The following is a 232,010-nucleotide window of genomic DNA, read 5'->3' on the forward strand; positions in this document are numbered from 1 at the left end:
GCCATTTGATGAGACAGCAACATAAAATACTAATCACTAAAATCTATATAATTTTAAAACCATCCAGTTGTGTGAAAGTTTTTTAAATAGTCTGAATGCAAAGATACATCTTTTTTTTTTAATTATGCCAGCAGATCAGATGGTATTACAGCACTCATACTGTATTTCTCCAGCACTACAGTGAAGTACAATTAATTCTCTTTACAGAAACAGGGGTATTGCCAAAAGCAATCCAAAATTATCATGTGGATCCCACAGAAAAACTCTGTGCTCTGTCTTTGAAATCCATAAAGTTTTTGTATTTCGTCTGGAGTTTGGCCCTTTCACTCTGCTTTTCCATAATTGAAGCACATAAATAATTGTACAGAGAGAGATTATGATGAATAATTCTAGTTCATATGTGAAGCTGTTTCGTCTTGTCCCCCTTGCTGTTGTCATGTGAAAATGAATAAATTGATGTTGGAGGAGCTACTAAGATGTATTGAATGTGTCAATGCAGTAAGCATTTTTTGTTTCTGTCTTTTCTGTCTGCCAGACGTTCTGCTGCCTCCCCTGACTGACGAAGTGTGACACCGAGCCAAGTTTGACTACTGATAGATTACAGGTAGCAGTTAATACATTAATCACAACTGTGCTCGACAGAGCTCAACACTACCTGTTTCTTGCCTCTTTCTGTTTCTCTTTCACTTAATCTTTTGGTGGAGGAGGGGATATCATTTCATTACATTTTTAAAATCCAGGTCCTGCAGTCTGCTGGAAATGTTGTAACACATGCATGTTAAAATATAATGATGGCCAAGCAGATGCAAGAAATGTAATTACCTACATATACAGTTATTTTTAAGAGAGCTGATAAGTATCGACAACAATATTTATATTTACAGATAGTATATTTGACTATTTAAACTCTCTCTGTCACACTGAGTTTCAAAATATATCACCACTGATTTGGTTTTTTTTTTAAAGTTCAAAGTAATTTCAGAACGAATATCACTCTGTGTCGAGAAGGAAAGACCATAAATGACAGAAACAAAATAGGTGAGAAAAGGGGAGAATTTGTATTAACATGATGTAAATTAGCTCAGAGAAAAGACACAAAATAGGCTGTTTTTTATTAGGATTCATTAGAGTTCATTAGTTCTCATGCTGTAATAATTCTCTTCAAGAAAGGGATCCATTTCATGAGCAGTGGTCTGTAATTTAGCCTGGAACTGTATTAGCTCAGCTTCTCATCAAGCTGTCTGAAATGCATTAGCATCTAAAATTGGGCCTTCACTATAATCTATAAGAATAAGTCTGTGGTGTCGTACATTATAGCTTTGCCTCATACATCAACTGTAGATTGTGTACATATTTTCACACAAATCTGCAGTCTTAGATTTAATCACAAGTTAAAGTCATCATACAAAAGATCTCATGCATCTCAAATAGAACTCATTTCACCTCTCTCACTGAGCAGTTCTCAATAACTTACAATGTAAATTTAAAATAAATGTTCCTTCCTAGTGAGTCGTCAAATATAAAAGCTATGAAATGTATTAACATTCTTGGGAAGGTTCTTCAAATGTTAGCCAAAGATAAACTTGAATAGCTGTGTAAAGATGTTAGTTGAGTGATGAAAATTCAAACATGCCTCTACTTTATATTATCACTTTAGGGTTACTCAGAGCCACTTTATGGACATGAAAACAATTTATCTCCTAGTTAAGTGATAGGGCTTTTTTTCAATGAATACATTTTCACATGTCACAGGCATATATGTTGAAGGAGTGCATGTTCTTTTATGTAGTAAGGAAGTTCTCCAACACGTTTAACTCATTAAACCCTTTAAAAAGCCATTGGATAAGGGCACATCGGTAGCACACCTGGTTGTGCTTACACCCCATGTACCCCATGGAGCGGCATGGGTTTGAGTCCAACCTGCGGACCTCTGCTGCATGTCATCCCCCCTCTCTCCCCATTTTCCTGTCACACTTTAGCTGCTCTGTCAAAATAAAGGCAATGAAGAGCTCCCCCCCCCAATAAAAACCAAAAAAACAAACAAAAAACACCACTGGACTATCTTAACAACATTCCCCAAACAGGGTTGTTGACATGCACAGGCAAAATTATTTTACCACCTTGTATGATAAAGTCAACATGTTTATGCGACAAAGTAATCTGTCACTTGAACATAGTAATTATGACAAGGAAAAAGGAAGAAATTATGTTGTTATACAGCAACACAAAAAGTGTAGGAAGGAGGTCGGGGTGGATGGATGGGTCTCTTTGTTTCTTGTTTTTAACTGTCAGTCAGTGTTATTTTTTTAAAGCATGACTATGAATGTCCCCTAACCTTAACCATGTGTTTATTATTGTTTCCATGACAACAAAGCTCCCCTAATCTTCTTAAAAAAGTTCCTTTTTTAAAGTCAATCCATGATTTTTCCCTAAACCTAAGCAAGTTGTTTTCGTGCCTCAACCTAAATGGAGCGAAGCCTGCGAGCTAGTTCAGGCAGTCAACTCGAGCTGCACTGTTATACACACACAACATGTCTCACACTCCATAATCATAATAATAATAATAATAATAATAATAATAATAATATTAACCAAGCACTAACCCTTCCAATCTGGTGGTCTATTTAAGCTGCAAAATTTCCCAGCTCTCCCTCTGCATCAGTATTGCTGCCTGCTGCTCTGTAAGCCTCATCACCACCCCAGCATCCACCTGTAGGCTCCGGCTAGGGGGTTTAAGGTATTTGCTCATCACTCCCCAATATCTCTATATAAACATATCTGTGGGGAGAGATGAGGTCAGAGCCTAGACGCCAAAATTATACAATACTGCTGTAATTAACATTTCAAACGCGAGTTGTCTGACTGAACTACACTTTAACTATAGCGTTATCACATTATAAACGTGATTTATTTTTCCAACAATGATTTTGAACGGTTTTGAAAGGTCAGCTCAGAAAACACCTCTTTGGGCTCTATCTTGCACTCAGCGCAATTGACTTTGTACGACGGCATAATAGCAACAGCGCCCGAGATCCGCCCACAAAGCTACTTGCGTTTTGCGTTTGATACTTGCGCTTCAGATCGGCAAGATAGGGCCCTTTGTCTCCTTTTAGAAGGCATGAAAAAGTTATTGTTTTTTCCCATATGCAAGGTAGTAGTCGTGTTTCCATGCCACAACTTCACTGTAGACACCCCAGCATTTTTCCCAAAGACTTATGTTCTCCCATACACCCAATATTATAAAATTTGGTTCCGGTTATAACTGCTGATAAAGTTTATTTGAAACCAAAATTTCACACACATAATTTGAGACCTTCACGTCCAATTTGTCTTCCCACGCTTTCTTTATAGCCTCTTTAGAAGACTGAAAATTTGCAAGGTATTGTAAAAATAAGCGATCCAAACAGAAAGAGATTGTTTTTTCTTTAAGTTCCTGAACAATGGAGATACATAGTTTTCACAGTACAGCACTGATAAATGGAGACACTATAAAGAAAACTACAGTAAACAAAGTGATTTTTTTTAATAAAATGTTTATTATTACCTTTGTATTATTTTCTGTATACAAGAATGTGTAACAAAAGCCAAATAAGCAATCCATTTTAGTCTTTTAAAAATGGTAAGGCATGTCTGCTTGTATAACCATCAACTTCAGTTCCCCCAAAACACTTCAAACACCGTGCACCGACAGCTCCAAATATCTTAATGTGCTCCTTAGTTATCTGATTTAGCAAATCACAACAGTACCACACACAGCATATGTTTTAGCAAAAGTGCAGCAAACGATTAACATCAAAATGACCTTGCATAACACATTGTTCTAAACATTCTGTAAAAAAACTTCAGTCAACCACGATTTTATTCTTTTTTTTTTCAGATTTTCAAATGCCAAAGAGAATGAACGAGACAAAAGAAAAAATACATATGGCTCACAGACAAATTAACTTTAGCACTGAAGCATCTCAGACAGTGATACTGTATGTCTGATCAGGGTAAGGTAGCTTGTCAGGAGAGACAGAGGAATACACAAGGCAGTGGAAAATGGCATGAACATTCCTCTCGTTGTAATGAGAGGAGACTGTTGTTTGTACTGATACAAGCTCTTTGGAAAAATTCAACCTACTTCTGAAACAGTATTTTTTTTAATGTACTTTCTTTCAGGAACACCAGTAAAGACCTGCCTTAGCCTTACTCATCCAAAACTCTTGTTGCAATCACAAATCGTGTAGAGCCGCTTACGGGTGCATTGGACCTTTTGTATGGCTGCAGATGCTGACTGAGTTTTTACACTTTCAAAAACGTAGTCGTTAAGCCTCAGTGAGGAGGCAGCCGTGCCAAAGCTTAAACAATGCCAGTATCTGAAGCCAGACGGCTAACTTCCTGCCTTATTATTGAACACACACACTGTACTGATTGTTCCGCCTCACTTCCAACCCTGACTCAGAAATATCTGCTTCCACAATGTTCCTTAATACTTGAAAACTGAGTTTATATATTTGACTGCAGCAATATAACACAGTAACTTGCACTTCTAATCAACTTTTCTCATCCTGTTGCATATTTATTTAATTTACCATTTACAGAATCGCCAAAGCACAAAGGTGAGCTGAACGCAACTCTGTTACTGCCCAATTGAATCAATACGACAATGCACTTTATGCCAAAATAAAAGTGCTGACAAAACATCTATTTGTGTTTTAGTTCTAAAAGTCAGAGCATTCTGCATCAGGTGTAGATATATTCTCTGAGCAATGTAAACGTTTGAACCTAAAATTGAAATATCACAGTCCCATGTAACAGAGCATGATTTTTACATGAAACCTCCTTCAATGCAATTATCTGCTATCCAGGACTGTACTCTTGGGTGGGGGAATCCTAACCGATCAGGAAAACCGTTGCTGCACATCAGCGCTGACAGCTAGTTACTTTAATTGTATTTCATTCAATATTCAGCATGTTATAAATAGTTACTGCTGGACATCCATCCTGTTTAACTACCTCCCATCTGTCTCATCTGTCTGACCCACTGAAACAGCACCAGTCAGTGCTTTTGCTAATTAATTGAACACAGTTGGTGGTGGGCTCTCTGTGCTCATGTTAAGATACCATGATCTGGCAGAGGCCACATGAGCAAACCAAAAATATCCAAGAGAAAACTGCACTAGAGTGTAACCCATATAACTTCTGCATAAACACCATTTTAGATTTTGAGAGGTAAGTAAAATGTGTTTGTGTGTTTAGTTTCCCTTGCACCTCCTCCTGTTCATCCTATCTCATACAGGCTTTGACCTTGAATGGGCTCCACAGGCTTGCTTAGTCACCCCTGTCGTATGCACAGATATCTGTATGTACTTTTTTTAGCCAATCAGAATTAATTCACCGAACCAGATCTTAAAAATACTTATTGCCTTCTAACCAAGCATCCACTTTCCTATAGACTGAAAGAGTAACAGGGACAACAAGATGAATATGATGAGATGAAGATGGCCTCCTGCCCCTCAAGTATCACTGTGTAGTGGAGTATGTGGCTGGATGAATGGTGCATGGCCCCATTTTAGCTCTTTCCACACCTCAACTTATGTCATCAACCTGAAAAGTGAGGAGGTCTCCCACTTTTCCACTGGTAACCACTTCTCAGCAGATTATGTTCTTAGTTGTATACTCTCAATTCTGCTGCCTGGCTTTACTGTTGAGTACCGGTTCACTTTTTTCACATCCATTCCTAAGACTATCTTGGTTTCCGTTTAGCATCCTGGACTGCGTGTAAAGTAATTCCTTTATTCCTTTATTGTTTTATTACCGATGTCCTCCTCTTCAGTGTCTTGGTTGTGATACTGATATTGATATGGTTGGTAGAGATGGTTCTCACAATATCTTAATACTAGCTCAAGTCTACTCTAGTCAAGATGTTGAGATGACGTAAAAGAGCAGAGGAAGATGTGATGGGCATTTATGTTTGTTTAATGCATTTTTTTCAGAAAGGTTAGAGTCTCCTCATCGGTCAGCACATGTGATGTTTTTGTTTTTGTTTTCGACTCTCTTTCCATTGCCCTTTCATTGCATTTTGTTTTAACCTATACGCCAAATTTTGACCTCAGCACAGAGTAAAAATGTTTTAACAATATTTCCTTTTTTTCAAATATCTGGTGTTTTCAGTTTTCTTCTGCTCAAATGGAAAATATACAAAAAACAGGTTGATGGAAACACACTGTCTGTCCATGCATTGGTTTACTACACTGGGCAGTTTGACAGTGGGGAGGACCTCAATGTTGTCTTTCCTCAGGCTTCGGTTGGATAGAAGCCTGCCGCATTTTGCAATTAAAATGTATGCATCATTGGTTTAATTGTATCATGCTAGTTTTCGTGGAAGGCTGCTGTTTAGTAACCTTTTCCTAAAGCAGATTCTGCTGGGAGTGAGGCAGCAGAGGTCAAATGGTTGTCCATCTGTTCTGCAGTGGGAGCAGCCTGTGGTGCACGGGGGGTCTCTCTTCTGAGTCATGTGAGCCCACTGAGGCAAGATTTCCCTTAAGGTGCTGTCTGTGAAGACAACCAGATTGCTGATGCAAAATGTGGCAATGTGGATATCAGTCTACTCTAGTCACTTGTTCGCTCATTTGAAGGGACCACAGAAGCACTGCACTTCACCCGCACCTGTCATTTGTGCCTAAGAACATCAGATATTTTTTCAGGTTTTGGAGGGTGCAGATTGATGCTATTTTCTCCCTTGCCTCATGCTGGCCTATGCTACAGGAAGTGTGTGGTCTCTTTGAGATGCTCACAGCTGCTGTTACTTTGTTACAGCAACAGATTTGGGGGAAGACCCCTATTAAAACAAGAGCTGTGCTTATTGGCTATATGAAAGAATTTCAGGTGCTTATAAACTGATGGGATTGGATCCTTCAGCCACACTCCAGCATGAGGGTGGCTGCCTCAACTGCCCTCTTTTGTGGAACAGTGAACATTTGCCCCTTTGTTTGTTTCCATAACATCCCTGCAACATTTCTGGGACCGGTCTTTTCTGTGTGACAAGAGGTCATGGCCATTAAGTTATGTTGGTGGAGTGCAAACTATTGGCTTTGCTCCTTGAAACCTCTAGAGCCTGTTTGAGGTCAAAACCTGTAGGAGATGGAATGAAGGTGAATGAATAGTAACCCTAGTTATAAGAGTACAGTCAGAGCCCTCCAGCCTTGGCACCTTGCTTCTTTTGCTGGCTCTGTACATGACTTTTAAGAAAAATTACCACTCATACAACCTGTAGCTTTTAGGGGTGGTTCTGATTGGCCAAATCTTAGGTTGGAATTAGGTAAACCTGGAGCCCCAGTCAGAGGGCTGCATGTGAGCTCACAGGACTAGGGTTACAATGAATGTGTAATCTTTCTTATGTGTTATATAAACAAATGACATAAACAAACACAATAAATCATAATCATAAATTATTAAAGCAAGGGAGCCAGGAAAATAAGTCAAAATGTTAACACTTACCTAATATCACTAATATACTCTGAGTCCTCTGAGAAATAAAAAGGATGTTGAGTATCCAAACTGAAAAGAGTAAATCAGGAAACTGAATATTGTTAGCAGGCAATTGTAGTATAATGGCTTAGTGTTGTTGCAAAAACTCTCTTTTTTTTTCATTTTACACATGATCAAATAGTTTGTAAAAACAAATATTACATTTATTAAAAAAAATGTAGCGATTAACTAAACCAGTAAGATTACATTACAGTACCTTCCAGTGAAATACATACTGCAACTGTTTATAAGTACAATACAATCAGTTAAATGATCTGAAAATATAGATCTTCTTTCTCTATGGGGTGGATGTTTCCTGTAGCTTTATAAACTTATGAAGCCAACAAAAATAATCTGTGCAAAGTAGTTCTCTTAGTGCAGTGCATTAGCACTTTCTTAGAGATAATTAAATGTGCAACTATAAAGTGGCTGTAAGAACCGCTGCTTCCTGAAGCCACACTGATATGACCAAACGGGAAACCAGGTGAACTGCTAGCACTTTACAATCCTGTACCAACCAATCCAAAACTGTGTAGCCTGCATTTAAAAAAACAAAACAAAAACATGTTTTTTGTCAGTTAACATCATTTCCATGCATGCACACAGTAAGACTTTCTCCTTTTTGTTTGAGGGGGACAAGACTAATAGGATAAAATGGGTTTTGTCTCGTTTTCACAACTTCATCGTACAAAGGAAAAGAAAAATAGATTCCCCTTTTATCTGAAAAATCAGATCCAGTGGTTTTCACTGTCTAAAAGAGAAGCATGTTCTTCAAACCCCGCTTTAGAATAATGCAAAAATACCACATTATCTTTTTTTCAGAGATGTGAAAGCTGGTTCATTGATGGCACCAAGCATTCTTTGGGGGACGAGCAGGATGCAGCACTGCACAAACTTCCAGTCCTACCATACCACACAGTAAGTTCTCGACAGGTTTCCAGAAGGTTCTACATGTCCAGTGAGGGAACAGCAGTAGAACTTGCTGTTGAACATACTGTATGTAACAGTATAAAAGTCAGTGAACAGGCCACACCCATATATTATCTCCATTGAGTCTTCATTGCCCAGAGTGGGAGTGTGAGGGCGACTATCACCAACATTAGGGAGGGTCCGCGAGAAAGTGACTTGCCTGCGGCTGCTGCTGCTGCACGTTCATCACTTCTGTCGGCTCCGATCACAGGAGCCTCTGTTCCAACAAAAACAAACTCTGTTGTGCAGCCGTCAGAGCAGCCGCTGCCACTGCCAGAACTGCTGCCCTCGTCACCTGAAGCAACAAAATCACACAAATTAAAATTTACATTAAAAACAATACCATCACAAGCAGCTATTAGTTTGGTCCATGGCAATGTGGAAGTGAGAATATAGTATAAGAAAAGGAAGAGTATAATATAGAATCAAGCACTGGTCACCAGAAAGCAGCACAATAAATAAAAATAAATAAAAAACTCATTCATGCATTCTAGTAGTGATATTGGTGGTGCTAAAACTCACTTTACTGATTTGAATTGTTTCGTTCAGTTCGAACATTCACAGTCAATGTAGTTTAACTTTTTTCCTAAGCTAATGGATCATCAGCCTTATTGTCCAAATGCACTTCAAATGTACAACTTACTTTTAAGTTGTAATATTGGGGTTGTCAATATATGAAGTATATATTGTTCCTTAAGTTCCTGAGCTTTTATTGAGCTATTTCTATGTTGCAGCAGACTGAGTTAGCACTTGTTGGAAATTAATTTACCTTAATTCTTAAAATAAAACAGGCTACCAGTCAAGTGTTATTTGGCTGAAATACAGTAATCTTTTCTCAGTGTAGGAGCCAGTGTAAGATCGCCTTCCACCCTTATTGTAATGCTCAGGCTATAATGCAGACCTAAAGAACTGCGGGAAATAATGTTCCAAAGCCTTAGACCGATAATTACAGTATGAGAAAAGAGGGCTGAAATAGCTAAGATTTCAGACTGTGCAGACTTTCTTAAATGTGTCATAAGTGCTTCATTACTGTTTCCTTGTTGGTTTATTTATTTCTGCAGCCATGACGATGAATACAATAAAAGACAAGGGGGGCCACTGAGGCTGCTATGTTTGGAGCCCAGCTATAGCCTCCCACTGACAATAGTGATTCATTATGGTCAATTCAGTTTGGAGAACTGGTGTTTGTCATGAACTGAACAACTCCATTAGTACCTATTCGCATGGCTACTGTAGTGGTGAGCTACTGAGTTTAACTCTAGGAGTAGGCAACCCGGGGGCACATGTCGCTTTTAAGCACCCCTCCAGTGGCTCCCTGTGTCTTTGCAAAAAAATGTTATAGATTGAAACAACGGTTATCATTTTACATTTACATTTTCATTTATCATGCTTGTAGTGATTCCTACATTCCCCAATTATAAAAAAAATTGTAGCCATTACACCGAATAAACAGAAAATGGCTTCTGTAAAGTAAGTAAAGGCTGCTAAGCCCTGCTCTAGTCAGTCACAATAGTTTTTAGAGCTAGCTTGCTGTCTGATAGCAAGCAAGCAAGCTCAGTCATGAAAAATAGTTCAGTTTTTTCAGGAGCAGTATTTGTACCATGCACTCCTGCCTCATAATTGTCCCTAAACCATGCCTCTTGGAGCAGTTTATATTTTGGCAGAGCGAGCTTAAAAGTTCACCACAGACCTCAATGTGAAAGACTTGCAGGAATTTACTTAGCCCTCATGAATTTTGTGGGAGGTTTTATTGAAATTAATTCCACTGTAAAATTCCTTATTGTCATAAACACTGGTGTGACCATGCCTACAGGTGATCAAAAAAATTTATTTCATTTTTTATTATTTAGCCTGCTTCTGAGATTTATTAACCTATGCAACAATTATAGTTGCTCCAGTACCAAGTTTCTGATGATGAGGACACCACTACAAACAGAAAAGGAAACATGACAGTAGTAAAAATGTAGTGGAGGCGAAAAATTTTGTGTTCATAGTCAATACCAGAGAATCTTCCATCTTGTCAGCTGAATGGTTTCTGTCATTGCAGCATTGGAGATGTACATCTTCCTAAACATAGCCTTGGCTGTCTATCATTGTCTGTGTCACCATACCTAAAGCTTTTTATTCTGCTAATAATGTCAGTCTTGCTGCAGTGCAACACTGAAGCATCCTGTGGACTTATATGATGAGTTTCTATATAAATGACACCTGGGATCTTATTTCAGTAATACCAGTTGATATTTCTGCGAGTATATGTGTGTGTGTGTGTGTGCGTGTGTGTGTGTGTGATGTTGTCCAAATCAAAACCAACATGCAGTGCAATGAATCAATAAAGAAACGATTCACTCTGTATTTTACTTATCTCGTCTCCACCTGCACATCCAAACACCTGAGAGACTGAAGAACTTACTTGAGTCCTGGAAGTAGATGTCATTGCCATTGTAGGCATTTTTTAGCTTGTTGGTCATGACACGAAGAGCCATGATCTGCTGTCGTATCAGTGTGTCAGGCCTGGTGATATCCACATCCACCTCTGGATTGTTCACCTGGTTGGTTAGGCCCTCCTTCACCACTTCAGGGAAATATCTGGACACAATTACACACCAAAAACTAAAATCACCAAATATCTCCTTGCAGTATGACAAAACCTCTGGCTGACCATAGGGTTTAGACGACAACAATGTTATCGTCCATATTTGCTTGATTTCACTTTAGTGTGCAATCCAAAAACTGTGAGGAATAAAAATAGTACAGTCTCTACAAATTATTTAAATGCAGCATTAGTCACACTATCTGCAAGGCTATCTGCTGTATGATGGCTGACAGAAATCAACACACATGCAAATATAAAAAGGCAACACACATCTCACATTTAAAACACAAATAGCTGCTAATTAATGAAATATTTGTTTATGCTGCATATCTGTGGAGAAACTGGTGAATTTGTCTTTCAATTTGTTTGTGCTAATTTGTCTACAGTGTTTTTTTTTTTATGTAGTCAAATTAGTGAGGAGGTTTTCTTCGGTTATTTTGTTATTTTCTTAAATTGCTGTGCATTGAGCATCTCTGCCCCCAAAGTCATGCAGTCAAATTACAGAGGTTACAGAGCTGACCCAGTTGTTTTCATTTGCCATTGTGTTTGCAGTGTTAACCTCTTATGTAGCCATTGTTTCCATATCTTTTGGACCAGCACTTTGTGTACTTACTTTCTCCACAATACCACACATTGGTCTCTTCTCTAGAAATTGTGAAACCTGTGTAAATATCTCATAGGGAACCGGCTGAGAACTCACAAAGTAGACTAACTGAAAGACAAAATTATAAGAGCTAGTCAGCTGCTTAAATCAGACAAAACATAAGTGTGTAGTCAGGCTTAATTGTCTATTTCATGTTGGGAGTGGCAGCACTTTGCTACAGAGAGCCCTTAACATGCCTGCTTTTTTTAACATAATAATTCCAAAACAATTTAACTGCTGTGCAATGAAAATAATGAACTGCATGAGAAAGGAAACATGCGCTCACAAAGGAAGAGTGTATCATTTAATTAAATTAAAATTGTGCATGTGTGTTAATGACACACTTTAACCATTCGTTTTGTATTTAATTTCAAACGTTTTATACAAAGTGAAGTAAAGAGTGTGCATAGTTTTTGTTTCAGTAACAGGGGAATTCAGTGATTTCATAATACACTCCTAACATGGTGGGACTTTTTACTGACGTTTTATTATCTCTGGGCATTCAATTTACCTACCAGATTTAGAGCGATGCTTAAAAATGGTACTGGCACCAACAAGAGAATTAACATGTCTTTTATTGCACCATCTGGTGATTTTGCTACTTGGAGAGGGCCAAAGTGAGAGGGTGATATATTTTCTCTGCCAGCGTCTCTGGTTCACTGTCACAGAAAACAACTCACTGTCCAATCTACTGTACAGCTCAGCGATACTCTACACACTGCAGTGGTGATAAGAGGTGCTGGAAACTCCAGTCCTCTGGGAATTAGAGCCTCAGAGCTTATATAGAAGTTCTCCATATAAGCACTAACCATTGTACTTACAGACAGAGTGTTAATCTGGTGTGTGGTTATTTTAATCCCTGGCAGGCAAAATGTGATAACCGTAGAGTGTGGGTGACTTTTCTGTGGTTATAAAGAGTAGCAGGAGTCCTCACCTGCCCTTAGTGTGGCTGTTCCAGCACTGTTCCTCATCAGACTCTGCGAGCTTGCCCTTGGCACAGATGTCATCTGGCAGGTTGGACCAGAACCTCTTGGACTCCTTCAATTTCTCTTTGATGTCAATCACCTGCCATGGGCCAAAACAGAGAACAGAAATATATTAGGTTGATAATTTTCTATTTTAAAAGCTGAGAAGTGATGGTGAGAAGTGAATGGACTGTAAAGTAGTTGTGCCTAATAGTAGCAAAAAAAGTACACACTACTTATGTAGTTGTCAGAATTAATATTGAATTGATTTTCAATTAAAACAACTTACGAAAACACAATCAAAGAAAAATATATTCAAAGAAATAGTCTGAATATTTGTTAAATATTGTTGTAAAAAAATATTTTACTATAGATAAAAAAAGGGGGAAAAGTACAACTAAAAACAAAACTCCAATAGTTCCACCTCTGCCTATGATGATTGATTTTAAACATTCATGTGGCAACAGAAGTTTGTGTAGTTGCACATTCCCTTCTGTTCATTTATTCCATCAGGAGATAAGTATTATTGGACTGCCTCAAGTTCTTTTTCTTTTCATTTTGCTTCTTGTCCATTTCCATCCATATTGTGTTCATCTGTGATTCATACAAGACAGACTTGGGGTTTCGAATTTGATATTTGGCATGAGCGGTCACCCCCGACTGATTCCATCTGGACTCAGCAAGACGTTTGAGCTAGTGAATAAAAAAACTTGTATAGAAGCACATTGTATTTCTTTTGTCATTTTGATATAGGTGGTAACAATCATGAAGACAGAGAACACGAAAGCCTAATAAATCTGAAGTGGTAAGATAGAAGGGGTTTCCTTTTTCAAGTATGCATGTGTAAATATGTTGGAAAGGAATATGCTCACAGGAGAGCAGGATGACACACAATGTAGAGGCAACATGAAGACTATTTCACTCAGAAAGTTCAATGATAAATAATATGCTCTTTCAAGATTACAAAAAAGTCCAAAACTACAGGCACATTCAGGTGCAGCGTGGAGGATTAGTACAGCTACACAAAAAAGGCCTTAGTGAGATGAGGAACACAGGTGATCTTCTGGTTTAAACTCAAAACAAACAAACAAAAAATGATATTATATCCTGCATCCATAAAACAAACTGAAGCCACAAACTGAACCCTGTTTCAGACAGGTGATGTATTCATTGTGTGTGTGTGTGTGTGTGTGTGTGTGTGTGTGTGTTTGTTAAAATATATTTTGGCAAGAAAGAGCATTGTTCATGGGTCACGACCTTCTCTGTGAAATTCTATTGCTTTCAACAGTGTCGCAATTTTTTCTGTAAATTGTTTTGGACTTGAACCAATTTCAGCAGCTGAATTCTTCAAGGCTCTGAAAAGCATAGAGAGTAAAATGTCTGTCTCAAACAATTTATTCCCATATATTTCACAAACAACATCTGATTTAATGCAAAGCCCAGTGCCTCTATTTTTATTCTTAGTTATATTAAAGAAGAGATGCCAAAGTATATGTGGATGGATATATTTTACCTTAGATGAAACTCTGTGATATTAATAATTGTTGCTCTGTGTAGAAGTTATCTGCCCTGGCTAAAACCTTTCACTTAATTGTAAATACATGTTAATACAATAAATGTACCTACTGCAGATGTAATTTAAAAAGTAAATGACTATTTGACAAACCAACCTCAACTCAAGATCGACTTATTGCCCTGGGTCTGCCCTTTTCTGGATATTTTAACCTCATATGAGTTCAGTAGTCATAAAATATAAACCCGGTGTTATGGTTGAAAGCTCCAGAAAAGGCTTGTTAATAATAAAATCTTTACTTTTGGGCTAACATGGAAAAGAGTCCTAAAAAGTGCGATAGATGAAATCATAACAGCTACTGAGCTCATATGTCAACAGAGCCATCTCTATGACAACTAAACAAACTTCATCTGAGAATGAAGAAATGCTAACATGGAAAGTTCCGTAAAAAGCTATTAAGTGGATCTAGAGTTGAGGTTATTTGGTCAAACTACTATTTCTTAAATAATAAAAAAAAGAAATGAAAAGAAATAATTAGTGACACATTCATGAACACTTTTGTCAATAATACTATGAACTGTATGTGTGAATACAATTACTTTGTACTTAGCAATAATCAATTACAAAACTAGTCTATAATAACAAAGCAGAAAATAGTTGAGACTATACAGCACAATTATTATATTATTATTGTATCAGAGAATTTGTATCAGCAAATTCTGACAGATCTGTGTTTAACACCTGCAGTCTATCACATTAATATATATACTCCTACCCCCTAAACTTTGCCAGATGTACTGCATAAGTGTACTGGGATTAATAAATGTAATCCTTTTGCCGCATTGTTAGCTAATCAGGTTTCATTTAATTCTTTCCCCAGTGGTAACTGTTCTGTGCATCTTTTTACACATGCAACCTATTAACAGATTGGCACAATGTGTTTATGCTACACTTCTTTGATGTAAGGGTAAGGGTTGCACTTAAGCTCCTGTTTTATGATACATTTGGAAGTAAATATCTACAGCAGATTCACTCAAATACATAGCAAAGCTTAGTTGTGCTATTGCAGAGTGTGTCAAAAGGAATAAAACAACTAAATTAGTTTTTCAGTTAGTTATCAGTAATTTGCAATTCACCCTTTTCTAAATTGCATATAGTTATTGTTGTAATGCTGGCCAGGCCCGAAACCAAAAAATGAGCAGGGCAGAGCTACTAACATTACCTTAAACTCTACTGTTGTAGCATCTTGGCTCCCACACAGTGGATGTGCCAGTCCAGTATCCAAAAATACCAAAATAATGTAGGCTTTGGAAGTAACAAACTACTGTAGGTTGTAATCTAGTTAGCCTGGCATGCTAATGTTTGCAGTTTATGTTAGTTGGGACAAACACACTGTTTGATCCTTACACTTTTGCTCCAAACTCATTGCCAAATATTGCCCTCACTGCATCCATATAAACACCAAAGATTGATGACCCATGAACAGAATCACAAGTTGGTAAGGAGTTCAAATCTGTCAATCTTGTCAGCTTTTAATCATGGGTGTGGGCTGTATGTTGAGGAAGCATACGTTGTGGTTGGCGGTCAGTTTAGGATGTGAGACTGACTGCTCTGCTGTTTGAGGCGGGTGGAGAGACAGTCGAGTGGGAGCTATCGCATTAGCTCTTTCAAGCCTGAGGTATTAACCCAGTGAGCGGCAACATTTCTTTATCTTGGCTTTGGCTCACAGTAGCCTGTGGTTCATTCAATAAAGCCGTTGCTGAATAGAGTAAACACCTCATACAGTATAAATTAACTCTGCTTCTTGAGGGTGCCAAGAATTTGACAAGTTATATAACCACTTCTCATTACGCTAAATATTTAACAGTGTTACACATCTGCATGTGCCAGCTGTTGTTCTGAAAATTATCCCTCACTGAGACTCAAAATTTAATTTAGGAAAGAGTAGGAAATAGAGAGGTCAACTTTGTGGTTATCTTATGAAAACACTATTCATGAAGGACCACTCAGCCCTTCTCCTATTCCCTATCCCAGCTATACCTGGCATTCTAAATGATGTGGCAAACTGATTTTGAAATTGTTTCACTGGATTTACATATTTTAATGGATTCATCTCTCTGTACCAATTTCTTGTACTTATTTTATTGGACTTCTTATACCGGATTTGCTACATTAGTATTGGATCCGTTATAATCCTATTGTAGAATTATAATCCCATTGCTGTACTTTGTATTTCTACTAACTGTTACAACTTTTTGTCCATGTTTTGCAATCTTCGCTTTCCTACCTACAGCTACTGCACTCCCTGCCATCTGACGAGGAAAGATCTTCCTTTAAATTTCTCCTCCAAAAATATTTTTTTAGGGTGGGTTTAGGGATTTTCTCCCCCCTGCTTTAATAGAGAGTTTATACTGCGTCAGGAACTTGCTGTTGTGGGCTTAGACAGCGTATTGAGACAATGTGTGTGATACTGCCTGACGCTGTGTTCATATTAGCATTATTAGTTTTGGGAGGGTGGTTATTTTTGATAAAAGAGTATAAAAGGGCAGTAAGTCTGTTTACTGTATTCTGTGTTGTTATACATGCCCTTGGATGCTTTGTTCTTTTCTTCAGGAATTAAAAATGATCAAACACAACTTAAATCTTCAAATCTAGAATTTTGATTCTAAAATCAATGAAAAACAACTGCTTATTTATTCTTGACCCTGGGCTTGGAAAATTAAAGCCCCTGTTACAAATGCACATGGACACCAGTATAGCACCCCCCCAAAAAAAAAAAAATAAACATATTAAGCACATACATTTATAAGTGGACACATGCATTCATGTACACAAACACACACACACACACACACACACACACACACACACACACACACACACACACACAGACGTGCACGCACATACACACAACCCCTCATCATGTCCTAGTTACACTGGGGATTGGGAGAGTGCATAGAGTGAAGCCTCGGGTCTTAACAGGACATGAAAGGGCCTGCACCAACAGGATGCCACTGCAGGAGACTGCCCTCACATTTGATGTGGTAATCCTGTCATGGGTACACCAAAGCTGGTTAGGTTTAACACATACTGGTGTGGCTCTGATTCATGATGGCCTGCAGCACACTGGCATGGACAACAAAATATGGAACAGATCAGAACGTGCTTGGTTATTTTGCTTGCACTTTAAAATGTAACCACAGTAATGTGACATTGGCATGGTCCATTCTGACAACCAAGTCTCTGCAACCAGGAATATTTCAGGTAAACTGCATGAAGGAGGCAGGAAGGAAGGAAGGAAGGAAGGAAGGAAGGAAGGAAGGAAGGATAAGTCCTAAACATACAGATAAATAAATCCATTTTTGATTTATTTGGAAATTTATGCCAATGAAAGTATTATGTGGTGTATTCTGTATAACATAATGTGCAGTCCACATAAACAGTGTCAAGAGTTCAGTATCAGCAGTAAACAAACACTTGTTCATAAATAAATGCAAACACACACAGATAAACAAATAAGAACACACACACACACACTGTACTGCGGGTGAATTGTGAAAATCTTACGATGAGTCTATACATGAGCGCCCAGGGCAGTGAGTCTGACTCCAGCTAGAATAGTTACTGCTTTCACCGCATCTATGCCGCTCCTGCACCCGCAGGATTAGATGCAGCTGAACCTTCAGTGTCTCTCCTCGTCTCACTGGTAGCACTAAGTTCACTGCTGCACTGCTTTACCTCCAAATAACTGATAATATCAACCACAGGTTCCTTGGTAAAAAGAGCACAGTGATACACATTTTTCTCAGTTGGAGACATTTTACCTGTTAGATTTCAAATTTCAGATTATACACACACAGTGGTGTTTGTTGTGTCATAATCTGCAAAACAGATTTGATGGTAAACGGTTTATACAGGTTATGGATTTATAAAAGAAATGCAATTTGCGTGTGGTCATCTTATGCAATGTTGTTTGTTGACAAATTATCCTGAATAACTCTAGCATTATCATAACACAATAACTACACTCACACATGGCCAGTGCCTTTATTGCAAAATAAGGTAATTTATCTAATAAGTTGGCAGCAGATTTATGATTAGCCAGTGGGCAAAGGTTCCTGTGCCTGCATTGACTTTTCAAGTCTGACCTATACTACACTCACATTCCATATTGAGCGGACTGTTAGCCGCTGTAAACATTCCTCCTCTTCATATTGGCTGTATGGGTAATTGCTCTACAAAGGCATCTCTTCACAGGCTATGTGGAGAGGAATGATGCTAACACTGACCCCTAATTCTTTCAACAGACATATGGCACTGTGAGTGTTGTATTATGATACTTGAAAAATCTGAACCTCTCTTTTCAGAGTTTTCTCTGCTAGCATTTTCTGTTGAAGATATGCTGAAAATCCGATTTTGGTGAACTCACCCTTACAGAATCAGAATCAGAATCAGAAATACTTTAATAATCCCAGGGGGAAATTATTTTCGTTACAACACTCCAGATATACAAATGACATATTATACAAACAACATATATATATACAACATTCAGCACAAAAAATATAAATATATATATATATATATACACAAGATCTTACAGTACATTTTAAAATAGTACTCACTCTGGGTGATCTACAATGAACCAACACCAAATAACAAACAGCTCCTTGTGACAACACAAAACAAGGTCCTCAAAACCTTTAGTTTCAATAGCCAAAATACAACAAAACCTATGAATGGAGTTCAACCATTCTAATATATTCCAAACTTTCCTCCGTGTACTGCCTGAATTAAAGATTTTATTCAAACAAATCTTTACCCCAACTTGCTTCCTTGCTAAGTCTTGGAAGTGGTGTCAAGTGGTTGTTGATCTATCAGAGCATGTAGAGCACCCTCGAGCAAAGCATGTTAATGTAGGTCCAGTAACTCTAATTAGCACTTTCACAGGTCAGATCCACCTCCTTCATTTTCAAATAACAGTCATACAGTTGACTCTAGAGAGCAGTGATCTAACCTTATTAAACACAGAGACAGTTAAACAAAGTGGAAAGAACTGAATCAACTTATCCAAGTCCAGCTTCTCATTCTAATCTTTTTTTGATTTCTCTTATTTGGATATCACAAGTCCTTTTATTATTTGAATGTTGTAAGTATATGAACATACTTTCTGTCAGTCTTCAAACTGCCTGGTTGTCACTGTTAGAGTTGTAAATAGAGTGGGAGTGGAGCTATAGCTCACTGAAGCAAGGATTAAACACTGTGATTGGCCCCTGCTTACGTCTCCGTTAACTGCAGTGATTCTCTACCCAAGAGCACACTTGGGCCATTAACAAAGCCAATCTTAATCGATTTCACAAAAACAATGTGATCCCCTATGACTCACTATGTTTGAGAAGAAAGCATTAATCGCAACCAAAGCACGCAACGCCAGCTTGTCAGTCCTGTCAAATGACTCATACAAAATCTGATTTTGGGAAGAATGAATAATAATAAGATAAATTTAAATTTAAATAAAACAAGAACATCTTCTAAAACAAGCACAAAAAAGAAGCAGATGGCAAAGTGGTGAAATGCTTGTTACTTTTTCATAAAAGGGGGGATACTGGGGAACAACTCTACCTTCACTTGACAGGCTCCCTAACAGAAAAAGCCCAATGCCCTTCTGATCTGAGTCTAGACAGTACAACAGCCATACGGGCCCTGCAAGATGATCTCAAGGTGTGTTCAGGCTCATGTTGATTTAAAAGCCCAGAACGTGGTTTAAATACTAACAATAGAATTAAAATCAATATAGATTTCAGAGGAAGCCAGTGTCAGAAGGCCAAAATGGAGATAATGTGTTTCCTCATTTTAGACCCAGTAAGAAGTCTGCCTGCAGCTTTTACAACTATAGTTGCAATCTAGAAATACTCCACTACTTTTCAATTCAGTTCAATTTTATTTGTATCACGGCAAATCATAAAAGAAGTTATCTCAGCACGTTTCAAATAGATCAGGTCTAGACTGTACTCCTTATAAATATTATTCACAGAGACCCAACATGTTTCCCACCATGAAATCCCACCTTAAAACATGAACACTGCAAAAACAATCAAGACAGGGTGATATGAAAACACATATGATAGTGTCTTGAATAGGGATGTAACGATGCATCGTGACACAATTAAAAATCGGTACAAATGCGTGACGATTTGCACAGGTTGACAGAAAAAATTAATCGCGGATGTGAGAGAAGTAGGATACGTTCTTTTTTTCCTTTTTTTTTAGAAATAGGTTATGTTATCTTAAAAAAAAGTCACTGGTTGGTGATTAATTTGTTCAACGTCAGACGTCAAGTCACGTCAGGACAGACAAAACCAAAACAGCATGTAAATATTGCAAGAGACTGCTAACATATACCCGCAACACGAGCAACATGCAGCAGCATATTAGCCGCCACCACAGTGAGAAGCAAAGTAACGTTACGCCACCTCCTGAGCGAAAATTGCCGAGGGGGCAAACCACCCTGATGAGAGGCTTTGCATCTCCTAAAAAGAAAATCCAGTTATTCTTTATTATTTAAGTGAATAACAACTTCAGTTGCACTTGTTTTTATAAGACACAAAAACAGTGTTTAACAGTGTTTCTGTAAAGAAAGGACCTTATATTTATAGGATTTTTATAGGATTTTATATTCTTTTGTTATTTAAGATATTGAATTACACCAGTTAACACCAGTTTACTTGTGAGATTGTTTCTAAAGAAAGGAGATATTTTTCATGTATTTTGTTGTTTAAGATGACCATGTAAGTTGCACTTTTTATAAGAGGACACAAACTGTTTTACAGTGTTTCTGTAAAGAAAGCACCTCTAAGATATTCTTCCTACGAATAAAAGATCATTTTATTTGGTCATAATTTGTCTGTAGCTCATTTTGATTAAAAAAAATCGTGAGAAAATCGTATCATGAACAAAAAATCGTGAACCGTATCGAATCGTGAGTTGAGTGTATCGTTACATCCCTAGTCTTGAATGTTTAAAGGAAAATAAACAATATCTTTAAGTTTTGGCTGAGATATTTGTGTAATGTGTGTGTCTCTTCTTTCTGGTTTGCAGTGCTCAGTTAGACAAGGGTGATGTCAGTGACTTCTATGCACCAATCAGAATTTAGCCACATTTGAATTAAAATGTGATGGCAGTTTGTTTGCTTCTGTTGCCCGGCTGCTGTTAATCAAATCTGATTAAACCACAACTACACAGCTCTATCTAGTTTAATGAAAGCGCATTGGAGTATTTTGATTGACAGTGATACTGCCAATGAAAACATGTTTATATGTGATTTCTTGTAGCAATAGCTGCTAATATTTGTAAAGCAAATGGCAATGATATTTTCATGGGCATTTGCTTTACAAATATTAACAGCTATTGCTAGAAGAAATCTCTAATGCTGGAATCACCGATGAATCAGAGCTGATGGGACGAGGGAGATGCTTTGGTGCTAACCACAGTGTTCAGAGGCAGAATTTTCTAACTGGCTCATCTGATGACATGTACAAGGTAGCAGAGAGGGCCAAGGCAATATGCACAGAGAGAAATCTAAGAGCTCAGAAGCCTGCAACTCTCTGGCCTCAAGAATATTAAATATGTTTTGCAGTTAGCTTTTCAGAAGTGAAAGAGGATGAAGAAGAGAGTCATGCCCTGCTTCTGTAGTGTTGTATGACAGGACCAAGAGAGTATAGGAGCTTTAGACGAGAGCAGTTATCACATCCAGATGTCGAGTTGTGGGGAGCAATGGCTGATATGGGAAATAATAAGCTTAGGCCGGTACAAGTTCTTTTAAGATGGATTCCAGTAGACAGCAAATCGGATGTCATGTTAGCGGATAGGAGCAGATTGGTACAATTAGGTGAGTCTGGCAGAGAATACTGAAACGGTAAATGGCATTGCCGAAGTTGCCAAAGTTAAAATATTTTTACTTTTTGCCATCCTCCATGATGAAGCTGGATGTTACATAGGTTGCTCATACAAGGAGAAAACATGGGAAATCTGGACAACAAGATACTAAGAATATGTAAATTACATAAAACCATAAACACAATATAATTTTAGTTAACATATTTTGTTCCACTCTTTGTAATTGATACAACATTACTAGCAACATATCGTCATGCATGTTTAATGTTTTTTGTGTGTGAATGCTGCATAAGGAGCAGTTTGCAGGAACTTACACATGAGGTCTACAGCTGCCACCTCAACTTTTAATGCATCTCCCTGATGTGGCATTATAGGCGGTATATAAGTAAATGTATAAATAATTTTCAGGGGCTGCAAAGGCAATACTCATTTGCACAGCCAAAGTTTTTACTGCTCTCACAACAGATGAACTGTCAGCGTTTTGCCTGATAATGTCTACAGCTAATTACATAATAAGTGAGGTTCTGCAACCATAATACTATGTCCCACACACTGTTAATTCCAACAACAGGCAGTAGGTATAGTTAGTATGCAATTCACAACCTGTCCCCATGACAACTGCTTTATACAATAACCTTCACAATTTTTACAGCACTATGTGCGTGTGTGTGTGTGTGTGTGTGTGTGTGTGTGTGTGTGTGTGTGTGTGTGTGTGTGTGTGTGTGTGTGTGTTTGCGTGTGTTTGCGTGTACTTGTTCCCTGTAATTACATCTGCAACATAGTCATAATAGGATATGCTCATATTACGCAGTATTTACTGGTGTTTCTGTTAATAGGATCTTACAGTTTAAACTAGATCTTTAGACATGCAGCTTCAATGGGAGCACAGAAATGAGAAGAGCGATGGACCCACGTTTGTGCAAAACATCACAATCATTTTAGCCGGCTGCTTTTACAAACTGTAAATAAAAAATATTGAAATTTCCTCTCATGAAAACCATGACAAAAAATAACTCTCTGTGTCTTGATTCTTTTTAACAAAGCATTAGCATTAGATTTCACACAAAGAATAAATTAAGAAACACAAAGCCTTCTAAAATGTGACCTGAAAGAAAGTATGAAAGAAAGGACTCTAATGTCCGCTCAGAGAAACCAACAAGAGCCTGGTGAACCTTAGCTGCTTTGCTCTGCTCTGGCTAAACAGAGTGTTTCAAACTGCAAACTGGGAAACTTGAATATGTATGTACACAACATCCATGAACTACTAAAAGGCATTCAGATTTGTTACTTTTTACCTTTGCTCTATTTCAACAATAAATACACTGTGAAACACCACAAAGGAATGTAGATATTGTGAAATTGTAGAGCAGTGAAAGATGACTTTTTTCAATTGTGTTAAAATGTGTAAAGTTGAAAGACAATTCATTACTGAATAAAAAGTAAACACAAAGATGATACGGCCTTTGCACTGCAAAAATAACTTTGACAACATTATTCCTGTAAATTATTATGGACATATAATATTTAAAATGTTTTTGTCCTTGCAGCAACTGGATAAAACTGTGAGTGGGCTGAAATCTTCTCACTTGATTCCAATGAAGTTTAGAGAGTTTTCACCCATTTAGTATCACAAAACCAAAGATCTCTTGTGTTGGTGACTTTACACTGGAAACAAGAATGCAATGCGTTTTTGAATAGCTTGGTTGTTTAAAAGTGCTATTCAAATAGCTTTGCCTAATTCTTCGAAATAACTGCCTCAATGTTCTATAGTATATAGAATATTCAGCAATAGTTTGTTTATCTTGATGAATCTGAAATGGATCTACTTAGCCCTTGTGATGCAAAAATTGTGAAATAAATAAAAAATAAAAAAGGCTGTTTGGAAAGTTAAGTTTAAACCACTTGTGCCCATTTAAGCACCTGCCCCTTTAGAAACATTTGGAAGTAAAAGCTGGAAAGATGTTGCTGCTGAGAGAGTCCAAATCTGTAAGTGATTAATTATTCATGCAGAAAATCAAAGATGGATAACAGAAGGGTCAACACTGTGATAATGACTCAATTAGGTCCTAGGATGAACTACAGGCAAACAAAATACATGGCATGCACGCACACACACACACACACACACACACACACACACACACACACACACACACACACACACACACACACACACACACACAGTACACAGTACACAGTTTTTGTAGGGTAGTCATCTGTTGAGACAAAAAACTTTGCTTAGAAGACATGTTTATCTCTTCAATAGTCTAATAGAAACCAATATATATGGATTTACACAAAATATAAATAAAATATAATAATATGAAAAATATATAAAGTATATAATATGTTGTATATGCATTTGCCCAAACTTTAGCTGTCTCCAACTGAATGAAAGTGCTTAGACAGTTTAATAATATATGTATGAGGCATCTGCAGAGCTTAAGAAAAATAAATAAAGTTGTGCTTCATTACATTTGCATAGCAGACGCTAGCTAAACCTAAATTATATATAATTTTTGTATGTTTACTTTCCTATTGGACGAAACTGTTACTATAAAGCAGTAAAATTGGACCTCAAATGATAAGGCTACTGAGCAGTTTTAGTACAGCACATTCATACTAAACAAACCATGACCTGATTAATGTAAGCACAGATGGAAGTTTCATACACAGCTGGTTGTGCGTCCCATCCCAAGGGTAAACATACCGTTTGGGGAAAAAGGCTTTATAAACAGATGCTTCTCTGAAAGGTAAAGTTACTAAAGCAACTTTACAAATAAAAGTTGGTTACCGTTTTGACAAATAGCTTCGGAATGAATGCATGCATTAACATCTGGACTCACAGGTGAAATAAATAATAAAATCTGTTTAATTATTCGTAAGTGTTCTGCATGACATTGGAATGTATCCAACATTACACACCAACATTAAATCCCAAACCCTTACATGATAAGAACATTTTATTCCACACTTTTATAATTCATAGTATAAATGAGTTTGAACAAGGTTCATTTGTCACATGCACAGAGATACAAGGTATACCGAAATGAAGGGGATGCTCAGTCTAGCAAAAATATCAAAGGAATCAATACAAATAACACATCAGTCAATAAATAAATAAATAAAATAAAATAGGATTAAAATAAAATAAAATAAGCCCTTACATGTTGGTGTTAATTAGATTTTTTATTAAGTCGGGAGACATGAAATGTCAAAAATGCAAATGTGTTCATGTGTTAGTTATAAATTGACTAGTGAAATGTCCAGTGCATACTGGAAAAGACTCAAACCCCTTCATCAGTGCAACAGTAATAAGCTGGGATGGAAATTAATGAATAATTTACAGTGGGGTTGGCATCAGTATTGATTGACCTTGGGCTAGTTATAGGCACAAAAACAACAGAACTGAGCATAATTTGTTCCTTTGGATTCCTTCTTTAGTGCCCAGCATCATCATAATAATTTTATAAGGAGTACGGTCTAGACCTACTCTATCTGACCTGAGATGAGTGTCCTGAGATAACTTTTGTTATGAATTGGCGCTATAGAAATAAAATTGAATTGAATTGAATTGAATGACCATACAGTGACATTGCATTAGAAATACATCCTCTGTGACTTCTAACAAACTTGATCACAAAAGTGAGACAGAATAGACCCCTACACTGTTCTAGCACCAGTATTGAAGCACTATTAGCACATTCAGCAAAGTAAGCTTTGGCCATGATATGACAAACGTTATGGACCAAAGCAGAAACATCACATACACGGAGCAGGAACGAATTTTGCTGAAAAGAATGTCTGTATTCATCAATCTCAACCAAAAATTAGAGTTATCTATCCTTGATAAATAGGCAAAGATAGACTGCAGGATCACTAAAAGTCCTCTAGTTTCTAGGTCACATGGAGACCAACAGGAACCACTCCGTGGTATCATGGATTGAACCATTCTCTGTGCACTGGGGGATTTAAATTATATAAAGCGTGGCTAAGACGTATTTTAAAAAGTAGGAAAATCTCCAAAGGGAAGCAGCACAAAATGGTCAGTTCTATGTTATGCTCATAGCAATTGGGTTAGCTTACCTCGGACACAATGGCCCTGCGTTTTGTGATTCAGTGCTCTGAATAATGGACTAAATAGGATTTCCTTGGACACACTGTGGTTTATTTCAGCTTGCCTGCCTACCCACATAGATGAGTTTAGCTCACAAGGCTCTGCTGTGTTAAAGTAAGGTAAACACCCTTCTACCTTTAGGCAGATGTGCTAACCACACAATGTCATGGGTAGCAGTAGTGGGCTAAGCAGCCTGGTGATGAGCAGAGAAGCAGCGGCTGAGATTCCAGTACATGTTGTTGCTTTCTGGCAGCATCTACTGACAAGCTGCTCAGAGGGTAAAGCAGCCAGGTTTAGTGGACCAGTTTAGGCCCAAATTTAGTTTGAGGTGGGAAATTACTCTCATCTGCACTGCAACTAAATGATGTTTCCCTGTTTCCCTCATGGATGTATTTGCAGGTTCAGGTTTTCAGGTTTTCTTTTAGGGCACCGGCTGCGAATAATGGCAACAGATATGATTAGATCCTGTCTGTTTTTGATTTAACAAGGAAAATTTCACTCACTGCTACACGACAGAGACTAATGATTGGTTATTTAATCAGACTGTCTCGAGGCCACAAGCTGCAAATGCTACAGTATGCAGTCTGTATACAGAATTGTAATGCATACTGGCAATACTGTTGGTATTTACACGCAGCAGGATGCTAATAAGGTTGGGCATGTGGGGATGAATATGTTTTGTATACTGTTATTGACTACCACAGTATTTTATACTCTTTTATTGTGTAATGTTCTTATTATTTTATTTACCTGCCCAGTCCCCAGGGACTACGGGCAGAAAATAGCAATTTGCTAAAACCTGGTACATCCCTTGTTTTCTATAAGGTTAATGTTCTCTGTACATTGTCCCTGTTCAAATAAAGAAATTCATATTAACCTCTTTTTCCTGCATAAGCAGCACATTTATATGAGCTACAAGGGAAAGGTGTGTGATGAAATGCATTGATGTTCACACTCACTACACTTTGGTGGCCCAAAAGACATTTTATAATGACATGTCTCATTCTGTCCTCTACTTTAAATCCCAAATGCAAGCTGCAGCGGCCTTCTAACAATCAACAATGATTTAAATAACCACTGTTGTATGTCTCCATCATCTAGTCTGGCAACGATTATGGTAAATTGTGTCGCACAGGGAGATGCACACTTCACAACCCAGGGTTTGTAGTCTCAACCAGCTTTTTGAAATTTGAAACTGAAATTTGGAGTCTACATGTTTGAGATGTCTAGGTGTGAAATGCTGTCATTGACGCTCATTAAGCTTGAGCGGGTGAGCCTGAAAATCTGATAGGAAGTCTCTGTGCCATCTCACCCAGACATTTTCGAACACTGTTGAGTTTGTCAGTATAAAATCAAGAAGCACTCTTGTAGTGTAAGATTTGTAAAGACAAGATCCAAGACGAATGAGCATCAAAAGAAAACAGGCAGAGGAACTGGAAACTACCATACAACAAAATCTCACCATGGTTTCGCAATTCACCAGCACATTTTCCTGCAACATGAACCATACTGTGCACATCTCCCAAACAGCTGTCCACCACAATAGCTGTCTGGCCTTATTTTTTTGTATTCAGCAGAAACAGGCACACTGGCAGAGTACTGCGAGTTGGCCTTCCTTTAAAACTAAATTTTTTGTTTGATTATGTGTTTTTCCGAGAGATTAGAGCATTAAAAATCCCCAACAACCACATCCATGAAGACTATTTTACTGCTTAATGCATCGTCTGTAATGCATCAGTTAGTGTGTGCACTGCAAACTTAGTGAAGCATGAAAGTACTGGCAAACACTCTATTTAATGTGAATTGTACAAACATGTAAAAGATACAAAAACTACTCCAAGAAAAATGTGAGGAAGTAAAGCAGGTGGGGGGGAAGCATGGATGTAATAATAAGTAAAGTGATGAAGCTGCCTTTAAAAATGAAGGTGTTAGAAGGTGGCCACATTGATCTGTTGTGTCTGTCCACGTACATTAATCCTAATTCATTTTCAGAGACAGGTCTCTGTTGAGTGAGCACGGCTGATTACACATCAGTCTCTGTCAGATTTCCATCTCTTTTGACAGACAGAATTACCTCTGGACAGACGGATTCATCACCCTCTATTAAGCCATGGAGGTGAATACTGAGACAACCCATTTCACACCATTCCATTATTTTAAACTCGCCATTAATAGATACCAAATGAAGATTTAAAATAGCCCAGCAAAATGCTAAAATGATTATAGGTTCTCCAGCTCAATTTTTAATTGAATTTACACTGAACAGGCATTCATTTATTGGAACATTGAATGAACAAAGCCTTAACAACATGTTTCCTACCTTCTATGGCCACCAAAACCACCTAACAGAAAGAAATGTATGTCCAGTTTGTGACTGTGTAGTTGCACTTCTTATACACACAATACTATAGCAGTGAAGCACAACATCAATCTCTAGCTCTCAGTTCTCTCAGGCCAAAGCCTATTAGTTCACATCCCTATCTAAAACAGTTGTGAAGATCTTGATCTTGAACAGTTACTAAAGGTGGACAGAAACGGTATATATGTAGAGCAAAAAAAGAACATCTAGTAAAAGGCATTGAGAAAAAGGTTTAGCACAAAACATAACCTTTTTTAATCACATGTTTCATAAGTACCAAGTTCACTTACACTGTATTTAAAAATGAAGTTCTGACTCCATAAAGTACACACCTTTTATTTCCCCAGATCTTTGTCAGCATAATGTAAAATAGAGTTTGGGATCTCCAGCAGCACTCACACCCTGTGGTTGTTAGTGCTGCTAAAACATTAGCTCAGCATGCCCAGTATTCTGAATTAGCATTCCAGTACGATTAACTGGTCTTAACATTTGTTCTTTTTTGCCTGCTGATCTGCTCAGAAATCATGGCTATTAAACAGAAAAACCGTAGAGAGCAGATCTGCAGTACATGCCAGAATTTCATTAGAGCTGTAACTGGATCCATTTTATGGCGTGACTCATGGATTTCACCAATTTGGCCGTGTTACCATCGGCCATAATTGGCAGTTGTGTCGGCAATTGCATTGGGCGGAGTGATTTCTCAGTGACTGATTACTCTGGCAGGAAGAAACTTTCATGTGGGAATAGTGATTTCTATCCCCATTCAGAAGCTGAAGGATGTTCAGCTTCCATGAATTCAGATTCACAGCGTGTTCCCCTAAATCTCCATAAAACCCTTTAGTCCTCTCAGTATAGTGTGCGTACAATAACAAAAGCACACTAAAGTATAGATATGTGGTGCCCATCAACACTGGATTATTGTGATTTATTGAAGAAATAAAACACTGATCATTTATTTTACACTTTTTCCTTCCTGAGAAAAATGGTCGTTGCCAGATCGTTTCCTGGCCCTGGCACTCTGCTGAAAAGTCAAATGGAGCGTAGAGAACGGCCTGGCCATTGCTAATGACTGATTTACTTTCTTTCCAACTGCATCCCCATTTCAACAGTGCTCAACAACAAACAACCCATTAGGGAGGCTCAAAATATTTAGAAATTGGTCAAATAAATCAATAATGGAATCTCCTCAGGACATCCATCACATTTTTTCTGCGAGCATTTCTATAATGAAGAAATTGACAGTCATGTCATGTCAGCAATGTGAGTTTAAGCTGTCAGAGAACAAAATCATTTCTGTCAGATTGTGTCATCAGACACCTGCTTATCACTGACATAATAAATAAGGAATATAAATGTGAATGTGGAACACACGGTGGAAGATATGCATGTGTATACTATTCATTTATCTCACAGTCAACAAAGACTGTGATAAGCAGAGGGAGAAGTTAGGTTACTTCCTATCACTATGAAATTATACCTGTTGGGCAGAGGATCTTATTTTGAAAGTACAGAAGTGTTTAGATTATATTCATCAGTCAAATTAACAGTGATGTTTAGTAGAACAAGGCTACAAGTCTACAGCCACGCTAGCAGCCCTGTGAAGCTTTAGGTATATTCAGCAGGGGGTTTGTACATTTTTAACAGGGGTGATGGCCCAATTGGCGCATCCTAGTGATGAGAAGACATGTTCTTTAAAGTAACCTGCAAGAAGAACTTAAAACAGAGGGGCAGGACTGACAGCTAGACAAATATGTCTGCTACTTCAGCACCATGGACAGCACCATGGAAATAGTAACACACAGCACAGTTAGGTTGCTGATATTTCAGAGCCATGGTAGGGGGGCAATACAATCTAACTTGCACAAACCTCAGTCAGATAAAAGATCAATGAGTCAAGCAGACTACACTAACATATTCAACTAAACAACTCCTCAGACCCTGCACTCTCTCTGCCACTAGGCCAGGCAGGGATATTCAATTAAAATTCAAATAGGTCCAGAGTTAGAGAACATTTCCTCAAGCAAAGGTCCAGAAAACATCATAATGTATAGCTGTTTTTGAATTGGTCATCATGGTGGTGCTAGAAGAAAAGTCAGTGGATCACCAAAGTCAGGTGGCTTCGTCCTCTGGGACCGAGAATGCCTGTACAAAGTTTCATTGGAATCCATCCAATAGCTGTTGAGTAACGGCCAATACAATTCCTAAAGCCATGTGCCACTAGCATATAAAATGTAAGCACAGTCAGTTCAGTAACCTTTTTTTCCTGTTTAGTAAAGGTTTGGATTTTTAGCAGTGGGTTTATAGCTGACATTAAAAATGAAACATCACAACCTACGAGTTTTCAAACCAGTGCTACTATTTATTAACATTAAATTCTGCCCACATGAAGTAAAGAAGTCTTACAGAGGGCAGCTATAATAATACAAACCCAACAAGACAGACCTCTTTCAGCTTTAAATCATTTAGCAGTCAGTTGGAAAAGGAAGAGGGTTAGACAGCATGTAAGCACTTGTATCTAATTCAGTTTTGATCTGAGACGTAATTGACAGACTGCGATGTTAGAGATACATTAGCACAAATCACCCGAAAACAAAACTGTACAAAATAAATATGTACGGAATAATGAGGACTGAGAGCTTTACAATCATCCATAAACCTCAGTGGTAATCACAGGCATATTTACTAAACATTTTGCTCCTTGTTTCTGTGCCTGAAGCCATTCAATGTTATTAATCAAACTAGCTGATCTCAGGCAAATCCCACCGCTGAACTGCACCTTTTGACCTTTTCTTCACTGCACGGAAGCTGGTTCTAATCAGTGATTATGTACTTAGGAGCTGCTTTTCCGAATCAGACTATAATTACATGCAGACCATTGTGAGTGTAAACTGAACAGAGGACACAGAATTCATGTACGTAAATCTCACCTTCTGTGTCCAAGGTTTGAAGAAGTAAATAAATATTTTAGCCATAGTAGGAGCATATTGCTGTACCAAGCACAAGTTGTACATGTGTAGTTGTGCATGTAACACATAAAATGTTGCCCTTGAATATAAGTTACAGGCAATGACAAGCATCTTGTTGTAAGATGTAAACCAGTTACTGCAATTTGTGTCATTATAGTCTTAAACAATTAAGATTGCACATTTGCCAAAAGGTGATGTAACTCATTGCTGATATTTGGTACATCAACTAAGTACTGCAATAGACCAGCATTTCCAGACATATTGAAGATGTGAGTCAGAAACCCTGGTCAACAAAATCCTTTATATTCTCCTTTTAAATGATAATAAATTGATAGGTTCAAAGAATTTGCTTTATGCCGTCTACATTCATAGACGGAATCCAAAACATTGATGCGCAACATCAACCACAAACCTATTCTCATTTCTCAGTTTGTACATCCTCGATTCCTTTCCTCGCATCTCAGTCCCTCCCACCTGAGATGCGAGCAGGGGAAGCAAGGCAAAGACGGAGAGGAGTCGAGGCAACAGACATTTAACAAAATAAGACATCCTTGCTTCTGAGCCGTCAGTTTAAAGCGGCATTAATTTAATATGACGTGTGGCACAGCTGCATCATCTGTCCATTGTCATGCCTCTTTTACATGTTACGGGTGCCGAAAAGACTTCCGCTAAGGATACACCTGTGCATCCTCGCTCATAGCTACTCAACCAAGCCTCCTCTCTCTTCACTCCTCTTTCCTCAAGATGTATTTTAGGAATTGAGACATCCTTCGTGCATAGATTGATTTCCGGGTCACAGGTAGGAGGATGGAGGAGACAAGGTAGCACAAAATAGAGAAATGAAAAGAGCTTTCTGTTTTTTTCTCTACCCAAGGCCACAGCTGGTGCATGAGCTTATCCCAGCATGTACAAGAAAAATAAGGCAAAGAAACAGCCTGGATTCTTTGCAAGGTCATCACAGGGTTAACACTAACATATGCTGATCACAGCCATGGGCAAATTATTTAAAGTCTCCAAGCAACCTAAGCTGCATGTCTTTGAATGGTGTAAAAAATCAAAAGGAAACCCAAAGAGAAAACACTAAATTCAAACAAGAGGAACAATGGCAGATATTCAAACTCACAACCTTCTAATAACCACTGAACCACCATGCTTCCAGTCTAAATGATTCTAGACAAACCAAGTAATGGAGAAAGACAGTTTTAAAAATCGACCTCAGCAGCTTAGTTCAGTTAGTAAATAAACAGTCATGTCACAAACAAGCAATCAATATGAATTTTGAATAATGTAGAGAAGTGGAGCTCTATGGGCAGGTTGATTAAAACACCACAAGACAGATGACTTGGTAAAAGTAAGAGGAGGAATGAAAAGCTTACACTGTGTTGCATTGTCCTCCACACAACCCTCTGGGAGCAGCAGAGAAATGAAGAAGAAAGATATTTAATTGGACATCGGAGAAATAGAGAGACTGAGAAATAGAATAGAGAGAAAAGAAAGGCTATTAGTTAGTGAAGCAAAAAGTTAAATGATAAATGGTGGTGCTGTAATATTCCATCCACCAGTCTCATCTCACTATGAGATTTAGTACCTCAAACCATTTTATTCACAATGAATTTCCCACTGTGAAATCAGTTTAAAATCTGCTGCCATCAAATCTGATCAATGCAAAGTTCGTGACCTGCGTACAAACAGCAGTGAATTGGTTGAATAAAAGTCATTATTTCATTCAATGCAATCAACTCAGCTTGGCTTTAATGTCCAGCACATATATTTCTGTACTGTATCTAACCTGCTTCATACATTTTCACAAGGAAATGCAGATACAGAGTAAGACACAGATATGTGATCAAGTGAGCAAGAAGTCTTACCCTGAGAAATACAACTCACTTTTCTTAGAAGATTTTTTCTTTCATAAGAAGTTGGCCCCAAGAGCATGTGCATATGAATTATTAGTGAAACGTGAAACCTGTAGATTTTCTCTGAATGTGTGTTTGCCTTTTAGTAATGTTTTCCCTTTCTTGCCCTTTTTGATGTGTATGTTATGAAGCAAAGACAAGGGTTTAGTTAGATTTTATCCAGAATAACATTTTAAGGATCTGGCCATGTTTCACACAACCACTGAATATTGACTATTTATGAAGACAGACACAATACGCTCTGCATTCTTTAATCTGCTTCTCTGTTCTTGAATATGTTCCATTTTAATCCTGTTAAACAACTTAAACAGCAGAAGATTATCAACTGTGCCTTTTATTTAAATAACAATAATGTATTTAATACACTCATTAGCCAACTGGACAGAGGATTACAGAAGCATTTGTTAGATGGAATGGTCGAAGGACAAACCAAATGTGGTTTAATAATATCCAATCGATGGCCTGACATGTTGTGGTTGTTATACCACTAAAATGTCATTCAGTAGAATAACATATGTGATACAAAGAAAGAAAGATTTTTCTAATTTTGAATATATTTTTTCAAGACACTATGGTGTGTTATTATTAGAAGGTAACTCATTATCTCTGCTTATACCACAGATGTTTGTTTTAATTAACAGTCCTCCATTTAACATTCACGTGTATGACAAAAATACAGCTTGATGTGGAGAAAATAACAAGTTTATGGAATAACACATTTCTTTTACAATTACATTACAACGTCATATTTAAATGTGATGTACAGTAGGCCTTAATGAGGACCTAGAGAAATCACAACAGCATACATTTTCAAGCAAAAAAGGAAATGATGCAGAGCTGTAGACTTCACAGATCAGAGTTGTAGCACCTGATTTAACATCTTGTCAAGTTAAGGGCCTCTGTGTTGCTACGGTATATACTGGAACTTGACACAGACAGCCTCCCACACATTGTGTTTCAGTGGCATGAGGTGGTGCAATGGGTCTTTTTATAGGCTCAATTAATGTCTTAGGATTTGTCATCATCCTGAAGTTTAGTGGGTGGATGTTGAATCGGTTTTATCCTCTCCAGCACTGATTCTCAGAGCAGTACAAATTCTGGGATGAGGCATTTTTTTGTGATTAGGGACATTTCATAATCTGTTCATACACACTGTGAGGAATATTGTAAACAATATGTCCAAGTAGGTTATGTGGAAAAAAAAAAACATGACGTGATCTATGCAACCTCTGGGACTGAAACTGAAATATTTTAACTCTGAGTACAGCGTGGTGTAAAAACAGTAAGAACCTGGGGTTGTATTACATGAACATGGATTACAATGATTTTTCTTGGAATCTTTGAGGGGCTCTTTTTATTCCTGGCCTTTGGACTTGAGCCCTGGCCTTAAGTTCAGTCTGCCTCCAACAAGTCTGCCTCCACCAATAATATTTAAAAAACAATTTCAGCACACTTCTGTACATTTCTGAATATTAGTTGAGCTGTTAAAATACAGAGTGAGAAAGGAAGTGTTCAACATCATAGCTGGTAGAATATAGACTAGAAAAAAAACATCAGGAATTGGCTGCTTCAGCCTTAATTAGGCTTCAAAGTGAAAGCCCAATAAGAGATTTATTTTAGGAATGTATTGGATTTCTCATAAATGATTTGACCTAAGATTAGTTTGTACTTTACAGAAGAACCTTTAGGGCATCTCTAAATGTCTACGGTATCTTATATCCCAGTTTTAATTCTGATAATGTTTTCACATTTATTTCACTACTGAAGTTTGATTCAAGTTACTTTTTCCTTTTTGATTTTACCCTTCCCTCATTTATTTGTACATTTCCCAATCACAGTTTACAATATTGCTTCTGTTATGTTGTTGCTGCACGTACCAGTCTATCCAGGCTTGTTCCTGCTGCTGTGGTTGGCCTCTCTTCAGGGGTGTAGGGTCTGAAACGAGTGCTGAACACATCTGAGATGCCTCGTGCAGACCTGCCTATTCCCGATGGCTTTGGTTGGCCACACCCTTGAAAAACCTAAAATCAACAAAGGGAGATACAATTACCACAAAGAGGGGGGTAAGCACAAGGGAAAGCTGAAAAATGATACAGACAAGCCAGTGTCTAAAACATTTTTAATACTTACAGTATATTGAGGAAATTGCCTGGTTTTACAACATCCAGATAATATTCTGTCATTATTATGAGATGAGCTTCTCATCGCAGTGCTGAACAGTTAGAAACCAGGTTATCAGCAGTCCGAAACTGCATGAAATCTGCACTGAGCGGGGGCTACATGTAAGCCTATTCCCTTTGTAGAATACACATCCATTTTGATCCCACAAAAGTTGTAGTTTGCCTACACCACTGACATTTCCCTTGAAAAGCCTGTGTCAATTTGCTCACAGCACAATTTCTGGTCTGTGATTTGAGATAGAAAACCATATAGAGCCAGCCTGGTACCAATGCTTTCTATCAGTGCCCGGGTCTCCTTTTACAGGAAGTGTCATATTGGTGGCAAAAAAATGAATTAACCCATGATATGGTGTTATGCGCATGCAGCTGAAAGCCATTGTTACGTCAAAAGGCTTTTTGCAAAGACTGTAACCAATTCATCACAAAAATACAATATAACTTAGCTTTTAATTAGTTATAAAACTGATTGTGAATTAGAATTTGTTAAACATCAAAGGGTAACTTCAGTATTTTTCACCATAATTTTCCCATGTTTTTGTGTCAAAGTGGCTAATGGGGACAACAAGTTTTTTACTTTGTCCAGTATTGAGTGAGAATGCAGCATCAAAAACTGACTGTAACCTAATCCTTGCAGGCAATTGCGGACTGTCAAAATACTTAAAAAAAGTCTTTGGTTTTGCCACTGACCAGCTCAGATTGTTATTATAAGTTATATGTTATCTGACAACACGACCCTACAGAGAAAAAATAAATGTTTCCTGTACCTTGGGAGAGGTGAGGTGACTTGTTGCAGGAAGACCACAGTGGAAATGTTAGCGTAGTAAGGCAAGAAAGAGTTTGTTTTGTTGGAGTAAAAAAGCATAACTTAGTATGATGTAAAAGATTTTCAATGTCATGCCTGAATATTTAGCTGATTTGGACAAGGCTTTTGAATTTGATAGCCCCCTGCATTTTTTTGAGCCACAGTATAAGAAATTGAAGAGAGGACAAGGAGAGAGAGAGGGGGGCAACAGGCAGAGGAGGGTAAACCAGCTGCTGCAGGCTGTGAAGGTTGAAAGATTGGTGGTGTTCCTGTGGGTGCTGTGACCCTATCCCCACAGAGGAGATTTCACAGACAGATAAAGGAAAAGGTACCAAAAACATGACATTTTTCTTTCCTTTCCATAATGTTGTCAAACACTGATAATAACAATATGAGCCAGTCAGTGCTAAAAATAAGCACTTTTAATGGACGTATTTTGACAATGCGCAATTACCCATAAGGATTACGTCATAGCCCATTTTGCAGTTGCAGGCTGCATCACTCTCACTCAATACTGGACCAAATTCAACTTGTCCCTATTACCTTATTTAACACAAAAACATGGGGAAAAAGGTTGAAAAATACAGAGGTTACCCTTTAATGTAGAAAATAGACCTATATCATTCTAAATTGTAACTAGAGGAAAATGTAGAATCTCTATATTTTATGAAATATATATATATATATATATATATATATATATATATATATATATATATATATATATATTAGTATGAGTCTGCTACCAGAAAATAACTTTATATCAAAGAACACTGTGCTCTTGGAAAAATACTGAATTGTAAAACTCAGAAGTTATTAAACTTCCCTGAAACACAAACTAAAGTTCTGTTGTTTCAAGTGAAACAAAAATAGAAGTGCAGATGTATTATTACTTCAACCTAACATTAATCAATGTGTAGTTCATAGAAGTTCATTGTCAGAATAGATTGTTTTCAGATGGCTTTGTCTCTACAGGGCCCAAACAGCACACTTCCAAACATCACAGCTCATTAGCATTCCTCTCTGGCCTGTCTGCTGGCCCCTGGCTCAGTATGTGATGGAGCACTCTAATGTGCTACATGGCTGTCAAGACAAAAGGCTGTCTTTTCTCTAATATTTATCAATTCTTCATCATGATTACAATTCCACTATCCTGTACATCACCCAAGCAAACCGATTTTCAACAGGTCTATGGCAGCAGGAATGAAGGTACAACTCAATGTGGCCTGACATATTCCACAAAGCTTGGTGATTGGAGAAGGATTACATATGGTTAAAATGTGAATGTGGGGAAAGATTGTAATCTCAGAGCAATCTGTCCACCAAGCACAGCCTTGCAGGGATGGAGTGTCAAGTGCACAGACAATGGCTAAAGTTGTAAATTGCAACCCTCTTGATATGGAAAAGAATTACATCTAATTCACACTGACCTTTGTGACTCTGGCATAGAGACAGGCCAGAATTCATCAAAGGATCAGAATAAAAAATGTTACTGATAAACCTGCCTTTTGACAAGAAAGACAGTGAAAAACGATCCTGTGTGTGATAATATCCTGAATGTGCTGCTTCCAATTTTAAACAATTGAAAAGACTGATTAGCAACTGGAACACTAAAGAGGCTAAAGAGGAAATTAGTTCAGTCTTTTATATGCAACAAAATGGTTTGCCAATTACATTTTGGAGGAAACCTGAAGACCTGAGTTCCTGTCTTGCATCCCAGGTGTAGTTGGGTCTAGACCCCTAAGCACTTTAAGGTTTAGATTAAGGTTATGGATAAATGGCTTCAAGACAGTGTTACCATGAGTGGATACAGTGAACGTTTTAAGCTTACTCTGATGTATGGTACCACTTTTCTTTCAAAACCTTTGCTTTTGTAAATTAGTAGTATATAAATGTGCGTTTTAAGAAGTGAGGACTGTGTACTGCTGCTTGTCTTGTTGCTGTGTTCTACTGTTTACAATTTAAAATGACAGTATTTTCATCCACATCATGAGAATTCAAATAGAAATGTAGATATGGAGATGTTGCAATAATTAGAAATAATTAAGTTGTATAACCTACTTATTGTGCTTATTGTTTACTGTGTTACATTATCTGTCTTCCTCTCCCTTCTTTTTCTTTTCACTTTGCCATTATAATTTTCCTTTCTTGCTCTGGTTTTTACTTGTCTATTGTGTGATTGGGTATGCTTATGTTCTCAGGTCTCTCTTGGAAAAGAGATCTTAATTTCAATGAGACTGTCTGATTAAATAAAGATTAATAATTTAATCCACATTTTTTTCACTAAATAATAGAATACAAACTAAAAAAACAATGACATGTATAAATAAATACATTAATTAATTACACAATGTTACAATACCTTAGCCGACACTTGCATGCTGTTGTCCTGCATGGTCATGATGGCCTCAGAGATCTTGATGTCAACTGGCTCTATAACTGCTTCAATGTTGAAGGGTCCCTCCAGTCTGGCTGCCACCAGTAACATAGCATCTGTCATAGCACAGAGGACACATGTCAGCTCAGAGATATATTAAACACTCACACACACACAGAAATTTGACTGCTTCTGTTTACACACACACGTCAATATGTTCACATCATCTTTGAGGATTAACAATACTCAATGCAAAACCCTCAGGGTGCTGTGCTCCATCATGTTTCTATGACACGGGTCCAACTAAGAGTACAAAGAACAGTCCCTTCTCCAAATGTGTTGACAGCCAATAATTACAAACACAAAAGGAACCTGCCAGCACCTTCATCGAGACACACAAACACAGGCACACACAGTGTCAGAAAGAGATAGGGAGATAGAGGATGTAAGAGGATGTGCAACATCAAGTAGAAATTAAATTTGAATGTGCCGAGTTTACAAATAGCTTATACATAAAACAAATAATTGATTTGCATACATGCTAATCACTCCAGCTACATAGAGAATGACAAGACTTCTGATTTATTCATCTATTTGCATTGGTATTTCTGGATTGCAAAAGGACATTCATAAATTTGTGAATTCATGTCTATGTATCACCCTAGTAATTACTTTAATAACATTTCAGACACTCAGTACTTCAACTTAATTCTGTCTGTCAAACATGAATTCTATAAGACAAAAAAAGTATGTAAACACTTTAAGTACCATTTAAGTTACTTTATCATTGTACATTACTTAAAACATCTGATGACAAGTTATGATATAAACACATACAGGGTTGTATTTGTTGTTTCCTTGTTTATTTGCCAAAACCCAAACTTCTTGCATCTAATCATTTTCCATACTAAATAAATGGGTAGAATTATCAAGAGTAAAAACACAAACAAACAAACACAGAGACAGTGACCTTATCACTCTGGATGAGTCTTGACAAAAATCAATACCTTAAACAGATTACCCACCAAACTGCCTTCATTTTCATTAAAACAATGTGTTATTTATATGTTCATATAGAGCGATGGTAGTATTGATCGTGTTAGACTAGGAGATGTCAGCGGTAAAAATAATGTGTTTGTTTTTTTTATTAGAGTCTATCTTGTCAAATAAGTAATTAAAAGTCGACCCAGTCTGGTTTGAGGGGTTAGCGCTGGTTAAGTAGTAAGGGCAGAGAACAGTGATATCAAGGGGACTTCCATCTTTGTGCATTGACATTTGCAGGGATGTGGACCAATCATGAAAAGCCTACTTACCCCTATGGGAGCTGCTCCCTGCAAAAGGGCAGCAGAAACACAGTTGTTCATCTACTGAGTCTTTAGCAGTAGTAGAACAGCAAATCATTAGATCATAACTTATCATAACTGCTGTGGAACTGTGATGAGGAGTTATAATTCTCTCTTGTGCAACTCTATAGGCTTTAAGAAGCAAAGCCTGATGACTACACACCGTGCCAAATCATTGTTGATGTTTCATTTTTTTCAGCCCAGTCATCACTGAGTACTTCAACAAAATCAGGGCAGGAAGTCCTGATACTGTACATAAATGACAAAACAGGTCATTTGTCAGTGCCTTCCAGCATGATTCATGAATGTTTTCTGACACCGTGGTTCACGTATGATCATGTTTAAGCAACTGAAACTACTGAGTTATGGTTAAAAGATTGGTATTGTGGTTATACAAAACCAATAATGACTGACTGTTAGTAGGAGATGGAACAAGAACCCTTATCTTCAGTGTCAAAGCTGCACACTTTGAACTGCAGTGACTGTTGTACAGAACAGGAACCATTTTAACACTGTGTATTGAAGCCTGGAGTGAAAACTTTAATTTATTCAGTAAGAAAAGCTTAGAGCCTTGTAAAATTGACAAATGAGATCATTGGGGTAAGTCAGGTATAGCTCTCACAATTACAATGTAACAGGCCGGCACTGAGGAAAGCCAATACCATTCAAGACTGTTCTGACCAGCCCTGGCAGAATGAGTTTGAGCTCCTGCCCTCAGGCCCGCATTTCAGAGTGTCTGTCATGAGACCTAAGGAACATAAAGTCTCCCTCCTCTCTGTGGCTATTGACAGGGCAGGATATTAAGCTCATGTGCTTGACTGAGGGGAGTGATTTAGAGGACAGGCGGGTACAGAGGACAGAGCACTAGCCTGTTTAAAGAGGGGTGAATTAAAAGCATAAAGATTAATACTCAAACCTGGTATTGCCAATTAACATTGAATTAAGCTGGAACAATATCCGGGGGCCCTGTCTCTGGTTTAGCAGAATTGTGCAACTACTGACTGAAGCCCAACCTCATCAAAAAGAAGACAGTGAATATAAATATATATCTGTAGCATTTAAGTGTACTGAAAGTAAACACAAATACCTTCGCTAACAAAACAGAACAAAGGTTTTTGTTTTTTGTCTGATGACATAATATCAAAAGAAAGTTAACAACAGGTTTGGGAAAAATCTGGTGGACAGACCCTTGGCCTATGATTCCTTGATGGGTTTTTGGTTTTGGATTAGACCAGATCTAATGATTGTAGCATTTTGTAGTATTTCCATGTCATTTTATATTCCAATTGTGTGCTGATTTACTATACATGTACAATATGTTTCACCTTAGTGAAAATTGCTTTGTTTTCCTTCTGAATTGACTAACTATAATTTCCTTTTAGGTTCACCTGTTTCTGTTTATCTAACAGTCTTTCCCTTATTTGATGTTGTAAGGGATTGGGTTTTTTTTAATCACACCTTTTCCATCTGCACACTCTGATAGGCTTAATTGGAAAATCCAAGGTTAACTGAGCCAAATTATAAGCAGCATTTAGGACAAGAAAGCAGTAATTTGGGACTGCCATAGTGAGATGGAGTGAAACCAGATAATTCAGACAGCTGATAAACTCAATTCATGAACTAGCTGTCAAACCACGATCAAGCAACAGTAACTCTAACTAAACCTGTTTTGCAAGAAACTGTTGATCTGTTTTGAAACATGCTTCAAGAATAGAAATGGAGACTTTTCAAATTTTCCACCAACACACATTTGCTTACTCCCAGGTCATATATAGTATCTCAGACAGCTATTGACCTAAGTTGGAAGAATGATGGACCTTAGCATTGGGGTTATAAATTGCAGCTGTTGGTTGTATTAGGGTGCTACTGCATAATAAGGGATAATATTTCACATCTCGTGGCTACAAATGCAACATCAATCTCATTTTAATGGGAAAAAATATGTATCTTGTTACTGATTAGCCAAAGACTTCTCGTGTATCATCTGTGGGGTAAAATGTGTTCTTGTTTATTATATCATATAATTCAGTTTATTTAAATTTTCCCACAGGTATATAAAACACATTTAACGCAGCACTTTTCTGCAAACCTTTCCAAACAACAACCAACATGTTTAACCTTGCAGTAGGACTTTGTACGTGGGAAAAACTTAAAATAAGCAACAGTGCCCATGTTCATCATAATGAAGGAACGTATTTACCAGTACAACAACAACAATGGAAGTCCATGGCACAGACAATACTTGGTTCAGTATTTTTGTATAATTTATTGACAATAAGAAAATAGTAAAATATACAGTAATCAGTATAAGTCATATAACTTATTTGTCGCTGCCTAATCATTGTTGATGTTTCATTTTTACTACTACTAATACTAATTCTTGTTAAGTATTTTATTAATATAGCACCTTTTACAAAGTGCTTTGTCAGACAAAGCAAGAACAGTCCCATAACCAAACATGTCAAAATGTCTGATAAAAAAAAATACATTATATGAAGTATGTTTTCTTCTTCCAAATAAACATGTTCATGTGTCAGGTTGTTGGTGTCTGTTCTAAGCCAGTGCTGGGCTTTTATAGTTTACTGTGAGAATGGAGCCACAGATAGACTCCCCTCTTCCATCTGTTAGTGGCGGTACCTTTGAAGAGCACTCCTGTTTGTTTACTTTGGAGTCTCAAATTGGGCGTGATGCTTGGTTAGATTTCCATCAGGAGCTGGTTGGAGGTCACTGCACGGAACCAACCCGAGTCCTGTGAAGTCTTCAGCTGCCTATGTTTAGCAGAGTACGACTCTAATGCTACCACAGACAAAGCCTCAGTGGGATTCAGTGAGAGTATAGGGGAAATTGGCAGAAGCTCTGTTTTTCATAAAGGACTCAAAGACCTAAATGATATCCTCAGCTGAGTTCTGACAACCTATTTTTCATATAGCTTAATGAATATTTGATGGATTGTGCGTATGAGTCAGCCATATGAATTGCTATGAGGAAGGGTTACCTCTACATGCTTAAATAACTTCTGAAATGATGTCACATACAGGAACACTTTTTAAAAATGATGGGCTGTTGATGAAGAGCATCTTAATGATTAATCTGTTCTGATCATAAATCATTACGAGGGCAAGGAAAAACACATTATTACAGTGTAGTAGTACAGGCACAGGCTATACCGTTTCAATATTGCATGAGGTTTAGCTTGTAACTCATCATCTTAACTAGGGGTTCCCAAACTTTTCCATGCCAAGGACACCCACAATAAATGTATACTGACCCCCATTTCCCCATTTTTTTTAAATTTTTAGATTTAAAGAAACAAAGTCTTCATAGTCAACCTATAATCAAACAAGCGTTGTAGTCCCAACTTCCAAAAGATGAGATAAAAGTAAAAATATGATATCCCTCCTTTTGCTGGAACCCCACAAAACAACCCACTCAAGGATCCTTATTGGTTCCCAGACCCCAGTTTGAAAGCCACAGAACTACAACTTAATGTAGCCAGCACAGGTGTCTCTTATACTTCTTACTTGTCCTGGACCCTGTTTGTCAGTTTATAACTTGCGATAGCATCTAGTCCAAACTCATGACAAACTACACATTATTAGAAAACACAAAGCCTCATGATTCTATTTGTTGAAATCATTTTAACTTCCATGTAGACTAATAGTGACTTGTTGATGGTTAGGTCCAAGAAGTAAACTTTCGGTAGAGACTAGAAGAAGAATCAGGACTTCATTGAAATGGGGTCAACTTACTTCATTTTCACAGTTACAACAGTTTTCAGACTGCACTCAGGGGAAACTTGTGTTTCTGTCTGTCTACTGAGCTCTTCAATAATTTTTTGGTTTGGATTTGGATAATCAACAAACATTTAAAACAGTTTTTAGAAGTATGTAATTTACATTTTATTTTGTTCAAAATTCCTTTGAATACAGGGTTTCTGACGGTGTGCACACACTGAGAGATTGCTAGTTTAAAGGTATTTATATTTCCACATTTTCCTTTCTTTTTTGCAGAATTTCCAATTCGTATGCCAGATCTATTGATGGGACTAGGAGCACTAATCTATTTTTTATGGTTTAGTAAATGGTTTTCTGTGGTCATATTACCCAAGACATCACCTCATGTGGTGTTAAAACACCTCATCATTTCCAGCTCGCTCCCAGCTACCTTATAGCTCTGTCCTGTATAGTGTACTTTATCTGATATTGATCTCGACTGATATCTATTTGTACTGGCACATAACAATGAAATAATTAATTTGCCTCGTATATTAACAAATAAACAATCAATTTGTACCACCATCCATCCATCTATCCATTGACTGGCGCAGTGAGTTGTATTGGCATGGTTTGTTTGCTGCTGGCTACATGGTACCAACTTTTCTTTATGCTTGGTTATTTTCTGATGGAAAACTCTCCTTTTTGCTCACCCTTGGGATTTGGAGTGGGAAAACTCCAACAAACTACCTGCCGAGTCCCTTGGGGGATAATCAGTCTTTCTTTGACAAATCAACAGCTTTTTTGTGAACATGTTGAGAAAAAAAACTAAAGGATTTTATCAAGGGCATTTTTAACAATTTCATGACTGCTTTATTAATGTTTACAGGTATTTCTGCCAAGTGTTCATGATCTCAGCAGTACAGTAGATCAAATTGGCTGCTTTTACTTTTGGTCACTGCATAGTCAATACAGTTTTGATGTGGTGAGTGTTCAATAAATACACCCACTACAAGATCAATTTCTGTCACACACTACTAGATCCATCTTGAGCAGGTACCTATAAAGTCAGTTATAATACATGTGCTCTCTGGTTTCTTGCCCACTGCAGATAAACAACAGAATTTAAAATATTCACAACAATAACATTGACAAAAGGGAGTCTGTGTCCTCTTTAACTTAATTTATAATTTCCTAATATGTACTGATCCAGGCACTCCTTTAAGATAAGTTCACAAACAAAGTCTTTAAAGGATAGGAAAACTCTCTACTGAGATTTACCTAGGTTAATTTAATGGCCATAAAATCTTTGTGAGTGTGAATTCATAATGATTCGCTCTCACTCTCAGATTTCAGTGGTGGAAAATCTTTTGTTTCACACCACATAGACAGGCCCCAGTGAAATGAAATAGAAAATAAATCTTACGGGGCTCTGCATGACTGCTCTGAAGTAAATGGTAGGACCAGAGTGTCAAGTCTTGTGCAAATTCAGAGTACAGAAATGGTCCAGTCATGTTTAGACAGTGTGTTCATCTTATGAGACCTTGTCTTTAGGATTCAAGGAATATATCACTGTCCCAATTAATCGTCATCATACTGGACATCAACAGTATGGCCCAATGGCAAAAAAAATACATAAATTACAAGACAAACTGCTAGCAGACTGCAATCAGCTAACTAGTTAACACTTTTTTTCTTTTTTTTTATGTAATATGCCCGTAATATATTTTACTTTGTGTTTTCTTTGTATTATTGATGGCATAAATAAAAAAAAATTATAAAGATCAAGTTTATAGGAGACACTTTTGTTATTTAATCTTCATCCACAATTTACGTTAGAAATTAATGTTTTCTATATCTAAACCACTGTTCTGGGCAACATATTAATGGCCAGAGTACAGTAGTATATTCTGAAATAACAAAAAAATCTTGCAACTGCTTCTTCAATATGGTGAGTAGCTCCAGTGTCAGGGAGACATCACTACTGTGTGTCATTGAGCATGCTCAGGGACATGGTTTCTTGTTTACATGCTTTGCTAGTTTGACAAGCAGGGAGGAAGACTACACTGGTTTTGTTCAGTGGGGGAATGTGTCAACTTAATACGACAGTGCTCTTTGATGTGTTGTCTGTTGCTGCTGTTTTCACAGAATATGATCGTTACTCAGCTCTTGGACATTATACCAGTTGAAAATACAGCATGAACACTGAAACTGGAAAAAAAATGCTGATTATAGTGGGGAAACAGTCATGAAACAAAATCAAACTGTAAATATTTTATCTTCATTATCTTTGTGTGAAACTTTTTATTTTTATTTTAACTTGCAAATGTTGGTTCCCCTTCACTTTTCAAAAAGAAGCAACTCATGGATTGGAAAGTAAATATTGACTGGTGACTGTTAATATGACAATATGATATGTGTTAGCCTTACAATGAGCTGGCAACTCCCAGTCTCTCCTTAATATATGTTGTCAAAGGCTAACTACCTTGCCCTAACAACATTAAATACCTCCAGAAAGCATACAATGACCATTGCCAATAATAATTTAAAGCCATGCAATGAAACAAACAATACCTACATTATTGAAACTATAGGATTAAACACCTTAATTAGTTGACTGTACCTGTATTAAGGTTGTGTGCAGGGTAAGCATACTATAAGTCAATTAACAGAGCTTGGTCCATCAATCTATATCAATCTATTGATTTAGTCTCTGCACTTAAAAATATTACTGAGTCATATATAAACATATACACACATATTGATTTGTATGATGAATTGTTGAGGAAGCATTTAACAATCTCAAAGCCTGAGTGAAGAAGCTGTCTTTAAGTCTGGTGGTATACGACAGTGGAAGGTTCTGTACCTCTTCCCAAATGTTCACCAGTATCACTGATGCTAGGCAGCTGAGTGCCAATGCACAATTAATAATTAAGACAAAAAATGAAGACGCTTGTATAAAGGTGTTTCGTAAATTCATCAGTGTGAAAAAACAATAAAAAATACACACTAAATTTGATGTAAAATAATTTAGAAGGCTTTGGTCCTATGTAAAATTGTGTAATGTTGCTATGATACCTCAAGGAGACTGGAACATATAGCCTGGTGTGGCATGGTGTGCTTTGCTATGCGACACTATTTTATTTGATAGCACTATAAGAGTTTTGTGAATGATCATATGGGTCACTTTTATTTCTTCAGCATTTTATGGATTCCTAACATGTTTTACAAGATTATACAAAATAGTTCAAGTCTTAAATGCTTCAATTTCCAGTCAAGATATATATATTAAGTTTAACCATTTTTAAACAAGCAATGGAAGAACTGTAGATTATTTTGAAGCAGTCAACGCCCTAAAACTGCCCTACAGAAACTCACTGGGTTAAAGCCATGGATCATTTTTTGTCCCAACAGATCACTGAACTATCTGACCTTTGTTTTAGGAGCTCATTCTCAGTGGATGAAAACACACAGACATGTAATAAGAGATGACACACACATTATGTCCTTGCCAATGTGTTCCACAGAGCAGTGACACATTTGTTTAAGCACCACAGTACAAAATGGCTTGCAGGTGTTTCACATGACTTATCAATTAAACAAGCAGAAAAGGAATTAAGCGAGGAAATTCTAAATCAGCTTGTACCGTCAGCTGTTGTTCCATCAGGTTTGAAACAACCCCCCTAAGATACAACCTCAATTCTTCACCTTTGTTAAAGAAACTTTTTAAAACACATCCAAAGTAAAGCGTATGTTAATGGAATTTCCCCATTGTGGGACAAATAAAGGAATATCTTATCTTATTTTATCTTAATGTTGAAAAAGTTGCCTGATTGTGTAACAAGTATGAAACAAACCTCACCCTTTCACTCAAACCACTCCTTTCTGAACACTGCCAAAACTATCCTGCTGAACGATGTCAGAGTCAGTTTCCTAACTTTTTTTCCTCCCAGTTCGCAGCTGCAAGAAGTGAATCAATTGCTAAAGACTCCCTAACTCACCAACATATCTGTCTGTCTTTGGGGAGTCTCCACAGGCATTCTCTCATGCACTGTCAGCTGGATTGTAGCTCAATAACAGCACAAGAAAATATTTCTTGATAGGGTTTTTTTCTGTTTAATGGGTTTCAGCTTTATCTAGATTACTTTAACTCATGTGAAGTCGCAAATACCATGACTGCTGTTCCTCGCATTTGAACTCTTATGACTTTTTTTCATTAACACTTTTCACTAGTGCTACAGCTGTATTTTGGATAATAATGGAGATTTTAAGTGCATGAAGTTGGCAAATTTAAAATCACAAGTATTGAAATTAAGGTTAACCAGTGGCTGCCCAGAAGGTAGAAAACAATAATCATGGGTTATAGTTAATACTTTGGATAATGGTTACCAGTCAGGTTAAAGGAATCTAAAATTTCTGCAAGAAAGCAAATAAGTACCCTTCCCAGAATATCAAACTATTCCTTTAGGTAAATGCAATTTGAATAGGTAATTAAAATATATATATGTGTAAAACAATACACTCTACAGTGCTTATATGTTTTCCAGAAACACAAAAACTGAGGATAAATAAATAAGAAATAACATTTAGTGTGCATGTGTGAGGAGGCAGTAAAATGTATTAAATAAAACATGGCTGGCCATCAGCTGTGCTAACTCACGGAAAATGATATGTTGCTTGTATAGAAAGTGTTGCTGTGTAAGCATTCCTGCCACATATACAGAAAAGCATCATCGGGCAGATTCTGCACAGCCAGTAGCAATTAGAAAGAAAATATACTGGTTCTTGATTATGCTGAGGATATGGAGATCACTTCCACTAGGCTAAGTGAGTCATTCAGCTTTCAACTCTCTGACAGGCAGAAATCCACTAGCTAGCTTGTTTGTTCCTGTCATGTCTGTTACTGAGACCATCATGCCTGATATTCAGTCAATTTAAATGCCTGTGTGTCTCTCTCTCTGTGTGTGTGTGTGTGTGTGTGTGTGTGTGTTTGTGTGCTAAAAGTCTCATGTTTAACTTAAAAATGCAATATTTTAAGTCATACTTGAGGAATCTCAAAGGCCACTGTACTGTATTACTCTACGGTCCAAGCATGTGGATGTTGGGTGACACTGTAGAGTTTTTAGTAAGAAAGGTAAAGTTTTTTTGACATCTTTATGGGTACACTGTGAAGTAAAACAGGGGGCAAGATTAGTTTCTGCCAAGCTATCTGTATCATTTAAAGTAAAGCACTGGCAGGATGTTCATCTTTATAATCTCACAGACATCACAGAGAGAGTCCTTCCTGGAGGACAGAAAAAAATATTGGCTTAAATTCTCATGAACTGGGGGTTGTGGGGAGGTCCAGTTACACTGGGACACAATCCATGCAATTAAAAAGAAATGAGCAAATAAAATCAATGAGGATCGCTTACACTGTGGTGTCAAAGGACTCAGCAGAGGACAACACAAGACTATATCTTAATTAGGAGAAATAATGTGTACTCAGGCACAGTCGAGTATATGCTATGAGGGAATACAATGATATTTACAAATAATTTCTCATTTAAAGCAAGCCGGAGTTCATGACTATAAATCCATTAAAAGAGAAGTGATGGTTACCCCCCCCCCCCCCCGAAATCTTTCATTCGTGACAACACGATTATCACTTTATCGGCTGTATCTAGCTAGTAATATAACGTTCCCTCCAAGAGTTGATTGACTTTTTGCTTTTCACCCTGGTCCAAAGTAGGGAAAAAAATGTCATTTAATCCTTTTTTATTTTTTTTTTTTTTTTTTTTTTTTCTTTTAATATTTTTTTTTTTTTTTTAAAAAAAATTTTTTTTTTTTTTTTTTTTTTAAAAATTTAATTATTTTTTCTTCCTGTAAATCAGGAGCTTTTCTGGGGGCTGGGCTGTCTATGAAAAAAAACATGACTTTATCACTTGTACAAAAGTACTTTATCAGTGATTTGGATGAAACTGGATCATATTTTATGAAGAGAATATTGTCACAGTCAGATAAAGGGTCAGTGTTACGAACCAAGGAACACTTGCATCCGAACAAGAATATTTTTATTATCAGTTCTAAAAAAAAGAAAAGATAAAAACTTAAAACTAGCTTTCCTTTTTTAAACAAACAAAGGAGAAGCTGATCCTGTATATTTGTAGGAAAGTATTTTAACAAACGTAGTTTGCTTTCGGTTAAACGTTTAACAGAGCTCTAGTCTCACCAACGCACACAGCATGGAAGCTGCCGCAACTCCGTTTCCAGTTTATATACGCCCAACCCTGATTAGCAATTGGGGAAAGCCGTGCACATCTACCCGCTGCAGAGGGGGAGGGCAGTACCCTGAGGAGTACAGGAGAGAGAGAAGCACAAAACACAAAAACAAGACACACGGCTCTATGGCCGTAACAGTGTGCTACAGCTGATTGAGCAGGGAGTAACACACAGCGCTATTTGCTACTGTGATGCCAAGTCCCTCCATTGGTGCCTGTTTTGACAGGAAATACATAAATATGGGGAAGAATGTAGCACTCTGATTCCTGTTTCATGTGGACTTTCAAAATGGGTGTGCTAGAACAGGGATTTTTCTTTTAATTAATCCTACAAAATAAGTGAGGTTTTGAAATGCCTATGCTTGGTGTTCAGTTACTGTATTTGGTAGGCTCAGCCTGCTAACAATTGCAGTTAGAGCAAATAAACCATTCCTTACACTTTGGTCTTACACTTTCTCATATAGTCAATTAAAATCTGCCATTCATTTTAAAACGTGTACCTAAAACATGTAGTGTTCTTTCCTGTCAAAAATGGTTTTGATGATGATGTAAGTCTAAAAAACTACAGTAGTGTGAATAACAGAGTCCTCTCTCTCTCTTGCACACTGTCTCTCACTTTCTGCGTCTCTTGCTCTTTCTGTCTGTCTCTCTCTCTCTCTCTGAGGGTATTTTAACAAGGTGCTGACAAGAAAAATGATAATGATGTGTCTGTCACGATGCAGAGCTCGGTAAATTTGTCATGATGGCAGGTGACTGATGGTCTGGTATCCTCCATTGGCCAAACCATGAATTCTTTCCCTGAACATTCAAACGCACGCGCACACACACACACACACACACACACACACACACACACACACACACATTAGAAGTCAGGATGTCTAAAATCACATGTACGAGCAGGTAAATCACATCTTTCCTCAGGTTTATGGTCATTGTTCACTGACATCTGTTTTCCATTTGCAGCATGGAAGCCATGAAGTCCTTATGATAACCTTTACAAACTGTCAACTACTGTACCGAGACTGTAACTTTGAAATGTGTGACATGGATGCTGTAATCATTCCTCTTCTTCTACATAGTGATATGTAGGCTACATCAAAGCATCCACCAAGGTCATTATTGTTTCAGTGTTGCAAAGATTTGGTTCAGTTCAGTGTGGCTCAATTTGTTAGACTGCCTAGAATTTACTTTCAATATCAAGTTTGTAACTCTTCTTGATTTGTGTGGTGTTACAGTGTGTCTCATAAATTCATAAAGTGATGTTTTAATGGCTTTGTGCAGCATTAAGAGCACTAGAGAAAAAAGTTTACTCCACTGACTTGACGTGCTTACAACTAAAATCATGTTCTGTTGTTATTGTTTTTATCGTCTAATCCTCTCCGTTTACTTTCTGCTATAAATTCTAAAAGCTAAAGCCACTATGGGACATGGATAGGGAATAAAAACTATTACCGTAACATCTATTTTTATCTAGATTAATGAGAAAAAATTCAAAACCTTCATACAAATACTATTTCTGCACAATGAAGAAACAAAAATATAGTGTGGTGTATATTATAAAAGTAACATAACATTCTTAAAATTTGTCAAAGGACAGGATAGCATTGATTAAAGATCTTGTTTTATTCTAAACTGGAACATAGTGCATTTGATGCCGGCATTACAATAAACAGAAGAGCGACTCAACTATTGCAACTAGAGTTCCCTGTTCAACATTTTCGGCAGCGGTGAAGGAACGTATTTTCTTTCGTTTTTTCAGCCATAAAGAAAATCAGCCATGTGATGGGACTTTCATGTGTTGTTGTGAATCTGAATAAGGTGTGCTCCATTTATTGGTCTGCGCTTGCCAGAAATTGTTGTCTAGAGACATGTCAGCATCAATAGCTGTGTGACAGATGTCACCATGTGTTTGGTGTTTTTGGAAAGAGGGAACATGCGAAGAACATTTCTATAAATGTTTAATAAGAAGCAGGAAAACAACAAGTTCATACAGTGCTGTAGTTGTGCTCCATGTTATAGTTATTGAAAACTGGCTTTAAAGATTCCATTTTTAAGTCCCAACAGTTTTTATTTTTATTTTATTATGATAGATTTTTATGTATATTATAGTTCTATTTTGTTGAAAAGACTGATGATGTTAACAACATGTTTTCACTGGTCTGTGCAACTCTAATGGCATCAATTAATTTGGACTGTTAAGAAAAATTACTCAAGGCTTATGAATGCTACAAAGATATTATTCTTAACCATATTTTTAAGGTCCATCTTACTGTGTTGAGCTGGAAAAGAGCCATGGACTTGATAAACACACACATGGCGTCGGCCTGGATGGGCTTCACGCTCGTTCCATTAAAAGGCTTACCTCATAAGACACAAAATGTTACTGCCAATCATTATCTAGCAATTCAACTAAGTGAATAAAATATTTACAAGCCAGCTTGTTATATTTAGTTAGTTTCAGAAAAAAATGCTTGGCAGCGTCTATCACAGTTCATATTTCCATCGTAGGCATACGATGACTGCTCATTTAAAATAGAAGGCCCTCTTCCCACCATTTTGACTCTTTATAACAGGAAAAACACAGGTGTAAATAATGATATTAATAATTTTGTTTTCAGCTGTCTGGAACCAACTCATGTTAACTGAATGTAGCCAGTATTAATGTAATTAATGGCGCCTGTGCAGTTTCTCCATGACATTTCAAAATGTCCACCATGTCTGTAGGTCAGTATATACTGTACATAATAATTGAATAAGTTGGTCCATATTTGCCTTGTAGAAGTTGTCTACAGGTTATAGCTGCATGTTGTACTAACACAGCTTATACAGTCTTGAAAAACAGTGAAAAGTGTCTCCTGATTTTGAATGAATGAACCAGACAATTTGTTGAGAGGCCAAGAAATATGGTTTCAGACTGCCTTGGTAGAAAATAGCAAGTTAAACTTCAGTTGAACCTTCGACACTAACTACCAACACAACTGTGTGTGTGAGCATGTGACTAAAACCACCAGAATGAAGGAATGACATTATTTAGAAAAAATGAAATCCACTGTATGTTAATTTCAAGTAATTAAGTGAAGATGTTTTATTTTTATTGATTTACTGTATTTAAGTAAATGCAACAATATATTTAAAAGCTTAAATAAGATATAAGTCAGTCTAACTTGTTATACTTAGTGTGTCTTATCTTCAGGAATTGTAATCCAAAAACAGATGTTGCAATAGTCTTTTCAATTTTGATTTCTGGTTTTAGTTTTCACTTGTTATGGAGAACTTCCATCAGTTTGTTTTGTGTGCTTTTAATAAAAGCAGGGAAATAAACATTTGATTTATTACATAAATGTCCCTGATTCAGCTGGATTTAGAGAGATTATAGACCATTTTTAGAACACATCTCTCTTCCAGTGGAAGTTTAAAACTAAATAAAAAGCTTTGAGTCTCCTATCTCCTTTGGTCTTACCAATCAATGGTATCAATAGTGACATTTTAGCATGAACAAAGTCCACAGGAAAATGTCATTGAGGGTTCTTAAAAATTTAAAGCTGTGCCTCTAATCTAACCTTCTCTAATAAGTGATGATTTGAAGGGATGACAATGACAGACTGCACACGAGCTCAATCCATAAATTTCTATAATGCAAAGATGTGCTCCAGTGGCGAGAACTGACCTGTGATACATTCAGAAGTTGTCTCTGAAAGGCAAATCAATATTTCTTGTGAGCTGCATAGTAAGCAAATCGAAGTTCTTTAGCAACAGATAATGAATACAAAATGTCACTAGACATCAAAAAATGAGTCTTTCATGGTGAAAATAAACTTCCCCTGGGTTCTACATTTCTAATTATAATACCCTCAACAACACTGCTTTTCCAAACCAAAAAACAATGTCTGCACAAAAACTGGTTCAAAATTAAAAATCCACTTTTCTACACCTCAAGGGTGTTTTTGTCTAACCAGATTCATCACTCTGTTGCAACAACAGCTTTTCCCATTACTGTCAAGCCCAGCGCCCCTTTGCGGCAATAGATTTGCCTCTTCACAACTGAACAAGACACTAACTTTTTAACACATGTCATAAAGCTGTGAGACATCTCATTCAGTGCATAGGGGCCTGTGTTGATCTGAGACTTCAGACATGCCATCGGAGAGAAGAAGCGGTACGTCATCTGATGGGTTTCTCGAACGACAGGCCTGTCACAAAACAGCCAAAAGCTTAGAAGTGCAGTTCACTTGACACACAGTCTTCAGGGATGTCTCTTAAAAAAAAAAAAAAAAAAAAAAAACGGCGCCCCATTTAAAAAAAAATCTGTAAGTGTGGGTGGGAGGATGGGATTGGGGTACATAACAAATAAAGCATTGGCCTACAAAGATCCAGAGGGAACACTCTATGTGCCTTCTTGGTATCCATTTAACAGGAGGGCTTACAGCAGCCAGCTACTTACAGCCTAACTGAAGTGCTATATTACTCACCAAGCTCAGCTGGAAACACTATAGAAAATGTGTTTGCCTAGGATCTGCTCTCCTTTATCAATCCCAAACAGCAGGGATAGCTTTAAGCAGTATGCCAGGGTTCCAGCAATAGCAAATAACATTTCAGACAGAAAAGAGAAGGAATTGGTTGCACAAATAAGATTTCAGTTTTGTCTCTGTAAATCCTTTAAAGCTAAATCTAACACAGCACATCCTACTGAATTCCCACAGGGACTATTCAAAGACACTGCCTTGAAAAAAGTAACATGCAGACTTAGAAGTACAAGCTCAAGTGTGAACACAGACAGACAGACAGACAGACAGACAGACAGACAGACAGATAGACAGACACACAAACCCACAAAGATTACAAAGAGAAAATGAGAAACAGGTGCAAGGGCACTTGATTTAAACCAGAATCTTTTATTTCCTACCGATGAAGAGGTTCCACTCAGCGTCAAGGTCTGCCTGGTTCGCCAGACAGCCCCTCATAACGTTGTGACAATAGTTGTGACAGGGTTTCAGCCCGGGCATGCCACGGCAATATGGACAGTACAGCATCTTGGTCAAGGCTCTGACACATGCTGGAACTACATTCACCTGTGAAGCAAAGAAATGTTCTTCAGTTAGTTTATTATTTTTTTCAAGACTTTTTAAGCTCATTAAACCTCAGTAAATGTTTTATGACATGCAGCATGACACTAAAATTGAGAGAGAGTAGTTGAGATAAAACAGTAATGTTGTACACCACAAGTGACATTTTCATATTTTTAGAAAACGTCATGACATTTTCCACAGAAACCACTGCGTACCACAATCAGTGCAGAAGAAGCATCAACAGTAAGGAATGCAATTCCCAATTGGAACTTCAGGGGGGTGGGAAGTCAGACACATTTCAAGTTTTGACAAACATCCCCACACTACATCACATCTTCTGAAGCTTGAAATGTGAAAACCCTCCCGATAAAACTGTATGACAAGAAGAGGTTTACAACTCTGTCCATCTCGATTCCTTGTGAAGGCTGTGCCTTTTGTTGTTGGGCCATGTCATTGTACCAGCTTGAGTGAAAGCGACAGGATTCTCACATCTGCTTCCCTTCAGAGGTGGGGATGCAGAACGAAGAGTACATCTGATAATTGGCCTGTCAGCCTCCGTATTCATGCTTGACTTTAGATTTTGTCCAGCACACACTCTGGAGACTGCTGGTGTGCATGTCCGTGTGTGTGTGCGTGTGTGCAGGGAAGGTTGGCAGATCGGTCAGTAGCAGGGGCATACAACTGGAGACCATCTTCTACACATAAAGGGGTTAGCTGTGGCAGAGGGACCAATATATCCATCACAGAAAAAGTACTTGAAGGGGAGATTAGAAAAAAGTCTAATTCTAGAGTAATATTCATGTTCATTCATCAGAGCAAAACAGTGATTCATGTGCCATTTCTAAAAGTCAGGTCAAGTCAAGTCAGTTTTATTTATAAAGCTAAAAATCCCAAATTTGCCGTGCTTTACAATCTGTACAACCTCAGACACCCTCTACCCTTTTATTCACTTTTGTGTTAATCATTTTGACCTAGTCTTACCACTAATTCTCATAATTATTATTGTTAATTTGTCTTTTGTTTCATTAAAACTGTTGGAAGAAAGAAGATAAAATAAATATGCAAAAACAGTCAAATGGACCTGAAAAAGGAAAAAAAACATCAGTGCACTTTTGTTCCCGACAACATCTGATGTTGGGCTATGACACCCAGCTTCAGTCTTCTACCCAGTCTGTTCTGTACACTGTAGTTTGTCTTTGATTTCACTGGTACAATGACCAGACCACCTGTGTGCACATATGTGTGTGTGATGAGAAAAAAAGACAAGAGAGGAAGAGAGACAGAAAGGGGGGAGACAGAGATGTGGCTATTATTGTATTTGCTTCCACTTCTGCTTGGCAGCCAGCTACAAGGATCAAATGAACCATCTTTGACATTTGTAATCTGCCATCGACATCACGCGATGTCTTGTACGGAGGCCATTAAACTAGGTTGCTAGCTGTCATTTCCACCACTGCATGTCAACTGCTGGTATGTGTTCTTGTAAATTGTTTATATCAGTCTGGGAGTGTGGTTAACATATGGTTTTTTTCACAAACAGGGTTCATTTGATTGAACACATTTCACAGTTGACATGCATGGAAACCATGTATGTGTAGCATCATGTTTGAAACAGTTACAATTCTGCTACTAATGCTACAAATTAAATTTTTGCTGGTTTTAAGATATTAGTTTATTAAATAAGACAAATTTGAAAAATAAGAAATTAATTGTTTGTGTGTGTGTGTGTGCACCTACAGTATTTCTGTTCCTTGTGGCAAATGGTTAGGAGGGTATAAATGCAAGAGAGCTGATCTGATGGCTAACAAAATAGCTATGTTAATTCCGTTTAAAACCCAACCAGCTTGTGGCAATAAAAATAAGTCCCATATCCTTTATACACTTCTTGTTAAGGATTTATAAGCCATATATGAACAATAAATACATGTTTATAATACACTACAACACACTACAACATAGTTGTATGCACCTATAAGGGCCAGTGCTTATTGATTAATTAATTAAAACAACATTATAGTGTGTTATAAACCATTTATTAACTGTCTGTATACAATTTATAAACGCTAAATAGGGGTTTATTTAAAATTATTATCTATGGACACATTACTGTCATTAGATGTATGTACAATGTTAACTAGTGTTTAATTTATACATTTTCTGATTCAGAGGCAGTACTGGAGGAAAAAGATGAGCAAACAGAGACAGAGCCGGCTGAGGAGGAAGCCAACGGCGCTGCCAAAGACGCAGAGAAACAAACACCAAGAAAATGGAGAGACAGATACAGATGAAACAGACGGAGAGAAAACCGGACAAGACACTAGCAGACAAACAGAAGGAACGGGCAGGTGCTACCGCCATATTTGGACAGAGGAACAGAAGCAGAAGTACATGCCAATCACAGTGTTTGCTTTGGAGAGAACTGCATCTTACTTTTCAAATAATTTTTACTTGCAAATGCACATTTTATGCTTTCTATAATGATGCCTTTTCTTAAAAAATATGCCATATTTTGCTAGCAAATTATAAAAGCATCCAACACAGAATGAGTTTGGCCCTATATTCATTAATTTACTGACTTACTGTGCTTGTGCAGTACTTAGCCTATATACAGCAGCAGCCTGCATGCAGCTATAACCTTTAGATCTCAGTCTGGCCATTCTGTGCCTGAACCCTTATGTGTAATACTGTATGCACTAAATACTGTAATGACAAAATCAGTATCACACATATTAATCCATGACTGAAATCTGACTGCTACATGCAATTCACCAGTCTAGTGTAACTGAGACAGGGACGAGACAGTTTTTAGATTGCACTTCCACTTCCACCTGCATCACCATGCATCTCCAGCAATCTCTCGCCCTCGTCAATAACTCAAACCCCACAGATTAAATATAACATTTTCCTATCAAGGTATTTGAATCATTTTATTTCACAGGGTAATTTGCATATAAATATATTTGCTATAGTGACAGACGGAGGAGAGTGGGAGAGCTTGTGCCTTTTGTTTTCTCTGTTGACTCAGCCCCACCCAGTCAGTGTACCTGGGGAAGGACATAAAATCCAGTTTAAAGCATAATCGTAAAACAAAAAAACTGGTTGACAGGATGACTTTGGAATATATTCACATAATAAATTCACTGCTCCACTGCTATGGAATAAATGATAGCAGCATTACGGAGGAGCCTAATAAAAATATAGAATACTGTATCATGTACTCAATAGCAGCAAACCATTGCAAATGTCATTTTGTACAAGTTAATGCCATCATACTTTTTCTTCCAACTTGTACAATAACCTACAGTTCTTATTCATGACAATATTAAATAATTAAAAAAAGTTCTGGGATTAATCTGTTTCTGTCAGTTCAATTAAACTTGGCCCAGTTTCTAGACAGCCTATTTCAGAGACATGGAGAAAACACTGATGGAGAATTCTCTTACCTATAGACCCATTTCAACTACATTCTTTACATCCAGTGTGGTTTGTTAGTGGCAACAAAGAAATATACTTCATACTACACATAGGAAAAGTGTTTTAAGCTGCCCTTGAGCTTAGTGAGCATTTGGAAAATTTGCATTAAAATGGTGCATCCTAACGCAATTATCTCACAGGGATTTTTACATCATAGCAGTAACTGTGCCCAGCAGTCGCTGGGTGCCCTGGATGAAGGGTAATCTGATAATCTTGTTAGCACTTATTTACAGTTGAGTGGATGGAGTATTTCACAGCAGGCTGAGGGTAGGACTGGGGAGCGAGATGCCTCAGATCCAGAGTGAGATTAAAACACTAATCTACTCATCTGATGTTTAAGTGCTATGATAACACTGCATGGAGAGCATGTGTTTGTGAGTGAGTTTTAGCAGTGGTGGAGGAAATATTTTGATTATATACTTAAGTATAAGTAGCAATATTGCATTGACTATCACTTATGTACTTAAGAATTATTAGCAAAATGTACTTTAAGTATCAAAACTAAAAGTACTCATAATGAAGAAAAAAGTAAGTCCTAAGGCACTACATTTTTTACATGTAAATCTTAATAGGTAAAGTAACTACAGTTGTCCAATGTAATGGAGTAAAACATTTAATAATCCCCACTGCATTGTAGTTGAGTAGAAGTATAAAGTAAGATCAAAAGAAATACCCAAGTAAATGACAAGTACCTCAAAATTGTACTTGAAGTGCTTAATACTTTCACTTTAGATACAAAGTACATTTGATTATAAATACTTGTAATTTAGTATTTTCTCAGTGCAAATATATGGACTTCTACTTAGGTGAGTGAATATACAAAGTTATATTTAGTGTTTGGCAGAAAAATACTCCACTTACAAACCAGAGAGGGCTGAGGCATAGACAGCAGGCTACTCATTACCTTCTGCTACAGAAGAGCAGTTTGAAGATGTGGTCTACTGTTCAGCTAGACTCCTGATGTGAGCATTAACTTTACTGAGGATTAAAAATGTAAGAATATAAATGCAATGAGCCTGAGCCATAATAAAGCAAGCCATTTCTACTTTCTGCCCATAAAGGCCACAGTTGGGAGCGATGTGAATTCAGTATCAGCAATTAGACATATCTAAGATAACTAAATCATTGCAATAAAAAGACAAAGCTCAATATTATAATGAGATGACTCTAAAAGATACTCTTAGAAGACATCACCTTGTCTATCCGACAGGGTGTTGTCATGCACATATGGCGTGAACTCCCTTAAGGGGTAACAGAGTGGGAAGAGCACAGACAATGGAAATTGCTTTGTGCCACAAAGTAATGAAGTTGTGAGAAATGACAATGACTTTGCAAGCTACCAAGGCCAATCAAGGGGAACACTAGTGGGACAGTGAGACTGTCGCCAAAAAAATTGTCTCAATAGTTCTGTCATAATTATTGTGACAGGATGCGTTGCTTTGCACTGATTGGACATGGATGTAAGACTGCATTGCTGCCCCAGTGTCCCCACTCAATTCCACAGCCATTAGTGTCAATGGCAATATGAGTGATCTGTCACTGTGCAAATCAGACTACCATCTGCTACCAAGAGAAACATGTGCCTGGTCGATAACAAACGTCTGTGTAAAAACTTCACTTAAGGTCTTATTTCCTCCGAACCAAAGGATTACATTAAGAGTTGCAATAAAATTTTGAAATGTATACCTTAGGTTAAAGAAGAATCAGCTGGAATATGCTCACAGAAGGTAACAGTAAACCTTTATACACTAGCCTTCTGCTGCACTGACAAGTGAGCTAATACTTTTTTAATCATACCATCAGATGAAAAAATAAAAAAGAAGAACACACCAGAGCAGTAACAAGATGCTAGACAGAAATAATGCCAATGCATAGTTCAGTTTGATGCTTCACTTTCATCACATGCATCTGTAATGGAGTAAAATGTATATTTGCGTTATGAAGTGGTTTATGTTTTCAAGAAAAGCTCATAAAGCACAACTGCTGCTCATCACATGCATTAAGATGTACAACAGAGCACCCTGTGGCTTTTTATTTAGCTTAAAAGGTAAACCTTTACGTTTCCTCATGAGAGACTTAATACTGGTTAGTAGTTAGAGAGTAATATTTTGTTTGTTGTCCATTATATTTAACTGACAGCTGCATTTAGTAGTTAGAGAAAGGTTTTACTTCCACAGCTCATAAAAATGAATGTGTTGTTAGAGTTTAAACTTAGTGCAGCAGTTAGAGCAGATACCTCTTATTGGTTCTCAGGAATGTGATTCTCTCCAGCTTGAACACAAAGTGCAGTCTATTACTGGCGGCATAGACATCAAATGTCTAGGAGCACCTCTACTCTGCAACTATATGTCAAAGATTCTTAATGAAGAAGGTTCAAAGGGCTCTGGACAAAATCAAAATAGACATTAAACATTCCCAAACAAAAATTTAGCTTACATCATATACATTTCTGAGGAATAAAAAAGTAAAGTAAAGTAAACATTAAATAATAAGACATATTAATAATATTTGGACACAATGAGTCCTTTAGAAACGAGCTGGTCAAAGAGGCAACAACACAGGGTTTGGGAACATGGGAACAGGTTTTGTGATGAACGAGCTCTATTGCAATGCTTTGCAAAAATTCTCTCCAGAAACGTATTGCTTTCCCTTAACCATGAAGGTGATCTCACCTTAGATCTCACCTTAACCGAATAGTTTTAGTTGCCTAAACATAGCCACATCTTAATCACAAGGGTGCCAGAGCAGAAAATGCTCATATGGGTCCTTGAGGAGGGTGCTGACAAATGCCCTATTTTGTTGTTTAAGTGTGCAGATCTGTTGATCCTGAATTCCAAATGTACATGTATATAATTTAGTATTTTACTATCCCATGTGTACCTAAAAAGTGTAAAGTATGTTCTGGTTTGCAGTTATTGATTGAATACAATAAACTATTCTTTAGATATTCCTGCACCTGCACAATGTTACCGTCCAGCTTAACTGCATTGGGTATTTCTTGGCGATGCACAGTTTGCTTGAACAGCTTCACAAAAAGCCACACAAATAGATGAAGATTCACAGATATATATATGCTCTTGTAAACCACAAACGTGTCAATTTACAAATACCTTTAGAGACTGAAAGAGGAGTTAAGATAAGCAGCTGGGTAAACTTGAGATGAGTATTAATCTTTTAGTACATACAGTCACAGACTGTGCACAAAATGACAGTGTATGCACTAAAGTTGTCGTTGATAATAAAACACGGTCTGTAGCACTTTGTACTTCTACTAATCACGTCTCCTTTCTGTGCTTGTCTGTGAACTTTAGGGCCTCCCTCCACTCGGCATGTTAAATGTAAGATGGAGCCAAAGACAATTCCAGAGAGGCCGCACTAAAATCAGTTGCTGTCAAATCAATGAATGTCTGAGACTGACAGAATAATCTACGTGTGAGCAGCTGTGCCTCTATGAAACGACACAGTGGTACTTGGCGGCCCCCTGCGACCCACACGAGTCAGCTCAAGTGTCTGTCTTTGGTGAGGCATGGGATCGCCAGTTGATCTACCCTGACATGTACCATGTTATGTGGCATGTCTGGAGCAGCAGTTGGGACTGTTTCTTTAATTTACCAAGACAAGTGCAAACATGTTAAAAGCCAGGCCCACGCTGCTCGATGACTAGGCACAGTGTACCAGGAGCCATTCACTATCTCTAGTGGTTACAAGACCAGCATATACTATATTGTTATCCATCTGCCATGGTGCCTCCTGGATTAAAGCACAGCACTCACCCTGTGTCCATCTGACTCTGAAGGTCTGCAGCCCAGCCTGAATGTCAGGGGCAAACAGGGCTCCTGTGGCTGCCAAGAAACCTTTGGACAAATGTCATAACATCGGTGCTGACAACCTTCTCTAAGTGCTTGTTAAATAAAGATGCGGTGCCATACACTTTAAGTCAAGGTGCAAAAAAGTAGTCATAAGATGTGATCTGAGTTGATACAGTCAACTGATGTGACATATTTTCACTAGTTGCTGTTTAAGAGGGAAACTTCTTGAACATGTTAAAATTTGATGGATTTGATGGACTGTTATTTGTCTATCCTTCTGCATTTTGTTCTAAATGTCCTCCCACTCAGTATCAGGCTGACTGAGTCTGTATCTTTTAGGGTTTTTTTAGTATAAAATGGAACAGCATATACCGTAGTAGAGAGTATACTGTATATTTCTTTATTATCCTTTCATATCATGTCCTTGTATTTGAGACCACATGCTGTCCCTCATTTTTTCCAATATTCTGCAGTTCACCACAGATCAAAATCTTTTAATTAAAAAGGACATCTTTGGTGGAGCACATTTCCCAATGACGTGCCAACCTTTTTGAGCCAGTTGCCATCTGCCGTCACAGCACTGTGGCTGAGGCCTTATCCCCAGCAAGCTGTGTGAGCTGAGAGCCAGCGAGAAAGAAGGAGGCAGAGAGAGAGAGAGTGAGAGAGTGAGAGACAAGTTTGTTCAGTGCATCTGTAGAAGTGGGCCTCAGCTGAGAAACAGGGATGAACCATACTCTCTTATGGAGGAGGTCACTTAATCTGCCCTGAGCAGAATCTGCTGCTCAAATTGTTCTAGTCTACAATCTGGTTGTACAACAGATTCATCACAAATACAGATACTGAACTGGATCAGTCTTAACCTCAGTCTTAACCTCTAATAAAACATCACAATTTATTTGTTGATTATATTGAATTAATCTGAATCTGAAAGTAGCTGGTCAAAATAGTTAAAATAAAAATGGAAATACTCAGGTAAAGTACAAGTACCTCAAGTACAAGTAAATTTACTTAGTGACTTTTTACCACTACAAACCTATTGCATGTTTTGTAACTGTCTTTATTTCAGTTTGCTCAACTACAACTTTAGGGCTGGAACTAACAATTGTTTTCATTATTGATTAATCTGCCAATTGTTTGATTAACAGTTTCATCTATAAAATGTCAGATATAAACTATTAATTGATTACTAAAATAGCTGCTGATTAATTTTCTGGGCCTGATGTGATTCAGGCAGAACTCTTGTTAATTGACAAGGTATTATTAAACATGTTTGCACTTGTCTTGGCCAACTTCCTTCCTCACTCTGACATATCCAACATATCCCGCATTTCCCCGTAGGTTATAGCAACTACAGGAAAGTAGGAAATGTTACCTTGAATAAAACTGTTGATTTGAGTTTAAATATAATGTTAGTGGTTTTAACATTATTGAAAACATTTCATTGCAAACATTGCATTTGTGCATTGCATTGTACATTTTATTCTGTTAAAAATGTAGAAAAATACATCTAAAACACTTAGTGAACCTACTCTCATTCATTAGAGTATAATCACCTGAAAATAAGAATCACTGTGTTTTTGTTACCTTACAATTAACTGTTATTTTTATTATTTATCTACAGAGGGAGCAGGTTGTCTTCCAGGGAGGCCACCATGTTGAACCACCCTGTTTTTATAGTAGCCCAGAGTGGACAAACCAAACACTAGCACTATATAGAGCCTTTTGTGTTTTTGCATACTAAAAACCTCAATACTTAATTTTGACTGCTTTTAACTGCTGTTTTATTGCTGCTCACAGCTGCAGTAATATGCAATTAAAATCAATTGTAGATGGTGATGGGTCTACAGAAAAGGAAACAAAAAAGTACCACAAAATAAACATTTAGCTTTCTCTCAGTGACGTTTAATTGGCATTGAAGGTTGCAGTTTGATTTGCAGCAACTACTACTTTATGAAAATCAATATATGGTGCAGAGTATAGAAAGTTATAAGATTGAGACACAGCTGGTGATTCACACAATAATCATATTTGCTGTTTCTTGCTCTGTGGCAGGAAATTAGTACAATAAATATTAATATACATAAAAAGCTTGTTACATTATTCTAAAGTGAATATTAAGGTTTCATTCAATTTTGGTTATTTTAAAATACAGAAATCTGCACCCAATCTACTGTATTTGTGTTTCCATCATTTTGATCTCTGTATCTCTTTGATTTTTGTAAATTCAAAGTATTGACTCAGAATGACACTGTTGTCTGAGCTGGTACTATTGTGAGTGTTGCGTGCACTTTACTGTTTTGCCTTGAAAGTGAGTGTGCTGAACTGATATATGGCAGTGAGTAAATAATGTAGAAAATAAAAAAGACACCCACGAGAAACTACCAAAACCACATGGAACTGATCCTGATATTTCTCACATGTCAGCAAAGAGTCTGTAATCTTGACAGAGCATTAATCTAAGGTAAATGTTGTGTAAAGATTAGAAACTGCCATGGAGCTTAACATTAAATTATCTGACAGTTCGTGGTCGGAAACGAGTGTATAATGAGATCAACATGACAGTATAAGCCATCAGGAAAAACAAATCCCTCAGTACAAAATACCTTCTTTCCTTCCATCATCGTGACTAAATATGCACCATGGACTAGACCAGCTTCCCATGCTCATGCAGAGTGAGCGATAAGTGCTCTAAACGCCTGAACTTTAAACCTTTCAAAAGGTCCAAATCCCTGCAATCTTCTCTGAGCAGGTCTTAATGTGGTTGGACTGTGTTTTAAGTACCTCCAGGATAAAACTCTTAATGGTCATCATAAACTGTAATCCAGAGAGATTCTGCTCTTAATCCAGGATCGAGGTCCAGGAAACTGTTCAGTGCAAGTTCAGTGCAATCCCATTTTATGGAGTGATAGCTCCCCTGTTCTGACTTCACTGCATACAGAGCTGTCTGTTCGGTTATTATGTATGACTCATCATCATCGGTGCATCATCCTGTGTTAAAGTACCATGGAAAATTAAAGAGACAGATAGTTGAAAGTAGCCATTTAATATAAAAAGCGTGTTTTTTCGGGTTTTATGAATTTCATGACTTATTTGGTTACTTGAGTTAGAGCCTTAAAAGTGGCTAGCCAGAGCCATTCACCAGGCGCCTTGTACAATATGCAATACTTACACACAAATTGGCCTAAAACCTGTGGCAGACTAGATAATATTATAATGCTTCATGCCCGTAGGCATTTTTTCATTTTAACTTTCCTAACACCCAAAATTTGAAAATAGTAGTATATATTAGTGTAGTATAAGTAGATTTTCAACGCATTCAGTCACGGTGAAAGAAAAAGAGGAGGAACTGCGAATATTTTGATTGATGTAGACTCCAAATGTGCCTTATGTATGACTAATGAGATCAAATATCATTAATTTGTCAAATTGCCAAACTACACACTCATGGTAAAATCTGCCTGTGTCCTCCACCCAAGTGCTCGAACATGAATCATACCATACTGACAACGATTATATACTTCCACTAGACCCTAATTCCCACTAGTGCAAAAGAAGTACATAACCCACTAATGCAAATGGTGAGTTTACAAAATATGATGCGTTGCTAGCATATAAACCACCTAAAAATAGACAAATTAGCAGCAGTGGAAGGACAAGAAGGTCTAAAGGAACAACAGATTTTAAGCAAGCATGGACAAGGAAGGCCGTGTAATAAAGATCCAAAGCCAACTACAACAGCTATCACAATCAAATGCTGCTTGTACATTAATGCATCAGGAGTAATGGTGCAATATTATGAACTGACACATTTAACACATTGAACTAGGGCCGCAACTAACAATTGATTTCATTATCAGTTAATCTACTGACTATTTTCTTGATTAAATTATTAATCGTTTGGTCAGTAAAATGTCAGAGTTGTGAAAAATGCTCATTACTGTTTCCCAGAATCCAAGGTGATTGTCTTCAATTGACGTGTTTTGTCGGACCAGCAGTAAAAAGATATTTACTTTTAAATTATTTTAAAATAGAGAAAAGCAGCAAATCTCACATGTGACAAACTGGAAACAACAAATCCATTGGGTTTTTGTTCAAAAACTGCTTAACAATTCATAATTTATATTAAAAAAACAACTGCATTATTTTCCGTTGATCAAATAATCCATTATCGCAGCTCTACATTAAACAAACACATTCTGCAGAATGAGTACTTTTACTTCTGATACATAGATACATTTTTAGATACTTAAGTTTTTTTACACAGCTATATTAGTCATTTTACTTAAGGGCCTTCCACCACGGCTAATTCTACAGGAAGTACACAGTATTCAACCTTCATCACATATGTTTTATGGAATGACACTTTACAGGAAGGTCTGGAATGTATCATTATACCATAAAGTATACATCCTTGTCACTTATGGATGTGAAATTGAACAGAAAGTGCCTTGCGTACTTTATAGTTCTTACACATAATAAGTAAAAGAGTGGTATGCACTCTTAAAGTGTGTTGTAAAGAGATGCAAGTGGCTTTTTGTCGCTGACAGCAGCAAGTACAGCGGGTGATTCTTAGGTCAAGGTGATTTGTCATGTCAAGCAACTTTTCACCTCGAGTTCTATGGTTGTTCACCAGCCTGACAGCCTTCAGCAACGCCACACTGTTTCCTGGCTCCACTTCATAATTGATGAGGAAGCAAGGAATATGGGATTTGATCCAGAGTGAGGGTGCCTTTTAGGCCTAGGACAGATGTACAGAGGTGCTGGTTTTAACTCTTCATCTGAAATGGCTATGCCACTGAGGACTGGTGGAGAGCTACAGTAGCTCAGTGGCAAGCTGAAAGACAATAATAAACCATTTAGGATGACTGACTCTTCAGAGATGATGTATGGCAGCAGGTTACATTAGGAAAGACATAGCATTTTAATATACGCTATCATGATGTAAATTCCCACAACCCCCTGTAATTATGTGACTACAGTGGGTACAGGAGGTAGGTGATAATATATCAAGCTTAGATAGTTAAATTGTGAGAATCTGGGTTTTGGACTGTTGTTCAGAGAAAACAAGCCATTAAAAGACATTACCTTGGAGTCAGAGAAATTGGGATGGGCATTTTTTTCTACTCGTTGACATTTCATAGACTATTACTTGATCAATTGAGATTCTATTTTTAATCTATAATTAAAATAATGCTACTTGTTAGTCCTAGTTGCTTATTGATTTCTTTGTTTTGTTGAAAAAGCATTTTTTATATGTTGTCTTATACCTAAGCTGTGGTATAATATAATATTAATGTTGCAGTTATGTTCACAATCTACATAGTTGTATGATCTGTCTGTGTAAAGCCAGTGCTTAACGCAGCCTCCAACATAAGAATGATTAAAGTTCTTTCCGAAACTTTCTCAAATCTAATTTATTTTTTGCCCTCTCACTCTTTCTCCTGTTTTTTTTCCTTTCCTCTTCCGACAATTTGTCTCCCCTGTTCAAATGAAAGGGACAGCATGCTTCAAGCTAAAAAGAAGATAAAAATGAATAATATCACTGCTGAACTCTGGAGACGTTTTTAAAACTGATGTTTGAACCTGTGAAAAACGACAGTTTTATATAATTTGTGTCAAATTGCTGGTGAAGTAAATTGATTTCGGAGGGGTCAGCAACTTGCTAGGCTGGCACTGTCATTGCGAATTATCAGTAATTGAATGAAATTAGTAGGTGAATAAGTGTTGCAAAATGCCGTAATATAGTTTCTAATTTTAAAGACAAATCTGTGTAGGACTACAACATGTTTATGTGTTTCACAATTGTTTAAAAAGTATGAATAAATGTTTTTGATGGATATAGCTGGTGAAAGACAACTTTAAACTTTGAAATCTTAGATTTGTACTTACATCTTTATGTCCACTGTTTTCCATGAAACCCACTCTGTAAAGTACTCTATATATATTTTTAAATTATAAAATTTTAATGTAAATAAGTAGTTTTATCATACAGTTTTTGCATCTAAAGTAATGCAATGTACCACCAACAGCAAACAGCTTTGGTTATATAATTTTTTACAGTTTATACATCCATAAAAAACTGTTGCATAACTTGCTGTGTTTAACATGGAATTAGAAAATATATCCAATAAGCCTTTAAAAACACATTTCTAATCTCCAGTATTTTAAAATGCTCTAAAAACATATTTATTATTCAGAATCAATCAACCAATTCCTCAAACTAAACCAAAAAACAACAGTATTAATATCAAATTAACTGTCACCATGGAAAATGTCAAACATTTTCTGTTACACGTTGTCGAAATAGTAATAGCGAGAAACACTGCAACAAAACCACATTAGAAATCTCCTGGGAGATGTGTTTTAATCTTTCCTCTTCTGCAAAGCTTTTCTCTCTGCGGGTGATTCCACTGAAATGTTGAGCATACGGTGTATTGTGTACTGCGTATTGTGCACTCTACCAGTAAAAACATGTCTCACACCGGCCTCACACCCGGAGATCAAATGTATCCAAAAAAAGATCTTCATATGGAATCAAAATGCTTGTTCTTGATTTCTGAGCATTAAATAAATAATTCAGATGCAAACTCATTCTAAAAGCACTATGATGTAAAGTCCACAGAGGATATTTCAAAGACATAGGAACGCATAAAAGTATGAATAGTTCAGGTAAATCAAAAATGTGTACAGACCATTGGTTGTAATTTGGTACAGTGGGTACAGCAAAAAAAAAAATAGCATCAATATGAATGATTAACTATTTTTAAACACTGTTTCTCATTTGTATTAACATTAATTAGAATAATCACATAGAATGGACTAGAATAATTTATGGCCTCATGAAAACACCCCCACTGTTTAAGAAGAGGCATTGCAAGCAGTTCAAATCTTACAGGATACTTACAATGCTTATTACTTTGTCTTAAAGCAAAATACTACACTGCTCAACAGCACATGATCACTCTACAGCCGAGCAACACAACAACAGTCAAAACAGCTATGAGAAGAAAATTAAACTCACCTTAGCGACCCTGTTGGCAACCTCCCGACCCACCATTAGCCCCTGGACAAACGTCCGTGCAGCGATAAAGGCCCTGGTGACCTGGGCCTTCAGCTTCCTGGGCACATCTCCAAAAGGCTTTAGCTGATCTGTATATTTACTGACGCACTCTAGGTAGTCATCTGTGAAGTGGTACTGGGAGTTGAGTAACTGGAACATGCGCTCCAGTAGCCTGGACCAGAAGTCATTCAGCATCTCCTCCAGGTTGACATTGCCCCCTGTGTAGTAGCGCTTTAGCTCAGTAAACAGGTCCTGGAACACCTCTGAGTTCTGCATATACAGCTTCCCGTACGTCCGTGTGAACATGCTGTTGAGAGACTTCTCAGAATTGTCCAGCAGCTCCAAGAAAAACTCTAGATAGATTGATAGTTTAGGGGAAAGAAGAGAGGGGGATAAAACAGTCAAATGGGTCATTATGCACATATATACAGTATCAGTTGCCTTTTCCTACATTGTAAGCCAGACAAAAGGCTTCAAAAGCATGAGACAAAGGTATAATGTAGTCAGGGTACTGTTGTTGTACTTTAATGTCTCATTTTATGGCTATTTTAGAGCAATGTATAGCAGCCAGCAGGTACTTGATTATGTGAAGAAAGTCAGTCCAAAGCATTAATAATTTAAAAGCAGAAATAATGGGCCACAAGGACTATGAATGATTAATGTATAGGTTCTGATTGCATACTGTAACAAAATATTCATAAGATTTAGACACAGACACTAGTATACATTATCATCCTGAGCACCCACCATTATTCCCAGATGCATTAGTTTCTCACTGAAACAATTTATTTGTCCACCACGGCAGCTAGCCTATGAGCCTATAATTGAATATTGTGTAACAGTATATTGAAAGAAGCTTCATTCGCATTGAATTTTCTGAAGAGTATGTTAAACGTAAGACACAAAATTTCCCCGTGAGACAAGCACATTATTTCTATTTTTGTATTTGCCATTGATTCAGTACACACACCTTACACTATGACAGCGACATTCAAAAATAAGACTTTATAACAAATGTCTTTTAACTTTAAAACTGAACAGAAATTTTTATTTTCTCACTTTCAATGATTAAAAAATAAATCATATAAATACACACACATGATCTAATGATTCTGCAGTCAGATTTTTTTTTTTTAAAGAGGATAAAAACACTTTTATATCATATATGAGTCTAAGCTTCAAGCCTGTGGGTGGGCTTTTCCCAGGGCAACAGCTGACTGACATTTGAGAGCTGGCATTAGGAGACACATGCTGATGGTGCGCTTACAGACTGCGACATCAGACTTTATAGCTCACGAAAGTTGTTCCTTCTTTTTTCAATAAACCCAAATAGTGTAATGTACTGTTAGCGTTTTAAGATGCATGTCCATTTACAGCTTTCAGCTTTTGAGAAGATCCTTCATTTGTAGTCCACTCAGTCAGTGGAAGCTAGTTAACCTAGCTTGCTAACATTTCTACCAACTCCTACTGGATGTTCATTTCTGTTCATGTTGGGTCTGTCCCATTAGGACACATTAGTCAGTGTTTCCCACAGGATGACAGTTTAAGTGAAGCGGGGGCGGCTACACTGGACACTAAGCCACACTTAGATAACTGTGTCTCTCTCTCTCTCAGACACACACACACACACACACACACACACACACACACACTGGCTCCCGGCCTCTCTCTATTTCTCTCTCCCTGTACGTGTCTCTGTTGACTTACTTCACCAGTATGTTTGATAAAGTCGCCCAAACGCACAACTCGCGTTTTGATTTCGTTTTTTAAAATAGCAGGTGAGCTGCGTGTGGAGGAGGCTCATTGTTAATGACGTAGCCTACCAAAACAATAAAAAACAACATGGTAAAGAATGACATTGGCATCAACTGGTGTATTCACTGCTGTTCACGCGTGCTTTACCTGGTCTGTGCTGGTAAATACACTGTATCTGTCATTAGACGGTACAGTAAGGTAAGAGTGAGGGAAAATTGTCCACTAGTTAATCGATCGCAGATACATCATTTTCTATTGTAAATGACATCAAACACAGACATCAAAATGTACAAGTACATCAAATTAATTCAAATGTAACATTCACAGTAATTATGTTATTGTTTCTTTGTCATCTGCCCAAGTGGCTTTCTTCCATGTGAGCACCTGATCTCTTGAGCATTAACTGAGCTATCAGAGATAAAAAAAAATATAAGAAAAAAAGCAGCATTAGCTTGGGAGTCTCACTGAAGCCTTGCTAATGGGATCCCATGTTCCAGTAGTGCAGAGTGCACAGGCGTAAATGCTAGGCAGATCATAACACATCTCTCCATGCACAAATGTCAAATATTTCTCCTCCCTTCTTTGCAAACAAACACGCTGTAGACATTTCACGTCTCATGCTTACTAATAAACCATATGGGACCTCTTCTCCTGGTTGTTTATTCTGGCTGACATTTCTTTGCATGGTTGATGATAGCAGTCACACCCCTACATGGCGGTCATATCTACTTCTAAGAATACATTTCCCTCCTGTGATATGACTAAAGTATAAGACATGATGAATCACTGTACAATCAATGTTCATGCAGTACATTTATTTTTTTGTAGTGAAGAAAGGCTGTGCTGTGGGTTAACAAGGAAAGATCTCAGACATGTTCAAAACACGGAACATGTTACACAAAGTACAAACAGCAGAAGATCAGAAGACGATTATTTACTTTTATATGTATATAATATTATATTTCATTTTGATTCAGTTGGATTTGAAATAAATTGTGTAGGCTTTTGGAGTACATTTAAGATACAGTGCAAACGGCCCATTAATTCATTTACATGATTAAATTCAAATAAAGTACTTAAATAATTTTTCATTTAATTTTAACATTCAGCTTTCTTTATTATACTGGTTAACAGAAATATGCAATTATAGAATTATTCATAACTTCAGACTAAATCATAAACTTAATAAAAACCCCGGTGGTTATCAACAACAACAAAATAACAAAATATAAAGATCATTCAGACTACCATGCCTTACATTACACTCTTCTTCTAAATGCATAACTCATTGTTATCAAACCATATTTAGGCAAAAGGGTTTAAGAAAAGGCAATGTTTAAATGAACTAGAATAATACAAACACTTTGTGCAGCTGGGTTGAAGAGTCAAACTCTGAACAATTTGGCATCACTGAGACTAAAATCCTGAACCCTGCATGATAATCCACTGTTCTGCAAAGTGTGCTAAACCGCCAGTGCGCCTGAGAAGCTTACTGCAATATATTATATCTGCATATCCTCTGGCTCTACATGCTAATGTTATCAGTGGTTTGCTTGCCTACTACTTCCAAGATATAGCTCATGTTAAAATGCTCTGGAATCCAGTTTTGTATTCCTCAACTTTATTTGCAACTTGTTTAGCTAATTGTTTTTTTCTTTCTATTGAAATGGCACACCATGTCCACACCTAAAACAGGCAGGAGACCAGTCCCTAGTCACTCACTCTAGTTTCTTTGCAACAAAGTGACCTGCCATTACACCTACATTTGTTTAAATATTAAGAGCCTGCAGGGCTTTTTTCATTCCATTTTTCCAATTAGACCCAAATCAAGGACATGTAAGCCCATGTGTATTGTGCATGCAATATTGTGCATATGTCTGTGTTACCATTTAAATATGTATCACCCATTGTGAGAGCTATCACAAAAAATTAGCAACGCAATATTATTCAAATTATTTACTATAGTTATGTGTAAAAGACTAAACTGTATTCCTAAATACTTGGAAAGAGTTGAGAGTGATGTGTTTTCTTTTATGTTCTTATGTTAGATAACCATACTTAATATGTGATAAGCTTTCACATTTTGAAATGACATCAATGACAGGAGTGCAATTACAGTCCTCTGTGTAGTACTGGAAATAAAGAAAAAGTATTGTTACCAATATATGAATACACCGTCCATATGACTGTGGAATGTTGAAAAAAAGATTGGGACAGTGTTTCATGTCTGTATAGTTCATGCAAAGTCCATTACAATTATTTTCATGAAAAAAAATGATGAAGAAAAATAGACGGAGATAAAATAAATTGAGCTGGGGTGACAATTCTGAACTCATGAAACAATCTTTTATACAGGATAATTGAGTCTCAGGCAATGACACGAGTTATTATGAACAGATCACAAACTATTCTGCACATTATTGTGAAGTTATTGTGAAAGACTGCTAATAGGTAATAATTAGATAACTTAACCTGATAAAATAACTGGACTACATAAATGACTTTGATAAGACAGTGTATAAGCCAGTGACAATTTACACCACACAATGACATTCAGGGTTTCTATGATTATATGTGACTGACTAAAACTGGGTCTGGTAATTTTGTTGGACTGTGGTTATTCGTTGTCCAATTAAAAATATGTTAAACAACTAACTTCACTTGTCTCCTGTAATTCAGGCCTCTGTGGACTAAAAACCAGAAAACCAGTCCCAGGATTTTGCATCCACATAGCATCATGATAGATCTTCACAACAATGTACAAGGTTACACTATTTGAGAATGTCGTTCTTAGCCCCACTAGCGAGAGTGCTGAGCTCTGACAATGGCAATGTTGGTTGACCCAGTTGGGTGTGAGGAACAGCACCTCCTCTGGAGGTCACATGAATGCCTTTTAGTTTTCTATTTAAAAGGAATACAATTTACAAAAACTGCTTTTACAAACGAGTCTACTTTTAAAAAAGTTACTTATGAAAGATTACAATAACTGTAAGTACAAATCAGTTTGAACAAGATACCAGTTTAAAGTTATATAATATAAACCCAAGAGTAAGTAAACTATACTGAAATAACCCACTACTCTTCTCTTGTGTAACTGTAGAGTTTGTATGTGATTTCAAGGCCTTTTACCTGGAAAACAGGCTGTACTGAGAGTTTCAGATAGCAGCTACAGCTTGCAAACTCATGAAGAGTGAATTTCTCTCTGCTGGCCAAAATATATATTTGGCCAGGGAATTATCATTGAGAGTTATTGACCTTGGATAACATTCAGCTATCCGGCCTTTAGGGTCTTAATACTTGGAAACATGTCGATACATGGGTGTATGCTTCCTGACACAATACATTTAGGAATCATACTACCATCCAACATCTCAAATCCAAAACTCTCGAATAATAAATGATGTATATATCAAAAATAAGTTGGAAAATACTTTATGGATGTAGCAAGAAAATGGAAAAGCAAGCCAACAAACTTAAGAGGGCTTGTAAGAGCTAAACTAAATGTGAAAGACAGGCATATTCCGTGAAGTTCCACTGTATTTTTTACTGATGTATCTCTTACATAACATATTGGGCTCTGTGACAGGTCACAGAAAACTGATGATGAAAACACAGATGAGTTTATTTTATTAATGTGTATTCCACAATTTAGACAATGCAATATGGATTTTATGTTAATATAACTAAGGGATACATCAGTAGAAAATACAATGCGATTCTACAAGTGTCCAGTGTAGGTTATGTACACTGGACACTTGTAGAATTGCAAAAGAGGCACGTGAATTATCCCTTTATTTCAAGCCTTGAATATTTATGTCACCACTCAAAAAAAGAAAAACAAAGATACGTGAACAAACTGCAAGTTTGGGGAACTTCCAGTCCATATACAGCAATGACGGCAGTATCTAAAATGCCCAAGAAAGTGGTGGGAGTGAAGGGGTCAGGAAATGGTCAGCCATTCACTCTCCTGTACTTTCCTGTAATAATACCAAAATTAAGTGTGTGTTGCTACTGTGTCTTGTTTGTGATTCTCCTGTAAAACCTAATAATGATAAAAAAAATGATCAACTCAAGAGTTTGACCAGAGTTTTAATTGAATAAGTTGAGTGAATTTACTGCACAGTATTTCTAATATAGTTTATAGCACCCTGAAGGTCTTGAGTAAATTAAAGTAAATTTAAATTAGTTCTGAATTCTAAAATTGATCTAATAATAACCTGTCTTATTTGTTGTATTGATTCATTTTTATGTAGCATATTAGTTATGTAAAATATAGTATCTCCAAGTTCTGTAACGTTCACATAAAGATTTGTTACATAACGCTGCTGTATGAATACTTATAATACACTTACATCATTATTATTATCATTAATTCTGCCACCCTTAGGTTTCTTCTGAGAAGACAGAACAATGAATAAAAAAGCAGTTACCAAAAACTGTGGTAAGTGAACCACCACATTAGTGCCAGTTATAATTGAGGTTGAACTTTGTAATTTTCATATTGCATAAAAAATATACAGCGTGTTAGTACCCTTGAAGTAATTCTAAGCATGAAGAATCAATTTTCTCTGAGCGCAGTACAAAGTGCTCCTTTGATATCTGGCCTAATTACTGTAAATAATTATTATGATTAATAAAGGTGACCTTTCTGTTGCTCTGATAATAACACTTTATCCACAGAAAAAAACAAAAAAGGGACTTACTCATTAATTTTACTTCACACTATTTGAAAACTCAGTTACTCATTTTTTGCTGGCTCAAACAATGGAATCTATAATTTTTAGTATGGTTAATTAAGATTAAATTTTAATTAATGGTCCAGCAGTCTTGAATGACCAAAGGGTGGTTATGGTACAAAGCTTAGCATGGATATTATTACATTTTATATCCTTCAGCCTGATAATATAATGCATTTCGCAAGGAGTCAGAGAGACACAGCACTGTTCAATGGCCAGAGGATGTTCAATGTTTGACTATATACAAAAAAACATAATAATCATATTATTTTGATCTGTGAACATATATATTGAAAATACTAACACTCTATGTCACCCTCAAATATACATAATTTAAGGCACTTTATTACTATATCTAGAGTGTTCTTATCATCTGCCCAGCTTTATGTTTATTTAACCTTTGTTCTATAGCTTGTTAACAGCAGCAGATTCTTCTCAAACATACTTTATTTCAAAGTAAGAAAAACAGCTATACTCAAGTGAACCATTTCAACTGCAGGTTAACAGTGCTGAGTATCCATCTAAACTGCTTCTCACAACTTGAGTACTTAGGGACTATAGGAAAAGTAGAGTTTCAAATTGCAGTAACTGCTGTAGTGATTTTCTCAACCTGGAAACACAAAGGTGCCACAAGTTCAGTGAACATGAACAATACAGGGAAAATGAGACAGCGAAATTGGGATTTTTAGCCATGGCAGTGGCATGGCTCTAGCAGTGAAAATGTCAATCGATCCATCCACCACTTTGGTCCAGACTGAAATATCTCAACAACTACTGGATGGACAGCAATGAAATTTTGTATAGTCATCGATGGTCCCCAGAGGACAAATTGTTATTTTTATTTTAATTCAATGTATCCTTTGTTGATTCTCAGACGTTTCATCTAGCAAATGTCCAATTCTTTGGTTTATGACCAAATATCTGCAAAACCGACATTATAATCAGCCTCGGCCTATACTTCATCTTCAGTGCTAATGACACACTGGCAGCTTAAGTCTTGTATGACCAGATGACTGTAACATTGATTATTTAACATTTTTATTTAATGCAGACAAATACATACATACTGATACTGAGAATTTACTGGTCACCTTCAAGGCTGACCAGTAAATTGTGCTGGACTAGCACCTAACCACATCTCTGACCTTGTCAGCCTCTATGATCCAGATCCTCTTACAGACAAGGTTAGTGTTTCATATTCCAGGTTGAAGACAAAGGTGTCACATTTCATCCACTGTTATGTTTCGTGTGTTTGAGCCAAACATGAACAGAGTATGTTATTTTAATATTTGTCTTAAATACTGAGAGCATAGTCCAATAATTAAATATAGCCTATATCAAATGTGTTTTGTTTTACACACAGTATTTGCTTTTCAAGGTGGCTTTTATACGTAGGTGGACAGAACACTATGGTGGCAGTGGCACCTGTCATTGAAATAACCCAACATGACAGTGTTAACCAACAAATCACAGGTAATCTGATTTCTGATTTGGGCCACTTTCATGTGTGGTCCAAAAGAGACAGGTCTGATTTTTTTCATTGTGACCTCAGTGTGAACAGTATCAGAATTAATGTGACTTACGTCACTCTAGATTGACATTTGTAATGCGGGTCACTTCAAAACCATGACCTGTTCCCACTGGAATCTGATATGGGCTACATTTTAAAAGTAATGTGAACAGCCACACAAAACAAATCAGATCTGAGCAATGAAATAGTCATTTTACAGTCTGCCTCAGATGGTCAGATTGTAATATGTTTTTTCATCCCATATTTAGCTGAATCTCCATTGCTCTGTCAAACCCAGTCATTCTTTATACTTGTTGTCTTGTTTTGCTTGTTGCTTTACTGTTTCCTTCCATTCGTGATGAAATGTTGCAAATAGATTTAAAAGATATACTTTGCACAATTATAAACAAATAGAAACTAGAAACAAGTTATAATAACCACGCTTAATGAATGTATATTTGGCTGTTGACTATCAATCAATAACTTCCTTTTTTATTTAAACATCTCAGGTCCTAGATGCTGTAGTTACTTGATGGCAAAAGCATTTGAGGTACATTGGTTGACCTTTTTATATCAAGAACCCATTTTTTTACAATACAGAAAAAGTCAGTGAAATATTTGATTTCACAGTCTGATATTACTGCGACACCAATAAGGGCCTCCATATACAAAATATTTAAAGCGGGCATGTTTTATTATGTACTTCTATTATCAATGACCATGCTACATGTTAGTAGTATGTGCACTGTGTACTTGCGTATTACTGCATGATCAAACAAAACAGACCCCAGTAATTTCCATCTCATCGGTATTCACAACTTAAAGCCAGCACTTCTCTACATCACAATAGATACTTCAAATGACTGCATGGTTTGTTTTGTTTAGTTCTCTCCAATATTCATTACCTGCACAAGATACACCAGTATAATATGTGTGTGTGTTTCCAACCAATTATGATAATATTGTTTTCTGTCCTCTTTGTTACCCTGAACGGAATGCCAGAGTGGACAAACAAATCCTTAAACATGTTTTGGTTGTGTCTCTTCCCTCTATTTGTGGATAATTATTTGAGTGTTAGGGGCAAACCAAACAATGATCAACACAGTAGGTTCTATTTGAACTTTATCCCCCCAAAAAGCAATTGCAATGAATGATTTTCATGTATGTAATTAATATTTTGTGCGTGGTTGGCCAATAGTTTGTTTTTATTTGATACAGCAATGTTCTGTTTAGAAACTATACTAATTTATCCAAAATATTTTGTCAATATTGAAAAAATTCTGCTCCCAAGATTGTGCTCTTCATTTGGTTTGGTTCAGTAATACCTAAAGAACATGCATGCAAGAAAATCGCGTTTATTGTTACTGGCTATTTGACTTTTTCTCTTCCCTTGGAGACATATTACAGCTTTAGCGAAAGAACAGTGTTTTCTTAATATTTAATGTGTCTATGATGAATTGTATTGAATAATATGTTTTTGGGGTTACAGGACAAGCTTATGGGACACAGCAGTACATGGTGGTACTCAACTGAAATAACTAATATCTCTAGTATTACATTATCTGGTTTCTTTTTGGATTTAAAAACTGTTAAAACAACAGCAGTTTTGCTTAAGCGAGAAAAGCCTTGTAATGTAAAATGTCTTTTAAATGGGCAGAATGGCTGCAAGACAAAATGATCATGTCCCGTGTCACTATATACACATTATTCTTAACGGCACATTTGGATTTTCTGAGACACACCTGTGAATTATCTGTACTAAAACTACAGTGTCAGTATTTGTGTGTGTAGCTCAACTCTTCATGCACTGAAACACAAACCAAATCACAGTAGTAATAAATAGGGGGTCTCATATAATTTCCTGCACATGAGAACATCCTGACTAAATACTCTTGCCCGATTCATTAAACATTCAGAAACATCTGTTTTCAATCATATCCGTGATGATGTTGATGAATCCAAATCATTCATTAATGGAAAGCATGATAACAGGACCTTAATTATCATGAATTAACATATCCTAATGACACTGGATGAGAAATGTCATATTAGTCAGTAGAGAACACCCACATTAATAATCAAGAGGAACATCGTGCTGAAAATAACAAATAAGAGCTTCTGCAATGCAGAATTTAAGGCAATAATAGGTGCATAAAATCCAGCTATCAAGCAGCAGCAGTGGCATAACTGCCTCACAGAAGAACAACCTCTGACAGGAGATCACAGAGGAGGTGAACGCTCGTAATATCCTTTCAGACAACCAAGCAAAAAGTTATCTTGACTTTCCAATAAAGTGCAAAACAGCAATGCAGAGGAAGGCTAAAGGCCACAGGAAAAGAGATGACTGTTTTCCCCCAGACTGATACTGGGCACATTTCAGTCACTGGCATTGTTCCAGGTGGGAACGGTGGCATCACACCCAGCAATGGAACATTTCACCAGTCGATGGACTCGAGGGAACAAACCGCTCAGGCCACAGTCTGACCGACTGAGAGGAAGGAAAGTGCGTCTCCCCACCTTCTCACTTTCTTTGGAGTCTAGATATTTTGGGACTTAAATTTTAAAAGTCTACACTCAAGGAAAACCAAAATGGCATCCAAAATAAGTGGCCACTTTCAATACTTTGCGTTAATTTCTGTTAACTTTGCACACATTTTACATGCACTCTGAGGTAGGTGTAAATCACAGTCCAACATCTGAACAAAATGGATCACAGAAAAGTTCATTACTACATTCTACCAAGATTCTTTTTTCTGTTCTTATTTTTTTTAAGCAATTCTGACTTTCTAACATGGCATGTCAGAAATAGAAATTTTTTTATGCTGCACAGCATAAAATGATTTGCATATTTTTTTCTTTGCCATTTAGCTAATTTCTGCCTTTAAAGTCTGCACAATAGTGACTGCTAGCATGTGGAAAAAGCACATTTAAAGTCCACCTCCCAAAGTAAATGGTTGCCAAAGCTGTTAGCTGCTTGATTCATGTGTTATTACATTATGTTTTACATTTTTTTGTCTTATTTATTTATTTTTTACTGTTTTTAAACTTTTTTCATTTACAACAAATGTGGTTGTATTAGGTGGTTGTGGTAAATGTTGCAATGACAATGAGTAGAATACAAATGCTTTATGGCAACACTGAATCTCAGTTTTTAAGATTATTTTTTTGGTCTTTTATAGCCTTCATTAGACAGGAGCAGTTGAAGACAGATGTGTGAACATAGGGGATGACATGCAGCAAAGGGCACCAAGTTGGAATCGAACCCAGTCGACCTGTATCACATTGGCCAGCAATAATACTGCATCTCTGTCTGGAATTTTCTTAAACTGATTAATTGTTTTTATATTAAGATTATATTAATATTACTAATGCTACTAGTTGATCACTGATCTCTACTTGGTAATCAGTGTGTTGGTTTTGCTCTAAATATAATATTGATGTTTTATTATGTTTGTTTTCAAGTGCAATATTGTTATTCACCACAACTGTCTGATACTGTTAAATTTTTCACTACTCCAACATCGATATCACTGGCAGCCTCCTGCTGAGGAGATGAAAATATGCATTTAGCTAGAACTGGTGCAATACATATTTTCCGTTTAATTCAGCTTTATTTATACAGCACAATATCATAACAGAAGTTATCTCAGGACAAGTTTCATAAAGAGCAGGTCTAGACAGGTAGAGTTATAAAATTATTTACAGAGACCCAACAATTCAATGAGCAAGCACTCAGCGACAGTGGAGATGAGAAAAATGCCTTTTAAGAGGCAGAAATCTCGAGGAGACCCTGGCTCTAGGTGGGCGGCCGTCTGCCTTGCCTGGTCTATTGTGCATTGTCCCTTAAAAAACAATAAAATCTAAATTATTGTGGATATTGTGACATAAAGGTATTGCACATGGAAGATTTTACACTGTATCAGCTATCTCTATTAATTGCTGGTAACTCTTATCTCACATGGTGAACTCCAGAGCAATATAGCTGTAACTCTGCAGATATGTAATGCTGTAATGCAATATCCTACCTGGTTTTCCATAAGCATTCGTTCAGCATCAATATAATATTAAAAAGGTCTTTTTTTTTTTCTTTTATCCAAAAATAGTGATAAAATTCATGAGATGCTGTTTACATTTGGGAAAGGAAATTATTCTGGCAGGGCATGACCAGCTTTAAAGCTAAGGACACTTGAGTTATCTTTCTAAAAACAGATTTTTACTGTATTCAGGCAGTGCCTTTATTGGCATTTCAAAACTGCCAAAGCGAATGGATAAAAAGATACTCAACTTTGACATTCAAATTTACTTTCAGAGTGCTTAAATAGTTTTTTCTTGGGATGCACAGGGAGTTTTAAATGAATTGTTTGCATGAAAAATAGACATACATATAGTCGATATTGATTAAATGGTAGGTCAGTTCATGAATGATTGTACATCAATCAAAATCAAATTCACTTTAAACTATGAGTGAGACTAAACAGATGAGTGAATACATGAATATTAAAGGCCTGTATCCCCAGGCAATATCACCCTACTTTGATGACAATGCATTTTCAACTGACATTGTGTCCAATGATACTGTACGGAGCAGGCAACCCAGAGGTAAAATCCATTCTCCTTACATACATGATGCATATCACACTGGAGCTGACAGCATCAATACAAGGGACTCGTAATTAAAGTCCTCTGTTGTAGGATATACAGAAATGGGAGGCAAGTTTCTCACAGCCCATCAATCACACAGTGGCAGCTCATTTAAAACATCTTTAAAATTAAAGTTGCACCAGCCACCGCCTTTTACAAAGAGCAATTGTTTTCTGACAGCTAAGTGAATCTCTGCTGAAATCTCTGGGAGTAAGGTTGAGTGTAGAAGACTTCTATGCAGAGAGCTGACAGACTGAATTGAGAAGGAGCCCATTCTCTGTTCTCAAAGAAATAACTTTGGCTGTACTTGATGCTCTCTGATAGCAGTAGAGAGGAAGGAGAGGGGGGTCACATATTTGCCTTGGATAATAGGCTTTTAGACATAATGGCACACAGCCAGATAGCCAAAACAGAGAGATTTTGCAATTCAGCATCTGTTGTATTAAAAGATGCTTGATGGTGTCCAAACATACCATCTGGCTCTGTAAATAAAGGATGAGTGGGTATCCATGCCAGTTTCTTCTGCAGATTTGTAATTTAGTTGAAAAATAATTTGTATCCAATAAATCGTAATGAGGGGATGTTATCAAATGGCAATTTCGCCAAATACTGTGTGTAAAAATTAATATACTAACATTAGTTAAAGTAAGCAAAGGCAACATCTCTTATTACTGTGGGTCAATGTGTACACACAATTGGTACAGTTTACTACATTACTGCCATCATTTACTGAGACACAAAGCATTAATAATAAATTAGATTACATGTAGTCTACTTGAAAATGTCAGGGATAACAATTAATTAATCCTCTTTGAAGAAGTTCTTTAAACATTGAATTGTTTCATCCATCCACAAGAACAGTATAGCCTACATGAAGATTCACACTGCGGTATACAGTCATCATTGTACAGCCTGGCACACATTGTCCTTTCTCACATGAAGAACTGCTGTCATTAAAGCCTGATGCTGTGTAGCCTGAATTTATATTCCACCGTGCAACCGTAACACCCTCATAGCAGAGGCAGAAATACTGTATGTGTCAGTGACAGGACAAATCACTGAAATGCATTAATAAGAGGCTTTTTGCTTTAACTTATCTGTGTGCTTTTGCTAGAGATGCAGAGAAGCTACATGATAGAAATACTGATGGTGATAGAATTACTGTATGTTAAACAGGCTCCCTAAAGGCAGGGAAACATTGGTAATTCCAGTGACACTGCCAACACCAGTACAGGATTTGTCCTCTATTACATTCTGCTCCTTGCTATGCCCCTGACTTAGTTCATGATATATATGGTGCTTTTTTTCTATTTGAGTCAAATATACAAGACTGATTGACAGATGAAGCACTGTGGATAAAAAATAGATTTGATTTTCCTGTAGAGTCTTTGGAGGTTAATGACAGACTATGGGGATGAATAACATACTTAGCAGCATAATCACTTAGCTTGTTCATCAATACTGTAAATGTGGACAGTCAAGATACTAGTGGTGGGTGATGGTAGTGGTCCAATACAACTCCTATATAATATTCTTTCCATATTATTGGAGTACAAACCTGTATTTTAATTTCATGCTTTCACTACACTACATTTCATATGGAAATGTAATATGCAATACATTTATTTGGCAACTATGTTGTTTACTTTTCAGATTAGGATTTTAAAAACATATAATGAGCATATAAAATATGCAGCTGGCAGCTGACTACAACATTTTAATGCAGCTCAAATGTTACTGCATCAATAGGCGTGTTTCCACTGCCGGGTATAGTTTGGCTCGACAAGGATTTTTCTCAATTTAATTTTACACTGCAGCTGGTACGCCCTCAATTTAGGTGGGATTCATGGCAGTAGGCAAACTTCTCCCAAGTGCCCATGTTGACTGCTGATTGGAGGGGCAGAGGAAATCGTAAAAATACAACCAGGGTGTGCGTTTTTTCAAACAATCTTAGTTTAGTTTAGAAAAATATGTTTGCTTGTCCACAATTTTTTAGGTAAATATTAGAATACTTCTTCTAGCACTGTCCAAACCTCACTTTCAGGAACTAATAAGCAGAATAAAAAAACAACAAACAAACAAAAAACTTAAATTTCCTGCTTATAAATTTGGAACTGGTACCGATCCAGAACCGGTCCTCTTAACCTAAACCTATCGTGTGATGTTGGCACCAGCATAAGAAGCAGCAGGCAGCACGATAAAAGAACAAATAAATCAGAGACAGAACACTGACTTGTGATTGCCCTCGGTAAGGATAAGACAGAGCAATGATAGTTTAAGACTTGCTGAATGATGGCGTGAAGCAGGAGGGAGTTGCCTTTTAAATAAAGGACACATAAATTATATGAGCGGGCTAGAGCCAAAAGGTATGGCTAAAGCATGAAAATGGAATAAGAAGGAGAGGAAGAAGAAGGAAGTAACCTTTCTGTTTGATCTTTCATTAAGCTCCATTGAATGTTGACCTTCTCCTCTTCTACTTATTACGTGACCAAAACAATATTCATTATTGTTTGTATGCAAGGCAAGATGACATAGAACCCCTTACGCAGGAATTAGCTTAATGTTTAATGTTCCCCTGGATACGTTTTTTAAAGATGAAGCCCCGGCAGATATATTCAACTGCTAAAGCAGTCATTGTGTTTCAATGGCCTGCATTTCCACCTTTACACTGTGTGACTGCATTGCCGAAGCTCTGACAAATTATCTAATCTAATCCAAGAGCCAGAACATCACCATTTTCTGACAACATCAAAAAGAGAAGACCAGTAAACCAACAAAGCAGAAAATATATGAGTATATGAGAAAATTGGCTTTATTAACAAGCCCGCACACAGAGGACACACATAATGATGAAGTGGTTTGGATGGCTGTGACCAGGCTAGCCTACATACTCTGCTAGTTTCAATCTGTCCCTGATCTGTGTCAAAACCAACAAGTCTCAGCTCTTCTACATGCAAGTTTTTTAAAGAGCGAGAGGCAATCTGCTCCCACATTCATCACTGCTACCACCCATCAGCAGCCTGTGTCACAGGGTGGACACAGAAGATTGTGTTTCACTTTGACCTTTCATTGTGAACCACGGGAAATGCGCAGTCTGTGCACCCCAGAGCTTGATGGTCAGCTGGTACTGTCATAGGTCTCTGTCTTCCCTTACATTAAAAAAGGGCAAATAATAGTAGGATTGTTATACTTAAATTAGGCTTTCTAAATAAGTCCTTTTATAAAACCTTTCATACAATTGTTAAAATAGTTCACTAATCCTTCACCAAATTGTGATTTAGAAATCTTAGGCTTAATGGAAGATGAACCATCCACCCTGTCCTCCTCACTGCTTGAAATGAAAATGTCATCAAATTAATCCATTGCAACCATTTGAAAAAGAAACTAATGCTGTTGTTTTTCTGGTAAGGACAGTCTCTTAGTAGCTAATCCAGTGTCTACCAAACTAAAACTATTGGTGCACATCAAGTTCAATATCTTCAGAAATTGAAATTAATTTAAGTTAAAATGGGACATTGTCTGCCCTTGGCGGCAAATTTGAAGTGCAATATATTTGTGCCTAGCAACTCCCAGACAAGGACATCTGTTTTCTCTTGGGAGAAGCCAGTCTTAACTCTCCTCTCCATTGCAAAACTGATGGGACACCATGTAAGGGAGAGCTCTGTTTCTTATCAGGAAAGAGAGGAACTAATCCGATAGACCATGATTGATGCTAGACCCTAACACACCTACTGATAATGTATTCTTCCTAATCCCAACCCACTCCCACCTGCACGGCAGGTAAGATGTATGCCTCTTTCCTCAAAAATAACAACCATAATCACCCTGTCTTGTGTGCCTGTGTGTCATTCACTGTGCTTCACATTATGTACAGCTGATTTATCATAACAAGACAAGGCACTACCAGTTGTTTGGCAACATTTACTCTACTACTAAAAAAAGGGATAATACATAAAAATTAAAAGATGAAAGTATTGAAATGCTAAAGCATATATTGGCCCAGTGTTTTATCATTATCATGCAAGCACACAAATCGTTTGAAGCGCTATATGAAGACATTTGTATTGTGAAGTTCCAACTGTCCTCATGTACTATATTATTTGTGTCAGTATATACTGTAACTGTTAAATGTCAATTGTTTTAGCCACAGTCTTAGTTATTCTGTGAATAGAGTAAGTTCTCTCAAATAAATATAAGCTGCATGGTGAATTAACTTGGTCACCAGAGATGGCCCACAACTGTATTGGGCCTTTGGGGATCATTTTCCTTCAAAACCACCTACAGGATCTATTGAGATTGAACTTTGAGGAGTTCTTGTCATTATCTCAACGCACTAAAATAATTGTCCTTGTGAAAATTAATTACCTTTGTGCACTGTTGCACTCTGTGTGGAAAGTGATTTAGAGTTAATGAAAGCTGAAGTACTGTCATCTCTTCCACTGTCCCTCATTTTTCAGGCTAATAAAGTCAGTTGAATTGCTGGGTCATTCCAAGCTGCCCAGAGCACACTGTGTTTGTGCAGTTGAGAATTTAATAGATTCTTTGTTTTGTCTCTTTCTTTCTAAAAACGAAAAACAAAATAACAAAAGACACCTTAGAGTTAATTCTTCTTTAGCAATCCTGTGAAACTGGAGTATAAAATCATCTCAGTCATGCACAAATTTTGCCATATAGTTGTAAAACAAGCAGCACTCTCCACCAGGATAAAAAATAGTAATGTGAGGAGATTAATCATTGACGGCTAATTGCATTACACTTCAAAGATTAAGATAAGATTCTGAAGGATGTTCATACTGTTATCGGAGGTAACTGTCAAAGCAATTAAAAACATTCTACAGTTGTTGTATCCCAAAGCTTTTCTTGAACTCTGAGATTCAGTGTCAGTTAGCAAATAAACAGTCTGGGGAAAGTTGAGGCCAGTTTGATGCTGAAATTAGATGTTTATTGGCTGATAAGTTGCAGTCCTTCCACATCGCTGCATAACTGCACCAACTCTCATTAACATAATAAAGAAGGCACCCTTGCATAATCACTCGTCTGTCACTCAAACAATCAAGCATATCGGGGTATTTCAGGTGCAAAAGGAGGTGAAAAGAGTAGGATGCTATTTTTAATAGCACCCTAAATTTGTCCAACCAAACAGAACTGCTTCAATAAATTTGACCAAACTTGGGAAAAAACAGGCTCAGACACTGCCCTTTTTCCCTCTTAATGTACTGAGTGACTGCACTGCCCCCACACCCATTGCAGTTTGATCCACTTATTTGTTGTGAATAGGGCCCATCAGCCTGAGGCTCAAGAATGGAGGGGTGAAATCCTCCACTTTCAGTGACTGTTGTGTCTAGTATGTGAGGGGAAATGAAGGTGAAGCATAGCCAAGGTGGCCGCAGGCTCGGGACGACTGCCAGGCATAAATGAATTAGCATGGACTGTGTTGAATTGGAGAACATTGCAGCACAGAACAGCTCCAGTAGCAAGTTAGTAGTTATTAGGGTATGAGCTTTTTCATAATCACATGTGCGCCAATTTCCACAAGCCTAGTGTTTGGCAGAAAATGTGTGTTTACTGTATATAATTTGTTGTTTTATTTCAATTTGATTTACTAAAGAAAATCTCACTAAACATATTTCTATATACAGTCGCCAGATTCAGATAAGAGATCAGTAGATTGGAAAAAATCCAAATGATACTCTGTTGACAGGACATCTACAACTGCAAACATGGTCAATTATCATCTGTATTATGAATTTTTTAATCATAAAGGTTTAATATGTGTAAAAGGTTCCTACACTAATGTGCATGTGCAGTGGGCCACTTTTAATTGAAGGAAACCAAGAAACGGAAAACCGTTTCTGGTTATGTGCTGCAGGGCCAGCAATATTCAATTGCATAAATGGGCAACATTTTGGAGTCCATTATCAGGTCTTAAAATACATTCATACTGTATATAGCCTGAAAGGAAGGCTGAAGTTACTAATCATTGCTTTAAAAAGTGTGACCACATCATGTGTTTGCTTTTCAGGTAAAAGATGCAAGTCATCCTACTAACTTCACTTCTTCTCTGGAGTTTTTGTGCTTTCTTGCAGGTTCTCATGGATCCTGGTGGTGCCTGCTGCCATGTTCCTGCTTGACCCCCACTGCTAATATTACTGATATTATTGTTTTAATTGTATTATTATTATTATTATTATTATTATTATTATTATTATTAGTAGTAGTAGTAGTAGTAGTAGTAGTAGTAGTAGAAGTAGTAGTAGTAGTAGTAAAGTTACTATTATTATTGTTCATTGCCCCCCATCGTTGGGGCTGTTGTTGTTGTCATCATCATCTTCTTCATGTTCATGATCATCATTATCAACATCATCATCAGTCATTTCTATTAATATAGTTGTTGCTACTGTTGTTGCTGTGCACATGTGTCTCTGTCTCAGTCTCTGTCCTTCTTTCTTTACCCCCAACTGGAGGAGGCAGACGGCCACCCACCTATTGCTGGGGTCTGTCCGAGGTTTCTTCCTCTTAAAAGGAAGTTTATGCTTGCTGCCGTCGCCAAGTGCTTGCTCATGGTGGGTCTCTGTAAATAATTTTATAAGGAATACGGTTTAGACCTGCTCTATTTGAAAAAATATCCTAAGATAACTTTTGTTATGAATTGGCGCTATACAAATTAAACTGAATTAATAAATAAATTCTGTTTTGATTTACAATTAATATTGTCCTAAAATAATAACTGCACATGAACCAAAGATGAGGCAGCGAAGCACAGTGCTCTTTGCAGTCAAGATGAAAATATGTTTTATCAAGGAAACTAAATCTGATGTAGTATAGATATGTAATAATTTTTTGTTATACTACCATTATTATGAAAAGTGCAATAAACAATTTAATCATAATATGTTATTTCATATATTGATATTAATGTACATCCATCCTTCTAATAGCATTCATTTGTTTGCTTGCTTTGGTTGGTCCTACTTCATTGTGTCCCCCCACATTTTTGATGGCAAACATATCTACATATTTGTGTTTACATCATCACTGCCCTGAGCAGGTTATGAAATTAAGTTCAGAAAATGAGGCAGAACCCAGCTGAGTGAGAGTGGGCAGCATAATCCCACACATGAACATTTAATTAAGCTGTCATTTCAGTGCCTCTCAGCCAGTTGCCTGGCTGCAAGGGCCCTGCTTCCTTAAGTCGTACCTCTGATGTTCTTTATTAGTCATTAATTAATAGGTTGAGGATAAGACATACAACATAACCTGTTGTAGAATTCATAAAGAACGAAATGATTTGCATTTTAATTTGAGTTATCAATGTTTTATAGAAAAAGGGTTTTTATATTTTGTTTTTCCTCAGCGTTCCATCATTTAATTAAATTACAGCATTTCATTTCAATGACAGATCAAATAAGTAAATATATGTCACTGATTAAATTAACATGCTTTCTGATGCATAAAATATATTCTTCTGTGATTTATCTTAAAGTCCAGGTTTTATTTCAAAACAGATCTTGATCGACCTTTTCAGAAGACGGTGCTGCATTTTAACTCATATTCAAGCCACACAGCTGGCACAAAGTTTGATACGATGAAAGAATCCAAAAGGCCAAATCATGTTTAAGTGGCATTTTGATGACATTTCTTTGGCCTGTTTAACCTTTGGTGAGTTTCATTTTTCTTGTGCATTACATCTTATCCATGCAGACCCATTTCTCATTCCCTACGTCACCAAACACTATTTTTTATGACTCCTCACCAATTTCTCAACAGAACCCCCTGGATAGCTGCCCCAGGAATCACAAATGCATCAATACAGCCGCAAAGCAGAGAAAGCTAGAATGTTGATTTAAGTAGTTTAGGGACAGAAATAAAAAGTGCAAGAGCGGACTGTTTGGAAATGTTATGCATGTTGGTATCACACACAATGGAAGTAAGCAATGGATCATAATTTTCTCTGCTTATTTATACAAGGATGCAAGCTGTAAACATGATGTAAGCCTGCTAACTCCATAGAGGAAAGAGAGGGATAAGCATTCTGGCGCAGAGCACTGTTGGCTTTGGCTCAGACGAAGAGTTGTTAGCCTGCTCTCTATGGCTCATGGCTGAGATTGTTTTGGACATTTAAGTATGCATTATATTTTTGTCTGGAGGAAAAGAAATAGGAATGTTTTTAAAAGTACCTAAAACACAAAAAGGGAGGATGTCTGGTGAGAGATACGTTTTAGGAGCTTCTACTTGTGTATGTGTGTTTTACCGGAGAGATTACCAGAGAACCGCACTTGTTTATCAATTTTGAAAGAAGTTGAGTCATTTTTAGCAGCCAAGTTAGAAGTGCTGAGTTGAAGAGATAAGGTTGGCAACAATTGCAATGGCCTCCAATGTACACTGTGAGAGTAGTTTTTAGTTACGCTGGTGTTGTGGCTCTTGGGATGGTAAGGTCATTCTGTCCACTACTTTGGTCCAAACTGAAATATCTCAACAACCAACTACTGGATGGATTGCCATGAGATTATGTATAGACATTCATGGTACCTAGAATATAAAATCATAAAGACTTCAATGGTCCCCTGAGGTTTCCTCTAGTGCCACCCGCTAGTGAAGGTTTTCATTTATCCTGTGAAATATCTAGATGGATTATCATAACATTTAGTAAAGAAATCCATTGTTCCCAGAGGATGTGTCCTAATAATTTTGTTGACCCCTGACTTTTCTTCCTTTGCCAACAGGCTGGCCTGTCAATGAAATGTCTCGACATCTGTTGAATCAATTGCCATGAAATTTGGTGCAGACATTTACTGTATGTTCCCAACATGATGAACTGTAGTAACTTCCACTGACTTTTCCACTAACTTAAAATCTTTATTTATTCAATGCTTTGGTTTATAACAAAATCCCAGCAAAACCAGTTACATCCCTAATTAGAAAATGTGACAGAAAGCTAAATTAAGATGGTGAATATGGTGAATATTATATGTTTGTATTGTCACTGTTAACACATTTGCTTGCTGTTAGCCTTTAGCTGTAGGCACTGCTGTGCTTGACACTTTAAAGCCTCACAGAGCCAGTCAAAATGAAAATGACCAAAATATTTAATAAAAATATTTGATATCTAATCATTTTAACATTGTAATTTAAAGCAGCAACAATGAATTTTCATCTGATCTAATAGTTAAGAAAAACTATACAGAAATAGGCAATCTTCTCGCTGATGGTCTTGTGTGCTTATGTAGGTCATATAGGTCAGTATTTTACCGAGACTGTCTTATAACCAGTTAAAATCTCCTTTAAGTAGGTGTAAAAATTTGATAATCTTTGGATCAGATCTAACAACATGTTTGTCATGTACTTTCACTACCCACACTAGTGAACTATAAACCTTACCGCTCGGCACATGAGACAACACATAAACCATGAAACTTTTTCCAATATTGTCCGCCTCAGTGCCGGCTCCAGCAGGGACTCTGTAGCATTTGCTTGAGCCAAGAAAAGACTCTGTACCTCGCGGAGGGAGACAAACCATTCACAGCAGCTTGTTGGCTTGTTTTCTTAGTTAATGAGGCTTGAAGAGTTTTAGGAATGCAAAAAGTAGAGCACATTCTCACACCTTGCTTTTGCAGTGAGAAATGGACGCTATTCTGCTTCCGCACAAGGTCGTACCTCGCTTCAGTTTTAATGAGACACAGTGTGCATATATGGGTATTAAAATAAATGCTGTAAGGCAGAAACATGAAGCCAAGAGAAATTTAAGACACATTTAATATTAACAAAGGGTGTTCCCCACTTCTTGCTCAATGCATGCTGAGATAGCCTCCAGTCTGCACAACCCTCAACAGAATAGGTGGATATAATAAACGGAGATGGATGGAGAAGTAAAATAATCAAATACAGTAGAATAGTGACATATCCCCCACTTTCTATTTTGGAACAGTGTCTTCTCTTCCTTTATAAAGACAGCAGTGTTAACTAATTGTTTCAGCTGAGGTAGCCACTTGTGCACAATAGTATCATACAGTTCTAAAGTCATTATAAGCAGCGGAGCACAACATGTACTTTACCCCAGTAGAATAACTTGGACACAATAGCACATAAAATATACATAATGCTAATTTCGTAAATTTTGCAATGTTGAATTATTGTTGAAACGGTGTCAAACAAGCGTTGACTCAAATCTCTGGTAGAGCTTGAGGATGTATTTGGTGTTGTCTACACTGTATGTGGTATTGTCATTCAGCTGCATTATATAGCTTAGTGGGGTGTTCTTGTTATTATCTTGTTTATAGAGGACAAAACAGCAACCTTAACAGTAAACAATGACCCCAGTAACCTATCACAGCACTTTACTACCCCAGACCATTATTCAATCCTTCACTCCAGTCTGTTTCTTCTTTCCTTCTCAGTCAGTCTGAAGGACTCCATTTCCTGACACAGGATAACAACCTCTTTCAACTCAACCTTGCCTCCAACACAACCACCTACCAGAACTAGGGATCATGACCAACAACTGCTTGTTGCTTTTATTTTACTTTCCGTTGTTAATGTTGTAGTATTTTATGGTTTTCAGGCACACTGATTAAAAAAATGCAAAATGGAAAAGAGAAAACTGGCTTACTGTACAACAAAGCCCAGATACAGAGAGGGACTGGAGACGAGGTTTGAAAGCAAGTTTGTTAAAGCCTGTAACAGAGACATTTAAATCCTTGTGTGGTGTGTGTGTGTGTGTTTCTGGAAGCCCAGTAAGAGTCCTGAAGTTAGACTGAAACCAAAAGATTTTCTGAGGCTGACTGACACACCTTCAGTGTTACAGGTTCATGATCTTACTTGGTTTCTCTGCTGAATACTTACTGAATACTGAATCTCTGCACTGTGTGACATTCCAGAGCTGAGAAAAAGCTGTCAGCACCAAGAGATGACACAAAACTGGTGGTTAATTTGCAACAAGAGGAATCCAATTATTGTTACTTCATAAAGATATACATGCAGAGTGCCCTAGAAATGAGAAGAAACATCAACTTGCATAATATGTATGTGGTAATTATAAATAAATCTGTGTAGAAATTGCATGTGTAAATGAGTGTTAGTGGATAAACTTAGTGTTCACTTTTTTTTTGGTTGTTTGATCCCACTTGTTCATGGTTTAATCTAAAATACCACTCCACTTATTTGCTTGTTAGGCTTCAGTTTGTGTTAGTAGTTGTATTATATTATTGCACAATTGCTGTAATAAGGAAATCAGCCATTGGCTAGTTGAGAATACCTTCAATTACCTAATGAATTTAGCCAAAACGAATTATCGTCCAGCAATAACATAATATTACATGGTGATTTGAATACAATGATGGTTATGCTTTTGTAAATTAATTATTTTAAATATGCATAAGAAATAATTGTAAAATTTGTTTGTAAGTAAGATATTATTTCTTTAGCTGCGTATTCAGTATTTTATGCTCCTGTGATAATGGCACCTCCCCAAGATTTCAACCTTAAGTATTGATTTCAAGATCGAACACATAATGTATAATATATGTTTACACACACACAAAACAAACTACTACTTGTAACAGTATATGACATCACTCTTAAGTAATAACACAAAAATGATGACTTTATTGTCTCAGAGCTTATCTACACTAATTGACAGTAAAGTTGGAAATATTGTATATAAATACAAAGGCTCAATTCAAGCATATTGCTGCCTTCAGTTTCAGTAGAAATATGTAGAAAATGTAATTTAACTATTGGTCTTTACTTTGCTCAGTGCTCTGTGTTAGCATAGAGTATACTCCTTCATAAGATATAAGTTAGTGTTGAGTGGTGCCAAACACAAAGCTCAATGTACCCTGTTCTAAAGACACACTTGAATGCTGTATTTGATGCTTTTCTGATGGCCCCATGATACAACATTCAGAGCATACTGATGTATTGAGGCTACAGGTAATACCTTTATTCAAAATGATGAATGATGATTGCATGAGTTCAATTGAGCTCATTTTACTGCTCATTGTAGGTGTACACAAGTATCTAGTATATTCAATGTTAAAATCTTTAATATTTGAACATTACAGTATATTACAATACTGTAAAAATATCATAACAAAATACAACAATATACACAGAACTGAAATGTCAGTATTCAGGGTTTCCCCCAGAAAATTTCTTAGAGGAGGTGCGGACGCTCGGTCCAGGGGGAGCTGTGCTAAAGCCTCAAGTGATGTCAGCATCGACTGGGTCTGAAGACTACCATTTTGAAAATGAAACTAAATCTGGTGGTGTGGAGTTAGAAAGAAATGAGCTTACCTGACCTCTTTAGCCCAAGAGGCTAGATGCTCAAGGCTTCATTAGCTAGCATAACACACCTGAATCTCTGACTAAACTGTTTTGGGCAATATAGGTGTCATGTTTTCAAAAGGAGGAAGAATGTGTGAAATAAAACATTTGATATATCTAGTTCTGCTGCATTGATTTTCATAGTTTTATAAAAACTGTTCATATTGAGACGGATAAGAGTGAACACTCTCAAGCTTAAAAGGCCAAATATTATGTTTCATAAAAATGGTACCAACATCAAAGAGTCATGATTTTAGGCAACATGTGGCAACTCCACTACAAAATGCAGAACAAAACCCTGGTATTTATCACACAGTGCTTTGCTATCATAATATATTGCAGTATTTTTTTCTTCTAATGATGATTACAATAATACAATAATATAATTACTACAATATAATAATAACAACATAACAATACTATGATACCTTACCAACAGTGTTGCCAAGGGTCAAATGTATTGCAATCTAATGACACAACATGAACCATTATCCTAGGAAAGTAGTTAGAAAATTAACCACTCTTAGACGTGGCTCTATCCCAAAACTTCGGGGCAAAGCTATAGGTCCTCTTTTCTGTTCGGGTAATTATATTGACAAAAGCCACCTTTGCTGAAGGCATCTCTGTGTCTTCCAAGATCTGACAGGGTTTAGTGTTGAGAGGCACTGGAGAAGTCAATTAGCAAGGCTCAGAAAATCAAAGTGATTTCCTCCCATGGATGATATTCACACCCGTTGAATAGGAAGGAGCAAATTGGCTGCACACACCATTACATTACTGTGACCCCGTGGATAAGCAGCTTTGTCTCAACCTGGTTGTTGGAGTGCCTCTCCCCATGAAAGCTTCCATGCAGAGCTTTGTCAGACTAATCCATCCTGCAGAGTGTTTCCTGCGCCTGAGTGAGGATACTGAGGTTCTCAGAAGAAAAAAAAAAACAGCCTGTATTGTTCATTTCTGTCCATGCTACTATGTCATTTCCAAATGAAGGTTAGCTTTTGTCGAGGAAAGAGCAGGACGGCAGCTACGGCAAAACACTGCAGAGTTGTGGTCACTAATTCACTCAAAGATGTTAGCTGGTCATTTGATTGATATGACTGACTGCGAATATTTCAAGGCGTTTTGGGAAAGTGTCTTTTGTGTTTTGGGTGTGGATTTTTCAGGGGGAGAGGAAACAGGCAAATAATACCAAGTTCACACATGGGATTCATGTTAAGATTATGTATTATGTTGCAGTGCTATATATCCATTTATCCAGAACCTGATTATTTGACTAAAAATGAATAGTATTTTTAATGGGACAATAAATGAATGAATGAGTACGATTATTTGATTGAAAAAATAATTTTGCTGCATTGAGCTGGAAAAGAGCCATGGGCTTAACATGCACACATGCTGCGGGCACAGACACATTTTGTGCTTGTCAACAATTACTGAAAATGACTGAACGCCCTGGGAAATTACTCAATTTCCTATTACTACATCAATTCCTCCCCTACAATATTTTTCACTACTATATGTGCCCCACAAATATGTAGGTTGTAACATTTCTGATAATGTCCACAATTGAACTGCAGATTGTTCACGTGTTAGACTGTATTCATTTGGGACATGCATGTGTTCCAAAACTTGGTGCACCAACACTGTCCAGTTCTGAATCTGTGAGGTCACACATACACTATTCCCCACAATACGGTCAAATCATATCTCTGTTTTTTCATAAAAATTCCAAAATGCTCTTATACACACTGTATATATAGAGGTTCTGCAACATATGTCATGATCTGTTTTTAAAATTCACATATTCCTCACAAATAAATGATAACTATAAACTAAACTAAAAATTATGCCAACCTCACGGTTACTACATTCATTCTATTTTAAATGAGGCATGGAAATCAAAAAGGAGACAGAACAGGGGGGATCTATGAGGGAGGTATATCACCCCCTTTGCAGGAGGAAGGAAAAATGTTTCATCTGTCTCAATAGATGGCATGATCCCAGCTGTAGCCTGAGCAAACTCAATATCCCGAGGACAGGATTTTTTGTAAGTGAGTTTTCACAGTGTATATGTTTCAATATCTGACACAAAGTTTAATTTAATAAATATATTGAAAAGAAGAATCACATTCTGCAGGCCTGTGGATTTCCTCCTCATTTTTGCCACAGTAGCCGCTGGAAAGGTATGCCTCTTATAGCCTCTCCTTGAAGCTCACCAGTGGGACAGAGTTAAGAGTGTCCAGGCCATACAGAGCCATCCATCCTGAAGTACAAAAGTGACACCGGGCTGCAGCCGGTGCCAGATGATGGAGGCTGCCACCAACTCTCCAGCTAAAGCACTGCCGGACAGACCCCATTCCCTTGGCCCACAGAGAATTACAGTCTTCCTGACATTCACTTAGGATAACACAGGGACATCAAAACAGAGGTTATTTATTTATGAACACTTCCAGGAACTGCGTGTCCACATGGTTTTAGATTTCATTAGAAATGGACATGCAACCGTCACGGAGGTTTCAGCTTTATCACTGGAGTGTAGGGGTTAAATCAATGCATGCCCTGTCCTCACTGGTGTCCTGCCTTGTGTGTAATTTAGTGTTGTCTCCTGTATAATGAGGGTCTTGTACCGTCAGATGGTTACCAAATCCTGTGGTGTCCTTTATGTCACATACATTTGTTTTGTGTAATGTATCCTGTATTAGGGAGGCATATGCTTCAGGGTGGTGTCACTGTCATGGTCTCTTCCATTATTCCCCATTAAAGAGCTTTTTGGGGGAGTTTCTCCTCATCCAAATCAAGGGTCTAAGGATAGTGAGTGTCGTTTTTTGTATATGTAATGCCACTTGATTAGTGATTTATAATATTGGGCTATATGAAGTAAAAAACAATTGACTTGACTTGTATCCCTTAAGCTCTTAAGCTTTTATTTTAGCTAGTTATTTACACAATTTACACAAAAGAAAACAAAACATGTTTGTACAATCTTTAAATTTTAGCCTCGGAGTAGCTTATCCTATATGTAATATTTGCAATCCGATGTGACCCAAAAATATTACCACTGGACAGTTTAAAAGGTAATGCAAAGTTTTTGACCTGCGCTTTGAAGCAGTTTTTCTATTTGTGTGTCCCCACTGGGTTTTCGTTTGTAATTTCTTTCCCACTCATGCAATTTGATGGTCTAAAGGATACAGCGCTTTTGCATGCTATACAGATCGTTAAGGCATTCGAGGCAAATTTGTGATTTTGGGCTATGTGAATAAAACTAATTTGACTTGACTAGAGATGTCACAAAGGAGGATTCCTCATTACTTTGACAATGCCACAACATCTAGGACCACCAGTCAGTGCGAAATGTGCACAATCTACACACAGAATATTCAAATATAATGGGCACCATGCCAGGACAGTTTCTGAGCACAATGCAAAATGTCCCATTTTGGACACTCCCATTAGCAGTCCCTCTTGAGTCACCCTTACACCAAGGTGTTTAAGGATATTTTTTTATGTAATAGGCAGACTGTCATGAAAGTGAAAAAATGTCCCCCAAGGGGATTTTTATTTTGCTTTCCTTTTATAGTGGAATCCTCACAACAAACTTTGTTTTTTCTTGCTTTGTTACTTTATTATTATTACGAGACGTGAATCACAAATATATCAACCACAATGAGTAGCAGCTTAATACTTTTAATCATGTTTATCTTATAAATTAATTTGAGGAGTATAATTGCATACCAAGATACTCTCCACATTGTTGGCTACTATGTGCCAGGTCCCCTTAGGACCAAATGAATTTAGCAAGTTTACCTCTGCCAAATTACTGTCCAGCTGGCCAAAGTCGCCAAACCTTCAACTTGAGTGTAAAGTCTAAATGGGGCCAAATCTCATCAGAATCTTGCACTGTGTATCAAGTGTAACCTCTTTATTCAATTTATTCATAGTGTAAATTAATAATGTTGGCTATTATATTATGCACAAAGGATAATGGGAATTACAAATCAGTCCACAAACTCAAGTACTCAGTCTGCAACAGTGCACAGTGTAATTAGAACGTGTTTAAGCTATCATTCAAGTTTGCAGAAGCAAAACAGACATATCTTGTTACACTGAGGGTATTAAGGATGATCTATCAAAATTTTTAGTGAACAAATCGTTTACTTTCTTAAAAGGGTTATAATGCTTGTTATGACAAAATGAATAATTATAATTCTAGTTCATAAATTCAGAGCTGAACTGGGACAAGTAAAGTTTAATGAGGGCCTTTGAGATTCTGTTTTGATGTAACCACTTGATGTCAGCTATGAATTGTGGGCATTTTCAAAATTTCACTTGGTAAGTACTTCAATGAATGTCAAACATGAATAATACATGTAAAAACTCTGAGTTTGTGATGTCTTGTGAAGTTAGTATATCACCAGAGGTTTTATATATGGTTAAGAACAGAACTGGCCTTGGATGCACTGACTTTTAATTCAATATTTCTGAAGTCAGAACATTTACTATGGTGTGTTTACTCACTGTCAACCAGATGAAACTATAGGCTTGAATTTAATGAACATCAAGAAGAAAAATTGTCTTGCTGTTAACATCCAGCATTAAATAAATGTAGATTCTCAAAGTCACATTCCTTAAACAAAAACCAACAGCACTGAGGCGACAAAACCGCAGTCTCTCTTTGAAACAGAAAGGGTTTCTTTAGGAGGGACACACAAAGAGATGCTATAAAGAAACAACAATCCATCAGTGTGTGGTGTGATTCAATCTAACTGAACCTCCACACATAGTGGTAAATAAGCAAAACACACTTATTTATTCAGAAGTTGCTTTTTATTAGGCTCATCTAAACAACATAATAGACTTGGGCATCTACTGCGCGGTTACATTTAGATCTAAAGCATTTTGAATATAATAGCTGTATTTTATGAATGGACTTGCAATTAAGTCTATTCATCTCTTACAGATGCCCAATTTAAGGTATTTCTAGATCTCATAATTGGAAGCATTGTTCCATTACTTGATTATATTGCATACCAATTTACATTTATTAGAAGATATTTGGTTAATTTTAAAGCTTCATTAGTCCTTATTTGAAGGGCTCTTGGCTTAAATTAAACATGGCAATATTTGCCTCGCTTAATGCACCAATCAGCAGTACTCACAGGGCTGAAAGTTGACAGGATTTAAAAAATAAAAAGCATTTGATGATATACCAACTACAAAGACAAAGGTAGGCTACAATTATTCTAGTTTTTGCCTTATGAGAAAATTATTTTAAATGGAAGGAAAACTATTGTGCATTTGTCGACATTATTGTGGAGATAATAACATGTTGTTCCACAGATCCTCATTCTTACCTATGCTGTATTTAATGGGGTCAGTTTTGAAGTGCACTGTTAAGTGTGATTCACCACTCTCTGATTACCCATCAAAGCTTTGTTTTTTCCTCTCCCTGTTTAAAAGAGACCACAGCCAATGTGATGACTATGACGAGTAACGCATTTTAGTGCTTGGTGCTTCTTAACTTCCATGCACTGAACAATTAATGTAAAAAACTATCAAGATATAATTTAATGAGCCCAGGAAGAGCTGTGTCAGTTGGTTGTCTCTATCTTACAGAGGGAAAAAAAATATTCTTTTATTCTCTTTTAAAACCTAATACGACAAAATTTACTATTTCTAAGGCTCTTCACCTTGAAATAAAATGTTATAGATAAAGAATGAATCTGTGAAATGCAATAACTGGAGTCCTGTTTTTACCCTGTGTGGTAGCTGGCTTACACAGTCCAGTAGGAGCTTGTGAATTTGTAGAGGGCACAGATTAGAGAGAATAGCGTGTTGTGTTCCAGTCAGTCTTGGTTTAAGTCGGGTGTGAATAAGGGATCGTTGAAGTGAATGAGGGGCACTGCAGCTCGCAACGTTGAGTAGAGAAGCTCTACTGGGGCAGGATCAAAGAACTCAGTCAACCAAGGCTGCTGCTCAACCCAGACTTCAGTCAACCAACCAAACACACTAATCTCTTGCCGAGGTTTCGACAGAAATGCATCAACCAAACTGAATATAATGAGCATCTACCATAACTCCTCTCAAATTCTGCCTATTAACCTATTAAACTCATACAGGACCTACTGGTAGTATTCAAAGACACTAAATACACTGCTGAGTTGCAAGGATGTATAAAATGCTGAACAAGACATTTCAATTGATGTAATGGTGCAGCCATAAAACAATGGCATATTTTATTTCACTCAATGTAAGTTGAACATAGTAGCTTCAAGCAAAGCATAGGTACTATAATACAGTGATAAATGATACAGTTATTATATTGTCACGAACTATACCTAAAAGCCATGTAAGGGAAAATTTAAAGTGAAACAGGTTAACTAAGTATTTCAGATCCATCATATCAATTGATTTGTAAAAGAAATTAAGTTGAAACTTCATTAATCTGATCTCTTCTGAAACAGGGACCTTATGTAATTAATTAATAATACGATCTGCACTAGAGGTCTCTTCTTATTGTCGCCATAGTGTATGTGTGTGTTTTTTTACATTCATTAGAGGGAGCTTGATTGTTCTAGGTAAAAAAAACTTGAAATTTGAGACAGAAATTCTTGCCCTTGACCAATATCAAACTGTCTTCACAGTGCCAGACATTTAAGGCAATGGGAGCTGGAGAGTGAAACACAGCTATCTAACATAGCTTTTTAGTCATGTTGCACCATCCACTCTTACCATACTGTACTGTTGCCAGAGTATAAACTGCTGCACAAAAGAGCAGTGAGTCAAAGTACAACAAAATACAAACACATCAGTTGAGTAAATTGTCCTAATTCTGTGTCCGGTTAGTGACTGACTTAGCAAGCCTGCTATCTTGGAGCGCACTTGTTCATTCATGTTCCATTAATGCATGTTACTAACTTCACTTCTTCCCCTGAGTTCTTGTGCTTTCTCGTCTCGCAGGTTCTTATCGATCCTGGTGGAGCCTCCTGCCATGGTCCTGCTAGATTGCCATTGCCAATACTGTTGTTGCTGTGCACCTGTCTGTCTGTCTGTCTGTCTGTCTGTCTGTCTGTCTCTCTCTCTCTCTTTCTGTCTCTCTCTCTCTCTGTCTCTGTCTCTCTCTCACCCCAACTGGTCGAGGCAGACGACCACCCACCTAAAGCCAAAGGACCTGCCCTAGGTTTCTTTAACAGGCAGTTTTTCCTTGCCCTTGTCGCCAAGTGCTTGCTCATGGTGGTACTGTTGGGTCTCTGTAAATAATGTTTTAAAGAGTTCGGTCTAGACCTGCTCTATTTGATTACTGTCCTGAGATAACTTCTGTTATGAATTGGCGCTATTCAAATAAAATTGAATTGAATTGAATTGAACTTGTGACTGACTATAGTAGGCATATTGTATCTTGTCTGGTGTGTTAGCTATTAGCTCACCAGCTACAGTGCCTGGTCTAGCACCAAATTTTACAAGCTTTGTTTTGCCACTTTCTAGTTTGAGAGGGTCTTTTGAATGACCACAGCAGACAATAAATACATGTGAAACCATTACAAACAGTTTTCTGACCACTTTGCATTTGTAATCAACATTTCCAGGCAAGTAAAGCTTTGGTTTAATGGGGGCAACAGATTCAGTGTCATACATACCAGTGTTAGAGATTTATATGACTGACTGATTCAATTTTCAGTAAATCATGTATAGACTGTAATTTTCACTAAAATAGTAACATTTCAAATGTACAAGACCAGAAATCAAAGAGGTGTAAAAAAAAAAAAACATGACAGCTCCAGTGGCCACAAACCACTCTGTACCGTGGTTTCAATCTCAAATCACTTGACTGAGCATGAGGCACCTTTTTTATCATGGTTCATCCACTGCAATTAATCTTTAACAGATGTGATGCAACTCTTTCCCTCTGCCTCTTTCACACATACGGTGTCATTCTTTCTTTATCTCCGTTTCCGTCTCTCCAGTTTTCTATCTCACATACATAAATATTGCAAATATTCATCTCATTTTGTGACCCTAATTCAAGTTACCTTAGGGCACCTACTGGGCCACAGCAGTGAACACTAATGCTTTCAGAGTCCAATAAAACAAACCTGTTGGGAGTGTAACTCCCGAGACAGTAGAAATGCAGAGTCTTAACACTGCAAAGTTGGTTGTTAGTTTCTTTCTCCATTCAGTGAATCAATTGGACTGGACTCCAATTCTCTCTGGGAGAATGTAAGGCATACTGAGAGATGGGGGGAAAAAAAGATTCCTCGGCCAGATGATTGGACATTCAGAATACCCAAACCTTAATTCTAGTGTGCAACAGTCATTTATGGCTTCAGGACTGCTCAATAATGCATCAAAACCCACAGGCCTCCAGGGGAAGCAGTCAGTAATCAAAAAGTAAGTTAAGGTTTTCATAATAGGGCCCTATAAATAACTGGGGACAGAAATGAGGGCATGTAAAATTGATGAGGGATGATTCAAACCCCACGAGGTGGAGGGAGCTTAACGCAAGGAGAAGGAATGTGATGTTGAGTGGCCTGGTGATATGGGCATATGTAGAGGATGGAACTGTATAAGTGATTTGTGTCACCACTGTTACTATCTAACTGTACAGATATATGGACATTGTTCTAGAGGCATCGTCTTTGAAACTGTGCTATTAATGTAGAAATACACTCCAGTCTTATTAAAGTATTTTACAGTACATTTTAAACAATCTCCCAATGCTTGCATAACCTATGGCTACCAATTAAAATTTTACAGAAGAAGAGCTGAACCTTTTTTATATTGTAATTATTGATTCATTTTACTCCCATGTATTACATCAGAAAAGCCTTAAAACTTGGTGTTAATTCTAGTTTCTTGTACTTCTGAGGGACATCGTTATTTTTTCATGGAATCTATACCAGGATGTAAAGTTCATAGATTACATTAATTTAAAAAAGTGCTCCACTATCTTCAAGCAAGGCTGTGAATAACCATTTTGATCAATACATGACTCTATTTCAATAGTTGTATTTTTGTTGCAACTGTAGGCATGTGTATGATAGTTTTTTCTATTTGTTTCAAGTGAGACAGAAAACATACATGACTTTAATAACTTGAAGTATATGGGTTGAAATGAGCACCCAAAACAAAACTCTCACACATTCAGAAATGGAAAAAAAAAAAAGATGATGTGCTTGAGCTTCTTTGCATTTTCTGAAGGATCCTGAGTTCTCCAGTGTACTTATCACTAACGACTCTACTGTGAAAAAGTATTTCAAAACCAGTGTTTGAAAACCAAGAGCGTAATGAGGCCTTGTAAAGCATAAGTAACTTATTTACTCAGTTCTAAATAGACTAAATCCAGGAATCTTCTACTGTGTGTTAAAATGAGGATTCTATTAAGGTTTTTAGGAAATCGACAGTGTCGTATTGTCATCATGTAATACTGGAAAACAGTAGTGAAAAGTAAACAAAATAGTTCACACAACAGCAAATAATTAGTCTTACTACGCATTTATTGCACTCTTGAGGGATGTCCTGATCAAGTTTTTTTGGCCCCGATTCCCAACCAGAGTCCTTTATTATTGAGTATCTGCTGATACCTAGTTTGATCAAGGACTTATATTTGACTCAAAGTTGGTTTAATATACACAGATCAGCCAAAACATTATGTTATGCATTCCCATACGCAACAAACTACGATGCACTGTGTGTTCTGACACCTTTCTATCAGAACCAGCATTAACTTTTTCAGCAGTTTGAGCTACAGTAGCTCATCTGTTGGATCGGACCACACAGGCCAGCCTTCACTCCCCACGTGCATCAGTGAGCCTTGGCCACCCATGACCCTGTCTCCGGTTCACCACTTTTCCTTCCTTGCACCACTTTTGATGGGTACAAACTGGGAACACCCCTCAAGAGAGAGGCTCTGACCCAGTCGTCGTCATCATTTAATGCTGTAAGGAGTTCGGTCTAGACCTGCTCTATTTGAAAAGTGTCCTGAGATAACTTCTGTTATGAATTGGCGCTGTACAAATAAAACTGAATTGAATTGAATTAAATGACAATTTAGCCCTTGTCAAAGTCGCTCAAATCCTCACGCTACCTATTTTTCCTGCTTCTAACACATCAACTTTGAGGACAAAATGTTCACTTGCTGCCTAATATATCCCACCCGCTGACAGGTGCCATGATAACCAGATAATCAGTATTATTCACTTTACCAGTCAGTGGTCATAATGTTATGGCTGATGGGTGTATATCTGACACACTGAAATAGCAGCTGCAGCCTAATCAATCTGACACACCTTATTTTTTATGAGCTGCTTGATGCAAATACTGAAGTACAATACTGAATATTAAATTTATAAGCTTAAATGAATGCTAATTAATTAATGATATTATATGGAGAATGTGACTCAAGATATTTAGCTCGTGATCAGCGAGAGAAAAGATGTTTTACTCTGCTGGAGTAGTGATGCATCTAGCTGTAGAGAACCTTTAACCAAACAACAGACAAGTTTAATTTTGGCCTGCCATCAAGTTACTCATGACGTGAGCTAAAAATGAGAAGCTGCTACCTGAATGTCTTTTACTCTTTGCTTTGCTAATGAGAAAGAGAGAGGAGAGATAACAAATTTGTTAGAGTCAGAGTTTCTATGTAGTGAAGTGTATCCATGTATTACGCCAACCTCAGTGTCTGAAGTCAAATAGCCAATTAAAAGCCAAATCATTTTTCACTCACACACTCTAATTTTCACTGGTGAAAAGCTCGTATGTAGGCTGTGGTAAAGGAGAGCAGCGCTGCAGGCTGATTTGGAAAAAACACAGTACAGTTCAGTGCAGAAAGGAAGGACATTTGATTGGCTTTATTTTAGCCGATACTGATCGTTTAAAACATTCCTAATCTTGCATCAGTAACAGTAAGACTAATGAAAGTTCATGCCTATCTACATATTTCTAATTTATGTCAGAGAGTAATAGAAAGTAAATGCTTCTGACATATATGGTTCACAGTTTTCTAAATTAATGAAATAATGTAAATAAGACTTCTGTTTGTGATTTAAAATGGTCATTTTCACAATCATGCAAATGCAGGTATTTGTACTGGGATAGGATATACTTTATTATTAGAAAAATATACTGGTAAACTAATCTTGCTAATTAAAAACAAGAACAATTGAATTCTTACTCTACTGTAGTTCCAGGGACATGAAGGTATTGTCCTCAGTTGACTGCCAACCTAACAGATGGCTATTTTAACACTCAACAGTAACACATTTGGGAAAACAAAAATGGCCAGGTGAACTAAAAGAGCAACTTATTCTGGCTATACTTTTTCTTGTGCAGATACACAGTTTTCAGTGTGTATCACAATTGATATCAAATTAAGAATGGAAGAGTTTAGATGTGGTTTTCCAAGGACCACAGAAAATGCCCTATTCAAAATACATTAGGATCTCTTTTCTATTAAAAGCCCTACATTCCCTCACCCACTTACACATGGATATTACTTTTGCAGAATCACAGACGTATGAGAAAAAAGGCTCATAGATTTTTCTGTTACATAGGGTCATGGCTGCAATTCACTAAATTCACTTTTTACAACATGTATGCCAAATCTGTTATTGACTGTCAAGGAAAATCTTTTGTTGATCAAAACCCGACAAATGATTTTCAGTGAAGTTGATGAACATGAGATGAACCTGACAGACTTTTGGTTTAAGTAAAAATTAGGTTTTTAATTTAGCAAACTGATTCATTATGAGGAGACTGACGGACATGAACAGTGGTATGAAGACACTGTAGCACCTTGATTTAACACTGTGCACCATGTTGGTTGTGGTGTCCTATAAGTGGTGCAGTACACTGATTTTGCACACAGTTTTGGATTCAAGCATACAGGATGCCAGAAACATTTTTCACCACAAAACCATGTTAGTGCCGTCTTGTTCTGTCAGAATAGAGTAAATTCACAGTGGCTCCTTTAGGACAAGAAGCACAAAACACTAACATTCTGAGCAATGCTCCATCAGTCAATCAGAAAAGCATATAATCTATGTTTCTGAGTGTGGAACAACAGAAATGACAGCTGGAGAGGTAGTTAGACTGACTTGTGACTAGGTCTCAGAGGTAGCTGGCATAAGCCAATTGAAAGAAAACTCTCCCAAAATGTAATGCACTCAAGAAAAGTGCCAGAATAACTATCACCTAAAAAACTATTTTGCGATACAGTACCTTTTTAATAACAGTCGTAGTAATAATTAATCGTGGCTTCAGTAGTCTGTGTTTACAAGTTTGATAGTGCTTGTACTGGAAGTGGAAGTGTCTGGGATACCAATTTATATGTCATTGTCTGCATGTCAAACAAATAAAAAAACAAATCCATCTAGCTTACCATCAAACTTTTTATGCCTCGAGACAAATGTCGTCCTCATATTGTGGCTGTTCTCCTCGACCAAGTTCTCGAACTCCAGTTTGCTCTGCTGGTTGAGTTTGTCCTCCATCTCGGATGTGCAGCAGGTGTATCCCTGAGGACAGACACGCAGGTGCTCACCTAAGGGAGACAGAGACATAGATGCCATTTTTTACACACATCACTGCCACAGGATTCAGTTTTTCAAAAGGCTGAGCTGTCTTTGATCAAAACTCTCCTGTGATTTTGGGACTCTCATCACTGAAGCTATCAAAGAGGGACAGACCGTAACAAATAGGGAAGGATAATATTTGTCGGTAACCTGCTATCTTGTGAAACAGACAGCAACTTTGATACAGCAGTGCATATACCTCCAGCAGGATTTTCTTTATATCACAGTCCAAAGCACTGCAATAACAGAAACCGAGCTATGTCAGTATTATGTACATAAAATTGATGGCAGTGCGTTCAGAAACTGTCTTTCAGTTTCTAGAAAGTCCTAAGACTATACCAAATAGTAGCAGCAGCAAACATTGTCATTAAACCAGCATGAACAGTTTTTTTTGTCACCTGGGGCCAGCACAACAAGCTGTAAACAAAACATTGATATATCATGACTGTATAAGAAAATGTGTTATTTACACAACCACCAGATACCAAGCAACATCAGCATCAATTTTGAGTTGTGATTCTAGCCACCCAAGTTTAATTTTCACTCTCCTTTTAGCTTTGTTTTGGTCTCCACCAACTCCTGAAGGAAATATCTGGCCCTTAATCACTAATCACTAACTGTGTCTGTCTGGTCTGCTCTTTAGTTCGTAACAGGTGGGTTTATAAGAGCTGTTTGTCAAAAACAACTAACTGCTGCAGCTGAAAACAATGCAGGTGAGAGTGGTCAGTAAAGCCACAAGCCAGAAAACCAAAAACAATAAGATGCTAAAATGCTACTCAGTAGCTGTCTGGTTCCAGCAAGCTCTTTCACATTACACACTCATTTGATACACTGGTAACTGATTATGTACTCCAGGGCACTGTTGCTTGTATAATAACAACAATCTTAGTTTTAAGACTTAAAGTTTAAAGAATTTAAGAAAATTCTGTTTTTCATTTTTTCTTAGAAATATCTGGCATTAAGTTTTAATTTTATTTGTTGAGGTTGTGAGATACACAACACTGAGACTTAAGCTGCCAGGCCACAATTAAACAAACTCAACATCAATTTTTTTTGTGTGGAAAAAATGTCCCAGTTACTTGGGATAATCCAGAGACCTCACCATGCCCATTTCAATAGAAAGATATTTCCCAGTGCCATTTGGAGCTCTGTAGATTATCTCCATTTACCAGGACATAGTTTCTGAAAAATGCAGCTGCTGATGATTTCTAAAATGTAATTTATTCTATGCTTTCCACACTGCAAACTAAAATTCCATTTATTATACTTGGTTAGCAGCAGAATGACTGGTGGCGGAGATTTTAAAACCTCACCATATAAAACCAATATTAACTGCATGACCAGGTACAACTAGGAGTGGGGAAGTAATCTCTATTCAGATACACAGTCCCTTTACAAAACACCATGTGTGTTATCTTGACAAAGTGATGTTTTGCAAAGCCTTTGACTCTTTGTACATGATGTAGTGTTGAAGCTTCTGATTAAAAAAAATATTGTGAAATTTCTAGTCTATAAATCTCATGTGTGTCCAGGGACAAGATTTATCAAGGTAAGGTAGGTGTTTCAAAATCCTTTTGAATGTCTTTGAGATGTCTCTACAAGTTGAGTGATTGCACTTTCCACTCAGCTGGACTTAAAATAAAGAGTTAGTCCTATAAGTCCACAACAAGGTGTGTATATCAGATTGTAAACTTCAGCAAATAACTGTCTGTATGATTCAGAAACAAAACTGCTGAATCTGGGGGAGAGTATTAAATAATCTGTCAAATTTTGAGAGTTCAGTAGACATTATTTAGAAGCTGAGAAAATATGGAAGTGTGTGAGTTCAATCAGACTATTTATGTTTGTCTTTCATTCATTCATTCATTCATTCATTCTCTGTTGCTCTCTCACGCCTTCTGCTTTCCCATATCAACTAATTAGAGGTGTTGCTTACCAACCAGATCTTGCCATGATTTCAGTCAATCATATATTTGCCACCAAACTTTAAATGGTCTCCTCTATATTGCTGTCGGATGTAATTTCAGTACACGACCCACCTCCACCCCATTCACCTCCAGTTTCAGCAGGTCTGAGCTCAGCAGATGCCTGCTTCTCTTTTCATCACCCAGATCTCAGCATCCTTTTCATTCAGTACAACACCAGTGTCTAGACTCCTTCGGGGGGTATGCTACTCCACTCGCAGCTTCCCTATCTCCTTAAAATATGATGACGTCAAAATAGGAAGACTTTCACTTTGCGTACATGTCAATAAATATAGTTGTTCACTCAAATGAAGCCTTGCCTGATTGAGCTATACTTCTTTGGCTACAACCTTACATTTGGAAAAACATCAATCAGTAAATGTCCTCACACTTCTGAAAACCCTTTCATTAAAAATGGAGGTTACTCTTACATCTGTGGATTATCCTCTGTGTGTAGAGTGTAAGTGTGTAAAAGGGGTATGAATTGCATTAAAGAGTGAGGAAAAAATATCCTGAAGTCGGATGAAATGAAAAATTCAGCTCTGCAAGCATAATGCGCAGCACTATCTGACAGAAAGTAGGCTTAACCCATCATGCATTTAACACAATCTCTATCTCAGAGCATGGTGATGGTAGCATCACCAGGCAGGTGTGATTTTTGGTATCAGGGACTGAAAGACATGTGAGATTAGAGGGAATGATGATCTGAGCAACATACAGACAGATTCCCGAAACAGATATAGTGAGAGAGCTGAGGACCTTTGTTTGACACAAAAACATCCAAACATCACAACGTTTTTAGGATGAGAGCGAAAAAGTTCATGAGTGACCAAACCTGTATAAAGACTTACATCAAACAGAGAATCTAATTTGTGCAGTGACTTGTGCTGAGCAACCTCACAGGGACAATATACCCTGAACTAATAGAAACTGGGTCCATTAATCCATAAAACATATAGATGGAGTGTCTGGAGTGTTTGAGTAGATAATGATGCCAAAAAATAACATTTATCATAAGAGAAAATGCAAGCTAAAATGCCAACTCTGCTTGACAGGGTGCTTTCAGAGGTTCTTTTCATCCCTCTCAGGTGTGAGAAAACAGAGACAAGTTCCTGTGATACAAGGGGCACTGACATGTATGAAAACTGTAATTTCTTGAGTTCCCTCTGCCCTTTGTGCCTAATGCCGAAAAGGCACTGTATTTCTAACAAAAGTTAGAAGAGTCAGAACGGTGACAAACTCTTCATCAGACCCAAGTGAGGATACTATCACCTACCCTGCCGCCTACTGAGAGAGAGAGTGGCCACGGGGGATGCTCGAGAGCTCCTGGGAGCTCCACATGAGAGAAACAGACATATCAGCTGATCAAGCTGCAACGTGGGACCCAGAATGCCCAAGAGCGTTCCACATGAGAAACGGCACTGCTTCTTCTCCCCCTTCCAGAGAAACTCCCCTGGCCATCTGAACCACAGGTGAAACTTTTCCTGTGATATCAGGGTTAATTATAGATTACTGAGAGTAATTATGAAGTCTTAGGCCATAAGTAGGATCTCCCAGTTAAATAGTAATGATATTGAATTACCTCAGGTATTTTCGCTGGTCCTTCCCAATCTTACATCTGCTGAAAGGTGCATTGAATCAATTTTACTGGTTAATGCTAAAGTTTTCATCCACTTAGTGGTCGCTTGTGTTTCCACAAATTAATACATTTTACCATTGTCTCAGGTTGCGCGCTCACTCTACCAGGTGAGCACCCTAGAAATAGAGTCAATTAATAAATTGGCTATTGTTTTCCCTTCTTTAAGGGTAGTGCCCAGGGGTGAATTTAATGCAAGTTCAATTATATTGTTTAAAGTAGATAAAATAGATAATTTCATTTCATTTCATTATTTCTTATAGCCCAAAGTTGAGTGCACTCTACTTACAGCTTTTGTACCGATTAATGTGTTAACACAATATAATTTGTGTGCCCTTTTGAGGCTTTAATTGTTGTTACATATTTTTAAAGTCCCTTTAAGGCACTGACTTCAATTCAGTGAGAAGATGAAATCTGTGAACAATAAACAACAAAGAAACAAACAAAAGATTGAGGTTGTGGTTGCTGTGTAAACATTAAAAGCACACTGGTCATAAGGTGTCCTTTCAAATGTTTGTCTTTCTGGGCAGCAAAATCTGTGGAACTGGCAAAGATTTTGCTCAAGAAGTCAGCAGCTGTGCAAATTCTTATACCACTCTTTGACTTGTTACTGATACGTACAAATATAGCAATTTCAGTAGTGCCACATTTTCTACATACTTGCTTTATTATCTCTCCTCTGCAGCTCTACGTCTGCATCAGACATCATTATCAGAGGTTCAGAAAAAAAAAAAGTCTGGCCAGCAGTCACATGAAAGATTTGAATTTTGAGGGTTTTTTCCAGTGTTACCTATTACCATTTGAGAAAGAGAAAGATGAAATGGCTGTCGCTGTACCAGTGGCAGATTGGTGCAGAATAGACTCAGATTGTGAGACTTTTTTGATGGATCCTACTATACAATAAAGGCACACTGGTGTTCTGCATGCATATACAGTAAGCTATAGATGGAGGAGCTGTGCATGGATAATGAAACAAGGAGGATGCAGTTTGTACGTGCTGGCACTCTCAAATGTGCTTAATCCTTAATCAGTCCTTAGAGAGGCACCAGGCTACAGTAATGAGGTGCACCATCAACAGTTCAACAGAAACCCATTGTCTCCAGAGTAATGCACAAGCCTCCTGGCCAGAGAGACCAAACTCTCTAAAACAACAAAATAAGCTGAAATGCAACAGTCGATTTCGATTTGTTGATTCTTTAAGGCTATTTTGTTTCACTACTGAACGACAAGGTTGTAATCTTTTAGCAGTGCAACGGTATTCCTCAACTGTCGTTTCCAACATAATTTCTACTATGTGGAGATGTATCATTGTGTGCTAATCTTTATTCCAAGCTGTGATCAATTTAACACATGCCTTTAGAGAAAACAATAATGTGCAGAGCTTGTGGTAATTTTATTTCATGTTTTCTTTACATAAATATCTGTTGTTTATCTATTCAATGTTCATCTCATGGTTTGTGTTTTATCAGTTTCGCTTACATATAAACTCTTATTCACTGAAACACAGTATCATTAAAGTATAAGTGTAGTGCAACATAGGCAATCACCTTTTGTTTTTTCGGTTAGATATTTACATTGAGGAGTGGAGGATTTATTAAGGCAGAATTGGGGTCAGTTTGAACTGGCATGTATCAGCTGGTTGGCAAATGTCAAAGAACAACTCATTTCAGCATTGGGGACCATGTTTCCCAGGATCTAAAATTGCAGTGTTTGAAACAAAGTCCAAGTAAAAGTCTGGCACAGCAGTATATGAATTATTGTCATAATGATGGATAACGTAAGAAAAATGACATTTCCCCGCTGCATTAGGACGCCCTGCATCTCTGAAGTAAGTCCATTTCAGTTTGAAGTTTCCATTGATGCAATAAATTGACTTGGTTTGTCAAAGTAGGTGGAATACCACTGTTGGCCACCAAAGGTTGGCAAAAAAAAAAAATCAATACAAGGCAGAACTGTCCTTAAGTGCAAATGACAACTGAAAGGAAATCCTGGTGCTTTTAGCTTTCATAGTTTGTGCACCACTCTTTTCATCGTTCACTCTTGTTTTTGTATAAAGACATAATTTGACATATCCAGCTACTTTCACCACTTTGAAAATGGTGATGCTGCTGTTACCTAAACCAGCATAAAATAAGACTTTGTAAGCAGCAGTGTGAGCTGCATGCTTATGATGTTGTGTCTATTCTAAGTTTGTCACATCTTATTCCTTCTCTCCTTTTCTCACTTGTCTTTTTTCTGGCCACTTTCCATAAAATAAATACCAAGGTGATTCCAAAACAATACAAAACTATCAAAAAATGTTTCTCATTTTACTTTCCTGCACATTTTCCCACTGTGTTTAGACATTGTAAGTTATGTTTCTAAAGAACAAAACAAACACAAATGCCTACTTTAGTGAACTTAGGGAATAATCGTCCCCAAATCTAGATGGGATTCTGGCTCACTAGACCATATCTGTCCTGTTCTAGTTGGTTGCTTTGCACCCAAGATGGAATTTGAAACCAAGCTGTCAATACACTACACGCTTGCGAGATCACAGTTGTGCTCAGACTCTGTCAGGCCGAGTTAAATTTGTAAGACTCAATACCAACACTGCCAACAAAAATGGAGACATAGGGGTGGACACAATAGAAAGCCAGGTATTCCTGTTTGGATAGAAGTGGTGTTGCTGTAAAAATAAATTCCAAAAATACAAAGATGAATTTAACAAATTAATTTTGAATGCATTATTGGTTGTAAACAGCCTAAAGGGACCGCGATCATTTAAACAACCAAGCTCTTTAAATTAAATATAAAATAAAACGACTCAACGTACCTATTTAACAGCCAACAGTTCTGGACCCAATTTACACCTTTCTCAAAACAATGATACAATGTCACTTAATATAGAGTAGTAGATTGGCCAATTGTTGTAAAACAACCAAAAAAAATAAATAAAGATATAGATATGTGAAGGATTTACACTAAAATGTCCTCCTTCCCACTGTGAAAAGTGTAATATAAAAACATTATACTTTCTATTTTATATTCAGATATTCAATGTAGAATCTCATTTGTTGAGAATACAAAATTACAGTTAACTCGAAACAATCCATCTGAACACACCTGTGTTAATGAATAAATCCTTGCTGTTTCTGTATACTCACATCAACAATAGCCTCAGTGATGTATTTTGACAAATCAGAGCAGTTAGCAAGTGGAGCACCGAGGGGGAAAAGAAACAGAACAATGTTGTCATCACTAACATTACCGATGGCTGCAGGTGAGGAAGGGCAAGTGGGAAGTTGGGAGAAGTCCCAAAGCGAATCCATAGCATCTGTTAAAAAGGCTTGCCAAATCAGGACTGCAACCAAATCAAACTGCTGCTGAAACTTTTGCACACTTATTAAAAGAACCCAAAGTGGTTTTACACTTTTGAGTTATACCTGTTTGGTAATGTGTTCTGTCCGTCAGCTTATATTTTTGACAAAACAACAGGCAAAAGGATAAAAGGGGGAGCGCGTACAGTTTGTTTTTTAAGGAGTGAGCTGCAGAGAAACACATACTATATGTAAGCCTGGAGTGACAACACTGACAGAAGTGCTAATGTACTAAAGAAGATACACATGTCACATCAGGTTCTTGATGTAGAGAGAAGCCTGCTTTCATTTACACAGCTTTATTTTAAGCATTAGGTCTGAAACATCCACCCACATTTATGATTTATTATACTCCTAACATGATCACAAATTCATGGATCAGCAGGAGCAAAGACATACACACATACATAATACATTATTTACTCACAGGTTTATTTATGAGTTGAGCAAATAGCGATGCAATCACTGAGAAAAAGTGTGGATAAAGTCTTCACTCATATGTTTTACCCAGTAAAGCTTGCTAATACACAGTACCTCTCTGTCCTTGCAGCTGCCTCGAGCGCAGATGTCAGAGGATAGATCTTTCCCTTTCAGAACGAGCTGATCAGAGATTTAAATGTATGTAATTACAGAAGGCAAGATAATTAAGGACAAATGCTAATCTTTGGGGATTTTACAGTGAAATGTTCTGGCTTTAGCTCAAATGTTTCCTAATCAAAAGGAAGTGAGGCATAAGAAATATTGTTCGACTTACAAATGCAATCACACATTAGTTGTTTTGTTTAGTTTCTTTGATGCACAGATTTGTTTGGCTCCTCTGGATAGCTATCTCCATGAGCCACAAAACATGATTGAAGCGTAGCATTGTAATTAGGTGAAATTGCTGACTAGAGTTTCAGAGAATGCTCATATAGGCCAGCTCAATGTTGATGAATGAGATGGCAAGACAACGCCTGTTTGACACATGCAATCAGCCACATAGACACAGCTCCCTTCACAGAATTCAGAGTTCTCAGAAAGATTAATGTTACTTTAAGATTACTATGTATGTTTAACCAACCAGATGTTCTGATTTGCTAAATAACACAGTCAGGAAGATATAGGTCATTGGGAGGAAGTGGATGGACCTGGAGGTACGATCATGCAGAGATTAAAGAAGAGCTAACATCATATGGTATGCTTTATTCCACAGTTGCCTATGTGGCCTCAGTTCCCTTTGGCTTCATATCCCTTGATGTTAAAGAAGCATGTACTCTTGCTTGTTTGAGGTTTCATACAGAGGCATACGCGGCAATCATGTCAAAGGATGGCACATTTCTTATCCATCCTCTCTAATAGTGGTTCATTAAAATTGGCAGTAGAGCCTACAGTTTGTTAGACAGCCATGTGATGTTAAAGCTCAACAATTGAGGCAGATGCCCCGGTGACATGCAACAGACTTGAGTTGCCTCAGATGCATTAAATGGTACTGCTATTGAGGTTTTCTGTGCCTGTGCTCTTCCTAGTATGCTCTTTTGCCTTCTTGATTCTGAATGAACAAGAAGAGGGAACCATTTCTCACATCAAATACAAAGATTCTTCTTTCTCACGATACCAACAAGAAGAAACACACAAGTAGACCATTTATTAATGCTGTTGTTAAGGTTTTGGTCATATTCGTCCTTTTAAAAAAACTCCCATTATAATAATATTTCAAAAGTTGAGCCAAGTCAAAGTTCCCCATTGGGCCATAAAGTATATATCTATCTTTCTATCTATATCTATCTAACTAGTATTTGTGTCTGCCGTAGTTAAGATAATGTGCAGAGTTGATACAAATCCTGATAAACTCATCTTGGGTTTACCTTTTTCAACTGTTTCCATGCAATTACACCAAAACCTTGAAAACCTCCTTGCTCCTTTTGAAGGACTGAAACATCCCTGACTACAACAATGGCTTCAACCCAAACCTTTATCAAATAACCTAAATAGAGGCACTTCATCGGTGGAGCCTGGGGGCCTTTATGCACAATAGCAGGAATTAGCAGCAACCAGGGACTGTGTAGGTTAAAAACTGCCATATCACCCCAGGCACTCCATGTTTTTCTGTATTTAAAAAGAAAAAAAGCCCTTATAAGTATCTGTGTGTAATCACAATATACTAATACATTTAGTTGGTAAAAGCTAATTAAGTAAATTGTCCTAAGTAAGACTGCCCTGTCGATTGCAATCAAATAGCAATCGAACAATTGTTCGTTAATGACTTCAAAAACTATATTAAATAATCTTTGGTTTAGTTAGCATATACTGTGTACTGTGCACTGTGAATATAACACCTCTCTGAAATCTTAGGTTTATATCCATGAAACATAATCTGATGGTCTGTTGGGTTAGTGCACTAGCTAAATTCATTCAGAATTTATAAGATAAATAGTTGATAAGTTCCAAGAACGATAATAAGGCAGAGCATGAGTTTTCTTCTTTTCATATGGCTGTACAAGCGAATGCTAGTAGAAATAAGGGAACATATTAAGTTCAGAAAATACTTGATGCAGACTTCTCTGAAATGTTCTGCCAAAGAAAAATGTAATGCATTATTATGTATTGCAAAGTAGCAGGGGTTGGGAGGACTCAATGGCATGCTGGCATATTTACCAAACTCAAGCCATAATGCTGAAATATTTTTCTATTTCTGTTACAGAAAGAAAGAAAGCTGAGAGAACAAATAACTAAAACAAACTGGAGAAATTGAAAATATTTTTTCAAGGACTCAACTCAACTCAAAGCAAACCCACTTTTAAATCTTCAAGTAGATAATGGACAGTTGTACACATTGACATACAACCCCTGTTTGCTCAAGAACTGTTCTGCTTGGTCATCTGCTAAATAGCTGCCAGCAGGTAGGCCTGTATATTGTGTTGTTGTGCTACAAGGTGTGAGACCTCAATAGTCACAGAGTGCCGAGTTGAACTCCGATTGGTCTCAGTCACTTTGCAACTTATGATAAGGCTTCAAAGGAAAAGCTGAGGATAAGGCTTCAAAGCTGAATTTAAGGAGGTCCTAAGGCTTCAACTTCAACATGGTAGATTGAATTAAAGCTAGGGCAGGTAATGTATTTTTTTAGATTGGTTGAAACATGGTTTAAACTCTTTAAATCCCAACACCAATCAATAAATCATATTCTCTGGGGGAAAAAATCCAGTCACAGGCCTGCAATAAGCCCAGCCAATCATTTAATTTGGTCCGGTTGACCTGCCTGTCTACCTGTCTACCTCCATGCACTCTGCCCTTGCACTCATTGCGTATGACTGTAGTTTTTCACAAGCTGAACTAGTACAGAACTAGTCACACAAGAATGACAGAGAAAAACCAGCCAAAATGTAGAGTTCCATCTTTACCTACACTGCTAAACTAAACCAGAAAGGAAACAGAGCAGTAAAAAAGGCTACAAGCAAAAAGTTTGGATAAAATTAACATTGGTGTGGCTTTTCAATGATTGCAAGAACTGAGGGACAGGTAATGATCTGGTTTGTTTTGTTATGAGGGAATTTGTTATTTTCCTGAACTCTGTAGTATGTACTATTTATTATCAATGTACTATGAATGAGACATGAGTTATTTGGATACGGTTAGCGATGACAACGATGTGCGTGTTCATGTGTGTTGGAGGAGTGGCTTTAGAGGGCGGCCTGAAGGAAGGTGGTGGGATTTTTTGGGTTCAGAAATATGTTAGGAAATACCATCAAATTCCCCTAAAATAAATGTCATAATGACTTTGGTACAGTTTTAACAGAGGGCTAGACATCTTTTATGGGCTGTGCCATTATGAGCTTTTCCAATAGTCACAAGCCTCTGCACCATAAAATCTATTCTACTTTCATAAATCTCCATTAAATCATCATGTTTCGATTGCATTCTGAGCAGCATGCTGACAAAGGACTGACTGGGGACCGATACAGGCAAGTGATCTGCCTACACTGAGCTGATGCTGAGTTGCCACCACACACATCTCTTGCTAGGTAGGTAATACGTTTCCTGGTCAAATGTAATTTTTTATCATATCACGTGTTTCCCATTTTTATTAAACAATTCTTTAGATTACAATGAGGAACAACAGACTAAGGATTTCAATCATAAGCTAGCACATAATTGCTGCTGGGTTTAATAAGTTACTCAACACTGCACTTTTACATCCAGACTGCGGAGGTCAGACATCTCTGCCTCCACTGTAAGTTTGAAGGGGCCAGTTTACTCCACCAGTGCAACACTTGCAACTCTATGAATACCTTCTAGCAGAAACTAAAAATGTGGGCTGTTATCCTCACATCCCCACGACAATATTGTCCCTCCCCCTCTCTAAGATGGCTGACTTTTCACTCTACATTTGAGTGTGGCAGTCCAGAACGACACGGTCGGACAACACACTGTGCAAACTAACCCTTAATGTGTTCAGTTCCACTCTGGCACTGCATTCATGGCAACACCGCTTAAGAGAGCAACACGTAAATCAACCGACTGATTTGTCTACAGATAAAAAACTTAAATAAATCTCATGAAGCAACATAATTTTAAAAAAAATAGACAAGGTGAAGTTCCAGTCCAAAACAGCACTATGGATCAAGGCAAGAGCCGACTAAAAATGGTCATCATCAATAGATACGGTAGTATGACTATATTATAATGTTTTGCTTGGGAGATTTAAAATGCGTAAGAGACTTTTTTTCAATTTAATCTGCATAACTATAAACATATGTTGCAGGGAAATGTGAAAACTCCAGAATATTTCAGGGCAGCTGTGGGAAAAGAGTGGGTTCAATGCCCATAGAGGGTCTGATGCCAGACAGTGTGATTAACTCCCAAAAGGATTCATTAGTCTACCTGGCCAAAGGGCAAACTGCATATGGGCCATGCCATCTGGTACATCCCTTGACCACTCTTGCCAACATTTATAAAGTGAGGACATTCTTGCCAGAGCTTCATGCCAAAAAAACCCAACAGATCATGAAGTCAAGAGAGAAAAATGTATGATTCACCCATGCTGAAAATTCATAAAAAGGTGTAGTGATGCAGTAAATGTAATTAATTTCTGCAGAGTGGAGCAGCATCCATTGTAGTCTGAGCTGCTGAGTTTTATTCCAAGTGTTTTCCCCTGAAAATAGTTTACTAAAAAGAGCCTAAAAGAGCCAAGTGTATTGTATACAGTAGGTACTGTGAAAGTAACCTACATTTTGATTGAAATCAGGATTTGTTTTTATCTGGTTCCACAATATCTTAGGCTGGCACCCGTTAGTGGGGTTTTCACACCACAGCAGAGCCAAGCTCAATAACAGGGAAGCACCATCTTGAATGAATCACATTTATTATCATTGATCTACCACCAGAGTCCAGCTCCAGTCTCATTCAGAACTGCCTCTGGAATATTGCCTTCTCTCTCTGCTCTTATAGTCTGGCTGCCACAGAGCACCAATGTGCTCAGATTGCCTTCAAATGAGGGCACAGGCCTGCAAAAGCAGGTCCACACTCTTGACATTTCAATTCAACAATTGAGTTTACAGAGCCAGGTCTCCTACGATATCTATAATCTAGTTAATCTGTAACTCAGTTCCCAGTTTTTAGCATTGATTTGGTTAAAAATACATCACTTGCTTTACTACACAGATTTGCATACCAAGAGGTATACTGCTTTTGGGCTTTTATAATAGTGCTCGATAAGTCTAGCACCATTATAAAAGAGATGAGATACATAGACGATGAATGAGAAGTACATTTGTCAAACATTAGAAGTTTTGTGATACCCTTTATACCATGAATCATGGTAACAATACCTTACATATCTCTGGGTGACTTAGGCCAGTGTGGCCAATGGGGTAAATCAATGAGCAGAACTTCTCTATGGAAATAGTGGATTTTTATAAAACTCTTAACCATTGTGGTAATTTTTCAGGTATTTAATAGCCAAGAATAGCCATTTATGTTTGATTATTTTAAGTTGAAGACCAGAACTGGACTTATCTGGCCAGGGAAGGAGGGGCAAAGTCAAGAATTCCTCTATGACAGTCAATGACAGTGCTGGTCTTTTTACTTTCTCTCTCTACTTGCTTTGGACAAGATGGCCCAGCCAAGTTCAGCCCGCTGGACAGTAAAAGCTAAAAGGCTGGCTGAGCCTCAGCTCCCTGTGAAAGGTTGACACCTCTATCTCTGAGATCTATTGACTCAGGTACAGCTTGGCCCCCTCACACATCTGGGCCATGACTGTCCTTTCTTTGTTTGGGCTGCAGCACATTTAAAGGGCCCTTGATTTAGCTGACACAACCTAGATTAGAGGGCAAAAGGGAAGTCAATCACACTAACAGAATTAAAGGTTGATGAATGACGGAAGACTGAATACCCTGTAATGTTATATGAAAGAGAAAGAATAGCTTTGAGGAAAATATGGTAAAATAAGCAGATACTGTGCTTAATACTCTAGATGATATGTTCTGTTTAAAGGTTAACTTTTAAAATCAGCATAATGAAGGATTTCTGCCATCAAAGGCATTCTGGGTATATTGGGACATCATCTTCCCCTAAACACATCTAAGTTGTATTTATAATGCAAAGCAAAAGAAGGCTACCAACTGTCAGATGATCCTCCAGGTAATTTTTACTTTCTGTGATGAACTACATCATCTCTTGCAATCCACTTTAGTCAAACAATGCAGCTCAGAAATAAAGGATACTTACCATTAGAATCTGACTTCTCACCTCACAAAAATGACATTGAATTGAATTGATTTTTTTCAATAATTTTCAAAGCAAACATGCCAAATATCTGCCAGCTTCTCAAATTTCAAATTATGCTGCTTTTCTTTGTCATGTATGATTGTAAACTGAGTATATTTGGTTTGTGCACTGTTGGTTAAAACATAGCATGATAAAAACAAGCAATTTAACAATTCTCCTTTGAGCTCTGGAAAATTGTAATTGTTTTGTGATTTTTTTATTTCTGACATTTTATGATTAAAATTATTAAATAATTGCTAGATTACTCGATAATTAAAGTAATCGGTAGTTACATCCTTAGTATTCCTCACTGTAATCTTGACATAAGTAGGAAGGATTCTAGAAAACATTGGTTGTATTGTCAATTAATCCACAATTAATACTTATGTTTCACTCAGTCAAAACCTTGAAGAGGTTGCCCCCTATAGCCTATTAGACGCTGAAAAATGATTAATGATAATGAATTCTTATGATGAAATAACACATGAAATAATGAACGCTTAAGAACTGTTTCAAGCAAATTTGCACATGGTTTTCTAAGGTGTTATTACTTGTCAACAGAAATCCACGAAGTGGAAGTAAACCCAATTACTGTGTTAAATCACATCTGTCTGCATGTTGAAGTGGGAAAATGCATCAAGCTCGATTGATCTTACTGCTGCTCTGCCATCTGGATCTCCTCTCCATCACCCAAATCACCCACTTTCAACTATTTCCACTGGGGCTTGAGACCCAAATTGAATATGTCCAAAGAAGATGACACAGATAATTCCCACAATCGCCCCAACCATATGTTACCACACTTGGAGACTACTAAAAGATTTTCTAACTTTCAAATAAGCCGGAGTTGGAAAATTGAGTGACAGTAATGGATAGATAAATATATGGTTCACAGTGTGGCGCAAAGCAGTGAGGTAAGATTTCTGCCCTGACATTTATTCAAGTTCATAATTTTATAGTCGATCTGAACTCCGTCCCCCATCTCCGTCTAATTAACAGGTTGTGTGTTTGAAACATGATAGCAGTATAGGTGTATATAAACACACTTTGTATGTATAAAAGACAATTTCCAGACTGTTTTGTTTACAATTATCAATTCTGGCTTCCATCAGTGAAAACAGACCACCTGGCAGGTAGATATTAAGATTGAAACTTTTAAGTGTTCATATAATCATATTCACAGTATCCTCAGTATGTCTTTAATCAAAGTAGTATTGTTACTGTGTATTGTTACAGAGGATAGGTGTTTTGTTTGGGTTGAAATTCCAAAGGGAAAAAATAGTTGTTTTTCCTCTAAACATCTTTTGCTGAATTTCCCCAAAGATGATAAGTGCTGGAGGCATTCCATTTTGCACAATGACAGAATTGCACCAGCCAGGTCCTGTACTGAAAAACCAGTTGGGATAAATGAGAAGCTATTACCAAGCTAGAAATATGAAAAGGCAATATCTCAAATTGTAGATATAAACCTCAGACCACAATTCAAAGAAAGAGAAAAGATGATTATAAATCATGAGAATACTGTGCTATTGAAATGCATAATAAGTAGAAAATGTTTCTAACATAATACATAACTGTGTGCGAGTGGACATTAACATTGCAGGGAATTCAGCAGAAGTGGGAACACTTAAATATACAAGTCATACAGTAGGTAAGGCAAGTCTGCTGCATTAACTTTAACTAAAAAAAAGATTAAATTGTTAAACCAATTGCGAGCATTCATGTCATCTAACAATGCAACACATGACTGCAGCATTGGTCTTTTGAGGGTTATAAATACTGCATTGACATACAACATGACAATATTTCAAGCATTTCCGTACGTTTCGAAAAAGTCTCTTTCTCTGTCGCAATTATGACTTGGATGTTAACATGAATGCTATTTATAAGTCAGAAACTGCAATACAAAAAGCATCCCCAATACACAGTATTTATCAAAAAGTCCCTTTGAGCCATATGTCTCAATCACATTCCAAGCAGTGAATATAAGGTTTTCCATTGATTGCGGTCCAGGCAACTTCAAATGAATCCAGTGATCCAAAGAGAGAAGAATCCCTCTGATTTACAGGTTGGAACACCCAAGTTGAGCTTTTTATAAACCACAATTTTTCTCCCATCTGACACCTTAATTCTGCACCTTCACTAATTTTTAACTCCATCTCATATGCATTAATGCTTTATTGAGCATTTCTGCAGTTCCTTCACTATACACCTAGTATCTGGAACCATTATGCGTGCCACCAAGTTGGAGACTCTTGTGGTAAATGTCAAAGGTAAACCATCGTACAATTCAAGCACTTCAGTGGAGCTTACGGCCGTTAGCTCCAGTCATGCATGCAGTCTATTAAAGTAGACCTACAATATACTGTATAGCTTCATGCCTCTGTCATGGGTAATGCCTTGACCAATTTCCCAAACAGAACTTACACCAGAGTCTGGGGTGAACCCTGTATGTGGAAATAATATTAATATACAATATAATTATAGCATATGAATTTCCAAATGACACCCATGGGAAGAGGTGTTACACAGCCTCATAAGGTGTTTCTGAATTACAGGAACCCCAGGCTGGCTTTTTATGCTGTTGAAAAAGTAGAGCTATAAATATAATGGATCATGTGTACCACCGTCATATCAAACTGTTAAATTCAGGGGTTAAAAAGAATTTACATTTTGTGAATACTTAACTAGCTTGACTGAATATCTTATGCAGGCGTTTGATTCATAAGCGTTTCACTGTACTAATCATTTTGTTATAACCTATTTCTGAAGTGTATAATGATTAACATGCTTTCCTTCAATTAAAGCTTAATTTCAGCATGAGGTAAATGGGGTATTCGAATCATACATTGAATAAACGCACAAAACAAATCCGAATCATGTGTGAAATAAAATTAAATAATGCCATCTTTTGAAATTGTTGACCCTGTTCCCACTTCTACATCCGTTATTGAACGAATAAACTGATTAAACATAATTTATAATGCAATGGTTGTCTGGAGGACATAAATTAGATGAGACTTAACATACAAGGCTGTTAGTACCAAACCCATTCTTTTATAAATGAAGAGACTTGCGCCTACAAGTTCATTTCTCAAGAAGAAAAATGAAATCTACTGTCCCCATCTCCTATGAAGAGACCTACATTTTATTTAACAATATTAGCATATATGCATGGTCAAAGTTGAGTCAAATGTCTGTTCAGTATAAACCCTTGTAATAAAAATGTGGTGAATCATTGGGGATAATCTAAGGAGGATTGGTAAAAGTGGCCAAATGATGAAAACAATTTGTCATAACTTATTAATGTAAGAAATACCTTTAATTGTGCTACAGCTTTCACGACATTCACCCAGGAGACAGAGGTTCATGTCCTATGTGAAACCAAGAATAAATATTGACTTACTTTAAGTTTTTAGCAACCAAACTGTAACATAACATAGTTATTTTAACCAAGACCACAATCTCTTACTAAACCCAGCCAATAATTTGTGTTGCCTAAACCTAACAAAGTATTTTGGTGACTAAACCCAACCAAACTGTCACAGTTTCACAACATTAACCACATGTTACAAAGGAACAGTATTACAAATGTAATCAATTACATAGTTTTGCTAGCATTAAGCTACTAAAGTCATCTCCAAATAATTTCCTATTTTTGCTACTATCATGATACAACATACATAAGTGTAGAATCAACACACTTATTCCAGAAAAAAAAGGGAAAACATTCAATTAAGTATCTGCTTTATGTTGCCTATAAAGTTACATTTTTTAAATGATAGTGAAGCATAAACTGCTTTACGTTCAGTCAATACCATCACATCATGTTAGCAAGCCCTGCTGTCTTGTGGTCCCGGACACCATGAAAGCCTGCATCACAAGCTGTGATCACAACTGCTCACGGTACCTATGGTACAGTTATCCCAACCGTATGGAAATTAGGCGACAGTCCAGCAGCTGAAAACACCCGCGAGGAGGGAACCAATGCCCCAAGATTCACAATTTCTGTCATGCTAATTGTGCACATATGTTCTTGAGCAACAAATTCTTGATGGTGATTAATCATTGACATTCCTAGTTCAAAGTTCAAAATATAGCTTACTATTGACTTCAAGGTGTTAAAAACTATTGTAGTAGTGTACTTTGTCTTATATTAGAAGGTAGCAGAGAAGAGGAGGGGACATACGGTGAGGTTAAAGCCTTGCAGTCATGCACTGGATTCATCATGCTAACTGGTGCATGACTCAGTCCTAAACACAACAGCTGGTGGTCTGAAGAGCCCGAGGTAGAGCCCCAGGGTGTGAGATGACCAGCCCACTCATTTACCGGCAGCTTACACAGGGGACAGGAAACAGCGGGGTTCTGGGAGCAGGAGAAGAGGCTGGCTTCTTTTCAGATTCTAGCCCCCTCCAGGAGCCAAAGAACAAGGACGTGCCAGGAAGCATCACAATACCAGATGTTTGAAGAAAATGTGATGTCATGTAGCAATTCAAGGGTCCAAAAGATGTAAACACTGGACATAAGCTTGTCAACCTATCAATCTCAATAAGGTTTTCCAAAATGCTTAAACATTAGTTCCAACAGGCCTTGAATTAATGAAAGTGAAACCATGAAGGTTGGAAATATTCTTTCTCAAGCCTCATCAACATTCTCACAACGAAAAGACTTCAACCCGGTCCTTTCATGACATTAAGGTTATATGAGCTTGTCACATTTGTCACGATGGCAAGGCTCCCTGGAGATGCACTATGTGGCCCCATTCAAGTCAGTGGTGTGAGCCTAGTGAGCCTAGATATCTTTTCGTGCAAGACTGCTCTTCGCTCTCATCAGCTATAAGGAAAGGTGATTTAAATGATCTGTTGGTTCACCCCCGCTGTACTTCTTTAGTTCCAGATGAATTCTGATGTCATTCTGTAGCACTTTGCAAGTCGTACGCCCAACATGCTTCATTACAAGCCAATTTTATCAGAAAATACAATATACCGTGCCATCATACATGCAAAATACATCCAGTTATACAAAGCTTCAGTATTGAAAGCCACTGTAATAAAATAGTGCATGCATTTTTCAAGCAACATGATTTTTTAGCAGCAGCTAAAGAAGCCTTTTAATAGTTTTTAATATCTCAACTTCAAAATCTCTTTTGCCTTTCTCTCTATTGTGTTGTCAAAGTTTTGCACATTTTAGCATTTTTGCAGAAATCAATCATCATAAAATCCATTAACATCAGTATAACTTTGGCTCTCACAGATCACTGAATAAAAGGAATTCAGTCTCTAAACCAGAATAAAAAGGAAATGAGGCAACACAGGGTAAAGGAACATAGGGCAGACCCCTGACACATGTGGGAGTGTCATTATATTCCCCACAGCATTTTACTGCAAAGCCTATTATTTAATGTTATAATTAAAGCCCGGAAAAGTGACCCGGGGTTAAGATCAGCCCTCTACATTTTTTCATTAACATAAAAATAATAAAGATCTCCAATTAGTCTCTCCACCTCAAAGCTGCAAACGAGATCACACTAAAGTGGGTCATGAACTCGTGTAATCGGTGTAAATTTCATAATTTATAACTAGAGCAACATGCATTCTTAGCATGTCTTGTACTGGCTGCTCTCTGAAAACACAGTTTACAACAAATATACTTCTAGGAGTGTTGCAAGGTTGCTACTGTAGGTTTTATTTTCTTGTAAGAGACCAAAGAGAGATGAGATGTAGTCATGCAGTTGGAACTCTTGTTAAGTTGGTGAATACTAGTTTGCTGATTGCACAATTTGGGTTAATGCTGTACTATGCTTACACTGAATATTAGGGTGACATGTTTTTCCTGTTGTCCTCCTTGAAAATGTTATGGTGATCAAGTGCATGGTATGACTAATTTATTAGAAATGGGAGAAGTAGGAGCAACACACAACTTTACACAGGCAGCTTAACGGGAGCACAAAGGCCTTCTTTTCTTTATCACTGAATCTGCTGAACTGAACCTTCACTGAACCTCCACTATTGTAGGGAAAAAGATAGCATAAAAGCACCCACACAGCATCAGAACCAAAGGTGTCACTGAGTATGTTGCATGCACACTGTATTCTAATTAAGATCTTTATTCCAGTTCTAAAAATAGTCTCATTAGGCCATATACTGTGCAGGAGTTTTCCAAATAAGTATCCCATTACACATTTACACACAATCCTTTTCAACAAATGCATTCAAATCTAGAGCCTCATCACATATTTAACTAAAGTTCTATGAATCCTGGATGACCACAAGAGATTGTATGTACCAGATTTCTACTGTCTCTAGCAGTCAAGAAGAATGAAACACAAGTCTCCACGCAGCCATAAGTTGATTTCACTTTCTAGGTGGGGTGCTGCCCATATTTGAGAGAAAGTGACATTGCTTTTGCACTTCGGGTGGTGGAGTTTAAGGCAGTGTCAAAGAATTTTATTTGGTCTAGCAGACAGAATTAATTGATTTTGTCTGGAAAAAGGAGAAGAACTAGAATGAAGACTAAAGACTGGGATGAGAATCAGTTGAGAGAATAGTAAAGTTACTAATTTATACTTTTAAAAAGGTTTATATAGTGTTGAAGGATAAGTCTGATGACATACTACAGTATTTCTTTAACAACAAATCACATGAAGAGACCCCAAACTATACAGAACCAGTGCCACTAACAAGTGTTATCTATATAACCATACTGTATATAGTTTATTCCTCTGTGCCACAGAGCTTTATTTTTGTCCAAAATCTTCAATATGCTGTAATTTAATTAAGTCAATTCCATGTATATGGTCCAGATTACGTAAATACTCAAAAGGGCAACCAATCCACAACCAAAAATATTCTCAAACAAATACAGTATTTACTTCTGCTTACAGTCTGAAATGACTTAATATTTTTCAAATCAAAGTATATATTTCTTACCTGTTTTTAATTATTCACATTTTCAATAGGAAAGAAGGGCTGAGAGTCACAGATATGCTGGGTCAAAAAGGTACTGTGAGACATACTAATTGGTAATTTGGTCTTTGCATGAGATTTGTTAACAACAACAAAATTATAGAATATCACAAAGCCACGTTTTCCTACTCTTTGAAGACAACCATACATGACCTAACATGTAAATTGACCTTGTTTTTCAAACCTTGCTTTTTTATTAAAACTGGTAAAAAAAATTAAAAAAACAGTTAAAAGTGTTACAGTATCAAAGTATTCAATTTCCTGCTTCAACAATTCAGTGACAAAAGTATGACTATATTTAGAGTCCTGAATGATGTTCACAGGCCTTAAAGTTGGCCATTGATGTACTGTGGTGGCTTTGTTTGTACTAAAAAATGTCTGCATGTTGGAGCATCTGAAGTATTGATTTTGATACATCAAAAACACCCTGCGGTTTCGCTTCAGTGAAACCACCATGGAGGTCTGTCAGGGATAGAAACTGTCTGTTTCTTCAACACAACAACAGTGTCATTGTCAAGTCTGTAACGCCAATGCCACCATCGCTGTCTGCATTTGTTGACAGCATCTGATGTTTCCATGACAATTTTGGCACACCATGTTTATCTGTGCTTAATGCTTGTTTATTTCCAAGTCTCTGAGGGGTGGCTTATTTAGCAAATCACCTCAGCCATGTGTACTTGTCTGTGTCTGAAAAACAAAAATAAAAAGTCCCCAGTGTGAAATGTATTTGCATCCTTGACACCTCGATATGACATGGGTTTTCCCAAAGCACTGTGTGGCTCACATCTTATCATTGGTGTCAAGCCTGGGACTTCTATTCAGAGACTACCCTCCAGAGGCAAAAAGGCTCTGTGGGCAAAAAGAAAGACCATAACAATAAACACAACAGAACGGCTTGGTTCTCTAACATACATACATAATAAATAATGGTAGGAAAACCACAAACACCCTCTTGGCTAGAGGGTGAAAATAGATGAAGTGATTAGTGTTGTCTGTGTAGTAAACAGTATGTTTTATATGGCTTTAGGTCAATCCTAAGGGTCTCCTCTACATAGACAACCACCCTGTAATTGTTCATATTCCCACATGTCAACAATGATGTGACAATGTGACCCCTGCCACACTCAATAGCATTCCTGCACCACCCTCACCCACTGATAGAGAAATCCTAGGGGAAACACTTCCCGGTAGAGGAATACCACATGTGGTTTTTCCTTCTGTTACCTCCTGTGGCAATTTTTGTTTCATTAATGCATTAAACAGAGAAGCAAAGTTGAATGTGTATTCTCTTTTTGTAGAAACAAGTATAAAAGCCAGCATAGAGCAATAGAGATCACTAATCCCTCAAATTCAGATGAATAACATCTTTCCTGATTGCCTCCTTGTATCCCAGATCTCTTCTCACCTCACATAGTTACCACTCAGGTCATTATTTAAACACATGATTAGTCAAGGATGCTCTCCATGCCTATATGCTCTCTTTTACTGTGTAATTTATTTTTTATTTTTTTCTTGCTTATTTTATGTGATCTCTCTTCTAATCCCTAAAACTACAATCCATCCTTTAACTTTCTGCTGTTTGCATTTTCCAGTTCCTCTCGAGGCTTGTGAGAGTAGAGATCCTTAATCCCTCCCTCCATTACTGATTTAGGCCAGCAGTTGATTGAAAACTGGGGGAAAAAAAGTGCTATAGCAGTCTCTTATGCTAGCTGGAGGCTTTTCACAGTACTCAGAAAACACCATACAGGAAGGCTTCCAGGAAGCTTGCAGACCATATGAATTTCAGGCATTAATGCCTGCATCCTTCGGGTCAGGACAACTGTCAGATACTCTCATTCATGAAATCTGACAAAAGGAGGAAAGCTACGGCTGGAGGATTCACAATCCAACTCATTTTAGTGTGGCATGCACACAATCTGTCTCGTCCAATAAAAACACAACACCTTTGTCATTTTCTACCACAATAGAGTTGCAAAGTAAAAGAAAGACCAGGAAGGTGAGGCTAAATTGTTACACACACACAAACACACACACACACACAGACACAAACACATAGAGCCTAATCTCCCTCACATCTCATTAACCGTTCTCTCTGAAGATGTATACAGGCTGGCAAGAGACTTATTTCCAATTTGGCAGAGCCAAGAGCATCTTAATGGGCTTTGCAAAAAAAAAAAAAAAAAAAAAAGCCCCGCAGAATTTATATATGGATATTTGCTAGGCTAGAGCTTTTAGAGTGGTATTCCCACACTTTCACTAAAGGTCTTGTGTCATTCCATTACTTCAGTAATTAGACATCTGGCAGCAAACACATCTAATATTACCCCCAAATTTATTTTGCATTCCTGCCCTACATGTACAGTGAATCAAAAATATATCAGTGCAACAAACAGAGTGTTGATAACATACGTTGGTGACAATACGTAGAAGAATTAAACGTATGTGTCACCACATTTTCGGAACAAAATTTTGTCATTTAAAATTCCTGACAGAAATGATGAGACAGACAGTATGTGTATGTGAAAGTGTCTGAGTCTATTGCTAAATAGCTTCAAACCTGCTGACTCTTGCAATGGAATCTTAAGGTAACACGCAATAATAAACTGTATACATCTTTAATTATGAATAAATTGTTTCATCTCCTTGAATCATTTGCAATTACAACCAATTAAATCTGAGCCCCTAAAACATGTATCTAATATGGAACAATGTAGGCTTAAACCTCATTTATAAACATGAATATGAAACAAGATTGTATTGTTTTTAAATTCTGATGAAGAACATTTTAGACAGCCTCATGTGAATCATTCATTGAGATGTTAATAAGTGTTGTAAGATGCTTTATTTCAAGAGCTGCAGTGACGTCTGTGTCAAGAAAGCTCAAGCACTGACAATATTAACTGTGCTGTATACAGAAGGTGCATAAGGCTCCTAACATTCATTTAAGTACAAACAGCAAAGATCTCTAATATCTGGGTTGTGTTTAAGGGAATAGGGGAGCTCACAACTTGCAAACAGCCAAGTACAGATCACAGTGATAAACAGAGAGAGTTGCAGCATCAGGAATTCACATGAGGAAAAATTATGATGGATTGTGTAACAGCTAATAACTACCCTGTTAAGATAAATCAAATAATATTATTTTAGTAGCTACAGATGAACTCCACAGATAATTGTTATTCTTAAGAAAGGAAATATACGACTCGGGCACTGCATTCATAGGAACTGCAGCACATCAAGTGATTTTGTTTCACAGACTCCACCCATGAGAATTCCAACTGCTCTGTGTAAGTAGATGTTGATATTAACAGCAAAGCTTCGAAGTAAGAGCTCCCTGGCAGGGTCTGACTGAAGCCATTGTGTATAAGAACAAAGGGCTGACAATCAAGCAGTATTGTTTGTGTGACACTATAACTAACGTCTGACACGTGCACACAGGGGTGATCCTCACAGACGGGCTGTATTGTTGGCTGAGTGCTGTGTGACACACCAGGCAGGCAATGGTACACTGATGACACTGACACGAGAGCGGAGGAATCACAAGCAACCACAACCTTGGGGAGTTTAATGAAGCTGTCCACCAGCCAGTTTTAGAGATTTTTCAGATTCACGTACAGCACAACACCACCACTCTATCCTACCCCACCTGCTCTTTGCAAATAAAAAATATTGACACTCTTCCGAGAGACCTCTTACTGTATGAAAACTAGTCTAAAGCCAGTAAGATTCTCCTTACTAGCCTCTGCCTCCCACCACTTCTGTACTGTAAGCCAGCTGAAGCGTTCAAGAGTCCTTAGGCAAAAGGAGAAAGTAGCACTCTTTTTAATCAATGAAGTGGGTAGTATAGTTGACCTCTAGCCCAGTCAGCTAACTCCGTCAATTACATCATGTCTGCATCAGTGCCAAAGAGTTATTTCCATCCCAGAATAAAACTTTGTATGATGATAATTTGCCAAGCACGGTATGACAGAAGTGTTATACTGCTGAGCGTGCATCACATCTCTTCATGGCAAAACCACACATGTAAATCTGCCTGTCTCTGAGGCAGCGGGGTACTGGACGCCAAATGTGTCTGATTTCTACCGGCATAACATTTGTAATTGTGAGGCATTACTATTAGCCAAGCCACTATATCACAAATAAAAACAAATAAAAACAACAACACCAACAACCACATCAACATATTGGGTAGTTATACATTGAGAGGCCATCATAGAAAAAAACAAAAACTTCCCACAACAACTTTACAGAGGCCTAGCCTCCCGATGTAATCCTTGAATAACCATTTTGGAGTTTCAGCTCTGACATTTTACCAGGTTCTTTGTGTTCTGGATATGTTTTATGACTCTGGAGCCCATGAGTCCCATTCAAACACTGCTGTAATATGTCACTGATGACCTGCAGAATTTAGATAGTAGCTGTATGAATGTGCTTATTCAAAAGTGCCTGAAAAATGCAAACTCATTTGACACTTCTAGTCAATTTCACCAACAAAAAAGTACATGAAAAGGCGTACTTTTTATTTTTGAAAAATAATGACATTTATTTAATTAAAACTGTATGCGATTTCTGTTTAATTAAAAAAAACAGATTCCAAAAAAAAAAAAAAAAGTGTGGATTCCATAATTAGACTTTTGTTTTAATATGTAAAAACCATCATCTGTATAAATAGATCTGTGTTTGTCACCTCTTAAATAATGTAGCTCGGCCTGTCAATGGCAGAGCGCTGTCAAAATAATTAGCTAATGCAAATGAGAGCTTACAACTTCAGGAAGCCACCTCTGCATAAGAATTGAACCTCTGTGTTTTGCATCTAGAGTTATAACAATAGCATGACATAGCAAATGATGGAGGGATGAGTGCTAGCTCCTATTGCAACATACCACATGTTTGTATTAGCATAGCTAATTATGCATAATTGAGTGCTTTCTACTATCCCATCTCCTGAGGCCTATGTCTAACTTCTGTTGTATTTATGCAAAAGTTACTTGGAGACAACACAATCCAATTACACATAGTGTACAGGGTGTGCATGACGCATAATTAGGATTTGATCACAGCTCCAAAAAATATCTTGATCTATAACACAGCCAACAGACCCCTGTCTTTGACTTTAACTTGTTTAAGTTCAAAAGATGTTACATGAGATAGAATAGTACTGAAAACTCTATATAATGAAATAAACATATGTCAAAGTATTTCCAAATTATTTCTAAAACGTTATCTGACACGATCTGAATTCTTGTTGTGGTAAATGGAACCTGCCCAGTACTCCAGGGATGGGGAGGCCAACAAAAACTCTGTGGTCAAATGCTGGACAGCTACATGACCTTCACTCCTTTAAGAACTGTTAAATTAAATAAAAACAGCTGCACAAGTGAAGTCCAAGAATGTGTCTCAGAATACAATAAAATAATCAAATTAGATTAAATAAATATTTCGAACCATTAAATCAAATATTGTGAAATGAACCGTCTTCATGTTTCAATACCAGATATTTGGAGCAAAGGTCTGACTGAGTCAGCAGACTTACCATTCTTTACACATAAGAATTCCTCAGTTCCTACTGAAACATATTCAAGGCTAGTTCAAATACTTGGATGCACTATATAAAGATGTGTTCAATCACTTTACAACACTAATGACAAAAAGGAAGGGGGGGGGAATCAGAAGCCACCACTTGCTTTCTGTGCTCTGTCATATCCAAAACACCTGATGAAATGAAAATAATAAAGCAGCAGTGCTGTATAACTGCTTTTAAAATCACATCATGTAAGTGTTTAATAAAAAAGGCTGCACATTAATTATTCTAAGCGCAGTGTTTGGTCTTTTTATTTGAGCAGTCTGCTGAAAATGTATCCTTTTGAGTAGTTGATAAACTCAATACATGCAGCAGAATAACTGTAGAGATATATATTTTTTCTTTTTGCTTCTATATATTTTACTACAGCTCCTGGTGCTGTACTAGTGAATGTACTAACTCACTCTCTATTTTCTGAACATACAAAGTGTCCTATCATGGTCTGCGTTGTAGCATTATTATTTGATACATTTTGAAAAAGGTCCGACTTCAGTCACTAAAGGCACAAACTTCAACATTTGCTGCGTAGTGTTACAATTCTTGGATGAAACTGGTGTAAGACGTATACGTAATGCAAAGATCCCTCACACACAGACACCGACACAGACTTACAAACACGCTTGAACAGTAACAAAACTATCAAATTCCCATCCAGCCAAAACCCTGTTAAAAATAAAATAAGGCGGCTCTATGATCATTACGGCCTGACAATGCCAATTACCAATACAGTATCTCTATTTTGTCTGTAAAAGGCAATAGAAGGATTAACTTCAGGCCTCTCTGCTTCCCCTCTTTCCTCTCACAGAGCAGACTATGTTTACTGACTAATCTCCTTTCCTGCTTTGACCATAAATGTGATTACCACCACACAAGAGATAATAAAACCCCATATCTCTGCTGTACCAAAGAGTATGAATTAAAACCTAAGCTGTAGCCTTGAGGAATATAGAAAAGAAGGGGGGGGGGACACAGAAAAGGGAGTATTTGGTGATGAGTGCATACAGCCCCCTACTGGTAAACACCATTCACTATTTAGCCAAATACAACACAACAAGCTCCATGATCTTCTGTTGAATGCCAGCAACAGGTATGCAGCCACTTTCAAAACATATTTTCTTGTCCTACTGTTGCAAAGTCAGTCTTTTACGATCTCCATTTAAGCAGCTCTATTTAAATGATTTCAAATTTGGGTATAAATTACATACAGAGCTATCACATGAGAGTTGGGCTATTATAGTTGTGGTGGTAAATGGTTTATCTATCAACTTGTAACCTATGGCTGACATCACCTCTTTGAGGAGAGAAACACTTCTCTTTGATGGTCAAAAGGTGAAAACAGGTGAAAGGTAACTGCAGGTTTACACCAGTTTTAGTGTGAAATAAGTTTGTGTGCTATTATGAATGTCAATTTTGCCCCTAAAATGTTATATCTAAAAACACCTGAAACAAATAACCAGATGGTGGCATGTGGGATTTTTACCAATAGTTAAAGAGCAACATAATTGTTACTTTTGCACAGGTGGATCATTTTAGCTGTATTCTGGATTTTAAATCCAATGTTCGGTGTCTACTTAATGGAAGATAATGAATGAAATGCAGCTTGCTGTGATTCATCATTAAGCAATGTGGAAATTGAGTGGATCATACTGACCTTTATATAGTAAAATCATTTATACAGTTCCACTATACAACAGTGACATGTCTGAAATCTATCTAAACACTTACAACAATAAGCCCGAGAAAAATACAGACTGCACACAGATTCAAATTTCCACAAATGCTTTGACAAAGTCAATCTCATGACTCATACTTTTGATGAATGCCCAGCTTGACTCTATTAGGGATCCTCTAATAAAACGGGATGTTAGTAACAGTGCGAATCAAAGGCTCTGAGGGTTTGAGGAAGATCATAGTTCAGGTGGCGTGTGGCGATCATCATCAAAATCGTTTAATTTTGAGGGGGGGAGGACAAGACATGGCACGTGGTGATGGTGGAGGCGAAACGCAGTGATGATTTGTCAAATTCGCCTACCTGATATTTCCTGATGAGGTACATTGACGAGGCTGAATCCTTGAACGTTATAAGCTTGCCTAACCTCGCTACAGCTCCGCGCTTTGCTTTCACCAGCAGATGACAGGGACAGCAGCACCGACAGAGTACATAAGGCGACTTGCAGTCTCCACATCGCATACATCAGTGAAATCCTTGATAATGTTTCACAGGGAAATAACGACCTCCGTGGGGGGGAAAAACTAGATATCCAAAAGGGCTGAAGTGAGAGATTTCTCCGGTGAGCAGGATGTTAGATGTTCATTAAAACAAAAAATAAAAAATAAAAATAAAAATCACTCCTCACTTTAGATTCTGGTACGTCCGCCTCATTGCAAAAAGCTTCCTATCTTCCACCTCGAAAAAGAAAAAAGAAGAACCCGACGAGTCCCGATTGCTTCCAGCTTAAACAAATCCGTTGGAAGAAGACAGTTGCTACCTGGTGCTCTCTGTGCCAACAACTTCTCCCGCACACACAACCAGCACCTTGTGTTCAGTGTCAGTGTGAAGAAAAGCGAAATGCAACGGAGACACAAGCTGCACAGCGAGCAGAGCGCACAAGGGCAGGGCAAAACATGGAGTGGAGTGGCTGCGACTTCAGCTGCTCGCATCCAGGGGCGCGTACTGTCCTCTGCCTTTATGCATCCTTGGTAATGCGCACCGTAGCACATCAGTGGTGTAGACACATGTTGGAGGAGGCGCGGGGACCTGGAGGTAGTGTAGGCGGAATAAACCTACCTACACATCGACCAGGTCTTGTATTTTAACCGATCTGCGCTTTGTGTACAAACTGTGCATGCCTTTTGATGAAAGTAATAGAATAGAGGCTACAGATTGACCTAGAACAGCATCTTAGCAGATAAACATTTTTCACCCAGAGGCATTTTGGCGCACACACATAGATCATTTGATACGGAAAGTTGTCCTGAATCATGAGACTCATATGCGCTATTTTATCTCTGCCGATTATGTGCTACTTTGCCCATTTTGAATTTCAAATAGTCTTTTTTAGTTTCACATTTTTTTTAGGTCAGATCCCTTACAGATAGAGTGTTTAGTTGTGCTGTGTGAAATTACCTTCCTCCTTAGAGCCTCTTCTTACCTATTGTTGTCTAAATTACACAGCCTTTCATTGTATTCTTATATAAAAAAGAAAGAAAGAAAACATAAGGCTTTCAGTAGGGCAAAGCTGTTTGTGGGTCTTATATTTATTTAAATGATTCTACCACAGTTAATTCCAGGAGCCACAAATAATGCATTACCTATAGCACCACAGAACTGACACACTACAGTATAACATCAAAGTGTTTCATTATTAAAACAACGAGACAACATAAACATTTTTAACAACAAGTAACCTTCCTTATAACAATAATTCTTGTTATAACTAAGAAAATCTAACAAAAGAATCTTGTTATAACGGGGCGGATTTCCTATTAAAGGAATAAAATTAGAATACATCTTATAATATCCCACACAAAGATTTTGTGGTCTAGGGAGCTACAGCTGGCTTGTTAAAATCAACTTTAGAATGCACTGTAAAACTTCAATTAGACATTCAGGGTTGAAAATCAGATATGCAGTGTTGCCAATGCTAGACTGCAGAAATGCATGCATACATTTTAATTCCTTTAGGGCTAACACATTAGGAAGGTTTGCTCTTGTTGAGCAAGGTGAGATTCTCACCAGTACAGTGTGTGGACACAGTGAAGGAAAACAAGTGAATAAAAGGGATTAAAAAAGTCCTTCGGGATGACATACAACAGTCTGGGGTTGAACTGAGGAGCGTTTGGGCCACCAGACCATCCCACTATCTCACTATAGTAGAACATGTGTTTCAGTTTGTTGTCTAGTAGTGTGATATTTTACATCATGTGATGCCACCTAGGAAAACCGTTGAATGGTTTTGGCAAACACTGGTGAGGAAACACATGCATGAGTAATGTACTGTACAGTCTTGAAGAGTTCAAAAACAAATAAATACTTTTCTTAATTAACACTACTTGATTAAAACAGTTCAGAGTGCACAACATAAAAATATGATTTAGGATAATAAATAAAAACAGAGCTGTTTGCAAATGAATGGTTTAAATATTCACAGGACAGAGGTATAATATCACCTTACATAGCTATTTGGTTCAGTTGCAGTGAAGTGAACAGCAGGGAATGAACAGCCTGGGCGTCTGGCTGTCTGGGAGGGCTGATACTTTCAACAAAGGGGCAGACTGGACTTCCTACTACAGGTAAATAAGTGTCATCTTGCTTTGAATCTCTATGGGTCGGTTAGCGCCAGCATGGGCAAATTAATGGGCATGTGTCTGAACCACAGCTGTTGCTTAAAGCAGCAGATTGACTCAGTGTCCATGAGCACAACATATAGGCCTAATGCTACGCTGGAAAATAATTTAGAAAGATGTTTTGGATAATTAGCTTGAAACCAATTTACAAACTATTTGAAAAATAAATTCTTAACTACATAAGAAACAAGTTTAAAATGCAACAGTAAACTAGCTTGCCAACCCCCAATAAATCCAAACACAAAGCAGAAGTCCTTTAGCATTTTTTGGAGAAAAAGTCAAAGCTAAGTCAGTGCCCAAAACAGACACTTGTGCCAAAGAAGTTTCTTGGTGGTTTCATGGCGGTTGCAAAATATGAGATGCTGATTTGGTGAGAATGCACTGAATGTGTTACAGGTGCCACTGCTGTCACTCTGTGCATGCTTTTCACTCTCTGGATCTAATCTGGGTTTTAGGTGGAAGTAGATAGGCCACCATTACAGCGGTGGAACCTCACTTGTAAAATCTGTCTAACACTAATGTATTTCAAGGATTTTACTTTTTTGTGCTTTTGCAAAGAATTCTGCCCTTAGAACCTGTTATATGCTGAAAGGATAGTCATCCTTTGCCATTGAACTAAAGATTGTAATCTTTAAAACTTAAACTTTTCAATGACGTTTAGTCCAGTTTTAACAGAGGGCTTGACATCTTTTCTGTACTGTGCTATTACCATTTGCACCAACAAAAGAATGGAACAATTGTATTGTCATATACAGTCATACATAGTACAACGTATAGTAAAATAAACAGAAATTTTCTGCACCATCAATTTTACTTGTGTAAATCACCATTAAACTTTCATGTTGCATTTTGATCAAAGGGCTGACCAGGAACCACCAAAGGCAGAGTGATCTGGTTACACGAAGCCGATGATGAGCTGCCACCCTGCTGATCTCTTGCTATTTTGGTACTATGTTTCCTGGCCAAAATTCCACTTTTACAGTATCACCTGTTTCCGAATAGTATTAAATGATACATTAATTCAGATGACAATACAAGAAACCGTGTAGTTTGATGATTTAACTAGAAAGTAATTCCTGTTGGGTATAATTAGCTTCTCCACAAAGCACAAGACTAACTTCATCTGTCAGATGGGCATTTGCCAACAGTGAATAACCCAAACATCTCTGCGTTCACTGTCAGTGTAAATGTGTTCAGTTCTATAGTATCAGCCACCTGATTGATCAACACATGCATAAAGAAGCATACCCCATAAAAAGCTAGCCATATGAGCTCTACAAAGGACCATGATGGAGTGGCTAAGGATTTTCCCTAAGAACAGATACTTCTGTGATGCACACACAGGTTTGGGCTTTGGTAAGTTGATAATTCAAACGCAAATCACATGCTTAGTTGACCTTTTTCTGGTAAAATTTTAAGAAAGACATGCAGTAGTGTGTCATGCCAACAAACAATTGTCAGAAAACACCCTTGCATATAGGTCACATGATTTCTACCAAAAAGAATCACTTTAAGTGAGTTTTATAAAATCTTGTAATTTTACAAGAGTACCCACAGCATGTAAGGTAGACTTCTTCCTGACCCTGAAAAATACAAATTACAGTGGAAGACGGCCACAGCAGTCAGATCAGAAAATAGTGTTTCTCATGAAAGATAATAATCTTTGGGCAAGTGTTTTGGATTTATAGTGTCAAATTGAAAGCTCTTACAAGACACATGGAACTATATTGCACCTAAAGCAGTTTCTTAATCTGCTACGATTGTGACTGTCATCAATGTGGTTTTAATTGTGATAGCACTGTAACCATTGTTGAAAGATCAATATGAGGGCCAAAGCTGTGTTTTCTTTCTTTTTTCTGTCTTCATTTCTGTTGCAGCTCTCCCTCTCTCTCCCTGTCACAGAGAGCCGTCACTCTCTGATGGTTAAATATTTTACATCGTATTATCGCTGCATCTTTTAATTTGTGCTGTTTACTTGAGAGTTCATGTAGTGCCGTTGGTGGCAATGTGGGCATTTCTTTTGCAGAATGTGTTATGTTAAGTAGGTATAAAATATCTTTTTAAGATTACTGAATTAAAAATAAGTTTAAAGGTGTTTTTATCATCAAGATATCTCAGCACCTAGTTGCCCCAATCAGTAATGCAGAGTTTCCCATGTGGCCATTAAGTTTGACTGACTAGAAATACATGAAATTTAAATTCAAAGGACTATTATGACACATGACACAATGTTTGGAGAATGATATGAGATATATATATATATATATATATATATATATATATATATACAAGAACAAAAGATCTCTGTGGGCCTAAATAAGACTGAGGAAATTACTCCTCTGTGACAGATCTGGACATCATCTTGGTCCTGTTGAGGAAGACCGACTTAGTCATTTTTGTGATCTAAATGAAATGGAAAATGAAATTAATTTGGCTTCATATTATTCTTTTTATACAAAGCCTTTGTTTAATAAGATTAAGAAGGAAATCAGTCTTTGCCTATGGAGGATTGTGGAGTGCAGCAGAGACTGAAAATGAAACATTTGGTGATTATTTAGAGATGGCTCACAAACTTTTTTTTTTCTTTTGAACAATTGTGACTAAATTAATGTAATTTTTTACTCCATATGGGAAGTTACTGTATATTGTTTAACTTTTTTCTTTGTTAAGTTTACTTTAGATTTCAAGAAGCCAAGATCTTTAATTAATTAATTAATTAATTTATTTAATTTTATTTAATTCAATTAATTTAAATACAACAGAAGGGATTGAGTGGGTGGAGGGTGTGCTGCAGTCATTTTATGATGGCCATCATGTGTTGACCACACCATGAAAAATTCACGCAAATGAGATGATGATTGCCACACAAGACTTACTTCCTGTTTCCAGTAGGTGGCACTATGACTAGGATTGAGTATTGGCATGTAGATGTGTTCAGGGTGGTACACTGAAGTTATGACAAATTCCTGTTTCATGGCGAAACCTGATGCCAAGGCACGGACACACCGGACACACCACAAACAATAAGCACAACTTTTAAACGTGATGGTCTTTAGAATGCACAGACCAAATCTGAAGTTGATCCAATCAATTCGCAAGGAGGAGTTAAAAATTCAACACAAAAAACTCATCATAAAATGACCACTCAAAATGGCCAACTTCCTGCTGGGTTTGGGTCCAATATGAGATACTTTTAGCAGAAAAATAATAATTCCTTGCATTTCAACTGGGTCCTTGCAGTGATCGCTGCTTAGGCCCTAATTAGCAAAATGACAGCTTGTCCCCCCTGGAGGGACATTGAGCCACTGCAGGGGGGGGACCAGAGTCCAACTTTTAAGAGAGAGAAACAAGAGTTTCCTGATACTACACTGCTGACTTTTGGATCCTCTTTCTTTTGTTGCTTTCACTATGTTATTGATTTATTAGGGCCCGAGCAGCAACCGCTGCAAGGACCCTATTGAAACAGTCCAATGAATCGTATTTTTAGCGTGCCACACATGTCAGTCATGGCGAAAAATTATGTATTCTGTGGCAGCCACACATGGGCGTGGCAAAACGGCTTGACAGCACCCCCTAAAGAGTAGCATGAGTGGCACGTTCCACCGATAAAAACAGGTACACATGTAGATTATGTCCAGACATACAAAAAACCCTCTTGGACCCATTTGCCAAAACCAACAGGAAGTTGGCAATTTGCACATGTTGTATTTTAACAAATTCCTCCGAAGGAATTGACCAGCATCCCATTTCACAGAAATGTATGATGGTGCGGTTTTTGGTATTTCCAGGCAGTGTATTTTAACGAACTCTTTCCAGGGAATTATTCAGATCAACTTCAAAATTGATGAGTAAACTCAAAAAATCCTTGATGAAAAGTTAACGTTTCTGTGGCGTGGTGTTGAAAATCTGTGCTTTGCCAAGAAACAGGAAGTTGTTCCAACTTCTGTGTTCTCCAATCTGCACCAAACTTCACATGTTTTATAAGAGTCTCTGCACTGAACATATTATATAAATTATATATAATATTCCGTCATAGTCACAGTGCCCCCCATCAGAAACCGAACGTTGTCGTAACTATACATGTTCCAATCTAAATGAATAATTGTTGCTTTTACATTCATTTGTTACGCATCTATTTTTTTCACCAAGTTGTATATACATAATAATTGTAGGTTTATTTTAACCAATCTTTGTTCAGCTTTGTTTTCCTTGTTTTTAGCCATTTATATCTTCTTGAAAATTGTTCTTTGAATTGTGTTTAAGTACACTGAGAGTAACTTAAAATCAGAGTGAAATTGCTTGCATGTACACAAACTTTGCCAATAAAGCTGATTCTGATGATCAGTCCAAATTAGCCCACCCTGATTTTCTTTGATGGCATCCAAGGTGTTTTATCTCTGTTTCTGGGCTCTATTCAATTATCTATTCTATTCTATTTAGGAAGGCAATGCCAGTCAGGCATGAAAGTCCAAGATCAAATGTGTTTTCCCCATTCACCATTGGTTTCATCTGCACAGCACTGTAATAGCCCTACTCAGCTAATAAGCCCTTGCTAATGAGGCAGAGAGATGATGGCCAGAAGGTGATCCCGGTAGTGGATCGATAGCTCACCACGAGGAGTCAGCACAGGGTTCATCATGACTCATACTCAGTGCACCACAGGGAAAACTGAGCTTTCACTATCCGAGCCTGCTGCTTCACAAAACAGTGTTAATTGTCAGAAATTTAATTTCTCCTTTTCATGGGATATTAATGTTCCAAAGTTTTATTTTAACTTTGAATCCATAGAAAGACAGACAGAGAGATAGATAGCCCTAAAGATAGATCAACCAATCAATTAAAATCAATAGATGGTGGCTTGTGTGTAGATCCCCCAAGAAGACAAACAGCTGACTGTCGCCATTACCTTATACTGTGGTTGGATGGATGGATGGATGGATAAGGACATCTCACTGATGGAGCTCCATGGATCTCACAGGAGAATAACCATTTCAATCAAGCCCTTGAAGCAGTTAAAATCCAGAGATTATTAGGGATAGGATCAGAGGAAACGTATCATAAACTGTTCCCTGTTTTCCATCTTTAAAGATCATCTATGGCCAATTCTTCTAATTCTAATTTACATGTATAAAAAAACAGGTTGCATTAGAACTAAAAGCACAACTCACTGTGTTAAAATTAACAACTACCAGTGTTTGCTGTAGTGGCGCTTATGTGGCATGCGATGTCATAGCTTGTATGTGAGGCACACTGTTAGCAGCCCAAGAATAAGGTCACTTTGTTCACATTAGCACAGCAGGCAAGGAGATGAATAATTAATCATATACTTATAATTCATGGATGTTTAAGACAGATATGTGCAATTACTGTAAAGAGGTATAACTCTTATTTTCAGATAGAAGATGTTGGATTTTTGATGGACTGAAAATTAAAATATAGCAAATAAAGTAAGGGAGGGTTTAGAATACACATAGGATTTTTTTTTTTTTTTTTTTTTTTAAATCAAACACATTTAAACAAATGACATCCATTGACATTATCATCATACACCTTGCAAAGGGGTTAAAAAATATGTATATGTAATACCACAAATTGTATGTTCATGTGTGGGTGAGTGTAGAATCCCTTTGGTGTTATGCCCATTAAAAATATTTTATATTGGGACAGAAATGATCATCTATTCATCTATTTATTTTACTCCACTTATACAACTACATGTGGTAGCCCATGCGTCCTTTTTCCCTAGCCAATGTCCTCCAGCTTCTCAGGTGATATCGGCATTTCCAGACCTTGTAATCGGGGATATAGTATACCTCTGGCGTGTCCCAGGGCTTCCTTCCTGTTCATTATGCCTGGAATATCTCCACATGGAGGAGTCACTGAGACATCCTAATAATATGCCCAAATCATCTTAACAGAGTCTTTTTAAGCTGATGGAGCAGCAGTTCAGGCTGCTCATCTTATTTCTACAGTCAAACCAAGACACCCTGCCAGGAGAATTTTATCTTTTCAGGCACAGCCCAAAGTTGAAAAGCCACACTGAGACAGAAAACCATAGAATAAAACTGGCTAAAATGCCAGTTTATATTTGTAAACCATCCCAGCTTATACAATGGGCTTCATTTTGTAAGTGACTGGCCGCTATTCTTCTTTTGTTTAAGGGGATGCACCACAGAGTATAGCAGCAGAATATTCAAAAAGTAAACAATTTCCAATGGTATAATTCAAAGTTGGATCCCAGTTCAGGCCTGTCGGATTGAGCAATGAATGCCTGGTGAATTAAACGTAAATGGGGGAAAATGTGTAGTAAGAAAGTCATCAATTAGCATGATGTTTTGAAAATTATAAATATTGAAAAAATAGCAGTAAGCTATTGCCATAGTCATGGATGTATGTAATTGTTTTTTTCTTATTCTAAAATGGTGTTTACGTGAGCTAGTGTGTTCTATACCATTTCATGCCTTATTCCAAATGGTTGGTTTTTTAGATGCAGATTGTGGCAGAATTCACATTGTGAAAGTTTGACAAAGACTGTCCTCATTTACCAAAGCTCTGAAGCGTTAGGATGCAGTATTAATGCCAGGTACTAAATATATTGAAAATATTAGCAAGCTTAACAGAGCAGTCTACACTGAAGAATGAAAAGAGAATTGAATATATTCCAATAAGTCTGCACAGGCTAATGATTTCAGACGTAAAGACACACAATCAATAAACTGCATGCTGGCTCAAATGTTAAATCACAGTATGCCCATTCCTTAATCATTTTCACACAACATGGAAAAGGTCATGTCAGAGTAGAATCAATCCATTGGTGACAGGAATTATTTAGAATAAACAAGCAGACCAGGATCACCTACAAATTTCTTAGTGTTGTATTAGGCTTTGGTTTCAACCGACATTGAAATATAGAGCTCTAGAAAATGTAAGTATTCGCATAAAACTTCCTAATAAGCTAAGGTAGCATCTACGTACACAATTTGTTATTTTCCTTGCATTACATATGCTTTGTTTAACACTGTTATTCAAATCAGATGTGTCAGGTTAACATGCTGTGATGTCAGTGCAAGTTTGTTTCCTATCATCCTTAACAGAATACGCACTGATATCCATTTTAGCCTTGATAATTTATTCAAATTGTTTCCGTGTGAGCCATTTCTATGTATCATACATTATTAAAAATAGTTTCAGGTGGTTGTTTTCCAGGTATTAAAGTTGTTTTGAGCTAATTATTGATGTCCTAAGGCTTAGTAATTAGGGATCTGAATCTTATTGTAAGTAGGGTCTGATGAATTACAGAGAGTGGCTGAGGATGAAAAGTAATCATCCAAATTAGTGGCTCAATATATGAGCTAATGTTCTTTTGCCAAAGATATTAGATATTACACAGGATTTGTTGACAAGTGGAGCACATCTTACTTTTTACTCTATGATGGGCATTTTTGTGTAATGTGATTTGAAGCTCCTTAGATCCATATTAATTATTGTATTTTTAAAGATTTGACAAGGAAGAAAACTGTATAGAATAAAAAAAGAAAATAGAAATAGTTCTGCTGCATTGTCGTTCCTTGATCCATTTTGAATCATACCATGTTACAGGAGTGCAATGCTGACGGTCTTTTAACAACCATGACAAGCATTAAACATAAATGATACAAACTTATATATCATAGGATACAAAGGACTACAACTTTAAAGTAAAACGGCCTTCCAAAACTATTTGTTCATTTCTTTTATTATTTATTTCTTTATTACAAACTGCATCATGGTTGCAGAAAATCTTAACTTTTATCTGTGTGCATAAGACATGTTGTCACAAGTGTAGCCAACATAAAGGTTATGACGGCTGTTACATCAGTAATTTGAAAACTATGTTTACCTCCAGAACACCTTACCAGAACAATTACCATGGTAACCACTGAGCAGATGACAACATTTCCTCAGCAATGAGCCAATGGTAAGTAAAGTAATTTTCTGATACTGAAAATGATACTTTGTATAGGGCAAAGCTTTTTTCCACCTATATCTTAACACAACACTCAAATACCATATGCATGATGAAATATTTGTTGGTTGCTGTAATCATTCCTCCTGTCCATGCTGGCTGTGAAGCATTACCTTTGTAGAGTGACTACACAGTAAGAAAGCTGTTGTGGGAAAGGCTTATAAGAGGACTTATAATGAGTAGAATTTCATAATAATATAGTTTGATAGAGAAATACAACGAAAAGCAGGGCAGATGTTTCACAATACCACAGGGCTGTATTGGTGTGAAGCAACAACTGTTGCTCTACTTGAAGGCTCCTTGAATAATCACGAAAATTACACAATTAATCAATGCATCATCAGAAGCAACCCATTCAGCAGAATGATTCTACTCAAGTACAGTAGGTTGACAGTGGCTGTGACAGCAGTCTAAACCTATATTTTACCTAATATGCATCCTTTTGCTATCAGATACTTAATTCCTGTGGAGTTAAAAGATGGTATAAGTTCTGTCTTCACGGAGATGAGCCGCTGAGGTTTTTGAGCCTACATCTTGTGCTATGGATGAAAAATGGTGAGCTGGCTTCTAGTGTAGTCAAGTGCAGTAGAGTCAAAGCAATAACAATACTATTAAAAAGCTACATGCTAAACGTGTGGTAGACAAGCTTTTTCAAAAGCAAATACAAATACAAGCATTGCTTTTTTATTGCAGGTTGCCTGTTAAGAGTTGAACACAGACAATTTACTTGATTCTCCAACGCCTGATGTGAGCTTTATAGATGCCAGCCAACTCAGGATGGATGCTGTTTCAAAGACGACAGCTCATCAAGATGAGTGACAAGTGTTGGGTTTGGAATTTTGGCCAATTGAGGTGGAGGCATGCAAGACTAACAACATACTTCCTGCCTCAAGGCAAAAACCTGTAGGTTTAAGTTTGAAATGGCAATGCTTTTTGTCTGATCCAGAGATTTGGGTTTTTAATTAAAAAACAACAAGATTTTATTCAGTTGTGACAGTCTGCTCATTTTCACAAAACCACTTAAATCAGCCGATTAGATTTATCAAGGCAGTCAGTAAGACGATGATTTCAAACATGAGCACTCACACACACGCACACACAGTAGCACTTAGCAGGAACCCTATATAAGCTTGTGACCTTTACCTCTAAAGTACAGCATTAAAATTCATAGGCAAAGCAACAGTCTTTCTGCTGTTTATCTTTGTGACAGAAAGGCAGTTGTTTCATAACTGATTACTAGACATAAAGGCAGTATTCCTGACAACAAATGAGTACTATAGTGTGCATGAATATTAAGCGGCTATTATTGTTTTTTTTATATCAACAATAGATCACATGACACTAATCAGTAGGTGATTCATTGATTATTTTTTTTAGAAATTAGATAAACCCAAAGATATTATTTAATATTAGTTAGTAACAGTCATTATTATCAGCTCCATGTGGCTTATATATATCATCTTTTAGTTCATTGTTTTTGTTTTATGGTCCACAACTTCATTGTTTTGATTCACTCTCAGCAGAAGGCAGCTGTTTTCATAGCAATTGCATGCAGTGCAATGCAGCATATTATAGCAGTTGAAGAGAAAGATATCTCTTCAGATATTTAGTGGGGACCAAAACCAGAGCTAAAAGGAGACTGGATATTTGACAAATATGAATGCTAATGTTGCTCTGATGTGTAAATAAGTAAATATCAGCAAATAAGTTTGCCATATCAACTTTAAAAGATAACAATATGTCAGTGTTGTGTTTTAAAGCTTGTTTGTGCTGTCCCCAAGTGGCCCAAAAATCTGTTACTGTAGGTTGAAATAAGTCTAAACCAATGTTAAACTTATTTTCGTCCACCTTACTAGGCCATTGCCCATCAGAACTGTGCTGAAAAATGCTTGTTTGACCTTTGAAACTTAAATTTATCTTAAATCTATTTGTATTTTTTCCTTCCAGCATCATTTTATATAATACGTAGTTCAGCTACAGCAATTTGTATGTACCAATAACACATAAACATGAATAAACCCATTTGTTCCTGTTAACTTGTCACACAGACAAATGAATGTACACAAAAATGGCAGGTTTTATGGACTCAGGGTGTATTCTTGCGCAGTGTAAATGTACATAACTGTGACAGAGCTTAACTGCAGTTATTCATCATGAAATGATTTTCTGTCCATACATTTATTTATGTGTTGGTGTTTTAATAATGGATGAAGAGAAATGCGTCGGGTTGAGATATGGTCCTAGGTGCCAAATCTTTAAACCGCAGTTCATACACTTTGGCCTTTACTGAGATCCTGAGTTAAGACAGGGAAGACTACTAAAGCTACATTTGTTGTGCACAACCCACTCTGTCCTGGAGTTGCAGGAGAAGATGCACAGCCTCCTGCAAGATGTAATTCATATTCATCACCTCAACTTAAGATGATTATGATAACTCGGATTTACGTCCACAAGACTCCGATCATTAATGCTTGGGGGTGACATTGATCAAAGCTACAATCTCAGAATGAAGTGATAACTTGGTGAACTTTATCTGCATGGAAATAAATGACTCAGGTGTGGAAGTATCTTTAGGGACGCTCTGCATAACCAGGTTTGAAGGCACCTGAGGGTGGTGAAACTTCACTTAGAGGAAGCAACAGGGTGGGCTAAAGCAGAGTCTGTTATGTTCTATATATCTTCAAATAGAGCTCTAGTGTGAAGATATAGTTTGGAAAGGTGTGAGGCAACCTCTGGTAATATGTTGCTTGGGGAATCCTATCCTTTTAATACATCTCCCAACATTAATGTAGTTGGTCTGTGAAGGTTTCTTGCCAAGATTGTGTCAGGTTCAGTTGATGCTTCTTCTGATACTTCCTATCTCCTGAGGATTTCAGACTGAACCAAATCCTGACCTTCATATTTCTCAGCTTCCTGTCTCACATTACGTGTTTACCTGTGACAACACATCAGTCATCACGTTTCCACCTTACCAACTCTGTTTTCTATTCTGGTGGCACATAGTACAAAACATATCTTTAACATAACTGTCATCTCTCAGGGGGCCTACTGGGCATTATGTATAACAAATTACTTTACTAAGGCAGCAGCTATTTCCAACATTGGTTAAAGGGTGCAGCTCGGATGTGGGATTTGCTCAGATATCGAAATATAGCAATGGTGAGGTATTCATTAATGAAGTAATGAGGCACCCAAATCTTTACTAAGGACTGTACTATATACTGTACCCTAGTAAGGAAACATTTAACATGGTCATGTGTGTTTCATTTATAGGGTACAAGCAACAGTACAATAACAGCAGTTAATTAATAATAGCAATGGAGTACCAATGATTCATTCATGGCCACTGTTACAACTGAACAGCTCTAATAATTCAGTATCAGTCTACATTTGTGTCTATGGATCAGGTTTTGTTCATCTTGAATCCTGTGTAAATACTCCCATGAGTTTCACATTTGTTTTTAGTTATATGCAACCTTTGATTGGATGATATTTGGTACAGAAATTCTCCCCCCTCAGTATATTGTCACAGCTTTGGTGGCTGTTTCCCAGGTCAAAAGTAAAAATTTGGTTTATGACCAAATACCTGCAAAAATTATGGCATTTCTGTCAGCCATAGCTGTACTTTGTGTTTAGTGCTACTTTACAAATGTTTGCAGCATGGACTGGGGCCAAAAAGTTACAACTGATAGTAAACATGGCAAACATTATACCTGCTTAACATATACATGTTGGCATTATCATTGTGAGCATATTAGCATGCTAAATTTATCATTTACCTCACAGCACCACTGTGCCTTAGTAGATACTGACACACAGAGCATCACATCCAAATGTTTTTGTATCTATTGTATCTGTTGATTCACAGGTTGAACAACTTTTAGACATCTAGGTGAAAGGTTTGGATGAATCTGTGCTATGGTGCTCCCCACTGTGCGTCAGATCCTCCTCCTTTGTTGTATGTTTGTGGCTGGAATGTCTAGGGAATCTACAGCCAATCAGACTATGCTTGGGATAGAGCAGAATGTTCTGCCAAGACTTCTGATTGCTTTAACAGTATTACACTGTTAAAACTGAATTTGAAAAATCTCATCTCGCAGGTTCCTTACAGCATCTGGATTGATGTTAAATGTACACCATTTTGGGTTATTGCCAGTGTACTGCAATGGATTTTATTTTATTTTAAAAAATTATTTTTGCCTTCCCTCTCTAGAGAGTATTATTATGCGTCTAATACTGTCTTTTTATAAGAAAGCTTTTCACTGCAATTAATGAAATACTGATGATGACAGCTGTGGTGAAATGTTACAGCTGTCTTTGTCATGACAAGTAGGGCTTTGTTTAAACTTCACCTCATCTTTTATTCTTCCAGTCAGACTTCATAGTCCTTTCATTTTACTCTTTTAGGCACTGTCACCATGTCCCTAACCATTCTAGGAAAGTCTTTGGAGCATCCTCCTAAGAATTTTCATCTTTCAGGTTTTTCTCCCTGCCCTTTAAGACTCTGATTTCTTGGCTCACTATTCCTTGCAATAAATAACTCTATTCCTTCCTCTTTACTTTGTCGTGGCCCTCACATGAAAAAAGACATAAATATGTAAAAAAAAATCACTACTGTATTGCTGAATATATACCTTATTCTTATTCTTCCCTTTTATATATATTTTTCCGACAAAAAACAAAACAAAAAACAACAAGGGCTTAAAGGGTTTCTTTTTGCTGTTTTTTTCTCTTTCTATCTGACTAAAACTTCTCTCCCACTAACAAAAACTATATTAAATTAATACAATTAATATGTACTCTACAGGAACAAATTGTGTGATCATGGCACTGTTAGAACAGTTTTGTTTTATCCAAATTATAAATCATTCTGTCACCACCTTCCAAAGAGGTTTTGCTGTGTTTTAAGGATGTCAAGCTACATTTGCCTTTAGTTCTGAGACACAACCGTCATTCATTTGGATGACCACATGAGGTTGCTTGTCAGGAAAAGACAAGGCTTAGGCTTCAACTAATGATTATATATATTTTTGTTTACTCTGCAGATTATTTTCTTGTTTGATTGATTAATTGTTTGGTCTATACCATGTCAAAAAAAAATAAAATAAATACCCATCACAATTTGTTGCTTCAACCAAGTTTAATACATAGTAGAGTTTTAGTGTTCTTCACTCTTTAACACTGTGTGGTTATGTATCAACATTTATATGCACTGTTTTTATACTTCTTTCATCTTATGTTCTATGTGCTATTTTTAGCGTCTGTCAATTTAGCAGCAAAACACATGTTTGCAAAGTTTCCCCACGTATTCAAGTATTGTAATACTCGCCTCTATGTATAAACCATAAAGAAATTAAATGCAGTGTTATTAAAGGTTACTGTGTTATATTCACTGTTCTGTTAAGGCAAAACAGTTACATAAGGTTGTTTTAAAAGGACCCAGTCCAGACTGTTTTTCCTCAGGTAGCTCCAGTCTTTGATGTCAACTGGTCATACCTTCATGTGTTTTATCAAAGCATTTTAGCAAGTGTTCTATTTTATACTGTTGTTTGTGGTGGTGCACCTTAAGCTCAGAGGACAGAAACAAGATCAATAAACTGACCAGGAAGGCAGGAACCATTACTGGCTTGACCCCATCACACTAGACATGGTCATGGTGAAAAGAATATAGTATGGGAAGCTCAAGAGTATTATGCAAAATTACGATCATCCAATGTACAATGTTTTTATCCAGCTGAAAACTATTTTAGCAACAGGCTTGTTACTCCCAGGTGAGAGAAATTTAGGAAGTCATTCGTACCTGCTGTAGTGAAGCTACAGTCACTGACATTAACTTTTATTGATGGCGATGATGATCTAATGTTGATGTTGATTGTTGTACTGAGGACTGTGGTAATGTTGGTGTGAATGAATATGTTGATGTCATATAACCGCTAATAATAGTACAGTTACATTGATTTTTACACTATTTATTATAGTGTATGGTATCTCTTTTTATTTTTTTAGATTATAAATTATAAAGAGTGTCCTGGTTAAGATTGGCAGCAATAACAGTGAGTTACAGACAAACAACATAATATAGACAACACAAAAATTGTTCAAATCAGAATCAGGACGTACGAATCAAACAAGTGGTTATAAATCTAGATATTCAGTGTGGCTTCAGAAAACTCAATTCATTGTCAATCATGCTCTACATAGACCAGTTGTTTGAACAAACAACCACGTTTTCCCTATTTGCTTATAGTGCTTTATAAGTCACTAAGGTCTGCATACAGCAGTGCACACACAAGATATTACCATGAGAATAGAGTCATTAAGGGTAAAACATGAATCTATGATTAACATATGAAACCAAAGATTTTGGCATTTCCTCTTCACTAGGGACAGTAGTAGCACGGTATAAAGTTTCAGTCACTTGCCCATCTCCAGTTCTTTATTTGGTCTCACCTGAAAGTGTTCATTCTTGTATCCCCTTTCCAGTGACAAGGTTGGCCTTTCTTACTCTGTGAAGCTTAGAATAAAAAACATTCATGCATTAGATCAGCTTCAGAACTCTAGAGATTTCGCTGACCTTTACAAATGCATCAGGGGAGGCAAGAACCCTGCCTTGAACTTCAAATGCATCATTTTGAGCTCTTAAAGATGCTTCGGCAGTTAAATAGGAGAATTGGTTCAGTAACCTGCAATGGAAATATATTGTAGCCTCACATGGTAACAACTAGTATAGCAAATGATTATTGATTTTTTTGTCCTAAATATCAGACATAAGCTATTTTTTTATTATTATCATAAACAGGAAACATCCTCTCTTTCAATGCAGACATCAAAATGCTAGTCTGTTTGTAAAATTGCGAAAAGGTTATTCTTTGCTTTGTAAAACAAAAGAAAAATAAGAACAACCTTGTCAATTGTAAAGTCTGTTCCGGCACAGAAATCCTTCCACTACAATTACAGAACAATGAATCTCCTTTAGCAGCGGTGCCAAGCAGTAGTAATTTTATGACAAAATACCTCCAAATTAGACTTAAAAGGACAAGAATGCCTCCAAAAACAGCTACAGGCACTACACAGCCTGCTGTGGCATGCTGTTTGAATACCCCGACCTTTCACAGCAAAGCACACATGAGGTAATTGAGTTATCCTTGTTTGCAGCTACACATGATAGAAGGTGCGATTGTCTACTTTGGACATGTAATAGCAAAAGTATAACAAGGAGCATAATAAATTGCTTGGTCTAAGGGAACTCTCATTAAAGCAGTATTATTATGGGTCAACTGTGAAGTTTAGCTTTCAGGGAATCTGCATTGGGTAATATAAGGCAACTTCTGCTGAAGAAGCTAAGCTGAAGGACAAAATTGTGTTGTGTTTACACTGACGTTAAAAGGACAAAGTTTTACAGCAATCCATAGAGGTATTTTTAAGCAACTAATTCCAAAACTACAACTTAATATCACTTCATAGATTAAAAAAAATACTGTTTATATTTCTATTTTTAAGCAAAACAATGCTGCAAAAAATACATAAATTACCTACATCACTGCTGCACAACATCCCCGGTGTCCAGTGAGATATGTAAACATGTTGGAAAACTGAGGAGGTGGATTAAATTTGTTCTGTCTCTGCCAAGACAATTATCTCCCCCTCTGCTAAAGATATCACAAGGCAGTGACTACTTTAAAAAAAAACAACTAATGGTACAAAATAAGACAAAGCTTGCTGGAAAAAGTCCTAAGTGTATTTCTATTACTCAGGATTGTGTTACAGGACCTTAATAGAGGACAACAGACTCATTAATCTACGGGGCCATCAACAGGAAGCATCATTCACTGGCCAGCTAATCCAGTTTCTTTGGTGCTTAATGTTCTGTATGTCACCATAGTTATCAGTGGACACCATCTAGTCTACACTGGGCAAACGCACATAATAACAGTGCTGCAAACAGAAACAAAGTTACTCTAATGCTTTTATTGCTGTGGTAAACACAGGGAGTGTTGAGCTTTTGGTTTCACAACTTGCTAGCACTGCTTACACAAAGATCGCAAATGGTGGCAGCACAGCGTTTCAAAAATGATTCTTGCTTGGAAATTGCAGAGAATTTAGCATGTTATACATGGTGAATGCACATGTCACAAGTATGCCATTTGAAACATGTCAAAATTAAGAAATGATCTAGTTATAAGTCTATTTAAAAACTCAGAGTTTAAATGAGCACCAATAACCCTTCAGTAATTCTAGTACATCATGGCATTCCGTGGCTGGTTCCCACCTAAAATGGCATTCATAGTATTTTTATCAAAAGTTTTATGCTAGTACAGGAAAGTCATGTAACAGTGAGTGCTGTGTCAACAGAAAAGTAAGTCAGTGTTTATTTAAAAGAATCTGTTTCATCAACTGTTATATACAGTACATTGTCTCTTCATCTACACCAACAGCCAAGAGGAAATCTTCTTTTGACTCAAATCGTTTGGTGTTTCAGTTCAGGTTTTGAAAGTCTACCTTGTGACAACAATAGAGTTAATGTTTCATCACAGCTTGAAAGTCATGATGAAACATTTTCTTTTATGGGTCGGGAAAACATACATGGAACACTCCATGATCACAGATCTCTGCCAGTGGTAAACCCTTTAAAGCAGCCCAAGAAAGTAGCTATACTCCTAGTGGAGTGTGCTACAAGATTATCAGGGACAGGAAGGTCAGAAATCGTATTGACTATCCAATGTGATAGACATTGTTTAGACACAGAAAGCCACAACTTCTTCCCCCCATAAGACAAAAACAGTTCTGAATGTGATCTTCTCAGGGACACTTAAGTACCTTAAGATGCACTTAATGGACACAATGTCTGTAGGTCTATTTCCCACGAAGCAGCATTTGGATGAAATTTGTTGATCTCAATTACTTGGTTTACTGTCTGGGGATTGATTATCTTACGTAGTGACATACCAGTGTTATCAGCCTGCCACCTCAAACACTATTACAAACAGAATGCATGCAATTCACTGACTCTTTTGGGTGAGCATATAGCCAAGAGAAACATAGTCTTGTGAGAGAGAGACTTAAGGTCTGCCTGCTTAATAGGCTCGTAAGGAGATTGTGTCACTGACCTCAGCACCAGGGAGAGATCTCATGATTGAGCTCTCAGGGTCCTACCTGGCCGAAGTTTGAATGCACACTTAATGAACTAAGACACCAAGGGATGTCAACTGACCCCAACTGACACTTCTCCTACTGTCTCATGGAAAAAAGAGATGGTAACTGCATAAACCTTAATAGTGCTTGATGCTCTTCCCAAGTCCAGAAGTGACTTAAGGAAACACAAAACCATGTGGACTAAGCATGCCCCACGTCTAGTTACTCCGACACCACTCAGAGAACACCTGCCAGTTTTGATTGTAGCTTACTCGTGTGGAAGGAGCTCTAGCATTGTTTATGGTATGCATGAGTTGTCTAACTCTGGAGACAGGGGCTGCAAAGGTTGGCATCCTGGACAAGAAATCTGCTGCCTGGTTCTCCACGCACAGAAAACCTACACTGCTCTGAGGAACACGAGTCGGGGAAAGGCCCACGGCAAAAGAAATGTGGCCACCTGAAGGCAGTGAAGGGATCTGGTGCCTCCCTGGTGTTTTTTGTTGTATAGTGTGGTATTGTACGTTCTCACTAGGACATGCCTGCCTGAGATGAAGGTAAGAGGAGCCACCAGGGCCAGGTGGACTGCCCTTAACTCTAACACACTGATGTGCTAGCCCTTCCACAGGGGCTTCCACACACACCTCACCATCCGTCCTTCTAAGACACTACTGTCCTACGTGATAGAATGTTCCCTAGAGGGACTCCATGAGATAGAAGGGACTTGTTTTCCCAAGGTTGCAGTGCCATTATACATGACCATGTTACCTGGAGCTTCACCTATCTGTCTCACTTCGGGTTGAGGCTGAAGGACTTTAGCCACCTCTGCAGTGGACGAGCCCTGAGCAGATTCAGAGGGACCACTGTCACTGCTGCTGAAATCATACCCAACAACCCCTAAAATTGGGAAAAAAGCAGCTGTTCTCAGGAGGTTGACCAACTTCATAATCTTCTGTGGGGTGACGGAGGCTATCATTGTGAGAGAGTTAAGCATAGACCCACAAACACTGTATGTTATCTTGGCTCGAAATTGCTCTTTTTCATATTTACCTTGAACCCTAAGGCTTCTATGACCCTCTTTGTGTCCTGCACCAACTGATGGTTGGCACGCAGATCAGTCCAGATAAGGAAGGGTGTTCAGGCCACAAGGAAGGGGGGGCAGGGCAGATCAAAGATGTTCAGTTGCCTTCAGTCTAAGAGGGGGCGCAGTCCCCCATCCTTTTTGGGAATAATGAAGTATGTGGATAAAACTCAGCTAGCTGTTCGCACGTTGTGGTGGGTGTTTTGCACCATTACCAGAGATCTGTACCTTGCCTCCTGCCACAAGGACCACAGAGTCTGGTGTGGGGGCTGAGAACCGCTGGGCCTATATCTGAGGCCACCTGTCTTGCTGAATGCATGTTGAATGCATTCCCCTGTGCACTTTATCCAAAACAGAGTTTGGATGGAACACTCTAGTGGGCACCACAGATACCACACCACATATTGGTGAAGTCGTTCTTATGTTCTCACATAGGGATGTCTGTACCAGCCAAATCTGCCTGCAAGCCAACATGTCTGATGACATGGACGCCCCAGTGTCTATTGTAAGCTGTGCATTCGTCACAAGGACCGAGTAAATTAGACTCGTGGTATTAGCCAAGGCTTTGCTGGCTAAGCTACTCTTGCTGCAGCATTATAGGTGCAGCATACCCAGTGGTCAGTCTTGTCGCATTTCTTGACCAGACAATGTGTGTTGGCAGACACACATTCCCGGCCGAGAGATGTCAGGGCAACAATCTCTCTTTTGACTGGCGTAATATCTGCAAGCCCACCCTCTGCTCCATATTGGGGACTAGTGAGCTTCTGACAGCCCGGATTGAACTGCGGAGCACTGGCAGGGTTGTTCCATTTAGTATTTGTACAAAATGTGACATCTGGTTAGGACTGGGAAATTCCCGTACAAACCCCCTCTATAGGAGCTGGAGCTTCCACCAGCCCAGTCAGTACAACAATCTTTACTGCACTCAAGATTTTCAACATGACATGACTTGGGTCCTTCTTCCCCTACTGCCTCTGCAGACAACCGATCACTCCCACAAAGGGATTCATGTACATAATGACGGGACATTAGGTTGACCACACCTCTCCTGAAATGAAGGCAACTCATCATGGGAGGACATGTCCGGCTTCTGTCCTGTGTCCGAAACAGATCATTGATCCACCAAGTTAGTCTGAATAGCTGTCAGTATCTTTAGCAGGGTGTATGACTGCTGTTCCTGGTCTGTGGCAGCTAGTGTATGCTGCTGCTTAAATAGCCGTCACTACTGAGACTCTGTCAATATTTTTATTTACTGTAATTTACTGTTTGTAATTGTAAAAAAATAATTATCTGAGGAATATCTCTTTTGTTAGAGTCGAGTGCTTATTTGACAATACATCAAAGTCAGTATATTAGACAAACAATATTAATGGGTTTTTAAAGATATGCAAAGGAACTGTACTTTCAAAATATACCTGCACAGAATAATTCAGCTCACAGCTGTATGTGCACAGAAGCATTCACATACTTGGACAGTGAGTCTTACCACACCACCAGACACACACACAGCTAAAGTGGATACAGTGTTTGACAATAGAAGTGTAATTAATGGAGTTGGCTCCAAACACCTAAATTCCCTGAACTCTTTGCCTTCAGTTAATTCTGCTGTTGCTTCGTGAAGACTCTCCTCCACCTGATGATGAGCGAGTGATTCCTGCTGTTGTCATAAATAACACTCAGCTCTGCTGGATGACATCCAAGCCGATTTCATATCAGCAATAGTTCCAGAAACCTCCTGCCTTGGCAAACAGCTGGGCTAGATTCATCATTTTGTATTGCTTGTTCTCCCCATCCTGCTTTTTCCCTGCTTTACCACATTAGCCTCTGTCACACTATGCACTTAGTTCAGGGATTATCCATCAAAAAAACAAAACAAAAAAACAAAACAAAACAAAAGAAAAACTAAATAAATACAAACTTCATCTGTTATCATTACATTTTAATTATGTACACAACCGCTGGGTAGTAATAGTAATAATACATTTATTTTTAATGGCGTTTTAAAAGGTACCCAATGGCACTTTACATGGTAAGAAAATTGTTTTTTGGAGTTCGTAATTCAAAATAATGCAGTAACAAAATTGTGAATGAATGGACATTACCTACAATATATTTGTTACCATACATTGAAACATCTTTGTTTATTCTGTTCTTGTTATTTTTTATGTTTATGTTTATTTTTCTTTTGAATGTAATATCTATTATTCTGTAATGTGTATGTCTCTATCTCTGTGTAAGTATAATTATAATTTAACAAAAATATATATGACTATAGCCTTTGTGAAAAATTCTGCCATTAGTACTTGAATATTTAAAGTATATTTATTTTGTGAATGTAAGAATGTGCTTTTGTTCTGAAATGAGAAGATAAGAGAGTTAACGTAAAAGCTTTGAACTTTTGCAACGCTACCGAAAAGTAGCTACAAAGATGCTCGACTGACTCAAATATACATTATTTCAAAAGTTGTTGATTATGTTTTAGAATTCTGCAACAACAAACCAACTCAATTTGTTGGGCTGAGCTGTTGCCCTTTAAGAATAGAAACTGCATTTAAGACCTTCAGAAGTACCTATGTTCCTCCAACTTAAGGAGGGCAATTATTACATTGCCGTTATGAATTACATAGTGAACAGACAGAAAATAATGGATTTTACTGATTAATTATGGTGAAGGAAACTTAATTGCTTGAGTGCTTCCTTTCAGACGAGCCCTTTGAAAGAAGTTGGATCTTTTCATTGCAAATGGACTAGTATAAAGATTCACATATTGATTAAAACATGCACATACACAGGGGTTGAATATTGCACATATACATTGTCTATATATTAATTAAAGTATTATATCCTTTTGTACTTTACAGAAGGTAACTACATGACTTCTCACATATGGGATTAAGATTTGAAAGTAGTAGTAGAAAGTAGTAGTTTAGCAGTATGTTCCATGTCAAATAATCAATTGTTCAGCAAAGAAATTGCATAACAATAAAAAACAGACCTGGCCATTGATGTACAAAGCATCATCAGGTTTGTCCAGTGTCCTGATCTGTTCCCAGGGCTTCAGCAGGTGTTCTACTCATCGACAGTTTTCCTCCAGAGAGGAGGCCTGTATGTATGAGCCACTGCTGAAGGATCAGAGTGTAGCCTGAAATTAACTGGATATTGATTCAGCGCAGAGCAGTCCCCAAGACAGCTATTTGAAGGTACAGCATACAGATAGTTTGGCAGCACACTGCTGTGAATTCAGACCAGTCAGTGACTTAGAGTGTCTTCATTTGGTCATAGAGCCTGGAATTTCTGTCCAGTTAACCGGCCACCTACAACCAACAATGACAGAAAAGCCACTAATGTATTGTCAACTTTGTCTCCTAGAGAAACATAATCCCACCCAAAATATATTTTTCATCAATGTAAGATTTAACAAGAATAATTAACAAGAAATGCATTTGCAAAGTTAGCAAAAGCCACATAAACAATCTCATAACATAACATATTTAATTGGCTGATGAGTTAATAACTTTTTAAACAGTTCTTGTGGACTTCCAGTATGGCTATGTAAGAGCGGGATGTAGCTCAGATGGGCTCATAATTGATTAATTATCCAAATAACTCATCACCTTTGACCACCAGGAGAAAGTGGAGCAAAAAACGAAATGAGCAATTCTCAGGCACAGAGACAAACAAACACACTTACTCCAGCCACATGAGCCAATGTTAGTCTAGCAGGAAAGCTAGCATATGTGGCAGTAACTTCTACCACAACAGACAAAACTGATGATGGCAAACTTGGTGTTTCTCTCTCTTCATGACTCAACTGGTTGTAGAACTGAAACTTTGTCTCTTGTATGAGACACCAGAAGGGGCCGAAGCTTTTCATGATTGCCAAGTTTTGAAGTAAACTGTCACTGCTTAGAGGCCTGCAGGTGTAGCCAAACCCACACAGAACTACTAACCTTCATTGTGCACAGTAAAGGGCCACAAGTCAGAGTCGAAATCTAATAGCTGTTGCTGCAGCAAGGACCCAGCCCTGGTACATGGGGTGCCAGATCTACCAGGTGAGCTTTCCAGGCGCCCCTGGAGCAGTTTTATATGGTAATGCAATCACTTAGCTTTGGGGAACAAGCAGGGCTCAGACCACAGATGCAGATCAAAATTATTCAACTTGTATGTCCACCATCCAGCCCAACTAGACCCCCTACAACTTATGTGCAGTACAAAAACATAGTGCCTCCTTTACTAGAACAACATTGCCTATATGCCTACATAATCCAGATAGCTATTACATTTCACTCAAAAAGTATTCAGGGAAACAAATAAATACACCCAGAATTTCTAGAAGACAGTGCTGGCAGTGTTTAATGTGTCTAGTTATATAGATGAATTTTTTGATTCTTGCTTTGAACATAACTGAGAAAACAGTGACGTACATTGTGTAATGCTGCTACAATGTAACATGTATATCAAAACTGTCTCCAAAAACTGGTAATTGGGTTGCTCCTGAGCAGGCTATCATGGATGAGTTGTGCAGTGACAGCAGCCATTAAGTTGTGTACAGAGAGCACCAGGCTGGCTGTAGGCCTCCAGGGAGATATGTCAGAGCCTTTTAGTGGAAGAGGAGAAGAGTGATGGAGCACCCCACCCTCATGTATCTCGCACTCAATGAGCAGCCAGACCACTTAAAGAATGCCAATGATTGGCAGCCCGAAATCTACTAACTGCTTATTGTGCTGCTAAAATGTATGAATAATACATGCCTGGCAAAGGGTATGTTGCAGCTCCTTAAAATGAACCCATGTATCAATAGCTACTGTATACACCTTTGAGGTTAATAAATATTCTGTTGGTACTGCTTTTATAGTGATTTTTTATGGATCTGTGGTTTGTCTTTGTGTGGTTGGCCACTTTTGTTTGTGGCTGTTGTAATAAAGTGGCAGTTAGAGCAGCTACACTTGCACCAAGGTGATGTTGCAAAATGCTGAGGAAAGAAAGAATATATTGGACAACATAAATTTAACAAAAGAAAAAGTATGTTTCTGAATTGCTGCATTTTCAATAAAAACTAATAAGTTCCTTTTACTGTTTATAAGTCAAACTCAATTATGAATGTGGAATAACATTTATGAGGTACACAAATTATTAAAGTTTTTATTAAAGATTAAAGTTTATGGATGTTTTAGGCAACAAGTAGCTTCTATCAATGTGAAAAAAAGACTATAGTGTTGAAAATAGTAGATACACCAACTGGCAGCCACCTAGTCTGTTATGAATTTCCTTATACTGTGTATGAGTCATATTTTTTCACCCACAAGATGTGACTGGAACACAGACATGACGTTTTAATCGCTGCAAATCAACCTAATTGTACCCTCTCTCTTGTGATGACAAGAGGTTCAGCTCATTGCAGATTTTTATAACCTCATCCATTGAGGCATTTCCTTGCACATTTCCAATATACTGTATCATATTTCATTTAAACAGATAAAGGGGGAAGTGATAAAAAATAAATAGAAATGACATTGCCTTCATGTATGTTGTGCCTGACTAGCTATTTGAATGCAAAACGGCAGCACAGCACAGACAGGTGATTAGTATGCTGGTAATATCCATACTCTTAAGGTCATTAGAACAGATAAACACATGCAGCACATTTGCAGAATCCTTAATGCCAAATTGTCTGCTTTCTCTCAGGGCAGAGACAGCTGTGAAATGTTCCTCAACAGGCCCAAGTCTCATAATATTTCCATTTAAATGCCAGGACAAAGAATACCAAACCGCAGTGTTATTCAGAAAGAGGAGCAGGCTTTAGGCTGACAAGATTAGCTTCTTTATCCTCTCCCTCCTACTTCACTCTCTGTGTCATGGTGCCTAAATAAGCCTTTCCTCAAGCTTTTTTTCCAGAGACATACTAAACTGTGTATTCTGCTCAGCACCCTGAGGCGACATCAGAGCCAATCTCCCTCCAATTGCGTGACATCAAACAAGTTTAGCCATTTTGAAGCATCACTGCAGAGTGCCAATTATCTGGATGTGATCTTCTACTTAACATGTTGCAACCTAATGAGAACCTAATTGATCCGTCGCAAATATTTCTCCAAATAATTGTATTCATTGGAGATGCACTAATGTCAAGTGTAACATTTTGGTGCTGGTGTTAGTCATGTTTGCATAGGGTATTCCTAACGGTGAAGAGCACAAATATAAATGCAACAACCCTTTTGGGACACGTGCATTCATATGACATGCAACATGTAATCTGCCCCAAACATCAGCTGCACTGTGAAAAATATGCACAGATCTCATTGAAATATAAAATGTGTTAAATCTCATTTGAGTTGCGTAAATGAAATCCTGCCTACACGTTGTATTATTATGAACAATTTTACTTTTCAAATGTCATTTTGTGATGCTAAGAGCAGACTCACCTGTATTTTCAGGCAATTTTGCCTTTATAAATTTGTTGACTGTTGCAACTAACAAGAAACACAGGGGAATCACAAGTGATACAGGTCAACAGCCCAAAATCACAGTCTTATAGACCACAGGACTACCACAATACCAAGTTTTGAACTGTTGTTATGTAGACACATAGCTTTTGACTTATGTACAGTGCTGTGAAAAAGTATTTTCCCCCTTCCCGATTTCTTATTTGTTTGCATATTTGTCACACTTAAATGTTTCAGATCGTCAAACCAATTTTCTAGCCACAACCAGGCCTGATTACTGCCAGACATGTTGAATCAAGAAATCACTTAAATAGAACCTGTCTGACAAATTGAAGTAGGCTAAAAGATCTAAAAAAGCAACACATAATGCCGCGATGTAAGAAATCTAAGAACAGATGAGAAACAAAATCACTGATATTTATCAGTCTGGAAAGGGTTACAAAGCCATTTCTCATTTCTTGGGACTCCAGCGAACCACGGTGAGATATTGAGTTATCCACAAATGGAGAAAACTTGGAACAGTGGTGAACTTTCCCAGGGGTGGCCAGCCTACCAAAATTACTCCAATGCATCGACGACAAATCCAGGAGGTCACAAAAGAACCCAGAACAACATCTAAAGAAGTGCAGGCCTCACTTGCCTCAGTTAAGGTCAGTGTTCATGATTCAACAATAAGAAAGAGACTGGGCAAAAATGGCATCCATAGGAGAGTGCCAAGGCGAAAACCACTGCTAACCAAAAAGAACACAAAGACTCATCTCACAAAAACATCTTGATGATCCCCAAGACTTTTGGGAAAATATTCTGGACTGACGAGACAAAATCGCGTGCATCCCGTACATCTAATGTAAAACTAATGCAGCATTTCATAAAAAGAACATCATACTAACAGTCAAACATGGTGGTGGTAGTGTGATGGTCTGGGGCTGCTTTGCAGCTTCAGGACCCGGACGACTTGCCGTAATTAATGGAACCGTGAATTCTGCTCTCTACCAGAAAATCCTGAAGGAAAATATCCAACCATCAGTTCGTGATTTTAAGTTCAAGCACACTTGGGTTATGCCGCAGGACAATGATCCGAAACACACCAGCAGGTCCACCTCTGAATGGCTTAAAAAAAAACAAATGAAGGTTTTGGAGTGGCCTAGTCAAAGTCAAGACTTAAATCCGATTGAGATGCTGTGGCATGACCTTAAACCGGCTGTTCATGCTCGAAAACCCTCCAATGTGGCTGAATTAAACAACTGCAAAGAAGAGTGGGCCAAAATTCCTCCATAGCGATGTGAAAGACTCACTGCCAGTTATCGCAAACGCTTGATTGCAGTTGTTACTGCCGAGGGTGGGACAACCAGTTTTAGGAGGCAATTACTTTTTCACATAGGGCCAGGTAGGTTTGGATAGTTTTTTTCCTTTAACAAATAAAATCATCATTTAAAAACTGCATTTTGTATTTACTCGGGTTATCTTTGTCTAATATTAAAATTGGTTTGATGATCTGAAACATTTAAGTGTGACAAATATGTAAACAAATAAGAAATCAGAAAGGAGGCAAATACTTTTTCACAGCACTGTATTTAGCTTTGTTCTAGACCTCTGAACATTGACATTTTCAGGCCAATTTATGGGTTCTCCCCGGTTGGAAAAACAACTGTACCAATCAGATTAAACCATTAAGAACACCATGTCAGACTGATAGATGACATGAAAACAAAACAGCAATCAAATAAATGATTAGATTATTACTTCTCGTGTGTGCTTTTAGATAATCTCCTGAAGCAGTATGGGACATAGGCTCCAACAGATGGAGAACATTACAGAGCTGTGGGTTACGTTTACTGAGAATATCTCTGTTCTCTGGCATGGAAAATCAGACACAATACATGCACACCCTGTAAGGGCCCACTGGCCTGTTTGATTGTGCCTTGTTTGCTCCTCTCTTGCAGGTTTGTGTAATTGGTAGGCGGGGTCATCTAGTTGAGCTAACTGGGAGCTTCCGCACAGGCCCAATGCTCCCAGTCACTATAAAAGTCGCCACCTTAAGTCATTTTAGCCAGACTTGCTCCATGCTTTGCTTGGTTCCTTAATCATTTCTCCCACCAACACCTGCACACCATACATCCACTCACTCACACCATTGACTTTACTGCCATCCACATATCATCTCTTTTGCAATTTAATTTACCTTTTTGTAAACAAATCAGTTAATTTAAGTGCATCTTAGGTGTCTCTACTTTATATTGCATGGCCCCTCAGGGCAATCATGACAAAATGGTCAAGTTGTAATTTGATGGAATTGGTTTATTTCTTTGTTGTAGAATTGGATTGCACCCTGCACCCTGTTGGCATTATTTCTTTGTAGAGTTTCCCTGTAGGGAGGTCAAGATCATTTCCTTTGAATTAATTAGGCATTTATGAGTGCATTGTTGGGAGACACATTTGTGGTTTTGGTTGTTTTTTTTATTGCATCTGGACAGTCTTTATTTGTATTGAAGTACTGGGGGTTGCCAGTGTGCTAATCACCTTAACAGTCAATTTGTTTTTGATGTATAAGTAGTCTACCCACCCACAATTAAACTCATGAAGACTAGGGGTGAGTATAGTTCAGTGTTTGGTTTGGCACCCCTTTTGATTAGTACTCTGGCGGCTGCCGTGTTGATACTGTTTGTTCCATTGGTGTAAAGGAAAATCATAATGGCTCGGATGTCTGAATTTTTTGCAGCACCATCTGAAGACTTGTTAAATTTGTGTACAAAAGATGAGAATAGCAGACCAGTATAAAACTGAAACTGGGGAGATAAGGTTGAATGAAAATGTAAAGTCTATTCTTATTCTAAAAGCAAATATGTTTGAAATCAAAGTTTTGACTGCAAATATGGAAGATGCAGATGTTTGTTTGGCAGGTGCTCCTATGTGGATTGCCTCCACCATCAGTGGCACAAGGTTCCAGTATTTTTTTCAAACGGCAAAAAAATGTATTGCTGCTTCAAATAGAACAGGAAACACAAAGCTGAAGTTGAGAAGACGAAAATTGAAGATGCTAAGGAATTGGCTTTGGAAAAGATGCAATATGAAACTGAACAGACAAAAATAAGCTTGGGATGAGGGGAACTGAATCTAATCAAAGAGGGTAAACTAAGTCAAGGGGCTCAGCAAGTGTGAGATAGTGGCAGTCCAGTGTATAATCACTCCCCTTCATACTCTTGATTTGATTAACTTGAGTCTCATTCCAAAGTTCAATGAAAAAGACCCTGAAACATTATTTTCTTTCTTCGAAAGTGGCACAGACTTGAGAAGATGGCCATACGAAGACCGTATGATAATGTTACTGTGCGTACTGACAGGAAAGGCACAGGAAGCATACTCCGCTCCATCTGTTATAGAAGGTTTTCAAAAAGCTGCCATCCTTAAACTATAGGAAATGGTTCCAGACGCATCTGCTTCTGCCTGCCTCTCTTGCAGGTTTGTGTCCTGTCCACTTGTGAACACCTGGGCCTAATGCTACCAGTCACATAAAAAACTGCCACCTTAACCCTTTGTAACACTACATAACTGTCAAAGTCATCAGATCGCTGTACTGTTCACACTAAATAGCTTTCTGTCTTATAATCGGGAATCTTGAAGCTGTTGTGGTTTGCACGCTACATAACTGATCACCACAGACGGTCACACATTACAAGATCTTTCACCAGGAGGAATCACTGACGTGTGTGTCCTGTCTCAGACAAAGACACATGCAAGAATTTTTTTCTTCCAAAATGGATGCAGGTGAGTGAAATAGAGTGAAGAATCTCCCCATGCATTTATGCACGAGGCACAGCAATGTATCTCCATTGATTATTTAAATCTCCTGAGAAGTCAGCAGGGTCGTTCAGAATATAATGTTAATTAATATTCTGTATTTACAATCCTCACATATATTTTATAACCTTCATGTATCAGTTAATGTGTCATCAAAATTTGTATGTAATGTGATTTTGTTGATTTGTTCTTTACTCTCAATGTCTATTGCATGTTTGTCCATCTTGGGAGAGGAATAACTCCACTATGGCTTTTCCTGAGGTTTCTTTTTCACTTGTGAAAATATATATATTTTCTTACCCAGATCAAGGGTCTCAAAACAGAGGGTGCTGAACGTTGTATAAATTGTGATGCCACTGCAGCAAATTGTGATTTGTGATTTTGGGCGTTTTCTGAATAAAATTTGACTTGACTTGATTCTACACATCCAAAAGGTCTGGAGTAAAATCAGACCTCAAGCTCTGTCAGAACTGACTAAAAAACATTATTTCAGAAGCTAAAAGTTTCATTCTGTTTCCTCTGAAGAGTTTTCTCTGTCTTGTGAAGTTTACATGGACATATTTCCATTCTTTAAGAAAACACCCATACAATCAATCAATGTAACCTACAATTAAAAAATCACCTGGAAAGCCCAGTTTGCTCAACTAAATTTGAAAGGCAATATAGCCTACAAGGACTGGTAGAGGTGGAGCAAAATGTCCATGAGAAAATAATTTGTTATGGTAGGTAGCAGGTGAGGGAATTTTGCGTACAAGTGAGCCATCACAAAACATGGAAAAACAAGGAAAGAAAACAAAAAAATATAATAGAGAGAGAATAGACTGGGATACGTGGGCAGCAATGATTGTCTGTTCTGTAAAGAGAGTTGAAGGTAAATATCTCTGCAAAGAAAACTTTTAGCAGTCGGCTCATTTTGTGGTTCAGCAAGGACAAATACTGAAAAGCAAAGCAAATTAAGGCAAAACTCATTCAACTTGAGTTTAAAAGTAATTGCTGCTGATGTTTCAAAAATAAAATTCAAATCTAGTTCCCCCTGTTGAAGGTGGCACAAGGGTAAAATTCACACAATGCATTGCAAAGACTGGATTGTCTTGATTGTGTGTTTCAATTAACACAACAGGAAGTATTTCTGGGTTAAATGAATAGCTACATGATTATGTTCTTTTCAATAAAAAAATCTATTAATTGAATCACTTGTACTTTATTTATTGATGTATTAATTTATTTTCACCTACATTTTTGTGGATGCTTAAGGACACATACAACTTTGATATAATCTATTCATTTTTACTATTTCTAGCAAGTTTTACAGAGGCTTTAATGATTCTTTCTTATATAATGTACAGATAATTTTGTTTTTTACAAAAGATTTCCTTTCCACACAAGTTTTCCTGCTAATGAGATTATCCTCTGATTAGTAGTTGTACATACTGAGGGGTAGCTGAGTTCTGACTACAGTCAGATGAGTCCTATGATCACGCAAACACTAAAGCAAAATCTGGAAGACTTTTGTTTTATATTTGGTGGTAAAATGGGTAACACTTTATAATGAGTACACACTATTAAGCATTAGTTAAGCATGAATAAATAATGAATTCATCATTTATAACGCATGAATACACATTAGTATGTAGTTTATAAACACAGTTAAAAATGTTTTATTCATCATTGATAAGCACATTAGTTATGGATTAGTAAATACTGAATTCATCATTTATAAAGCATGATTCTGCTGTAAATAGTCATTACTATGTGGTTTATAATCACAGTTATAAATGTTTTACTCTTCATTGTACTGTACATTTCTGCATGCACTTGCACATCCACTATTCAGACATGTATTAATGATTAGTGACTGTGTTAGCAGATGTTCTATAAAACTCACAACAAATTCATTTTCTAATGATGGCCTATAAACAGTTATTAATGCAGGAATTCACAGTTACAAAGCACTTACTACTCGTTAATTAAGTATTTTGCACGAGCTCATCTAAAGTGAGCACTATCTATGGCTTATTAAGCATTTACAAATGAGATATAAAGGCTGACAATGCCTCGAGACTCACAAAATGTTCAGTTATCTTAACAGACGAAGGAGAGACACAACACAAAGGGATATAGAACATATTGTATTGATATTTACTGCAACTTCCCAACATATTGTATGAAGACGAACAAGGGTGGTTTATGAAGACATGCTATTGTTGTGATCTTATCTGTTTGGGACGTGTACGTTGAGCTCCCGCTCTCAGCACGTCATCAACGTGATGACGGTGGGAGGCAGGATGTTACGTCATATTTACGTTAACTCTCAGAAGTTTCTGACAGTGCAGCCAAGGGGAGCATGGAGAAGAACATTGGAGTCGGCGGCCGTCAGCGGCACTAGTGGTGAGTATGTGTCTTTGTTTGGTAGCACACATTATGGTTGAAAGCTAACGTTAGCTTGTCAGCAGCTGCAGGTGAACGTTAATGCAAGTGCATGCAGAAATGTACAGTACAATGAAGAGTAAAACATTTATAACTGTGATTATAAACCACATAGTAATGACTATTTACAGCAGAATCATGCTTTATAAATGATGAATTCAGTATTTACTAATCCATAACTAATGTGCTTATCAATGATGAATAAAACATTTTTAACTGTGTTTATAAACTACATACTAATGTGTATTCATGCGTTATAAATGATAAATTCATTATTTATTCATGCTTAACTAATGCTTAATAGCGTGTACTCATTATAAAGTGTTACCGTAAAAGGTATTATTCACAGGAATAACTTCACACCTAAAAGTACAAAAATCGCCAGACATATTGGTAATTGCCCTGTCCTAGGATATCCACCCTTTTGAAGTATGCCTTTACAGGGGACAGGACTGCACATCAGATCCACTGACCTACCTACAAAATGTGTTGACCTCTATCTATGGTACCAGACATCACAAATATTTGGCTTTCAACAAATGACACAAAAAGAGAAAAGTGGGTCTTTCACAATTTTCTATTTGCTGCAACTCTAGTGGAGGTGGAAGTCACAGCGAGTGTTAATTTCTTTGATCCCATCACTTTTTCCACTATTACATCTTTAGACCTGTCAATAATGTGCTCTGACCTTCACTCAAGCACACAGTCAGATTAGCAGGAGATGCCCTGAACAAGACAACGCTGCTGGAAGACGGCTGTCTGTTTAGATGTGCCTTTGGTATCAAGTCTGTATGCATGGAGCACTACGGAAGAACAGTGAGTACTGTAGGACAACTTGTTTCCCAGTTTTACCTCATTCCAAATTGATCTGCCTCTATTAGTCTTGCATCAAATCGTGATTCTGTGCATTATAACTACATATATATATATATATATATATATATATATATATAGTCAGTCAGGACAAGCTGCCAAGTCCAAATCCAAGACAAAGTTATTTTGGCATGTTTGCAGGCAGCTATGTTTACATATCCAGCAAACACGAAGCAAAATTAGCATTCATTTGGAGTACTATCTCTTGACATCTGGCATATTTAAGACCATTATTATTTACAGTATTTAGCTGCTAAATGTTCTTCAAAGCTTTTGCTAACTTGTCCATCTGCTTTTTGGTGCTGGGCAGAATGTGTATAGTGGGTTTATCTGAACTTTCTCTCTTTTCTGCAGCTGCTAAGACACAGGGTCAATGAAAGCATTGATACAGAATCATACAGAACAGTTGAGGACTGTAAATCGACACACTGAGTTAAAAGAAGCTACAAAGCTGCATAGTTAAATGTTTTATGTTGGTCCATCAATGGGAGCAAGCCATTACACAGGGGTCTCAAACTCTAATTGGCTTGGGGGCACTGCTGGTATTATCATCTCATAGGAAGGCCACTTCAACATAGTATGTTCAACTTCATAGTTTGCTGCATTTCATCCCCGCCCCTCTCTCTCTCCCCAGTTTCTTGTCTCTCCACAGCTGCTCTATCAAACAAAGTCAATAAATGCCTTACTTGTTGTCATTTAATTCATTATTAATAAAAATACTGATTAGAGGAGGTTTAGAGTAAAGGAAGGTTGGTTCAGCTAATTCAGGCGATAACAGACATTCTCTATATGAACCATAAGTTCACGTTCGGTTATTACATAACTGCTTTCTTTGTATCCCAAAATTGGCCATTACAGGTACTTTTGATAAGTTCAAGAATGATGTTCAGTCTACTTATTTCCTTAAACAAATTGATGTTTGGTAACTGATGATTATCTACTGGCTGACATTTTGTAACTGGCTTACTTAGCTTCAAGGTTTAATTAGTTATGCTTTGTTTGACACAGGAGGTCAAGTATTTGCATGACAGTGTTTGACAAACATTGGTTCTGTTAGCCTTTTTAGCTTTCAGCTCCAAAATCTGTCAGCACAGTGCTCCAATAGCTCTTAGTCCCGACCTGCTATTCTCATCCTTTGATGCATGTAAACACAAATTGGTTTCTTGTCTTCCACACATCCATGAAGCTGGCTGCTAAAAAGCTGAAAATAATTATTTGACCCCTGTAATATTGGGTTCAATAAATAAAGGGGAAGGTCATTTTTAGAGGGGGAAAAAAATGCCCAAACTGCCAAAGACTAATAAGAAAAGACTGTTTTGTTCTTTTGACCGGTGTGGTCAATAACAATTGTTTGTAAATGCTCTCTTACTATAATTTTTTTTGAAAAAAACACCAGGATTTTATTATGCCAGACTAATTCCTATTTAGCATTTCTACATATTTAGCACAGGGTTACTATTATTGACTACAACTTAAAATTAGTATGGTTCAAATACAAAATAAACCATTTGTTTCCAATATACACGCAAAAAAGTTGACCTTCACTTACAGGGCACTTAGGTGAACTACAAGGAATGCAGAACAGTTATTTGCCTTAGAGGTCTTTATGCAGCAAAATACATTTAAGTGAACACAACTTAAAAGAGGAAATCAATATTGATTCCACTCCACATGAGAGCCATGATTCTATAGAGGATAGACCACAGGCATCGGCTCTTAATCAAGTGTCGGGAGAGATGCAGAGATGCCATCTGGTGGTCCAATTTCAGCCAAGCTGTTAAGAAAAATGTGTTCTCTCTGCAATAAGCACAGACCCTATGAGCCTCTCATCACAGCATCATAGGCTGTGCTCCCATGGTAAAAGCTGGCAAGCTGCTCTGGTGACTGAAAAACTTGTCCAGAGTTCAAGTCGCATCAGTTTCGAAACTTTTCCAGTTTGTTAGCCATGCAAATGATGTGGTGGCTTTGAGGCCATAAGACACCCTCCACCTGAGATCTAAAAACAATTGTTGTAGTGTGCGAACAATGTTAGTGGTCTGCCACAGTAAACTCTTTCTCTGATTCTAAATCATATATGTGTGTGACTGTAAACCTTGAAGCAAAAAACACTGTACCTATTGAAGTTGACTGACCAGGATGTCTTGGGCATCCCAACGCTGAGCTCAGTGTTTAGCCAAATAGAATACAAAACCAGAAAGGGTGGTATAATCACTTTCTGTCAGGCTATAACGGTCTAGCCTGAAATTTTCTCATTTGGGGCAATCTGAAAACAGAAAATTGTACAGCATTGCAAAATTAAGTCGATACTACTGTGACTCTTAAGTAAGCTCTTCAGAAACTGACTCTATGCACTGCAGTTAGACACTAAAACATACACTGACTGACATGGCTACATTATAAAGGTTGTAAGTGGTTTACTTTCTGTAAACTAAACTTAAAATAGTTCACAATAATTAGCATTTTGAAACATTAAAGGGAAAAAAAAGTCGCCATGTCCGACCGTATTTGCTAAGCCCCGTCCACTTTTAAGTTGGTCAAATCTGAAGGACTTGATTCAAATCCCTCTCATAACTATAACCTGCCAACATCTTCTATTTCACTTGGAAATGCATCATATTACAGAAGCAAAAGAAACTGTAACTTGAGTCTTGACTGTGCAAACATCTGCACAATGCAGTACAAACTGACAATTAGAAACTACGCACACACACACACACACACACACACACACACACACACACACACACACACACAGACAGACGTTAAATTTACACTGGGATTTAACAGAGTTGTTACAGTTAAAACTGCAGTTACAGTGGTTGTAAGTAACACATCTTAGAGTTGTGTGTGCTCGTACACATAACTCAGGGTTGGCGACAGCATGCCCTCCCAAGGGCAGATCCAGTTTGTTCTCAGGGATACTCAAGTTGATGAACAGAATTATGCTCCACAGATTCCTCACAGATTGCACACTCCTCCATTGTAATTTTCTTGAAAAGCGTGACCTGAGCATGCCAGGTTGCTGTCCTGGGGTGGCAGGCTGCTGTTTTGCTGATGAGTTACTTTACAGTGTTCACACTGAGCAATTGCCCTCGGTTTACCTCTGTGTTGGGAGCTCTCTTTTCAGCTCTCGCATGCTGAACATCTGTGAATGAGAGGTTTGGGCTCACATCCAGGAAGCGCTCTGTTGCAGAATGAGAAGAAACCCTACATTCAGACTGCATGTATTAAATCATAAAAATGAATAGTAAAGGGATTTTAAGCTTTATTGCCCCATTGAGTGTTTATTGAGCATGCTTGATGTTTGTGAATAGCCCCAACAACCTACAGACAGCATTACATGTTTGGCTAGTTTTATACTGCTCCTAAAATGTATTATTCGATAATTTCTAGACCTTGTTGGTGACTATACTTTGAGAGGTATACAGGTAAGTATTGTAAGCATAAATATATGTAAACACTCCAAACATGGTCAACTTTCTGATCAGGTTTAGCAAGTATTATACAAACATGATTGACAAATCTGGTTTAATATTGTGTATATGTTAACGTATTGTATATGTTTATTATTTCAATATACAGTGTACTGTATGTACAGTAGTTTCCATCTATGTAAACCAGAAACTACTTTAAATAAGTATATTGTACTTTGGCTTGTATAGATTATATGTCCATCTCCATGATGCCAATCACTACATAAAACCATTGCCATAATGAATATGTTGCCAAATTGTCAAAGAACACTGAACAGAGTTTGACTGTTCTTAGAAGCAACTTTTTATTTATTTTCTGTATTTTTAAACGTGTGGGGAGAATGTGGCCTGTGTTGGGGGTAAGTTTAAGAAAAGGGTACATATGTTTTTCATGTCCTTTTATGCGTTATTCTATGGCCCTTTGGAAATCAATGAATATTACCTTGAAAAAGCCCAACTAATTTCCCTTTAAAAAAACTATGCTATAAAAAAGCAATGTGTGTAATGTGAGTCAAAGTAAGAATCTACTTAGAACCACTTGTATCTGAAGAACCCTTACTGGTTGAGTCCCCTAATGGTTGTTTAAAAAGGTTTCTGTATATTAAAAGTTTTTAGTTAATTTACAGTTGGAGATCGCTTTTAGGAAAAAAAACCCTTCTTAAGGTGAGGTTTACAGCAAACAGCCTGTGTAATTTCATATTCTGACAACTTTGTGAAATGAGAACAACCACAGAGAACACTCATGTATGTGAATTTAATTGCTGCACAAGAATTTTGCAATTCAAAAACAATGGCTGGTATTGAAGGACATGTGTCCTTCAATGTATACCCCCAATTACAAACTACCCACCTCTGCATAGAAATGGTTCCTGAGGGCTTTTTTTGCAACCCTTAAGACTGATAAACTAGTTACTGCTGGTTCTAAGAAGAACCACTTACAACAGATGCTAGCTCAACCTATCTCTAAAGGTGGATTCAGACAGAGCACAAAATGATTTTCTGACTCGCTATATTGGCACACATTGCACTGCTTTTGCAGTCCGAGTTTTTTCAACCCAAACAGCCAATGTAACAACTGTACAGACATATATAAGCTAGCTAGCAATGAACATACCAAACATGTGCTGGAGTGTGTGTTCACTAGGAACAATTCTCGCTCTGATTTCCCTCAAGTCTCTCTCCTTTTTCCTCTTGTCCCTGTACATTTATTAAGTAGCATCTGGAAGAAGCACAAATTTGTCAAAGATGTCTTTATGGCTCTAATTTGCTTTTATATATTTGTTTGAAGGCAAAACCCCCCTCAGTAGTGTATGTAGTTTTTCATAACACGCATGTTTTGTTTTCTATGTACATGTTGTTTTTTAAGCCCACCAACTGTCACGACACACTCTGATTCCTGTCAGAAGACCCTATTTCCCCGCGTCAATGCGCATCAACACTGTAGAAAGCAACAATTTTATAATATTCATTCCCTGGATCAGCACATCCTGTACCAACTACTTTCTCAGTCTGTACAGCATGTGCAGACAGTGCAGCGAGCATCAATTGAAATGCATTAAACACCCTTAAGAGTGTGTTGTTGGTTTTTTTTGTTTCTTTATGAGAGAAACATTATTGTAAACTTAGTGCTGACTTTGATCAAAATGAATGAACTTTTAACAATCAGAAATGATTACCCTCAGCCCTTTTTTCTATAAACTTTAAAAGAAGAAATTTTAAATATTTTCTAGATAATTAAACACATATTATATAATGGAGTATCAACAGCATATTAGAGTTTGACTTTGTGATTGCTCCCATAAGGCTTCCTAGTGTTTTAACAGAGTCAGTGGCATTGTGTTAATTAAAAAATCCATCTGCTTAGGAGACTCTGGGTCTTCTCTATGATGGAAACCAGCCTTTCTGTAATATCCTCTGTGTAATCTCACAATGGAAACGGAGACTGAGCTCAATCAATTTAACTCATGAATTGCTGTCATAAGTGCAGTGAGCTGTAACAATTTAATGTGTTCCTTTTCCTCAATAACATTACAAGAGGTATTTTTCTGTGTGAGAGATCAAGCTACCATGGCTAAAAATGGGTACAGGTCAAGGGAGTAAAAGTAAACGCTGTTAATGCACCCATAAAAATGCACTACCAGTGGCAACTTTCAGACACAAAGGTTGGCATCACTTATTGAAAGAGCTCACAAAGGACTCAGTATTTCAACACCTCCGTACAAACATGGAAAGTGCTTATGTGTCACAGTAATGGCAGAGTTGGACCATCTTTCTCTCTAGGAACACTGTTGTACATAAGAACTATGAGAATAATCCTACATACCAAGTTCTGATGTATGCTATTATCAGAATTGCAATGTTGCAATGAGTGCAATATCAAAATCACAGAGGCTGAACTTTTTTGATAAAGGTAAAATGTGTGACAAAACAGCATAATAATGAAGCACTGCAGTGCCTACAAATCTTCTGATGCAAGAAAACATATTTGTTTGGTCAAGACCCCAACAAATGTCACATCATCAAGATTTTAGTAATAGCTTTTTAGCTGAAAATGAAAATTTGGATGCAAAAATTATCATTCGCATTAATCAGGGGGCTGTCCCGAATACCATTTTCTGGGCTTTAACTGGCAGGGGTGGGGGTTGTTGATATGAGAAAAATAATGCGCTCTGAAGGGGTTGATGAGACAGGGATGCAAAGCAAGTGTTTCGCTACGCTACTCACTCTGCTGCTCCTCTTTCCCCCATATACACATGCACACTCCTCTGTCTCTGTCTCTCTGCACTGCTCTGCTCATACACTGGCATTTCTGTTCTTCCTGCTTTTGGCTTATCTCTCCTTGTCTGTTGACTTTTAGGACCAGGTGTGCAGGATTTAGTGGCATCTAGAGGTAAAGTTGCAGCTTGCAAGTGTGTAGGAGAAACTACGGTGTCCATAAAAGGCCCTATCTAGGGCCAGTATTAGGTCTTGTCTTTTCTGTGTTAATGTAGGAACAATTCATAACAAAAGTTATCTCATGACACTTTCAAATAGAGTAGGTTTAGACAGTACTCTATAAAATTATAACTGAGAACCAACAGTTCCAACCATGAGCAAGCACTTGGCGACGGTGGCAAGGAAAAACGCCCCTTTAAGAGGCATAAACCTCAAGCAGATAGCCTCTATGTGGGTGGCCATCTGCCTCGACCAGTTGGGCTTCTAGAGAGAGGGGTGAGGGGATTGGCATTTCTGCCAATAGATGCTCCTAATTATTACACACTACACCTTTAAGTCATCGACAGTTGTTTTATAAAGTTACCCCAAAAAATGGCAGGTGGCATTTGGTAGCCTACCAAATGGTTTACCTGGTTTGTGCTTGTAAGATATCCCCTGTGTCTTGGTCTATTAATGTAATACCAGAGAACATCTTTCTTTTTGCTTCTCTGCATAGGCCTGCCAAAGTCTATGTGGGAAAAACTGCAGGATCAGGCTTCAAAAAAACAAACAAACCAAAAATAAAAAAGCAATCTAATACTGTACCATGATAATACCATTTATGTTAACCAAGTTTTATTTTGAAAGTGTAACCTGACGTTACATATTTAATGTTGTGTCTTTCTCCAGAGTTTCATGGATGACTCTGAATCTTAGGGCCTGATGCTTCTGTATAAAGCTGGTAGTAGGTGGTAGTGTGTGTGTGTGTGTGTGTGTGTGTGTGTGTGTGTGTGTGTGTGCGTGTGCGTGTGTGTGTAAGTGTGTGTGTGTGTGTGTGTGTGCGTGTGCGTGTAAGTGTGCGCGTGCGCGTGTGTGTGTGTGTGTGTGTGTGTGTGTGTGTGTGTGTGTAGGTGTGTGTGTAGGTGTGTGTGTGTATGTGTGTGTATTATTTGTTCCTGCTCTATTGTCATCAAGACAAATGTCATTTACCTTTCATGGGCAAATAAAGTCTCATTCTGAGATATATTCCAAAAACTGGTGGGGATGCAATCTAACTGTCACGCAATGCAGTGCAATGTGTAGATAAATATTCATGAGAAATTCCATTAATTAATGTAAATTTCTCCCATGCTGAAAAGATTAGGTGTGGAAACTGACACCAAATAATATTGCAACAGCCTTAGCAACAGCAGATATTGTAACACATAAAGTAGACATAAAATCACTTTGTTCTACATCCATTCCATGGATGGATGGATGGATGGATATATAGATAGAGAGAGCTAGCTAACTTCTTCTTCTGAGCTCTCCGATTCCCCTTGACTGTTTCTATATGAGAAGGCCAATATACAGTGTGCTTTGGGCCTCTTGAGCAAAATGAGAGGTCAAGTATGGATGATAAATGGTGAGTAAGCTTGAGGACTGAAAGCGGCAGTACAGAGAAATGTTCCATATTGACCCAGTAGAAGTGGGAATGTGCCATGAAATGAGTTTCTGAACTAGCTGATGTTTAATTTAATGCAAAGCAAGCAGGATGCCAAAGCTCATTTCTGGGGGGTTTTCATGAACAACACTGAAGTGGACTCTTTCCATGAGGGGAAGCATACTAAACAACTTGATCTGTGTGTATGTATTTGATAGTTGCTTAATTGTTCGGAGTCTCTTAACATTAGGACCGCCAGCCATCTAGCACACTCTACAGGCACCGCAAAGGTCTCCCAGACCATCATAAGTAATTTTATTGCTCAGGTTTACAAGCAGTGTTTGACAAAAATGGCCAGTGCTCCCCTTATTTACATGTTTGTGTATGCATGTTGGTGGTGGTGGGGGTACTATTCCTGGATACCTTTTCTTTTCTCTACATAAATAAAGCTCTCCTACATTACGATGACGCTGATGTAGTAAACATCACTGCTGTCACAGCATCTGAAGGTGATGCCTTGAATGGGTAAGAGTCTGTGGAGTTTTTCAAAAAGCACTCCCAACTTGTCTAACATTCCTGAACTTTGAATAATTTTTTTTTGCAAACGTTAACAGAATTGGTTCCATAATTTCCTGCAAACTCCAAAGCAATAAAGAAGAAAAATTCTTCAGCCTCCGTCCATCTGACGGAACACACATCTGTCTGATTAGGTGCGTGGCTACCTGATATCACTCAGCTGACTAAATCAAAGCCTTCTATTTTAGATCAATAATAAATGTAGTTAATACAGCAATTAAAGTACTTGACTGCAGTAAAATATATCACAAAGTCTGTTTCATTCCCTTCACTTTGCGCTTTGCTGTGAAGTTACACTGCAGTCTACTCTGTGTGTGGATAATAATGTATGCAACTGCAGTCTTTATGACCGTGGTGGTGGTCAGAGATATAAATGCTGACAAATCTTGTTGTCGTGTTGTGTTGTTTGGTATTGTTTTACGCTTATCTTGAAAGCATTGAAATGGGACTTCAGACATTAGTGGTTGTAAAACACCTTTTCACATCAGTCTGTGAAACTTCTATTAGCTCAAGCAGTTACAGTGTCTGCATATCTTCAGTCAGATATCAAAACTTTATCAGCAATTTTTCATTATAACCTTAATTGGACAATGATGTAGGTTGTATTAATAAATACAAAGCCAACAAAGAGTATACCTGAAATAAATTAGCTAAATTGGCATGCTTCTCTGTATAAAACAAGGTATAAAACTATCTACAATTTTCAAAAAGTTTACTTAAGAAGACTTTTTCTCTACGACAAGCAAATACATAATTTTTGGGTGATGCTTTGTAGATGTCTTGTCATAATCTACAGACTATTAAAGATAGACCCCTAGCAATGCTTTGGGGATGTTTTTCTATGAGTGAGTTCTTGGGACAGAAGGGATGCCTGCTAGTCATGGGTTTGTCTGTGTCTATTGATTGGTTCAATTTAAATAGGCTATGAAGTTGGGTTGGAAAGGCTTGCACCAATAACTAAACTTCTCAGTTGGCATGGATGAGTGCAGCTATCAGTCAGTCTTGTAAACTGCAAGTGGACAAGACAGAGTAGCTTATAGTTAGAAGATCTGCCAGCATCATTTTAGTCTGATGTTTGGGAGCATTAAAAGTTTAAAAGCATCAAAAGTGGTGGATCATGGATTTGGCATTCTTTCATTAAGATTTTATATAAGGAACCTGGCCTTTGTACTCACAAACCTAAATAAATCCAGTCCTTTTCGGCTATATAGAGGGACACGCCAAGGGGATCCTCTGTCTCCATTTATTACCCCTGGTATTAACGCCATCAAAATGGTGGTCTTGCCTAGGTTCCTTTATATATTTCAATCAATCCCAGTATGCATCCCTCAAAATCACTTCAGACAGCTGGATTCAATTAAATCATCTTTTATTTGGTCTGGCAAAATACCTAGGATCTCGAGGAAACATCTTATTAAAAGTCGGTCCGAGGGAGGTCTCGACCTGTCTCAATTTAAATCCTATTACTTGGCTGCACATTTATATATTTTTTCGTTTTGGTTGGAGTGTTAACCAGGCAATAACCTGGAGGAGATGCCTGCGTGGTTACAAATTGAAATTGTCAACGCACCTCTCTACCAGCACTCATTAATAGCCCAGTAAAGATTAAGAAGCACCTGTCTAATGATAACCCAATAATTTATAATTCTTTAAAGATATGGAAGCAGGTAACAACAACTCTAAAAACACCCAAAGTTTATTTGGATTCTCCTATTTGCTGTAACCATACATTTAAACCTGCACTGGATGACGTAGTTTTCTCAAACTGGAGAGAGAAGGGCATTATCACTTTGAGAAATGTTTATATTGAGGGTCATTTGGCCTCCTTTCAGCAGTTACAGTGGGCATTCTAGCCTCCAGCTTCCCATTTTTTTCGTTTCCTCACTTTCCTCACTCACACTTTGTGAGAACTCATGTTCCAAAATATAAACGTAAACCTCAGCATGTAGCATTAGATCGTTTTTTTCAACTCAAACCATATACGAGAGGGGCTATATCTAAACTCTATTGAGTCATACAGAATGTGAATAACACGTTGTCAGACCTTTGATACAATTCAAGGTAGTACATAGACTACACTATTGTCTCTCCAGATTGCAGAAAATATTTTCGGATGTGTCATCCCAATGTATTAAGTGTCCAAGTGAAGAAGGAACACTATCCAACTTATTCTTGTCATGTCATAAGCTACAATCATACTGGGGATCCTTGTTTGAGTTTTTCACTAAGGCCTTTAATCATCCATGTAACCCAGACCCATTCACCGTATTGTTTGGGGTGGCCAATCCAGATAGTTTGAAGAGTAGTTGTGAAGCCAAGGCTATTTCCCTTTCAACATTGTTGGCCAGAAAGCTAATTTTACAATCTTGGAAATCTGAAAGGTCTCCTACATTTGAAATGTGGTTGAGAGAGCTGGGAAATGTACTACACTTGGAGAAAATCAGGTACATTATGTCTGCTTAAGAGGATTTTTTTTTTTAAATCTGGCAACCTTTTCTCGATTTAATGTCTAAAAACTGAAGTTGGGCTATTCTGTCGCTGTGCCATTAACTTTGTCCTATGTCCTGTTTGTCGCGTGTCAAAAACCCCTCTCAAGTAACCTGTACTGTTTTGTGTAGCACCACCAACTATTGTTAATATGTATCTTCTTCTTTGTTTTGAAAACAATAAAAATAAATACACACAAAAAAAAGTGGTGGATCAAACAACAACTGTGTGCAGGCACTGTGCAAGGTGTGTGGCTTATGCTAGCAGTAATAATATGATGAACTATTTGCATTGACATCACCCCATTGCGTACGTTTTAACAGGGATTATAGCGAGTTTCAGCATATTATGTGGTAATATTAATTTAAAAATAACAAGGCAGCATTTTTTTGTTTGCACTGATTAAAAAACGATTCTTTTGATTAAGATTTGACAATGAATAAGTGTTTATGTTCATTATGTTATAGCCAGAATTTTGTTAAGGTTAGCAGTTGTTACTTTTTTTTTTTGTTGTTTGCCAAATAACTGTGAATTATGAGAGCCGTTCCAACCTTAGTTCTGACATGTGCATGCACACACAGGCGAATTACACTGTACAGTCTTGCCAATGGTGTCACAATACTAATCAGAAAAATTATAGATATTTTCCCCTTCATTTAAAACAGAAAAAATGACAACACATGCAGCTAAAGGTCAAAAGGTCTGGTCTTCACATTTATGGACTGTTTTCCTGTGCTGTCAGTGTCAGACAATATTCAGCATACCATCACCAGAGTTTAGGAAACGAAACACTGTTCAGTGTTCGGCTGCTAATGGAGTCTTAGCCACAGATGTACTGAACAAAGAATGAGGAATCCAAACATGGTGGCCAATGTATTATGTGAAAGCTGCTCAGTCAGAGAAATATGCATTAAAATATCTCCCACCATGTGTGGCTATAACACATTGGCATTAGCAGCTTTCAGTCCATGAGAAAAGTGAAGCACACTGCTGCTTGGTTGATCACTTTTTATTAGGTGCAAGAACATTTTGACACAGTATACAACTTCAGTCTCACTACAGTCAAAGACCAGAAAGATCATTTATAGAGATCCTCATTAACCAATCACCTTATTCCATGTACAAAAGTTCAGGTAGCCTCTGCAACCCATATGACACACCTAAACTAGCCATTGAAGGACATTAAGGGACTTCTTTGACAAAATGGCTTGACAACCCTCCATTGAGCACAATGTGCTGTAAAATATGAATCGACTGATATCTGCATTGACTTGTCTTGCATGACATAGTACTATATGATTATCACCTTAACAGAGTACAGATATAGTAAATGGTAAATGGACCTGTACTTGTATAGCGCCCTTTCTAGTCCACTCAAAGTGCTTTTACACTATATGCCACATTCGCCCTTTCACACACATTCACTCAGCAATGGCAAAGCCCATTGAACAGAAACTTTTGGGTTTCAGTATCTTGCTCAAGGATACTACGACATGTGGCAGGAGGAGCCAGGGATCGAACCAACAACCTGATATGATGGCCACCCCTGATATGACTCCCATGAAATCAATGAACTGTCTTAACAATTTAGACAGCACTGTGAGGAAGCATAGATATAGATAGGATACAAAACAATTCCTAATGTGTTGGCTCAGAAAGCATTCAAACAAGGTCAATTCATTAAAAAAGAGTAAACTATCTGCACTTTTTCTAGGGCTGGCCATTGACATAAACTGGGCAGGACCCAGAACAGCTGCTAAGAGTGAGTTCAACCAATATAGGATTTGTACATTTTGAATTCACACAGGTCATAACACTACACACATTTTTGATTTTTTAATAAAATTGACAGCACTAAAGATTTCTGTACTGCAGTTTCTTGTTGCTTATCGTCCCATAAATTCTAATACAGATATATTTGAAACAAGCTCATATTGGCCTGGTAGAAGGCTGGCTCTAGCTGGGAAGAAGCCTCTATTAAAGATATGTGACACAAGGGTTTGCAAAGAATCCTCAGATCACAAAAACACATACTCAATTGTCAAAGGACATGAATGTTTAATTGAAAGCAGCAAACTCCAACACAATCCCTACATTGAAGGATGATGGTAGCAACATCATCATACTTTTAAGGTGGTAGAAGTCATGCGATAGACAGAGAATGGCATACTGAACTAGATACTAAACGAACAATATCTCCATCCTTTCATATTAAGAGACTTTATCGGCCACAAAATAAACAGGATAACAACTGTCAGTGAAAAGAAGGGCGAAGAATAATGACACTATGAAAATGAGGTTACCCAGGAACATGAACAATATAAAAAGTATAAAAGTAGTTTTTCTCTGGTGATGTTTGTCCATCTGCATTTGAAAATAGCACAGAGCATTGCTTTACACACAAATTGGGCATTATACATTTATGTATCAAATATCCCCAGCAATAATCTGTGCTTTTGTGTGGAAAACATGGCTTTGGAGAGCAATGCATTTTCCCTTGATCTAGGCCTAATTCAAGTTTGCAGATCAGTCCTGTCTGTTTTCCAAGCATGCAAGCTGTTAGGTTTCTAAATATATTTGTTGATGCTAAATAGTACTATAAGAATGGCAGGGTTGAACATCAAGACAAAAGTCCAATTATGCAACTATGTGGTCTCAATATGTGCTGATAGTCAAACTAAGTTTCCATTTCTTTTTCGTTCCTCAGTCTGATATCATGTTCATGTTAGCCGTTTTCTGTTTGGAGGAGGGGGTAATTTGCCCCAACTGATCAGTAGTGAGTAATGTATTTGTCACACCAGCATAATTTTCAGCCAACACAAAGATGCCGTAGTGGTTGCTAGGAGCAGATAGCTTTTGTCACAATTGAAGAAAAAAAGTCTGAAATAAATCAACTTGAAGAATCTGAATCCGTTTTTTTGCCAAGTAAGTTTTCAGATATGAGGAATCTGCCTTTGTGTATTGGCACATAATGCACACATCAACAAAACTCTGATGCGCAAATGTTTCCCCAAAAAGCAGGGGTCTAGAAGCAGGCTACTGAAATTATGTTGTTTTAGAGGATAATATGTATTAGAGAAATACAAGCCCAGATATTCTATCACAACAAAGGCTAATCTTTACAGCATCTCCAATCAAAACAAAACATAATTCAGTGAGTAAACCACCTAGTCTAGCAAACACTTCACACAAAGATTTAACTCAATGAGTCAAGAGTTTTGTGCCACATTAAAAAAAAAGTGAGTTGTCAGGCACCAGGTTTTACAGGCTAATTTCTGCTCTCAGGCGTCTCAGAGTTTTGGTTACAGGTAAAAATTGCAGGAATGATATCTGCTAGACCTTTAAAGATGAGTCACTGTAAACAAACACATTTCTAATACAGAGAAAGATGCATGCAATTTCCTCATCCTGCATGGCCACAGAAAGGGTAAATGTCACTGCAGGTAGCACCTTGATGAATGAGGAGGTCACGAAAAAGCCCGGCAGAGGCCACACATTATGACCGGGTCGATTGGTTGATCACAAGCGTGAAATTGCTGTCACAGATCAATGCCTAACTAATCTGGAGAAGGGACGGATTCAAATCACAGGGTCCCTAATCAATGATGATTAATCTTCAGCAACCAACATTTCCTGTATAAAACACTTGATTGTAGGCAATTGGATAATTACCTGCTTCCATTTGAGGGCACAGGTCCCTGTAGTTACCAATGAAGACATCATCAACTAGACTGATTAGTGAAGTTAAATATATCGTGAAAGGTGTACCACATCACACGGTCAATAACTCTCTGTGGACCCCTGCAACATACAGTGTATACCTGAAGCCACATGATGAATTAACTGATCAATAAGAGCTTTAGAATGAATGGATTGATATGTTGCTGTCAGGGTTTAAACTACTGTTCACCTGGAGGATCTGTAACAATGCTAATGGACAGCCATACAGGATATATTGAGCTGTTTATAATTGCTGCTCTCAATCATGGCTATTGACAATTGAACAGCATTTATTGAGTTCTGGAAATCTCTCTGTGGATTTCAGTCTTTAAAAAAATAGCTACAATGATATGTACATAAAAGATGACAATAATAATAATTTGGTGGGTGTTGTTTCTCATCCATGTATTTTCAAAGATGTTTTCATGCAGTTCATTTACAGTATGAAATCACAAGTTGGACAGCAGTGGCAATCGACAGCACCTTCACCTCGCTGAAGTTCATTTGTGAATGATGCTACCCTTAAGCTACAGATGTGATTTTAATAACGTTCATGGGTCTATACAGGAAAAGTCGGTATTGTATGCAGTACAATGGTTAATGGTTTTCTCACATTCATTAAAGCGAGTGTCAGATGAATGCATACTGCACATGTTCTATGAATCAAAGGTATGTGTGTTAAGATTGGGCTTGACTGACTTCCCTTTTACACTCGTATTTGTTTTGCTGCCCCTGTTACACCTTTATCAATCTAAGTTTGATGGCATTGTGTAAATCCAGCAGAACTCCACCTAGCTCCAACCAATCAACCAGAACAAATGGAAGTGGAAGTGTTGGTTTACAAGGCCTGAGTCAAGCAGCTGGGAGGGCTAACTCAACACATTTATGTTGGCAGAATAAGGGTGCTGGGAATCAGCGAGTGTGGACTTCGGTCATCTGCTAATGATGTAGGGATTCTTGGGGTATTTAAGCGTATCTGACACAAGGCTGATTATAAATTGTCACAACAATTCACTGAATGACGTGTAATTGACCTTTTCATGGTTTATTAATGCTGATGTTTTCTGCTGTGTGCAGGCTACAGCTCATTTAGCCTGTCTGTGAAATATGGATGGAGGAAAGCACGTAAGCAGGGGAAATAAAAAAACATAATATTTATCAGGACAACAGTAGAATGAATTTTTACATTGTGCAACAGTTTATTTTATTTGCTGAAATGTGACTAAAGGCAGCACATCCTGTCTTAAATTTATCATTACGCCTCTGACAACAAGTTTACAAAGTGTCTAGGAAAGGTTCACACAGTATTAGTGTTTTTCCAATACAATAAAGGATTAAAGAGCATAGTCATTACCAACCTATCATGGTCTTTTACTGGACACTTGGTGACCTGGTGTAATTATAAATTACAATTACATGACATGGAACCAAGAAGATTTCTATATAGAGCTTTCCTACTACAGACATTGCCCTGGTATTGTGCAGGTGGCTCGCTCATATGGCTTGCTGTGAAACTTAATGTTAATGTTATTAGTTAGACGTGATTTTACTGCTATGACAAGTGAAAATGTCTACTGTGAAAAAGGTCTTTATGTTATATAAAGGATATTGCACAGAAGCCTCTCGAGCACAAGTATTAAACTGAGTTGAATTGGGCCAGGCCCTGTCACGAATCCCCGGCCATGATTGTGTGTTTGTGCTTGTTGTGTTTGTTGTGTCACTCTTCTGGCAGTGCTTGGGGGCGTGCCTATCCCTGGCTACGCTCACACCTGGCTGAGGTCATCACCACACCTGCTGCTCGTTAATGCCTGCAGTAGTTTAGGAGCAGCCACACATCCAGTCTCTGCCGGATCGTTGTGAAGTATAGAGTATGCTACTGCTTTCCAGCCAGAAATTCAACGTTGCAACCTTTTGCTGCCTGCCTGTTTCTGCGTGCCTGAGCCATTCACTTTCCGTCTGCTATTGTCTGCTACTAATTGTGTCTCTCTGCCTCAGGAATCGTCCCTGGAAACCAGTCCACTTAGCCCGCGCCTCCTATAAGCCAGCCACTGGATTCCTCACACTCCAAGCCTGCCAGCCAGCCACTCTCTGGATCACCCCCACCTTGGGACTCCCACTCTTGCCTGCCGGCTCCCCCTTCTTCACAAATTCACTCGTTGTCAAATAAACTGTTTACTCCCTACCCCTTGTCCGATCTGCTTTTGGGTTCCCCTCTGAATCCTGACAGGCCCATGGGCTTTTAAGTCTAAAGATCGTCAAGTCTTAGCTTCCACAAACACTTGCATACCTGCAGAGAAACAAACTCCTGCCTACAGAAAAGAAATGAACTGGAATGCACAACTAGTTATATTAAACAAATCCAATCTAATTTAAAAAATTTACTCCATTTTTTCCCTAATGGATAAATTCAGAAAAGAACCAAAATGGCCAAAAGGTCATTCTTGAATCATCATCACCAGTGGCAATAAAATAAAATGTGGTCACAATAGCAAATTGCCCTAAAATAAAAAACATAAACACAAAAGTAAAAAAAAAAAAACTAGCCACCTGATTTCATGTAGAGAGCTCAAGCTGAATATTAGCACTATGTGTGATATGTGATCTATGGTTTGCTCATCAGTAAGCATAGTGGCTACAGTATGTCAGGCTGTATTTAGAGTTTCACTGTGGGACTTGGTGGCAGTAAGTGAGTCACTGAAATGAAGAAGGCGTGTTGTTCTCCTGCAGCTAAATATATCATTTTAGTGCGTAAATTATATGCTGACACATAAGCTTATAAATTAAATAATGTCTATATTCACTGCAACCTTCTAATGCTTGGGAATTAGTCATCTTATATGTGTAACTGAGTGTATATTGGCAACACCAGATTTTATTAATTTTTATATGGTGACTGTGTTTGTAATCAGTACTTGAAAGTGGTGATATATTGCCTGCAAAGCTGGTGCACTGTAATATTCGATCTCTCATCTCTCAGTATGAATAGAAACACATGACGGGTGGCTCATCATATGATACTCATGATAAAGAAAAAGAGGATGCCCTTCTAGTGTTGCACACTACACTGTAGTGATCATATACAATGCCGGGTGGAGGTGTGTTGCGCAGAAGAGCTCCCTCAGATATCATTAGCTGCTGTGCTGTGATGAAGAAGCAGGAATCAGATCATGTAATCCCCTCCTGAGACACTATTAATTAATAAGAGCTTTGCTAAAGAGGCCCTCCTCCACTTAGGCTCTCTGTGCTTTCTTGCAGGAAATCGATTTGTGTCTCTCCTGCTGCCAATGTGTCTGGCGGACATCTTTTACTGTACAACCCTCACGCCATGAGCAGTCTGTGTGTCTGCCGCTGAACCATGCAGGGGCAGATGACACCTTCAGAGCCAGGGATCACGTTTCCTGCATGGTCTCTGCTTCCTGCTGGACTTACACAGCATTGAATGGGATGCTGGTGGAAGTTTTAGCTTCTTGGTACTTACCACGCAGGTTAGAACTTTGACAGTCTATTGAGGTATAAGATGTTATATTATAGGTTTTTTTTTCAAAGTCAGTATGTCATGCTGAGGACCGGTGATCAAGACATCATCCAGGCTCTGAGGTTTAGTACCTGACACCTCAGGAGGAGCAGGTTACACATTACCATGGTCACCCACAATGTTTCCCAAAACAGTAATAATCCAAACTTCCTTCCCTTGAGCTCTGACACCTACATGATAAACTGCTCTCTCAGACAGCACTATACTCTACCGGAATCAAACAGCTCCTGCTGATAAAAAAACTGTTTACCAAACATGACCCCTAAACTAGAGATTATTCATGAAAATATGACATATAAACCAGTGCAAATAGTTTATTTCAAAAGAGTTTCATACTGATGATCGCTGAAGAGCAATTCAATCCGGTTATTTATTTTAGCAGATCAATGCAGGTGACGCTGCACTATCAATAATTGATGCACCAAAGCAATGAATGAATCATAACGCTCTAGGTGACTTATAATCAAAGGCTTCAGAGAAATATCACATAGTTTGCTTTTTACAGCAAAATACAGAGGAGCAACAAATGCATTTTACCACTGAACTTACTTTTGCTCTGGGCCACTGGCTCACTGACTACAAAGAGCACATCCTGCAGAGAGATGTATCAATATGGTGTTATGCACATTGTGTTTCACCTATCTATTGAATTGAATTTCATTGTAGATTAACTAAGGGCTTCCACTGTAGACTCTGCTCTCATTTCTTGTTTTAAAAGACAGCAGTGAGTGTTTGTCAGAACAAATATTTTACAGCAAGACATTTAAAAACCTTAACAAAGGCTGACATGAAGTTCTGTTTGCCTTTAAGTCTACAATAAGCCTCTATGGCAAGATAATAAAGGAGGATCTGAGAACTTAAAAAGCTCCACAAACAACTTAATGGCTAATTAACTGGGATGGTTCAAAGAATACTGAATTGAAATACAAAACAATGGCGTTTGCAGGGGACCATGATAAACAGGGCAGCGATGCTTTTATTTACTGACATTGACAACTTCAGTTCAACACATAAAACACCAGTTGTAGCTTCAAGAATGACAAAGTATTACTGTTAAACACATCCAATTCTGTGCAATTTTGCTTAAAATACACAGAAATCTGCTGATTTTATTACTTGTAGTGAGACAATGCATCTATAACATATGTAGTACTGTCAATACGTTCTTCAAAGTGCATTTCCACTTCCACCCCTATTAAATATACATATATTATATATATATATATATATATATACAGTGTTTCCTCTATGTTGATTTTAGAGCGGCGGGCCGCCGCTGTTAAATTTCTGCCGCCACGGTATCAGAAATGGGGCAGACGCACAATGTAGTCCCGGTTGCCTTTTCAATGATCCTGCCAACATAATGCACCCCCGCTGGCTGCCGCTCGCTTTGCAATTTAACAACAAGTAGAACTATTCAGAGGTTATTGGGGCTGTCCAGTTTAACTCCACATACTGTTGTGTTGATGTAGCTTATTGTCAAAACGTTCGCTTTCTTCCAAGTCGACTATTAAACTAACAGCTCCACCAAAAACGTCACCGCGGTGGGTCCGTTTTAATTGGATAACGTTCAACTTGTCAGTTCTCAGCTCCACGTCCTGATATCAAACATCTGGTAACATTAAAACGGTAAATATATTTGTTTTTGTCGCAGCGAAGTGTCACTTCTGTTTCATGCATAAAACGTTTGCCGGCGTGACGGGGACGGGGACGAGGGGGTGCCGCCGCTGCAAAAAAAAAGTCCTAGAGGAAACACTGATATATATATATATATATAGCCTAACCATTGTTAGTTTGCAAGTATTAATACATATATATATATATAGCCTAACCATTGTTAGTTTGCAAGTATTAATACATTGATATATATATATATATATATATAATATAAAATTACTCACAGTTTTACTGGTAGTAAACATGTGTATTATATACTGTGCATGAGTGATTCAAAATGTGTTTATAAGATGTTATTCTCTATCTATCTGTTAGATTTGGACATAGTCTTCTTGTCAGCATGCTCTCTGTCGATGCTAATGAACAACCAGTGAACAAGAGGAGCACAGCTGAGAACCCCACAGCTGTGGTGGCTTTAGTTTTTGAAGTGGCTAGAGTCTGTCTGGTGGACAGTTTTTAATGGATGCCCTGCTAACACTGACGTGATAGTATTGATTTTAGCTGACTGTTAAATGGATTGATTTAGCCTGCTGCTGAATGGATTGATCTTTAAGATACTGGTGTCTCACTGTACATTCATGAAACAAACACATTTGGCTCAATTTAGACTTTAGCTGTTAGGGATGACATCCCTATTCAGATTTTAACAGGTTAGTTCAGTCTCTACTGTCCTACATTAAGGCCCAATTTGCACATGTCTCTGTAAAAGAGCAAATCTCTGCATAATTGACCTAAAGTATGACAAGTGGAGGGTATTTCATGTGCTGAGTTGTTTTGAAATATGGATGTATACAGAACAAAACACTAAATGGTAGCATAGCCGAACATCAGGTAAATAATATCTTCACAGGAAAGGTGATTTGTCTGCTTATGGCAAATCATTTCTAGATGTGAATATTACGATCAGTTCCAACCTTTTGTAGATGGGAGGATGCGGGTATCATTAACACCACTACTCACTCTGTTTATATTGCTAGTTGGCAGCTGAACATCAGTTCAATGTGTTTGAAGGATGAAGGGTTTTGTTGTTTATTGTTGAACTCTAGCCTGTGCCTGATTGTCTGTCATTATGAATTCCCTGGTGATATCCCAGACACCCCGATCCAATTTTAATTAACCAGACTCGGATGGATTACTCATCTTTGCAGCTTTGTTCCAACCTTTTAGAAATTGCACTAATTTGTCCTAATACATATGCTAGGTATATCCAAAAGGTCAAATTTCAAACTTCAGATAGCCTGCCAAATTTGTTTAATCTTAGGCAGGGTACCGAACTTTTGTACTTTTATGGCACCGATCGAATCGCATCAATACTAATTTCATAATAAGTATCGAAAAATGTCTTGTTATTTGGTACCAAATTTTGATACCAACGGAGTAAAACTGTCAGTGCACCAATAAGCACACATCTGGCTGTCGTAACATTGTAAAGGTGTGCAGGAAAAACACTATGTTTACATACAGAGAGAGCGCTCTCTTTTCTTTTCTTTTTTTTTTTTAACCCCGAGTTGCTCACTGCAAAGACAACTAATGAACTTTGTGCTACTTTTTAGCTGGCCTGTGTAGGTAACCTGTATCTGCTCATCAGTCAGTCTGTCTTTCATCCACAGGGATGGAAACCATGGTGCATCCTTTCTTCTCCAAAGAGGGGACGGAGTGTCTTTCAAGCGGCATGGTGTTGTTTACTGACAGATAAAAGGAGGAGAGGAAGGCACCAAAGTTGATGGTGGATTGTTGTCAGACCCAGGGTAGCTGGTCTCTAGCCCAGAGACAGTAAGTGGTCTCATTCTGCCACTATTTCCCAGTCCAATAAACATCCACCACACAGTCATTACCTCCTTTGTTGGATAAGATATATAACAAAAAATGTTTATATATATATAGTCCAATGCTGTAGAGATATGCAGTTTTATTAAATCATTTCAGTCCGAGTCCAAGTAAAAACTGTTTCTCCAGCTTCTCCCAGGTCTTAAACAGCTTCCTCCTTTTAAGTGAGTAATTGTACTATAATTTATAATGTATTTTATTTTTGTTAAAATACATTTTGGAAAAATGGTAAAGAAAAAAGTGATGTTCAGGAAGTGGTATCAAAGTCAAGGTATCGTACTGGTACCGAGAATCTTTGAACAATACCCAGCCCTAGTCAAATCTTTAAGGAATGATGAATATTTGTAAAAACTCCCCTTCGTGGCCTGATGTTTCTGTATGGCTATAATTGCTACATTACCACTCCAATTTGAATGGAAGTAAAAGTAAATGGGACTGATTGGCCTTATATTTCTGGGCCAATCTGTCTGACTTTACTAATTTCACTTTAATGTGCGCATTATTTCCCTGACTTTTTAGTTGTGTATGTGGTTTCATTAATGTGTGACAGATTTAAAGCGCAATTATGTCCTTTACAGCCCCCTACAACTTACTGTATGATACAGCATACACAATATGCTGTAATGTCAAATTACAACTGCAAAATACCAATATCACACTTTCTTACTTTCCCACATATATGACATATGGACCTTTCTAAATGCCTGCACTTATTAAAGATCGTTACACTAATGAACATGTGCATTCAAGCTACAAGCTAGATGAAACCTTAATGATCCTCATGGGCATTTTTTTTTTTTGGTATTATTATACAGTTGTATTCCACAGCATCTCTTCAGTGAATAATTATACCATTTTCATATTAGGTGTCCCATTAAGAATCTTTTGTTTTTAATAGCACTGCGATATACAGCACAGCTCCAAGGGGAACCAAAAGAAAATAGCAGCACAAGTTTAAGAAAAGGCTTTTCTTTGAAACGTTTCATCTTGGACATTCAAATATCAAACATCCTAACAGGCACCGTGAATGTAGCAGATAGCTATCTCTGAGGAGGTTCTGTGGAATGAAGTAATCTAAATGCATTTCTGCTCTGACACAGCACACTTTGAGCAGGGCCTTCATTTGGTTTATAGAAATGTTGCAGTTGCCAGAATGATCAATAACCCCATTAACACATCCAAAGGAAAACACACTCTCCATCTACCTTTAGGGGGCTCTTCTAAAGGGGCTAGTCTGGGAATTTTAATGGATAAATGTGCCCACTTCAATGTGCGTGTGCCTGTGTATGTAAGCATTTATGGCTTTGTGTGTAAAAGTATTAACAGCTAGATGAATCAATTCAACTGCCTGTTGTACATATTGCATATTTATGACAGATGAACATTCGTCCAAAACCTCAGGGAAAAAGGTTTTGTTTAAAATTTCACAGAGCAGCTCAGTGACAGTATCACAGCCACAGTCTTTCGAAAGACAATATGTTCTTGTTATGTTTCCAAACAGATAAAGACTTCATAAGCATATTATAGTGTGGTATTATATGTCCCTATACTATTTTTCACAATAACTGGTTGTGGTCCAGGGAGAAGTCTCAAGAAGTCATACAGCATACACATTAGGAAGAAAAAGGAGACAGTATTATCACGCAGTTACTAAAATACTAAAAGTCCAATTTTATAACACACAGCTTTTAATTCTTCAGCTTATTCTTAAAATAATGCAAGTATAAGCCAAATGGAATTATTCACTATTTTTCTGACATTTAACAGGCCATTAATTAATAAATTGAAAAAATTATGGCTAAGCAATAATTGAAATAACTAGAGGTTGCAGCTGTACAGATCAGCTACACAGCCAAGTGACGATGTCACTATAAACAATCCAAATACCCCAAACAGGAAGTTTGCTGAACCCAATTGAAAGACTAATGGATTCCACATAGATTGACACTCTAAAGGAACAGAGCTGTTGGGCCACAACTGATTAATAACAGGCCTGCTCCATCCACCGAGATGCTTATTAAAATATGAATTTCAAATGAATCTGTCTTCAAAGCATTGTCCAGCGTCCAGCTGTAATTTGTTGTCACTGAAGCTTTTAGACACTGGTATCTCCTTGGCCAGAATGAGAAGTAGTAAAAACACCCTGACTGGGAATGAGAGTCAAAGATATGGCACAGAAGGCAAAGAGAGCAGTCCTTTTCCAAATGACTATAATGGATTTGTTACCCTTCTGATTTACATTTAAATGAAAACCTTTTATCTGCTGGTCTACCTACTAATGAGCAAACTCTGCTTTGACAGATGTGACTCCTCTTCCCATCATGAACTGAGTGAACCAACAGTATAATGTTGTACAGTGCATGCAATGCTTAAAAATTACTTAAATAAATGTCTAAAATTACAAGTTTAGACTTTTACTTATAGTGTTTTATTATCTCTCTTCTTCAAAAACAGGTTAATGGAGGTCAAGGGGAAATTATGGGCGGAAAATGGGAGAAGACAAGAAGTTTGGATCTTAGCTGAAAGTATAGTTTCTGAGCCTGATGTGCTGACTGTATGATTAGACACAATATAGTATTTACTCAGTATAGTAGTAATTATTCATTAAAACAATTTGATCATTGGGAAATGTGTTGGAATGTTTCTATTATTAGTTGAAGCTGATTCATTACGACAATGTATGTTTCTGCTTGCAAACTGCTTTCAACCTTTCTCAAATGGCTTTATAAGTGAAACAAACTTGGAACATGGAACTAATGGTGTTATTAAGAAACATCCACTTGACTGGTATTCTATAAATAGCATGCATATCAGCTGATGAGTATAACAACCCCTTTGATGGAAGGGCAATTTTCAAAAGGTTTTTTTTATTCTGTTAGGAGCAACAGGTAAGAGTCTGGATTAGTTCTGAAGCACAGTATTACAAAGATAAATGGCAACACACTGCATCCTGCCTATAGTGGTTGCTTACCTTCCCAGTAAACTGTGAAAAAAGTTTTGCTGTTCATAATTAATTTCCATTTTTCTCTAACCTCAGTTTATAGGTAATTTCCATAGTTTGCCAAGAAGGAAACCATCTGGCAAAGCCATTTCACTCATGATTTATGACAAACATAGACCTGTATGTGACCTGAAAGAAATATGACATAAAAGATTAATTGTCTTTCCACTCATTTTGTTTATGTCTTATAGTGCCCATGTGGCCTAATGTATATGGGCCAAACTAAAAGTAATCTTAAACTAAGAGTGGCCGAGTATAAGATGGCCATTGGGAATGGTAATATGGATTATTATTCCATTGCTAGGCACTAAAGGGAGAAGAACCAGGTTCAGCCACTTCCCTCAAATTCACTGGCATTGAAAGAGTGTGACCCAATCCAAGAGGGGGTAATTTGATTAACCAGCTCTTAAGAAAGGAGGCATTTTGGATTTATGAACTGTACACAATTGAACCTTATGGACTTAATGAAGCACAGGATTTGAGCTGTTTTTGTGACATTAATGTGTTAACTTGTATCTCCCTCTGAAGGTAATTTGGACCCTTAGGGAGAGATGAGACACTAGGTCCCCTGGCCTTCCCATTTAGTGGTACCTATAGGATATTTCAGCTGTACATTTATTAGTTTTCTTCTTGTTGTATGTAATGTGGTGTCATTTTTGTGATTCTGTTAGATGAATCACACTGATTTTAAATTTATCTTGCTTTGTCTTTTGCAATGTGTATTTTTGTGAGTGCTGCAATTTGCTGAGCGAACCTGAGGAAGCTGCAAGCAAAACGCATTGTTGGCTCTTAAATAAATCACAGTAAAGACATTCTAGTGTGCGGTGGTTCATTTTGATTTTCTTACCAGGTTGGTCCTGCGACCTACCAGCACCTGACTGTGGTCGGCAGTACATGAGGAGTTTTGTTTAAGAGTTATAGACCTGTATGTGTTTAAAGAATGGCAATCAAAAACAAATTGAGTGTTTCTTACCTCTCGGTGGTTGTCATTTACAGCTGTTTTTGATTTGTGGTATGTTTTCTTGACATGCTGTAGTATTGTTATAGTTCAACTTTTCACAGAAGGTGTGGAATTATTTTACCTGCTATAACATTTCAATTGTCACTCTTCGACAATAGATCAGAACAGTAGCAAAAAAAGGAGAATAACAGATGTTATAAAAACACAAAACAACACACTTTAATGAAAAAAATGTCTAAAGCCTTAGGGAAATGTGATAAAACTGACTACCATGATAAAAACCTGGTACATAAGCTGACGTAATGAAGCTTCATTTTCACTTCAGCTCAAGAAATCAATCAAAACTTGTGATGCTAATAGGAAATAATGACTTAGCTGATGGACCCCATTGAAGCAGAAAATAATCCTACACTGCAGTAAGTTCAAGGAAAGTGCTGAAATACTGAACCGTGTAGGTGGATAACCAGAATTAATTACGTTAACAAACCTGTAAATTTTTTTAATTGGAAGAAAAAGTCTAAAAACAAAAGAAATGACAACCGTACAAACATGACTGCCTTACCTTACTGCTCATTACAGAAAACAGCCACATACTAAAGTTTAAATACTATCAGTTGATGTTAATATTCTGTTTAAAAGCCCTAGACCTGATTCTCTCATTCTTCAGCCTCATCCGACCTTAAAAGACAAACAACAAACAACATTGTCACAGGACTATGACAGATTGTTTCATACATATTCAGAGTGATTTTTCTTTAGCAGATCCACAACATGAAACAGTGTCTAGTTACAGCAGGAAAACAATCCATAGAGTGTGGATCCATTATAAAAGGAGTGTATGCATCATTGCCACCCACAGACTGTGTCCCCTGCTGAAGTGCTCCACCACTGACACACCTTTGCTTGTCATTTAGCCAAAGGGCTTCTGCCAGAGACATGGAGTGTGACTTCCAATTAGTTTTCAGGAGATTTATTCATGGAACTGTTAAAGAAAGAATGCGTTAAAGAATGTGAACAGAGTAATGGATTTTAAATGACTGCACACTGCAACGCTACATATAGCATAATATGAGCTCTGATGAGTTTTGTATGACCCCCAATGTAAATGGCGAGCTTTAAAGCTTCATTTGGCTGATGTTGTTCCTTTTAATGAAATGAAACAAAACACAATGTATTATCTGGTATTTGATGTAGACTTTTTGATCCATTTGCTATATTAATATCTAAATCTCATCTGTCGCTTGCCAGTGTAGACCTTCCTTACTGTTCTTCTCAATCATGCATATTTTCTTAATTCTCATCCAATCAAATAGATGTTTTGTTAAAAAAAAACAAATAAACAAAAACAAACCTAAAGTGCAGCAAATTGTTCCATAGGAAGCAGTGGATTGAACATGCCGTTTGCATGTGTGAGTGAGTGAGTGAGGCAGCTCAGGCAGCTGTCTGGGAGAAAGAGGCTTTCAAGGTGCATATATTCAGATAATGGTGGACGAGTATGTTGAGGTTATTGAAGAATCTGATAGCTCGGAGTTGGTTGATCTTTCATGACACTGCCTGGTTAATATTTACAGAAATGGTAACATCCTTGATTATTTATACAACCGATGAAGCCCCCCCAGAAAGCCTGGCAGACATTTGAAAAGCGGGCCACTGCTCAGCCATTTTGACTCGTAGGCCCTTATTTTTGAATATGTCTCTCATAGTTTTGGCTTGTTTGGACACTGCATTTTGATCTATTTTGTTCGTAAATACAAAACTTTCAAGAAACATTTCTTTAAAAGATCAAGCTACTTTCAGTAATGTTTGTAATTTTTACTCAAATGACTCCCTGTAAAAGTAAAAGGGTCGTACAACAAAGCCCACTGACAATCAACACCCAATTCTGCTGCTGGTTTGCCTTGCCTTAGCTTGACACCAGCAGCATTGACTCCAGCCATGTTTACTTATTAAGTAATGAAAGGCAAGTGGATTCTTGACAAAAGTAACACCTTTGGTATTTTGTTTCTGGCAATCTGTGGTTATGCTCATTTAGAGCTTGCACATGTAGTACTGATCCAGTCTGTCTCTACTGCAGTGTTTAAACTGGTTGAGTTACAGTACATCAATTTAATCCACACACATCCTCACACATACATTTCATGAATACATTCATACTCCGAGTGCGAGTGTGAGTACATATGGTTCCACATTCTGTGTGTGTTACATGTAAGTTGGCTTGGCTGTGTTTCTGGCTTGTGATGTTGAAAGCTGCTTTGGAAGACCGAAATGTGTGCATAAACATACAGCTTTGCTCGTTTGCATGACCCTGGTCGTGATTGAGTAGCAGAATCAGTGTTACCAGAACCAGAGCAGCAGAGAGATACCAGATGCTTTCACAGAAATTGCACTGCTAATGTAAAACTCCCAAATTTGTAAATTTCCACCCGGACATAAATTGCACGAACTGTGTAAATGCACTAGCACTGAATCAAGGAAATGAGAGCCAGCCCTATATACCAGAGAATGCTAAATATTTTTAGTAATAGGGAACCCCATTAATAGATTGTGGTTTGAGATTACAGCATTCGAAACATAATATGAAGGATTTTGAAACTTCAGAGCCCCAGAAAGATAACAGCGGAGAATGCAACCTTCACATTGCAGAGTAACAACAGGAAAAAGGCTGAATAGAAACTAATTTAAGATCAGGTCAGGGTATAAACAGCACACTAGGGGAAAGGTTTGGCGAAAGAATGTCCGTGGCAGAAGTCAGGGGGGTTTGTGTATAGTGGTATACAAGGTTGGTTCAATGTCCAGAGCACAAGGCCAATTGTTTACTTAGGTTGTTGAACCTTTTTTTTTTTTAGATAGGACTTCATGCCTCACTGTAAGTAAGTGTTACATCCTCTAAAAAAAAACTCAGGTTTGATTTATGTTTGAATTTATAATAAAAAATGGTCATAACCATGTCAGTTTTATTTTTTGTTTTTGTTGTTTTGCCCAAATTTGGACCTCACAGTTTTACATAATTCGTTTTTAATAAACTTAAATTCTACAGTGTCTACTTTTGCTTTTCCCTGAATAAAATGCCTACAAAGAAAAATACATGATTTGCTTTAATGTCCCTCCTAAAAATGAAATACATTAAATAAATTTATGCGCTGTGTTTATATTCATCCAATATAGTTGGCCCTTGTATTCTAGCAGATTGTGGATTAGAATATATTGGAGGGTAGAATATATTGGAGGGCAGAAAGAGGGCAGCAATATTTTAAAATGACCTTTAGGAGAGTCATGGAATCGACAAACTCGCTGATATCTGACTTTGAGATACCTGGATCACCTGGAAGATGGTGATCAACAAACTTTAAATTTTAACCTACTGTTTAACTGGCAGCAATTGCATTTCTCTGTACAAGAGGTTAATTATTCGTTATCATCCTAAGCAGATTGTGACTGACTAATTCTCTTTTAATTTTTTCCTACCTGGAAAATTTTAGTTTTCACCGGATACTGCAACATACTGTTTTGATAAATTACCCTGAAGCGGATTAGGATGCGAACGATCAGTCACTGTCATCTGCTTAGCTGAGTTCTGATAGCCTGTAGTCTCTTAAGATCAATTTAGTTACTTGATGCCAGTCTAAACAATTGCCTCACTCATCAAGTACATGGCCTTTGCTTTGCCTGTGCTGTTTTTCTTTCAGGTTTCATGTAATATTTCATAAAAGTGTCGCAAGTGACTGGCGTTATGGAAGGCGCCCATTATATCAAATAAGTTAGCTCATCTCTCTGAAAACCCCTGCCCCTGCCTCTAACACTTTGTAAGGAAAAAAATTAATAATTACATAAATTAAGGTATGAGTTATTAATCCATCTTCAAAAGTTTTCTTGCTGCTACAGGTTTTTAAGATAAGCCTTAATTACTTCTTCATTAAAAATAATTTTTAAACGTATTCTATGACATTTATTTGACTAAGAAATTGCCTGCAGCTTCTCCACTCCATAAACTTCAAGGACATCAAATTATGTTTTCTCCGAAGTTAATTGTTAAAATTAGTTTATATTTGAGTAGCATTAACAACAACACGCCATAAAATGTACCCTAACAGACAGGAAATAATTTAGTGTTGTCAGTCATTCGACACAATTAATTACATTTAAGGCTTTGCAATGCATCACATGTGACATCACAGATGTCTGTATTTACTCATTCTGTCCTAGGGGAAAGAGTGACTACTGGATGTTACAATTAAAATAAAGTGATCCAGTCAAACATGTTTTATTTTTTTCTATGTATTTCAGACAACTGCATATTTAGAAAAAAAAAACATCGTTGTCCCAAACTCATTACATTTAACCTTGACAAACAACAATATGGATGCTTAATTTGACCAGAAACTTCAGAAGCAAATGTTACATACTTCTCTCTTCACCCGTAATCCACAGTGCAAGACAAGTCTCTCCAGTTAGGGGGATGTAACATCTAATGTTGTCTGCCGCAGTAATCGTTCTGAAAGTGTGTAAGCTCCGTGTGGCATTCTGTTGACATTGTTGATTCTAAGAGGGCTTCTGACTGGACTCTAGGGGTGGACACTGTGCCAGCAGTAGAAACATGGGACCAGTATGGTGGCAGACATGATGGAGAGCCGAGCTTTGTTCGGGCGTGCATCTGTATCTGTGTGTGTACGTGTGTGTGTGATGAGAGGGAGAAAGGGAGAGAGAATGTGAGAGCAAGTGTGAGAAAGAGCTCAGAGGAATACTCACTCATTATGGCTATGTGGAGGGGTGAGGGTGTGACAATGTATCATTGCCTGCCCTTTGGTCAGCAGCCATCAGAAGTATAAAGGATGGAGCTGATGAACTGTTTCCATAAAGTTTGGGCACTTTACAAGCTGCTGTGTCTAATTATCTTACGTGCTTATGTGCTCACAAGAATGCATAATACTACATTAACAAACTGACAATACTTAACATACAGTATGTAGGTTAGCCATGTTTGAACATCTACACAATGTCAATAAATATGTCACTGCAGATGGCAAATCTACAGCTTTACGGCAATTAGAGTCAAGTCAAGCCGAGTGAAATTTATTTATAGAGCACATTTCAAAACAAAAGGTGCTTGACAGAAAATGTAAATGTAATTAAATAATTAAATAGCTAAATAAATTGATGTAGCAGATTAAATTAAAACAGTATCAAAATTAGATAATAAAAGATGTTTTGGGGGAATACAGTATTTTCTGCAATTGCAAAATATAAAAATAATTAATTAAAATAAAAATAAAAGGGGGTTGTGACTCATCTAACCACACTTTAAAGAGCAGTTGCAGAAAGATGAGAATTATTTATAAAATAAACAATCATTATTTCAAATAAAGATACTTAAACGCTTACGTGTGCGAGTAGTATGTTTTTTTTCAAGGCAAACATTTAGTTGTTAATTATTGCAAAATCCTTCAAAACAGTTAAGGCTTCACCAATCAAACAGGTCTTCTCATGAGGATCTAGCTCTCAATAACCTTGATAACTGATGCATTTTGCCTCAGGCTTTCTGGGAATTACTAAGTAGTTTAATATATTCATTTTTCTTAATAAGGATGACATACGTAATACTTCCTATTACACATGTGAGACTGTCGGTCTTCCATGGGATTGCACATTTTCCAGAGCAATCTCTGATCTATTAATCATGGTTATTTTAATGAGGTGAACAGTCTGTGTGCTAAAAGGGGAAGTAGAGAAAACAAACACTAAGACAAATATTAGATTTTACAGTGTGAAGCTGTGTTGTACATCATTGTTCCATCTGTGAGAGATTTTTTGTAGCTCAAACACATTTCCAACAATTGCCAGGACAGAAAAGATGTTAAATTTAAGTGAACATTTACTACAACACTCGCAATGTATTCTGTTGGCTACACCGGTGAACACAGAAGATGAGAAGTTTGACATAATATTTAAAGATGTATATTATAGCAATACTAAATTAATCGCTCACATGTAATGTAAATTTGGAGGAGTGATTGTAAATGTCCAGATTTTTTATAAGCATAAGTTATTCATTGACAATGACAGTTGAAGCACTTCCAAGGCTTGTTGGGTGGGCATGAAACTCTCCTTATTTAAACATAAGAAAAAGAGGTGTAAGCCTGTCTACTTATATATATAAAAAAAAAAAATGGGAACAGACGAAAAGACTTGTATGCATGTTTCCTGTTTTGTGTGTGGACAGATTTCTCCACCTAAATATATAACATAGTTAAATATATAACATAGTTTTATCTATATATCTATATATATATATATATATATATCATATGTATACTGTATACTACCTAACAGTTTCCTAATATGTTTTGGATTAAATTGCTGCATGTGATATTTTTACCGACAAAGTTTTTCAAGTGCACAAAGTACTATGTTCTCAACGCACCTTGCACAAAGTGCAGGGGCCAGATAGATAAAACTATGTTATATATTTAGGTGGAGAAATCTGTCTACACACAAAACAGGAAACATGCATACAAGTCTTTTCGTCAGATTTATAAAACGTATGTCTGTTCCCATTTTTTTTTTCAGTCATTCTGCAAGTGTGCGCAGTTGCACGAGCCTTCTGACCATTCCTACAATTTACTATTAATGGCTTGAAACGCACCCTCAATTGCCTGATTTGCATGTGAATGATACATTTTGAGGATAAATGGCTGAAGCAACTTTAAAGAATGTAAACTGGAGGTTATGGTGGATCAAACTGACAAAAGAAAATGTGTTATTTTGGTCCCTAAGCTCTGGCATGAACAATAGAATGAAGCAGGGTGAATGGCAGAGGGTAACGGAGGCAGTGAACGCTTTTAGTTCCAGATTGTTGTTTTTTTTAACTGCAGATTGCATCCTAACAGTGTAGTGAAAGAATAAAGCTCTAAATAAAGTGTCACCCAAATGTCACCCAAACCCACAGTCTCACTGCACATGGATCTTTATACATTTGGTGGGTAAATGGTGTAAGGACACTTTTCATGTGTACGCATGGTTTATACATCTGGCCCCAGGACTTTGACAACCGTGACTGGGATTCAGAACCTGTATCCCGCATGTGTTATGGTTTAGGATACAAAAACACTGATTAGGTTTAGGGAAAGACTATGGCTTTGATTAAATATTGAAAAAGTTAATATGTCGTCTATCATGTTACCAAAGATGCTGATCTTTCCCTGACCATAACCAAGTGTTTTTAGTTCCTTTAGAATAACCATAAAATATTTATATTTGAATTAGTTGCCAGAAGTAGATACGGAAAACCAATTAAATATGTCAACAGTGAATGTTTTGCAGATACAGTGAGTGTGAACATTTGCCACTGTGCAACCATTTCTTTATTATGTTGAAATCAAAAATAGTAATTTGCACCCGAAATTCTATATTATTTGATAAAAATTCAAGAAAGAAACATCCAACCAGCCATCTTAAAATTCCAACAAAGAGGCATGCTGTATTTGCTACAGCTCTGATTCACACCTCTCAACTGGCTTTTTCACCATACTAATGGCAACTGAGTCTTAGTATGTATTAGAGGTATGCAACATACCAAACTGGTGAAAAAAATGATTTCTCAAAAACAAAATGTTGAACTAGGATCCAAGAGACTCCTGTTCTATGAAGAGGAACAATTATGATGCAATTAAAAGAAAACTTTTAAATGGGATTTTACAGTGAGTTAATAATACTTCTAGAACCAGCACCTCTTCCTTCTTCAGAGCTCTATTCAGTTGTACTGCAACAGTTTAAAAAATATCTGTTCAGTTTATGTATTAGGTATGAACAGCTTTCTGTAGGTGACAGCCTGGTGAACACACTAGTGCTCAGACTGAGTTGGTCTTGAGAGACCACCCTTAAAAAAATCCCACATTCAACAACACATATTTATTTGGACAACATAAACTACCAGTTCTGTCTGGGTATCCTCATTTCTGGCAGCAATGTCCCTTTAAGGACAAAGATTTCAAGTGCAGCATTGATTTTTGCAGAAAATCTAACCTGATACATGCCTTTATCTTGTCCATCTTTTATTTTACATAAAGATAAGATACCCAGTACTTACACTCATGTTTCCTGTGTATAAATGTATTGATTTTTGTAGCAACACAAAATACACAGAGAATAATGATAAATTAGGCTGATGGAGGAATATTGATCATATACTAGCCTTTTTGTCAGTCTTGTGCAGTAGCTTCTGACACCACAGGAAAAAAAGTGAAGAGGCCAATCCACTGTTTGCTTCCTGCTATTGCCATTTGACTATGCCAAACATGCTATAATGATGTAACACCCTCCTAACCTCACTGTCAAACTAACTTTTTGGTGTGGTATGTTTGGCAAAAGGGTCAGCAAAGGCATGCTCTTAATTTGTTGATGCATTAGAGAAACCTCTGGCCTCATTAGTCTGTCTGTAGACAGACAACAATCCTCACCTCCTAAATAACACTGCATATTTGACAGATGGAGTGTGGCTGTCATCAAAGATTAACAATGAGGCGTTTTAAAAGATGCAATAGCTCTGATGACTGCCAGACCCACATCTCCAAACCCTGCTGCAATGGAAAATAGCTTATACATACCTAATGCTATTGACTTTCATGTCATTACTTTTACACACAGATGAGAGAATGCTCATATGGTACATTGTAGTCCATACTACAAAACGTTTATATTCAGCGTGGATGCAGCATTAGTGACATCTAGCGGTGAAGTTGCAGATTGCAACTATTTGAATACAGCTCAGCCTTCGAACCGTATATAGGAGGAGAAACTACGATAGCTGCAAAACTTGCAAAAAACGTATTGGCCCTATCAAGAGCCAATGTTTGTTTTATCCACTCTGGGCTACCGTAGAAACATGGCAGTTCAACATGGCGGCCTCCGTGGAAGATGGCACCCTCCCTCTGTAGATAAAAACTGTACTGTGCAGTTTATTCTGAAATACATACAAAAGGAGCATTGCTGCAACCTCTTAACTCAGGCTATAATCTCAGTAACCTTAACAAAACAAAACAAAGACCTACCATGGAACTACATTCAAGGTTACCAGTCTCACCCATATCCTTGATTTGCTCACCCTTGCCTTTGAACCTAAACAGCCATCTTAACAATACAGGGGTTTTGAATAGTAGACAAATTTGGTTTCATTGTAGACAGTATTGTGGCTATAAAACAAGCACTCAGGTTCGCCCCTATAACATCTAACCCTCTCTTTAACCCTTCCCAGATATACGCAGCATTTAACTTATGGTTTAAAAATGGTGTATTATTCTTTAAAGATCTTTTTGTGAATAACTAATTCATCTCATTTGATACCATATATATTTACAAGCTCAATGTTTGCCATCAAACATTATATGACATCACTCTAGAGGAGTGCTTAAGGCCTGACACTATGTCTAAAGTTGCTCTCACTTGCGGGTAGGATGCCAGAGATGAGGGCCTCTAATTGCAGTGACCCTTCTTTCATGTGCCGTTCATTCTGGCTTTCCTGAGGCCACATCTGTGGCAGCAAAACTCTGCCAACGTGCGGACACTTGTCTTTTGACATCTACCTTGATATCAGACCATTTTTCTTTATTCTGGCATTGTACAGTTCACTGAACTGCATTGACCGCTCGTTACTTTCTGCCACTCTGTGGATTTACACTTGTTGCTTCTTCCAGAGGACAAACCACCAAATAAAATATTTTTTCTGGCCTCCACCTCAGTGATCTCACATTCAGTCAAGTTTTTCTTTTTTGCTTGTTTTGCAGAAGATTTGGCCATTATGATTTGGCCAGAAGATGACAGCAGGGGCGTTTATATAGTCATTTGCATAGTAATTTATGGGAGGAGGCAAGGCAATTTCACTTTGATTGGGATGTATAAAGGATAGGTATGCAGGACCTGGCATATGCCTGGTTTTATACATGATATTTCTTTGCGTATGTACTTTTCAAGTTTTGTGAGTATGCCATCTATGAAAGCAGTGGACTCTTTTATACATGAGGCCCCTGGGCATGTAACTCATTAAATCATTTCTGGACCTCTTAATCCTAAGTGTTCTCATACATCTGTAACAAAACATACATAGCCAATCCATCAACAGAACATTGTATTACTTATATCATTCAAATGTTATAGCATTCATCTCACTGTTAGCATGGCCATTAATCCTAAATAGATGGAAGGCTACCAGTCCCCCCTCCTTTATACTATGGATCAAGGAAGTCATGACGTGTCTCCGCATAGAGAAGCTGAGATCCACTCTGAACGGATTACTTAAAAGATTAAATTAAATTAAACAGAACCTGGCTTCCCTTTATTGAGTATGTGGAGCAGTGTGATGCTGAGTTTTATATTGGAGGTGATACTCCTTCACTTTAAAGATTCTAATCTTTAACCATTACTTCCCCCTCTTTTTACTCGAGTGCATAGAACTTGCATGTAACCTTTGTACCATACAGATGTTTTTTGTTATTGTTATTATTATTGTGGTTTTTATTGTCCCCCAATATCATATATTTACATATCTATATAACAATTTACTGCTACAAGCAGTCATCAATGTCATATGGACTTTATGCTTCTACAATTGTCTAGGTTTTTTGTCTAATTTATGTAACTTTTATATATATTTTTTATTTATCTTTTTGTGTTTTTTTTAAACTTTTTAAAACTTTTCATTTAAGTTTTCTTTGTTTATTGTGTATTGTGTTCAAAACCAAAACGAAAAACGACTAATTTTAAGGTAATGAAAACAATGGACAAAGTTGTGATGTACAGGTTTGTTACACTGTAGTTCATGTTTCAGGCTTGTAGAGACAGAGGAAAACACACTGGGCAAATGCCAGGCAGCTCGTACAAGTGATTCACAAATTTCTTTAAAGTATGAACAAAATGTGTGGGCGGTCCAGACTTTATAGTTCACATACCCTTCATAGTTTGCCTTTCTTTCCAGGGGAAAAAACTTGTTTGACTTAGGAAATTATAATGCCGTAGTCTGAATGAATTTGGAATTGTATGTTGAAATATACTAAAATCTTGTATATTTAACTAAAACAAACCTATTGAAAACGTAATATTCTGTTTACTGAGAGTTATTTTTTTAGATTGTATCATTTATAATGGCACATTTTGGCAGAGCAGCTTCTACAGATCTGTAATAGAAAATTATCTTACTCCAACAGCTGCGACAGGGACTTTACTCAAAAATAAAGATCCTGAGGCAGGGTCACTGTCCAGTATCATCCTCCCCCAAACAGTGGAAAAAAAATCAGCTTCTGCAAGCTATAATATTCTCTCATCTGATATCTTTGTGACCGTCACATTCTGTTGACCGTCTGTCATTAGTCATTGGCCGTTTTGCTTTAGAAAGATGTTTTTTAGCATCTAACCATTCCCTCTTCTATCAATCTTCTATCTATCAATGGCACTACTCATATTTTTTTAATAGATTCAGGTCCTACACTATATACACTAAATGCAAATTTTTTGTCACTGTTTATGTCTGCTGATTTCATACAGCAGGACTTGAAGTTCTGCAGTGTGATATTCTTTTTTTTACTATTTTGGTAACATTAGTGTCCACACGTGAAGCAAAACAGGCAGCCTTGTATGGGGGGTCCATTATGCTAATGATAAAATGTCACAAATACACACCTCCCCTTCATCGGGCTGAAATTAGCTATTTAAAATAAATGTGCCCAGTTAACAGAGTTTAGGGAATCCGATTTGGAACACTCATGTAGGATAAGAATACAAAAAATGTCTTTGAATGAGGCCCATTGTTTTGTCTGGTTTACTTCTTTTGGACAAAACATCTGATTTCAAGGCCAAAATGATGACAGATAAATCATTATGTGCTCAGAAGTACTAAGTTCATGTGCAACTTTCAAGTGTTGCTGTGAATTTTCAATTTGTGTGTTGGGGGTGGGGGATTTATTGTTCTGCCAAAATGATGTCTAAAAGCATGTCAGTAGAGTCTGTTTTGGCGAAGAGGAAACAATACAATAATCTTTGATGTACCAAGCACTGATTAATGACAACTCAATTATTGGTTTCAGTGTTGGTCATAAGAATATTTTGCTGTATCTTGCAATACTAAATGGCCAGAACATTACTACTCTGACTCTTAATTGTGGTTTACTTCTGCACAGCTGCTACTATTTATAAGATAGAATAGTTGAAAACATTCTTTTAGGCAGAGTGTAATCACAGAAAGTAGTCATTAATAATGTTACACTGTATCACCTATTGCTGTAATTAATTTAAGTGATTTTTAATTATACTCATCTGTAATTACAATGGGTAACTGTGTAAGATTATTTTTATCTATCTTCACGTGCAAGGATACAAAGAGTAAGTAAAATTGAGGTGTCAATAATTACATGCACCGCCTGGCTTGTGAGAGTTCTGACCTCAGTAGTGTCCTGCCAGCAAATCTAATAGAAAACCCCAAGCACTGCAGCATTACCACATTCTTGATGGATCTGTCTGTCTATCTAGCCAGCTTACCAGCTATCCATCCCACTGTCTTTTCACTGCATCTGTGGTCTCATCACTACTGGAGAAGTGATGGTGAAGTTGTCTGTATGTGCACACACAGCAGTATTCCTCCCAAAAGACACTAGAACATGCACTGTTTATGTCACTACTACTACTACTGATCATGCATTCTTGTGATGTATGCACATGAGCAATGACTGGATATGGCTTCTAGGGATCATGCCCATTGGCGCTTACCTTCAATGCCCCATTAATGTCTTATCTTGGTCGCAACAGTTCCTGTCTCTCTTTGTAGGAGGGGATGGTTCATTACCATTTCATAGCAGTGTCATCATTCTTTAATTTAAAAGTATTAAGTCAGTTACTATTTTATCTCCAGAAGAAGTTTCCTTACAGTAATCTGAACAATTACATTTGAGACTTTGAGACTTGTCATTTTAATAGAAATTATTTATGAAGTTTTAACTGATACATCCATGAAAATGATGTATGTCCCTGCCTTCGACAACAGTCGTAAGAGTTTCAGGTGCAGTCGAGACACAGGTAGCCTCAGCTGCTCTTTTTGGTTATGCCCCAAACTGGCCCCTTTTTGGACAGGTATATTTAATATTTTTTCATATATGTGTAATACAGTTATTTATCCTAACTCACTGACTGCATTGCTTGGTGTAGTCCCTCAGGGAAATGGCAATAACAACTCACCAGGCAGAGACTAGCATCTTTACATTACTTGCTAGACGTCTGATACTCCTGAATTGGAAGTAAGTTATGCCGCCATCTCACAAATGCTGGGTGCAGGAGGTGATGTCTTATCTTAAATTTGAACAGCTTAAATACATGGCCAAAGGCTCAACTCAGAAATGTTGTAATGTCTGGTTAACCATTTTTGTCATATTTTGAGATTGAATTCCCTTCCATTAGGAAGGCTTTAAACTCATCACAAACAAATAAGAGGTGGACTTATATTTTATGCTGCTAAAAACATTAAATTTAGGACAACTGAATAAGTAGAGGCATTCACTAATTACTGTAACAATCCCATCATTGTTGCAATCAATCTTGGCAAATGCTGTACCAGTTTAGAAGGAAAATAAATATACATGAGTAACAGCTGCCAAATGGCAACACTTGAGTCATTGTGGCAGGTGGAGAGTAGTCATTGTGCAACTATGCAGGTGGAGCTAAAGGTATGATCAGAGTTAATGTGAAGCAAATTTTCCCCTTCTTCTAGTCTATACAAATCAATTATATTTAAATTCCACTCTTGAAGTTCTTTTGCAGCCTGTGTTTATGCAAATATCTGTTTACATCCTCTTTGCACTGACTTTATATGCAATCCTGCCATCTTGAAAATAAAAAGGGGCACACCTTGAAGAGAATTCAGGCCATAAAGATGCAAATACAACTGACTTAGCAATGCATTAACAACAGTCAACAAAGAGAATAAAGCAGAAGATAAAAAAGAAGTTAACCTGCATCAATCTAAAACATGAAACTGGAAAATTGTGTGTATGACAGAAAGAGAGAGAGAGAAAAATAGAAAGTGTCAAAAAATTTGAGAATGTTTTCATTACTCAGAGAAAACTTGAAGCAATTTGTCTCATTAGACCGGCCTGGATTGAAACTTGTTGAAAGAATGTTGCCAGTGACTGTCTCACAGGGATTGCTTATATGGGGACGTGTTGACTGAAGGCTTGTTTAGTTTTCTCTAGTGTTTGGCACCTTCATTAATGTTTCAACATACGCCTCTCTGTCATTGTGATACAATATTTTTTTACTGCCTGAGAGAGCCATGTGTTCTCCTTTATGAGTTGTCACATTCAAATGAATCTCATTACATCAAAATAATATTTTATCATTTAAAATGCTGTGTTTTTTATTTGTGTCATTTCTACAATTACTATGAGAATGTATTGTTTTTTAGTAAAGTCCACAGAAGAAAAGGATATTAAGTACTAACTTACTACCGACTACGTACTTGAAAACCTACCCCGGACCCAGATTGTATTACCATGTGGTTTCCTTGTAGGTTTCATGTATGTACTAGATAATAACTTTAATTACTAATACCTACAGTTTATTAACATCTAGTTTCCTAAAAAACAGGTAATTAAGAGACTGTAAAATAATGTGTTACCTTAGATACCCAGTTTGTTTGCTCTGTACACAAATGCTCCTACAGATTAATGATGAATAACTGCTGAAAATGTCACTTTAAATTACTGCCTGTCCCCTGTGTTGATGCATCTTGTAAACACAGCCAAGACACTTCCTCAGAGTGCGATCTACATCTAAAACCAAAGATAAACCTTGTTATTTATTAAGTTGAATACAGCACAATGTTTTTGAGTGTGCACACAACTATTTATGCTTGTCTTTTGTTTCTTTCTTTGCCTTTACCTCAAAGTGTTTTTGTCCATCATGACACAAGCCTGTGTGACTGTCAATCTAGAATCTTTATAATACCAATTTAAGAGTTGGATATTACTTTTCGATCTTCTATAAATGTTTATTCTTTTTGACATTTAAAATGAAAATGAAATTATTTTTAATAATGCTTACTGTAGCTTTTGCTGAAAAGATACAATGATCGGGTCTGATCCTAATTTTAAGGTGACCAAACCAAAACAGAGGCATCAAAACCCGGGACCACTGATGTATAAAAACACCACAATGCTAAAAACAGACACAAGCTCATCATGAACTGTTATATACACATACACAGATGCTTTGATAAATTACTTGCAACTGGACATCAAATGCCTTGTTTCCATTAAAATATATGTATTTGGTGTGATATTTGCCATTGTGCTATTGTAAGGTTCATACTAGAATTGATAGACTGGAAACATTTTTGACTTGCAAGTCCCAGCTAAGACATAATGAGTCTTGACTTTTGTATTTGGTTCAAAAGACATGAGAGTATAAGTAGGCATTAAAATGACTGTAAAGCATGCCATTTTAGGTTATCTCAAATCTCTCAAGAATAATATATTGGAATTATTATTATAAAAGTTTTGGTGAGTTGAGTTCTCATTTCCGAAAATGCTCCAAAGGTTAGTGGTGAGGTTTTGAACCTAATTTTACAGGTTACTGATATGAATGGATGGATCTCAACAGGTAATACACCTGTATACAGTTTGTATGTGTGCTCATTTGCAATTCATTCAATATTTCCTGAGCACTTGAAATCATAGTAAAGGGTTCCTTTTTATTTAGAGTTTAATGTTTTCATATTTTTGATAATACTTACAGTATGCTTAAAGTTATATACTTTTAGTTTGGGGATAAATGATACCTATTTAGTTTATAGATAAGTATAGTGTACTATTATGGCAAGCAGAAGTCTGCAAAAATATTAAAATACACAACATATAACAGTTTTAATATACTAAGTACCACTTAAGTGGTTTACATTCAACACAAGTTAAGGTACTAATTTATATGAAGTGATATTAGGCATACTAAATATGAATATTCAATATGAATATTTAATTTGGTATCTTGAATACAATTTTACACATGGCCAAATGGATGATGATGTATCTCAACAAGAAATAAACCTGTATTCAATATAAAGTAAGCTGTATAACCCAATTCATACAGCACTGCCTGGGCACTTGAAATAATTACAATGTACTTGCTTTTTTATTACTTTTCCATTTATTTTGACCCACAGCCAGACTCACAAAGATTCACAATGCACACATTATCAATCAATATCAGTTAAAACGAAACTTTTAAAAGAGGATTTAAAGCGTTTAACCTCTTTCTGTTGTAGAGAAAGGCTAACAGTCCTTCCACTGCTTGCAGGCTAGTTTTTAGCCAACCAGGCAAGCTGCCAGCCCGATGGCCTGGTCTGTAGCCAGTCTGCTACTCAGACTGGTTGGCCATTAGCTGGGCAGTACAGTATCAGTGGCAGATTTAACCTCTGCCTCTGCTTGCAATATTTCCTCCGCAGTATAGACATAAAAGTCTATTTTATCTCTGACAAGCTGCAAGGCATGAGGTACTCTGCATAGGTAGTGACCAAAATGTGGTTATCAACTTGGATACAGTAGCAGACTGAGCTGAATATGCCCCCAGGCATAGAGAGGAAAACAAAATTCACTTTAGTCAAACTCACTTTTGGTTCTTATACATTCCACTGCCATGCCATGCTGCTACAAGTAGTAGTGCAGCTGGCTGGTATATTCTTACTTTGAATTTCCAGTGCACTTCAATATATATCAAAGATGTGTGAATATTTTCTGAAATGTCATGATGTAACACAAGTTCTCACATGTTTTGCTATTATAATAACTTCATTCTCCATTCCTTCCAAGGGAAGAGCCAAAATGATTTCATGGTCTGCAAATGCTGAATTATACGAAATAATAAATCATTCCCACTAGAATGTCTGACCTCAAGAGAACTTAAAAGATAATCAAATTTTTATGCTCTCAGGCCATAAAATCTCTAAGTTATTATCACATGTCACACAGACACAGCGGGATCATTCCACATACATATTTAATACACAGTGGAGTGTAGAGGAATCTATTGATTAAACAAAAACACAGTTGCCTTGTAACTGTTTCTAATATTTACTCCACTTCTTACTTACTTCCCACTTTACCCCACAAAAAAAAATGACTGTGACTGAGTTTGAAGGAATTCTTAAGGTCTATACCTGAATCTTTGAGCCTAACATTGATTTTGTTTACTTTCCCCTTCTCTAAATCCAAACAGAAGGCCATGGTAAATAAACTTCACATTGGTAAGTCTCCTCTTCTATACTGCTTTCCCTTGCAGCTGTCTCATTCAAGTGCTTGTTGCAAAAAGCGACATAGTGCCCTATCCCCATTTCTGTATGAGCAACAGCCAAGAGTGCAACATAATCTGTTTCCAAATTTCAGCACCAAATGGCTGTCTACCAAATGGTGTACTGCCTTTTCTGACAGTTTCAGACAGTTTTCCATATATAGGAAACAAAAAAAATGCATACATAATGCTGTATTTAATTTTAAAAATGTAACGTTTTGGGGCACAGTCTTCTTAATAACCAACGATACACACAGAACAGTCTGGGTGGTCTAATCCTACAGACTCAATCCATTTGCTACAGGCGTATCATGGTCACAGACAAGGCTGTGAGTGAATTGTGCTGTTTGCGTTAAGCTTGTATGAATGCTACATTTATTCTCAGGGTAACCTGCATCACAGTTTTCACCTTTAAACACATGAAAGGAAGCCTTCTTAAACCCTCTTAAGCCCTCTTTACTTTAACCTATTCTGACTGCTGTTATATATTTTTTTCTATTCACTGTGTTGTCATCAAACAGTAGAAACTATCATTGTCTACATGTGGACGAAGGATAATGTGTATGAGTAAATTTTTCACATTTGTTCCACCACACAAAATAACCAACTAGACCACCATATACATATACCATATACAGCTTGTGTTTTTTCAAGCATTGATTCGGGCTCATGTGTAGCATTGATAACTTTGACCTATATCAAGTGAACTGATTTCTTTCTGGCTCCTAGGTCATACAATAAGTCTACAGAAAGCAGGACTCTCCCAGGGATTTACAATTATAATTGGGGGTGTAGGCCTGAGGGGACCTGGTTCTCTGGTCCCTCAGAAGGATAGATAGATTAACACTTGGACTGGATAAAACAATGGGTTTTTTTGCGAGTGGTGCTGGCATTTTATTATTCTTGTTCAACTGTTTTGCACATGCAGGCTTGAAAAAATATAGATTTTTCACATTTCAGTTGTTTTGCATTTGCCAAAGAAAAATTAATCAATGGTCCACAGTTTTATAACCAGTAAATGTGTTTTTAGCCTATAATGTGCACTTCACACAATTTTATGTTCAAGTAATTAACTCTTGCTCATTTTTAAGATCCCAGGGTAGATTTTTGGGAAGCCAGTGTCGATAGCCAGCCCTAATAAACACATTCAGCTCCACTGTCAATTTTAAGTCTCTAATTTTTCATTCTTGTTCTTTATTCTTTACCATGTCATTAGACTGGGGCCTCAGTTTGCTGTGATACACAAATGATGTTCTAGCCAATATATAGACCATAAATAGCCTTTATTCATCAATTGTTTCTTATGTTGCACTGAAGCTGAACTGTAAATGTCTGAATAACATAATATATTGTGAACAAATTATTTCACTCATGTATGTCTCACTATTGATCCTGTGGCATTGCACGTATAGGGCTTATTGAGCCCCTTCACCTCTGTGTGTGTCTAAGCAAGCATCAGGCTTAATGTTGACTTAAGGGTCAGGTTATGGTCGATTAATACCAGTTCAAACAACATTGTAAATGAAAAGGGTCTATACTTGTTGCCAGCTGCCACACTTGTAGACAGCAGAATAGTGGGCCACTGTATTTTTCTTTGGACCTGTACCAAGAATGGTTGAATGGACCCCATAGGGTAAACCCAGGGCATCATGGAAGAACTACATCTCGTAGTGGTTTAGGGAGTGCATGCGTATCTCCTACACATTAAGGAGTATTTAAATACCCATCCCAAAAAATACACATAATTTATATTGAAAGTCCTTTCATTGCAGTTTATGTGTAAAATGTGCTGTACAAATAAATACAAATTGATGGATTGATTCATTATTTTTTCAACCCCTTTTATTGCAACTTGCTACAGTCTGTGTGAAACTATTTTTTGGCACAGACAGAATTAAACTAATTACAGAATTGTAAAAATGTAAAAGACCTGATTAATTCAATTCACTGCTCATAAAAAGGTTTTATTTTACGAGCTCCTTCATTGTAAACATGCTTTATTAGTCATAAGATAGAAGAACGTCAGTTTAAGTGATTCTACCCAATCAAACACACTATCCTCTTGGTAACTACCCTGCTGCTAAGACATAACAGAATACTGAGCAAACACCTTAAACCTAAACTGCCACAAATGATTCATGTCTCAACCAGCAAATTCCTCCAGGTTGTGATGGATCACGCAAACCCTGATAGCTTAGACAGGTTCTAACTCTGGACTTTTCAAGAAGTCCAGCACTTGAGGGTATGTGGGGAAAAACCTCTAAACTTTTAGTCACAATTGTGTTTACAACTTGAAGCAGACTGAATACTATGCTTCAGATTAGATTTTAAACCCATTATACTTTTCATTACTTTCTGTCATGTATATAAAGTAACAATGACAAATGTTGATATTAAATGAGGCAGGAAGTGTCAAATAATGAGATAAATGTAAAAAATAAGTAATCCCTGTGAGCAAAAATTCTTAGAATTCAGCCCTGCAGACTGAAGCTACTGTACTAGAGATGTAATGTTAAACACCAAGCTCCCAGTCCGTCCTGCGTCACCTAACAGCTGCTACAGTAAGCAAGTAAAGTAGTTAACCACTAACAAATAGTAACTATGGCTATAATTTCTTCAGTAAACTACAAATAAGAAATTACAGCTGGAAATGAATCCCCTTTAACCTACACAATTTCTTTCCTGTTTACGTACATGTTTCGTACTTTCATCTATGCACATTGTGCCTTCATAGTGTGTTGCCCTTTGTGCTGCAGCATCAATATTCTTGCTAATTAAGATTTAGGTCTGTGTTGTCCCCTGTTGAGCCCTTTGTCACCACAGTGTAAGTGATCTGCATTGATTTTATTTTCTCATTTCTTTTTAATTGCATGCATGATGTCCCAGTGTAACTGGATCTCCCCACAATCAGTTCGTGGAACTTTTAACAGAATTCAAAATCAAACAATGCATTTAAGCCCAACAGTTTCATTTTTTTTTCATACTTGCAGTATGTGACTGAAAACACCCCCATACAAAGCAGCCAACACCCACAGATGTAATGTGAGCCACCCTACGATCAAAGCCACAGATCCAACAATGCATTCCCATCTGAACTAGCCCCAAGTGTTTTTCATGCTCATTTTCACTACTCAACACAAACCTCTTCCTCTGTATTGTGTTAATATGTAAAAAAGACAATAGTGAATAGTTCCAATTCTCAGATCAGCAAAGTCCCTGCAGTTTTCATAAAGTTGATTATATTAATTGAGGATAAACAACATTATCTGATTTTCCAGAGGGTAGGGCTGGGGACTGAACTTTGATACATGTATGGCACTGACCGAACTGCATCGACACAGCAGAGTATTGAAAAATGTCTTTTCAATTTCGGTAACAAATTTCAATATCAACGGAGTAAAACGGCGGCAGTGCAGTAGAAACACTGCACAGAGACAGGGCATGCTTTGTTTTTTGGGGGTTTTTTAATCGCAAGCTGCTTATCTGTTCAGACAACTAGTGAACTTTGTGCTTCTTGTTGTGCAGCTAACCTGTATCTGCTTGTCGTGAGTCAGTTCACTTCATCGTCTACTGGTATGTAAACCGTGGCGCATCCTCTTGTCACCAAAGCGGGGGCAGAGAGCATTTCAGACAACATGTTGTTGTTTACAGAGTGACAGGTAAAAGAAGAGAAACATACCAAAGATGACAGCGGATTGTTGTCACACCTGGGGTGGCTGGTCTTTAGCACAGAGACAGTAAGAAGTCTCATACTGCCACCATTTCCCAATACCATAAACATCCCCTTCTCAATCATTCCCTACAACATATTGCTGCCATTTTATGTAGTCCAATACTCTACAGATATTCAGTTGTACTTAATTATTTAAGTCCAGTTATCCAGGTTGAGTAAAGTGCACAGAGTAAAAATGGTTTATCCCGTTGCTCCAGGTCTAGTTTCTCCAGTAAATTTCACAGCCCGTTATCATTCCTAGGTCATCAAATACAGGCGCAGGTGGTGTTCAGTTAGTTGCAATCCACAACTTCACCGCTAGATGCCACCAAATTCTACATACTACGCAACACACTGAGAGCAAAAATCAACTTTTGGTGGTATTTAAAATGTTTTCCTTGTTCCATTCACGGAATGTTTGACTACCAAAAACCTCTTTACTATTTAAAACATGCTAAAGCACCAAGTCACTGTATTTTTCTATACAGTTACACACTGATCAGCCATAACATTATGACCACTTGGGCACCCTGATGGTCATGATGTTATTCAGCCCCATGCGCAACAAACTACGATGCACTGTGTGTTCTGACACCTTTCTATCAGACCCAGCATTAACTTTTTTCAGCAGTTTGAGCTACAGTAGCTCGTCTGTTGGATCGGACCACACGGGCCAGCCTTCACTCCCCACGTGGATCAGTGAGCCTTGGCCCCCCATGACCCTGTCTCCGGTTCACCACTTTTCCTTCCTTTCCTTTTGATAGCTACTGACCACTGCTGACCGGGAACACCCTACAAGAGCTGCAGTTTTGGAGATGCTCTGACCCAGTTGCATAACCATCACAATTTGGCCCTTGTCAAAGTCACTCAAATCCTCACGCTTCCTATTTTTCCTGCTTGTAACACATCAACTTTGAGGACAAAATGTTCCCTTGCTGCCTAATATATCCCACCCACTGAAATGTGCCATGATAACCAGATAATCAGTATTATTCACTTCACCAGTCAGTGGTCATAATGTTATGGCTGATCAGTGTAAGTTTGCATACTTAACTTTCTTTTTCTATATAAACATTTCTAAATAAAATTTAATAAATCACAATTCAGTAGGTCATGGTTGATTCACCACCTTTGCCACATTTGTAGACAGGTAAATGGAGTGAGCACCCTACTGCCATGTCTGGCTACATTAGACAAAAGTAGAACTAAGGATGGGTGAAAGATTGAAATGTAAATGGAGGAAATTAACTTTTATGGTTGCTGTAGGCTTTGAAGCAGCTGGCAGTGGGATGGGGGGGGGAGACAACCCTACATTTTCCACAGATGCATTCCCCTCCAACAGAGCTGGGGGAACACATTAGAACAGGTTAGAGACGAGTAGGGACGGGGGAAATTAATGTGTTTATATTTCAGGGCTTTATTTTCAGGACAGATGCAAGTCCCCTGCCAGGAAGTACATATGTGCTACATGGATTGCATTTTTGCTTGCATTTTTAAAGTATATTGTACTTTTAAAATATGGAAGTATGCTAATAGTGTATGGTTACTTTGTAAAATGACTCAAAAACTCACTGTCAGGTTTATAGATTGCAAATTAATCAAATTTCCTCTATGGTTCTCATACATATCTCACACATCTCAACATACTCTTAACACACTCTAACATACTTGTAACATACTTTGCTGGAGTTCATGGAGTGACTGGTTTACCCAGGTAGAAGCTTTTCCTGAATATAGTGTTGGAATAATAATGTATATGGTAGTAGTCTACTATACAAAAACTAGAGTATTGGTTATACGGAAAAACAGCTTAAAATTACCAATGTTAACATTCCAAAGCAAAAAATAGTGTGACCTTTCTAAAGCACGGAGCAAGGGGGATGATGTGGTTTGGAATTTGAATTCAACACACAATGCTGGAATTCACATCCCTTCTTCTGCCAGCAGTTAATGATGATTTCTTTCTCTGAATCTTACTCAAAGTACTTTTAGTTGCCTAAACAACACGCTTTAACCTTGTTTTAAAAAACCCTGATGACAATCTATTTTGACGTGCAAATATGACGACTTGCTGTCGCAGAAGGTGATGTAGTTTTTTCGGTCCGCGTCCAATAATAAGATGAGGCCAGTCCCAGCTGAATCTTAGGTAATCCGTTGTTCTGTCTCAATGGAAGTGGTAAATGTAACCCTCCTCAGAGAGTGAGCTCTTCAACTGAGCCCTGTTCATTACCCTGCTACTGTGAGGGGAGCTGTCTGGTAAATGGCTTTATAATGGCTCTTGGCTTCCACTGTGATCTCCCTGCCCATTTCTCTGAATGCTTCATGGTGCAAAGAACCATGCGACTCAAACCAACTATTACCCTATCAATAACTCTGAACCTTTATACTAACATTAAACCTTTGGCTTTTTTAGCCCTATTGTAAAGGCACCTATATTCATCACAAGGCTGGTCATAACTATTTGACTATTCATATATTTGTTGCACTGGTATTGGAATCTAAAGTCAGTTATCATAGCTAGTTTTTATTCTGCAAATGTAACCAAACAGAGAGTGAGCAACTCATTTAGCAAACCAATATTAATTCTGATTACTTTGTCCTTGCCTCATTTCATTTTATATAGACACACGTGTGCTTTTCTGACTGCAGCAGCAGCATTGTTCTATCTCTGTCCACCTCCAACCCTCATCCGCCCACAGATGTCAGCCACTGACCCCGGGATCACCTTATTTGATGTAAATAATCTATGCTCAGGTGATTATTGCTAGCTATTCACAAAGATTTGCATGAGTGTGTTGCATGAGAAATATATGAGACAGTAATCGTGAAGGTTCAAAATGATGGAACCAGAGCACTTGAAATGCTCACATAAAGTAATCATGCAAAGCAGGATCTGTGATAATAAAGGTCTATCATCTAAACATAAGAACATTATATTGAGGCAATGTAGACATGTGTGTTCCCAACAACTATGACAGAAAATATTTTCATTATTTAATTTTTCCAGAAAGCCATTTAAGTTGTCAATTTTATTAATGTTTATCTTGAGAATAATCTTACTGCTTTTACAAACTGTGAGACTACATGAGGAAAAGATAATAAACACAAAAGAAAATTAGAGGAGCATCACTTTAACATTTCAGAGTTGTGAGCATATAAAAATAACTCACTAACAGGACCACCAAGTTGGATCTACTGGAATCTAGAGGTGAACTTTCAGACTGCAACTAACTGAACACCAGTCAAGTCTGCATTTGACAACCTTGGAATGAGAACATGCTGTGAAGTGTGTAGAAGAAACTATGGTGGCTATCTACAGCCAGTGCACTAATGAAAACATACTTATACATCCATATTATATTCAATTTCTGCCAACAGATTCTCCTAAATGTTACACACTGGACCTTTAATATTGCACTCTTTATTTTATTTATTTTCAGGGACCATGCACATTGATCAGCGTCGCTGTGAATATCCCAGTATTAGCCAAAAGGCAAATTATTTGGCCAGACATTATATTAACCAAAACAACAAATAAAATTAAAACAGGACGAAGCATAACATAAAGCAGTTGAACAGGATAAAAACCTTAATGGATGTGACTTTAGGACAAGCAACAGCTTACCCTAACTTCCAAACCAGAGTAAGCTGTTTTTAAAGTTTGAAAGACTTTGAAGTACAGTGAGCGATGGGATGGTGCTGCAGGCTGAATTCCTGATTGACTTGTTATCATTCAGAGGTTATTGTATAGTGCTTTGGCTGGCTTGCAATTTATGTTTGCATAAAGATGAAGTCGTGATGCTTTTTTCTCATAGTGTCAAAATGACAGTTCAATAGTGAAAGTGCTGCATCTATGCAGGAAAATTTGAAAAGATAAATTTAACTGGAATATATTTTAGGTCATGGCACAAATAAAAATCTACATTTCCCCAAGAGCTTAAATTTTTAAGGATCACCCAGGATACTCTCGTACTACAACTTGTTTTCTTATAATTTAGAAAGCTGCTGATTTTAATTCGTTTATGGGTATATTACTCCTGACTGTATCATATTTACCTTATTGACGCTTTTGAAGTTTTCATAGCCATGCATTTCTGGATTTGAGCAAATGGGGGAACATTGTACATTATGAGACATTTTCCATACAATGCTTACCTTGAGTGACATGAATAACGACTGTGTCCCTGGTTGTCTCGCTGCAGTCTAGACTAAAGCAAATCTCTGAAAGAAATTTTCAAATATAGCTACAGCTAAAGCCAATACATTCTGCTTTAGTTTCAACTTTCCTTTTACTGTAATGAAGTCGGATCATGGTGTTTTATATCCCAAAGCCATAAGAGAGCCTATTTGAAAGGCCTTGATTTATTCTACTGCTGTTTTCTGTCTTTTCCAGACAATCAATAGAAACTATCAGGTAAACAGATATTACTGGCATGTGTCTAAACTGAATTATAAGGGTTTTGTAGCTTATTGATTTCAGACAAATGGCGTTTTGAATAATGTTGTTGAGGAAATCATAACATTTCTTTTTTTCTCTTAAACCAGGAGTGTCGTGTAAACATTCAGTAAGGGTAAATACAATTCTATTTTACTTGGTATGGATTACAGGCTGCATTGAACTTCTCACGATACCATGCACAACTTGATCACAATTACAAAAAAGGCGACATATACATAACTTTTATACTGTGATTATGCACTCTCAAAAGTATTAGCCATTCATGTTCCCCTTGAGATGAATTGTATTCAATTTGCTAAACTCTTGTGCCACCATCATGCCAAAATTTAAATTTGTCAAATACTTGCAAAACTAAGAATAGTCCTCGCACCCTCAGCTGAACTTTGTGTTTAGTGCAAATCAGCAAATGTTAGCACAATAACGTGCTAAAACTAAGAATATTGTATGTTAGCATTGTCATTGTGAGCATGTTAGCATGCTGATGTTAGCGCGGCTGTGCCTACAAACAGCCTCAAAAAACACCTATATGGCCTCTTACTCTTGTTATTCTTTATACTATGATCATAGTCAAACATGTAGCTGTTTCAATATCAGAATTCAAAGTTATGAGAGGCGTGAAATGACCTTAAATATCGTTATGGTGGTATTAATTTGTGATCTCTGTGCAAATATTACATTTCCGGAGATATAGTATGCCTAAACACAACCCATTCCTAACTAGAGGATGTATTGTTTGTGAAGCAGCAGTGTAGTTCCCTTTGCACAATCAAACTGGCAAGTTATTGGTTCACTATTTTTACTTTTAGGTACACATTCAATATTGGACTGTACAATTTCAGTTACTTGGTGAGCTGCATGGATTTATTTCTGCTTCATTTTTGGATTTGTTGTGCAAGCTCATATCAATGGCTTTAATGAAATATGGGCTGAGTTCTTCGTGTAGGCAGTGGAAGAAATTTTCCAATTTATAATGATTCCACACTGATGCATATTTCCTTATAATACAGTCAGACAGAAAAGAACATAGAGAGAGAAGTGACAGCAGAGGATAAGTCAGATTAAAACCACATCAACTACAGCTTTGATTGAGGGTAAATGCACATAAAAAGCTGTTTACCTGTCTCTAGTTAGTATGCTCTCTTTCACCCTTGTATATTTTTGGATTGCTTGTTTCTATCGTCACATTCTCATGGAGCACAGGGCAGCTGCCTACTCATGCTAGGTGGAGATAAAAACCCAACCCTCCTCTATTTGTGCTTAAACCACAAGCCATGTAGGACACTTACTTGTTTAAAAGATGGACTATTTTGTAACAAAACAGCTGATGCATGTTAATTTACTCTACATGTTAAGATATTTTTCTTGCTTCCTTTGCAAATGGCAATTCATCCAAATTTGTGTTCACAGGCAGTCATTGATCACATTTGATTGCTGGCCAAAGGCATACCTGTCTGTATCTATGGGCTGTTAGGAGCAGGATACAGCCATGGGTAATTACAAACAAATCATTTTACCAGTGCTACATGTGGCCTGACATTCTGTCTATGACCAGGAAATGATCCTTCCACACACTCGTGATTTCGAATGTAGTGAGACAGAATGCAGCTAATTCATAAATCCCCATTTTAACACCCAATTTGAATGAGTTGTGTCATCTGAGTATGTAGATCTGTAGGTCACAGTGGCACAGAGGAAAGCAGAAACTGTTCTTTTCTATCTCACAGACATTAGAGTATTTTGATGTTCTTTGTATGAACACAGCCTTAAATGTTATTTTTCACTACACTTTTTAGATAGATAGATAGATAGATAGATAGATAGATAGATAGATAGATAGATAGATAGATAGATAGATAGATAGATAGATAGATAGATAGATAGATAGATAGATTTTCTAAGTCATATGGGTGCTATCGGTGCACAATCTATAAAGTTCTATTTTCATTCTAGCTCAAAAATTCTACTAAGCTGAACTAAACAAAATGAGCTGCCATATCAGTAACCAGTGGATTTCTCCCCTCTAAGACTGATCTCACTATTGGTTTCACAAATCCAATATCAGTCATGCACTACAAACTAGCCTAAATAATGACTCTTGTTAATGTTGGGATAGGTACAGGCAAACATGCTCATTAAAATACTATGCATGTTAAAATTATAAACATTAAGTTTTTTGCTGTCCCCTGTCCCCCCAATATTTTGTGAGTATTTTAGACTTACAAACCTTAGTGGTCAACTGAATGTGTGGTCAACGTTGTATATTGTTTGACTTCTCATCTGAGATGCAACCATCATTTTAAAATGATTCAAATGTAGCTGGGAAAAAAACAAATACATTTAGCCTATAACTAAAGCCTGGTTCCCAATCCATCTATAGGACAGAGAAAAAGCTGCTGACACATCTTATTGCCGCCTCTGCTTTTCTTTTCAGGTCAGTCATTATCATATCGAATTTGCATCAAATTCTCACTGTCCCAGAGCAGGAGCAGCACCGTTCTTACCATTCCACACATGTTCTCTCACAAGCAAATCCTTGCATTAATCTCTGCCCACTACCTCAGAGGTGTCGTCACTCTCTGCTTTTGTAGGTGGAAGGTATGCCATCCCCATGAACTTTAAGTGTACATGCCAGACATTATTCATAAATGGCAAGACTTATAAACATTCATAATAAAATGAAATAATTAAACGCCCTGTGTTTTAATTTTCTAAGTACTTTACTTTAATGGTGATATTTATACAGTAAATATGCAATTGGGACACAGCTAATCTAGGTTAAAAGTACTATTATTTTTTGAGCATTTCATTTCTCTGTGTTACAATGATGTTTGTTGTTTGTTTACACCGTTGACTTTCCTTGGTAGGCTATTTATGACTTTCTCCCATCTAATATGACCCTTGCAAAGCATCTCCAGTGTGTTCTAGATGTGCCTCCTTGTATTCTTCCAATGACCTCTTTTCCACTTCCCCCGTGGTTACCACTTGAGGACTTGCCTTGAGATGCTGTATGATGGTTTCCTCAAAGTGTGTCCGATCCATCCATCCTTGTTTTAATCTGAATTTAACACACTGACTTCTGTTGGCTGCCAATGAGGGCTGCATTTAATGCCCTTGCAGTTCATGCCTGGTGCCTAACATCACCTAGTTACCATGTGTCGTGGAGGCACTAGACAGGGCAAGGAGCACTTAATTCTTTTCCTGGAGAATTGCTTGACAGCGGTGAACGCTGACAGCAGAAATTACACAGCACTTATATATACATCTAAGTCACATAACCTTTGAGATTATGTAATAATTTCCATGTCAAATTTTAAATATGAATAAAAAGTACATTTTAAATGATGTGTCAATGGCATTTGCATTTGACTATTGATGCATTTTAATGTCATTAGTGTCTATATTATGTATACACAAACTAGATATGTCAGTTCCATTTAACTAAGTTTCCATGTTATACAATCAATCCTGCATTTCCTGAAGTTTTTAGTAGATACTGATAAAAGGTAACAGCTAAATATTAAAGTGCCACAATCAGTTACATACTGCTCTAAAACAAAAAACCAAAACATTATTTTTATACTGGTACAATATTGATAGATAAAAATTAAGACAAGTTACTGGTAGGTAGGAACTGTTCAACCATGTATACTCTGTGGCCAGTTTGCTGTCATTAACTTTTTAAAATGCCTTTGGCCTGCTTTTCCTAATATTGATAATAACATTAATTAATATCCTTTTTTTTAACTTTACTACTTTTACTCTGATTAGTTTAATTATAGACAGAAAAGTTACCTTGTTACAAGGTAGTTAGCTTTATTTTATTTTAATTGCCATTTATACCAGTCCTTAAAGAAACATAGCAGATTTGATTAACCAAATACTATAATCACTGGAATGCAGTTTGATTTAGTTAAATACAATATGCCGGCTGGTTCACAAAACTCTACTAAAACACCATCAAACACAAAGCATGATCAATCCACACTGTGAACAACTCAAAGTAATTCCAACCAGCCATCAATAACTTGATGTTGTTGTTTGATGCAGACAAACTGACCACAACTGAAACTATTTGTGTGACCATGACACACACACAAAAATTACCACAGCATGTTCACAGCACAATGCTACACTGCAGAACCTGCATTAAAAAATGCTTTTTGGTGTCACTCCCTCACAGATATTGGCACAAGAGGTCAAAGGTATCCATGATTATTCCACAAACTTTTCCAATCTTTGCTGTACAAATTCATCAGTGGAAATCCTTATGATAGGCTAACATTGGATAATTTATCCCTCAGGAACAGTCTCTCAGCTTCTGCCTTCAGTCAGAGTAGAGATAATCCTCATTTCACTGGGCAGTGTTTGCAGAGATCAACTGTTCAGCCGAGGAATGCCGTGTAATAAGGCCATATGTTGCATTATGCTGACAGAACTCAATTCACGCAGTAAGAAACTTTATTGACACAAACCAATTGACATGCACACAGATCGTGTCAATCCCAAGGCATCTCATTGGCTGTGATCACTGTCCATCACACAGTACCTGCAACTCCTCAAGTTTGCCCATGTGACAATGCAAAAGAGCACATTCTGTATGTATGTCAACACCCCCATTGTTGTCTTCATAAACAAACAAAACACAAAGTTTTCTTTCTTGCATCATGTCAAATTAATACATGGTTAATCTCCAAACAAAACACTTTGTAAAGTTAATCCACTTCAATTTTGTTGCAGGATTTGTCATCACATCCCCTACCATCCAGTCTGTTCGGCAATAACTTATTTTACATCATTCATAGTTGACTTTACAAAATGATGCTTTATGGTTTTCCTCATAAAGGTGCTTTCTGTGGTCTGTCAAAGCCTTAGTTGTAGTAGGACGTACATACACTTGTATGGTGACGCCTAATGCCATATACTCTGCCTCATAAGTGGACTGTGCAACAGTGGACTGCTTTTTGGTTTTCCATGTAATCAAAGAACCATTCTCATTTCAGTTCACACAATAACCGACTGTACTGGGTCTGTCAGTTACATCAGCCACCCAATCTCCATCTCTGTACGCTTGTAACTCCAGTTTTTCATTGTCACATTTCCTTTAACAGAACTCTTTCACAACTGTGCCTTTCAGATATCTCAGTACATGTTTTAGAGTAGTCGTTTGCACTTCTGTTGGCTCAGTAAAGTGCTGTGACAGTTTACGTACTACACTCTTTCCTCCACATTTTCACACAGTTATCACTTTGGTCAAAATCGATAGCAAGAAAATATTTTAGTTTACACTAGTCTTTCATCTTGGATTTTGCTGTGAGCATCACATATAATATATATATTATATGTTCCATATAAATCTTGCGATCTATTGGTTCATGTAGGTAGTCAGTTCTGACATCCAGCTGATGTAAAATAAAGTTTCCTTGTGCCGCTTTTTACATCAGCTGGTCAGCGGGAGAGAATGTCTCGTAGTCCACACCCATCCTTGGACTACATCCTTTGGCTGTATGCTTTGTATTTGTCAGATCCATCAACATTATTTTTAATTGCATTTACCCATCTACCCCCCACCGCTTTCATACCCTCAGGCAAGTTGGTTAGTGTAAAATTGCATTTCTTCATCCATCGCATTAGCCCATTCCTTTGAGTTTAGCTTCCCTGAATGTTAGGGGTACATTACTCATTAATCTGTAACAATAATCTATGCTAATCAGGAACTGATCATCACTCTCCTTGATGGATACATACTCACTTAAATAACCTGGTGTCTTTCTCACTCTCAAAGGTGTTGCTTATGCTCATGGTTGGTTTCACCTGTCTCTGCTTGGCTGCTCACCTTTTACTGGAACATGACCCTGAGTATTTGCACTCACATCAGTACTTTGCCCAGTCTTGCTTTATATTGCACCTCAACGTCATCATAAGGCGTCATGTCATGTCTTCTGCTGTCAGTGACTCTAGAGCACTCCAGTGTTTCTGGGCTGAGAAACTGTCAAACATCTTGATATTTGCTATATCTGTGATGATAAAAGTTTCCCCAGTAAGACCAGTTACCTTGACCCCATGCCCTGGTTGGATCTCCACCTCCTTGTTGCTCATCTGAAATGCATACTTTTTGCTGCTCATCTCATGTGAAACACATTTCGTGTCCTCCCAAGCACACTATGTTTGCACTCTGATGGGTCAATGGGTATATTGACATATTCAATTCAATTCAATTCAATTCAATTTTATTTGTATAGCGCCAATTCATAACAGAAGTTATCTCAGGACAGTTTTCAAATAGAGTAGGTCTAGACCGAACTCTTTAAAACATTAATTACAGAGACCCAACAGTACCACCATGAGCAAGCACTTGGCGACAAGGGCAAGGAAAAACTGCCTGTTAAAAGGCAGAAACCTAGGACAGATCCTCCGGCTCTAGGTGGGTGGTCGTCTGTCTCGACCAGTTGGGGTGAGAGAGAGAGAGAGAGAGAGAGAGAGAGAGCGAGAGCGAGAGCGAGAGACAGACAGACAGACAGACAGACAGACAGACAGGTGCACAGCAACAACAGTATTGGCAATGGCAATCTAGCAGGACCATGGCAGGAGGCTCCACCAGGATCGACAAGAACCTGCGAGACGAGAAAGCACAAGAACTCCGGGGAAGAAGTGAAGTTAGTAACATGCATTAATGGAACATGAATGAGTGCATATGTACATATGTCACTGTTACCACTTTTATCACTGTCAATCATACAGTAGGCTGTAACTCCTCAACTTTGCGGAAATGACAATACAAAATAAAGATTTTCACAAAAGAAAAGTCTTTTTTTCATCTATGTCAACAGGCAACATCTGGTTGGTCCCAAAAGAAGATATATTCTCTCTGTGTTTCTACCTTTAGCAATGGTTATAGTAACTTAACTGTCTGTGGTAATAGCCTCCAGTCTTCAATCCTGCTTTTTCGCTAGCAACAAGTGTTACTGTTGTGCCATGGTTACTTTTTTTCCAAAACCTGAGCGGTCAACTTCTGCAGTGGGCCCTTGACTTCAGACTCCCAATTTCAAACTTCAGTCAGACACTGCACGCAGACAGAGGATTCACAAGGTAGCCTATCCACTCAGTCGTGAAAATCCAAATTGGCGTATATTTTTTTCCTTGCTCATCTCTTTAACTGCTGCTGTGCTGCTCATTCATGCCAATAATAGTTGGAAGCCATACAGCAGCATGTTCCTACATCAGCCTCTTAGTATGGGTTACATATCATATTCAGATTTCCAACTTCTTTGGCTCCCAGCTATATATTAAATTCTTACATTTTGATTTGTGCCACGTCTGAGCAAAAGAACATGGATTACATTTACCATTTTATATATATTATCAGCAAAATTTACTTGCTGAAGAATTGTCTCTGTCAGTGTTTTTTTTTCTATTACATATGATGTTTAGGATTAATATTATCACTGCATTCATGTGTACGTATTGCACTTTACTGCTGTAGATGTTTAAGGTTGAGCTAATTTTAACTATTTCATATACTGATGTATTGCTGTTCAATACAGCAATACATCATATTCTAAGATGATAATTTATGATGTGTTTGTAGCATCGCTGTCCTCTGAGAACCACGTTTTTCTAAACAGTCAACTTTTTATGAGATCAGGTTTGTCGTAATGCAGCTAATCCAATGGGAGTTTAAAAAAAGTTTATTTGTCCTAAGAATTAGTAGTTTTGCATCTAAGTAGACTATAACAAGAGTAGAAAATATATTCTGAGTTGTTGTGAGCCTATAGTCTCTTTTTGCTTTGTTTTCCTGAAATTATCTTTGTGCATTTAAAATCTAAAGCTAATTTTCTTCCTATGTTCTCTCAAGGTAAACACCTTCCAAAACAATTCTGTAATTTTCCTGTGGTCAAGGGCGAACACTTGATTACCTAATTTAAATTTCTCAGGCATCAGAGGTGATTTTGCTCTTCTGGAGAAAGTGTACATTTTCTCTTTCCCGACAGACATCATAAAAGCATTATAAAACTTAATTTGCTATACAACTATAAACAAAAAATGGGGACATCTGCAAAAGTAGTTATACATTCAGTTCAGCGTCAGACAGAACAATTTTGAGGCTAATAGTGTACACTCACACACAGCCAGCTGACAACTTTAGATCCGTAATTTCAGTTTGCATTTTCTTAATTGTTTGAATGAAAACTGCCTGAAAAGCTACATATTCAAACTACAACCTTCATGCTAGGAATTGTAATCAGTAACTCTAACTGGCCTTTAGACAGCAATGTACAGCAGTTGCTGCCTGTACAAACATATGTCCATTGGAGTAAACTGCAATTTATAATATTTTAATGCATTAACTGAGAGTACAGACACTACTACTAAACCACTTTAAAGGCAATCAGAAAGGCAAAAAAAAAAAAAGATCAATTCTTCTTTTTTCCCACAAGTCCAGTGCTCATGTTGCACCCTCTCTTTCCTTTGAGTTGCAGTGCAGCTCAGACTCAGAAGTAACATTAAAATGCAATGATAATTGAAGAATCTCCCAGGTGACTGGCACTGCAGAGGAAGCACTCTCAGTGTTATCCCAGCCCACATCCTGTTGTGATAATGTTTCAGACATTGGCAGGGACAACACACACCAGGCACTGGGGAGGAGAGGACAGTGGAGGTGAAGAAGCTAAACAGTACTGTAAGCCTGAGTTTTAAGGCTGTTTTTAAAGGAGTCATTGAAAATAAGCACTATCAATTATTTCTCTTTTCTTTTTTCATTTGATGATCTGTCTATAACATACTGCATCCCTTGCTTTAATTCTGTCATCCATGGTTTAGTTCACAATATGGAGAAGCGTAAATATGCACAAGTGGCATGCTGGGCCAAAGACGCTGAAAGAGGAAAATTGCTTCCACTGTTGACGTGAAAATCCTTGATATATTATCTGTGAAAGGATAACAGCGGGGTAGCAGTTTTTAACAAGCCCCATTTGTTGCTACAATGTATGGCTTCAATTTTCACCTTTTATTCATCCACTTCATACCAGGCACACAAATATTTACTCATTGTTACATCATACTCCCTAATGACAAGATGATAACATTGCAGCTGTTTGGAGCTGATCACTCTCTCTATCCTTCAACACAGAGAATATTGGCACAATAACAGTTATACTATGGTACGGTATAGTCATTTAATTTCCCTCTGTCTTTTAAAAATATAGAAGAAAGGCAACAGGTAAGTAAGAGTGCACACACCTGCATACTGTAGATATCTGCATGCATCCATCTAGGAATAAATTACACAGAAATTAATGTGTGTGGGCTACATAAATAAATACATATGTAAATTAGTATGCACTTTTTGTTTTAGTATGCATGATTATCTGGATAAAATATCTAAACAATGGCCTTAGATACAACTTCTATAGTGCAAGGGGAGAGTTTAGCCTCTCCGTCCACCTTTTCTGCAGTTCACAAAGGAGCACTGTAGGGAGACCCTCCAGCTAATGATCTCAGATTTAAGTACCATGACCCTAATGATTCACTAATGCAGTCTGCACTAAGTATAACATTACTATAGCTCTCACTCATTGTGTAAAATAGCTAATATAATACAGTACAGAAAGTACTTTGGCTATGCAGACAGACATATCAGGTTGATGCCACAGTGACGGGGGGTTGGAGTGAGACTAAAGCTAATGGTGTAATATGGTTTAATTGTTGGAATAGGAACGAAAAATACATTTAACACACACAGTGTTCATTTGTATATAATGTGATAGAGAGAGAGACCTATTAAAGCTGTTATCTGTTTTTGCTCTTACCACTATTACGTTTTGTACTGTGCTTTCCATAATTCAGTACCATCCAGGAACATACATAGTTTTACACATTGTGATGAATGGTTCACAAATTATCATTGTTCTTTATGCAACAGAATTTAGACACAGACTAAATCTTGAAAATGTGCAGTATATTTAAATATTTTTATTTAAAAAGCTTTAGAGTTACCACAATCAAATAAGAGATAACACTAACATTAATGACATTAACGCTTAATTTCATAATTATGTTTAAAAACAGTAATATCAACCATTTTTGAAGACAAAGACACTGCAGGATCACTTTTGTTCCTGCACAATATCCATCAAATTCTGCTTACATTAACAACACAGTTACATTTACGTCCCAGTGGTCACAGACATGGCTGCCTTCAGTGGGGTTAAGATATGTAAATAAACATCTCTGTGTGGAAATATTATACATTTATCTTTTATATTGTTGAGACTTAAGTCCAAAGCTCTTGGTTTTCAATTCAAATTCTATCTGAAAAATAATGGAAAGGAGATTAGCTGTTGATGTTGCTGCTGTTGATAACACTAATGATAGTGGGTGTAATTGAAAACTGAGTATTCTAGGCAGCACCACATCACTCCTCTCACACTGGACTAGACCCAGGGGAACAGACAAATGGGAAATATGGGAAACAACTGCTTCATGTGAAGGCAAATCAGATTGTCGTCACTGTCCATTTCACTCAGTCTACCATCCCCAGCCTCCTAACCCAATACCAAGCCATCAACCCCCCACCCCCCAATGATCCATGCACATGCAGAGTTACAGCAACACCTACTGGTCATCATGAATAAATGCAATAGATAATTTCTTCAGCTCTGTGATGTAGTCATAAGAAAACTTGCCACAAGTTTAATCTCTGTACTGTCAAGTCACTTCTCATTTTATTTATTTCTATTTATTTTGCAGGTACCCTTGAACAAACCTAATTAACACACATCAAGTCATATTAGGTACAGAGTTTGAATAAATCGTTACAGGGGTAGTTTACGAGATTTTCATACTTGGGAAGATACTGACAAATCTTATTCCCCTCCTAATCAGTAGTAGATAAGCATGTGCAACAAATCCTCATTCCTGCAATTAAGATGATGAGCATCAGTGTGTTTTCTCAAGTGCGCCACTCAAGACCAATTAGCGTCACATGTGCACAAGTGGTGGAGTACTATTTCCTTCAGTCCGCAAAGAGACATAGAACACAGAGCTCAGCTGTGGTGAGGTTTTCACATAAATACACTGGCATAAACATGACAGGGATCTGACAATGTATAAGATAATTCAAGCTTTTGCACTTAAAAAGGGAAATATTCTGTGAATGTCCATTCTATCACAGGCTACCTCTTGTTTTTCAGAATCAGAAAAAGGTTAAACAGTGTCAATGGATGTGTCCTTGAACATTTTTGAAGATGTTTTGTACACAGTGTGGCTTAAAAAAATGTCTGAACATTGAGGACACTTTCACTCTTATTTAACACTTACAAAAGTGAGCCAGAGGATTTAGGGTTGAAGCAAAGAATATAATCCCTATTGTTCTGTTGGAGTAATAATATTACCAGATGGTGCAGGAAATTATCATCTAATTTCCTTGGCTAAGCTAATGAATTGAAAGTCTGTGAAGATTATTTATTCGCATAATGTTCTTGTACTCTTAATAGGCATCTCATTAAATTTTCTACAGTATCCTACACCTC

The 232,010-nt window shown here is 37.5% G+C and overlaps 1 protein-coding gene and 2 long non-coding RNA genes across 4 annotated transcripts; 2 read left to right on the top strand and 1 right to left on the bottom strand.

The window, feature by feature from the left end:
- Positions 1 to 5,776: 5,776 nt before the first annotated feature.
- On the bottom strand, positions 5,777 to 135,999 carry gpc6a (glypican 6a). 2 transcript variants are annotated; one of them, XM_051379035.1, is made up of 10 exons: positions 135,338 to 135,999; positions 106,870 to 107,028; positions 69,498 to 69,889; positions 55,031 to 55,196; positions 38,794 to 38,924; positions 35,327 to 35,470; positions 32,910 to 32,939; positions 12,652 to 12,782; positions 10,892 to 11,067; positions 5,777 to 8,776 (listed from the first exon to the last, which is right to left on the bottom strand). In XM_051379035.1, exons 1-10 carry the CDS (start codon positions 135,498 to 135,500, stop codon positions 8,553 to 8,555), a joined length of 1,716 nt encoding a protein of 571 aa, XP_051234995.1. In that variant the 5' UTR covers positions 135,501 to 135,999; the 3' UTR covers positions 5,777 to 8,552. The 2 variants fall into 2 exon arrangements, with proteins under 2 accessions (XP_051234995.1, XP_051234996.1); XM_051379036.1 differs by lacking the exon at positions 32,910 to 32,939.
- LOC127351484 (uncharacterized) lies at positions 130,728 to 151,025 on the top strand. The gene is made up of 4 exons (XR_007880905.1): positions 130,728 to 134,392; positions 137,498 to 137,598; positions 145,538 to 145,609; positions 146,351 to 151,025. It is a non-coding gene; the product is annotated as an uncharacterized LOC127351484 (long non-coding RNA).
- Positions 151,026 to 188,932: 37,907 nt separating this feature from the next.
- LOC127351652 (uncharacterized) lies at positions 188,933 to 194,758 on the top strand. The gene is made up of 3 exons (XR_007880929.1): positions 188,933 to 189,161; positions 190,820 to 190,982; positions 193,491 to 194,758. It is a non-coding gene; the product is annotated as an uncharacterized LOC127351652 (long non-coding RNA).
- Positions 194,759 to 232,010: the final 37,252 nt, after the last annotated feature.

This window comes from Dicentrarchus labrax, unplaced genomic scaffold (assembly GCF_905237075.1).
Source record: "Dicentrarchus labrax unplaced genomic scaffold, dlabrax2021, whole genome shotgun sequence".
Classification (NCBI taxonomy): Eukaryota; Metazoa; Chordata; class Actinopteri; family Moronidae; genus Dicentrarchus; species Dicentrarchus labrax.

Coding starts and splice junctions, on each gene's coding strand:
- gpc6a (XM_051379035.1), bottom strand. CDS start 135,500: ATGTATGCGATGTGGAGACTGCAAGTCGCCTTATGTACTCTGTCGGTG. Junction 35,471..38,793: donor GCATGCAAGTGTCGGCTAAG/GTATTGTAACAT, acceptor TGTTGATTTTAG/GTTTTTCAAGGGTGTGGCCA. Junction 11,068..12,651: donor AACAGCCACACTAAGGGCAG/GTGAGGACTCCT, acceptor AATTGTGTCCAG/ATATTTCCCTGAAGTGGTGA.